Source organism: Oncorhynchus keta, chromosome 23 (assembly GCF_023373465.1).
Source record: "Oncorhynchus keta strain PuntledgeMale-10-30-2019 chromosome 23, Oket_V2, whole genome shotgun sequence".
NCBI lineage: Eukaryota > Metazoa > Chordata > Actinopteri > Salmoniformes > Salmonidae > Oncorhynchus > Oncorhynchus keta.
Genome location: NC_068443.1, coordinates 34,163,428 through 34,377,597, shown reverse-complemented (window position 1 = coordinate 34,377,597; position 214,170 = coordinate 34,163,428). Strand labels below are relative to the sequence as shown.

The window sequence follows — 214,170 nt, the reverse complement described above, 5'->3', positions numbered from 1 at the left end:
ATTCACCTTATGACAACTACAAATACATAGGTGTCTGGTTAGACTGTAAACTCTCCTTCCAGACCCACATCAAACATCTCCAATCCAAAGTTAAATCTAGAATTGGCTTCCTATTTCGCAACAAAGCATCCTTCACTCATGCTGCCAAACATACCCTTGTAAAACTGACCATCTTACCAATCCTCGACTTCGGCGATGTCATTTACAAAATAGCCTGCAATACCCTACTCAACAAATTGGATGCAGTCTATCACAGTGCAATCCGTTTTGTCACCAAAGCCCCATATACTACCCACCATTGAGACCGCTCTCGTTGGCTGGCCCTCGCTTCATACTCGTCGCCAAACCCACTGGCTCCATGTCATCTACAAGACCCTGCTAGGTAAAGTCCCCCTTATCTCAGCTCGCTGGTCACCATAGCATCACCCACCTGTAGCACGCGCTCCAGCAGGTATATCTCTCTGGTCACCCCCAAAACCAATTCTTTCTTTGGCCGCCTCTCCTTCCAGTTCTCTGCTGCCAATGACTGGAACGAACTACAAAAATCTCTGAATCTGGAAACACTTATCTCCCTCACTAGCTTTAAGCACCAACTGTCAGAGCAGCTCACAGATTACTGCACCTGTACATAGCCCACCTATAATTTAGCCCAAACAACTACCTCTAACCCTAACCCTACTGTATTTATTTTATTTATTTATTTATTTTGCTACTTTGCACCCCATTATTTTTATCTCTATTTTGCACATTCTTCCACTGCAAATCTACAATTCCAGTGTTTTACTTGCTATATTGTATTTACTTTGCCACCATGGCGTTTCTTTTGCCTTCACCTCCCTTATCTCACCTCATTTGCTCACATCGTATATAGACTTGTTTATACTGTATTATTGACTGTATGTTTGTTTTACTCCATGTGTAACTCTGTGTCGTTGTATGTGTCGAACTGCTTTGCTTTATCTTGGCCAGGTCGCAATTGTAAATGAGAACTTGTTCTCAACTTGCCTACCTGGTTAAATAAAGGTGAAATAAAATAAATAAAAACTCAGAGTGCCCTCACCTCCTCCCTGTAGGCTGTCTCGTCGTTGTTGGTAATCAAGCCCACTACTGTTATGTCGTTTGCAAACTTAATGGTTGAGTTAGAGGCGTACTATGGCCACGCAGTCGTGGGTGAACAGGGAGTACAGTTGGGGGCTGTACACGCACCCATGTGGGGCCCCAGTGTTCGGCGAGGTAGAGATGTTGTTTCTTACGTTCACCACCTGGGGGCAGCCCGTCAGAAAAGTCCAGTAATCAATTGCACAGGACGGGGTTGAGGCCCAGGGCCTCCAGCTTGACGATGAGCTTGGAGGGTACTATGGTGTTGAATGCTGAGCTGTAGTCAATGAACAGCATTCTTACATAGGTATTCCTCTTGTCCAGATGGGATAGGGCAGTGTGCAGTGTGATGGCGATTGCATCGTCTGTGGACCTGTTTGGGCGGTATGCAAACTGAAGTGGGTCGAGGGTTGCTGGAAGGTGGAAATGATATGATCCTTGACTAGTCTCTTAAAGAACTTCAGGATGACAGAAGTGAGTGCTACGGGGCGGTAGTCATTTAGTTCAGTTATCTTTGCCTTCCTGGGTACAGGAACCATGGAGGCCATCGTGAAGCATGTGGGGACAGCAGACTGGGATAGGGAATGATTGAATATGTCTGTAAACACACCAGCCAGCTGGTCTGCGCATGCTCTGAGGACGCGGCTAGGTATTCCGTCTGGGCCAGCAGCCCTGCGAGGGTTAACACGTTTAAATGTTTTACTCACGTCGGCCACGTAGAAGAAGAGGGGCGCCTCAGTTCTTGTCAGCGGCTCGTGGCGGTGGCACTATATTATCCTCAAAGAGGGCAAAGAAGGTGTTTAGTTTGTCTGGAAATGTGACGTCGCTGTCCGTGATGTGGCTGGTATTCTTTTTGTAGTTCGTGATTTCCTGTAGACCCTGCCACATATGTGTCATGTCTGAGCCGTTGAATTGGGCCTCCACTTTGTCCCTGTACCGGTATTTCGCTTGTTTGATTGCCTTGCGGAGGGAATAACTACACTGTTTATATTCAGCCAAATTCCCAGGCCTTTTTCCATGGTTAAATGCGATGGTTCGTGCTTTCAGTTTTGCGCGAATGCCGCCATCCATCCACGGTTTCTGTTTAGGTTAGGTTTTAATAGTCACAGTTGGTCCAACATCTCCAATGCACTTCCTTATAAATTCACTCACCGAGTCAACGTATAGGTTGATGTTATTCTCTGAAGCTGACCGGAACATATCCCAGTCCGTGTGATCAAAACAATCTTGAAGCATGGATTTCGATTGGTCAGACCAGCGTTGAATAGTTCTAGTCACTGGTACATCCTGTTTGAGTTTCTGCCAATAAGACGGTAGAAGCAAGATGGCGTCGTGGTTGGATTTGCCTGAAGGGAGGGCTTTGTATGCATCGCGGAAGTTAGAGTAGCAGTGGTCGAGTGTATTACCCCTGTGAAAAGTGCAATCAATATGCTGATATAATTTAGGTAGCCTTGTTCTCAAATTTGCTTTGTTAAAATCCCCAGCTACAATAAATGCAGCCTCAGGATATATGGTTTCCAGTTTACATAGAGTCCAGTGAATGTCCTTTAGGGCCATCTTGGTGTGTGCTTGAGGGGAATGTACACAGCTTAGTTCCGGCGCCGACAGAGATGGCCGCCTTGCTTCGCTTTCCTAGGAAACTATGCAGATTTTTTTTTTTTTTTACGTGTTCTTTCTTACATTAGTACCCCAGGTCATCTTAGGTTTCATTACATACAGTTGAGAAGAACTACTGAATATAAGAGCAGCGTCAACTCACCATCAGTACGACCAAGAATATGACTTTCGCGAAGCGGATCCTGTGTTCTGCATTTCACCCAGGACAACGGAATGGATCCCAGCCGGCGACCCAAAAAAACAACTTCGTAAAAGAGGGAAACGTAGCGGTCTTCTGGTCAGACTCCGGAGACGGGCTCATCGTGCACCACTCCCCAGTATACTTCTCGCCAATGTCCAGTCTCTTGACAACAAGGTTGATGAAATCCGAGCAAGGGTAGCATTCCAGAGGGACATCCGAGACTGCAACGTTCTTTGCTTCACGGAAACATGGCTCACTGGAGAGACGCTATCGGAGTCGGTGCAGCCAGCGGGTTTCTCCACGCATCGCGCTGACAGAAACAAACATCTTTCTAGTAAAAAGAGGGGCGGGGGCGTATGCCTTATAGCTAACGAGACGTGGTATGGTCACAAAAGCATACAGGAACTCAAGTCCTTCTGTTCACCTGATTTAGAATTCTTCACAATCAAATGTCGACCGCATTATCTACCAAGGGAATTCTCTTCGATTATAATCACAGCCGTATATATTCCCCCCCAAGCAAACACATCGATGGCTCTGAACAAACTTTATTTGACTCTTTGCAAACTGGAATCCATACATCCTGAGGCTGCATTCATTGTAGCTGGGGATTTTAACAAGGCTAATCTGAAAACAAGACTCCCTAAATTGTATCAGCATATCGATTGCGCAACCAGGGCTGGCAAAACCTTGGATCACTGCTATTCTAACTTCCGCGACGCATATAAGGCCCTGCCCCGCCCTCCTTTCGGAAAAGCTGACCACGACTCCATTTTGTTGATTCCTGCATACAGACAGAAACTAAAACAAGAAGCTCCCACGCTGAGGTCTGTTCAACGCTGGTCCGACCAATCTGATTCCACACTCCAAGACTGCTTCCATCACGTGGACTGGGATATGTTTCGTATTGCGTCAGACAACAACATTGACGAATACGCTGATTCGGTGTGCGAGTTCATTAGAATGTGCGTTGAAGATGTCGTTCCCATAGCAACGATTAAAACATTCCCAAACCAGAAACCGTGGATTGATGGCAGCATTCGCATGAAACTGAAAGCGCGAACCACTGCTTTTAATCAGGACAAGGTGACCGTAAATATGACCGAATACATTCCCTAACCAGAAACCGTGGATTGATGGCAGCATTCGCGTTAAACTGAAAGCGCGAACCACTGCTTTTAATCAGGGCAAGGTGTCTGGTAACATGTCCGAATATAAACAATGCAGCTATTCCCTCCGCAAGGCTATTAAACAAGCTAAGCGTCAGTACAGAGACAAAGTGGAATCTCAATTCAATGGCTCAGACACAAGAGGCATGTGGCAGGGTCTACAGTCAATCACGGACTACAAGAAGAAACCCAGCCCAGTCACGGACCAGGATGTCTTGCTCCCAAGCAGACTAAATAACTTTTTTGCCCGCTTTGAGGACAATACAGTGCCACTGACACGGCCTGCAACGAAAACATGCGGTCGCTCCTTCACTGCAGCCGAGGTGAGTAAGACATTTAAACGTGTTAACCCTCGCAAGGCTGCAGGCCCAGACGGCATCCCCAGCCGCACCCTCAGAGCATGCGCAGACCAGCTGGCCGGTGTGTTTACGGACATATTCAATCAATCCCTATACCAGTCTGCTGTTCCCACATGCTTCAAGAGGGCCACCATTGTTCCTGTTCCCAAGAAAGCTAAGGTAACTGAGCTAAACGACTACCGCCCGTAGCACTCACTTCCGTAATCATGAAGTGCTTTGAGAGACTAGTCAAGGACCATATCACCTCCACCCTACCTGACACCCTAGACCCACTCCAATTTGCTTACCGCCCAAATAGGTCCACAGACGATGCAATCTCAACCACACTGCACACTGCCCTAACCCACCTGGACAAGAGGAATACCTATGTGAGAATGCTGTTCATCGACTACAGCTCGGCATTCAACACCATAGTACCCTCCAAGCTCGTCATCAAGCTCGAGACCCTGGGTCTCGACCCCGCCCTGTGCAACTGGGTACTGGACTTCCTGACGGGCCGCCCCCAGGTGGTGAGGGTAGGCAACAACATCTCCTCCCCGCTGATCCTCAACACGGGGCCCCACAAGGGTGCGTTCTGAGCCCTCTCCTGTACTCCCTGTTCACCCACGACTGCGTGGCCACGCACGCTCCAACTCAATCATCAAGTTTGCGGACGACACAACAGTGGTAGGCTTGATTACCAACAACGACGAGACGGCCTACAGGGAGGAGGTGAGGGCCCTCGGAGTGTGGTGTCAGGAAAATAACCTCACACTCAACGTCAACAAAACTAAGGAGATGATTGTGGACTTCAGGAAACAGCAGAGGGAACACCCCCCTATCCACATCGATGGAACAGTAGTGGAGAGGGTAGCAAGTTTTAAATTCCTCGGCATACACATCACAGACAAACGGAATTGGTCCACCCACACAGACAGCATTGTGAAGAAGGCACAGCAGCGCCTCTTCAACCTCAGGAGGCTGAAGAAATTCGGCTTGTCACCAAAAGCACTCACAAACTTCTACAGATGCACAATCGAGAGCATCCTGGCAGGCTGTATCACCGCCTGGTATGGCAACTGCTCCGCCCACAACCGTAAAGCTCTCCAGAGGGTAGTGAGGTCTGCACAACGCATCACCGGGGGCAAACTACTTGCCCTCCAGGACACCTACACCACCCGATGAAGGACAACAACCACCCGAGCCACTGCCTGTTCACCCCGCTATCATCCAGAAGGCGAGGTCAGTACAGGTGCATCAAAGCTGGGACCGAGAGACTGAAAAACAGCTTCTATCTCACGGCCATCATTGAGTGGCTGCTGCCAACACACTGACTCAACTCCAGCCACTTTAATAATGTGAATTGATGGGAAATTATGTAAAATATATCACTAGCCACTTTAAACAATGCTACCTAATATAATGTTTACATACCCTACATTATCCATCTCATATGTATACGTATATACTGTACTCTATATCATCTACTGCATCTTTATGTAATACATGTATCACTAGCCACTTTAACTATGCCACTTTGTTTACATACTCATCTCAAATGTATATACTGTACTCGATACCATCTACTGCATCTTGTCTATGCCGCTCTGTACCATCACTCATTAATATATCTTTATGTACATATTATTTATCCCCTTACACTTGTGTGTATAAGACAGTCGTTTTGGAATTGTTAGTTAGATTACTTGTTGGTTATTACTGCATTGTCGGAACTAGAAGCACAAGCATTTCACTACACTCGCATTAACATCTGCTGACCATGTGTATGTGACAAATAACATTTGATTTGATTTGAAAATGTGATTTGATTTGATTTGAGCTGTGAAGATAACTGACGAGAATTCTCTTGGAGGGTAATATGGCCGGCATTTGATTGTGAGGAATTCTAGGTTGGGTGAGCAGAAGGACTTTTTGCTGTGTGTTGTTATGATTACACCATGAGTCGTTAATCATGAAGCATACACCCCCGCCCTTCCTCTTCCAAGAGATGTGTTAATGCAACCGCCGTCAGATTTCAAAAAAACGTTATGAAAAAAGCACACCATGCAATAATCTGAGTACGGCGCTCAGACACAAAAACAAGCCATACAGATACCCACCATGTTATGGAGTCAACAGAAGTCAGAAATAGCATTATATATATTCTCTTACCTTTGATGATCTTCATCAGAATGCACTCCCAGGAATCCCAGTTCCACAATAAATGTTTGTTTTGTTCGCTAAAGTCCATCATTTATGTCCAAATACCTCCTTTTTGTTAGTGCGTTTAGTTCACAAATCCAAACTCACGAGGCGTGGGAAAGTCCAGGCGAAAGTTCAGACCAAGTCCAAAAAGTTATATTACAGGTCGTAGAAACATGTCAAACGATGTATAGAATCAATCTTCAGGATGTTTTTAACATAAATCTTCAGTAATGTCTCAACCGGAGAATTCCTTTGTCTTTAGAAAGGAAAAGGAACGCAGCTACCTCTCACGGGCACGCGCGAGACTGAGCTAATGGCACTCTGCCAGACCTCTTACTCAATCAGCTCTTATTCTCTTCTCCTTCACAATAGAAGCCTGAAACAAGGTTCTAAAGACTGTTGACATCTAGTGGAAGCCTTGGGAAGTGCAATATGACCCCATTTACACTGTATATTAGAAAGGCAATGAGTTGAAAAACTACAAACCTCAGATTTCCCACTTTCTGGTTGGATTTTTCTCAGGTTTTCGCCTGCCATATAAGTTCTGTTACACTCACAGACATAATTCAAACAGTTTTAGAAACTTCAGAGTGTTTCCTATCCAATACCACTAATACTATGCATATATTACCTTCTGGGCCTGAGTAGCTGGAAGTTTACTCTGGGTACGTTTTTCATCCGAATGTGAAAATGCTGCCCCCTATCCCAAACAGGTTCATTTGAACCCTGTAACTGAATCTGTCAACAGCAAAACATATCCTCATGGTTAAGGGAGGGATTTAAGTCTTCAAGAAAGGGTGCTTTTATCCAAAGCTGAGGGGCTATCTCGTGCATCCTATATTTTTTCATCTATTGACATTCCCAAATCCACTTACTGTACCTTAGATAGGCTTTTGTACAACTTCATATGAAAAGACAAGCCACATAAGATAAAAAGAGATGTTATCACCAACAGGGTTTGTGATGACAGTCTAAATGTCTTAGACTTCACTCTCTTTAATCAGATATCAAAGGTCAACTGGATTAAAAGGTACATAAAAAATCTTCATAGTTTCTGGAATATTATACCTCATTTTGTTTTTTAGAAGTTTGGAGGGCTTAATTTTTAACTACAATGTCCATATATTGTGGGTAAATTTCCTGTGCAACTGGAGGCTTGTCACAAGAAGGCTTTAATGTGCTGGGCTTTGTATAAACACAATTTTTCACCTCATAAATGTTTTATATGGATCAATGGGTCAATATTACAAAGAAACAAGATGTTATTTAACCATAAATGGTTCTCGATAAACATTGTCCTTCTCAGCCAATTAGTTAATATTAGTGGGAATCTATTTACACGGAGATCATTTATGGAAAGATACAACTGAGGTTTCAAGCAAGGAATATGACACTGTTATTAAAGCTATACCTAGTGGAATAAAAACTTTACTTCAGAATAATGCACATTTTGGAATATCTCAGATTGTAAGTGATATCCAGGTGAATGGCATTGGTCTACTAGATACGAAATTCAACAATCGATTATTAAGGGATAATTTCTACAGGAAGTCTATTCCCTCTGCGATATTTTGTTGGGCTTCATTGTTTGATGTAAACTGGCACCATGCTTGTCTCACTCCACACAAATTTATGGTGATCAATAAAGTAAAGGAGAATTCCTTTAAGATTATTCTGTCACGCCCTGACCTTAGAAAGCCTTTTTATTTCTCTCTTTGGTTAGGTCAGGGTGTGATTTGGGTGGGCATTCTAGTTTTCTATTTCTTTGTTGGCTGGATATGGTTCCCAGAGGCAGCTGTCTATCGTTGTCTCTGATTGGGAATCATACTTAGGCAGCCTTTTTCCCACCCGTGTTTGTGGGTAATTATTTATTTTCTGTGAGTGTTTGTGTGCGCCACGGTTGCGTCACGGTCTGATTCTGTTTTACTTGGGTTTTTTTTGTGAAAGGTTTCACTTTGATTAAAGATGTGGAATTACATGCACGCTGAGCCTGGGCTCATTTATGATAGGGAGTTTGAAGATACCTGATGTTACCAGTGAATGCAGTTTTTGTGAAATAGAAACTGAATCTATTGAACACTTATTCTGTCATTGTTTATATAGTGAAGTGTTCTGGACTAATGTAAAGCTATATCTTGGCCTCATTGCATACAATACATTGAAATTTCTAAGTTTGACATATTATTTTACTACACTGATTCCACAATTGATTGTGAGAATGTCATAAATCTATTTCATTAGGAAAAATGTTAATACACAAATCAAAATGTATGAAGAAAAAGCCCCTTTTCTTAATTTCATCTGATTTGGAAAACTATTTAGAGTCTTTAAAACAAAATGTTCAAAAAATGTATTCGCTATATGTTTGTATTTGAATTGATATAATGTGGATTCGTTTATTTTTTGTAAAAAAAAAATTGAATTTCTTTGTGGAATCCCTCTGGCTGTTATGTTAATGTTTTGCATGTTACTGTAAATGTAAAAAAAATTAAAATTTAAAAATCTGACCACTTCTGTATTGAGCGAGTCACTGGTACTTCCTGCTTTAGTTTTTGCTTGTAAGCAGGAATCAAGAGGATATAATTATTGTCAGATTTTCCAAATGGAGGGCAGGGAAGAGTTTTGTATGCATATCTGTGTGTGGCGTAAAGGTGGTCTAGAGTTTTTTTTTTCCTCTGGTTGCACATGTGACATGCTGGTAAACATTTGGTAAACCTGATTTAAGTTTGCCTGCATTAAAGTCCCCCGGCCACTAGGAGCACCGCTTCTGGATGAGCATTTTCTTGTTTGCTTCTGGCCTCATAGAGTTGGTTGAATGCGGTCTTACGAATAATATAGATAGTGTGGTCTACAGCTTATCATAAGGTACTCTACCTCAGGCGAGCAATACCTCGAGACTTCTTTAATATTAGACATTGCGCACCAGCTGTTATTGACAAAAATACACACACCCCCACCCCTCGTAGCATCTCTGTTCTGCCGGTGTATGGAAAATCCAGCCAGCTCTATATTATCCATGTCGTCGTCCACCCACGACTCGGTGAAACATAAGATATTATAGATATCTTTTTTTTACCCCTTTTTTCTCCCCAATTTCGTGGTATCCAATTGGTAGTAGTTACAGTCTTGTCTCATCGCTGCAACTCCTGTACGGACTCGGGAGAGGCGAAGGTCGAGAGCCATGCGTCCTCCGAAACACAACCCAACCTAGCCTCACTACCAACCCGGAAGCCAGCCACACCAATGTGTCGGAGGAAACACCGTACACCTGGCGAGCTTGTCAGCGTGCACTGCGCCCAACACAGGAGTTGCTAGTGCGCAATGAGACAAGGATATCCCTGCCGGCCAAACCCTCCCTAACCCGGACGAATTGTGCGCTGCCCCATGGGCCTCCCGTTCGCAGCCAGGATCTCTATACCAGAAGGTGTCAGAACAAGGCCCAAAAAATTGTCAAAGACTCCAGCACCCTAGTTATAGACCGTTCTCCCTGCTACCGCACGGCAAGTGGTAACGAAGTGCTAAGTCTAGGTCCAAGAGGCTCCTAAATAGCTTCTACCCCCAAACCATAAGACTCCTGAACAGCCAATCAAAAGTCTACCCAGACTATTAGCATTCTCCCCCCCTCATCTCTGGAACGCTGCTGCTACTCTCTCTTATTATCTATGCATTGTCAGTTTAATAACTCTACCTACATTTACATATTACCTCAATTACCTTGACACCGGTGCCCCTCCACATTGACATTGACACCGGTGCACCCTGTATATAGCCCCGCTATTGTTATTTACTGCTGCTCTTGAACTAATTGTTATTCTTATCTCTTACTTTTTTTTGTGGTATTTTCTTAAAACTGCATTGTTGATTAAGGGCTTGTAAGTAAGCATTTCACTGTAAGGTCTACACTTGTTGTATTCGGTGAATGTGATAAATACAATTTGATTTGAATAATGAGAACTCTGACCATTTTTATCAAAAGTTAAATCATCATGATCTACTTTTTCCTTTTCCAGTCCCTACTACAATTCTGACATTTACATAGGCAGCTCAATTTAGATCTTTTGCCCAATTATTGACAAAATATCTGTTCTGATTGGCTAAAATGGAAATTAGTGGCAAACGATCAGAATTGGGCTGCCTGTGTGAACGTACCCTATTGATCGAATAACATGGGCAGAGACCTCCAAGTTGGATTGTGTGCAGGGTGGGACTCGCCGGTTGCATTTACACAGGGAGACCAATTCTGATATTCTTTCTACTAATTGGTCTTTTGACCAATCGCATCAGATTGTTTCACATCAGATCTTTTTCAAAGCTGATCTGATTGGTCAAATGACCAATTAGTGAAAAAAATATATCAGAATTGGGCTGCCTGTGGAAACACATGGCCTTTTGCCCCCTACATTGTTTGTTTGACCATGATTCTTTTGAACTACTATGACTATAATGTTTTTCAACTGTAAATTGTAATTCAAAAACATGTGTTTTGTGATAAATCAATTACTGGTAGTTTACTCATGAATCTGAATATTAACCCCACATCATATACTTCCAAGTTATTCCATAAAATAAAACAAGGCTACTTACTAACCTACTCTCAAAATTATAGCCATTATAGTCTGTTCAGTGCGACGTGTTAATTCCCTCCTCGTGGATACTAGGCCAGTAATGAATGTATAATTATGCCATTACCCTACCTCGTCACAGAGATAGTGGTTAATCAGGCGTTAATTGATTATTTGCTCTTAATTACCGCAGCGCCTTAATTACTCGGGAAATATGTTTTGCGTCTGATTCACATTGAAATAAGTAAAAAGCAAAGGCCAGATCTTTAATTTAGCATTTTTTGTCCGATTCATTTGAAGTGGTAAAATATCTTGTCTATGCTTCCCCACGTTGTTCCTCGCTCCACCACCAGATGGCAGTGCTATCCAAGACCGAGGCGCGTTCATTAGGACGCAACGTTTTGGAATGTTCAGAACTTCAGATAGAAATGTTCCTCTTACATGTACAATAAGGAATCACATCGTGTCTATTGATAGAATTTCCTGTCTGCAAAGTTCGACAACGTGGCCTTGAAATCCGGATACATTTTAGTCCATTATTTGGTGCATGTGCTTCACTGTGGTGCAAATTATATTTGCAGTCCAAAAATTCAGGCAGGCCTAAAGCTTAGGTAATAGCCTAACATTGATAGCCTAACATTGATTCTAGGTAATTATTCATGGTTATTGTGTGTTTTTTATTGCTCTTTTTAGGGTTAATTTTGAGCAAGTTCATTTAGAATAATTTAATTGTTGCATACCCCTTAGATCTACAGCATTTGTAATCAATTAATATGCACCGGTCTATTTAGTATTTTATGGGCTCTAGATATAAATCATAATTATGTCCAGACCCCATCAGATACAACACTGCAATACATAGTAACAGAACTGTATTATTAAATATTCTAGGCGGCCTCAACTGAGTGGTTTTCTATGGCCTGTCAGCACAATCCATAATGGTGCTTAGTATCACATGACCTGGGGACAAAACCTGTTGTCGGAGCCAGAAGAGTACCCAGTGATGAGAACCCTGGCTGTGGCCAGGGATAATTGTCTTAACCATTGGGAAGTCTGCAGGTGCTTTTTGTAAAATGGCAGTGTGTACAGTCTAGTCTGGAGCAGGAGGATGAGATAACATGTAACCATACCTTACAGTAGGCCTACTGTAAATGTATCATCTCATGATATCATCTCATGATAAACTAAACATACTATCTGATGTAGCTCAACAGCTTTGCTCAAGTCCCCCATAATTGCACATATAGATCACCCTGGGCAACACACATGAACTATGCAACACTTTAGGGAAAGCCAGGGAGTTTGGATCATGTAGTCTACTCCTTCCTCACCATCAGAGATCCCACCCCATTATCCTTTGTGCATGATTACTGACCACGACACATCTGGATGAAGGAGACGATCAGGTCGAAACCCCTCCCCTTAGACACCATTTCTGAAAGGATTGAATGGTTGGAAACTATATGGTGAAAAAACAGTTCACTAAGCTATTTGGAGATATAACCACGTTTCTTACACCCATCGGATCCTTTCAGATCCACGTGTCCGGGGGAAGGGGTAAGAGGTTGATTTGGGAGTGATAAGGTATCCCCCTCACAATCACAAATAAAATAGTAGAGTCCTTTGGAGTGGAGAAAATAGATCCATGTATCTTTTAAATGAAAAGAGAGACGGAAAGGAACTGCCCTAAAAGATTAGTGGAAAATACTCTCTGGAGAATTAAGAGAGAGAAACAAGTCTTTATGGGGAAAGGAGAGGACCGGACACAACTATTTGATGCAACGACAGAAGGAAAGACAGAGCATTTTTTATAGAGATGAAAAGAGGGCAGTAGGCCTATAGCACGAGAGGGGAGGAGGAGAAAATTAGAAGAAAAAGAAGACACTTTTCCAGCAGAGAGGAGAGCAACGTCTTCAAAGCAGACCGCATAGATGGGATCGTAACAGTCTGTCCAGTTGCATTCTGTCCCTGTGATATCACGTCTCCACCCCTTCATTACTCACTGGCTCACTAGCGGGGGGAGAGGTGGGGGTTGAGAGAGGGGGAAGGGTTGTTGTGTGGGAGGGAGGCTCGGGCAGGGGGGCTCTTTTGTGTTATGCAGTGGTGCAGTTAATCTAAAGGCCTGTGATGGACGTCTTTCCTGCATCCCTCCCCCCTTGGAGTCCTGGGTGGTTGGGGGAGGGGATGGATGGCGTGAGGAGGGGGTAGGGTAGGAGATGGAGAGGGAGTAAGAGGGGGAGGGGGATAGGTTATTAGTCAGCATGGCGAAAAGGAGAGCAGCAGGAGATATTCTACTTGTTTTCCTACTTCTCTCTCAATTCAATCTAACAGGCTTTATTGTCGTGCGAAATGAGTGGAATAGGTAATAAACAAAAGTGAAATAAACAATCAAAAATTAACAGTAAACATTACACTCACAAAAGTTTCAAAAGAATAGAGACATTTCAAATGTTATATTATGGCTATGTACAGTGTTATAACAATGTGCAAATAGTTTGTATTTCCAATGGTGTTTGTGCTTCGTTGGTTGCCCTTTTCTTGTGGCAACAGGTCACAAATATTGCTACTGTGACAGCACACTGATATTTCAACTAAAGGATATGGGAGTATATCAAAATTGGATTTGTTTTCGAATTCTCTCTCTCACTCTCTCTCTCTCTCACACAGACAGGTTATATTCTTCTATCCTCGTAGGACCTAAAAATTAATTTCCATTCAAAATCCTATTTTCCCTCACCCTTACCATAACCCTTACCATAACCATAACCTAACTCCTAATCCTAACCACTGACCCCTTACCCCAACCCTAATCGTAAACCTAACCCTTAAACTGAAAATAGTCTTTGTCCTCATGGGGACATGGGAATAGACCCCACAGGGGAGAATTTTCCTTGTTTACTATCCTTCTGGGGATTTTAGGTCCCCACAAGGATAGAAGAACCAACCCCGCCCCTACACACACAGACACGCACACACACATACTTATGTGTGCTCTCCAGCCCACTCAACTTTGCTGGCACTCACACATTCACCCTCTCCCCTTTCCTCCTCCTAATGACAGTGTGAGTGTGAGGGGAGTCTCAGTGTGAGGGCCCTAGCTGCTCTCTCCCTCAGGCCCTAGCTCTTTGTAGTATAATGTTGTGGCAGCTCTAAGCAGGGGGTTGAGCTTGTAAATATGTATGCTAAACAATCAGTAGCACCATCTCCTTAGCAACAATCTAAGATGGGGACTGGAGGGGTGGGGGTTGGAGTGATAAACTCACATCAATGCCCCGGTGTGTATGTGCTGTGTGTGTGGGGGGGGGGTCATTGTGTAGGTGTGCGTGTGTGTTTGTGTGCGTGTAGGCTATGTGTGTCACTACCAGAATGTGTTTGTGCATGTCTGTGCAGGCTTACATGTTCTGCACAGCAGCGTTGTTGATGATATTATGGATGTAATCATTTTTTCCCTTACAGGAATAGTGTGCAACAGCACTAGTGGAAAGTTTTTCAGTGCACTACATTTGTCTGGGTGAACATTTGACGGCGACGGGATAAACCAGTCATGTGGATTAATCCCTAGAAATCATCAAATTAGTACTGCATTATGAGTAAGGCACATACTGGATCCATTAGGTCAAACATAGTCCAACTTCACAAAATCAAATGCACGGAAACACATTTATCCCATAATACAAGCATGAACTCAAACAGAAAGTACCCAACACGGAAGTGGTTCGATGAAGCGGATGCTAAACTACAGCACTGTTTAGCTTATGTGTGTTATGTGTGTATGTTTAGATTATTTCCCTGGATTCATCCGATGGCATTGAGGAGTTTACCAATTCAGTCACCAGCTTCAATTATAAGTGCATCAACAACGTCATCCCACAGTGACCAATACCACATATCCCAACCAGAAGCCATGGAATACAGGCAACATCCACATTGAGCTAAAGGCTAGAGCTGCCGCTTTTAAAGAGCGGGACACTAATCCGGACGTTTATAAGAAATCCCGCTATGCCCTCCAATGACCCATAAAACAAGCAAAGCATCAATACAGGACCAAGATTGAGTCCTACTATACCGGCTCTGACGCCCGTCGGATGTGGCAGGGCTTGCAAACTATCGCGGATTACAAAGGGAAACCCAGCCGCGAGCTGTCCAGTGATGCGAGCCTACCAGATGAGCTAAATACCTTCTATGCTCACTTCGAGGCTAGCAACACTGAACCATGCATGAGAGCACCAGCTGTTCCGGACGACTGTGAGATCACACTCTGCGAACCCAATGTGAGTAAGACCTTTAAATAGGTTAACATTCACAAGGCCACAGGGTGTGTGCTGATCAGCTGGCAAGTGTCTTCAATGACATTTTCAACCTCTCCCTGACCCAGTCTGTAATATCTACATGTTTCAAGCAGACCACCAAAGTCTGTGTGCCCAAGAACGCCAACATAAACCTGTGTAAATGACTATCGCCACATAGCACTCACATCTGTAGCCATGAAATGCTTTGAAAGACTGGTCATGGCTCACATCAACACCATCATCCCAGACACCCTGGATCCACTCCAATTCTCATACCACCGCAACAGATCCACAGATGACGCAATCTCTATTGCACTCTACACTGCCCTTTCCCACCTGGACAAAAGGAACAACCTACGTGAGAATGCTGTTCATTGACTACAGCGCAACTTGCAACACCATAGTGCCCTCTAAACTCATCACTAAACTAAGGACCCTGGGATTAAACACCTGCCTCTGCAACCGGATTCTTGACTTCCTGACAGGCTGCTCCCAGGTGGTGAGAGTAGGCAACAACACATTGCCACAGTGTGGGGGCCCTTCAGGGGTGTGTGCTTAGTCCCCTCCTGTACTCCCTGTTCACCCATGACTGCGTGGCTGTGCATGACTCCAACGCCATCATTAAGTTTGCAGACGACGCAACAGTTGTACACCTGATCAGCGATGACAATGAGTGGTTTAGAGACCTGGCAGTGTTGTGCCAGGACAACAACCTGTCCCTCAACATCAGCAAGATAAAGAAGCTGATCGTGGAATACAGAAAACGGAGGGCAGAGCACGTCCCTATCCACATCGATGGGGCTGTTTTGGAGCAGGTTGAGAGCTTCAAGTTCTCGGTGTCCACATCACTAAGCAATTATCATAGTCCACTCACACCAACACAGTTGTGAAGAAGGCACAACAACGCCTCTTCTGAAAAGATTTGGCATGGGCCTCAGATCCTCAAAAAGTTCTACAGCTGGACCATTGAAAGCATCTTGACCGGCTGCATCACCGCTTGGTATGGCAACTGCTTGGCATATCTACCCGGACTATCTGCATTGACCCTTTTTGCACTCTTTTGACTAATCACATACTCTGCTGTTACTGTTAATTATTGTCTATCCTGTTGCCTAGTCACTTTATCCCTACCAATATGTACATATCTACCTCAATTACCTCTACCTCAATTCGGCACTGGTACCCCGTGTATATACAGTGCATTTGGAAAGTATTCAGACCCCTTGACTTTTTCCAGATTTTGTAACGTTTCAGCCCTAGTCTAAAATGTATAAAATCGTTTTTTCCCTCATCAATCTACACACCATACCCCATAATGACAAAGCAAAAACAGTTTTTTGGGAATTTTTGCACAAAACAGAAATATCACATTTACATAGGTATTCAGACCCTTTACTTAGAACTTTGTTGAATCATCTTTGTCAGTAAGAACAGCCTCGAGTCTTCTCGACAACTTTGAAAATAACAACTATATTGCCATTTTGTACCCTTCCCCAGATCTGATGCTACAAGCTTGGCACACCTGTATTTGGGGAGTTTCTCTCATTCTTCTCTGCAGATCCTCTCAAGCTCTGTCAGGTTGGATGATGAGCGTTGCTGCACATTTATTTTCAGGTCTCGTCAGAGATGTTCGATCATATTCAAGTCCAGGCTCTGGCTGGACCACTCAAGGACATTCAGAGACTTGTCCTGAAGCTACTCCTGTGTGTCTTGGCTTTGTGAATAGGGTCATTGTCCTGTTGGAAGGTGAACCTTCACCCGAGTTGGAGGTCCTGAGCACTCTGGAGCAGATTTGTATCAAGGACCTCTCTGTACTTCTCTCGGTTCATCTTTCCCTAGATCTCCCAGTCCCTGCCGCTGGAAAACAAGTGGAGGAACCCTGGAGCTCTGTCAGAGTGACCATTGGGTTCTTGGTCACCTCTCTAACCAAGGCCCTTCCTCCCCGATTGCTTAGTTTGGTCGGGCTGCCAGCTCTAAGAAGAGTCTTGGTGGTTCCAAACTTCTTCCATTTAAGAATGATGGAAGCCACTGTGTTCTTGGGGACCTTCAATGCTGTAGTCTCGGAGCTCTACGGACAATTTCTTCCACCTTGTGGCTTGGTTTTTGCTCTGACATGCTGTGAACCTTATATAGACAGGTGTATGCCTTTCCAAATCATGTCCAATCAATTGAGTTTACCACAGGTGGAGTCCAATCAGGTTGTAGAAACATCTCAAGGATGACAATGGAAAGAGGATGCATCTGAGCTCAATTTCAAGTCTCACAGCAAAGGGTCTGAATACTTATGTAAATAGGGTTTTTATGTATAATACATTTGCCAATTATTCTAAAAACCTGTTTTCGCTTTGTCATTATGGGGTACTTTGATGAGGGAAAAAATATTTGATTCCTTTTTAGAAATAGGCTGTGACGTAACATAATGTGGAAAAAGTCACGGGGTCTGCACTGTAGCCAAGTTATAGTTACTCAATGTGTATTTATTCCTCTTATTATTTTTAAATTTTAAATTGTTCTAGTTTTTTTCTCTGCATTGTTGGGAAGGGTCTATAAGTAAGCATTTCACTGTTAGTCTACACCCGTTGTTTTTGGAAGCACGTGACAAATTCAAATTGTTTTGATTTATTCTATTGCTATTTAACAACACATTCTTTAGACACGCACATACGCAATCGCATATCTATAAACACACACAGAGAGAGAGAGAGAGAGAGAGAGAGAGTGAGAGAGAGGGAGCAATGAAGGAAGAAGACTCAATTAAGCCACAAAACAGGCAGGGGAGTGGGAACATCGGTCAACTCACAGCGGAGATCCATCTATCCCCATCTCTTCCCAATCGATACTCAGTGTCATGATGAGATAATTTATGGGTCCACAATCATTATAAAATATTATGGGTCAGAGAGGGATGTGATAAAACACTGTAGCAGTTGCCTGAAGACGGATGCCTCTAAAAACCTCCGCTCCTATTTCAGCGCTGCCACTCCTGTCATTTAACACCCGGGTCCCTAAATCCGAGCGATAGCTTTCGCCACGGTAAAGTATGTGTAACGAGTGCTCGATTTGACTGTGAGATACAGGTTGTCCAGATTAGGCCTTCACATTGAATTTACTGCATATCCCAGTGGACTCTCACAGATGTGGGATGCTGAAATGTTTGAATTTATTGTGTATTAGTCATTTTTGAGAGATTGGAGTGTTTACATTGACTTGAGCCGATTGTGAAACGATTATCTTCAAATGAAATTGTATTTGTCACATGCGCCAAATACAACAGTGAAATGCGTACTAACAAGCCCGTAACCAACAATGCAGTTTTAAGAAAATACAACAACAAAAAAGTAAGAGAAAAGACAAAAAAATAATTAAAGATCAGCAGTAAATAACAACAGTGAGGCTATATACAGGGGGGTACCGGTACAGAGTCAATGTGCCGGGGCAACGGTGTCGAGGTAATTGAGGTAATATGTGCATGTAGGTAGAGTTATTAAAGTGACTATGCATAGATAATAACAGAGAGTAGCAGCAGCGTAGAAGAGGGAGGGGCAATGCAAATAGACTGGGTAGCCATTTGATTAGCTGTTCAGGAGTCTTATGGCTTGGGGGGTAGAAGCTGTTTAGAAGCCTCTTTAGACCTAGACTTGGCGCTCCGGTACCGCTTGCCGTGTGGTAGCAGAGAGAACAGTCTATGACTAGGGTGCTGGAGTCTTTGACCATTTTTAGGGCCCTCCTCTGACACCGCCTGTCACGGTCTGACCTTAGTTCCTTTGTGATGTCTTTGTTTTAGTATGGTCAGGGCGTGAGTTGGGTGGGCAGTCTATGTTCTTTTTTCTATGAATTGGTATTTCTGTGTTTGGCCTGGTATGGTTCTCAATCAGAGGCAGCTGTCAATCGTTGTCCCTGATTGAGAACCATACTTAGGCAGCCTGTTTTTCACCCTTGAGTTGTGGGTGATTATTTTCTGTGTCTGTGTTGTTCCACACGGAACTGTTTCGGTTTTTGTTATTTCACGTTGTTATTTTGTATTTTTCAGTGTTCTATTAAAAGAATCATGAACACGTACCACGCTGCGCATTGGTCCTCCGATCCTTTCTACTACTCCTCGTCAGAGGAGGAAGAAGACCGTTACACCGCCTGGTATAGAGATCCTGGATGGCAGGAAGCTTGGCCCCGGTGATGTACTGGGCCGTACGCACTACTCTCTGTAGTGCCTTGCGGGTTGGAGGTCGAGCAGTTGCCATACCAGGCAGTGATGCAACCCGTAAAGGATGCTCTCGATGGTGCAGCTATAAAAACTTTTTGAGGATCTGAGGACCCGAGGGGGAATAGGTTTTGTTGTGCACTCTTCATGACTGTCTTGGTGTGCTTGACCATATTAGTTTGTTGGTGATGTGGACGCCTTGGAACTTGAAGCTGTCAACCTGCTCCACTACAGCCCCGTCGATGAGAATGGGGGCGTGCTCGGTCCTCCTTTTCCTGTAGTCCACAATCATCTCCTTTTTCTTGGTCACGTTGAGGGAGAAGTTATTGTCCTTGAACCACACGGTCAGGTCTCTGACCTCCTATAGGTTGTCTCGTTGTTGTCGGTGATCAGGCCTACCACTGTTGTGTCATCAGCAAACTTGATGATTCTGTTGGAGTCGTGCCTGGCCGTGCAGTCATGAGTGAACAGGTAGTACAGGAGGGGACTGAGCACACACCCCTGAGGGGCCCCCCTGATGAGGTTCAACGTGGCGGATGTGTTGTTGCCGACACTTACCACCTGGGGGCGGCCCGTCAGGAAGTCCAGGATCCAGTTGCAGAGGGAGGTGTTTAGTCCCAGGGTCCTTAGCTTAGTGATGCGCTTTGAAGGCACTACGGTGTTGAACGCTGAGCTGTAGTCAATGAATAGCATTCTCACATACAGTTGAAGTCAGAAGTTGATGTACACTTAGGTTGGAGTCAATAAAACTAGTTTTCAAACACTCCACAAATTTCTTGTTAACAAGGTATAGTTTTGGCCAGTCGGTTAGGACATCTACTTTATGCATGACACAAGTAATTTTTCCAACAGATTGTTTCACTTATAAGTCACTATCACAATTCCAGTGGGTCAGAAGTTTACATACACTAAGTTGACTGTGCCTTTAACCAGCTTGGAAAATTCCAGAAAATCATGTCTTTAGAATCGTCTGATAGGCGATCGTCCGACATCATTTGAGTCAAATGGTCAATTGGAGGTGTACCTGTGGATGTATTTCAAGGCCTACCTTCAAACTGTGCCTCGTTGCTTGACATCATGGGAAAATCTAAAATCAGCCAAGACCTCAGAAAGACCTCAGAAAAAAATTGTAGACCTCTGCAAGTCTGGTTCATCCTTGGGATGGTACCACGTTCATCTGTACAAACAATAGTACACAAGTATAAAAACCATGGGACCACGCAGCCGTCATACCACTCAGGAAGGAGACGCATTCTGTCTCCTAGAGATGAACGTACTTTGGTGCGAAAAGTGCAAATCAATCCCAGAACAACAGCAAAGGACCTTGTGAAGATGCTGGAGGAAACAGGTACAAAAGCATCTATATCCACAGTAAAACAAGTCCTATATTGACATAACCTGAAAGGCCGCTCAGCAAGGAAGAAGCCACTGCTCCAAAACAGCCATAAAAAAGCCAGACTACGGTATGAAACTGCACATGGGGACAAAGATCGTACTTTGAAGAAATGTCCTCTGGTCTGATGAAACAAAAATAGAACTGTTTGGCCATAATGACCATCATTATGATTGGCGGAAAAAGGGGAGGCTTGCAAGCCAAAGAACACCATCCCCACAGTGAAGCACGGGGGTGGCAGCATCATGTTGTGGGGGTGCTTTGCTGCAGGAGGGACTGGTGCACTTTACAAAATAGATGGACTCATGAGGAAGGAAAATGATGTGGATATATTGAAGAAACATCTCAAGACATCAGTTAGGAACAAGGAGAGCAAGGAGGCCTACAAACCTGACTCAGTTACACCAGCTCTGTCAAGAGGAATGGGCCAAAATTCGCCCAACTTATTGTGGGAAGCTTGTGGAAGGCTACCCGAAACGTTTGACCCAAGTTAAACAATTTAAAGCCAATGCTACCAAATACTAATTCAGTGTATGTAAACTTCTGACCCACTGGGAATGTGATGAAAGAAATAAAAGCTGAAATAAATAATTATCTCCACTATTATTCTGACATTTCACATTCTTAAAATAAAGTGGCGATCCTAACTGACCTATGACAGGGAAGTTTTACTAGGATTAAATGTCAGAAATTGTGAAGAACTAAGTTTAAATGTATTTGGCTAAGGTGTATTTAATCTTCCGACTTCAACTGTAGGTGTTCCTTTAGTCCAGGTGTGAAAGGGCAGTATGGAGTGCAATAGAGATTGCATCATCTGTGGATCTGTTGGTGCGATATGCAAATTGGAGTGGGTCCAGGGTTTATGGGATAATGGTTTTGATTTGAGCCATGACCAGCCTTTCAAAGCATTTCATGGCTCCAGATGTGAGTGCTACGGGTCGGTAGTCATTTAGGCAGGTTACCTTAGTGTTCTTGGACACAGGGACTATGGTGGTCTGCTTGAAACATGTATATATTACAGACTCAGACAGGGAGTGGTTGAAAATGTAATTGAAGACACTTGTAATTGGTCAGTGCATGCTCGGAGTACACGTCCTGGTAATCCGTCTGGCCCTGCGGCCTTGTGAATGTTGACCTCTTTAAAGGTCTTATTCACATCGGCTGCGGAGAGCGTGATCACACAGTCTTCCAGGAACAGCTGATACTCTCATGCATGGTTCAGGGTTACTTGCCTCGAAGCGAGAATAGAAGTTATTTAGCTCGTCTGGTAGGCTCGTGTCAGTGGACAGCTCTCGGCTGTGCTTCCCTTTGTAGTCTGTAAGTGTTTGCAAGCTCTGCCACATCCGACGAGTGTCGTAACTGGTGTAGTAGGACTTGATTTTGGTCCTGTATTGACGCTTTGCCTGTAAGATGGTTCATCAGAGGGCATAAGGGGATTTCTTATAAGCTTCCGGGTTTTGAGTCCTGCTCCTTGAAAGTGGCAGCTCTACCCTTTAGCTCAGTGCGAATGTTGCCTGTAATCCATGGCTTCTGATTTGGGTATGTGCAAGCAGTCACTGGAGGGACGACATCCTCAATGCATTGATAAAGCCAGTGACTGATGTGGTGTACTCCTCAATGCCATCGGAAGAATCCCGGAACATATTCCAGTCTGTTTTAGCAAAGCAATCCTGTAGTTTAGCATTTGCTTCACCTGACACCTGCTTTAATGTTTGCTTGTAAGCAGGAATCAATCAAATTCTGTTGCCAGGTTTCATGGGTGAATCAAAAGCATCTAAACGTTGTTATGCTGAGAGAATCATTCTTAAGAATGTGTGCAACTAAATTGAACTCAGTACATGTATTCAAACACTTTCTCACCTCATGGGAAGAATGTAATTTATTGACTTTCTCTATAAATACAGTTTACAGTTTTGATTGATTTGGACCCTGAGTCTCTATTGGGCCTTCAAGCTATAGGGAAGCCCTACCTTTAAATACAGTTTATTTCTCAGATTTCACAGCCGTATATCTCCCAGGGCCCCAAGGCTAATAGGGGTTCATTTCTATGAAAAATACTGTTTCTCATTCTGGCCCTCACATTATAGAGATGTTTTAACTGAGAAATACATTATCTCTTGGGCCTTGGAGCTACAGGGAAGCTTTGCTGTGAAATACGGTTTCTTTCTGATTTCACAGCTACAGGAGAGAGGGACACTTTCTCTAAAACATCACATCAATCTAGGGAACCAAGACATTAAGAGGGGTTCATTTCCCTGAGATAGGCTGTTTTCTCACTCTGGCCCTAAAACTACAGGCATGCTGAATTTCACTGCTATAAATTCCCTCAGTGACTGTGTAGTGAAAGGCCCCTGGTTGGTTTTTCTCTGGGTTTTCACTGTTACAGGGGCTACTAAACTTCACAGTAAAATCTGGTGTCACTGTGAAGGCTTGAAGCGACAGTACTGGAGGACTACTTACTGCATGTCTCTCTCTTTCAATTCAATTCAATTTAAAGGGCTTTATTGGCATGGGAAACATAGGTATACATTGCCAAAGCAAGTGAAATAGATAATAAACAAAAGTGAAATGAACAATAAAAAGTGAACAGTAAACATTACACTCACTAAATTTCCAAAGGAATAGAGAAATTTCAAATGTCATATCATGGCTATATACAGTGCCGTGCAAAAGTATTCATCCCCCTTGGCGTTTTTCCTGTTGTTGCATTACAACCTGTAATTTAAATGGATTTGGATTTTATGTAATGGACTTCCCCAAAATTTAACAAGTTGGTGAAGTGAAATATAAAAATAACTTGTTTCAAAAAATTTAAAAATGAAATAAAATGGAAAAGTGGTGCGTGCATATGTTTTCACCCCCTTTGCTATGAAGCCCCTTAACAAGATCTGGTGCCTTCAGAAGTCACATAATTAGTTAGATTTCACACAGGTGTACTTCATTTAAGTGTCACATGATATCAGTATACAGTTGAAGTCGGAAGTTTACATACATCTTAGCCAAATACATTTAAACTCAGTTTTTCACAATTCCTGACATTTAATCCACGTAACAATTTCCTGTTATAGATCAGTTAGGTTCACCACTTTATTTTAAGAATGTAAAATGTCAGAATATTAGAAGAGAGAATGATTTATTTCAGCTTTTATCTCTTTCATCACATTCCCAGTGGGTCAGAAGTTTACGTACACTCAATTAGTATTTGGTAGCATTGCCTTTAAATTGTTTAACTTGAGTCAAATGTTTCGGGTAGCCTTCCACAAGCTTCCCACAATAAATTGGGTGAATTTTGGCCCATTCCTCCTAACAGAGCTGATGTGACTGAGTCTGGTTTGTAGACCTCCTTGCTCACACACACTTTTTCAGTTCTGCCCACAAATCTTCTATAGGATTGAGGTCAGGACTTTGTGATGGCTACTCCAATACCTTGCCTTTGTTGTCCTTAAGCCATTTTGCCAAAACTTTGGAAGTATGCTTTGGGTCCTTGTCCATTTGGACAATGTCTTGAGATGCTTCAATATATCCACATCATTTTCCTCCTTATGATGCCATCTATTTTGTGAAGTGCACCAGTCCCTCCTGCAGCAAAGCACGGTTGGGATGGTGTTCTTCGGCTTGCAAGCCTCCCCCTTTTTCCTCCAAACATAACGATGGTTATTATGGCCAAACAGTTCTATTGTTGTTTCATCAGACCAGAGGACATTTCTCCAAAGTACAATCTTTGTCCCCATGTGCAGTTTCAAACCATAGTCTGGCTTTTTTATGGCGGTTTTGGAGCAGTGGCTTCTTCCTTGCTGAGCAGCCTTTCAGGTTATGTCGATATAGGACATGTTTTACTGTGGATATAGATACTTTTGTACCTGTTTCCTCCAGCATCTTCACAAGGTTCTTTGCTGTTGTTCTGGGATTGATTTGCACTTTTCACACCAAAGTACGTTCATCTGTAGGAGACAAAATGTTATTTTACAGCCTCATTCATAACGACAAAGAGTTATTTACATAACTATTCAGACCCTTTGCAATGAGACTCGAAACTGTGCTTAGGTCCATCCTGTTTGCATTGATCATCCTTGAGATGTTTCTACAACTTGATTGGAGTCCACCTGTGGTATATTCAATTGATTGGACATGATTTGGAAAGGCACACACCTGTCTATATAAGGTCCCACAGTTCACAGTGCATGTCAGAGCAAAAACCAAGCCATGAGGTCGAAGAAATTGTCTGTAGAGCTCTGAGACAGGATTGTTTCGAGGCTCTGGGGAAGGGTACCAAAAACATGTCTGCAGGAATGAAGGTCCCCAAGAACACAGTGGCCTCCATCATTCTAACTGGAAGAAGTTTGGAACCACCAAGACACTTCCTAGAGCTGGTCTCCCGGCCAAACTGAGCAATCGGGGGAGAAGGGCCTTGGTCAGGGAGGTGACCAAGAACCCGATGGTCACTCTGACAGAGCTCCAGAGTTCCTCTGTGGAAATGGGAGAAACTTTCAGAAGGACAACCATCTCTGTAGCACTCCACCAATCAGGCCTTTATGGTAGAGTGGTCAGACAGAAGCCACTCCTCAGTAAAAGGCACATGACAGCATGCTTGGAGTTTGCCAAAAGGCACCGAAAGGACTCAGACAATGAGAAACTAGATTCTCTGGTCTGATGAAACCAAGATTGAACTCTTTGGCCTGAATGCCAAGTGTCACATCTGGGGGAAACCTGGCACTATCCCTACAGTGAAGCATGGGGGTGGCAGCATCATGCTGTGGGAAGGACTGGGAAACTAGTCAAGATCGAGGGAAACATGAACGGAGCAAAGTACAGAGAGATCCTTGATGAAAACCTGCTCCAGAGTGCTCAGGACCTCAGACTGGCGCGAAGGTTCACCTTCCAACAGGACAACGACCCTAAGCACACAACCAAGACAACGCAGGAACGGCTTCGGGACAAGTCTCTGAATGTCCTTGAGTGGCACAGCCAGAGCCCAGACTTGAACCCGTTCTAACATCTCTGGAGACCTAAAAATAGCTGTACAGCAACACTCCCCATCCAACCTGAGAAACTCCCCAGATACAGGTTTTCCAAGCTTGTAGCATACCCAAGAAGACTCAAGGTTGTAATCGCTGCCAAAAGTGTTTCAACCAAGTACTGAGTAAAGGGTCTGAATACTTAAGTAAATGTGCTATTTCAACTGTTTATTTTTTTTACATTTGCAAAAGTTTCAAAAAAACGTGTTTTTGCTTTGTGATTAAGGGTTTTGTTTGTAAATTGATGAGGGGGAAAAAACAATGTAATCCATTTTAGAATAAGGCTGTAAAATAACAAAATGTGGGAAAAGTCAAGAGGTCTGAATACTTTCTGAATGCACTGTAATGGTGGCTGTTGTGCTGTTGCTCTCTCTGCAGGACCCATATAGAGCAGCCAGGTTCTGATGGTTGGTTCTCTGAGTGAGAGAGTGTCTGTATTATTGTTAATGTGTAAGTGTAGGGGTGGTCTTATGTGTGTGAGTGTTTAACTGCACACAAGTGGTGTGTGTGTTTGCACATCAGTGGGTTTATGAATGTATGTGTGTGGTGTGAGTTTAAATTAGTCTATGTGTGTGTATCACTGCGTCTGAGTGTTAGTCCCAGAGTGTGTGTGTGCGAGTGTGTGTATTAGTGTGTCGCTGTGTGTGTGTGTGTGTGTGCAGTGACAGGAGCAGGGCTCTCTCTGTGACACTCATCATGCAGCCCGCGATTGATGCTCTGCCTCTCGCCCTCAATGTCACGCGCCACACATCCGTCTCCCGGGGAACCGGGTGGTGTGAGAGCATGTGACACTTTTAAATCCCCTCAGGTGGAGAGAAGGACATCTGCCCCCCCTCCCCATTCCCCTCCTCTTTTCTCTCCTTCCCCCCTACCAACCGGTGTCTCCAGCACAGGTTACCGCGATCAATCACGCTGCCGTGACGGTCAGGCTCTGGGTCGTCACGGCGACCGCAGATGGCTCTTTATCTGCAAGGAGCAGAGCCCCCGCCACCATGGAGACCAAAGCAGGAAGTGACACATCCAGTGGGCTGAATGAGGGTTCATCCGGCAGGTCTGCACTGTCAACAAACAGCCGTCTGGACTGATTGGGACTGCAGCCTGCAGCAGTGTCTGGTGAGAGGTGGGCCTCTGGGCAGCTCTAGGCCTCGAATAGCTATTTAGCCTGCCAAAAGACTGGACTGAACAGATCAGTGTTGGGTAGTAGTGAACTACATGTATTTTAACTAGTGCTTTAACTACATTTTGAAGTAGCTTGGTGCTAGTTGAACTCAATTAAAATATTGTTAGTGTTTTCAGTAGTTAATTACTTGTTTGCCAAGTAGCGATGTTGCTAACTACTGGAATTAATGGAACACACTACTTTTTTGCTAAAATTAAGTATGGGTGAAGTAGGCAATAATTTATTTTTCACCATCCGACCTGCCTAATTCTCACTGCCTTTTTCTCACCCATTCTGACTCCAGAGTGATCTGTACTTGCAATTTTCCACAAAGTAGTTTTGATGTAGTGAATTACTAAAGTAACTTTAGTTTAGTAAACTATATATTTTTAAAGTGTAGCTTAACTTCTTCCAGTGTGAAGTAATTGGTAGCTTGGTAAACTATATATTCAGAGTAGCTTCCCCAACAGTGGCAGATCTAGTCCTGGGGTATCTGTTTTATTTTGTCTAGATGGGCTGGCTGGATCTAGTCCTGGAATGTCTACAGGTCTATCAGGCAGAAAGGTATATACAGTGTCTTCATGAAGTACATTTTGTTGTGTTACAGGTTGAATTTAAAATGGATAAAATTACACTGATCCACTGATCTACATACAATTCCATACAATGTAAAAGTGGAATAATTGTTTTAGAAATGTTTACAAATTAATACAAACCAAAAAGTTGAAATTTCTTGAGTCTAAGTATTCAACCCTTTTGTTATGACCTAAATACGTTCAGGAGTAAAAATGTGCTTAGCAAGTCACATAAGTTGTATGGACTCACTCTGTGTGCAATAATAGTGTTTAAAATTATTTTTAAATGGCTACCTCATCTCTGTACCCCACACATACAATTAACTGTAAGGTTCCTCAGTCGAGCAGTGCATTTCAAGCACAGATTCAACCACAAAGACCAGGGAGGTTTTCCAATGGTTCGCAATGGGAGGCAGCTGGGTAAAAATTAAAGAAGCAGACATTGAATATCCCTTTGAGCATGGTGCAGTTATAAATAACATTTTGGATGGTGTATCAATTCACCTAGTCACTAGAAAAATACAGGTGCCCTTCCTAACTCAGTTGTGGGAGAGGAAGGAAACCACTCAGGGATTTCACCATGAGGTCAATGGTGATTTTAAAGCAGTTACAGAGTTTCATGGCTGTGATAGGAGATACACTGTGTACAAAACATTAAGCACACCTTCCTAATATTGAGTTGCACCCTCCCCTTTTCCCTCAGAACAGCCTCAATTCATCGGGGCATGTACTCTACAAGGTGTCAAAAGTGTTCCACAGGGATGCTGGCCCATGTTGACTCCAATGCTTCCCACAGTTGTGTCAAGCTGGCTGGAGGTCCTTTGGGTGGTGGACCATTCTTGATACACACGGGAAATTGTTGAGCATGAAGAAGTTCTTGACACAAACCGGCGTGCCTACTACCATACCCTGTTCAAAGGCATTTACATCTTTTCTCTTGCCCATTCACCCTCTGACTGGCGCACACACACAATCCATGTCTCAATTGTTTCAATGCTTGAAAATCCTACTTTATTTTATTTTTTACCTCGTTTTCTCCACAATTTCGTGATATCCAATTGGTAGTTACAGTCTTGTCCCATCACTGCAATGATGGGACAACTCCAAAACACAACCCTGCTAAGCCGCACTTCTTCTTGACACACTGCTCACTAAACCTGGAAGCCAGCCGCACAATTGTGTCGGAGGAAACACCATACAGCTTGCAACCAAAGCCAGCTTGCAGGTGCCTGGCCCGACACAAGGAGTCGCTAGAGGGTGATGGGACAAGGAAATCCCGGCTGACCAAACCCTCTCCTAACATGGGCGACGCTGGGCTAATTGTGCGCCGCCTTATGGGTCTCCCTGTCCATCTGCGGTGCAGTGCCTTAGACCACTGCACCACTCGGGAGGCTAAAAAGCCTACTTTAACCTGTCTTCTCCCCTTCATCTACACTGATTGAAGTGAATTTAACAAGAGACATCAATAAGGGATCATAGCTTTCACCTGGAGTCACCTGGTCAGTCTATCATGGAAAGAGCAAGTATTCTTTGTATACTGAGTATAGTTACTCCACAATACTAACATAAAGGACAGAGTGAAAAGAAGGAATTCTGCACAGAATAAAAAATATTCCAAAACATGCATCCTGTTTGCAATAAGGCAATAAGTAATACTGCATAAAATGTGACAAAAAAACAAACACTTTTTGTCCTGCATAAAAAGCGTTATGTTTGGGGCAAATCCAACACATCACTGAGTACCACTCTTCATACACTGCTCAAAAAAATAAGGGAACACTAAAATAACACATCCTAGATCTGAATGAATGAAATATTCTTATTAAATACTTTTTTCTTTACATAGTTGAATGTGCTGACAACAAAATCACACAAAAATGATCAATGGAAATCAAATTTATCAACACGTGGAGGTCTGGATTTGGAGTCACACTCAAAATCAAAGTGGGAAACCACACTACAGGCTGATCCAACTTTGATGTAATGTCCTTAAAACAAGTCAAAATTAGGCTCAGTAGTGTGTGTGGCCTCCATGTGCCTTTATGACCTCCCTACAACACCTGGGCATGCTCCTGATGAGGTGGCGGATGGTCTCCTGAGGGATCTCCTCCCAGACCTGGACTAAAGCATTCGCCAACTCCTGGACAGTCTGTGGTGCAACGTGGCGTTGGTGGATGGAGCGAGACATGATTTCCCAGATGTGCTCAATTGGATTCAGGTCTGGGGAACGGGCTGGCCAGTCCATAGCATCAATACCTTCCTCTTGCAGGAACTGCTGACACACTCCAGCCACATGAGGTCTTGCATTGTCTTGCAGTAGGAGGAACCCAGGGCCAACCACACCAGCATATGGTCTCACAAGGGGTCTGAGGATCTCATCTCGGTACCTAATGGCAGTCAGGCTACCTCTGGCGAGCACATGGAGGGCTGTGCGGCCCCCCAAAGAAATGCCACCCCACACCATGACTGACCCACCTCCAAACCGGTCATGCTGGAGGATGTTTCAGGCAGCAGAACGTTCTCCACGGCGTTTCCAGACTGTCACATCAGTGCTCCTCCTTGCACAAAGGCGGAGGTAGCGGTCCTGCTGCTGGGTTGATGCCCTCCTACGGCCTCCTCCACGTCTCCTGATGTACCCAATTTGTAAGTCGCTCTGGATAAGAGCGTCTGCTAAATGACTTAAATGTAATGTAAATGTACTGGCCTGTCTCCTGGTAGCGCCTCCATGCTCTGGACACTACGCTGACAGACCCAGCAAACCTTCTTGCCACATCTCGCATTGATGTGCCATCCTGGATGAGCTGCACTACCTGAACCACTTGCGTGGGTTGTAGACTCCATCTCATGCTACCACTAGAGTGAAAGCACCACCAGCATTCAAAAGTGACCAAAACATCAGCCAGGAAGCATAGGAACTGAGAAGTGGCCTTTGGTCCCCACCTGCAGAACCACTCCTTTATTGGGGGTGTCTTGCTAAATGCCTGTAATTTCCACCTGTTGTCTATTCCATTTGCACAACAGCATGTGAAATGTATCGTCAATCAGTGTTGCTTCCTAAGTGGACAGTTTGATTTCACTGAAGTGTGATTGACTTGGAGTTACATTGTGTTGTTTAAGTGTTCCCTTTATTTTTTTGAGCAGTGTATTTTCAAGCATAGTGGTGGCTGCATCATGTTATGGGTATGCTTGTCATCAGCAACAACTAGGGAGTTTATTTCTAAATTAAAATACTTTGAGCTAAGCACAGGCAAAATCCTAGAGGAAAAACTTGGTTCGGTGTGCTTTCCAACAGACACTAGGAGACAAATTCACCTCTTAGCAGGGCAATTACCTAAAACACAAGGCCAAATATACGCTGGAGTTGCTTACCAAGAAGACATTAAATGTTCCTGAGTTGCTTAGTTACAGTTTTACTTAAATTGTCTTGAAAATCTATGGTAAGTCTTAAAAATGGCTGTCTAGCAATGATCAACCGACTTGACAGAGCTAGACATTTTTTGTTGTTGAATAATGGGCACATATTGTATAATCCAGTGTGCAAAGCTCTTAGAGACTTACCCAGAAATGCACTACCAAATGTGATTCTAACATGTTGATTCAGGGGTTTGAATACTTATCTAATCAAGATATATTAGTGCTTTGTTTTCCATTACAATTTTAACAAATTGTTCTTCCACTTTGACATTAGAGTATTTTGTGTAGATTGTTTACAAAACAATGACCATTAAAATCAAGTTGAATCCCACCTTGCAGCACAACAAAATGTGGAAAAAGTCAAGGGGTGTAAATACTCTGTGAAGGCAGTGTTATACTGGTATCTTACCTAGGCTAGGGACAAGGCTAATGCCCTAGTAAATTCTCCAGTCATTTGAAATAGTCTGAAAAACATGCAGACCAATGGAAAGGCGCAGATGTAGGCCCTCATGGTATCCAGACGTGTAGCAGTCAGACCTGTTGAGGCGACTGACAATATCGCCTCTTTAAGGATGCAAGCATGCCCAAATGAACTCACTAGGGCCTCACAATTAGGATTAGTCTCAGACCAGCAAGCCAGCCTTCAAATCAAATCAAAGTTGATTTGTCGCATACAGCGATTGGCAATGTTAAACTGACCCTGTATTTAGCTTACTTACTTTGTGTTCTTATTTTAATTTCTCGTGTTTTTGTTCTACCTTGTTATTTTTAGTACTACATTGATATTGATGACTGCATTGTGTTTAGAGTTTGCAAGAAAAGCACTGCACTTGTACACGTGACATTAAAACTTAAAATACCTGAAATAAAGCACGTGCAGCGAATTGCTTGAATCTCGCTCCAGCATTGCAGTAAACGTCTAACAGTATAGACATTTCAGAACGAGCAATATTGGAAAGTTTGGGGTCACTTAGAACCGTCCTTTTTTGTCCATTAAAATAACATCAAATTGATCCGAAATACAGTGTAGACATTGTTAATGTTGCAAATGACTATTGTAGCTGGAAACGGCTGATTTTTAATGAAATATCTACATAGTTGTACAGAGGCCCATTATCAGCAACCATCACTCCTGTGTCCCAATGGCATGTTGTGTTAGCTAATCCAAGTTTAACATTTTAAACGGCTAATTGATCATTAGAAAGCCCTTTTGCAACTGTTGTTCTGATTAAAGAGCAATAAATCTGTCCGCCTTTAGACTAGTTGAGTATCTGGAGCATCAGCATTTGTGGGTTTGATTACAGGCTCAAAATGGCCAGAAAACAAAGAACTTTCTTCTGAAACTCATCAGTCTATTCTTGTTCTGAGAATTGAAGGCTATTCCATGCGAGAAATTGTCAAGAAACTGAAGATCTCGTACAACGCTGTGTACTACACAGAACAGCAAAAACTGGCTCTAACCAGAATAGAAAGAGTGGGAAGCCCCGATGCACAACTGAGCAAGAGGACAAGTCCATTAGTGTTTAGTTTGAGAAACAGACACCTCACAAATCCTCAACTGGCAGCTTCATTAAATAGTACCTGCAAAACACCAGTCTCAACGTCAACAGTGAAGAGGTGACTCCGGGATGCTGGCCTTCTAAGTGTTCCTCTGTCCAGTGTCTGTGTTTTTTGCCCATCTTAATCTTTTATTTTTATTGGCCAGTCTGAGATTTGGATTTGTTCTTAACTGACTTGCGTAGTTAAATTTAAAAAATGGAGGGTAATATTGAATAATATGAGAAGTACTGTATATACAGCTGTTATGATTGTTTTTATCTCAATATCAAATCATTTCCAGGTAACAATTAGGTACCTTACTGTAATAGTTTTCCATAAAAAATGGCAAAAGTAACAAAAATGGCTTTTCAGCAAAATACTATTTCTCTCTGGGAGTGGTCTGAGTGGGATGGTAAGGGCACCAAAGCGATGGAGGGGCTAATGGGAAGGATATGTATTCTTACAACTAGCTGTTATTATTATTGGAACTCTTCGTTATTGGTCTATTAACATATCGCTTGGTGATGTCACCAGGCAAGCCAAAACTCCATACATCCGAAACCTGTTGAGGTCCTGTGTAGTTTGTATTTTCACCCAGCAACTATCAGGAAATAACCCTGATCACATTTTTTCACCCTTCTACAGTGTAAGTTTCATCAGCTGTAGTACAATATATTAAATACAGAGGAAACTTAATTTTGACTGCACTGGGCCTTAAAATGAAATAACATTAGATTTGATTTTACAACACTACCTGCACTAATTAATCTGTCATTATTTCTCAATATCTTTATATGAAAACATCTAAGTACTGAATAATTACAAATTTTTCCTGGTCAAGTGTCCCTGTCTAACACTGAATGCTTCCCCGACACAATACATGCTGGGAAATCACGGGAGACCTATGGATTTCACGACCCACTTCATCGAGAGCGCACGATTATGAGAGACGTCTATCAGGGGAAAACCAGTCACCCATCCATCCGCTTGAGTAAACACACAGGGTCTCCAACTCCCCACCATACAGGCTGCTCTCCGCCACACACACACATCTAGTTTTCCACAGCCACACACACAGTCTGCCCCTCCTGTCAGTTTGGGTCACATCAGCAGGTCCATTGGGAGAGCTGCCATTTATGACTGCCCGAGTTAGCAGACCGACAGACCCCAGTCTCTGGAAGCGCTGTAGTATCTCCCACTAGCCCTACCCCTCTCCTGTGCCTCCACCCCACCAGGCCTAGACCCCACCAGCCAACATATGCTTCCAATGGCCCAGTTGGTTGGGGGTAGTGTTTTGTGCACAAATCATAGATTTTATTCCTGCATGAACCACACATACGGAATAAATAGGTTGAAAGAATCATCGGAACGACCATTTTATATAAGGCATGAGTTCGAACACTCCAGTAGGAATCCAAGTTGGTTACCCTTAGGACTCTCAATGACTGGTCAAATTCTCAAATGGCCTAACCACATTCGTTGGCTTCTTCACGGCCATAAAGATACGCCTAATTAGGGTTGTATCAGATTGCTTTCACCTATAAATACCTTTCTGATCACAGTCAGAGGTGAGCTGGCATGCAGCCAAGGTAGACATCTCAGCAGGGGCCCCTCTTCTTCCCTCCTGTAGGGTAGGTTGATGGTGTGATTGCTCTAGTGTTCAGCCAAATTATTATGTTTAGTGCGCAATGAAATATTTCTAAAATGTGATTAATTGTAGTGGATTTTATTGAATTGTTAGTAGATATCACATTTGGCAAAAATATGTCCATCTGCACTTAAAAAGCCTTTATTTTCCTATTCTGGGGGTAATAACTTCACCACCATGAATCAACCAAGGTCATTTAACACTCAAAATAGACATGTACATTTAACATCCAATTAAAAAAAAAAAACAAAAAAAAAAAACTGGTCAACAAGCACTCCGGGTTTGGTTTCCTAGGCGAATATCATGATTCACTTTTATTAAAAGCATCATAACTACAGTTCATCATACATGATGTAAAAAAAAAGAAAAGAAAAAGAAAAAAAATGACAAAAAAGAAAACATTTACAACTTATGTCTGTAAACTTCAAGGCTAGTTAGAATTGAGGTAATGCATTTCAGCTTGGTGGCTAAAAGTAACAAAAAGCCCATTCAATAGTTCTAATAAAGGTACCTGATTATTTTACTCTTACACCAGTGCATCAACAGGGATAGTGTGAGACAAATTGATTGCAGTACTTTTTCATGTCATCGTTTATATGCGATTTCGTTTCTCTTTTTCACCGACACTTGTGGTTGTGTTTTAATGGGAGAGCGATGTTTGAGACATTCAAAAGCTGCCTTAGGTTATTGCTGTCTCCCGCGTTGTGGAAGAGAGGTCTCTCCCCTGCTTGGCTTTGTCAGTGTGTCAGACTAAAAACAGTCAGGAGAGTCAGGGCCATCAGTGTGTGAGACTGGAAAACAGTTTCTATAACGAGTGTGACTTGGAAGAGTCAGACAATATGGGTGTTAGTAGTAGTAGTACTAGGCGGCAGAAAACCGGAACTGGGAAGAATTTGACTGAGAAGGGTAACGGGGTCGTTTCATAGACTGGGAGAGGAACGGTGGGTGAGGGTAAGACCGTCCGATTGAGACGGGGAAGAGTCAGATTGGATTGTTAGTGTGTAAGATTACAGGAAGAAACAGTCAGGTGTGTGTAGACTTGTGTGGGAGATCATCAGTGTGAGAGACTGGGAACAGTCAGATTATTAGGCCATCTGATATGTGAGGACTTCATCCTGCTCTTCAAGGCAGAACAGTAAAACAGCAAAAAAAACAAGATCCTTTTCATCAGCAGCATATAGACGCTTAATGCCGTTTAATTGTACGCCAATGGAGAGTTACGAGATGCTACTTAATTTCACAATATCAAGAGAGTAAAAAAAATACAGAAACAGAAAAGCAGCATAGCACTATTGGAACGATTCATTCCTATAATAATATTTCGGAGGAAATGTTCCATCTCATCTAGTATGCACTGTTCAGAGAGCACAAAGACCAAAAATAACACCCTTTTGACATCTGCAAAACTCTAGTTCAGTTTGCTTTTTCCCTGACTACGCTATTAACGCTACAGTGAGAGCCTTTTAGTTACGTATACTCTCCCTGATTTTCATTTTTTACCTGTAAAAGAAACAAAGACAAATAAAACAAAAACTAATTTGGATATCAAGTTGGTGTGTAAACGTGTCATGAGAGCACTGGGGGGGGGGGTCAAAGGCCAGTTTAGTTTCAGTCACTCTTCTCAGGGGCATCCTCTCCTTCCTCCTCATCCTCAGCCGCTAGGTCTTGCGGCGAGTCAGCTTCCTCAGCCAATGCGGAGGCCTCGTCTTCTAGGGCAGACGACTCGGCCGTCTTCTCCAGGCTCTCTGCTGAGTCACTGTCGTCGGCTGTCTCTGGGTCTGCGGTAGATGCGGCAGGGCGGTCCGGGGCGGGGCCAGCCTGGCTGGGCTCCTTCTCCTGGCCCTGAGCTCCAGAAGCAGCCCCCATGGCTCCAGCCATGGCACTCTGAAGGTCAGCCAGGGTGGTGGGGGGAAAGCCAGGCATAGTGAGACCTCCCAGGCCAGGGGGCAGGAACATGTAGGGGGAAAAGAGCCCAGGGGCCATGGTGGAGAGCAGGAAGGGGTTGAAGGCAAGGGAGCTGGCCGACATGCCGGAGGCGGCCATTGCGGCAGCGGCTGCGTTCAGAGCCGCTGCGTCCCTGTTAGCCTCACTCGACTCCGCCTCCAATCCAGTGTCCTTCTCCTTGTCCTCATCCCCCTCTTCTCCGCCCTCACCGTCATCTCTCTTTGACGTCTCGTCCGAATCACCCTCGTCATTGTTGCCGTTGGAGGCTGTAGCGGGCGTGGCAGCAGCCGAGGCAGCTGCGGCGGCCAGGTTATTTCCGAACAGGCCTCCCAGGCCAAACATGTTTGGCAGGCCGCCCATACCAGCCATACCAGGCAGCATGAGAGGCAGCATGGCTGAGGCGTGTTTAGAGTCAGCCCCCCCCATGCCAGGGAAGCCCATGAGCTGCAGCTGAAGACTCTGGAAGCTCTGTAGGCCCTGCAGGCTGGTGAGGTCCATGCCTCCAAACAGGCCATTCATCAGCAGAGGGTTTAGGCCCCCGGATGATGCAGCCTGGGCTTGAGCTGCCGCAGCAGCCGCCGTCGCTTTGGCGATCTCCGATTTGGGACGTCTCCCCCGACGACGGACGCCCTCCTCGCGCACCACGGGCCCAGTCAGGAGACGGTCGAACATGGCCTCAGGGAGGAAGCCCTGTGGAATAGGGGAAGAGACCGTGGTTAGTTAGTCAAACGACAATTTTGCAATTCGCCATTCATTTCTCCTCAAACATCAGTTTCCAACTGATAAGGTTCAAATCTAAAACAAGTGCCGATTGGAATCATTTGAGGGCTAACTGGGAGAATGACAAGAGACTCACTGATTGCTTGACAATGTCGGTCCAGTCAGGAGCGATGGCAAACTCTGGGTTCTCCAGGAGCCATCGGGGCAGTTCCTTCATGGGCGGCGCCATGGCTCCACCCATCTGGAAAAAAAAGGAGGAACAAATTGTTTGACAAGATAGCAATACCTTCAGTTTTGCTATGAAAGGCCAAATTGAAACTGTTGCCAATTGGCGACCAATGCATTTGTGACAAAGCTAATTTGTACTGTACTGAAAAGAACCCATACCTTTCTGCCGTTTCTCCGGTTGACCACGGGAACCCTCTCTTCTCCGGTGAGAGTGTTGATGTCGATCTTGTTGGGGTTTCGGCAGCGGTGCCGCTTCTGCTTGGGTTTGGGGAACTGGGAGGAGAGGAGCAATTCCTCACTCTTCTACAGAGAGACAGACAGTAGTGTGGACAGGGATTAGGAATTACGACAGGACCAGACATTAAATTCTTGAATGCTTCATGATAGACACTATAACCGGTACGAATTAGAATAGCTAAATGTTAGATTTTGTAACCATATTTTAAATCACTGAAAGGGATGGTGTAAGATCTGATTTAGGAAAGGGAACAGGGGGTTGAAGGTAGGGGATATGCTCATATTCCACACTGATGGGATAGTTCTACTGTATAGGGACATCTGGTAAACAACTAGACTGTATTCCAGTTTATTGAAGTACATACTGGTGTGTATGCAGTAGGCATGTCCATTGTGTACGTGGGGTGCTGTCTGAGCCAGTCCCTCAGGTCCTTGTCAGAGGGGGTACCAGGGTCCCCATCCTCCATAGCGCTGACAGAGGGGACGCGGGCAGAGGCGCTGGGACTGGGAATGTTGTGGCGGTAGGAACGCGGGGGCATCTGCACCCCCTCCGCTGACGCTTTGGTCCCCTCGGAATCCTCCTATAGAGGGGGACGGGGGGGATGAAGACCGGGAAAGGTTAACTCTTCATTCATTACCATGTAATGTTGAGCTACTCAAATTGTATCTAAAATGTTTGATTTTGTATGAAATTTGATCAAAGTCCTGTCAAACTTGTATTTAAATGTACATTAGTCTAATTGAGATATCCCAGGCATACCCGTGTTCATTTGACAATTTCTAAAACCGATTTTAGACTTTTTCCTGTTGAACCTGTTTTCTATCAGGTTCTTTATAACCATTTATTAAAAGGTCCAATGCGGTCCGAAACATGATTTCCTGTGTTTTATATACATTTTCGCACTAAGGTTGGAATAATACTGAAATTTTTGAAAATTATAATAATGCCCTTTAAGTGTAAGACAACATTTTCCAAACGTGGTCCTGGGGACCACAAAGGGTGCACATTTTTGTTTTTGCTCTAGCACTACACAAACAAATGCAAAAGAATCAAAGCTTGATGATTAGTCGAGTCAGCTGTGTAGTTCTAGAAAAAAAGGGGGGATCCCGAGAAGAGTTTGGGAAGCTCGGGAAGAGCTGCTTGAGTGGAACTGAAAGGAGGGACTAAAAATAAAATCACTAACGTAAAATATACTTTGTATGTAAAATGTATATAGGTTCAGAATGTTTGTGAAACACAACAGTTGAAAAATATATGGCAAATAGAAATCAAAACTGGATGGTCTTCAGATGGGAGGGGTTGAGGGTAACTGAAGGTGGTACTAAAAACAAACAAAAAGATGACCATTGTAAAATGTATATAAGCTGGAAGTAGAAGCCTAAGTGTTGCTGTCCATTAGTTTACTGCAATTAACATATGGAATCATGCATTAACCAAAAACATGTTAAACAAATCAAACATTATATTTGAGATTCTAAGTAAACCACCCTTTGACTTGATGACAGCTTTGCACACACTTGGCCTTCTCTCAACCAGCTTCATGAGGTCGTCACCTGGAACACATTTCAATTAACAGGTGTGCCTTGTTAAAAGTTCATGTGGAATTTATCCTTCTTAATGCCTTGAGACAATCAGTTGTGTCGTGACAAGGTACGGGTGGTATACAGAAAATAACCCTATTTGGTAAAAGACCAATTCCATATTATGGCAAGAACAGCTCAAACAAGGAAAGAGAAACAGTCCATTACTTTAAGACATGGTCAGCCAATCAGAAATATTTCAAGAACAATGAACGTTTCTTCAAGTGCAGTCTCAAAAACCATCAAGTGCTATGATGAAACTGGCTCGCATGAGTACCGCCACAGGAAAGGAAGCCCCAGAGTAAACTGAGGAAATCAGCAATTAACTGCACTTCAGATAACTGCTTCACAGAGTTCAAGTAACAGACATTTCAACATCAAATTGGTCAAATTGCTGCAAAGAAACCACTAAAGGACACCAATAAGAAGACTTGCTTGGGCCAAGAAACACAAGCATTGGACATTAGACCGGTGGACATCTGTAATTTGGTCCAAATTTGAGATTATTGGTTCCAAACTCTGTCTTTGAGACAGTAGTTGAACAGATGATCGCCACATGTGTGGTTCCGACCGTTAAGCATGGAGGTGGTGTGATGGTGCTTTGCTGGTGACACTTATTTAGAATTCAAGGCACACTTAACCAGCAAGGCTACCACAGCATTCTGCAGCAATATGCCATCTTATCTGGTTTGCACTATCATTTGTTTTTCAACAGGACAATGAACCAACACAACGACAGGCTGGGTAAGAGCTATTTGACCTAGAAGGAGAGTGATGGAGTGCTGCATCAGATGACCTGGCCTCCACAATCACCCAACCTCAAGCCAATTGAGATGGTTTGGGATGATTTGGACTGCAAAGTGAAGGAAAAGCAGCCAACAAGTGCTCAGCATACGTGGGAACTCCAAGACTGTTGGAAAAGCATTCCAGATGAAGCTGGTTGAGAGAATGCCAAGAGTATGAAAAGCTGTCAAGGCAAAGGGTGACTACTTTAAAGAATCTCAAATATAATATATATTTAGATTTGTTTAACACTTTCTTGGTTACTACATGATTCTATGTGTTATTTCATAGTTTTGACATCTTCACTATTATTCCACAATGTAGAAAATAGTCAAAATAAAGAAAAACCCTTGAATGATTACTGCATATATACATACACATCTCATATATACATACACAGCTGTTTTGATGGATGGAGTTTTGGCGGGTAAATTAGTAAGACCAATAACAGTTCAAAACCGCTCTGCCAATAAGAGCTAGTTTTCAGTTCCCCCTTCCAACTCAGAACTCTGACAGGTCTAGCAAAATTGCTCTTTGCTTAGAAGCGGTTTGTTTCTTTTTGACCATTTTAATTTAACAATCACAGTAACTTAATTGTTACCCAGAACCCATTTGATATTGCAATTTTTAAATGCTGCATGGACCTTTAATAAATTAATAAAACGTGACTGTTAATGACCATGCTGTGTACCGTGGCTCCTCTCTTGTTGTTGATAAACAGCAGCTCTAGCCCCTCCACATTTTTCCTGCGGCCTCGTCTCCTCCGGGTGGGCAGGTCAGCATCGGCCAATGAGCCATTGGCCCTATGTCTGGAAGGCGTGGCCGCCTGTAGCAGCTCCATCTGAGCCTTGAGGGTAGCAGAAGGCACCATGCTGCTGCTGGAGTAGCCTGCCAGGGACGACGCTGCCTTGTGGTGATGCATGCCCTGGAGCAGAATAAGTCCCAATGATAAGCAATATGGAAACTTAAAGTCAATGTATAGACTAAAATGCGATGCCTGTAACAAAGAGGTTAATTTACATGGCAACTAATATGACCATAGTGCTTTACATACTTGATTCCTTTATATAAATAGATGTGATAAATATTAAAATGCTTTATTTCAGTGGGTTCAATTTTACTCATACATATCAGGGAGACCAGAGGGGTATTCTGCAAGCTAGATCTACGCAGGGTTTTCTAAAGCGAACCAGCTTCAGTTCCCTTCACATTCCAGCTCAGGCTTCATCCGTACTACAATGGTGGGTATTGCTTGTCCGCCTGCCGATAATTCGAGCAGTCTCGTAACTGTGACGCATTTAGATTTGTCGAAATCATAATCAAGGAAAAGTTATCTTACGAATTCAGCAGGGTATATGCTTTTTGAAACGACGCCTTTATTTTATTACGTATCATTAACACCCCTAACACCCTAACCCTAATTATCATTAATGCGCTTATCAATGAATGAGCCACCCCCACCACCCACTGCTATCAATAAAATAAGTTTACCGAAATAACACTTGTCATATAAAAGTTACTGTCCCTGTAAAATACCAAATTCCTTTTGTCATTACTAAATGTGATAAATACATTTTATTTTTATGTTTTTATTACATTTAATACCAACTAAACATTTTATAATTAAAAAAAAAAAATCAGTCTTCCTCAAATGAAGAGGATGGCACAATCTTTGTGAGAGGGGGGGAATCCGTATTTAATTGGTCCTCAACTCACTGCTCAGACACTTCATTCAGGATAAATGAGTTAGTCATGAGTTACCCAGCCCTGGAATAGGTTAGTTCTGTAGGATTCATTGCCATAGAAATTTACCTGACTGAAAGGTGAGCCACATACATTGGTACGACTGGTTATCCTGAGTTGAACTCGAGAGTTGACTAGTGTTACCTCGCTAACTCGTCAAATCTGATTCGTAGGACACCACTCTGACCAAAAAGTATAATTTAAAAAAATACAATGCAGTTGTAAAAAGTGATAGATAATTCTAAATTTAGAATTAATTCATAAAATTTCAAAGACCCTACCTTGGTGAGGTCCATGGCCTGGCTCTGGGACTCAGGTTGGTGAGACTCTCTGAGCTGAGCCACCATATCCATCAGGTTCCTTCGTTTGGCGGCACGCTCCGCCTCAATCTCCACCTTCCTCCGCCTGCGGCGACGCTGCTTTGGCAACGACATGCTCAGAGCATCCTCCTTTACAGAGCGAGAGGGAAATACAGGGTTGAGAATTCAAGGTTTTACTGCTATCCTACAAAACATCACATGGGTTTGCCCCTTCCCATCGTGCGTGTACATACCTACACGCACGGTCACAAAACGCAGGCCTCCTAATTGTCCCTAGAGTTTCTAAGCAAACAGCAGGAGGCAGGGCTTTCTCCTATAGCGCTCCATTTTTATCGAATGGTCTGCCTATCCATGAGACGCAAACTCGGTCTCAACCTTTAAGTCTTTACTGAAGACTCCTCTCTTCAGTAGGTCCTATGATTGAGTGTAGTCTGGCCCAGGGGTGACAAGGTGAAAGACAAGGCATTGGAGCGACGAACCGCCCTTGATGTCTCTACCTGACCGGCTTCCCCTCCACTGGGATTCTCTGCTTCAGACCCTATTACAGGGGCTGAGTCACTGGCTTACTAGTGCTCTTCCATGCCGTCCCTAGGAGGGGAGCGACACTTGAGTGGGTTGAGTCACAGACGTGATCTTCCTGTCCGGTTTTGCGCCCCCTCGGGCTTATGTGGAGGAGATCTTTGTGGTTTATACTCAGCCTTGTCTCAGTGTAGTAAATGGGTAGTCTGTTGATATCCCTCTAGTGGTGTGGGGGCTGTGCTTTGGCAAAGTGGGTGGGGTTATATCTTGCCTGGTTGGCCCCATCTCAGTCACCAGTAGCTATGCTGCATTAGTCTATGTGCCCGGCGGGGGGGCTAGGGTCAGTTTTATATCCGATGTAATTCTCCTGTCTTATCTGGTGTCCTGTGTTAATTTAAGTAGGGTCCCTCTAATTCTCTCTACCCCCTCCCGGAGACCCTGAGTCCTAAGATCATGCCTCCAGACCACCTTGTCTGATGACTCTTTGCTGTCCCCAATCCACTTGGTAGTGCTGCTGCAACAGTTTCAACAGTTCTGCCTGCGGCTAGGACCCCTGACCTGTTCACCGGCTAAGAAAAGCCAACTGACATTTACTCCTGAGGTACTGACCTGATGCACCCTCTACACCCACTGATTATTATTTGACCCCGCAGGTCATCTATGAACATCTTGAAGAACAACCTGGTCTTAACGGCCATGTACTCTTATAAATATCCACCTGGCACAGCCAGAAGAGGACTGGCCACCCCTTGGAACCTGGTTCCTCTAGGTTCCTTCCTAGGGAGTTATTCCTAGCCACTGTGATTCTACATCTGCATTGCTTGCTGTTTGGGGTTTTAGGCTGAGTTTCTGTTTAGCACTTTACATCTTCTGATGTAAAAAGGGCTTTATAAATACACTGCTCAAAAAAATAAAGGGAACACTTAAACACCACAATGTAACTCCAAGTCAATCACACTTCTATGAAATCAAACTGTCCACTTAGGAAGCAACACTGATTGACAATACATTTCACAGGTGGTGACCACAGACCACTTCTCAGTTCCTATGCTTCCTGGCTGTTGTTTTGGTCACTTTTGAATGCCGGCGGTGCTTTCACTCTAGTGGTAGCATGAGACGGAGTCTACAACCCACACAAGTGGCTCAGGTAGTGCAGCTCATCCAGGATGGCACATCAATGCGAGCTGTGGCAAGAAGGTTTGCGGTGTCTGTCAGCGTAGTGTCCAGAGCATGGAGGCGCTACCAGGAGACAGGCCAGTACATCAGGAGACGTGGAGGAGGCCGTAGGAGGGCAACAACCCAGCAGCAGGACCACTACCTCCGCCTTTGTGCAAGGAGGAGCACAGCCAGAGCCCTGCAAAATGACTTCCAGCAGGCCACAAATGTGCATGTGTCTGCTCAAACGGTCAGAAACAGACTCCATGAGAGTGGTATGAGGGCCCGACGTCCACAGGTGGGGGTTGTGCTTACAGCCCAGGACGTTTGGCATTTGCCAGAGAACACAAAGATTAGCAAATTCGCCACTGGCGCCCTGTGCTCTTCGCAGATGAAAGCAGGTTCACACTGAGCACATGTGACAGACGTGACAGAGTCTGGAGACGCCGTGGAGAACGTTCTGCTGCCTGCAACATCCTCAAGCATGACCGGTTTGGCTGTGGGTCAGTCATGGTGTGGGGTGGCATTTCTTTGGGGGGGCTGCACAGCCCTCCATGTGCTCGCCAGAGGTAGCCTGACTGCCATTAGGTACCGAGATGAGATCCTCAGACCCCTTGTGAGACCATATGCTGGTGTGGTTGGCCCTGGGTTCCTCCTACTGCAAGACAATGCTAGACCTCATGTGGCTGGAGTGTGTCAGCAGTTCCTGCAAGAGGAAGGCATTGATGCTATGGACTGGCCCGTCCGTTCCCCAGACCTGAATACAATTGAGCACATCTGGGACATGTCTTGCTCCATCCACCAACGCCACGTTGCACCACAGACTGTCCAGGAGTTGGCGGATGCTTTAGTCCAGGTCTGGGAGGAGATCCCTCAGGAGACCATCCGCCACCTCATCAGGAGCATGCCCAGGCGTTGTAGGGAGGTCATACAGGCACGTGGAGGCCACACACACTACTGAGCCTCAATTTGACTTGTTTTAAGGACATTACATCAAAGTTGGATCAGCCTGTAGTGTGGTTTTCCACTTTAATTTTGAGTGTGACTCCAAATCCAGACCTCCATGGGTTGATAAATTTGATTTCCATTGATAATTTGTGTGATTTTGTTGTCAGCACATTCAACTATGTAAAGAAAAAAGTATTTAATAAGAATATTTCATTCATTCAGATCTAGGATGTGTTATTTTAGTTCCCTTTATTTTTTTGAGCAGTGTACATTAGATTGAAAATCAATGCAGAAAATTGGGACACCGGTTTGAAAGTAAAATTAAGTTATTCAAGTAAATTATGTAGTAATAAGGGAATATCCATTTTCAGACCTCACCCTATATCTGTATGAATACATTTCATTTTCCAAGACCGATCATCTGAGATGCATGTTATGTTAACCGGTATGTACAAACTAAATCTGTTGAGAGGGCGATTTTTTAATATATATTTTTTTACTACTTACGTTAACCTGTGGCGAGAGGGTGAGGTCCTCGCTGCCGCTGAAGCTCGTCTGAGCAGCCGCCACCATTGACAGCTCGGCCAGGCCCCGCCTCTGCAGGGGGCTTTCTGACGCTACGGGGCCAGGGTATCCAGGCAACAGGCCCGGGATGTCGAAGAACTGACGACGGTTGGCGGGCCACTTGCCCTTGATGACCGCCTCGCAGATGTTGTCCATGCGGTTGATCATTATGCGATCCTGGAAAGTAAAAATGGCGCACAGAGGAATGGATTAATACAACTAGAGAAGTACTTTGATGATAGAGTGGGGTCCAACTTGAACAGGGCTTATCGCTCCTGTTCTCCATTTTATTTCTTTACGTAAACTGATGTGTTATTTCTTTAAATACTGAACTGTTCAAGTACCTTTTGTTTATAGTATGTGCCTAGTAAAAGTATTCACCCCCCTCTGCGTTTTTCATATTTTGTTGCAACCTGTAATTTAAATGTATTTTCATGTAATAGACACACAAAATAGTCCAATTTGGTGAAGTGGAAAAAAATAACTTGTTTAAAAATATAAAATAAAAAACGGAAAAGTGGTGCATACATATGTAATACACCCCCTTTGCTATGAAGCCCCTAAATAAGATATGGTGCAACCAATTACCTTCAGAAGTCCCATAATTTGTTAAATATAGTCCACATGTTCACATGATCTGAGTATGTATGTATGCATGTGTGTATGTATGTATATACACACACACGTTCTGAAAGGCCCCAGAGTCTGCAACAGCACTAAGTGAGGGGCACCACCAAGCAAGTGGCACCATGAAGACCAAGGAGCTCTCCAAACAGGTCAGGGACAAAGTTGTGGAGAAGTACAGATCAGAGTTGGGTCATAGAAAAATATCTGAAACTGAACATCCCACAGAGCACTATTAAATCCATTATTAAAAAATGGAAGGAATATGGCACCACAACAAACGTGCCAAAGGAGGGCCACTCACCAAACCTCACAGATCAGGCAAGGAGGGCATTAATCAGAGAGGCACCAAAGATAACACTGAAAGAGCTGCAAAACTCCACAGAGGAGATAGGAGTATCTGTCCATAGGACCACTAAGCCGTACACTCCACAGAGCTGGGCTTTATGGAAGAGTGGTCAGAAAAAAGCTGTCTGGCACACAGCCAACACCTCACTCCAAGAGCACCATCCACACAGTGAAGCATGGTGGTGGCAGCATCATGCTGTGGGGATAATTTATCAGCAGGGACTGGGAAACTGCAGGAATGATGGATAGTGCTAAATACTTCAAAAATTCTTAAAGGGTTAAACTATTTTAGTCTTCCAGAGATTTGAGACTGGGACAGAGGTTCACCTTTCAGCAAGGCAATGACCATAAGCATATTGCTATAGCAACACTTGAGTGGTTTAAGGTGAAACATTTAAATGTCTTGGAATGGCCTAGTCAAACCAGACCTCAATCCAATTGAGAATCTGTGGTATGACTTAGAGATTATTGTACACCAGCAGAACCTATCCAACTTGAAGGAGCTGGAGCAGTTTTGCCCTGAAGAATGGGCAAAAATACCAGTGGCAAGATGTGCCAAGCTTATAGCGACATACCCCAAGTAAGTTCTTCATTTCTTATTTGTTTCACATTAAAAATATTTTGCATCTTCAAAGTGGTAGGCATGTGTGTAAATCAAATGATAGAACCCCCCCCCCCCCCAAAAAATCAATTTTAATTCCAGGGTGTAAGGCAATAAAATAGGCCAAGGGGGGTGAATAGTCACACAAATCATGGTATAGTGTGTGCCTATTATGGGGTATTGTGTGTCGATTGCGGAGAAAAAAATATGTATTTAATCCATTTTAGAATAAGGCTGTAACGTAACAAAATGTGGAAAAAGGGGTCAGAATGAATACTTTCCAAATGCACTGTACCTTTCATAATATTTCTCTTAGAGTTATTTGCCTACCTAATCTATTGCTGCTTCATTCTTACCTCATTTGAATGAAATAAGTTTTGTTTTCCTTATCTTCATAATTCTAATGTTATCCTTGAATAATATATGACTAGATTCAGAAGGCTTTGACTTCTCTTCGCGAAGATCGAATGTTACGGGTCTGAATAAATGCAAAAAAAAAGTCAAGCAAGTTATTCTCGATGAGCTTTTCCTGGGATTCCAAGAGTTAATGAGTGTTTTTTAAAGTAGAGGCCAGTGGCGCACAGGTGCTTGCGTGTTGCGCAAGAAACAGAAGATTATTATGCATAACCCGACATTAATTAGCTACGGCTAATACAGCATTGAATTTATTACTTGAAAGAGGTTGGCTACGACATCTAGATTGATATATAGCCCTACATATATATAGCACAAATGTCTATGTTGGATGCAATTTGAATGGAGTCGAAGCAACAATATTCGAGTGATAAACAATTTTAACTCTTAAAATAAAATAAAAAGTAATCTTTGCAATTAAAAAACAAGCCAGATGGAGATGGGTAACTTCAATGCACATTCAGTCTTTATATTACTGTGGCATAGGTCACAAGAAAAAAAAGTTACCATGAGATGAAAGGTCTACATGCATTGTGAACTTCCGCTCCATACTGTGATGAGTCATCATGCAGAGGCTGTAGAGATGCCAGATTTGGACCACACAATTTAACAGTTCCAATTAATGCCATGCTGTTCATATAAATCATTTATTACAATTTACCAGTTTCACAGTTATTTATACCAGTGAAAGGGAGTGGTAAACAGGGTTCTTGGTAACCGGGTTCTTGTCATTCAACCCTAATCAGGTGTGACCGCCTGATGCAGAGCGGCATCATCTTCGCATAGATAGAGTTGACCACTTCTCTTCAATGGCTGTGCGAAGTTGCTGAATATTGGCGGGAAATGGAACAAGCTGTCGTACATTTTCATCCAGAGCATCCCAAACAGCTCAATGGGAGACATGTCTGGTGAGCATATGCAGGCCGTGACAGAAGTGGGACATTTTCAGCCTCCAGGAATTGTGTACAGATCCTTGTGTCATACATTACCATGCCGAAACATGAGGTGATGTGGCGGATGAATGGCACGACAACGGGCCTCAAGATCTCATTAAGGTAAATCTGTGATTTCAAATTACCATGGATAATATATTGCGTTCATTGTACGTAGCTTATGCCTGCCCATACCATAACCCCACCACCACCATTTGTTATTTACCCCTGATTTTTATTTTTTTATTTAACTAGGCAAGTCAGTTAACACATTCTTATTTACAATGACATTCTAACCTGGCCAAACCCAAACGACGCTGGGCCAATTGTGCGCCGCCCTATGGGACTCCCAATCACGGCTGGTTGTGAAACAGCCTGGAATTGAACCAGGGTCTGTAGTGATGCCTCTAGATTTTTTAAATATTTTTTTATTTTACCTTTATTTAACTAGGCAAGTCAGTAAGAACAAATTGCAAAATTCTCTAAAATGACGTTGGAGGCAGCTTATGGTAGAGAAATTAACATTAATTTCTCTGGCAACAGTGCTGGTTGAGATTCCTGCAGCCAGCAGGCCAATTACACACTCCCTCAAAACCTCAGACATCTGTGACAGTGTGTTTTGTTACAAAACTGCACATTTTAAAGTGGCCGGTTGTCCCCAGCACAAGGTGCACCTGTGTATTGATCATGCTGTTTAATCAGCTTTTTGATATGCTACACCTGTCAGGTGGATGGATTATTTTAGCAAAGGAGAAAATGATCACCAACAGGAATGTAAACAAATTTGTGCACAACATTTTAGAAGAATAAGCTTTTTTGTGAGTATAGAACATCTCTGGGATATTTTATTTCAGCTCTTGAAACATGGGACCAACACTTTACATGTTGCATTTATATAATTATTTGTTCAGTATATATTTCACCACTAAATTAATATGAGCATGTATCTGTGAATTAATGTACATCTTTGTTCGACAAACCTTCGGCCAGAAAGAGAAGGAGAAGTTTCTCTGGATGGCTGAGGGTTCTCCATCCTCGGGGCAGAACCCATCGCGGGTCTCGTCTCTGGCCGTGGTGCTCAGTGAGGCATTGCTCTCCTCGTCAAAGTTCTTCTGCTCAGAGGTGGCACCAACTGAAAAATGACGACAACGCTTGGTCAATTGCAGCCACAAGAGAATCTAGAAATGGCTTCACGTAGTGCTTTCTCAAAATTAGCAACAGCAATATACGAGAAGGGTCATACAGTAAATCTTCAATTCAACATTAAGCAGCAAGCTTAAATAGACTACATACAGACATATGGTAGTTTCTAAATGCCAGCTGAAGCAGACCAACTACACACAGCCACTTACTGTGTTGGGGCTGGCTTCAACAGAGTAGTTGAGTCATGCACTTGCATGGCCCAACGGTCTATAGTATAGACCTCTACACAGACCCACAGTTGATAGTTTGCATGAATCCACACCCTAAAATTGAATTTATCCTTGAGAAAAGCTATATTTTTAGCAATGGAGTTGGGAGTAAGACATACCTTCAGCTTGAGACGACTTCTCAGACTTGTCGTCTTCCTCCATCTTCTCCTCATCCTCCTCTTCGAGGCCTTTCTCAGCCACTGGATTGGGAGATTTGGGAGACTTGGCTGGACTCCCTTCTTTCTCCTTCTTGATTTCCTGGTCTTCCGATGCTTTGGAAGACTCCATTTTTTCCTGGAATTCTGGACTCTTGTCCTGGTCTCCGACGACCTCATTGAGAGTGTCTTCTTTCTCAGGTCCGGCCTCCTTGGAAGACTCTCCGTCAGAATCACCGTTGACCTCCATTTTCTCTTCCTTCAGTTCTTGGTCTTCCTCGTCTTTTAGGTCATCTCCCTCCTCCTTAGCTTTCTCGTCCTTCAACTCCTTCTTGGGAGACGCAGCCTTCTCTTCCTTCTCTCCCTCCATCTCGTCTTCCTTGCCTTCCTGCTCGTCTGGTTTGTCAGCTTTAGTACATGGAAGGTCGTTGTCACCTTCCTCTTTCACCTCCTTGCCTTCCACATCCTCCTCTTTGACATGAGAGGGTTTCTCAGCAACAGCCTGCTCAGAGACAGTAGAGGGAGCTCCATCGCGGGGAGGCTGAGGCGCCCCAGCCGATCCCCCCTTGGTGAACTTCCTGTGGGCCTCAAGGAAGCCCAAGGCTGGGTCGTTGAGGATGTGGTAGTCGGTGCGGCTCACGCCGTGCTTGGAGGCACCCAGGAGGAGGTCGCGGTCATGCCTGCCGCAGTCCCACCACTCCGGCAGGTCAGAGCTGGGCTGGCAGAGGCGCAAGCGCTCGCCCAGCAGGGGGTGGGGCAACACCTGCTCGCGGATGCGGCGCAGCAGCTCGATGCGGTAAAGGGTGCGTGATGCCCGCTCCTCCGTGATGGGGTCAATGATCAGGGTGGGGTCTGGGAGCTCTGCCAGAGAGACAGAGGGAGGGGGGGTGAGGAGAGAGGAAAATAGTTGTTAATCTAGTCAGTCTTTCTAGGGAATGATCCTTTGCTTTAGCTTAAGTAAATGTAGGTATGGCTGAAGTTGTGTTCAAGAGCTCTCTGTAATTAAATGTGTGAGGGCATTTACCTGTGTCGGTCTTGACCTGCATGCGACACACCCGTTTGCACATAGCCACGAAGGAGAAGTAGTATTTCTCTAGGCTCTCGTCAGTCTTCTTGTCCAGACGGGCGAAGGCCCTGAACTGGGTCCAGTCAAAGCGCTGACGGGCCGTGTCATAGATCACGCCAAACGTGGACACCACGCGGTAAAAGTCAGCTTCCTCACGCCTGGTCCACCTGACGACGAGACACGGAAGGGTTAATCCAACAATCAATGGGACAGAATGCAATGTATGAGTAGTGTATTGATTAGGAGACTGGAGCATTATGGGTACTGTAGTACATGCATCATGTTACAAGTAGCACTTCTCAAACAAGCACCAAAGAATAATACAGGAAGTTGATCGAACTTCAAGAAACTCTTGACTGTACTGCCTTCCATACAGCCGGGTAACAAATTGAAATGTTTATCATATACATATTGTTTATGGTGTATAACATATCCTAAGAAATCTGAACGGAAGTGTGCCTCAAACATCTAATTAATCAATAAAACTATTCATGTTTCTATACCTTTGACGCCTCTCTTTGAAGAAGGCCCCTCCTTCCGCCAGGAGAGCCGTCGCCTCGGGAATGAACGCTCCGCCCTTGGCCATATAAGGACTGCCCTCTGCCATGAAGGCTCCGCCCTCATGCACGTAGGCCCCTCCACCATCTGTGACCATGGAGAGTAGCTGTTCTCGGGGCCGCCGGCGGCGGCGGCCGTCGGGCCGGGCCATGGCCTCCTGGCGGAGCTGCTCACGTTTGTGCGTCCGCTGGTAGGCAGTGATGAGGCGGCGGAGTCTAGCGGTGAGGGCCGAAGCTGCCGGCCAGTACAGACGACCCGCCCCTCTGCTGCCTGCTCCATTCTCACCTGGTTTAGCTGTGAGGGGGAGGAGAAAAGGGTGGAATATTAGGACTAGGACAAATACATTTGACTGCATACTGTTGAGATGGTTCTGAAAAGCAACTTTGGTTTCTTTGGGTGCGTACATTGGTGGTTTGATATAAAAATAAATATATACATATTTTGAACTAAGGATTGATGGATGGTGAATCATTGTCAGACAGACTGCTAGTAAATAACACACTGTCAAGCTTTTTATTGAATTTATCCTAAAATTGTGGTCAACATGGCCGCTCCACTTACATTCACCACTCTCAACATCCATAGCTTCCTCTTTGTCATCAAGGGGAGAGTTAGTGAAGTCATCCATCTCATCTTTAAAGGGCATGCGGAGAGGCTTGTACTCTGGGTCCTCATCCTCTCTGTACACAGAAAGAACCAGAGATGGAGGGATGGAGAGAGAGAAGAGAAATTAGTTTTAAACTTAAACAGAATCAAACAAAGGAGCAAGGGAAAAAGTGGGAGACAGCTAGGAAGACAATATGGAGGGAAATTGGAGATGGGAGGTCAGGGAGGGAAAGGAAGATCGAGTGGAGAGAGGGAGACCAAGACAGGTCAAAAAACAAACAAATAGGATGGAGAGACAGGAAGGAAGATGAGTTGGAGGGTGACTGGGACAGGAGGTTGATAAGAAAAAGAGGAGGAGGAAGAGGGGAAAGAGGTGGTGGTGAATTTTGGCTGAGTGTCTTACCCCTCCGGACCATCTGCCATCATGTCCGCCCCCCTCTGCTCTGCAGCGATGGCCTTGGCGTCAGGCATGCCCACCCGCTCCAAGAAACACAGTGCAGGGTCGGCGCGCACCGAGTTATACTTCTCATAGCCTGGGATGGAGAGGGAGCGAGAGAGCACGATTGAGAAAGGAGAGAGAGGTTGAATTACAGAGTTCTACTTTCCACATCCGGTGAAGAGAGAGGGAGTGGGTGAGAGATGATTGCATTGTGACTGGGATACGACACGCACCAGGCCAAGAACATAGCAGACGTTGACTGACAATTTACAGTGGAAATACATATACACCGAGGCATTAATCATGATACAAAGTAGCATCAATCCTGAAAGACTGAACAAAAAGCAAGAGAAGCCAAATTGAGTTTAAAACAAAACCCATCATGAAGTTCAGAATCACATCCTAAAAACAAACTGCCATCCATATATAGAGATGCGAAAAACAAAAACAGAAGGACAGACCCCAGGGTCCAGATGCAGACAGGGGGCAGTGCCTGTTGGAGCGTGTGTGAGCGCGCGTCTGACTGTGTGTGTGTGTGTGTTAATGTGTATAAGAAAATCTGTGTGTCTAAGTGTGTGTGTGCCTATGTCAGTATGTGTGTGTATTTGCCCAAGTGTGTGTAGCAGAGAGAGAAAAGTGCCCGTTGGAGCTTTCCAAGCAGAACAGATTAGAGCCTGCAGATCCCACTGAGCACGGCGGGTGGGAGGAGGGGGAGACAGAGGGGGTGGGGGAAGAGGCACAGGCTGGAGCCCCCTCAACCGTGCCAGTTTGCAGACCAGACTATCCCCCCTTCTCCTCCACCCCTCAGCCTGCCCCCCCCCCCCCCACTCCCCAAAGCCCCCACCAGAACATCACATTTCAATTAGGATTTATGCGGTGACACATTGTTCCTAACCGCTGTTGCGCCCCGAGCCAAGCGCTAATCATGAGGGGGTTTATAGGCCATCACTCTTCCTTCTCACAGCCCTGGAGAGTGTGTGCCTGTACAGTGTGTGTACGGTGTGTGTACCATGTGTGAGGGTTTGGTGTGTGTGCGCATGCGGGTGTGTGTGTGACAGAGGCAGAGAGTAGCTTCCTCCCCCGGCCTCCCAAGTGAATGAGGATTATGATAAACTATAGGCTAGCTCTATTGTTTCCATGTGTGTTTGAGAGAGCACCCGTGTGTGAGAGTGTGCGCGCGCGTCAGGGCTGAGGCACAGCTCGGATCCATAATTGAATCAGAGAGGGTGGCAATTATGGAGAATAATGACAATTATCCCAAATTAATATGAATATTTATCACCATCAATACAATTGACAGTTAAAATCGTTACAATTCTGGCTTGTTATCTTGTTTTGCACTGTAACACAGTAAAAAAAGGTGGTTAAATCTAAACCAGCTAGCCCATAGCTTAAAGAGAACTAACCTCATGATAAAGTGCATCAACCAACTGTGGTTGATAGAACACTGGATAACCAGGGACTAGATGGAAGCTGCAACAAGTCTGTGCTCACACACGTACCTACACAGCCCATCTTCTCGGGCTGCTGGACATAGCCATCAATCAATCTCCTGACGTCTCACTGAGCCAGCTGTGCTCCGCGGTCGCTATGGGAACACCAATCAAGCCGAAGCAGCCAGAACTCGGGCGGTGTGCGTGTGTGTGCGAGTACCGGACGGGTGGGGCTTACCGTGTTTGAAGACGCCGATGAGGAGCGATTTGTCCGACTCGCTGTCCCACCAATCGGCAGGGACCTCGGCGTGGAAAGGCTGAGGGATCCAGATATCCATTTCACTGTGGGCCCAGACCAAGGGGAAAGGAAGAGAGAACGAGGGGAAAATGAATTAACAGGGTCTAGAAATCGGCGCGTGTCCGTATTAGGCCCCATCTCCAGGCATCTGGGAGGAAATATGGTCATTAGCCACACTGCTGGAACATCTCCACTGTGGCCCAAATGGAACCGTATTTCCTACATCGTGCCTCAACCAGAGCCAAAAGTAGTGCACTATATAGGAAATAGGGTGCCATTTAGAAAGCAGCCCTCATCACTAAGGAGACCTAGGCAGAGCAGGCCTAACCTTATCACCACTAGCAGCCTGCCCTGATGCCTGCAACGCTATCACCACTAGCAGCCTGCCTGGCCTAATCCAATACAGACACACACACAGGCAAGCTGGCACTTATACACAGGCACACACACAATAACTGGCACATATATGCGCACACACACACACAATAACAGCATTGTAGCTATTCAGCGAAGAGCCTCAGACGCCATTGACATGGTGTGCACGTTTTCGGCATTATATATGCATGCACATCTGGGTGATGGGGTGAAACGAGGGGAGAGGGAGGGAGTGTGAAGATAAAGCAGGCAGGGGCTTGGGAGTGTTGGAGTGAGAGATAAAGGGATGGAGGGAGGAGACGGAAGGGAGTGGATGCCAACCTTGAGTCTGTTCCCTCTAGGATCCGGTCGGCTTGGTCACCGATGACTTCCTGTCGCAGATAGTAGAGCATACGGACCCTCAGGAGAACTCTGTGTGTGTGGGTGGGGGGGGAAGAGACAGAAATAGGAAAGAAAGAAAAGGGAAGAGAGGGGGAGGGTAATAAAAGTGAAACTCTGGTCCCGTGCGCCAGCAGCAGTAGCTGGCTAGAGCGGCTAGCTGCGGCGGCGGATCTTTGGCACTGGCCGTTACCCATCCATCACGCTGCCAGGCCTGATTAGCCACGCCGCGCGCCAGCCCCTGCGCCTGACAGATGGCACCACATAATCGCCCCTGTGTGTGCCGCCTTTCACCCGCTTCCAACAGGTCTGCCTGGCACCTGGCCTGGCGCGGCGCCAGCCTCAACCCCAAAAAACCTGGCCGCCACAAAATCTCCCCGACAACAACAGAGTAGAAAGAAGAGTTGCGGCCAAGGAAGGAGGAGGGAAAGTAAATAGGACACTGGCTAGAACTAAACAAAAGGAGTGTGTGTGTTGTGTGTGGGGCTAGTTGGAGTGGAGCTATGGAACTCATGTGAAATAGGATTACCGGGGACTAATGGGTGTTCGATTTTTGGGAATTATAAAGAAACCACCAACTATCAACGGTGTGTTATGACAATATGGTGGTGTGTGAGTAGGGGTTGTGTTTCCGTTAGGGGTTAAAGGTCAGAGGTTAGGGTAGACCAGTGTGTTTGAGACCACGTAAAGTGAGACCGGTTCAAGACCGGAGCAAATCGAGTTCAAGTCAAGACCAAGACCGGAGGGGGGCAAGAGAGTCAAAACCAGTCAAATACGAGTCCAATTTAGGACAGTGACAATTTTTTTCTTCTAAAAATTCAAGTATTTCTGTGCTCATATTAGAGAAGAACTAGGCAAGTCAGTTAAGAACAATTTTTTTATTTACAATGACTGCCTACCCCGGCCAAACCGGACGACGCTGGGCCAATTGTGTGCCGCCCTATGGAACTCCCAATCATAGCCAGATGTGATACAGCCTGGAATCGAACCAGGGACTGTCGGGACGCCTCTTGCACTGAGATGCAGCGTCTTAGACCACAGCGCCACTCGGGAGCCTTCAGAAATTGAGACTGGTGAAAAATGCATGCCGAGGGAAAATAGAGTCACTTTACAAGTTGTTACTAACCCAAACACAGTAGGGAACAATGACAGCCTTCAGAGAATTTGTAAAATAATAAATGTTCTGATTTTCTCTCTTCAGTTGTTGTTGGAAAGGAAAGCGTTAACACTGAAGATGAGAAAAAGATCCAATAAGGATTTTTCTTTGGTGGTTTTTGGGGAGATAAATCTAGCTGGCTAAACTCTATTAGGGAATCATTTAAGAGGGACAGTGGACATTCAACCAATCACATGTTGATTTTTAATGGGTTGGACATTTAACCAAAACTTACGGAAACGACTTCCTTCAAAGCTCGCAGCCATTTCATTGAAAATAACTTCAGCGTGAAACGTTGTTGCATCTAAACTTAAGTTCACCGGTCACCTTGTGTGCTGTTTGTGAAAAAGATATTTGCAACGGGAAGTAATAGTTAACGCTTAATGGTTGTGTTTTTGTATTCTTATGATTGGGACCTACTGGCGTATTATGTCAGTGAATGTGCGCCATGTCCTTTAACATCATGCCGTGTGTGACTGCTGTCTATCGGCCCTATGTGTTTAACATAAACTGCACTCTCCTACATAGTGCGCACTGGTATTACAGTCGCTGTCCATCCGGCATCACGAGCTTGTCTCGCACATCCTTTGACGTGTCACTGTTCTTGCTTTTGGTGATGTGTGATCGTGATGGCGTAAGGCTAGGTTGTTTAAGCAGTGTGGTTGTAGGTAGCATTATCCGTGTGGGTGCTATCTGTGTGAGTGGCAGCCAGAAGCTCGACTCAGTTCTGTTTTATTCAGTTGGGTGCATTAAGTGATGGTATGATTTTTGAGTTCAGTACATGTTGGAAGTTGCCACATTTCACCACTGAGCAAACATGTCTATAATAGATATTAAGACTGTTACAATTCCCCCCCCCCTCCCCATCACTAATAGTGAGCGCACAACTTGCAAATAATTCCCCTAACTCTTCCCTACTAGTGAATCAAGGAAATTCTGACGAGCGCAACAAGGTTTGAGGATATTTGTCAATGAAAGTAAAGAACAGTAAAGTTACGAGTCAAGTAGGAGGCCCAGGTTTTAATAGGTGATAAGATCATTTAATGAAAGGTGGGTATGTATATTTCACCTGGCGAAGCAGTTTAACGCGCTGACTAAAAGGAAGCTGATAACTACTGAGTTTCTTACGCCACTAGTCTCGGGAAGAAATGACGAGTCCTCACTGTCCGACACAGTCAAAATGTATCAGACAAACATGGGGTCTCGAGAACGGACTCGAGCACAACGACACTGAGCTTGATCAATGGCTAATTTGTTCTTTTGGTGTTTGAAAAACGACAGCGTTGAGGTTAGGATTTAGGGGTGACTTACTTATTACAGTGGTGTTTGAGGTGTCTTTTGTAGCTGTCCTCCTGCAGTAGCAGGTCAGGGTTACAGCTGGCCAGCCACTCTGCCCTGGGGAGCTGGGGAGGGGCAGGCGGGGCTGGTTTCCCTTTCTTGCCCTTACGACCCCGTGGTACTGGAGTAGACAGACCTGCAGGAGGGGGGGGGATCACAACAACAGTCAGAGACATTACAATTTAGGGTAATAGATTCATTAGTTCTCATTGAGATCCCTTTATAAAGAGAGACCTGGGTTTGACAAGTCTAGTAGCAGCAAGGATTTTTATCAATTATGACAATTATTTATTTGAAATGGCCATCTTGCAAACTAATTGATAACATTGAAATAGCAAGGAATTGGGCTAACTATGGTTTGTGTAACCAAATCAGATTCCAGTTTGCTTAGGCGGGAAACCAATGAGGATCAAGGTCAGATAAGTTATGTAAAGTCAGACAACCAGTTTGAGCCGGTTCTAGTCCAGCGCTAAACCAGACAGAGCATAAGGTTAAAGCAAGGTCATGTCAGGAGTTGTTGTGGAGGGAATAGGTGGGGGAGGGGTTGAGTGGGTGGGGGAGGGGTTGAGTGGGTGGGGGAGGGGTTGAGTGGGTGGGGGAGGGGTTGAGTGGGTGGGGGAGGGACGTTGGTGGTGGTACTGTGAAAAATCCTATGGAATTCAACGCATGGTTATTCACTACTCCTACTGGGGGCTATTGGGCAGGTCTTAAAGAGCAGCTGGTGAGGTTGCCATTGTGAGACAGTGGAAAGGTGGTGGTGTGTTCGTTACGTTTTTGGTTAATTAAGCTACGGTAATGCTGCAGTAAGGGTGCGTAGGGATACGTACCGGAATGGTTAGTGAGCGTGCGGCTCTGTCCATCCTCGGTGGGCGTGATGAGGTCCCAGATGAAGCTCTTGATGTTCTCGTCGCCACGGTAGTGCAGCAGGCAGTAGGCCAGCAGGGCGCGGCAGATGGTCTCCACATCTTGCTCCCGCAGGGGCCGCTTGAAACGCCCGTGGGACAGGATGTCTCCCCAGCGACCCCACCTAGCAGGGAGGGGAAGATCATCACAGAGAGAGGGTTAGAAAAAGGGAGGGGAGAGACGGAGGGATAGAAAGTGATAACGGAGAGGGGGGGGGAAGAAAGGAGAGCGGGAAAGAGAAAACGATGAGATGAAGGAAATGATAAGAAAAGAAGAAGAAGAACGAAGCAAGGAGAGAGAGAGGAGAAAGAGATGAGAATTATTTAGTCAGTGTCTCAAGTATTATCATTTATCCCGATGACTCACATTTACAATCTGGAGCTAGAAGGTTTTTTATTTCCATATTCCTCCCCCCACCCAAACTACTACAGTAAGGTTGAGGGGCGGGTATGAATGGGGCGGTGTTGTCTGGCTCTCTGCCTTTCAACCAGGTTCCAATGTCACACCACGATCTGATTCCGTGACCCCGTTCGCTCATGACCGCACATGCAACCGACAGCACATCTCATTACCACGGGTGACCCAGAGTAGATTTCTACTTGTGACAACCGAGCGAAGACTCTCGTCTCGCCCTAAAACGTTTCTACACGGCAGTGAGATAACCCCACTGACACCCAGACGATAGGAGTGCGTTTGTGGGTCGAGGGAGGCTGTGGCTGGTCTATGGAGGGAGATGGAGAGGGAGGGAGTCAATGGCAGCAGCGTCAGTTGAATTGAGTCCTCTCAGACGTGATGGCTCTAATTTGCCCTACAGCCCTGGGGTCTAGACAGTACAGTTGACTCGGTCGCATGTGAAAAACAAACCCCACTGCTGGTCAGACGTGGTGAGTGCATGCAGCCAGCCGTGATCTCTCCCAGCGGAGGGCAGCCGGGCACGGCAACTAATGAGTGTGTGTGTTTATACGTAAGTGCTGGGCCATTGTGTGTGATGTAGGTGCTGGTTGGTTGGTTCACTGTGTGGTTGTGTGTTGGGTCATTATAGGAGTGCATGCAAGATCGATCTGGGCTCGTGTGTGTGTAAGTATACAGGCATGTTTAATGGCCCCTTGCGTGTGGGAGCCTCAGATGGCTAAGTGTTAAATTACTCTACATGGGAGTGTGCAAGCAATAGCGCTCCGTGGGCGTCATTTCCCCCCAGACCACCGCAGCATGACCAGACCAGTCGCTTGTGACTGGTGTTTAGGCAAGCACACATCCTCAACCTCCTGAGCCTACAAAGGAGGGAAAGGAAAGATGAGATCGGTACCCTGGAAGCCAGACAAGATATGACATCTCTCAGGAATCAGGTGGACTTCCTGACCGAGAACATGTAGAGGTGAAAGGATTGGATGAGTGATAATTAAGGGCTGTGGTAATATCCCTCTGGTGTGTTTGATTAATTTCTTACATCCATCTAACAGTCTGTAGTGTCTAGCTGTAGATATTGACCATTATGGTGAAAATCTTTCACCGAATTCCCACCAGGGAAAAAAACTAAAACAGATGACATTCTTTCAGATCTATCAGGGTTAGCCTTCCAAAGGGACTTCATCCCTTCCCTAACAAACTTCTATGTCTTTCAGATGTCCACTCACCCATAAACCAGGAGGTTCTTCTCCACCCTAAAGCACTCGCTGCGGGGGTACCCTTGGGCTCGGTCCTGTGGCCGCCTGGGTTTAGTCAAGGGCTTCTCGTTCTCGCCGTCACTCTCCAGCTCGGAGAACTCCGCCAACTCGTCCTCCTTCATTGAGCTGTAGTGGCGTGTCTGCTTCCGTACCCTCGGCGTGTCAATCACCAGGGTGTTCTAAGAAAATTGTTATTTAAAATCACAAAATTAAACAGTGTCAAACCCCCTAACCACATTTCCCTCCCTGTTAAAATGCTCAAAACAGGTAGCATGTTATTATTGACCTTATTACAAGTTTCCCTGCGGATAGAGATCGATATATTAGGTACAGTACACGTCAAAGGTTTGGACACCTACTCATTCAATGGGTTTCCCTTATTTATCCCCCATTTTTTATTTTTTAAATCAAAATATATTTGAGATTCTTCAAAGTAGCCACTCTTTGCCTTGACAGCTTTGAACACTCTTGGCATTCTCTCAACCAGCTTCACCTGGAATGCTTTTCCAACAGTCTTGAAGGAGTTTCCACATATGCTGAGCACTTGTTAGCTAAACTCCAAGCGGGCTGTCGTGCCTTTTACTGATGAGTGGCTTCCGTCTGGACACACTACCATAAAGGCCTGATTGGTGGAGTGCTGCAAAGATGGTTGTCCTACGGATGTCATAAGGTGAATGCACCAATTTGTAAGTCGCTCTGGATAAGAGCGTCTGCTAAATGACTTAAATGTAATGTAAATGTTATCCCATCTCCACAGAGGAACTCTGTCAGTGACCATCGGGTTCTTGGTCACCTCCCTGACCAAGGCCCATATCTCCCCCGATTCCCCAGTTTGTTTCCCCGCCGCAGATTTGTGCCTCGACACAATCCTGTCTCGGAGCTCTACAGACAATTCCTTCGACCTCATGGCTTGGATTTTGCTCTGACATGCCCGGTCAACTGTGGGACATTATAGACAGGTGTGCGCCTTTCCAAATCATGTCCAATTAATTGAATTTACCACAGGTGGACTCTAATCAATCATCTCACGGATGATACATGGAAATGGGATGCACCTGAGCTCCATTTTGAGTCTCATAGCAACGCATCTGAATACTTAAGTAAATAAGGTATGTTTGACATTTTTTAAATAAATTTGCAACAATTTCTAAAAACCTGTTTTCGCTTTGTCATTATGGGGTATTGCTTGTAGATTGATGAGGATTTTTATTTATCCATTCAAGAACAAGGCTGTAATGTAACAACATTTGGAGTCAAGGGGTCTGAATAGTTTCCGAAAGCATTACACACACACACACACACACACACACATATATATATATAAAAACTCATCCAGGGTGACTTGCAGAGATGACACGTCTGTTTATGCGGCTGGATTAAGTGCTATACTCTAGGGCCCTTGAGAGGGAGGAGAGAGCAAGAGCGGTGTGGGGTAGAGACGAAGAGGAGAGGAAAAGGACTTGCTCTCTAGACTGACTAAGTGATGTCTCTGTTCCCCTCCGGCAGCAGCATAAGCTGCTTACTGCCTCTGGGTCCACCGAAGAGGGGAATGCGGGGTAATTAAGGAATAGAAAGAGATTCCCACAGCCACCGTTTTAAATGAGCTAGACTTAGCCCAGTTATGACTGGGGTGCCACGCATGGCTAGCCTGGGGGTAATAAGCCATATTAATTAACGCTTTAGATTAGTGTATGTATGAGGGAGATAATACTATTGAGCGCCGATACTTTAGCATGGTGTCTAAAGGGAGGGGAAACGCTGGTGTGACCACCCCGGGCTGAGTTTCTCCCATTCCCATAGTAAATACTGCAACTGAGAATTCAGCCCCAGAAGCCAAACTGTCAACACAAATCGGTAGCCTCACTGTCCTCAAGTAGCCAGTAACTGTACAGTCCTTGAGACTGAAATACTGACCAAGCCAAGTCTCTGCCCTCCTAGGTCACCCCTGTCACACTACATTTCCCACAATTCAATATCCTGAGGCTTACCCGTCCATTGATAGCATCCATGTCGAGCTCTGCCTTCTTGGCCCACTTCTGCCAGAAGTCTGGGTCCTCCAGGGAAATGTCCGTCCTGTTCCCAGCGGCCACGAAGCTCGCCTGGGGAGAAACGGAGAAGGAGAAACGGTACCAACGGCGAATCTCCTGAATGCGTTTTCTCCACCTTCTTTTAATCAAATGACACTTTTGATCTCAAAGAAGTGCTGCTGGGTTAGCTCCCACTGACACTGCACAGCTTGGTTCTGAACGAGCCTGGCTCTCTCGTGTTAATGACCATAGAAATAGAATTCCTAATAGAATGGGGCGACGGTCCACCCAGGCCCATAGACTTGAAAGGGTAAATCTGTTCTAGTAATTCAATTCCTATGGTAATGGCTACTGGATTGAATGAGGGAGCTAAGAATACATAGGAAACAGCGTATTGAAGCTACCTTGGCGAAGGTGGACCCCTTGCCCTCGGACTCAATGGTGATGGTCTGGGTTCGTCTCTGGAGGATCTGGTCAATGTCTTCCTCGCAAAACTTCGAGCCCTCGTCCTCCTCGTCCATCAGAGCTCCGTAAGCTCCTTTGCGGAGGAGGTCCTCCACTTCCTTCTTAGACAGCTGCTGCACCTGAGGTGGTAGAGTACATTTAAGCGTTTAGATCACGGAGCTCGGCACATCAACAGAAGTTTACCTTTATTAAGGTAATGAAGTACGGTTGAGAAGACCATATTTCCAAAGACAGGTGACCAACCTTCTATTGCTGCATATATAACTTAGACTATAACAAGATGTCCTCAAGCCTGGTCTTGCTATTTGACTGTGTGAGAACTGTGTGTGTGTCGTACCCCGTTGGCTGCGTTCTCTCGGCCACTCATGGATTGCAGCACAGCCTTGTCAAGGCCCAGCTTGAGGCTGGCCTTGTCAAACATCTCCCTCTCATAGGAGTTCCTAGTGATCAGTCTGTAGATCTTCACCGCCTTGCTCTGGCCAATCCTGTGGCATCTGGCTTGGGCCTGAGAGAGAGGAAAAGAGAAAGAGGTATGGAGAAGAAAAAAAACACGCTTAGATTCCAAAAAGCATAGATCAACTGATAATAAACGAAGTCATGGAGCTGTGTACCAGTGTGATAACATCTCGTCTGCCCTGTTTTGGAATGTTCAATCGTCTGCCATGTGTTTTGTTTAATTTGCAAACCTGTGCACTGCATTTTAACTAGTGTCTGTCTACTGTATTTAACAGCACTGTATTGACCTGTGCAGTTATTTGAGTTGTGACCACAGTATTCTCAAAGATTTAAAAAATGGCATCTTCAACTATCAAATTTAGTAGTGAGACTATTTCAAAGTCCAGCCCAGTTTTCATACCTGTAAGTCATTCTGGGGGTTCCAGTCTGAGTCAAAGATGATGCAGGTGTCTGCAGCAGTCAGGTTGATGCCCAGGCCCCCGGCCCGGGTACACAGCAGGAAGACAAAGCGGTCGGAGTCCGGTCGAGAGAAGCGGTCGATCGCAGCCTGCCGGAGGTTACCTCTCACGCGGCCATCGATACGCTCGTACGGGTACCTAGTCGGATGGAGACGGTCATGGTCAGCGCCAACAACACAGTCATACTAAAACAACCCACGTTTCTGACTGTCATCGATGTGCTCCTACAGACTACTAGTAATGTGTGTGTACACAGCATGAATTATGATGTTCAAATGCATCAACTATTCAAAGATAAAACACGGCCAACATTTTTAAAAATAAAAGCGGGCTGCATCTGGCACATGGGCAACCAGTTCCAGTTTTTCGCACCGTTTCTGGATGAGGTAGTCCTCCAAGATGTCCAGGCAGCGCACCATCTGGGAGAAGACAAGGACCCTGTGTCCTCCGGCCTTCAGCTTGGGCAGCAGCTTGTCGATCAGCACCAGCTTGCCCGCCGCCTGGATCATGGCCTGCAGGTGGAACTGGGCCATCTCGGCGTGGTGGTTCTCGCGGAAGTCCTCCAGGATCTTCTCCTCTGCACCTAGAACATAAGAGGCATCAGAATCATTCAAAGCAGCATGACTAAACCCTGTCAGTTCACAAACAAACCCAAGCCAAGTAGGTGGGGCACAGGACACCAAATCAACATCCAGAGGGTCCAAAATAAACACATTCTAAGCCAAACGATTTTAGAATGAGTGTGATCTGCATTAGTGTGTGTTCAGTACCATTGATGAGGTAGGGGTGGTTGCAGCACTTCCTCAGCTCCATCATGGTGTTGAGCAGGTTGGGGACCTGAGCCCCTCCGCCTCCCCATGCACCACCACCACCTCCCGGTCCTCCTTTAGACAGAAAGGAGAAGTTCTTCTCCAGGATGGCCCGGTAGTACTTCTTCTGGATGTTGGTCAACTCCACCTGAGAATAGGGGATAGGAACGAAATCAGTCAGCAAGACCTCATAATACGGCAGTAGTAATCTAACAGAGAAGGTAAGATGGCTTGCACATTGAAAGAATTGACGTTAAGATAATTACATTCAAGTACAAGGAAATCTCACTATTTGACCATGAGAAAAACACTCAAACACACACCTCGATGATGGTCTCCTCCTTGGGGGCCAGGTTCTTCTCCACATCCTCCTTGAGACGTCGCAGCATCATGGGCTTCAGGATGGCCTGCAGCTTCTGGACCTGCTCCTCAGTCTTGAGGTCGCCAAACTCCTGCATGAAGGTGTTCTCTGAGGGGAAGCGTTCAGGCTCCAGGAAGTTGAGCAGACTGAAGAGCTCCTCCACAGTGTTCTGCAAGGGCGTTCCGGTCAGCAGCACCTTGTGCTCCTTCCCAGGGGGAGAGAGGGGGGAGTATTTAGTCATTACTGTACTTCGTTCCTTCCAGTAGGTCTTTATATGTTTTTTTTATTTATTACTCCTGTGATAGGAGAGGAGGAAAGCGGAAACATAGTCCCGTTAATGTCCATGAAATATTAGCATTTCATCAATAAGTTGCTTATTTTCCAACAGGTCCAATGGCAAGTAGTCTTTCTATCCACATGTGGTTGTATTGTGCATTTTTTATTACATTTTTTAAATTGTCAAATAAATCATACATCTCAACTAGACATTTCTCTCCGTTACAACTCACCATGTCCATCATCTTGAGTCCCTCGAGCAGTTTGCAGTTCCTGTTTTTGAGGCGGTGAGCTTCGTCGATGACCACACAGCGCCACGGGACGCTGCGCAGCTCCGGGCAGTCCGTCAGGATCATCTCAAACGTGGTGATGACTGCATGAAATTTGTACGCTCCCTTTATCACACGACCCTGAGGACGGAGGGAGAAGAGAGCGAGGGAGAGGAAGGAGTGTTATGGTGAACATGAGATTTTCCTGCCCATGCGACTCAATCAGGGAAAACTCAGGACCCTGGTTATAGGATTACATGGTCTGCCGAGGTACTGGTGGTCTGGAGGTACTGGTGGTCTGTGGCGGTACTGCAGATGGTCCTCAAATTTTGTTATGATTCTTTTTTGTTGTTGCCAAAAATGAAAGTTGGGACTATTAAAGGTATTGTAATTCATATTACATTACTTTTCACAATGCTAATTGTAATAATAATATTATTATTATTATTATTATTAGGCCTTTAATCTGTTACATTTACAGATAAAATTGACTCAATTTGGCCGGCAAGATATTTTGGTACAAATTCCATAACTCTGCGAACTTTCGACAGTAATGTGGTGTTCACCAGATCAGAAAAGACGGTGAACCGCTGGGTTAACACATTTAAAATAGTTATTGGAGTAGGTTACGGTCACATTTCGGTCACTGTAGTCTTTATTCGGTCTGGTAAGGTCAGTGTGGCTCTCTGGTTAATGAGGTTAAGTACCTGACAGTCTATCTAAAAGTGCTTACTGCGGGATTATTCTTAGATTAGGGTGAAGAACCGAGTGTACCGTACTATAGTCTCACTTAGGGCTAAGCGTGTTGTGAGGTCATGTTTGTTATGCAATGCTAAAGTTGTGATAGAATAAGGTCATGGTGTGCTTGGGATTATCGTTACATTAAGTTCTCGTTACCTGTGCGTCTGGCCTTGATGGTCATGTTACGGTCAGGTTAAATTAAGGTATGGTCACGCATATGCGCCGCAGGAGTTCATCTCGTAGGCCTGGATGGTCTTATAGTTGTTCTGTGGTTAGGTCATGGTTAAAGTACGACCACGTTACGGTCAAAACGTACCTGCGCGTCACGGTAGTTCATCTCGTAGGCCTGGATGGTCTTGCGGCTGGCCTGGCTGCCATGGTAGACGATCACGTTTAGTTCGGTCCAGGTGCGGAACTCCCTCTCCCAGTTTGGAATGGTGGAGAGGGGGGCGATGACCAGGAAGGGCCCGTGAATCCCCTTCAGGTAGATCTCATAGAGGAATGTGATTGACTGAATGGTCTTGCCCAGGCCCATTTCATCTGCTAGGATGCAGTTCCGTCTGGGAGGGGGAGAAACATTATGAACATGATGAAAGGGAGTGACTATTATAGCGGCAGTGAGTGCTCAGTGACTATTATAGCGGCAGTGAGTGCTCAGTGACTATTATAGCGGCAGTGAGTGCTCAGTGACTATTATAGCGGCAGTGAGTGCTCAGTGACTATTATAGCGGCAGTGAGTGCTCAGTGACTATTATAGCGGCAGTGAGTGCTCAGTGACTATTATAGCGGCAGTGAGTGCTCAGTGACTATTAGCGGCAGTGAGTCCTCAGTGACTATTAGCGGCAGTGAGTGCTCAGTGACTATTATAGCGGCAGTGAGTCCTCAGTGACTATTATAGCGGCAGTGAGTGCTCAGTGACTATTAGCGGCAGTGAGTCCTCAGTGACTATTAGCGGCAGTGAGTGCTCAGTGACTATTATAGCGGCAGTGAGTCCTCAGTGACTATTATAGCGGCAGTGAGTCCTCAGTGACTATTAGCGGCAGTGAGTCCTCAGTGACTATTAGCGGCAGTGAGTCCTCAGTGACTATTAGCGGCAGTGAGTCCTCAGTGACTATTAGCGGCAGTGAGTCCTCAGTGACTATTAGCGGCAGTGAGTCCTCAGTGACTATTAGCGGCAGTGAGTCCTCAGTGACTATTAGCGGCAGTGAGTCCTCAGTGACTATTAGCGGCAGTGAGTCCTCAGTGACTATTAGCGGCAGTGAGTCCTCAGTGACTATTAGCGGCAGTGAGTCCTCAGTGACTATTAGCGGCAGTGAGTCCTCAGTGACTATTAGCGGCAGTGAGTCCTCAGTGACTATTAGCGGCAGTGAGTCCTCAGTGACTATTAGCGGCAGTGAGTCCTCAGTGACTATTAGCGGCAGTGAGTCCTCAGTGACTATTAGCGGCAGTGAGTCCTCAGTGACTATTAGCGGCAGTGAGTCCTCAGTGACTATTAGCGGCAGTGAGTCCTCAGTGACTATTAGCGGCAGTGAGTCCTCAGTGACTATTAGCGGCAGTGAGTCCTCAGTGACTATTAGCGGCAGTGAGTTATCCAAATGTGCAGTTAGGAGTAAAGAAAGGAGAGAAAACAATGCAATGAATGAGATGTAACCGGGATAGCGTCTCAAATGACACGTTATTGACTATATAGTGCCCTGCCTTCGGCCAAGTAGTCCACTATATGGGCAATAGTGTGTCCTTCACTCTGTTCACTCCATTAGTGAGTAATCTAATGAACAGTTAAGCTAACCCGGTTATGGCAGATCAATGACATTCAAATTAAGAAGTGAGTGTGTGTGGAAGCTTTTCTATAGTGTTATACTGATATATTGGGGTAGGCAGGCTACACTGGTGATGGGTTTGTGTGTGTATGTGTGGTGAAGGGGTGTCAGTGTGTGCGTGCAGTAGTGTGTCGTGTGCAACAGCGGTAGATCACACATTAATGATTAGTGTGAGAAAAGCACAGCTTGGGTACACACATGTCCCTATAACACATGGGTTGGAGGACACCCTATGGGGAATGGATGTGTTGATTGTATTCACGCATGTTCGGTGACATGTTTAAGTATTTTCCATGTGAATGTGTTGGATAAACATAGCATCTACACTACATGACCAAAAGTATGTGGACACCTGTTCATCGAAAATCTCATTCCAATATGGAGGTCCCCCCTTTGCTGCTATAACAGCCTTCACTCTTCTGGGAAGGCTTTCCACTAGATGTTGGAACATTGCTGTGGGGACTTGCTTCCATTCAGCCACAAGAGCATTAGTGAGGTCGGGCACTGATGTTGAGCACTGATGTTGAGCGATAAGACCCTTGCACGCAGTCAGCATTTTAATTAATCCCAAAGGCATTTGATGGGGTTGAGGTCAGGGGTCTGCGCATGCCAGTCAAGTTCTTCCACACCGATTTTGACAAACTATTTCTGTATGGACCTTGCTTTGTGCACGGGGGCATTGTCATGCTGAAACAGGAAAGGGCCTTCCCCAAACTGTTGCCACAAAGTTGGAAGCATAGAATCGTCTAGAAACTCATTAAATGCTGTAGTGTAGAACTGCAACTAAGGGGCCTAGCCTGAACCATGAAAAACAGCCCCAGACCATTATACCTCCTCCACCAAACTTTCCAGCTGGCACTATGCATTGCGGCAGGTAGTGTTCACCTGGCATCCACCAAACCCAGATTATTCAGTCGAATTGCCAAGATGGGGAAGCGTGATTCATCATTCCAGAGAATGCGTGTCTGGTGCTCCAGAATCCAATGACAGCGAGCTTTACACCACTCCAGCTGACGTTTGGCATTTCGCATGGTGATCTTAGGCTTGTGTGAGGCTGCTGAGCCATGGAAACTCTGTAGCGAGTTTTGCAACCAAGGACAGACAATTTTTACGTTCCACGCGCTTCAGCACTCGGCAGTTCCGTTCTGTGAGCTTATGTGGCCTACCACTTCACGTCTGAGCCGATGTTGCTCCTAGATGTTTCCACTTCACAATAACAGCACTTACAGTTGACTGGGGCAGCTCTAGCAGGGCAGAAATTTGACGAACTGCATTGTTGTAAAAGTGGCATCCTATGACGATGCCACATTGAAAGTCACTGAGCTCTTCAGTAAGGTAATTCTATTGCCAATGTTTATCTATGGAGATTGCATGGCGGTGTCCTCGATTTTATACACCTGTGAGCAACGGGTGTGGGTGAAATAGCAAAATCCACTAATTTGAATGGATGTCCACATACTCAATTACATACAAAGTATTTGTTATTGAGTACCTGTGGGGTTTTTAAAATCACATTTTAGACTCGATATCATGTATATTATACTACTGTTAAATTATAAACGTTGTATAATAGGCAGTCATACAGATACATCATACAGCTTTGCACACACAGAGAGCGTTATAGTACTTCTCCTTACGTATTGTACCAGTTGAAGAGCAGCCAGTTCACTCCCTCCAGCTGGTATTCCCTGAGTGCGTTGTCGTTTTTATAATCCCTGGAACTCTCGGATTTCTGCCAGCCGTCAGTGGGAGGTCGCTCCTGTTTCAAATAAAAGCCTGCCGTTAGTGGTTTCCGTGCGACTGCAGGAGCGTGGCCTTGCTGGCTCCAAGTTAAAGGGCCGGGACCATAAAAAAAAATGTAAGAAAAAGGTAGCAGGAGCGTCTGTAGAGTGGAAGTGTGTGTGGAGGTTTTTAATACTCACCACGCGCTTTGTCTCGGGCTGGCGGGCCGAGACGGCCTCGTACTCCTCGATCTTGGCCAGGTCAATGTCGGCCTTCAGCTCCCACGTGCTGTCCTCATAGGGCAGGGAGCACCACTTCACCAGGTACAGGTTGACAGGCTGGGGAAAGAGGAGAGTTAGAGAGAGGGTTAGTGTATCTTTCTGTGACTCCAACATGAAAGGAAAGGGCAACCAACGTTTGGTCTGAACTTAAAAGGAATGTTGAGCCAATGAACTTCAAAACAAGGATAAGTCAAGGACATAACCAAACCTATCCACCTTTGGAGGCCATTTAAAGGCCATAGAGACAGGTAGAAAAGAAAGAGAAGGAACAAACCTCGCCGTTCTCATCTGTGCTCTCCGACTCGTCCAGGACCCGGTCCACCTCAACATAGTCCGGGTTGAAAGGCTCGTCATCCATCTGCAGGAGGGAGGGAATGAGAGAAGGTTAGCTTCTGACCATTATGATGGCAGATGAAGATGGCACGAAGAGTGAAGAGCAGAGAAAGTCTAACATTCACCCAACCAAATAACCGTATGTTATTGAATCCTCTGAAGTTGAAAGTAGGAGGAAAGAAACCGATTGTACAACGCGTGTTAAAACAGACACAAAATGGCAGCCAAACAGTGGGGAAGATAAAGGTGCAGGACTGACCTCTGTTACGAAGGTGGCGAGGGCCTGCTTGGCCCTGAACCGCTTGACCTTCTGGTGGATCCTTTTGTCCTTCTCCAGCTCCTCCAGATCTGCCCAGCGACAGTGCAGGTAGGAGCTACACAGAGAGGGAGAAATACACAGTTACACACACACGCCATAAACCATGACACAAATACCATAACAGACATGCCATGATACACACACCATATACCAGACACACACACTACCAAAAATGAGCTAATCTAGAGAATTAGAGCATTATATTATAATCTTAATCCAAACAGTAGTCCTGTGGTTTACAGAACGTGTATTAGATAAGTTTTATTACGATGCCATTTATCCTCCATTTCCTCCCCCAAAAGCTTGAGGTAATCAAATGACACGGTGAACTAAGGCCTTGTATCGTAGTGTGTCGGTACTTTGGTCACTCACAAACTCTTGAACTTCACATAGAATTCTTCCACTTCCATTTCCTCTCCCGATTCCACCTGTGAAAAAACAAACAAGACGTAAATATCTGTGTAAACTGTTGTGGATTACAGTTGGGAGATAAGAGTGTGAGTTTTGGGTTAAGATGCAATGTTTGTCCTTGAGCGTGATTCGCTGATTTAAAAATAAAAAACTAAATCCAGGCCCCTGTTTTCTCTAACATATTAGTAAAGTCTAATAACAATTGTTTCTCTGTACTGTAGTGGAGAAGAGAACTGACAATAGCCCACCACCCCCATTAAAGACCAACCATCTCTACTGTGTGGTGCTGAAGATGACTCATGAATCACTTCTATGCACACACAGCCACACTACACGCACACGGTTCCATTCACAGAGAGCTGACCCGAGGCCTGGCTTCCTGCCAAAACCACAGCGCTACGACAGACGCCAAACTAGCATTTCCTCAGGCAGAGTGTGTGCGTGCTTGCAAGGTGGGGGGGTAACCCATTCGCAGCTGCCTTACTTCGAGTCCCAGCCGCCAGCCAGCCTGCACGAGTGTTCGTATTGTTTTTGGCAGAGGTGAACTAAGCTTTGTTTTGGAGCAGCTTTTGAAATGGAATGAAGAAACACACACCCCGAAGACAGACAGACACACACACACACACACACACAACTCCCTCACACACACACCCTGTCTGGAGTGTAATGTACCACATAAAACCAGCCGGTCTTGGGGGAACACAAAGCGCTAGACAGCCTTATACTTCAATTCCCTACACTGCCACTACTGCAGGAGTACAGCATAGCCCCGTCACTGCCAACAAGGGATACAGTCACAATGGAAGTATCTAGACTTTAATGCAAAAGAGACTCAAGGCTCATGTCAACTCCAGGGTTGCGAACGTCTGGTCTAATCAAATTACTAGTCCAACCCACAAGCCCAGAGACCCAAGTCCACACAACTCTAACCGGCTTCATTCCACACCCCCGCTAGACTGGTCTATGAAGCGTCTGTCTCAGAGGGAGGATGAGCGCGAGTATAATCTGTTTAGAGCTGGTCGAGCAGCGGTTGTTAAGATGACGCCAGGGCAGGGGTGCCGGTACCCATTTTCTCTCCAGAGACGCAGCTGTGAGTGTTGTGTGCGCGCGCACGATCCTCACCTCTTTCTTCCCCATGCGCATGGCCATGATCTTCTCCACCACAGGCCCCTCTGTCTCCACCACCTCCTACAGTCACACAGATGGAACAACATTAGCAGGCCTAAGTAATGGAGGGCAGGGAGCACAAATCTATCCGCAGACAAAACAGAGAGATGATCTGACACACTTTGGCTCTCAGTCTGACAAGTTCCTTCTGACACACACACGCCAGAGCACCTCGCTCTGCCTCTCCTTTGGTGCTGACCTGTTGCTCAGAGTTAGTGGAGGGGGACTTGGGAGCCGGGGAGTCTCCATCATGGTCCTCATCCGAGATCCTGAATTCCAGTTCCTCGGTGTAGCGCTTTCTCTTCACCTGACGACTGGAGCGCCGCTTCTATAGAGACGGGAGAGGACAGAGAGAAGGACGAGGGAGAGAGGAAGGTGATAAGTGAACAATTGTACTTTACAGTACCGCGCTAGCCCGTCAATCCCAAAAACGAGATTGACAAAATAAAACCAGGGTGGAAATTGAGGTGAATGAGTGTTTTTTAAAAACATTTGCATTCTATTGCGGATATGATCAATCAAGTAAAAAAATATTTAAAAAAAAAAATTCTAGCTTCCACAATCCGCAAGCCCAGTCGAACCGAGGTACCCAGCCACACAGCCACACTCTAGCGCAGGGCAGACCCTCTCTTCTGCGCTCTAACGGGCTAAATCATGCCTGCTGCAATCATGGTATTACATCCGTCAGGCCGTGCCTACTATTTAAGAGTGGTGGAAATTGGACAATGCCTCAGTGTCAGACGGCTGGGTCACCTGGATGTTTGGGTTGGTGAAGTCCTTTGCAGCTAACAGCTCCCATTTGCCTGGCTCAGAGCAGGGTAGTGTGTTTATGTTTGAGTGAGCATCTCGCATTAAGATATTTTTTATTGTATTCACTCCTGAAAAACACCGGGACCAGATGAAGTTAATAATTTAACACCCAGGGCCTGTGGCTGAACACCCGGTAGATCAGGGCCCATCTAGGAAATAGGGTCCCACTTGGGATGCATACATAAGACTTCATCTGGCCCCTTTAGTTCAGCCATCATCCATACGGCTGTATTATTAAATCCATATTAAGACCAGAATGAAGTCAATAAATTAGCATGGGGGTTATTTGGTAGCTTCTAGCAGGGTTGACATTGTTGGAAAGTGTGCGTTTGTCTGTCTGTACTATACCACTGATGTTACTCTGTATGAACAACTGACGTTACTGTGTGTGTGTGTACCTGGACACCGTCGTCATCCTCCTCATCAGAGGGAGGTGGGGGTGACTTCTCCACATCTGAGTTGACCGACACTGAGGGTTCTCTCTTCCTCTTGGTCTCCTTCACACTGCTGCCACTGCCCTCTGCTGCCTCCACCTTCTTAGTGCTGGAGGAAGAAGGGATGAAGAGGGATGAGGAGAAGGGTGAAAGAGAGCGACAGGAGAGGAAGGGGGGATAATGATGAGTGATGATAAATGAGATGTGTGAGAGGAGATGGATAATAAAGAGAAAGAAGAGTGAGTCTGAACACCATCTCCTATCACCACCACTGTGTATTGCACATAAAAAGCCATTGCCGCCAGCTTTCGGTCATCTGGGTCTCTGATAGTCTAAAGTCAACAATGGCAAAAGTATAATTACCTTCACAACATGAGGGACAACCTCTTATCATAATCTGCTCCCAATATCAAGGCTGTTACCATAGCATAAGAACATTAGGAGACCATTTTCATGACCGTTGGAACAATCAACAAATCACCCTGTACACAACGAGAACTCAGCAGATGAACCGGTGGTTTCAAAGTTGTACGATACACAAGAAGATGGATGTCATTTGGGATTTCTAGTAAGTAACCATCTTGGAGAGGCCATGTTTTGAATTAACAGTTTGAGGTCCTTTCCTCGAGGCTGGAGGACAGAGGGTTAAAACATGAAAGAGAAGAGGGGGAGAGAAGGGAGGGAGGGAGAGAGAGAAGGGGTGTTGTCTCCTCTCTTTCCACTGTGTGTACTACACACACACACACACACACACACACACACACAGCTCCGCGGCTGCCACAGATTACACAAAGCCCAGGGGGTGGGCAGTCAACCCCCCTCTTGCCTTTCTCTCTCCCCCTTACTCCCTCCCTCCCCTCTAGGGCCCCCCTCTCCTTTCATTTGCACGCCAAGAGCAATCACATCGCCCTGGTAACCGGCGGTCACATGACCCGCACCTGTTCCTTTGGCTGGACGCCACCGGCTGGAGCCATCTGCTCTACTCAGTCAGTCTCCCTCTCTCTTCTCCTTTTCTTCTTTCCCTCGATCACGCCTCTCCTCTAAAGCTTCTCCTTGCTTTCTCTTCCCCTCCCCGGCCTCTCCATCTCCTACCTTGGCCTCCCCGGCCTCTCCTCCTCCGTGGCCTCCCCTCCTCCAGGGCCTCCCCTCCCTTGCTTCTCCCCCTTTCCCTCATCTTGTTTAGAAGGGTAATTGTTTAGAAAGGTAATTATACTGAGACTCCAATTTTTCTATTTAAAATGTATGCCAAACAAAACCATTTGATTTCAAAGTTGAACAAACCATCCAACTCCATGACGAAATACAACTTAAGAATTTACACAGAAAATGTAGCAAGTACACGTTTACTTGACTGGCACAGATGCAAAATTTGTTAACAGAATGCCGTCATTCTGTTACCAAATTTTGCATCTGCACTGTTCAAGTAAATGTGTTCCTGTGTAAATTGTTTAAGTAGTCCTTGTGCATAGAGTGGTATGCTTCGTTAAACTACATTTTAAAAGTGAAAAATCTGAGTGTCATACGTCCATAACTGTTGAATTGCCCATAAGCTTCCCCATCTCTTTCCCCCTCGTCCACAGATTTACTCTATTTTCCCCCTGTCCATACTCCACTCATTCTTCTGGGCCAGCTCCTCCAATGTCCATCATCAGACGCCATCTTCCTTTCTCATGCTACCGGGCCATCTTAGTGACCAGTTTCATCATCCCTTCTTTCAATCTCTTTTCCACTTCCCTCTCTTCTCCCTTTGGTCCACCTTTCAATCTCTTCTCCTGCCTCCGTTTTCTACCCCTCTATCAAGTCTCCATTCCTTCCCTCACCACTCATCGTCTCATTCACTCAATTTTCACAACCATCTCCTCATCTTCTTCACCCCCTCATCAGTCTCCTACTCCATCTCATCCTCCAGTCACAAGGTATTGTGGGCAGGGTTCAAGGAAGGGCTCTGGGGCTGTGTGTGTATGCACCCAGAGGAGGAGGGAGGTAGTGAGGCAGAAACACAGAGGGCTAACACCGCTAACCAACGCTGTTATAGATACAGCACAAGGGCAACAAAACATGACGTTTCATAAGATGGCGTGTGTAGTACCAAAATACCAGTCGGCCATGATGGTGTTGTAACTGCATTAACAAGCAGGATTTGTTCCAACTGCACCACTGAAATGAATCTGGTCTCTGGGGTGTACTGAATGGCATTTAGGCATGTGGTCCTCCAGCAGTGGTGGGTGTGTGACTTTGCTCAGTGTGTGTGCGTGTGATGGTCCATGCTGACAGCGAGGAGACGGGAGGAGGAGAGGGAATAGAGTGAGGAGAAGGTCGGAGGAGGGAGGGAGAGTTATAGGACACCTGCCGTCCGCTGGTGAGATGAGTCATACACAGCTGGACCCCCTGACACTTTCTCCCCGGGCACACACACACACAGCTTTAGCATACTTGCAAAGGCCAATGAATGCACACAGGAGTACCCACACACACACGGCTTCAGCAGAGTGCCGGCAATAACTCTATGGAGACATTAATAAGGGAAGGTTCTCAGTCATGTGACTGGCTTGGAAGGGGAGGTGCCTCGATGCAGAGCGAGTAGGCAGCAGATTAAGATAAATGGTCCGGTGTGTTGAGAGTGAGGAAGGCCCTTCTGTCCTTTCAGTATGAAGGAGACGTTGTGGTATCACACGTTTCGAGGGTTAACACAGTCTGTTTGTATTAAGGGAGAGCCACAAACACGCTCAATGTGATGTGCTGCACGTGTGCTTCCCTCTTCCTGACGGCTGTGTGTACAGCAAACAAATCTGCCAGCACACACCCCATGTTGCACACACACGGGTGTGGCAGCGAGAGGAGCAACGATGCAGGAGAGGGTGTAGCTATTAATAGCGCCACTCTCTCCCAGGATGACCGAGCACAGAAACACAAGGTCAAAAGACAGCCTTCTGCCTGCCAGCCACTGGCTCACTCTCTCCTGAAGCCCCTCACTCCATCCATGTCAGTGATGCTGGCTAGGGAAGCAGGGGACAGAAAATGAGCACATGGACTCGAGCCAAACTGAGTATCTCTACACAGTGCAAAAGGAGAGGTCTGCTCCGTTTCAGCTGTACTCATGACTTATTCAGATATGGCTTCTACCATATTGCTTTCGCCTATCCTATCATGAAAGGTACTTTAACCTAACCAGTGTATCAAAACACATAGGATTTTTAGGGTGTTTATCTAAAATTAAAAAGTGTAACAAAAGGAGACCGGGTTGAGAAAGCCACTTTAGACCAGAGAAATTCAGACACGGAGGTTCCCTCCGTGTGCTCAGAGAGCAACCCTCTGTGGACAGATGAAATTGCCATTGGCCAAGACCAAGTTAGACAGTGTAGGTCTGGGCAGGCAGATCTAGGATCAGTTCTATTGCTCCCACCTCATGGTTGAGGCCAGGGTTGGGGTGGAGGACGTCTAATCTCTGATCTGGACAGAGTAGAAAACTTCTGCCTTAAGACTGGGAGAATGTTTAGTCCACCATTACAGGGTGGAAGTTGAGTGAATGAGCTGCCACCATTATCATGCTAAATTAACCCATTGGCCTAGCCATCACAAAATGGAGGAAGGTTATGAAGAATGGTGCTCTCACAATACCAGACTGACTGATACAAGGTTTAGTATCAAGATAGTCAACAATAAATTGATAACACCAAAACCATAGCACAGCAAAAAAAACTAATGAGTATTAGCTAAAGTTACTGAATAACCACTAGGCTTTATTTTATTTATTTTTTAACAATGTTGATAACTAGTATAACAAAAATAACAAAGAACATTTCTATTCTATTTTCAATTTATTGGAAAAGAATTAAACACCATATTAAATAAGAAACTTAACATACCATATTAGAATAATTGTACAATTACATCTAAAGTGTTTTAAAATGTCATTTGATACATCGCGGGGTTAATTTGCTCATCTATGACCATAATATTAGGTCAAATGACATTCATTACACTTAAGATAACATTATTTGTGACAGCTAAATCATTTAATGTATTACATGAACAGTTTAATTCCAAAACGACAAACACTTAAGTTCATTTCTGAAGCATCTCTATTGTTGTAGTCTAGACGTCACACAAATACAATGGACTTTACATGGCACACTACGATTCCCAGGGTGTATTTCAACTCCCAGGGTGCAATGCCCCACCCAGTGCAGTTGGCTGTCTAATGGTAGAAAGCCCAGACAAACACGAAGTCGGACTAACGTTAACTATGACAGCAATATATGTAAGGTGTGAGTGCATTTCACATGACTTTTGGGATATAATCATATTGTAATTTTTTTGTCGTTTTGCAACTAAACCTCCCTTTGTTTGCACTGCACTGCTTTTAACACCTTTCGCAGTTTCGGGAGGCTTGCCCTCATCGGTTGTGTAAGCAAAGTATTCCCGTAGTTCACTTTTGGAGCCAGTTTTGTCAACAAGCTGCGGGTGTGGAGGTCTGTTAGTTAGAAGCCAATGCGGTCGGCATTTGCCCTCTCCCCTCGTTTGCTTCTCAAAAGTGGCTTGCACTGTGTCGGCTGCATGCGCAAGTAGCCTGGCTAGCTTGTTACTAGCCCCGTGAGAAGTTCATATGGCTTGAGTCTATGACGTGAGACATTTGAAAGTACCACCTTTGAAAGAACAAATTCTAGTACCAACCTGTTTTTCATGTTCTAGTATCGAAAACATCTGTACATTTAGGTATACCGTGCAACACTAGTGGAGAAGGGAGTTGGCAGCAATTGATTGGAGCTAATTTAGCTCCTAGAGACAAGAGCCTTTCTCCCAGGGCTTCCTTCCGGTGCTGGAGTCAGGCTTGGTGGCTAAATGAGGCCGCATGGCCTTGATTACCATTAGCGGCCATTTTACGCCACAAGATTACCTCCTCCCCCTCTAGGCGCACACACACACACAAACAGAAACACACTCACTTCCCTCTACCACACAGCCAGACATGAATCTTTTTTCCTTCCCCCCACCGCTCGCTTCCTCTCACACACACACCTCCCCCTCTGCTGACCCCTGCTCCGGTGCTGGGCCGCAGATGCGGGGGCTGACTGGCGTCTCTAGCCCCTCCCTCTTCCTCTGGATGAAAGGGGCCAAGCGGCAGGAGGAGTGACAGTACTGCGGAGTAGGGGAAGAGAGGGGGATGAGGGCAGCGGGATAGAGGAAGGAGGGGTGGGGGGGCTCTGCTGACACATTCCTCAGGCAGCTCATGTTACTACCTCCACAATGAAAAGGCCAGATCGCTCACTGGCTCTGCCCACCTGCTTTGCATTTCCACCCAAGGAGGCAGAGAGCGAGAGGAGAGAGAGAGGAGGTAGACCGAGACATGGGGTCTTTAGCATGCTACGGGCTCCTGAAGCCGTGTGATAGACAGAGAAAAGAGAGAGGGAGAGAGAAGCCAACAGCGTCTGTGACATGGTGTTTGAGATGGACAGACCAGGTAACATGAAGGAACTCCTCCATCCATCTCCAGCCCTAGATTAATCACTCAGGTTCACGCAATTTCTACCTCATAGGTTAAGTTGACTGGAGATTTTGTTAGATTATGACTGAATGCTAAAGGCCAACCAACATGTTCCCACTAAAGCATGAGGATGGAAGGTTCCCATCGATGTGTAAGCCAACGCTCCAAAGCTCTCAGCTTGGTTTGGCAGCAACTTGGTGTGCTACTACTGTTGCCGCTAACTTCAATAGATGGCTGCTACACAATTCACAATGTACACTCACAAACCCATGGACACTCCACCACACCAGCGGCATAGCTAGTTCACCGAGTTGAATGATCACCTAACCAACCAGTGCCCCTGCCGACATGTGCCAAGACACCGGACGTCACTACTCGTCTGGTCACGTGATTGAAGAGCAAGGTTTAACCAACTAAGTACTAAAAGCATAAATACTGACCTGAACACACAGACTGAAATCAGCAAGGTATTCAATAACAGTAGTTAGAGAGCAGCTTATGTAGAGGTATGTGCCTTGCCTAGATGTAGCCTATCATCTAAATGTAGTGCTGCTATTAATAGGGAAGCCTCTACTAGAGTGATGTAGCCTACATTCAGGTCAAGTAATGCAGATGTAACCTACCTGTGCTTCTTGGGCATCTTGGCCTTAGGAGTGGTGCTCCTGGCCTTCTTCTCCTTGGGCTCTTTGGGGGTCTTGGGCATTTTCAGTGTCTTGGGTGGTTTGGGTTCTTTAGGCTCCTTGTCCTTTGGTTTCTTCTTGGTCTTCTTATTCGCCGCCGGCGATTCCTCCAGGGCGCCTGTCAGAGGGTCAACCTCAGTCCCGCAGCTGTCCCCGACGTCTGGCTTCCTCTCCTCGTCACCTTCCTCCATAACGCCTTTCTTCTTCTTCTTCTTCTTCTTCTGCTTCTTCTCCCCCTCTCCACCCTTCTCCCCCTCTCCACCCTTCTCCCCCTCTCCACCCTTCTCAATCACGTTGGCTTTCTTCTTCTTCTTCTTTTTTGGCTTCTGCTCTGTGTCCGTGGGCTGCTGGTCACGGTAGGCTGGCTGGAGGTTCGCCCCCGAGGCGGATGTCCTGTCGGAAGCTGTCGTCACGGATGATGGATCTGAAGGGGAATGCTGCCAGGAGAAGAGACGGAATAAGATCATTAAATATTTTCAGCAGCAGCGGAAAACAAAAATGCTGATCACATAACGACTTTAGGGTTAAAACAGTTTTTGTAAAAGATGTGAACAAAAAGATGTCTTCCACAAGTTGCCCCAACCATTACACCTGCCGTTCCCCACCATAGTCATTATCTCTATCACAGTACGGCTATTGCTAGCTTAATACTTTTCTTAAAGCTTCTACCCCCAAGCCATAAGACTGCTAAATAGTTAGCCCAACAGCTAGCTACCTCTTTGTATACTAACATATGCTGCTGCTACTATTTATTATTGTTTAGTCACTTGATCCCCACTAGTGCTGAGCGATTAGCTTTTTGAGGTTGGTTCAGTTAGATTATTTGGGTTGAATGCATTAACAGAATAAAACATTAATAAAAGTCTCATGATGCTAGTGACTGCTTACCAATTATTAATTCACATGACTAATAAAATATTCCTGTTTATATATTACATTTGTTTTATTTGATGACTATTATTTAATTCCAAGACAACTCATCGAGCTGCTGCCTATGTGGCCTGACAACATCACTACATTCTAGTTCTTCAAAGGCAGGCAGGCATACTTTGACGGCTTAAAACAAACCGATCGCAGTACCCTCATGATCATGCATTCTTCTCTCTTCCGTAGGAGGCGTAAAATAAAAACAGACCGGACAAGTAGATGCGCAATGGATTATGGTCATTGTAGTTAATTACCACATTCAATGCACTAAACTAGGTAGAAAATTGGCTTGTTGGAAACTACGTCGCACAGTTCAGGCAGGATGCATCTCAAAAGAAATTGTGCAATGTGCACATTGAGATCATAGAAAAAAATATATATATATACTGAACAAAATAAAAAATATAAATATAAATGCAACAATTTCAAGGATTTGACTGAGTTAGTTCATTTAAGGAAGCAGTCATTTGAAATAAGTTCATTAGGCCCTAATCAATGGATTTCATGACTGGGTATACAGATATACACATCTGTTGGTCACCGATACTTAAAAAGGTAGTGCGACATCTGCATATAAGGCGGTTGATTGTGGACTGTTGAATGCTATCCCACCCATCTTCAATGGCGGTGCGAAGTTGTTGGATATTGGCCAGAACTGGAACACGTTGTCGTACATGTTGATCAAAAGCATACCAAACATGCACAATGGGCGACATTTCTGGTGAGTATGAAGGCTATGAAAACAATTGGGACAATTTCAGCTTCCTGGAACTGTACAGATCCATGCGACATGCGGCTGTGCATTATGCTGAAACATGAGGTGATGGCGACGGATGAAAGGCATGACAATGGGCCTCAGGATCCCGTCACGGTAAGTGCATTCAAATTGCCATTGATAAAACGCAATTGCGTTTGTTCATAGTTTATGCCTGCCCATACCATAAACGCACCATGGGGCCCTCTCTTCACAACGTTGACATCAGGAAATCGCTCGTCCACACGACACCATACAAGTGGTCTGCGGGTGTGAGGCCGGTTGGACATACAGCCAAATTCCCTAAAATGACTTGAGGCAGCTTATGGAACATTCAATTCTCTGGCAACAGCTCTGGTGGGCATTCCTGTAGTCAGAAAGCCAATTGCACACTCCCCCAACTTGAGACATCTGTGGCATTGTGTTGTATGACAAAACTACACATGTTAGAGTGGCCTTTTATTGTCCACAGCACAAGGTGCACAAAAAAGATCATAAAGATCATGCTGTTTAATCAGCTTCTTGATATAGGTAGATGGATTATCTTGGCAAAGGAGAAATGCTCATTAATTAACAGGGATGTGAACAAATTTGTCCACAACATTTGAAAGAAACAAGCTATTTGTGCTTATGGAACATTTCTGGGAACTTTTTTCCAGTAACACTTTACATGTTAAGTTTATGCCTTTGTTCAGTGGAATTGAACCGACGTTGACCAATTAGTTTAATTTCGGCTAAATCGCTCAGCACTAACCCACACTATATGTACACATCTATTTCAATTACCCCAAACCCCAGCACATCAACTCTGTACTGGTACCCTGTATATGTAAATAGCCTAGTTATCGTTACTCATTGTGTAATTATTCCTTGTCTTATTTTCCCATTTTTACCCCTCTGCATTTCGGGTAGGGCCCGTAATAAAGAGTCGCACTGTTAGCTTACACCGGTTGCTTACGAACCATGTGACAAATACAAATTGTATTTATTCTTTAGTTCAGCATTGAGACAATCGGGGCGGCAGCATAGCCTAGTGGTTAGAGCGTTGGACTAGTAACCGGAAGGTTGCGAGTTCAAACCCCCGAGCTGACAAGGTACAAATCTGTCGTTCTGCCCCTGAACAGGCAGTTAACCCACTGTTCCCAGGCAGTCATTGAAAATAAGAATGTGTTCTTAACTGACTTGCCTGGTTAAATAAAGGTAAAATGTAAAAAAAAAAAAAAGACTAAATCTAAACCTATAGGTCTATAGAGAAAGAGCACATCTACAACTTAGCCTTAGACAATATATGCAATTTATCCAGGCTGGTGGCTCTAATCTGAATTCTATTGCTAAAGAGTCTGGGGCTAGATCTAATCTAGCCTCTATTCCTAAAGAGAGAGGGACTTGGTAATTCTAGTCTAGCCTCTATTCCTGTAGAGACAGAAGTAGCTCTCCTCTCCCCTGCTCTCTATCCCCAGTAGAGCTGGGCTGACAGGAAACACGTTGGCAGCTGTTTGGGGCTTCCAGCTGCCCGCAGTCCCAGTAGCAGATGGGGCGAAGGCATTATGACACGAATAAATTATATCCATACTTCTAAAAAAATGGGGGGGGGGGTGCATTTATGGACATAAGCAAATTTACTGCAATATGCCACAGCTCTTGCCGAAGGAGTCTTCGAAAACATCCCCCTTGTCTGAGCTGGTTGGAGTGTGCGCAAGTATTTTCACTAAAGAGAGTAGAGAAAGAAAGGAAGGAAATTCAGACGAATGAAAAGATGAGATCCCGTTTGTACCGTGCTCGTTTTATCTGGGAGGCCTGCAGATCGCTCAGAGACTAAAAAAAAAAAAAACTTTCGGAAACCACAACTGCGGCAGTCAAATGCAAATTTCCTGTAAACAAGCGAAGAGACAGATTGGGTGCATGGTGCATGCCAAACATCACCAAGGTCACAGAGAATGCGTTTATGCCCATCCCCAAACAGAGGTGTGCAGAAGACAGGCTGGCCATAGAAATAGAGAGAGGTGAGAGAGGGCTTGGACTGCTGCTTTAATGGATAAACGTCTCCTCTTGCCCAGCTTCCCCGATAATCAATCACATGAATGACAATGGGCCTGGTGCACGCACACACTCACTGCATTGCTAATGTGACAGCAGCAGTGCAGAATACGATACGGACGGTATTGGGTTTCATCTCTCGGAGGGGAAGAGTGATGTGCCGGTTATTCTGGCAGCCAAAGTGCTCGCTCTCTGAGCTAAATACTCCCTGAAGGAGCAGAGCAGAGGGCGGCCACTGCTGCCGAGTGGCTGTGGTCCTTCACCACAACACCTCCAGGGTGAACGACACCATCGCGATGCTACAAATATGGTCCTTCATTTTTCATATTCAGTATTCCTTGAAGGAAGCATAAAATATGGACAACGATGGCATTAGAAACAGTCAACTGTATCGTCACAGGTGATGGAGAGCCACTGGCTTGACCATCTGGGGTTTGTCAATTCCTTGCAACTAGCAGACCACTGCTCATAGGCTACAGTTAGAAACCCCTGGGACCACCTGTCTTTCAGCCCTGTGCAAATCAGTGTTAGGGTCAGTTTCATTTCAATCCAGAATATTTCTTTACCATGTCGGTTGTTCAATTCATTTTGCGGAATTGAAATTGTTCCCGACTGATGCCAATTCGACACTTAAAACAAAAATGGCAGACATGTGGCCTCAGGGTGTAAAAGACCCTAGATGCCAATCAACCAATGTTTTGTTGTGGTTTCGAGAGAGGGTGGGGTGGGGGTAGCTTGAGTCTTTTGGAGTTCAAGCACTTGAGGGATGGCTGGATATCCTAAAATGGGCCTTACCATCACTGGAGGATAAGTTGGTGATCCAACAGCCCCAAAGAATAAGGCCTTTGACTAAGTTATCATTATTTAATTTTTTTACTGTTTGTTGATGCCAACCAAAAATAACATCCACTGTGTTAGCCAGGAGGTAACCAGGTGCAGAATTCCTACAAAAGCTGAAATTGAAACGGCAGAATGAATCCAAGGACACCTTTTCTTATTCAAAAGTACTTTTGAATTAGTCTTTCAGTCTATCCCCTTGAAAACAAAACAGACAGAGGGAGCTGAAGTGAAGTGATAAACGTGCCAGCTCCAGCAGTCATGGGAGAAGCCCACATTTGTAAACATTAACTCTGTCAAACGGGTCCAGTTAGCTAGCATCTGCTGATTAAATCTATGGGCTTTTTAAATTCGTCCATTCTCCGAATGGGATCATAATGGACGAAATGCTACTGAAGAATGGAATCCATACTTGTAGCCTTCAACACGTGCAGGTGCAGCTTATGGCCTTCCTAATGCACTTTTATAACAAAATAAACATATCTGGCACCGCCAAAGTGCAAAGCAATATTTTCCAACTCTGTAGGCACAAGGCAGGCAGATACATTCATAATATTCCAGGTAGCTTGGTATTCCAATGTTTCCCACATCATTGCTTTGGCAGATGGGGAAATGATGAATCAGAGTCGTCTCCACAGACTTGCTCTGCTGCCTCCTTGACTGGGAAAAAAGGAAAAAAAAAAAAAAAAAAAAGGCATTGTGTCGTTCGGTTGGAAAAGTTGATGCGGCCTGCTCTGGATGTCGCTAGGAGCGGGAGACAGGACAGAGATAACGTCAGACCAAGCAGCAATAGTTTTTGCTCATATTTACGTGGGTGAGCATGATTAGTTTTGCTTGCTATATAGAAGAAAGTTCATGTAGAAGAAATATATAGAAGAATATAGAAGAAAGTTCATGGAGCCAGTATCCATCAGCTCAGCAACCGTAGCCGACTTAAAGAATTGGTAACCCGCGTTGACTAGACATGGATTGGGCCGATATACGATTAAATCAAATAGTGATATTTGACAGTGACAATATATTGTGCATGACTATCAATTTGAACTTTACAAATCCAAACTGCAGTTTTAGCAGTTAGGCTGTATCAATATGTTGAAAATGACTTTAAATTAATCAACTAATACCCTGACTACACCGCTCGCAATGCAAAATAAATGTAGGAATACATGTTATTCAATTATTGTACCCACACTGCTGGCGCGCCCCAACGAGCATCTGAATCCGCCTGGAAGTCCTGCCTCTCCCATCTCCTCGTTGGTTTACAGAAGCAGGTACCATCTCATTGGTTATACCCAAATGGGTGATTGAAAGCCTAACTTTTGGCGGTTGTTGTGGCAATACTATGAAAGTGTAGATGCCAATCACCATATAAGTTCAAAGATGAAAAAGCCTGGGAGGAGAGATGACTAGAAACGAGTCGGTTGACATTTTTATGTGTGGATTAATTGTCGGAGTAGAGGACCTTGTGCATTTCAGGTCAAATAACAACTCAATGTTTATATCCCAGGACAAATAAGCTAGCAACAGCAAGCTAGCTAAATAGGACAAATTAGCTAGCAAGTGGAAGCTAAATAGCCATACGGGTTTAATGCTTTGACCTGTCCCCAAATGAATGTCATTGGTTCAGTTTGACATTTTAAACCTGTGTATCATGATTGCGTTTGATGTCGGGGGACAAAATAAACTTATGCACGATAGCGCAGCCGTTTTGGGTTCCGTATAAGCCTTGTTTTTTCAACATACTAAGATTATTTCATGAGAAGGCAACTATTTTAAATTAGGACAGCAATTTTACAGTCTGGAATTACCTAGTTATTAACAGTACAAAATAATTATCAGATTGAGGTCTCCCCAAATATCTCCCACCCCTACTAGTGACCCATAAAAGGGTTCTGCACTAACTTTTTCCCACTGGTGTTTTGAGTTGAACAGGAAGAAAACAGCACAACAATCCCAACCCATTATTACTCCACCCACCAAGGCATCATACAAAGATATCACAGAAAATTAAAGACAAAAAAATGTAAAATGGAGAAGAAAAAAAACCTGTATCACAATATGGCCACTAGATCAGACGTGACTTTTGTAGGGCGCCCAAGCAAAGTGCACCAAACCTTTTCTAGAGGCAGAGATGACATCACCTCCTTAACCCACTGCATAAAGGAAGTTGGCATTTCAGACTACCAGAAAAAGACGACAAGGCAGCTGCTGTTGCATTTGCCTGATGCGTGGTAACATTCTGATCTAGGGGAAGTACTCCAAAATTAGTTGAACAGGTTGGGGTTAATAGTTACACATACAGTAGCAGTCAAACATTTGGACACCTACACAAGGGTTTCTCCTTATTTTTACTATGTTGTAGAATAGTGAAGACATCAAAAGCATGAAATAACCCATGGAATAACCAAAAAAGGGTTCAACAAATCAAAATAGATTTTATATTTGAGATTCGAAGTAGCCACCCTTGGCCTTGATGGAAGCTTTGCACATTCTTGGCATTCTCTCAACCAGCTTTATGAGGAATACTTTTCCAACAGTCTTGAAGTTCCCACATATACGGAGCACTGGTTGCCTGCTTTTCCCCACATATGCTGAGCACTGGTTGCCTGCTTTTCCCCACATATGCTGAGCACTTGTTGCCTGCTTTTCCCCACATATGCTGAGCACTGGTTGCCTGCTTTTCCCCACATATGCTGAGCACTGGTTGCCTGCTTTTCCCTACATATGCTGAGCACTGGTTGCCTGCTTTTCCCCACATATGCTGAGCACTGGTTGCCTGCTTTTCCCCACATATGCTTGCCTGCTTTTCCCCACATATGCTGAGCACTGGTTGCCTGCTTTTCCCCACATATGCTGAGCACTGGTTGCCTGCTTTTCCCCACATATGCTGAGCACTGGTTGCCTGCTTTTCCCCACATATGCTGAGCACTTGTTGCCTGCTTTTCCCCACATATGCTGAGCACTAGTTGCCTGCTTTTCCCCACATATGCTGAGCACTGGTTGCCTGCTTTTCCCCACATATGCTGAGCACTGGTTGCCTGCTTTTCCCCACATATGCTGAGCACTGGTTGCCTGCTTTTCCCCACATATGCTGAGCACTTGTTGCCTGCTTTTCCCCACATATGCTGAGCACTGGTTGCCTGCTTTTCCCCACATATGCTGAGCACTGGTTGCCTGCTTTTCCCCACATATGCTGAGCACTGGTTGCCTGTTTTTCCCCACATATGCTGAGCACTGGTTGCCTGCTTTTCCCCACATATGCTGAGCACTGGTTGGCTTTTCCTTCACTCTGCGGTCCAAATCATCCCAAACCATCTTAACTCACTCTCCTTGGTCAAATAGCCCTTACACAGCATGAAGGTGTATTTTGGTTCATTGTCTTGTTGAAAACAAAACGATTGTCCAACTATGCCCAAACCAGATGGGATGGCGTATCACTGCAGAATGCCGTGGTAACTATGCTGGTTAAGTGTGGCTTGAATTCTAAATCAATCAATCACAGACAGAGTCACCAGCAAAGCGCCCCCACACTACCCCACCTCCTCCTCCATGCTTCATGGTGAGAACCACACATGAGATCATCCGTTCACATACTCTGCATCTCACAAAAGACACGTTGGAACCAAAAATCGCAAATGTGGACTTAGACCTAAAGGACAGATTTCTACCGGTCTCATGTCCATTGCTCATGTTTCTTGGACCAAGCAAGTGTCTTCTTAGTGTCCTTTAGTAGTGGTTTCTTTGCAGAAATTCGACCTGATTCACGCAGTGTCCTTTGACCAGTTGATGTTGAGATGTGTCTGTTACTTGAACTCTGAAGCATTTTTTGGGGCTGTAATTTCTGAGGCAGTTAACGCTAATGAACATATCCTCTGCAGCAGAGGTAACTCTGGGTCTTCCATTCCTGTGGCGGTCCTCACGAGAGCCAGTTTTATCATAGCACTTGATGGTTTTTGCGACTGTACTTGAAGTTCTTGAAATTTTCCGTATTGACTGACCTTCATGTCTTAAAGTAATGGACTGTCGTTTCTCTTTGCTTATTTGAGCGGTTCTTGCCATAATATGGACTTGTGGTTTAACAAATAGGGCTACCTTCGGTATACCACCACTACCTACCTTTTCACAACTGAATGCCTCAAACACTAAAGAAATTCCACAAATGAACAAGGCACAACTGTTAATCGAAATGCATTCCAGGTGACTACCTCATTAAGCTGGTTGAGATAATGCCAAGAGCGTGCAACCCTGTCAAGGCAAAGGGTGGCTATTTGAAGAAAATAATATAAAATATATATTTTTAATTGTTTAAACTTTTTGGGATAGCAGCATTTTCACTTTTGGATGAATAGCGTGCCCAGAGTGAACTGCCTCCTACTCTGTCCCAGATGCTAATATATGCATATTATTATTAGTATTGGATAGAAAACACTGAAGTTTCTAAAACTGTTTGAATGATGTCTGTGCGTACAACAGAACTCACATGGCAGGCGAAACTCTGAGAAAAATCCAACCAGGAAGTGGGAGGTTTGCAGTTTTTCCAATTCAGCCCCCATTGAAGAAACAGGGTGATAGTTATGTTTCACTTCAAGGCTTCCACTAGATGTCAACAGCATTTAGAACCTGTTTTGAGGATTCTACTCTAAAGGAGGGGCTCATAAGAGCTCTTTGAGTGAATGGTCTGGCATGCTCACGTGAAAGTTTGCTACTTCCCACTTCATTTGTACAGACAAAGGAATTGTCTGGTTGGAACATTAATGAAGTTATGTTAAATACTTCCTAAATATTGATTCCATACTTAGGTTGGCATGTTTCTACCGGCTGTAACGGAACTTTTTGAACATTTTGTCTGGCGTTCGGCGCGACCTGGGATTTGTTTACCAAATGCCCTAACAAAAGAAGATATTTGGACATAACTGATGGACATTATTGAACATTTATGGTGGAACTGGGATTCCTGGGAGTGCATTCTGATGAAGATCAAAGGTAAGTGAATATTTAAAATGCTATTTCGGAGTAATGTTGACTACGCAATATGGCGGGGATCTTTTGGGCTGCTTCGTTCTCTAAAGGCTGTACTCAGATTATTGCAAGGTTTGATTTGTTCGATTTCGCAGCAAAGTTTTTGAAATCTGACAGCGGTTGCATTAACTTCTTATGGTTGGGGGGCAGTATTGAGTAGCTTGGATGAATAAGGTGCCTAAAGTAAAATGGCCTGCTCCTCAGTCTCAGTTGCTAATATATGCATTTTATTATTAGTATTGGATAGAAAACAAAAGTTTCTAAAACTATTTGAATGATTTTTGAGTACAACAGAACTCATATGGCAGGCAAAATCCTGAGTTGAAATCAAAACACGAAGTCAGAAATCTGAGCTTTGTGTGTATTCACCAGAGTCCCCAATGAAATCCCTTTGAGGTATTAATGATGTTGCACAATATAAATTATAATGAGACTTCTATGGTGTTGTGGGAGTGAATGATAGCAGAATCAGTCAGGTGTCTGACAGTCCGCCATTTTCTGATCATGCTTATTCCTCATGGTAGTCACTTACGTTCCATTGCTCACGAAAATGAGTACTCCGGTTGGAACTTTAATGAAGCTACATGTTAAAAAAATCCTAATGATTGATTCTGTAATCAGTTTGAAATATTTCTTCGACCGGTAATATAACTTTTTGTCCGATATAACACTGACCAGAGAATGAGAGTTTGGATATGTATAACAAACGCGCTAACATAAATAACAGACATTTTCAAACAAAAAGCTCACCACCCATGTCTTGCTCCCATGGATATTTTGGATTTGCCCAGGAAGGCAGATAAATGTTCTGTATTATGTCCTATAATCTGGAATTTGTACCCTTCAGATACATGTTAAGATCTGAGCACCTCTCAACTGGACAATTAGAGGGCTCGAGTGGAAATTAAGGGAAATTCTTTTTAGCAAAGTAGAAAGTAGTGGGAACATTATGGTCAACCCTCAGATTATCAAATGAGACATGTGTTATCAACAAATAGGTCACTAATAAACACCAGACCACTCCTATGCCAGAACTGGAAAACGGTGTAAATCTACGATGATGAACAGACAATTAGAACATTAAATGGGGAGAAGCAAATTGTATGTTTTAGGTTAAAGTGATTTCGGAATTGGGACGAGATTTTAAAGGAGTTCTTGACAAAAGGATTTAAAATATGGGGTGCCGAGGTTCATTGGCATTGGGGAGCACTGCAATAAGACAGGAGAAGTCGGAAGGCTTGACTATCTCCATGGTAGCCCAAGTTGGACCATCCTTGTTTTCAAATGTAGAAACCCAACAAACATTTAGACAGTGCATTCAGAAAATATTCAGACCCCTGGACTGTTTCCATATTTTGTAATGTTACAGCCTCATTCTAAAATGTATTAAATAGCTTTTCCACACATCTACATACAATTCCACATAATGACAAAGCAAAAAGAGGTTTAGAAATATTTGCTAATACACATAAAACTGAAATCTCACACGTACATAAGTATTTCAGACCCTTTACACAATGCTTTGTTGAAGCAACTTTGGCAGCGATTACATCCTTGAGTCTTCTTTGAGTCTTCTTGGGTATGACGCTACAAGCTTGAAATACCTATTTTATACCTAATACCTATTTTCATGTCTCTCTAGAGATGTTTCATCAGGTTAAAGTCCATGCTCTGGCTTGGCTACACAAGGACATTCAGAGACATCCCGAAGCAACTCCTACGTTGTCTTTGCTGTGTGCTTAGGGTCGTTGTCCTGTTCTACCTGCGCCTATGGAACCCTGACCTGTTCACCGGACATTCTACCTGTCCCAGACCTGCTGTTTTCAACTCTCAAGAGACAGCAGGAGCGGTAGAGATACTCTCAATGATCGGCTATGAAAAGCCAACTGACATTTATTCCTGAGGTGCTGACTTGCTGCACCCTCGAGAACTGTGATTATTATTATTTGACCATGCTGGTCATTTATGAACATCTTGGCCATGTTCTGTTATAATCTCCACCCGGCACAGCCAGAAGAGGACAGGCCATCCCTCATAGCCTGGTTCCTCTCTAGGTTTCTTCCTAGGTTTTGGCCTTTCTAGGGAGTTTTTCCTAGCCACCGTGCTTCTACACCTGCATTGCTTGCTGTTAGGGGTTTTGGGCTGGGTTTCTGTACAGCACTTTGAGATATCAGCTGATGTAAGAAGGGCAATATAAATACATTTGATTTGGTGGAAGGTGAACCTTCACCACATCCTGAGGTCCTGAGCGCTCTGGAGTAGGTTTTTAATCTAGGATCTCTGTACTTTGCAACATTCATCTTTCCCTTGATTCTGACGAGTCCCCCAGTCCCTGCCGCTGAAAAACATTCTGACAGCATGATGATGCCACCACGCTTCACCTTAGGGATGGTGCCAGGTTCCCTCCAGACATGACGCTTGGCATTCAGGCCAAAGAGTTCAAACTTGGTTTCATCAGACCAGAGAATCTTGATTATCGCCACTACCATAAAGGCCTGATTGGTGGAGTGCTGCAGAGAAGTTTGTCCTTCTAGAAGTTTCTCCAATTTCGACAGAGGAACTCTGGAGCTCTGTTAGAGTAACAATCGGGTTCTTGATCATCTCCCTGACCACGGCCCCTTCCCCCCCGATTGCTCAGTTTGGCCAGGTCTAGGAAGAGTCTTGGTGGTTCCAAATCATGTCCAATCAATTAAATTTACCACAGGTGGAGTCCAATCAAGTTGTAGAAACATCTCAAGGATGATCAATTGAAAGAAGATGCACCCGAGCTCAATTTCAAATCTCACAGAAAAGGGCCTGAATACTTAAGTCTTTTTTTATTAGCCAAAATGATCAAAAAACAATTAGCGTTGTGTCATTATGGTGTAGTGTGAAGATCCATTTAATAATAAGACTAACGTAAGACAGAGGCGGAAAGGGTCTGAATACTTTCTGAATTAACTGTATACGAGTAGGCCAATTAGGCTATATCATTTTGACAATTTAATTACATTTACTTTAGGGGAACCTTAGCTTATGACGCACAGCCTTTGTCTGTAGCGCACTTGTGATTGAGTTTAAAACAAAATGGTCACTGGATTGCTACTTTTAAAAAAGTTTGTTTTAAATTGCATTTCCATCCACACAAAGACTGTCAGCAATGCTAACGAATGCCTAACAGCTACACAAAGTGGTAGACCTACAGGACCATATGCGCACTTCAGAAAGTTGGTTTATGTTTGGTCAATTGCACATTACTGTTTGAATGAATCATAATAAAAAAATCATGAAGGTACAAAAATATATTTAAAAAAACTTTATGACCAATTAAAAATGTGTGTCGCACTGCCAAGTCAAACGGCCGCAAACACGACTGTTCTGGTCGCGATATCTTACCCTGCATAACCATATTACAGCAGCCAGGGCAGACACGGCTGGGAGCTAAAGGAGCTGCTGACTGTCAGGAACCCTATTACCATATTAGAGAGTAGTGATGCAGAGTTGAGAGCTGAAGCGCCAGACACTGCTACCGCGACCGGGGGGGGGGGAAATCAGATCCACCACAGGAACAATAACGCCATCATGGTCTTGACGTCCTCGGGCGCATTTCCCTCAGCCAGCCTAACGTAACGGGGTTACGTTCTTGTAGCCAGGGACTGAAGCAATGCTATGAGGCTTAACTGTGTGCCTAACATCTAGGTCATTCGCGTTGGGCAAATTAACTCTGACATCTTAAATGTCAACCACAAAACTCCCTAATAGAAGTCCCTGGTACCAGGGGGATGGGGCGAGGGGGCCACTGCTGGTAAAGGGGAAGAGGAGGAGTGGAGAGTGGTGATGGTGTGAATGAGGAAGAGGACTAATAGAGATGCTAAGTGTTGGATGTGTGTGCTGCCACAGGGCGGCCATTGTATGTGAATGGGTTAGCAGGGAAAGAGGCTTTGAGCACAAAACAAGCTAATGGAAGCCAGGACACACACATAGCAAACTATTGAGCGCTGGTAACCTCCACTCCCCACTGACTCCCCCCTATCCTCCCCTGCCCCCCTCTCCTCTCTCTCCCGACAGGGCACATCCTGCTGTACACCATTAACTCACGCATGAGTCCTTCGAGACAGACAAGGCAAACACACAGAGAGCAGAGAGAGAAAAGAGCGAGACATGGAAAACAACAGGATAGGGTGCAGGGATAGAGGGGGAAAGAGTAAAAGATAGAGGGGCAGACAACGAGAGAGAGAATTAAACAAACAAGAGAGGGAAGTGAGGATGGAATAGAGAGCAGAGCGGGCGGAAAGAGAGCAGACGGGGAGGAGAGAGATGCTTAGAGAGCAGGAAGGGAGTATTCCCCCTCAGAGAGAGGGGGTGGGGATGGGAGGGGGTTAGGAGATTAGTACTGTGGCGCCTGGGTCTTGGGGAGGGCCAGGATATGCAGTGGAGAGGAAACAAACCGCTGTAAAAATCCATTTCCCACACACACACCTCAAAACTCCCATTCAACCTCCACCCAGAGCACCACTGAGTTTTTAAATGTCACAGACCCCCCCCCACACACACACACACACACACAAATACCCCAAGCACATGAAAACAAACCCACAAAAAAAAACACATCAAAGGGAACTCACCTGAATGTGAGGCACTTTCTGGGGGGTTGGAGGCGACTGGTGTGGCGGTGGCGCCCAGGGTGGCTGGTTGGGTGGAGAGTTCTGGTGGTGGGGGCCGGCCAGGTGCGTCTGGGCCTGCGACGGGGGCAAAGCAGCCTGGGCGGGGTGCACCTGCTGCAGCTGCTGGAAGGCCATGGGAGGAGGCTGCAGCTGCTGCCCAGGTCTGGGAGCCTGTTGCTGGATAGGGATCAGCCGCTGATCCTGGGGTCCGGTCGGCTCACCGTGGGCCATGGGACCTGGAGGTCTCACCTGGCCGAGTGGGAGTCGCTGGTTAGGGGGCATGCCGGGGTAGAGTTGCTGGCCCGGGGGCATGTGGGGGTGCTGCTGCGGGTGGGAAGGGTGCTGAGTGTGGTGTTGCAGGTGGGGGTGTGGCTGCTGAGCACCCATGGGAGTGGGGTTTCTCTGAGGGGGGGCCATGGGGTTAGGGGGCTGGAGTGGGACTCCTGGGTAGCCCCCTACCTCTGGAGCCAGGCCGGCACTCGGGGGGCGGCCCTGTTGAGGCGGAGGTGTGCCCCCAGGGGTTCCCATGCCCCTCATTGGGGACATGGAGGGGGGAGAGCCGTAGGATCCCTGAGGCGGTGTGGGGAGGTGGGGCTGCTGTTGGGGGGTGGCCTGGGCCTGAGAGGGGTGCATGGGCTGGGAAGGGTGCATGGGCTGTCCGGTGATTTGGTTGGGGTGGACAGGCTGCTGGTGTACCTGGGGGCCCGTGTAGCGCTGTGGGGGTCCACCTACATTGGGGTAGCGCTGGACCTGGGCTGGCCCCATGGCGTTATTGTTGTTGCTGGTGCTGCTGAGGCTCATGACGGGACTCATCCCTGCACTGCCGGCTAATCCCTGATTAAGGTTGCCGTACTGGGAGTAGGGGGGGTATTGCCCTGAGCTGGTTACAGCACCAGGGGGGGCTGCCTGGCCGTGCATGTTGAACCCCATGTTCTGGTGGGGCCTCCCGGCCAGGACCTGCTGCTGGCGAGAGGGGCTGTGGGGGAAGCGAGGGGTGTGGGAGGCCATGGGTTCCTGGCTGGGCCGGTGGAGGAACTGCTGGGTAGGCGGTTGCGGGTGCTGCTGTGGAGGCTGCTGTTGCTGGGCTGGGTGGCGCATGGGGGGACCTGTCATGCTAGGGTTCTGCTGGAGCCCCACGTGGCCCATGTAGTGGCTGGGCTCCTGGCCCATACCTTGGGGAAAGTGGTTGATCCTAGGGGGCGTCTGGGTCTGACCAGAGTGGCCCTGCATGGTCGCATAGTCGGCTCGGCCCATGTAGGGGCCCATCTGGTGGCCGTGGGGCCCTGAGGGGCCGTGTTGTTGGTGGGAGGGGGCCTGGGTGGCGGCCTGTTGCTGCTGGAATGGAGGCAATCCCTGCCCGGGGCCAGCCTGGGGGCCCCACACAGCTCCTCCGTCAGGGAATGGCTGGCCGCGCCCGTCACCCTGCGCCCCGGAATAGACGTGGTGCCCCCCTCCAGGTTGTTGGGGATTGTTGTGGTAGCGCGAATGTGGGGACGCCATGCCGTTGACGGCGGGCCCGTTGCCCAACATCCGGCCCTGCTGCTGCTCGTAGCCCGCGAAGGGGTCGTATGGGTGGCCCATCTTGGGCTGTCCGGGCACGGCCTGCGAGGGGTGGTGGAGGGAGTTGGAGGAGAGCGAACCGTAGCCCTGGTGCTCGTGGGGCATCTGCTGCCCCATGGGGTTGGGCTGGCCCTGGGGGAACCCACAGTCCCCCAGGCCCTCCAGCCCGTCCGAGAACAGGTTGGCATCGTCCCCGAACAGGCTCAACATCCCTGGGTCGGCCATGGCTGCTGGGGACCTGGCGGCTGGGGGGAGCGGAGCTCCAGGGAATCTGCGCTCACACAGAGGTGGATGTCCTCAAAGCCGCTAATCCGCTAACTAATCTGCAGCATGTCACTCCATATTTCCCTAATTCTCTCAGAGAATGAGAACGCAGTGTCAGGCAAAGCCAGGTTATGGGACCTGGAGGGAGGGAGAGAGGAGAGCGGTAGGAAGAGGACAGAAGGGGAAGAGAGAGATAGGAACATTAGAATCAGCTATATCAGGTCAATTGTGCAACGCCACTCCTGTTCTTAAACCTCCTAACTGAAATAGATTTCTTAAGTGGCACATGTTTAGCAGTTTAATCAGTTGTAAACCCCCCTTCATCCCCATCCCCCACCCCACCTCTGCTTCCATTTACTTTCAAACAAAAGATTTTCTTCCAACACACACACACCAAGCCTAAACTCATTCATTCTTTAGAATGGGTTGTTGGTTGGAAAAGAACAAAGGCCTGGGCAGAAGCAGGGGTGTTTAAACAGCAGCAGCTGCCAGATCAGCCCAGCAGATGTGAGAATACAAGGAGGGGAGCCACCTGCTCAAGCGTGTGTGTGTTTTGTTGGGCAGAGGAGAGAGAGAGGCAGAGCTCAAGTGTGAGTGTGTAAGAGTGAGTGCATACATGTATATTTTGTGTGTGTTTCTGGGTGCATCGTGAGTGAGTGGGGCTGCACAAAAACAAAAAAAAGAGTTTAATACAAATCGCAATACTGACATGTGCAACATCCATACCGCCAGAAGCATTTTGAAATTCCACAGCCGTCTCACGCCTTTTCTAAACTTTAGATTTATTGCTCAAGTTGACGGAGTTCTCGCTCAAAACTGCCCAATCTCATACACACAAGACCCGCCCCCGTCACTCCAGCAGGCAGTTCCTGGTGCTCGAGCTGCACTCTGCATGCACTGACTAAACAGTGAGCAGTCAAACTGATTTTGAAACAATAACTCAGTTTTCCACTTTGCTTCTTTATATAAATCCACATTTCTATTTTATACTATTTGTTTGTAACTTTCTCTGCAAAACTCTAGTTGGTTGGTCTTAGCAAGCTGCAAATGTGCCTAGAAAATATGTTAGACCCTTAAGGTAATCACTAGCTAGCTGGCTAGCTAAATCCACTTATCTTGCTGGCAAACCTTTGCTCTTATACAGGCTGGTACCAGTGGTGAAATACATCAGCACTGCTTGTGCAGCTTGTTCTTAAATGAGAGGGGGAAAGGCATAACATTTTTTTTTACATCTTTGAATGTACCCATCTATTTAATCCAAATTAGGGTCCCCTGGGAAACACTGAAAAACAATTTGGTTCCCTACTCCGTCACAACCATCTCCCTTAGTTCCATTGTCATGCCAAACAAAACTGTATTCTAACCATAAAACTAGAATGATCATTCTAATTTTATGGTTCCAAAAGTGTAGCCATGTATAAAATAGCAATATTTTGTCATTATTATTATTATTATGATTTTTAAACGCAATTAGATTTTACACCTATATCGTGTATCGCCTAATCATGCGTATCCTCGACCTGTGCATCCGCTGCGCTCTGTAAATCAGATGAGCTGGCGGTATTATGGAGGTGTGAGATAAACCAGGCTGAAAGGAGAGCTAGCAAAGGGATTGGGTGTCCAACTCAACACGTGACGTGAGTTTATGTGTGGGTTAGGCTTGAGGCGGAGTAGGGCCCTATGAAAGAAGCGCTACGGAGTCCAGACGTTAAAACGGAATTCAACAATATTACATTTATTGATTTTAGTAGGAAATAAACTGAATCTATTGGACTTATTAGAAAAAAAAATAATTTACCCAAGTAAATCACAAGAAAATGAGTCAGTGATTCATATTTTCATGCAACTTTCTGAAAAGTTTGTGATGATGCTAATGATAACCGTCTTCTGGTAGAGATGGAAAAGGCTTTCCCAAAAACATCACTTAAATGTTAACGCCAAAGTAGCCTATGCCTACCTGGCAGAATGCCATCATGATTTGCGTCAATCCAGTGGCCATTTGTTTTGCAAACTCTGCAATCACATGAGCGTTACAGCAACACCGCTTAACCAAACAATGGCTCTTCCTGGTGTGCACTTGCATTAAATTTCCCAGACCTCTGAAATAGTCTCCTGATGTGGTTTAAAAAATGTTGTGGACTTAGAACATTCAAGGTTAATGTTTTTCTATTTATTTATTTTTTTAATGTGATTTTGAGCCCTAAGACTAAAAGTGGAAAACGGACGCCTGGAAAAATTAAACAGAACTAAATCAGGCAAAAAAATGGGGTCCTAGTGTAAGCTTGAGTATGTGAAGAGGATAGTGCAGGCTTGTGTGTGTGTGTGTGTCACAGTACTTATTATGTAGCTTGGGTGCACGAGTGGGGAGGAGGAATGTGTCCCCGAAACTTCAACACTTCACTTCCCCCACTAGAGAATCCCCTCCTCCCTCTGCCCCACCCCCAACTTTCCTCTTTCTTTCAAGCCTCTCCACATGGTTGCTTGCATCAGCCCCACGCACTACTACCACTGACCTTTCTAGTCAATGAGCAGAGGGGAAGCAATTTCCAGCTAAACAGCAACTCTTCAAAAAGGCTACATTAGCATACTGGTAAGCCTTCGCAAAACAATTCAGAAACTGAATTTCACCTTCTCAAACTCAAAAAGGAAAGACATCGCAAAGGGAAGGAAGAGAATGATGCTCGCAAGTTGCAACACAACAAACTTGCTTTAGCAACAACCGCAAAGGGAATTCAAATAAAAACTTGCTGGGCGACTCACTAGATGAAGAAAGAACAAACTGTAACAGATCTCTAAAGACAAACCACAACACAGCGGGGAGTGTTGACACAGAGAGCGCGTGCACACGCGAAAGAGAGAGAGAGAAAAAGAGTGAGTGACGAAACATGATTGAGTAGGAAGCGTGCGTAATGTCACATCCGTAGTTAGCCACCAATGTGGCGGAGAGTGGAGTGGCGTGACATGCCTGGAGCTGTCAGACTTCCTGTTTATTGTGGTGAATAGACTCACACTCCACGGCCGCCATGTAGGCCTGTGCAGTAACAAAGATATAGTAACAGATATTAGGGCTGTGACGGTCATGGAATTTTGGATAACGATAATTGAGCAGACAAAATTAAGGCAGGCACCATAATAACCGTCAGAATAGCAAAACGTTATTTTTTTATTACGCATCGTTTCTCATCTCCTAACTGCACGTGCTACCACAGTAGTAGAATGAATCAAACAGGAGTCCCATTTCAAGTCAATGATGGCATATTGCGAGTGTACCATAGGAGCAAAGCAGGAAGTAACATTTTCTAAAACGTGCTGTAATATACTGATTCAACTCAACTGACGTTACAAAAAACACATTACAGTGAATGAGCTATATCAGTTAACATAACCTGAATGACAAGTCTACATTACCATAGACATTGCTTCACAATAACAGGCAGCCATTGCGGGTGTCCTAAGCATGTGACAAATGGGCAATGTTTCTTTCTAACGCCATTTTGTTATTGGTTCTGTTAAAACGATAAAATGCACAAAATTCCATGCGAATTCACAATTCAGCTGCCAGCAACTGTTAGGTTGTCACATTGCATCCCTTTCAGATGGTCAAGCATTGCACCTATACTACCATTACGGTACTTCAATTCCACCCCGCAAAGTTTGCATTTCTTTCTCATTTAACTTCTCATAGTAATGCCATAAAGGACTTCGCTGCTGTTGCTCGTCTTGCTCTGCCATTTTTCCAACTGGTGGAGTGAAGACTCCAAAATAATTGATTACTCGACTCACATTTCTGAGTCTCTAGAAATTAACTCCTAAGATTCAGTATTTTTGGGAAGGGACGAGACTGATCAGTTGCCATACTTCCGAGAACACAAACACTCGCATCTTTCATAGACGAGGGACGAGAGAAAGAGGGGAGAAGCACAGTATAGGCAGGACGGCTACAAGGCAGACAGAGTCGGAACCATGAACAAGGCCCATTTAACCTGTTTGGGGTAGGGGGCAGTATTTTCACGTCCGGATGAAAAGTGTGCCCAAAGTAAACTGCCTGCTACTCAGGAAGATAGGATATGCATATAATTTGGATCGAAAACTCTAAAGTTTCTAAAACTGTTAAAATGTATGTCTGAGTATAACAGAACTTATTTGGCAGGCGAAACACAGAGGACAAACCATCCAGGATTTATTTTTTTGGGGTGACCATGTTTTCAATTGGTTTTCCATGGGAATCTAGATTTCTGAGGCATCTGGTTGCAGTTCCTAGGCCTTCCACTAGATGTCAACATTGGTTGATGTTTTTCTTTTGAGTAATGAAGAAGTATGCCTATTCAGAACTAGGGTCGAGTGTAGTGCACTGTCATGTCTGGGGCGCGCGACCTAGCGCTTGCGCCACTTTCATTTTATCCGCTATTGAACACAGTTAATTCCGTCTGAAATTTTATCGATAATTTACGGTATAAAATACCTAAAGTTGTATTAGGAAAGTTGTTTGAAATGTTTGGACCAAGATTGCAGGTAACTTATTAGATCATGTTTAGTCATGTTGGGCAAGTTGGAACAGTTGTTTTTCTGAATCAAATGCGCCAAATAAATGGACATTCTGGAGATTTAACATCAGAAATAATCGAACAAAAGGAGCATTTGTGATGTTTATGGGACATATGAGTGCCAACAGAAGAAGATCTTCAAAGGCATGAATTATATCGTTATTTCTGAGTTGTGTCGCGCCTGGCGGGTTGAAATATGATTGTCATGTGTTTGATGGGGCGTTGCCCTCAGATAATAGCATGGTTTGCTTTCGCAGTAAAGCCGTTTTGAAATCTGACACTGTGGCTGGATTAACAAGACGTTAAGCTTTAATTTGGTGTATAGCACTTGTGATTGTATGAAAGTTTTTAAAAAAGATAGAATTGTGCTCTGCAATTTCACTGGATGTTCTCGAAACGTTCCGCTAGCGGAACCCCCAGCCGTAATAGGCTAACAGCAATCAAGAGATGTAATATCACAATGAAATGCTGTATCTTGCAATGGTTCACAACATCAGTAAAGCAGGGCCTATCATCAATGAATTGGCTACGATATTCTACACACAACAGACTTAACACACACCCGCATCATTAACCAAAAGAAAGAGCAGGCGAGGCAGTGTGAGGGACAGCAAGGAGGGGGCAAGTAGTAAAAATGTGCACATAGGTCTGGGTATTCTGTATCTCGCAAGGTCTTGTATGCCTCGCAGATTCACCAAAGTAGCCTAAAGTTAAGACATTTTTATTTAAATAATAGAGAGGAATAGGCTATCTAGTTAGATTATTTTCTGTGTTGTAACCTGTTTTGTGATAACTGCACTGTGATCTAAGCTGATATATATTTACGGTTATTTTCCAGTCTTAATGCATAACCGTCAGTTATAAGGTACTTGAGCCAGCCCTATGAGCTATAATACAACATAGACTAGTAATCTTACAACATTTGAATTATAGGCTACCCATAGTTTTTTTTTAAATCTACGCAAGTGATTGAACATTGCTTCTAAACCGTCATATAGACCTACAGCAGACTACGACATATTACACCAGTCATCTACAGAGTCAACTACAATTATACTCCCACCATCATGCTCTTTAACTTGCCCTGTGTTGTTTATTTCAGCCACACAGTAGAAGCACAGCGAAAATGAAGCAGTAGGTAAATGGCCATAGCAATAAACTACACTCACAAATTCATTTAAAAAGTCACTTGGGCCCGCGAGGGAAACACTCAAAAACGAGAGAAAGAGGACGTTCTTCAAAATAAAATGATTGGGAAACTATTCCGTGCTTTGGCCTACATTTCACCAGACTGAGCCTTGTTATGATTTAAACGTCCCAGAATGAGAGCTGAGGGCTCCAGTGTGGCGGGCCTGTGGGCCCTGTGTCGCCGTGACAGCACTAGCCACTTTTATCACCTCACAGCTACGGCTAAGAGCAGGAAGAGGAGTTGCCCTGCTTCCTCTCCTCCTGGCCCATAAATCACCTCTCCTCCTCCAGCACAGAGCGAGCTCCCACAGCCTCCCTATGACATTGCACCATGGGGGAGGAGATGACAGTGTGTGTGCATGGGGAGGAGTGTGTACGTCCATGTGCGTGTGTGCAGGATGGTGAGAAAGGTTGGTGTGCGAGTGTGTAGGGAAGTAGGATAGTGGGGGGAGCGAGATGCGCAGCGGGGCCATGCCAAAAGCTGCAAATTTGAATCCCTGTGATCAGATTTGGCGTCTAAGCCGGAGGGCTGACCGTTCACCTAATTCCCTCTAGAGTGACAGATGTGGCTCGGTGCCAGGGCCTTCTCTACGTCTCCCCCTCTCGCTCTCTCTGGTAGGAGGGCTACGCCCGGGTGTGTGCGTGTCAGAGGGAGGGGCTTAGGTGTGTTAGTGAGCGGGAGAGAGAACAAGCTATTGGAAGAGTAGAAGACAGAGCAAGCGAGAGGTGGAGTGGGAGAGAGTTCAATCCGCAGGCTGGGTGCCGACCAATGTGTGTTTGGTGACGTGCGAGTGTGCGGTCAGGCATGCCCTGATGCAGGAGAGACGACGAGTTACCTGCCCGTACAAACACAGAGCCAGACCACCACAGCCAACCTTCAATATCAGACCTGCACATTCCCACCACCACTTGCTCGCTCTTGGGGTTAGACTACGTGGTGTCGACTCATCAATAGGGATGTGTTTGCGGTTTTCTGTTAAACGATAAAGAAAAACGCATAGAATTCCACGTGAATTCACAATGCAGCTGCGCTAATGCCAGTGACAATTTGGGCCTCAGTGTCCCTTTCAGATGGCTAACATGCAGACTAGACAGGGCACGCGCCTGCATGTTGATTTTGTCCAACCATACCAGACACATTGGTTGAAATATCAAAACAAATTATTACATTTGGGGACAGACAGATATATATATATAAATACAATTTTAAAAATAATTTTCATAGACATTAAGCTAGCCTGCTTTTGCTAGCTAATTTGTCCTGGGATATAAACATTGGGTCGTTTTACCTGAAATGCTAAATGTTCTTTTCTCTGAATCTTTGTTGAATTTCGACCCATTTTGAGTCACAAAAATCAGGTGTACTCTAATCCAACAATTAATACACAGATAAAAAGGGAAAACTAGTTAGTTTCAAGTAATCTCTCCTCCATAGAAAAATAGTAAAAAATAAAGAAAAGCCCTGGAATGAGTAGGTGTCCAAACTTTTGATTGGTACTCTCATTTTTGGTTTGGACATTCACAAGCAAATCTGAACGAGACATTGTGCAAATGTACAAAGTTAAAACGCATGCTTGTCTGAAGGCAGAACAGTACAGGCTTTGGAGCAGCATGTGTACACGCTGTGTCTGTGTGGAGTCGAGTCAGTAGGGCAACGGTCTGCATGCACTGCGCGGAGAAGATAGGGAAGGAGCAGACGGATCAAGAACTGAGAGGAGAAAAAACACAAGGAAATCAAAAGATCGCAATGGCAGCTGTACAGAAAACTCATCCAAAGGGGCTATGACTTTTCAAACAAAGCAGGAAAAATAAAAAACCTCAACGAAGACCTAAAATGCTTCTTATTGTAATTTCTGCTCAGCTTCAGACAAATTCTGTGCTTCAGTTGCACTTCACTTGGAGGACAATTGACAAACGGGCATTCTATCAGCAGTCAACACTCGGACTGGTGTGTACCTACTTTTTTTCTCCGGTACTTCTCCTCGGAGTAGCCAGTCCACTTTTCTCCAGTATGATGCAAGATTAAACTTCAAGCAAAACATAAGGAAATGTAGCCAGTTACATTCTTTCTATGAAAAACATTACAAATGATGTCCATGCATCGTTATGCAAAAATACCTTGCTTTTTCATTGTAAGCTCTTTTACTTGTGTGGCTGCCAGACAAATAGCGTTGCACTTCTGTTGTCACCTGATGAAAATGAATCAATTTTCTGCACTAATGTATTGTCTGTGAATGGAAACTATTGTTGCATGTCCCCGATTACTACTGAAAAAAATACTTTACTTTCAATGAACTGCACACCCCTTCTCAATACACATCTGGAATCACCTGCTCCCGCTTTGTCCTATTGTTCTAATTACAAACAACTGGTTCAACTTTTTGGGGAATCTACAGTAAGCTTCATAATGTAAAATAATGTGACAGGTGAATTAAAGAGTGCAATCTGCTTTATCTTCTAACGTATTTCACAAGTTGACTGCTGGTATTTACTTAAGTAGCTACAAATACATTTTTTTAACTAGTTACTGGTATTGAAAAAACAACCTGTGGCTATTTCCAAATACCCCCGTATACACGGTATACCACGCAAGCCTCCAACAAAACACTTGCAGCTTTCATAGCGAGCTAGTGAGAAAAGAAAGGGATGGGCACCGTATAGGCGGTTGACCACAAAGACATAAGCCTAGTGCACGGTTCTATCGGCAACCAAAAGCATTCTCTCGCAATGGAATGATGCATCTTGCAATTTTTTGGGCTTGCGAGGTCTCGCAAATTCAGTAATCATCAACGAATAGGCTAAGATAGAGATGAGCAAGATTTAACACTTTGCTCTCACACAGTGCAAGTGCACAAGTTCACTTCACGCTGTCCACAGTGTGGTGGTAGCCAGGGCACCAAAACAGTGGAGAATTTTTGCCTCGAGCTTCACTCTTAGGGTCTTTAGAGTTAAACGTTTTTGTAAAAATAGCCTCGGCTCCACATATACTTTAATGTAAACTTGTCACATTTCGACCGCACACACTTGCCCGACAGTTGCTAGCCTCTAAGCAGGGCAGTGTAAACAGAATGGTCTCATTTAACCACAAAGGAAAGTTTATGAAAAAGATAGAATTGAGAACCTGGAAATAGTAACCTGTTACATTCTGAAAATGTCGCCATACCTTTAAATCTCAAGTCAGGTGTTTTGCTTGACTGCACTGAGCACCAATTTTCGTTTACCTCATAATGACATCGTTGATATAGATCAAACTAAGCCTGTTTTTTTCTAAGGTAACTTTAATGCGGTAGCCTTAGGGCGCTTATCTAGCTATGGTTCAACTAAAGATTAGAATTTGGCTATAGCCAGCACATATTTGATGCAGAAATTAAATTTTGTTTAGCTAGCTAGTTAGCTTGCTAACGTTAAATAGCTGTGTAGCCTATATTATAATAATAACACTGATAACATTACTGTACTTTTACATTTGTATATCATTATTGATATGCTAACGTTACTTGATCATGAAGCATGTTCGTTAGCTAGCTGAAGTTAGCTGTGTATTGACAGCTCATTTAATTTGTACAGACGAAAAAATAAACTAATTGACTGCACATGGTTGTGGATTGTTGCATTATTGAAGAGTGTAATATGGTTTGGTTGCATTACTCCATATTGTAAGGTTGTAAGGAAGAAAGGTTGCTCAGATTGTTAAATCATTTGTGCTTACTTGCTAGTGTCTGTGATATTTAAGGTCAATTTGAGCGGTGGACAAAGAATGTAGTGTTACCCGCCGCAACGAAAGGTAAGGCAATGACGTAATGTGAATTGAAAAGTAGAAACCTCTGGCCACTGCTCCGCAGACACCATCTCTCGTAGTGGGAATAGGGAGGAAATTGACCCACTATGCCGTTTACTTTGCACCTACTTCCTATGGCTGAGCCAATATTTAAATTACACTATTTTCCCAGGCCTTTATATCCTATCTTCTAGTACTGCTATAAAACAGAAAATGTTTTGTGATAACTGCACGGTGATTCATTTTGTGGAAAAATAATATAATTGACATTCGATTTTCCCTTGTGGTTAAGATCCCAATTTCGTTTAAATGCTTACATCCACACTCAGGCCAACTTTTTATTTTTATTTTTTTAACACTAGAACATCCAAACCATAACTGCTAGTCGACAGCTCTGTGTCAGTAACTACCATTACATGCGAAACTAGTTACAAAATGGACTGTAGCAAGCTTAAAATGCAACAGAATAGAGGGACTGGTTATTTCTCCCTCTACTCTCTTGATGGTTGGAAATGACACTTTTTCCAGGAAATCCCCAAAACGTAAACAGGACGCATTTCCTGTGGGCCACATACTAGGCCTGGTTGGGAGGCCATGTCACATACAACAACAATACCATTTTTACTTTATCACCAACAGTCAATGCATCATAATAATTGCCTTTCTTTAGAAATACTATCAGAACATGGCCTGGCAGGTGGATGGTAGACAGACCGTGTGGGGGAGGGAAGTTGTAAAGTTGATTGCGTGACCATAGGTCTTTCATAAGAGGTACTCTACTGTTCTGGTTTGAAGGCTGGCTCTCCCAACTGCTCTGCTGCTATTGACAAGAGCACCAGAGTGAAACACACAGACAAGCTTATAGGGGGAGGACTTCAGTTCAAATCAGAAAAAACAAACACCACAAGTATCAATCTGCACCGTGTCATGGTTGGAAACTTCCTGAATTATTGTTTGTTTCATATGCAAAAGGTCTGATCAAAAAGTCATCACAGATTAGTGAAGACAGAAGTTTCCAAAAATGATCTTTGCCTTTCAACCAAGCCAAAATAAACTATCGGAGCACTCGAGAAATTATCTTTCGACACGGGAGCAAATGGGAGCAAATTTCTGCAACTTAATTTCACAAGACTACAGAAGCACAGGAATACTTCAAACATCCTAAGTTAATAACGACTTATGTTCTTTATCTTTAATGATAACACAAATTAGGTCAAATGTGAGAGTAGTTAGCAAGCTTAACTAAGAGAATAGTCTCACTTCAGGGTGTCTGAACTAGTTGTTAGAGGGGCTGTGTCCTCAAGAAATCACCATGCTACAAGAAGTACGCCTGGTCCAAGTTTGTTGGCTACTGGTTGGACCTCTGCTTGGCTAGACGTATGCCATGTTGAAAAGATAACCTGCAAAAACAATTTGAAGACAAGTGTAACCTCACGGATCAGTTAAAAGACAAATTAGTTCTGAAGTGTCCTAACCAAACTAAACATTTCTACATGAATTGTCGTAATCAACCGTCTGCGCTTTTCTTTGTAGATTCAAAGCAGAGTGAAGTTCAATTGAATAAACACTGCCAGTCAAACCACACGTACTCCAAAACCAAAAGTTATGGTCACAGAGGTATTATAATATGAATAAAAGGCCCTACAGAGCTCTTAAATTCTGGGTCCCACTAATCCAAGGCTATGTGATTCAGCAGTGGAAATAAGAGCCTTGTGGACTGCCATGGTATGGTAGAACCACCTGTGGTGTCTCCCTCCCTGAACCCTAGCCCCAGAGTACAGGCAGTGCATCAGGTCCCAGCAAGGGGCTAGCTCTCCAGAGGCACACCACCAGCATTCCTTTTATCTACCCCTCCTTAACTAACCCACTGCAAACTCCCTCTCACCACCTACCCCACAAGAGGCATGCGCCCGAGCATAATTTATACTTCTGCTCCACTGGGGGAGAGGGGGGGGTGAGCATGCTGATGTGCAGATGGGGAAGAGGGTATGGGATGTGTCTGTTGTGGGTAGCTAACTGCACAAAGAGTGTTTGAATGTGACTGGATGTGAGCAGTGGGGCGATCGAGTAGGGAGGCAGGGGGGCCTGAGGGGCGAGCAATATGCTTGGGCTGGGATTTGAGTGAGGGGACAGGAGGGGCTACGGGAATCTGGTTGTTTTACGCACGGCTGCCTTGTTAATGGACTTTATTTTTTCTTTACAGTAGGGAGGGGGAAACAGGAAGGAGTTCTGTTTATGCAATCTGCTCTCTGCTTTAAATATGTGGGCTTAATATCCCCCCCCCCCCCAAAAAATACCACTGTCCAAATCAGGGGCCTTTTGTGGTCAAACATGGGGCAAAGGAGGAGTAAGAGCGGTTGTATGTGTGTACACGTGAAAGGTAGAAACAGTCGGCATGGGGAATAGAAGAGGCTGTCAGTGATATATTCAGCAGAACTTTGACCTTGACTCCAAGGAAACAGCACCACAACGCCTTCCTCTTTGGCACTCGTCTGACTGGCTACCCAATAGCTGAGGTACCTGATGCAGGGTCAGCCGGGGTAAAAGCCACTTTGTGTCAGCCCGTTGCAGGCCTAGGGCAGGAGGGGGAGAAAGGAGTTTTAACTTCCTGTCAAGGATGTCTGGCCCAAGAGAAGAAAAACATAGAAAGATGGGGAAGAAGAGAAAAGTAGGGTTGGGCGGAATGCGGGTTCATATACAGTCATACCATTTCTGTCCCTTATAAAAATGAATTTGTTGCAGTCATCTCCTTGCAAATTTGCTTCCAACTAAATAGTGCGCCACAAAATGTTGCCAGAAGTGTGCAAATGTTTGCCACTAGTGGTGAATCTGTGGCAACAATATTTATTGCCACTAGAGGCAAACCGTTTACCAGAAGTTGTTTCTGGTGAACACATGACTTCCAAGACCAATCGGGGGAATTAGGAAAATCTGTTGGGAAATGGAAACCAAGCCATCGAGTTGGCTACCCACCAAAGTTGTTGGGTGAGTGTAACTTATTAAATCTTCCTAATAAAAACTGTATAAATGTGTTTGCTAACTAGGCATCAATTAACTCATGTTATAGAGTGAAAAATTTTGTTGATACCAGTTTCAATCTGTCAGCTCCACTGACTGACTAGGCCTTGCTAACGCCTAGCTATCCGACGTTAGCCATCATATTTTTGCACAACTGTGATGGCAAATCATTAGCTAGCTTAAACACATTTTTAGCTGAATATGTTTCTGTCTTTTAATACCAATATGCAGGTGTCACTGTTCACCAGCATGTTAGCTAGCACAACCGCTAAGGTAGCAACATGAGCTAACTTGACGTCAAAACTGCAGATGATATCCTTCTCCTACCCGTGGTGTTGGAAGAGGCTGTACTGGGGGGAGGATGCATCAACACCCTGGAAAGATGGTGGTGCACTCCCTCATAACACCGAGTGATAAATAGCTGTACTTTAGCTGAGTTGTGTTTGCAAACCTAGGATCATGTGCAATTACAGGTTTTCCAAGAATCAATTGCAGGAATCCCGGGGCCTCCCATTGGAGCTAAATCATTTCCCATGCTGGAAAGTATTCAGACAGTCAGCGGCTGGGTGGGAGGTGGTGGGCTAGACTTACCCATGCGCAGGAGAAGGCTGGAAGGCCGGAGCCTCCAGCCAGGGTTACTGGCTGGAGACACTCCCTCGGGGCAGATGATTTCTGTCAGTGTCTGTCCTGATGCATTTCTGACTGAACGAAGACCTACACATTGTTCCCAACACCCTGATCAACAGTCAGGTATTTTCATAATGTAAAATGGTTACAGTTGGGATCAGGGTTCAAGGTAAACTGACCCCAGATCTTCTGGTTAAGGGCGTGAGGGACAGGAAGAGGATTACCCTGCGTCAGGATGGAAGGGGGGCGGGGACTGTGTGCCTCACTTCCTCTTCCACTGCTACTCTGTGTACACTGTAGAGGCTGCATTCACTTCCCACTCCAGTGGTGGGACTCAATTGTCATGAACTGTGCATCCTTTTCTGCTGCTGCACTGATATCACTGGACAGGTGAAAGCGATCCCTTGTTGGTCTTCTGCCGTATTGCTTTCACCCATCATTTCAAATTGATGAAGGAAGGACCTACTTAGACTAAGTCTATAAAAGGTCTGTAAATCTCCTCTAGGCTATATTGAGATTCATTATCTCTCAGATCTTAACCACTATACTGAATCTCGGCTGTGACTGTGCCGTTGTTTGAATGAGGGGATAGTATTGTTGCCTGGCTACCCAAGCGCCTTGGTCCGGCCAAATGCTATGCTACGTCACACACACACATTACTTTTCTCCACAATTGGTCTGGATCCGAGTCCCTTCGAGAATTTCTAGAACACAAGTGCATTCTAACCATTCTGATTGGTCCCAGAGCCAGAACACAGGTGGGTAAAGCTGCTTTTGGAAAATGGGTCATTGGCTTTGATACACTGGTTAGAGATGATCCAATCACATATGACTTTGTTTTGTACAACACCCCTAATTTTAACATCATCATACAGATGACAACGATGGCAGTCGCTGACTGAAGTATGTCGTGAACAGAGCAGCGGAAGATTAGTCAGGCAAATAGCACTGAGGGAAATGGCAACTCAATGAATGAATGGGATAGACAGAGGGGAAAAAGACTACTTCAGCCATAATAACTAGATGGAGCGACTGCTGTATGAAAATGAGCCATCTAGAAATACATGGTCGACAAAGCTTCCTCGCATGAGCCATACAATGATGATTAGAGTGAATAACAATGCATCTTATCAGCTGTGGCCAATCTATAATATGTTCTGTTTAGAAGAAAGGAACTGTGACACACAAACAAGGCTTAGGGGCTGGCTAGTCTACACTTCAGATAGAAGCAGCATCTCAAATATTCCCTTCAAGAAGAGTGGTCCATAGGGCCCGGACTATGGGAGGTAGAAAGGTAGTGCAGGGGGGCTGCTTTTACAGGCACAACGGGCTACCACAACACTTCTGCAAACCCCGGACCCGTAGAGGAGTGGCGGGGCATGACAGAACTATGCTCAACTTCTTCCACTGAGAGGATCAACTGCCGCCACATAATTTAACAAAATGGCAGCCATAACAATAAGTGGTCAGATCAGATCCACACAGACAGTGCCCATTGTATTCATACAAGGGCTCAGTTGGGATTGAGAGTACCTCTGACACTGGGGATCAGATGAGAATGCCAGTTCCAGGTCAAGGTGTTAGCCAATAGGAGCAAGGCAGGAAAGAAAGATGGGCCTACACAGCAGGTATGTTTCTGACACACATTACTGTAACTCAATGAATCCTGGTTTGAATTCAAATTAAACTACATTAGGTCTACATTTAGAGATGGGTGTGCCACTCAAACTGCTGTGGCAACAATCAGACTGATTTAGTAGATATGGAGGAGAATGAAGTACCTTTCCTTTTACACATGGGCTTATATATGAAATGATAACCATTTTTTTCCCCACAAATCTGCCAAAATAACATTATTGACTCCTTTCAAGTGTGAACTTTTCTAAGGATAGCGTGCCAGCTAACTGCCTCTTCAAACGGTGCCTCTGAGCAACTTAAATTGTCATAACAGTACTTTACCAATTAAGTCCCGGTAGTAGTTTGAATAATATATAATAACATATGCCAGGGATCATCAACTAGATTTAGCAGTGGGTCCTTTTTTTCTTGAGCGGATGGTCGGAACAATTACAAATCATTTGTTGACAGCAAACTAACCGCAAGAAGCTCAAACAGATATATTTGACTAAAACCATTTCTAACCTTGATTACATATGTATAAGATCACATGTAAATATATTATGCACTGGAAAACTTGGGAACAGATTTCCAAAATTAAAATCACTTGGAGCTGATTTTATGGTGTTTACAGTCCAACAATGAAATTTAAAAACAAACGTGTTTTTGGGGGCTCAGAAAACTTTGGCCCACGTGCCACCAGTTGAGGAACCCTGACCTATGCCATTTAACAAACTTTTATACAAAGTGAGTTACAGTGCATACATCGATTCCCAGGTGGTTCTGGGAATCGAACCTACTAAAGTGGATTTACCAGCACCATGCTCTACCAACTGAGCAACAAAGTGACCACTGTGCAACTGAAACCAGAAGTTAATGTAACAGTATTGCTTCCATCACTCTCCTTGTCCCCACCTGGACTCGAACCAGTTACCCTCTGAACACAACTGCCTCCCATTAAGCATTGTTACCCATACCTCCACAACTGCCACGGCCCTAGATTGAAAACGCAACCAGTGCGCAACTCTAATTAGTTATCCTTTTCACACCGGTTACATAAAGACGCCTTGGACGGGCCACAGCTTCCCAGCATGCATTGCCCTACTCATCAAAGCGGGTTGACAGAAACTAAGCTAATTTTTACAGCAGAAAAAAATAGGTCACTGTACACAAGGCCACCCCAGTGTTCATTGTCAATGGGGCAACTGTCTTAAATGGTCCAAATGGCGACATCGAATTTGTCTTTTTCTCAACTATCTCCCACCTTACATTTTAAGTTTAGTTTCTCGGGGCTGGTCTTTAGGGATCCACAGTGTATGCTGGTTAGGGTCCTGTAGTTACATATGCGGCTAAGATCGGTGACTGGGTTTTGCACCTTAAAATAACAAAAACATGATTGGGATTTAAGAGCATTGTTTATATGCAGTGCACAACACTTCTAGGCGTCAAATCTGATCTTGAATACTTCTGGTCAAACCACAGGTTCCAGACAAAAGATAGAGATGAACCTGCATAATATCATTCAAATGTTCTCACGGGGAGAAGAGATACCTTTCGAAGTACACTTGTGGCAGGATGGAGCAGAAATTCCAAGATCATCATCCTATGAATGAGCTTGAACTAATACATAGCCCTGAAATAAAATTAACCATCTTGTTTTCGGTATACAGTTAAAATAAATGTTTAGAGCTAATAAACTGCTTTATGATAAAGATTAGTCAAAAACAGTTAACTAGTAGTGGGGTATAAAGAACTCCATAGCACTGGTGCCACTGTAAAAAAACTTTTGTTCAACAGAACCCCACCGCACTTACACCCGGCCCCTTCATAAAGTCAACGCAGCTATATAAGTCCGTCGGAAAGCAGTACCTCAACAACCACAAGAAAATGCAGACTATGGGAGAAGCCACAATACTGAATAACATCTGTCCCGCCCGCCATACCCGGGGCCTCTTATCTGTTGGCGGAGTGGGCCGACATACATTAGAAGCTGCCATCTTAGGTTAGAGACTCCGCAAAAGGTGGGGGTAGTACTTCGGTGATATTTCATGGGATTCTCGATTATCAATTAACGTAGCTTGTTCGTTAAACAAAACATCGTTATTTACTATGCGAATAGTTTTCGTTAAATATCTATTCGTCCTTGTTCTATTATAAAGGGTTGAAAGTAGACACTGGCAACACGCATTATGCGAACTCTCCATTATGTTGTAATCAGTCAGAGGGAGAGCAACAAGGTCGGGAAAATTTTGGAAAATAATGCCAGCTTGTATTTAGAAATTCAGCCACCCACAATACAGCAGCAGGTGTTTTAAAATCGAAAAACGCTGGATGAACAGAGGTTAAGAAAGTTCTCCATAATACTGTAGCGACACATCTCTTGATAAACAAGCCCTCTTATCAAACTTTAAAACGCGGAAACGCATGAAACAAACTGCAACCGGTTTACTTGCTGTTGAACAAAGTGGCATTCGCCATCAAAGTAGCCCATTAGCACATGATTAGCCTCTGGGCTAGCAGCAAGACAATGAGGGCTATGATACAGTGGTCAAATGTTGGCTACAAGCACAACTTCACTATAAGCAATGGGCAACCTCCAACTAGCTAGCAGCAGGCTAATTAAGCTACATTATTAAGCACGTTTTGGACGGAAACGCACCGCTAACCTCGGGTTATTCCCTTCAAAATACGAAATTCTCTAACCATCGAAGCCGAAACTCGGTGTTTTGATTAAAGCCCATGTACTTTAACAATTATATGGATATATCAGGGCGAAAATATAGAATGCTAACTAAACAGGGATGACCGTCTGGCCTCAAGCAACCCCCTGTCCATCGTCCTATAAAACACTGCGGACAGGCTACTTTTCACCCCGTCGTTATCAAGTTAAATCCCATGTGAATACTCAATTTATGAAGTACAAGTTTAACTATAGTCAAAATCCGATTGTGTGGTTTGCAATAACAAATTGCCTTTTTGTCACAGTGCATCCAGGGAATCTCCCCCGCGCTAGCAATCTATACTAAGGTTACTCACTCATTCATCTCGGCCACTGACTCACCTCTACGTTCGAGCCACCTCGTGTCTCACTAGCTAGCGCAACACACAATTAGCTAACCCAAGCTAACGAACACTCACTCTTGTCTATTGTATTACAAAGGAAAAAGTCACATTTCAACATTTCTAAACTCAAGTTGTTCACACTTGTCTGTGCTTACTGAGAGAGCTCACCGTGTTGGCTAATATTCTTCACTTGGTGAAAAAACTCAGGACTCACTCCGCTCAGTGCAGCGGGTGACGAGCTAAACTTGCTAACTGTAGTTAGCATTTTAACATGGTAAATTTACGGACGTTCAATGACTTGTTCTAAATGAGAGAGGGGGAACACAATTCCCTTTTCAGAATAAGTTTTTCACAAAGTTGTTTACTAAATATACGTCCCAACTACCAAACCAAGTTCCATGGTAGATTAAAAGTCGATTGTAAGTGGGATCTAGTTTTCAAACATTACTATAAAATGGTTATTTACAGGTAAGTGTAACACACAACTAGCTAATTTACCATGTGAACAAACTGAAATGAGGGAGTACGGAATCCAACCATTTAAAAAGAGCATTGCTCGCTTACCCAACTAGCTTGGTCAGTTCAGGGTTTCGCAAATTAACTCCCGTAGTAGCTATCTCCAGTAAATTCCTTTCTGGTCCGTTTATAAATAAATTCAAGTTATTTTATAAATGTTCGGCGTGTCGTTATCCCTTCCTCACCGACTCTGCCTCTCTCCTTTGTGTTAATTTCCCTCAAATCGAGTTTAATCCGATCGATCCCGGCGGTCGCGTTCTCGAGTCCTCTCCTCCAGACATTCGCTCACCTTCTACGGGTAGGGGGCGCGTTCATGGCTCCAATGGATAAACATGCGTGCGCGTGATGACCCTACTGGGCTGTGACGAATGTGCACTTTATTATTCATTTATTGTAGACGCTATTAAATATAAACCTTTTCATTTCTTATTTCGGCGTAGGGTTGTAGGAGTTATTCATACATTTAGTGGTAATTTTGTAAATCATTTCCCGTGTACAGATGCTAATAAAAGCGTGGCAAAGCAGAGTTGTGTAACGGAGTAAGAAAACATGTGTCGTGGATTCAAGTTGCTTCTCAAATGATAAACCCTATCACTTTTCAGGTGATAATAAAAAAAAAATATATATATATATATATATATATATATTAAATCTGTTTCAACCTGAAATGATGGACCTGTAAAAGCTCAACACGAGTTTAAGACAAGTGTTCTCAGATTAAATGGATCTGTACCACCTGCAATGTTTGGATGTTTTTTTTTTGGTTTGTGCATGGTGCATCAGTTCGACCCCCGATAATTGAGTTTCCTTATTCCATGTCAACTGCAGATTAATAATTATGATAATTAGAGATGGACATCATACACATTTACGATTCATATTTACATATTTGCTCTTCTACCGAGGGAGCATATTATTCTACTTGGTCCCTTGGGCACGCGCAAGGCCAACCCGAGGCCTTGTGGTCTTCAGAGTAGTTTCAGACCTTTTACCACAGTAAAAAGCTAAACATGTGCAACCAATTGCGATAGAAATATATCAAGGTGAAGAAATACGCCTTTCACACAATCACACTTTTGTGAAGGCCTCTTCCTTGATGCATTGCACACTACCTTACATACGCATCATCAGGCAAGTAACCCGGATGTCCCTTGCGCGGCCATTCATTTGCTTATCATAACAATCTGCTCCACAAGACTTGTGTATTTGAAGGCGCACGCACTCCCTTTCTGTATGCCCAATGTCCTCTCAAAACCACTGTTTATTTGACTTACGCTTGTAAATATGCCAATGGATTAGTTAAACATTAAGTTTTTTGGACAGCATTTAATAGTTTGTCTTTAAAAATACATGTAGTTTGTGGGTATAATTTGCCTGTGAGAAGGCCATCTTGATTTCACATCTGTGAAGGTCACTACTGTAATTGCATTCACTAAAATCAAACTTTCATTTTCGAAATGGTTCATAAAATTAAATGCAGGCATACTACCTCTACCATTTCAGACAGTTCACTAATCTGTTCAACACAAGCTTTTCACATTTCATTCCTTTACCGCTTTGAAAAGTAGGTCATGAGATGTGTTCACCTTTAACAAACTGTCGCTGTGCATGACCTCCAACAAAAGCCTATTTCAAGTTACATCCAAATGTTGGGCGATATAATGGGAATGAATAAAACAAATCTCATTAACTGTCTCTATTACTGACTGCAATCCATTTCCACCTGAAACTAATTTGCTGTACTGTAAGCCTATTTGAGAAACGGCAGGGTAGCCTTGTGGTTAGAGCATTGGACTCTTGTGGTTAGAGCATTGGACTAGTAACCGGAAGGTTGCAAGTTCAAATCCCTGAGCCGACAAGGTACAAATCTGTTGTTCTGCCCCTGAACAGGCAGTTAACCCACTGTTCCTAGGCCGTCATGGAAAATAAGAATTTGTTCTTAACGGACTTGCCTAGTTAAACTTTCAGATTGGTGTTGAAATATTTTCAGTAAATTTTTCAGTAAATGTTTAAATATTCATTAATGACCACATAGGAGGGCAAGAAATTAAATCACACATTTGATGTGAAAATATTTGAATTGCACCCAATACCTGAGAAGCATGCAATGTAGAGCAGAGAAGTGTGTTGTAAAACCAGTTGAATTGGTACTGGCTGCATGTGGCCCCCCTTTAGTTCATATTGATATTAGGAAGAGGGCACGGTGATCATTTGGGAACGAAGCCTGCAATTCCAAAACTCCACACAGCTCTGAAGACATGCATTCGTTGTGTTTCACTTTATATATTGAGAAATCAAAGCTACAATACAGTATGGATCCATATATAATTGTTTCATTCATATACCAACACAGAAAATAACTATAGGGGATCAGAGGCAAAATATCAATTCTAAAAAAGGAAATGACAAAATGTACATTTTAAACATAGCATTTTTTTCCCCCACATGACAATCAAATGATATTTAAGCTTAGAATTTTTTATTATAGTTTATTGTGATAGCATTTTTTCATTTTTAAGAAGAACCAACACAGCAAATAAATGTCGAGGGGGTCACAGATACTCCAGGTTTGGCTTTTCCCGCGCCCCTCTGACGACAGACGAGATGTTCACCATAATATCTACTAACAGAACGCACAGCCAAAGAAAGCAAGGCTGTACACAACCACTCACACACACCTACAGGAAAACGCTGCTCTGCACCGACGCTCCACAGCGGACTGCATGAAAAACAAATTCCCGAAGAGAAACAAAATATATATGCAGGCTTGTATGCATAGACATACGCAGGTTGTTTGTGTGTAAGGACACATGTATGCATTTAAGCATGTACTGCATGTACTGTCTAAATCTGTGTATGTATACATTTAGAGTATGCAATGTGTGTTTTAATGTAAGAATGTGTCTATGAGCATGTATAAGAATACGCAAAACCTGGTTATGTTTCTCATTTTCTTCTGCTTTCCCAATCTTTCCGTTAAGGCAAACAGCTGAGATCTCTTATCTGAGCAGAGGTGATCAAATTCTGGTATTTGTGGTTATTTAACACAGGTAAACACAAAATGTTGGCATTAAAATAGATGCAGAATATTGAGCCAAAGTTTCTATACACAGTCATAGCAGATCTAGGGCACAGAGAGAGGGGCAAGGCAGGTGGCAGGACAAAAAGTAAATTAAGTAAAATATGATCTTAAAATGGTGTCAAAGCAGGTTTTTTTTTTTTTTTTTTGCAATACTGTTGCAGTTTCAAGCTCTAGTCGTACAGTATAGATGTTCCCAGCAAATTCAAAGAATTCTAGCTTGGTCAACATACACTAAAGCAAGAAAGGATAACTAACTATATATACACACAGAATGTGACTGATAAATAGAGATTTAAAAAGAGTCCTGCTTTTTTTTCATTTTCTTCTTTTAACTTCACTTTAGACATGGCCGCTACTTCCGACACAGCTGTTTCTTTTATTTCAAACTTCGAGTTCACCCCACTTCCCCAAAGCTTTCTTTCTCCCACATGAAACCGATTAAAATACTATCGATGACCAACATTGTAGTGTTAAATACAATTAAGCTTTTAAGTCAAAAGGGCACAAAAAAAATCCTTACTTGGGAGTGAAAAAAAAGAGACATTATCCACAACTGTCTGACAGATGTACAGATAGATATGATGAGTCCCAATCCTAAAGCACCCTACCTGTTTTAACACAACAGTAACAACCTATCAATCTACAACCAAGACAGGCTCCAATGCTCTTATACAGGGGCATGTTTTGCACCAGGACCAGGGTACTTTAATGTGTTTTGCTTGGTATTTTTGACTGACAGACACCTAGTACACGATTGACTCTCCATTGGCAAGGCTGTGGGGAGGGGTTAAGAAAATGTTAGTGAGCCCGACCAGTCCAGTAGAAACACAAGGGGCGGGGCAAGGTGGGGTGGTATGGGACAGAGGGGCGAGGGGTGTTCAGCAGCATCCCCCTCCGGCCTGTTGACCCCCCTGGCTACCGGAGAGAGTGGAGTTGGTGGTAGCGTGCTGGGGCCCGATCTTAATACCGTTAGCCTGCCGAGACAAAACCACAACACAATGCAACCGGTTAGTGGATTCAGGCAGTCAGGAAAATGGATCGTGATGGTCAGGTGTGATTTGATGATTCAAGTTTGAGTGTTGTTTGTGTTTTTATGGGGTGGATGAATTGGACATCATAACAAGCAATATCAATGGTGACAAATTCTTTGGCTCACAGTCACAGTCCTTTGTGTGGGAGAGGTGTACGCGCACACTCAGCAGCAGCCAGCGGCACTTTCATCCATCGCACTGCTTTCATCTCCCCAGCCCTTCAGTGGCTGAAGAGAGCGCAGAGCAGCGGAAAGGCAGCACTCCACTGTGAGCCTGGGCTGCTGTGGTTTTCAGCAGTAGTAGCTCTTAAGGAAACTCTGCATCGCTCTAAATCAGATTTATAGTGTTAAGGGAGGAGGAGGTGGAGGGGGTTTCTCACTACGTTTGCCAGTCAGGGATTCTAGCCAGGGCTTCCCCCTTCGTCAGTCAGCTGATGCGGTTTGGACCGTGTGCCTGGCCTCGTTTTTTCTCTCTCCCCCTCTCTTTTTTTACTCTTTCCTACTACTCTAATAAAAAGCATACCCAATGGCTGCTCAGGGGCTCGCCTCCTTCAGGCTGGCTGTAACCTTGTGGGATGTGAGGAATTTATGCGCTGGCCAGTAGCCAGGGCTAGCGGAGTGAGGCAAGGAGGGAGAGAGGGAGGGGAGAAGGGAGAAACGGAAGAACACACGGTGGAAGTTTTGCTTGGCAGACTGGAACCTGCTCTGCTTCATCTTTCTCTGAAGGAGGGAGAGAAGGAGTGTGGACTGCTGCAAATAAGTCTCTGCCTCGAAAATATGAAGTGCAGAGAAGGACGCATCGTCTCGCAGAACTATGTGGCTACGTAATAGGTTTAGCTAGCTAACAATGGCTTTCTGGCCCTCAAAATGACCTTTGTTAGATAGGACAATATCCAACGGCTGTTCTGTAAAGGTGTTCTTATTTACGGCCTCTTCACTTGGTTTACGACGTGGACTTAGGGCACTACAAAAGGAGCAAGGGTATTTGACCACTTGCCCATACCTCAGTTGATGACTTATAATGGAAAAGATAAGCTATGTCAAGAAGATGTAAGATGTAAAATGTAAGATGGTATTTGTCAAAGTAGCAGTGTACAAAATGGACACTAAACACATTTCTCTATCATGTCAAATTACCTCATTGTTGATGTCGAAGACACCCTCCTGAATCTTCTCGTATATCTCCTTCGCTGTGTTGATGAATGCCTGAAAAGGTGAGATAGCCAAATTAGTACAGGTTCAGAGCTTACATCCACACAACAAACTAGACGTGACACTTAGATTATAGAAACCAAGCCTCGCCCCAATCAAACCATATAAACTCAGCAAAAAAAGAAACTGCCCTTTTTCAGGACAGTCTTTGAAAGATGAATAAAAACCCAAATAACGACACAGATCTTCATTGTAACGGGTTTAAACAGTTTCCCATGCTTGTTCAATGACTCAAACAATTAATGAACATGCACCTGTGGAACGGTCATTAAGACACTAACAGCTTACAGGCGGTAGGAAATTAAGGTCAGAGTTATGGAAACTTAGGATACTAAAGAGGCCTTTCTACTGACCCTGAAAAACACCAAAAGAAAGATGCCCAGGGTCCCTTGCTCATCTGCGTGAACGTGCCTTAGGCATGCTGCAAGGAGGCATGAGGACTACATGTGTGGCCAGGGCAATAAATTGCTATGTCCATACTGTGAGACGCCAAAAGACAGCGCTACAGGGAAACAGGACGGACAGCTTGTAGGCCTGTTGCAAGGCAAATCCTCACCAGACATCACCGGCAACAGCGTCGCCTACGGGCACAAACCCACCGTTGCTGGACCAGATAGGACTGGCAAAAAGTGCTCTTCACTGACAAGTTGCGGTTTTGTCTCACCAGGGGTGATGGTCGAATGCACATTTATCGTCAAAGGAATTAGCGTTAAACAGAGGCCTGTACTCTGGAGCGGGATCAATTTGGAGGTGGAGGGTCAGTCATGGTCTGGGGCGGTGTGTCACAGCATCATCGGACTGAGCTTGTTGTCATTGCAGGCAATCAACGCTGTGCGTTACAGGGAAGACATCCTCCTCCCTCATGTGGTACCCTTCCTGCAGGTTCACCCTGACAGGACCCTCCAGCATGACAATGCCACCAGCCATACTGCTCGTTCTGTGCATGTTTTCCTGCAAGACAGGAATGTCAGTGTTCTGCCATGGCCAGAGAAGAGCCTGGATCTCAATCCCATTGAGCATGTCTGGGACCTGTTGGCTCGGAGGGTGAGGGCTAGGGCCATTCCCCCCAGAAATGTCTGGGAACTTGCAGGTGCCTTGGTGGAAGAGCGGGGTTACAGCTCTGGCAAATCTGGTGAAGTCCATGAGGAGGAGATGCACTGCAGCACTTAATGCAGCTGGTGGCCACACCAGATTGACTGTTACCTTTGTTCAGGGACACATTACTCCATTTATGTTAGTCACATGTCTGTGGAACTTGTTCAGTTTATGTCTCAGTTGTTGAATCTTATGTTCATATAAAACGCAGTTGACAGTGAGAGAACCTTTTTTTTTTGCTGAGATATATGAGTCTCGTTGACTGAGTAAGCTCTAAAGAGTGGGATATACAGGAGTTTAGGATGAGGCATAAGCACGAGGCTCTGGCTTGTTGCCACAGAAAATCAATCTACAGCACTCTACTGTAAGAACAACGCGAGCAGACATATAAACAGAGAAAAATCATCAACTGTAATGACAGATTGGGCCTGTACGATCAGTTTCTTTCAGTAGTACAGTACTAACATTCAAAGACCATTGAATTGGGAGTTCTAGCCTGAATTTACACCCTAGTTTAGGCCGTATAATCATAACCTTACGTACACCTCAAAAACGAGCCTAGGGCAAGGCCCCCCTCTACAGTAAATACTGACTGAAATTCATATTTTTAGCACGGAGTGAGTGAGGCCTGTTGCGGAATCTGAAAAAAAAAAAATGTCCACCTCAGCTCAGGAGGCCCGGCCTGGTCCTGTCTCTACCCTCCCTGCCTCTTCATGCATTAACATATTAAACAGCAACAGATGTTTCCCTCCGCCTGAGGCAGAGCGCCCCCACCTGGCCATAGAGACCCAGGGCATAACCCAGGGACCCAGCATTAGCCTCAGCACAGGCAGAGAGCACATCTCTCTTCACATAGTGCTTACCGTAGGGTCAATGGAATATAAAAGAACATCCACCCACCCACCATGCCTTCTAAAAGATGAGGCATGATTGGCTTTCAGCTGTCGCGGCGGACAGGGGAGCGGAGGAGGGGGGAGGGGAGGTTATGAATATGGATGAGCTATAAGTGGGCGATGTACACGTCACGGAGAGGGAGATGGAGGAGGAGAGGTATCGGGAGGATTCAGGGGACACTAATGAGACAAATTAATCATACCAGGGGTTTCTGCAGCAGGGAAGGGGGAAAGGCGGCAGAGGGGGAGGGGTGGGGGTTCTATAAACCAGTCTCTCCATTCCTTAACTCCTCAGAAAGAGAGTCTGGCTACCCAGCACACTGGAGAACAGACGTGCATGTGTGCGTTTGTGTGTGTATTTGTCTGAGCAAGAAAGGGGGGGGTATATTAATGGGCAAATGTTTGAGTGTGAGAAAATGTTGACAACACACACACAATAAATAGCACAGTGTGAGCATGAGGTACCTCTTCTACGTTGGATGCAGTCTTGGCGGAGGTCTCCATGAAGATGAGGCCGTGCTCTCTGGCGAAGGCCTCTCCCTCCTCCTTCTTCACCTCTCTCCTGGACTCCAGGTCACTATAGGGACAACAAAAACACTTGATATATACAGTACCATAGACCTGCGTTACGCTAGTACGGTCTTGTGTTTTGCACCAAATGATCTGCTAATTCATTCTGTCACTTTTGCCAGTTAGGAGATATGTCATCTAACTAGAGGAGACAAGAGCACACACAGGGAGCAGGGGCTGTGAAACTGGGTGGGCGCATTTCAATTGTCAAAAACGACTACTTCTCCTTTTTCCTTTCCTTCATCAGCAATTGTATCATAAAATTGACCCGGTGAAAGCAAATTACACAGTCAAGCATCCACCATTTTGATTTGACATCATCAATAGATCTGAAAGTGTAGGTTAAGAAGAGGAAATTAGGAAAGGGTGACATTTCAGACTTTTGAGGCGCACCCAGTTTAGCCATGACAACCATGACAGGGTTGTTCGGTAACCATGAGTGACAGGGAGATGAATCTGACCTCTTGTTCCCAATGAGCATGATGACCATGTTGGAGTTGGAATGTTGGCGAGCATCCTCTAACCAGGTTGTTAAGTGGTTGAAGGTGTCCCTTCTGTAATAAAAGGAACATTGGAGCAACACTGAGCATAAGAACACAATACACAGTCCTTTCCTAGTAAACTAATACATACAAATGCAATTCATTAGGTGAATGTAGGTCCCTTTTGGAATGACAAAAGTGGATCTACATGAGAAAAATAAAAGGACATTGGCGGGAGAAAATGCATTCAATTAAACTCCCAAGGTATTATACAAACATCAATCTCAGTCGCTCTAACTACGGTTAAACTGAATTAGCTGGATAAGATATTACTTTTCCTTTCCTCCTAAACAAATGCATTAAAAATACATAAATCTCTTTTTTTTTTTTTATCGGTCAAGAGCAAGTCATGACCTGAATCCTAAGGGAGGACCTTGGGTGAGAAAAGTTGACTTAGTTACCACAGTGGTCCTAGTGTTTATATATATATATATATATAAGGCCTGGGGAGAAAATGGCCGCAAGACTGACCTTGTGATGTCGTACACTAGCAGGGCGCCGGCTGCCCCTCTGTAGTAGGACCGAGTGATTGAGCGGAAGGATTCTTGGCCGGCCTGAGAAAAACATTTATTTATTTTAATTTTATTTTTAAACATGCACACAAACAGATATAGTACACACACAGAGACGCTCAGTTAAAGTAAAGACAGAGCTCAGCACTGAAGCATAGTAACCTATAGTTAAAAGGGTACAAAGAAGAGCCAGCAGTAGCACCAAACAGTGGAAGCAGTAGTAGCAGGGTTAGGCTATTTTACGTTTGCGTTGTCTAGCGACGATTGTTTGACAGCCATTGTCGATGGTGATAACATCGTGATGTCACAAACGATGGTTTAGCATATTTGAATTTGACTGAATCTCTGGAGTCCGCCAGCGCACAACAGCGCAGCGAACACACAGCAGGGCAAAACAGCAGTAGTAAATATAAATATGAATATAGTATCAACTCTTAAAATGAGTCTTACTCCAAGTGCGCAAGGCTGTGTTAGGACAGACAAAATGCTACAGTGTCTGGTACCCTGTATTACTAGGGTCAGGGGCTCTTCTGAGCCAAGGTTCTGAAAAACTCCTAGCTCCAGGCTGCCCAGTCCCCACCCCACTCCAGGCTGCCCAGTCCCCACCCCACCCCACTCCAGGCTGCCCAGTCCCCACCCCACCCCACTCCAGGCTGCCCAGTCCCCACCCCACCCCACCCCACTCCAGGCTGCCCAGTCCCCACCCCACTCCAGGCTGCCCAGTCCCCACCCCACTCCAGGCTGCCCAGTCCCCACCCCACTCCTCCAGTCCAGGCTTCCTAGTCCCTACCCCACTCCTCCAGTCCAGGCTTCCTAGTCCCTACCCCACTCCTCCAGTCCAGGCTTCCTAGTCCCTACCCCACTCCTCCAGTCCAGGCTTCCTAGTCCCTACCCCACTCCTCCAGTCCAGGCTTCCTAGTCCCTACCCCACTCCTCCAGTCCAGGCTTCCTAGTCCCTACCCCACTCCTCCAGTCCAGGCTTCCTAGTCCCTCCAGTCCAGGCCCTAGTCCCTCCTCCAGTCCAGGCTTCCTAGTCCCTCCACCCCACTCCTCCAGTCCAGGGCTCCTCCAGTCCAGCTTCCCTACCCCACTCCTCCAGTCCAGGCTTCCTAGTCCCTACCCCACTCCTCCAGTCCAGGCTTCCTAGTCCCTACCCCACTCCTCCAGTCCAGGCTTCCTAGTCCCTACCCCACTCCTCCAGTCCAGGCTTCCTAGTCCCTACCCCACTCCTCCAGTCCAGGCTTCCTAGTCCCTACCCCACTCCTCCAGTCCAGGCTTCCTAGTCCCTACCCCACTCCTCCAGTCCAGGCTTCCTAGTCCCTACCCAACTCTTCCGGTTCAGGCTTCCCAGTGTCTTTCCCTAATCCAGACACATTCCTAACACAATAGAAATTCTCAACTAGAGCGCCATTATTCCAAAACCAAGCTTCCTGGTTTTCCCTCTGCAGCTAGGCAGAGCACAGGCAAGCCCCTGTCACAGTGTACAAAAGGCTCCTGTCTTTCTCTACGTCCCATCCCTGACTGACTGACTCCTCACAAACAAGGGGCCCACTGTGTTCCACACAGCCCATAACATAACATGCTACCACTTCGGCCAATCACAACTCCCCGTTCTCCACAGTCAGTGGTTGGTTTGTACAGCAGCCAGGCAGACAAGACCTGTCTGTAGATACCATTGTCAGTGTTTGATAAGGTGGCTTCCCTCTTCCCTGGATAGCTGCTGATGACTATTGAGTCTGGATCTTCTCTACCTCTTCTGTTCTGTTCTCTTCTGGCCTGGCAGCAGGTGAGTGCGAGCCAGGCAGCCAATGCCCCAGCACATTTGAATTCAATAAGGCCCAGTCAGTCCCTCCGTTAGTCCGTGGCAACAGTCCCCCGAGGCAGCTGCTAACATTGGAGCTAATGGAGGCCATTGTGAATAAATGATGAATGACACTTTTATGCCTGCCATCTGCCAGAGCTCAAAGGTTACAGGAAGGCCAGAAATGCAGATTTTGTCTATTACATCACCCCCAGGGCAGGCAGTGCCTCCCGGCTCCTCCTCCTGTGCGCACACACACTGATAAGGCTACACGGCCAGTACACACACCCTGTGTTTGATTGTGACTCTGTCTTGGCAGGGTGGACATGTGGTGGTCTGGGATGTAGGCTAAACCACAGAGAATTCTAATGGAAGGGATAGTCATAGTGGTGTGTTGAAAATACCCATATAAGCCTTTGTTATGTTCGAACCGGGTCTCCAGATATTACATTTACGTTATTTAGCAGACGCTCTTATCCTGTGCAACTTACAAGAGCAATTAGGGTTAAGTGCCTTGCTCAAGGGCACAGCGGCAGATTTTTCACCTGGTCGGCTCGGGGATTCGAACCAGCGACCTTTTGGTTAGTGACTGGCCCAACGCTCTTGAATTTCTGCTGAATTACAGCCTTACCCTTTTCAACCAAAAAGTTACCATGTGGCCTAGAAAGTACACAGCAGCAGCAAGCACTACATCGGTGGCCCAGAAGGCCTCTCTAGGGCCTAGGACTCTACTACCACCACCCCCACCATCCATCAGCATTACTGCTGTGGGATTCTATTATTATTAGTAGGGCTGCGTCTCCCCCTACAGGCCAACATACATACTACACCAGATCATCTCCTGCAGCGTTCATATTTTCTCAGCACTGCACAGGGACTCAACAGAAGGGCACAATGAGAAACCTTAATTATCACTTCACACGTCAACCTTCATGTCTAAAACACCATTCAAAAACTCTAAATAGTAAACGTCACAAGGACATAGCTGAGAGAGTCTATTTGAAAAGAGGGTGAAACGTGTCAACAGCCAACTAACATAACGCTGTTGTGTAGGCGCAGTCATTATTTCCTTTGCAACATGTCCATGCTGACACATGCATATCAGAGGGGGCAGGGGGGGGAGCTAGTCCTGCTGTACAAGTGTCCATTAGGGAGATACCCCATACTGGATCTAATATTTAAGACTATTTTAATGCTGTATGTGTTGAAGAGTTCAGAGAAAAAACAACATATTAGACTTGTCTTGTTAGACTTGGTGGGTTATATTGGGTGAATTACACACTGAGTGGGTGCCACTCATCATACGACATGGACGTGATCATCACTAGGTGGAAAACCTTCACTTTGATAAGATACATTAGCACAAAAACAGTATTCATACAGTTTACTCCATAAGTTCAATTCAGATAAAGTTCAAATACCATTTAATTGAAACGGGACAGTATAATACTGGCTACATTTAGAGAGTCAAATATATAATAATAAAACACTAACCAATTTGTAAAATACTAATAATCCTTAACATTTTTTTTCAACAGGGTGACAACAGGAAAATAGCGTTGCGTCATCTAGGCTGAACGCGGTGCGAGAATTAAGGCTAACTGACAGGCTCGCCGCTGAACTCGCCATCGTTCTTCTCGAACACGGAGGACATAAAACAATAGAGTTAAGGCTGATATCGATTGAGACATTACATATTTTACCATACGCTTTTCATTAATGCGAAATTCCTGTTATTTTTCGAAAATGTCTCACAAAAACAAGAATATGTCTGAAATGTCAACGGAACACTGAGCGTAGCACAAGTTTTTCTATTTTCAAAGCCTTTTACAATTAATTCCACTCAATGTCATGCTATTTTTGCAACCTGCGGAAACAACTTTGCAGACGACCACCACATGTAAAAATCCTCAAAAGTTGCTGCGAGAAAGCGGCACTGCTCTGTCAGACCTTGTACTTATTATCGGACGCATTAGGTTACAAAATCCGACTTTTTGGATATAATGTTAATGAATCATATTTGTCTTGGTAAATGTGTTTATAACATACGTGAAATGACCAAAGTGTTTGTTAAGCCACTCTGAGCAGACATTAATACATTGTTCTTCATCGTTCCTGACAACTGGATGCTATCACAGTCAGTCCCAAGGCGTTACATAACGTCAATTTCAGTTGCACAACGTTTTGAAATATAGTGCTACACTGTGCCCTAATGAATACCACTAAGGAGTCAACTGTATTCAGGTAAAATCACATCTGTTAATGTGGTACGGGGCAGGTATCTTACCGTGTCCCAGATCTGCAGCTTGATCTGTTTACCGTCTATAGTGATCATCCGCGCCCCAAACTCCACACCTGGGAAAGACAACCACCAGTTTACACAGTCAGTCTACAACTCTGTTGGTCCAGGAGTTTCTCCACGGCCACGTGATCGGAGCAGAGGAAAATTAATGAACAGGCCCCTAGTTCTAGGCTAGTATTTCATGGTCAGAAAAAAGTCCTGGTCTTAACCATAAGCTAGATATCAGCTTCCACCACAAATACACCCTGGCTAAAAGCCTATGGTATATTGAGGTTACAGCAGAGATTGTCTGATCTACTATACTAGCAGACACTGGTCAAACTAGTACACATTAAATCATATTAAAATGCTTATACATCTCGCTCTCTCCTAATGCCAACACATCTCCCTCATCTTTACAGGTTAGACCAGAGGCGAGGGATGAAAATCCTTAAGAAATGAATTAATACGCTGAGGGGATCTGAGCGGAATGCTGAGATTATTTAATTGAGGTCCCTCCAGCACATCTAGGCAGTGCAGAAGCAGGATACATTTTAAAATCGCAGTCGGTCATTAAACGTTATAATGAATAATGACATGTGTGATAGTAAGGAGTCTTACCGATAGTGAGGTCATGCACCGGCTGAAACCGCTTGTCTGTGAACTGTAATAATAGGCATGATTTCCCAACACCTGCAAAACAAACATGCACGGTTAAACAGAGGCACACGTACATGAACAAATGTCTGTCTGCATAGGGGAAATTCTACAGTAAGGAAATTACACAGACACTCATGTTTCACTTAAAAATGTCAAAGTTTAACAAAAACCATACAACTCTAAGCACAATTATATATTTTTTGCACTTAACCCCCATTTCTCCTTAATATCCAACTGGTAGTTACCACCTTGTCCCATCGCTGCAACTCCCCTACCGACTCAGGAGAGGCGAAGGTCGAGAGCCTTGCGTCCTCAGAAACACAACCCAGCCATGCCCCACTGCTTCCTGACACACTGCTTGCTCAATCCGGGAGCCAGCCTCACCAATGTGTCGGAGGAAACACCATAGAACTGGAGACCGGATGCGCGTGCATGCGCCCGGGCCGCTACAAGGAGTCACTAGAGCGCGATGGGACAAGGACATCCTGGCCAGCCAAACCCCTCCCCCTAACGACGCTTGGCCAATTGTGCCTTATGGGTCTCCCGGTTGCGGCCGGCTGCAACAGCCCGGGATCGAACCCGGGTCTGTAGTGATGCAGTGCCTTGACCGCTACGCCACTCGGGAGGCTGCACAAGGATGACTTAACAATTAAGACAGAAAATTTGACAAAAACATTCCCTGGAAGAACAGTGAAGGTGCAAAGTTTGGTAACAAAATTAGTTGTTTCTGTTACCAAACTCTGTGTCTGCACTGTTCTTCCAAGTAAATGTGTGTCAATTGTTAAAAGTAGTCCTTGTACATAGAGTTTTATGGTTTGTTAACCTTAGAAATCAATAGATTTTGTTTGGCATATTTTAAAGTGAAAAATCGGAGTCGCATGGTAATTCCTTTACTGTGGAATTTCCCACGACTAACATTAGCTAGTCACACACACACTCTGTAAAACCAGCCACTCTAGTCAGCTGTACCTGTGCCAAAAAAAAAAGTGTCCTTTTTAAATAGTGAACCAACATGTTTTCAGCACTTTTATTTCCACGAATGATTAAAACTCATTTTCTCATGCTCTCTCATCCCTCTGCAGCAGACACAGTGAGCATTATCTTTGGAACATCAAATTGCAAAACATATAGCATTGTGAGATATTTTATTTTATCTTTATTTAACCAGGTAGGCCAGTGAAAGAGGTGTTGGCTTTGGGGATGACCAGTGAAATATACCTGCCGGAGCACGTGCTACTGTTGGGTGTTGCTATGGTGACCGGTGAGATGAGATAAGGTGGAGTTTTACCTAACAAAGACTTAGATGACCTGAAGCCAGTGGGTTTGGTGACAAATATGTAGCGAGGACCAGCCAACGAGAGCATACAGGTCGCAGTGGTGGGTAGTATATGGGGCTTTAGTGACAAAACGGATAGCACTGATTGACTGCATCCAATTTGCTGAGTAGAGTTGGAGGATAATTTGTAAATGCCATCGCCAAAGTCAAGGATCGGTAGGATAGTCAGTTTTACGAGGGTATGTTTGGCAGCATGAGTGAAGGGGGCTTTGTTGCGAAATAGAAAGCCGATTCTAGATTTAATGTTGGATTGGAGATGCTTAATGCGAGTCTTGGAAGGAGAGTTTATAGTCTAGCCAGACACCTAGGTATTTATAGTTATCTACATATTCTAAGTCAGAACTGTCCAGAGTAGTGACGCTAGTCGGGCGGTCGGGTGCGAGCAGCGATCGGTTGAAGAGCACGCATTTCTTTTTACAAGCATTTAAGAGCAGTAGGAGGCCACAGGAGTGTTGTATGGTGTTTATGTTATTTTGGAGGTTTGTTAGCACAGTGTCCAAAGAAGGGCCAGATGTATACGGAATGGTGTCGTCTGCGTAGGCAGGGTAGGATGGATATAGGTCTAACAGTTTGGTCTAGTGTCAACCCCTTTGAAGAGGGGGATGACCGCGGACGCTTTCCAATCAATTGCAGTACATATCGTATCGGGCACCTAAGTATCGGGATTTCCTATTGCGAAGTCCCCGAATCTCTTTAATTTGACGTTAGACATCAGAGCAATAGAAAGAGAGTAAATGCCCTACAGCCCTCTGACTACACCCACACAACAGTAGAGTAGCTCAGTCAGTCCGGCTGGAGCCTCGCTCTAGTTAGCATATCAAGAGGCTTCTGGCACGTGGCTGGTCAAACAAGTAGAATTCTGTCATGCGTTTCTGGAGTTGATAGTGGATGCTTTAAACCACTGATTCAGGGTCAGATATTATTTCATGCCCTCAATGGTTCAGTTTGGGAGTGGGATAGTGTTATCTGATCTTAGATCTGGGGTTAAAAAGAGCGATCTATTCCAAGATTTCTTCAGAAGGATCTATATCAGAGGCCATGTCAACATGATGAGGACGCTCTTGATATGGATAATATGGCCGGCCCTAATGTCAACCCAGAAAATGTCAAATGCCACGACTCATGAGGTTGTTTGGTGTGACTAAACCAAGATATTCCTAGGTAGCAATGACCATAATGAATAAAAAAAATGTGGCTAAATCAACTTTTCACAAATTAGACTCAAGGCCTAAATATAACGTGTGACGTGCTCCTGTGAGAGAAAATAATCCAACGTGACCGTGAAACACACTGCCACACAGTGGAGGGGGGACCTGTGAAAACCTGTGTGCTGCACCACATGGTTACAACGCAAACAGGTAGGGCCGGGACGATACCAGTATCGTGATACTCGTTAGTATTGTGGATTTAACTTCTTTAGGAAAACATACCTAATGTTGGAAACAAACATCATTATGTTGTCATCCAGAGTCACATTAATTTATTTTCCAAGCTATAGCACATAATATTTTACATACAGCAGGTTGAGACCAAAGAGTTGTCTGGTACGTATTTTCATTTTTTGCAATGGAAAACATATTCCGATGATACTGGACACCAGAGAAGGCTTTCATTAGTGTTTCTATGGGTTACCACTGCCATTGCTAAGCCAGGGAGCCAGGGTAATGAAGACACCATGAAAATGATGTCCAGAAACAACAAGGCAAAGTCACCACAACATTACCATGCACCTGCTAGCCAATCAGCCTCTAGCTCTGAATAGATGTGTGCATGTGGTTCTTTTGAGGTCATTAAAACAAACAGTGGTACTGCAAGTTCAATTAGACCGGCGTGCCAAATCAAAGATTAGCCTAAGCAAGCTGTAGGCTAATTGCTGTTGGAAATAATGAGATGAGTGTATCATACTTTGAGGTGTGATTCTATCTAGTGTTCTGTGGTGCATATGGTTCTTTGAAAACAGCTGTTGCTTTTTCATGATAGGCCTATATTTTATTTAACCTTTAACTAGTCATTGTAAAATAATAATTATTTACAATGATGGCCTACCCTGGCCAAACCCTAACGACGCTGGACCAATTGTGCACCGCCCTATGGGACTCCCAATCAAGGCTGGTTGTGATACAGCCTGGAATCGAACCAGGGTGTATAGTGACACCTCTAGCACTGAGATGCAGTGCCTTATACCGCTGCGCCACTTGGGAGCTACCCTATATGCTAAGAAGCATTTAATTGTACTGTGTACCATGTGTATTCTGTACATATGACAAATAAAATGGTCACTCATTGAAATACAGCAATTGATTTGGCACTTTTGTGAAAATAAACCGTTTCCATTTCATCCAGGAGAAAATACTAGGTTATGCAGGCTGAGAAAAACATTCATCTTTTTGGACAGAAGGGGATTCTCCACCGTCACCTCATCTAGCCTAGTAAACAACAGTATATATCCAACAGCTGGGATAGCCATCCCTAAACTGCAGTCATGTAGAATGGGAATGAGCAATATGATAGCTTGGGTTGCAGGTGCTCACATGATGGCCCACAGTGAAGCTAGCGGATGACAGGTCTGTGGTGTTGCAACTGGACTGTTTACTGCTAGGCTTAGTATCAGAGGCAGAGAGGACAGCAGGAGCGATATCTGCTCCCAGCATGCTCGGTCTTTCAGAGAGTGAAAACTCCCATTTATAGATGCTTAATGATTGAGCGGTGTAATTTGGAGTTTCTGACTGGGAAAAAAGTTATGTCTAAGGTCTAGGGGTAAAATGACTTTTGCACAGAAAGGGACATGGGCCTAGGCTACTTAAAACGTGGACAGAACATAAAGCTGGGAGAAAAGACAATTGGCTCCATCCATACCCATCACTTATCGCAGACATTTTAGACATTTTCATACTAGAGAAATGTGAAGTTTGAAATGAAATAAGTTCGCTAATATGGATGATTGTTAATGGGACAATTGACAGCTACAACCACCAAACCAACAGTAATAGTTTAAAGGATGTGGTGCACATTGTTATAAAAGTATCGTTCTATTTATCGTTATCTTATTAATCCAGGCAATTTACACATGACCAAAAGTAAGTGGACACCTGCTCGTTAAACATCTCATACCAAAATCATGGGCATTAATATGGAGTTGGTCCCCCCTTTGCTGGTATAACAGCCTCCATTCTTCTGGAAAGGCTTTCCACTAGATGTTGGAACATTGCTGCGCGCGACTTGCTTCCATTCAGCCACAAGCATTAGTGAGGTCAGGTACTGATGTTGGGTGATTAGGCCTGGCTTGCAGTCGACGTTCCAATTAATCTCAAAGGTGTTTGATGGGGTTTATAGTCAGGGGTCTGTACAGGCAAGTTCTTCCACACCGACTGTATGGACCTCGCTTTGTTCACAGGGGCATTGTTGGAAGCACAGAATAATCTAGAATGTCATTGTAGGCTGTGGCATTAAGATTTCCCTTTACTGGAATTAAGCGGCCAAGCCCGAACCACGAAAAACAGCCCCAGACAATTATTCCTCCTCCACCAAACTTTACAGCTGCACTATGCAATCGGGCAGGTAGCGTTCTCCTGGCATCCAGCAAACCCAGATTCATCCGTTGTACTGCCAGATGGTGAAGCATGATTCATCACTCCAGAGAACACATTTCCACTGCTCCAGAGAACAATGGCGCCAAGCTTTACACCACTCCAGCTGATGGCATTACGCATGGCAATCTTAAGCTTGAGTGCGACTGCTCGGCCATGGAAATCCATTTCACTAAGCTCCCGACGAACAGTTACTGTCCTGCCGTTGCTTCCAGGGGTAGTTTGGAATCCTGTAGCGAGTTTTGCAACCAAGGACATACAATTTTTACGTCCTACGGGCTTCAGTACTCGGCGGGCCAATTCTGTGAGCCCGTGAGGCCTACCACTTTGCGGCTGAACTGTTGTTGCTCCTAGATATTTCCACTTCACAATAACACTTTCAGTTGACTGGGCAGCTCTAGCAGGGTAGACATTTGACAGCGCGATTTGTTGGAAAGGTGGCATCCTATGACATTACCACGTTGAAAGTCACTGTGCTCTTCAGTAAGGCCATTCTACTGCCAATGTTTGTCTACGGAAATTGCATGGCTGTGTGCTATATTTTATACACCTGTCAGCATAAGGTGTGGCTGAAATAGAAGAATCCACAAATTTGAAGGTGTGTCCACATACTTTTGTATATATAGCATATCGCAATATGGATTTTTGTCCATATCGTCCAGCTCTTACAGAACATTCTTATATAGTCTTACCCAATAGTAACACACGTGCCTAAATTATAACTATACCACCCAACTAATCTCACGTTACATGACAGGCATTACTGATTCTGATCAACTTCATTACACAAATGGGGAATGTGAATTCTTAGTCCATGAAGTTGGGCTTGGAGTTTTTTTCTGTGAACTAAAAACTCATGGCCCTAGTTTATGGTCAGGAAACTCTAGTAAATGAGTATTTACACTAATAAACGTAAGGAGTTGGCCTAACTCTCCTAGATGTAGTCAAGTCTGGAAAATAATAAACGGAAAGATTTGTACTACCCCTAAATGCTAACCACTGAGTTGTGTGTTGGTAATGGCATCTCATGTTTTGAAACAACCATCATATGATATGCTGTCAGCAAATACTTCCAAGTCAAATTCTGCCCTTTCATCTTAGAGAAATGCAGGGGCTCAAGCTGGTAAATCTGTTATTGGCTTCCCTGGGTGCAGGATATACGTCCCTGATACTTTTAAACAGAGCAAAACAGTAGGATGTTACTTTTAAAGACCTCATACACCCTTGAATGTACAGGCCTTAGTGATCAATCAGTAAAGAGATGGAAGTCATAGCATCACTCCCGGTGGACTTGAGACACTAAAATGGTTACAGGTACACTTAACGTGGACCAGCTACATGTGTTTATTTCTCAGCATCATCATAGACTGACATTCTCTCTAGCCAGAGGTTACCAGGTTACCTTCTGCCCTGGGCAAAATGCTGAGCTATTAGGCTATTTCAGCAAGGATCGGGGTTGAGCTGTTAAGCAACATATTCAAAATAACACTGATCTAACCAAATAAGACGAAGAAGCACATAGCGAAAGTTAGTAGCACTGTTATTGATAAACAAGTACCTACGTTGCCTGCTAAGTCAACCTACGAGAAGATTATGCTTGCTTTGGCAGCTTCCACGATATTCCTTCGGTTACCTTTCTAGACCTCGTCTAGCAACAACAAATGACAACAAACTGCGTAACATTATTGACGCAATACCCGTGTAGGAGTACATTATGTCAGTTAAGCACGACCATGAAAGCCTAGACCGCTACTGTAAAACCCTAGCCATGGAGGCAGCCGTAGGAAACCGTACCAAAACTCTGTAAAACGCAATTTCGAGGGAGAGAGGACTTGCGGCCTTGTTTTGTGGCTCAGAGATATACGTTACAAGTTCGCAAAAAACAACAACCAGAAAGCCCAAACTATTGATGTGAATGAGTCCAAAGGGGCTGACATGGTCTGTGCAAGCACCCATGTCGTTTAAGTGCTGTCAAATTAGAACGTTAACTGTTGTTGATGTCACTGTAAACAGCTAACGTTAGATACAGCTAGTTAACCAACGACATTAGCCTAGGCTAGTTAGCATTGCTAGCTTAGCACCCCACTCTCACAATGCACAGCGGAAAGACAATAGGCCGTCAGCTTGTTGGTGTTTTCAACAGTTGCTAAATTAGCACACTAGCTGACCACAAATTGTGCGATGTGGTGGAAAATAATGTTTTCTATTTCACGTTAAAGACAAGTTAATGACATACTATTAACGCTGTTAGCAAGCGAGAAATAGATATGTCATCCCACCCCTTACGTCTCCGCTTTTACCACGTCACTGGACTCTCCACCACTGCGGAAATAAAAGATAGCGGTTAACGTTAGCTGTCGTTAGCAATCTTTGCTACCAGTGAATTACTTACCCGTGTCTCCGATAATGATGTATTTGAAGAGGTACGCATATGCCATGGCCACTGGGTCCTGTGTCAACCTGCCTCGGCCGTTTACTGTGGCTTCGCTACTTGAAACTATGAAAATTGTCTATGTAACCGTCTCAGTAATCGTTATTGCTTTGCCTTGCTAGCCTTCTTTCTCTCTTCAAAGGGAAGGAACAATAAACACTTCCAAGCTTCTGCTGACGACGTCATATGTTCCGCCCTCGCCACGCACGCAAGAAAAGAAAAAAAAGATTATTTTGCCCCCGGAAGTCCGTCATCTTGCCCTCACCACCCAGTTCTTCTTTTTCTTCTTCTTCTTTGGTATAATGGCGTTACCATAACCATTTGCCACTAACAGTTTTTTATGAAATATTATGTCACTTAGAAGACTCTTATTTTTATCACATTTTAAAATGTGTATCTTCAAAGTGGTGGGCATGTTGTGTAAATCAAATGATACAAACTCCCCAAAAATCTATTTTAATTCCAGGTTGTAAGGCAATAAAATAGGAAAAATGCCAAGTTGGGTGAATACTTTCGCAAGCCACTGTATTACCTCAATTACCTAGATTAACGCACATTGACTCTGTACCGGTACCCCCTGTATGAAGAAGCCTTGTATAACTTAATTTTATTGTTGCTCTTTAGTTATTTGCTATTTTTTTTAATGTTTATTTATTGTTTACTTCAGTTTAATTAGTAAATACTTTCTGAACACTTATTTTGATGATGATGAAGCCCAGGTGTGTGTAATGATGGGCAGCAGGTGTGCGTAATGATGGGGAGCTGGTGTGTGTAATGAAGATTGCCAGAGCTGGTGGTTAGTAGACTGGTGACGTCGAGCGCCGCAGCGGGAGTAGGCGTGACAATGGGAAGTTGATGGAATATTATCCTAACCCACAGAAAACTGGACAAATGAATGTTCTTGCAACGTTCTCATTTAACGTGACTTGAACATGGCAACCATGTTCTGTATATTTTTGGTGGATGTTGATGGAATCTTCTTCTAACCTACAGAAAACTGGACAGAGTCAGAACGTCACCTGATGGTCCCAAAGAAACGTTCTCCCCCAAAAAACGATTGTTTCATCATTACACATCACCCCTTGTTACTCTAGCTGAGCCAATCAAGGCTTTAATTGGTGAACCATGGATCCATTCACAGTTCTTTATTTGTTGGCAAGGTTGTGGACACTCGTACACACAAACAATGCTTTAACATACAATGTTTTCAACTTAGAAATTTGACACACATGATTACCTCGTGCATGTTCATTTTTACAGTAATTATTATTCAACATGTCCTCTTCTGGGACTTTAACTCACAACCTCTTGGCATTCCAATCTTCCTGCTATGCCACATAGTACATCAAGGACAGTTTAAATCAGAGTAAAATATTTTTGGGGCTAAATTGACTCTACTGAGAGTTGTCTTATCCCTAAAGAGAGTGATATGCTACCTGGAGTTAGCGTTGATAACTGGAGTTCATTGGGACTGTAAAAAAGGCATTTCTGCTCCCCTCCTCTACACTTTCAAAATCCTAAAATTGCTGAGCCTGTCACATTAAACAACCATCATTCCTGTAGTTTTTTTTTGTCTTGCCAAACGTAGTGTTGCTCACACTGAACGATGTGGCACAGACAGTGGTCACACTGCAAGATTCTTCACTTGGTCGTGAGGATTGTCAATACCACAGTCTCGCAAAAAAAAGAGGATGTGATGATGTGATTACATTTAATGTAGCTAGAACAAGCTGTGGCTCAAAGTAGCCTTGGTAAAAGTTTTCAGTCAGACATGCGCATTTGCCGTACAGAGTTGAAATATCAAGACAACATTTTGAATTGAATAACATTGCTTGTGAATGTCAGAGCTGTAATGATTTCACGCTTAGGCAGGTAGAAACACAAAGTAGTAGTTGTCATCCCTCCTGTTGGAGTCTACACATTCTGGGTGATGCAAAATCACTTAATCATCTCACTGGCTTCTGTTCTGGTGATCTAGCTCTCATTGGCTATTGCTGATCACAGTTCTCAAAACGTGTCGTTGCACATCTCACACCCCAAGAGCATTGCAGATTTTGTGCCGATAAAATCAAAAATGTGAAATTATCGGGACGCCAGGGACTGCTCAAAGAAGGGTAGGCAACGACATTGGGATATTGTCTCCGATCTCAAAAAACGTCTCGGGGACAGCTAAATCGGGGCAACATCGTGTAGTGTACAACTGGCTTTGCTGAGAGAACTTTTCTCATACAGGAGAATTAAAGGCGCAGTGTACACATTTTGTGTAATACATTTTTAAAAATAATAATAAATACCTGATATATCAGGGGGTGCTGCAACACCCTCAGCACCCCTACTTTACAACACCCTCAGCACCCCTACTTTATGTCTATACTAAGTGCCATTATTGTATTGGTTGCACAAGTGCTTATGCAGAAGTTGTTATTTTCTCGTATTTATAAACAGTCTGTTGTATGAGCACGCTAGAGTGTCTTTTTGCGCTTGTATAGTATAGTATAATGCTTGTATGGATGTCAACCCCAATACGTTTACAGTGCATCCAGAAAGTATTCAGACCCCTTGACTTTTTCCACATTTTGTTACTTTACAGCCTTATTCTACAATGGATTAAAAATCATCAATCTACACACAATACCCCATAATGACAAAGGGAAAAATAGTTTTTTTTAGAAATGTGGGTACATTTATTTTAAAAAATAAACAGAAATACCTTATTTACATAACTATTCAGACCCTTTGCTGTGAGACTCGAAATTGAGCTCAGGTGCATCCTGTTTCCATTGATCATCCTTGAGATGTTTCTACAACTTGAATGGAGTCCACCGGTGGTAAATTCAATTGATTGGAAATGATTTGGAAAGGCACACACCTGTCTATATAAGGTCCCACAGTTGACAGTATATTCAGAGAAGAAAAAAAAGACATGACGTCGAAGGAATTGTCTGTAGAGCTCTGAGACAGGATTGTGTCGAGGCACAGATCTGGGGAAGGGTACCAAAACATTTCTGCAGCAATGAAGGTCCCCAAGAACACAGTGGCCTCCAAAATTCTTAAATGGAAGACGTTTGGAACCACCAAGACGCTTCCTAGAGCTGGCCGCCTGGCCAAACTGAGCAATAGGGGAAGAAGGGCCTTGGTCAGGGAGGTGACCAAGAACCTGATGTTCACTCTGACAGAGCTCCAGAGTTTCTCTGTGGAGATGGGAAAACCTTCCAGAAGGACAACCATCTCTGGAGCACTTCACCTATCAGGCCTTTATCGTAAAGTGGCCAGACAGAAGCCACTCCTCAGTAAAAGGCACATGACAGGTTCAGCTTTCAAAAGGATAACGACCCTAAGCCAATACAACGCAGGAGTATTCTTCGCAGGATTGGCTTCGGGACAAGTGGCCCAGCCAGAGCCCGGACTTGAACCCGATCAAACATCTATTGATGCGCCGCTCTCCATCCAACTTGACAGAGCTTGAGAGGATCTGCAGAGAAGAATAGGAGAAACTCCCCAAATACAGGTATGTCAAGTTATAGTGTCATACCCAAGAAGACTCGAGGCTGTAATTGCTGCCAAAGGTGCTTCAACAAAGTACTGACTAAAGGGTCTGAGTACTTATGTAAATATGATATTTAAGTTTAGTTTTAATACATTTGCAAAATAATTTAAAAACCAGTGTTTGCTTTGTCATTATGTGGTATTGTGTGTTGATTGATGAGAATTTTAAAGAACAATACATTTTAGAACAAGGCTGTAATGTAACAAAATGTGGAAAAAGTCAAGGGGTTTGTATACTTTCCCGAATGTACTGTATGTCATCGTTACCAATCAACTGAATTACAGTAAAAAATCACTTTGGCTACCACTACCGATTTCTGTGTGCTAGCTATGCTTGCCAGCTTATAATAAAATAGTTTTTCATGTGTACTTTTAACAGACCGTAGATTTATTTAAAAGTGCATTCACCCTATCGCTTAGACCTATCCAGTTGTTTTAGGAGTTGCTTCTCGACAGAGCCTATATAGTATGATAACATTCTGTAACGTTTTGGTGTTCGGCTGTTCGACATTGCACCTTGCATCATAAATAACTTCTCATGATTATTTGTAAGTCAGTCAGCCACCCATAAGTCAATCAGTTACCCAGTTACCCATAATACATCATGGATTTGATGCTCTGGAACACAGCCTTTTTCTTGAGGCCAGCCAAAGGTCGGTAGCCGAAGTCCACGTCACTTCATTGGTGATTGGTCAACAGTAGGGATTCTACAACAAAGTGTTTGTCATTCAACGATAGACGACTAATCTTCACTGAAATACTGCTCCAAACATTTTAGCGAGATGCAAAATTGTGCAACTAAGACCTCGGCAAAAACATTCAAATTAATAACACATTTCTTCAGTTATCTTAGATTAATTCTCACTATTCTGAGGAAGTGTACTGGCTACGGCATCTCAAGAGGAACAAACAGTAATATTGTCCATTTTTTTCTTGTTTTTCAATCAAAGGTATTTGTATATTTTAAGGGAGTATGCAAGCACAGACTTTCACTTTGCCTAGCCGAGTTCTGGTAGGAGCAAACCAAGCCCATGTATGTGTACAGCTTTAATGGGCAGGGTGGATTGGCCATCTGGCAATTCAGGCAAATGCCAGATTGGCTGTACCATTTTATTTGTTGGGTGGGGTGGTTGAAAATGTACATTTTTTTTTTTTTAAACATAAAAAAATAAAACAATGAAAAATATGACATAGCCGGCATCCCATGAGCCTGTTAATATAGTGGCCCAGTTTTCTGATTGGCTGAGCTAAGGTCATGCAAACTCACATTCATCCTCTGTTATCAGTTAGACAGCCAAGATCATTGATTGTAAAAAAAAAAAAATTAAAAGTGCCTATAAACTTAGAAAGAGCACATTCTACGTTGTCACCTCACTCAACTTCCTATAATTCGGTCAAACAGTAAAGTGCATTATCCTCATAATTCCTGTAAATAAAGTGTCTTCCCTGCCGTTGTGCATGTGCCCTCGCTGAGGCCTGTTACTGTGATTAATTAATTTTATGAATGAATTTTAATAAAGCCCTATGAAATACTTTCCAAATCACAGGCTGCTGCCACCACGAGAAACTGTTAGCCTGCAGCCCTGTTAAAAGTAATTAACACTTAGGCTAAGTGTTGATTCAGGGGAACACATATGACAGGCATTCATTTGCAATATAGCCTAAGTAGTTATCTTGGTGTTTATAACGCAGACAGACAGAACAAGAAGAAGCACCGAGTGACCGCAGAGAAGATGCGGAGACAGATAGACAGCACAACAGGTTGGTAAACAAAATGACTAGAGCAGAAGCACCATTATAGTGGTGAGTTTTATCTCCAGTGGTGTTTTTACGTATTGTATTTGTTTTAAACAGCTGGTTAAAAGGAGGACCATGTTTTGCCAGTCACTAGTATAGAACTGGTTGAGAAACGCTGTACCGACAATATTATGTGTCAGCATTATTGTATGTGTATAAGTATGGTGTGTAGGGTCAGGGTGTGTGTTTGGGAATGGGGTGTGTGTGTGTATGACTGGGGGTGAGTTGGTGGGGGTGCAGTGATGTGGGATGGTGTGGATAAAATGCTAGGGCCGAATTATTGTCCCAGTCCACCCCTGTTAATGGGACAGTGGTTAGGGCATTTGTAATCGGTGCTGGTGGCCTACGTTCGAGACATTGCACTGTGACTAGTTCACTGTTTTGTTAAAGTTTATAGCCAAAGTATTTCCGTATAACAAACACCTGCGCTTACACTTCTGGGTAGCCTTCACTGCGAATAGTTTCTGCGCTCAAAACAACTGGGAACTCTGAAAAATACGAGCTCAGACTTGGATAATCGATTTGAACTGTCATCCAACTCGGAATTTCAACTCAGGAACTCTGACCTCTTTCTAGAGCTCCGACCTGAAAATCACTGATGTCGTGATTTGACCTTGTGTTTTTCAGAGCTCTCAGTTGTTTTGAACGCGGCAAGTAAACAGACGGCTGCCGGTCAAATGCAGTGGTTATAGGAAAGGTGAAGTCAGCACGTTCTGTGTAAACGTCATCACGTTTACACGTCTTCCTCTGATATTTAAGAAGTCTGTTGCAGACCTTGAGGAGGAAGGGGCAGTCCCAACAATGGCTGTTTTGAGCAAGAGTTGTACATACTGAGTGACCTTTGAAATAATTATATTTTTTTGGTGGAGATTTTCACTGTAAATAGTTGTTATTGGAGATGGACTCCTTCGCTTGGTGCAAAAAAAATTTAATATAAAACTAATGTGATGGAAAATGTTATGCTGTAGCTTTTCTTCTTACCAATTTCTGTGTTCTATGTTTGTGCTTTTCTGATAACCATTTTCTGTGTTCATGCAAGTGACTGATTGAACGAACCCTCACTATCAGTATCTGCAATTTGGCCAGACCCTTGTTTTGAGAATGAAAGATATCTCAGTTTCAAGGTTTCAGCTTAGAGAGAAGATGCCTAATGAGGTGTTGGTCTGGCACATGCATGACCCAGTATTGGGTGAAGCAAATGTTAATGATGAATTAATTATGAATGAATAAGCTAAATAATGCAAACACAAGTTGTCTGTATATAAGGGATCTAATGGGACTGCCCCGGGGGGAGCTCATGACAGTTCACTATGGTGCATCAGGTTTGTTGGAACCTCTCCAGTTTACTATTCATAAATTAGGATTCATTTCAGATTGACTTTGAGTGTCCCATGCGTGGAATTTCCATGACACTAAGAACTCTGTTGTCTTGCGCTTCCCTGACATCTCCCCAGGCCCTCAACATTCTACTTTTCTACATTTGGTGGCAGCAGTGGTCCCAGGCCAGCAGGGGGCCACCTAGAATGAGAAGAAGGTTAGCACCAGGAGCACGCTGACGAAGTCGGCTGAATCAGGAGAACAGCCGGAGCAGGAGTTCCGTGAGGATGAAGAAGAGTATGGGAATCCAGAGGGAGAAAATGAGAATGATGGTGGCGCCAGGAACGGGGCAGTGCCAGGCACAGAGCCTATGCCACCAGAAATTGCTGATCTGGGTCAGTCTCTACGGGCCTTCATGTGGAACCAGCATGAGAGGAAGCACCAAGTGAAGGAGTCCATTTCCAAAAACAACTATTTACAGTTGTTTGTAACTTTTTTTGTACATATTGTTTCTGCCACCGTGTCTTATGACCGAAAATAGCTTTTTGACAGCAGAACAGCGAATGCTCACCTCCGACTGGACAAATATTTTTTTCTTTAATGATTCGGAGGTGAAAGATTTACACCTCCTCCCGGACCAGGCCCAAATCCCCATCATTCGCATGAAGAGGAGATGCTGATACAGAGGCTGCAGCTTTGGGTGCTTGGTGAGAATTTGTTGGTGAGTGGATAATCCGCCGTTACCATCCGTTCGACTAGTGAACGTGCGATCATTGGAGAATAAACTGGATGAGCTCCATTCGAGACTATCCTGCCAATGGGACATTAAAACTGTAATATCTTATGTTTCACCGAGTTGTGGCTGAACGAGGACTTGGAAAATATAGAGTTGGCTGAGTTTCCGTGCATCAGCAAGACAGAACAGCAACCACCGGTAAGACGGGGGGTGGTGGTCTGTGTCTATTTGTCAATAACAGCTGGTGCGCTAAGGAAGTCTTGAGGTTTTGCTCGCCTGAGGTAGAGTACCTCATGATAAGCTGTAGACCACACTATTTACCAAGAGAGTTTTCATCTATATTTCTCGTATCTGTCTATTTACCATCACAAACCGAGACCGCACTCAACGAGCTGTAAGGCCATAAGAAAACAAGCGAATGCTCACCCAGAAGCGGATTCATCTGATGGCATTGAGGAGAATATGACATCAGTCACCGGCTTAATCAATAATCGCATTGACGACATCGTCCCCACAGTGACACTACACACGTACGTACACATCCTAACCAGAAGCCATGGATTACAGGCAACATCTGCACTGAGCTAAAGGCTAGAGCTGCTGCTTTCCAGGAGCGGGACACTAATCCAGACGCTCTATAAGAAATCCCGCTATACCCTCAAACAAACCATCAGGCAAGCGTCCAAACAGGACTAAACTGGGACTAAACACCTCCCTCTAGAACTGGTTCCTGGATTTCTGGACGGGCCGCCCCCAGATGGTAAAGATTCGCAACAACACATCTGCCACACTGATCGTCAACACGGGGTCCCTCAGGGGTACGTGTTTAGTCCCAATATTTTTATTTTACCTTTATTTTATTAGGCAAGTCAGTTAAGAACAAATTCTTATTTTCAATGACGGCCTAGGAACAGTGGGTTAACTGCCTGTTCAGGAGCAGAACGACAGATTTTGGTTACTAGTCCAATGCTCTAACCACTAGGCTACCCTGGCATGGGTCCTCAGATCCTCAAAAGGTTCTGCAGTTGGAATCAAGAGCATCCTTACTGGTTGCATCACCGCTTCGTATGGCAACTTCTCGGCATCCGACCACAAGGCACTATAGAGGGTAGTGCGCACGGCCCTATACATCACTGGGGCCAAGCTTCCTGCCATCCAGGACCTCTATACAAGGCGGTGTCAGAGGAAGATCTTACAAATTGTCCAAGACTCCAGCCACCCTAGTCAAAGACTGTTCACTCAGCTATCGCACGGCAAGCGGTACTTTCAGCAGCCTCCTCTGCTACTCCAGATATTTCACTCTTATTCTACACCTGTTGTCTACAAAACATGTGACAAATAAAATTGGATTTGATATGATTTGATGTCACTGTACAGAACAATCCCTAGCTGATGGTAGGAGCATCTCGCTCTCATACTCAAACAACCCAAACTACCCCAAAAGGTATAATAGCCTTACACTCACATTCAAGCTATCACAACTCATTCTATCAACATAGTAATGTTTATTTTGACATCGTGTATTGTTACCACTACCATTTAGCATAAGGTTGAAACGTTATTTTAATTTTATACTCATTCTCCTAAAACATAGGCTGTCTGAAATACATTTCCCAGAATGCACTGGATCAAACACTACAGTATGGAAGAGAACAATATAACAATTTAACAATCTCATGACAAAGAAAAATAATGTTTGAGTTATCTTTGACTTATAATCAAACACATTTTTTTTAAACGGTCTGTGTATTCTATGCATAAATGGTCTTTGTATTCCTTTCATATTTCACTTTTCAGTTGAAAAGATTTGAAATGGTTTTAATTAAATTACACTTCCTTTCATTCAAATTCAATTCAAATTATGCTTCCTTTGAGATGTGGCCAATTCAAATGAATTTTTTTGGGTCAATTCTGAATGAATAAAATTCAAACAATCAATTTTAATTGAATTTGAGTTGGCCTCACCCCATAGGTGTGTCAATTGGCCCCCGATGATATCAAAGCAGGACAGAACTTATTGTCCCATGAAATGTCATAACCATATATAATCAGTGAACAGAGGCGTAGAAAACATTGACCTAATGAAACACTGAGTGTGTGTATATTATAATATTTACTGTAACAAACTAAAATGACCAATTGAAAATGATTGAACTAATTTCATACAACATTACAAATAAAGAGATACAAAATAGTTAAATATTTTTTCTAAAGAATGTAACTCAGGTTTTCCCAAACTCGGACCTGGGGACCCCAAGGTGAATCAGCTGAATCAAGCGTCAAGCTTCGATCATTTGAATCAGCTGTGTAGTGTTTGGTCAAAAACCTAACCGCTGGTGAAACTCATCATTTATAGTCAATCATACTCAGCAAGATAAGTGTTCTGCAAGATCCTTTAGTGTCCACTAGAGGGCAGTGTCGTTATTAATTTGCGATCCAAATTGAAAAAGGAGCCTTAGACAGGAGTTGGACCTGGCATATTCCACCGGCTGGAGAAGAATAAAAAATACCTGCAGAAATAATGGAATTCTAACAGAATTCTTAGCTATAATAATACTATACTATAATACTAATAGACATAGTGAGTATATATGAATGACCAATAATGACTTAAGAAATTGTAGACAAATTAGGCCTGAATGGAAAAATGGTTGTTATATATCAACAAAGAATATGAGAAAAATATGCAATAATATAAAACTTTATTAAAAAGTCAAGATTAGAAAAGAAAGAAAAGTAGACCAGTGTCAACTATGATCATGATTTATTTGCTGCTGAACAGGGTTATTATGCTAAAAGTCATGCTATTTAAAACCCAATTGTTATAGCATCATATCTGGTCCTCTGGGATCAAAATGACCTCATTAGGAATATTCTGACAGAGTGCGTTATGCAATGTATTCAATTTAGGAAATGAGAAATGAGGGTCAATGTGGTTTCCTTTTGCAGAATATAAAGCAATTAATCCGTCTTAAACCCTTTGGACAAATTCTACACTTTGGGACAGGAATAAGACACAGCGGGATATATTATATCGTGCCAGAACAGTACTGGTCAGTTCTACTCTGTAAGCTCTATTGAGAATGACAATATACTTTGTATCTATTGAGAAATACATTATTGGTTTACTATTTGCCGATAGAAAAAAAAAAAAACCTAGCCAGTAAAGGACTTTCAAATTCCAAAGGGAGGTTCACATGAAATATTTGACACCAATATTACATAAACCTTATATTTTCAGAGGATATTGTCAATCTGTTGTCTTTGAAAAAAGAAATGCAAAAAATGAACCCATAATCTCTGAGGTAAAACAAATCTGGAAAACTAGATCACAGTCTAATAATGAAATGCTGACTGGCACTCTCTTCACCTCAAAAACATCAGGATCATAATACACCTTTACACCTTTACACCATTGTGAAATGCTGTGCTGTAAAAGGTGCTCCAAATGAGATTTGCACAGGCACTTGACTCATCCAATCCAAGCTTACTCTGTATGTGTGGGGGTGGGGACCCTGTGGGCTGCTGGTACTTAGAGAGAGTTGTGAAACTCTTAGCTGCTTGCACTGCCCTACAGTGAGAGAGTCTACACTGCCGCCTGGATTCACACACACACACACACACACACACACACACACACACACACACACACACACACACACACACACAGACACAGACACAGACACAGACACAGACACAGACACAGACACAGACACAGACACACACACACACACACACACACACACACACACACACACACACACACACACACACACACACACACACACACACACACACACACACACACACACACACACAGAGAGAGAGTTGGAACAATCACTCTCTCCTATTTGATGGACTCAGCCCCCCCTTCAACAGTATTTGGCGTTGAACCGCCCTACCAGCCCGTACTGCAGCAGGCTGAAGACAGGCTCTCAAAGTCACTGGCATCTGACAGAAAACCCTCCCAACCACACAAAGAAAGGAAGGAAGGAAGAAAACAATAAGAAGACAGATAAGAGCAAAAGCCAGAGTGTGACTTCAAATCAAAGCAAGTGTGTTAAGTGAGACTTGTTCCATACTGCCACAGCCATGGCAGACAGTGTGATTGAGGAGTCAGACTACTACCCTGGGAAGGATGAATTGGACTGGGGATATCAAGAAGGTAAGAGATTTGGAGCTTTTAGTATACACTTAGTTTCCTTTCACTCCTTTTCTCGCGCAAAACAGAGCTCCAAAAAATAACATGTTCTTCCCCATTTTGGCACCAAACACATGCATTGATATGGGAATGCAGTACTCTCTTCACAGATATAAACATATATATACTCTTCTCTCTGTTTCTCTCTCTCTCTCTCTCTCTCTCTCTCTCTCTCTCTCTCTCTCTCTCTCTCTCTCTCTCTCTCACATACAGTAGGTAAAGAACTTAAAGAAGGTAGGGTCATTTGATCAATGCACTCCTTTTTGGGGTAACTTGATCATGCAAATTAGCTGTCTAGAACTGAACTTGAGATTCTGGAGTCACACCAATGATTTGGTATTCTAAGAGAGTAGTGGTCTAGCTACCATGCTTTCATGGTTTTGAGCTTTACCAGCTCCTGTCCAGGGCTCCATTGTGTGCTTTGTGTGTCTCAAATTTGCCTCTGGGCTCTTAGGGTAATAGTCAAGGTTTCCAGTAACTGGGAAAAGAACACGAGAGGTTGTAACATCTAAGTCAAGAGCTGACCTTTTAGTGACTCTAATAGTCATATTGTCATTGGTGTTGACTTGAGAAAACATTTGTTTATCTTGTTGGTAGGGGATAAAGTCATCCGGGACTTGTCTGTAACGGTAACACATTAGCAGCTTCATTTACTAACTTCAGAAAGCATGTCTTTTGTGCTGTGTGCTCCCTCTGCGATCCAAAGCCATGGTTTCATCATCTTAATTACAAGGCTAAGTACGTGTGTCGGAGGTCAGACAGTTCAGAGTGGGTCTGTATTTAGATTGGGTCAGTGATGTATGAAGGGAGAGCTTTGATCCCGTTTATGTCCCCCATCATGGGACTAGAGGGAGAGACACTGTAGAATCAAATCAAGTGTATTTGTCACTTGCGCCGAATACAACAGGACCTTACAGTGAAATGCTTACTTACAGGCTCTAACCAATAGTGCAAAAAAGGTATTAGGTGAACAGTAGGTAGGTAAAGAAATACAAACAACAGGCTATATATATATATATAAGACAGGCTATATACAGTAGTGAGGCTACATACAGTAGCGAGGCTACATACAGTAGTGAGGCTATAACAGTAGCGCGGCTATATACAGTAGCAAGGCTATAAAAGTAGCGAGGCTACATACAGACACCGGATAGTCAGGCTGATTGAGGTAGTATGTACATGTAGATATGGTTAAAGTGACTATGCATATGATGAACAGAGAGTAGCAGTAGCGTAAAAAGAGGGGTTGGTGGGTGGTGGGACACAATGCAGATAGCCCGGTTCGCCAATGTGCGGGAGCAGTGCTTGGTCGGCCCAGTTGAGGTAGTATCTACATGAGTGTATACAGTGGGGCAAAAAAGTATTTAGTCAGCCACCAATTGTGCATGTTCTCCCACTTAAAAAGATGAGAGAGGCCTGTAATTTGCATCATAGGTACACTTCAACTATGACAGACAAAATGAGAAACAAAATCCAGATAATCACATTGTAGGATTTTTTATGAATTTATTTGCAAATTATGGTGGAAAATAAGTATTTGGTGGTAAATTGGATACGTTGTAGTAACATCGTTGTGTGATTGACGGGATACTCTGTCTGTTCCTTCCTAACCCTCGTTTGCATCTGCTGTTGCTGACTCAAAGGAGGAATCACTTCTGTAGTGAATAAGAGTTCAAAGTTCATACCATTCACAACCGAAGCTCAAGCTGATGTTGGCTTCGTTCTGTAGTTATTATCTGAACCATTCTGACATCGGACCGTCGTCCTCACGTCCTCGGAAGGAGGTTATATTGTCGTCAAGGCATTATATAGGAAGGGAGAGGAGGGCGTGTTTGAAAAGTTTTATAGCCCATGTCCCTTCACAGGGGCGGGCCACTGATTGAGCAGAGCCCTATCTTATGAAAACCCAAATCTCACATTTTAGAAGCTAAAATCACATTTCATCCCATCACAAACTATTTAATATTCAAACATTTAAATTGAACAACAATTCCATGTGAATCCACTGTAGAGTTTATGTCATCTTATCATTGATGAGTATGTCTCAGATGTCCACCGAACTGACATCATATTCATTAAGTACCACCGCATATGTTCAATTGGTCAGATTACCAGAATATAGTTCATTTCCCTTCTGATGTTCCCAGAATCTCTATGTTAACAAAGGGTTTTGCAAATATAACATCAGTAGGGTAGAGAGAGGAAAAAGGGGGAAAGAGGTATTTATGACTGTCATAAACCTACCCCCAGGCCAACGTCATGACAACACCAAGGAACTTGAAGCTCTCAACCTGCTCCACTACAGCCCTTCGATGAGAATGGGGGCATGCTCAGTCCTCCTTTTCCTGTAGTCCACAATCATCTCCTTAGTCTTGGTTACGTTGAGGGATAGGTTGTTATTCTGGCATCACCTGGCCAGGTCTCTGATCTCCTCCCTATAGGCTGTCTCGTCATTGTTGGTGATCAGGCCTACCACTGTTGTGTCGTCTGCAAACTTAATGATGGTGTTGGAGTCATGCCTGGCTGGGTGAACAGGGAGTACAGGGGGGGGGGACTGAGCACGCACCCCTGGGGAGCTCCAGTGTTGAGGATCAGCGTGGCACATGTGTTGTTACCTACCCTCACCACCTGGGGGCAGCCTGTCAGGAAGTCCAGTATCCAGTTGCAGAGGGAGGTGTTTAGTCCCAGGATCCTTAGCTTAGTGATGAGCTTTGAGGGTACTATAGTGTTGAACGCTGAGCTCCTTTTGTCCAGGTGGGATAGGGCAGTGTGGAGTGCAATAGAGATTGCATCCCCTGTGGATCTGTTTGCGCGGTATGCAAATTGAAGTGGGTCCAGGGGTTCTGGGATAATGGTGTTGATGTGAACCATTACCAACCTTTCAAAGCACTTCATTTACATTTACATTTAAGTCATTTAGCAGACGCTCTTATCCAGAGCGACTTCATGGCTACGGATGTGAGTGCTACGGGTCTGTAGTCATTTAGGCAGGTTGCCTTTGTGTTCTTGGGCACAGGGACTATGGTGGTCTGCTTGAAACATGTTGGTATTATCCAGACTGAATCAGGAACATGTTGAAAATGTCAGTGAATACACCTGCCAGTTGGTCAGCACATGCCCGGGGCACACGTCTTGGTAATCCGTCTGGCCCCGCAGCCTTGTGTATGTTGACCTGTTTAAAGGTCTTACTCATGTCGGCTACGGAGAGTGTGAACACACAGTCGTCCGGAACAGCTGATGCTCTCATGGATGCCTTAGTGTTGCTTGCCTAGAAGCGAGCATAGAAGTGATTTAGCTCGTCTGGTAAGCCCGTGTCACTGGGCAGCTCGCAGCTGTGCTTCCCTTTGTAGTCTGTAATAGTTTGCAAGAAGGGTGTGTCCCTGACAGATTTGATCTCATCTGATTCGATTAATTGCATTTTGCACTCTCTCTGCACATACAGCAGTGATATGAAATAACTATGAAATAATTCAGGGCATGGTATGGAAAGACCAGAGCCCAGAGACAGCTAGCTAACAGACAGCTCTTACAGAGTGTGAAAAGATGTGAGAATATGATAATGAGGATTTTTTTCACGAACTATTTACACACAGAATGAAGAGATGTGGGACTAACAGTGTGTAATAAATAGAGGGGAAAAAGAGAGATAAAAGTGAGAAAGAAAGTGTGAGAGGTGGGAAGAAGCACAAACTAGAGCGTCCTTGTGTCCCTCTGGTGACAGTTATACTTGATACCGACTCCCCAACTGCTCAGCGCAGTGACACTGAGGAATTGGTGAACTCTTTAACTGCAGTGTGTGTGGTTGCGTGTGCATGCGTGTGTCTCTGTGTGTGTGTGTGTGTGCATGTGCACACATTAGTGCGTCCTCACTTATACACTTTGTTTATGCTGCTTGCATATTCAAAGGCTGGATTTACACTACACTAGGCATACTCCATCACCACTTTGTGACTTCACCACGCACTGCATGAAGGCCTCTGCATGGAGATCTCAGTGCATGCCAGAGCCCAGAAGTTGTAACTTTACGCAAGCATCAGTGACGTTGAGTGTAAGTCTAAGTTGTGCGTGTGTTCAGGTGTAGAGTGGGGTTTGCTGTTCCCTGATGCCAATGGGGAGTACCAGTCACCCATCAACCTGAACTCCCGGGAGGCGCGTTATGACCCCTTGCTCCTGGACGTGGGGCTAACTCCCAACTACGTTGTGTGTCGGGACTGTGAGGTCATCAACGATGGACACACCGTACGCATCATGCTGAGGTCCAAATCAGGTGCAGAACACACATCCAAAAAGTTAATTTGACGTTACCATGGTACACATAAAAACAATTCATGGCTGGAATTTATGTCAACCCTCCACTAATTGTAATGATCTTGAATGCACTTTTTCAACGATCTTAGCCGTGACCCCTGAAAGTTGAGTCAATGACTGTGTGCTGCAAGGGACATACACATACACGTCAGAGTTGAATCAGAATTCAAGCCTACGTTCAAAACGCAAGATCATCTGATGTGGTCTGCATTTCCTGTGTCTGCTCTCCCATGATGCTCTGGGTTTCCTGTCTGCAGTGGTAACTGGTGGACCGTTGCAAATTGATCATGAGTACGAGCTGCATGAGGTGCGCTTCCACTGGGGCAAAGAGAACCAGCGGGGCTCAGAACACACAGTCAACTTTAAGGCCTTCCCCATGGAGGTATGGGTCTCGGCCAAACACACACACGCACACACACACGCACACACACACACACACACACACACACACACACACACACACACACACACACACACACACACACACACACACACACACACACACTGTCCCCTTCAAGGCCCTGACCGTGTTTATTTAAGTTGGAGGCCACTGTTACAAATCAAATCAAATTTGATTTGTCACATACACATGTTTAGCAGATATTGTTGCGGGTGTAGCGAAATGCTTGTGCTTCAATTCTGACAGTTCAGCAATATCTAACAAGTAATATCTAACAATTTCACAACATATACCCAATACACACAAATCTAAGCAAAGGAATGGAATTAAGAATATATAAATATTTGGACGAGCAATATCAGAGCGGCATAGAATAAGATACAGTAGAAAAGTACAGAATGCAGTATATACACTTAGGATGGAGTCATTACAACTCGTTTTTCAACCACTCCACAAATAGTTTTGGCATGTCGGTTAGGACATCTACTTTGTTCATGACACAGGTAATTTTTCCAACAATTGTTTACAGACAGATTATTTCATTTATAATTCACTGTATCACATTTCCAATGGGTCAGACGTTTACATGCACTAAGTTGACTGTACCTTTAAACATCTTGGACAATTCCAGAAAATTATGTCATGGCTTTAAAAGCTTCTAATAGGCTAATTGACATCATTTGAGGCAATTGGAGATGTACCTGTGGATGTATTTCAAGGCCTTCGGTCTCAAAGTAGACTTTGATCTGAAGCCATTCTTGTAATTATTGTGACTTTTGCCATTGTAATTGTTTGTAAGCTTGTGTTGTCTAAAATGAATCTATGATCGTATGCGATCCATTTGTTGTTTGTATGCTGTTCTTTGTATGCCATTTTAATATTTGAGAATTAACCAATGATATTAGGCCACTCTTGGCCATGATTACAGACACCTGTGTGTCTTTTAACACTATATAAACGAGTCATCCCGCAGTGTTTGTGATTATACCCTGATGAAGACAGCTTGGCTGTCGAAACGTTGAATATTACATTTTTGCATCTGAGCTCCTAAGAGTGTGCGGCTCTCCTTTATTTTCAGGTTTTCTACTCCGCTAGCCAGCACCTCGCCTAAATAGGTGTGCATTTATTTTTCTTCTAGATTGTATTTCAAGGCGTACCTTCAAACTCAGTGCCTCTTTGCTTGACATCATGGGAAAAATCTAAAGAAATCAGCCAAGACCTCATCTGCACAAACAATAGTACGCAAGTATAAACACCATGGTACCACGCAGCCGTCATACCGCTCAGTAAGGAGACGCATTCTGTCTGCTAGAGATGAATGTACTTTGGTGTGAAAGTGCAAAAGTGCAAATCAACAGCAAATGACATTGTGAAGATACTGGAGGAAACAGTTACAAAAGTATCTATTTCCACAGTAAAACAAGTCCTATATAGACATAACCTGAAAGACCGCTCAGCAAGAAAGAAGCCACTGCTCCAAAACCATAACCATAAAATAGACAGACTACGGTTTGCAACTGCACATGGGGACAAAGATCATACTTTTTGGAGAAATGTCCTCTGGTATGACGAAACAAAAATTGAACTGTTTGGCCATGATGACAATCGTTATGTTTGAAGGAAAAAATAGGAAGCTTGCAAGCCATTGACCACCATCCCAACTGTGAAGCACGGGGGTGGCAGCATCATGTTGTGGGGGTGCTTTGTTGTAGGAGGGACTGGTGTGCTTCAAAAATAGATGGCATCATGAGGGGGGGAAATTATGTTGATATATTGGAGCATCTCAAGACATCAGTCAGGAAGTTACAGCTTGTTCGCAAATGGGTCTTCCAAATGGACAATGACCACAAGCATACTTCCAAAGTTGTGGCAAAATGGCTTAAGGACAACAAAGTCAATGTATTGGAGCGGCCATCACAAAGCCCTGACCTCAATCCCATAGGAAATTTGTGGGCAGAACTGAAAAAGTGTGTACGAGCAAGGAGGCCTACAAATCTAACTCTGTTACACCAGCTCTGTCAGGAGCAATTGGCCAAAATTCACCCAACTTATTGCGGGAAGCTTGTGGAAGGCTACGCAAAATGTTGGACCCAAGTTAATCAATTTAAAGGCAATGCTACCAAATACCAATTGAGTGCATGTAAACTTCTGACCCACTGGGAATGTGATTAAATAAATAAATAAATAAAAGCTGAAATAAATCATTCACTCTACTATTATTCTGACATTTCACATTCTTAAAATAAAGTGGTGATCCTAACTGACCTAAACAGGGAATTGTTACGTGGATTAAAAGTCAGGAATTGTGAAACTGAGTTTAGGTGTATGTAAACTTCCGACTTCAACTGTACATATGAAACGAGTAACGCAAGATATGTAAACATTATTAAAGTGACTAGTGTTCCATTTATTAAAGTGGCCAATGATTTCAGTCGGTGTATGTAGGCATCAGCCTCTCTTTGCTAGTGATGGCTATTTAACAGTCTGATGGCCTTGAGAACGAGGGACTTGTTATGTTCACATAACAGGTTACTTCGGGTCAGGGCTTTTAAAGCCCATTACTTTGTCATATATTTACACATCGCTCAGGCCATTGACGCGTTTGAAAGGGCCTGAAGAGGTTATGCCACTGGTGGTTTGGCTTTATAAGCTTTCCTCTCTATCAAAGGTGTTTTGTGCTCTATTTCAAACTGTAGAGTGCCCTTACGTCCCTTACACCTGCTCTGTCTCGGCCCTGTCTTCTGCAGCCTCCCTCTGCTCATCGTTCTTTCATTTTCTTTCTTTCATTTTCTTTCATTTTCTACCTTTACCTGAATATCTTTCTTTATTTACTGTCTTTGGTTAATATTTTTTTGGTGATCAGCTCCACACTATAATATGGTACAATACAATACATGTGCCCCCCCCCCAGCTCCATCTGATCCACTGGAACACAACCTTGTTCAACAGTGTGGAGGAAGCCCTGGGTAAGAAGAACGGAGTTCTCATCATCGCTCTGTTTGTGCAGGTATTGTTTGCTTTGGTCTCAGTCTATAGTCACATGAGAATCCCCTCTTCTCATGCTCTGTATGGTTTTGTTAGGCACTTGGTTTATTATTACTGTATTTTGTACCATATCATATTCATATCAGCTTTGACACTAAATACACTTTTTTTTATTGTACTGAGAAAAAACACCACATTGAAATAACCATGATAACGTTTGACTGATATGAACTAGCTTGAGGCAATGACTGAATATATGAATGGACAAACACTTAGTGGTTTACAATTTATATTTTTGACAACAATTTATATTCTTGACAACTTTTACTTTACTTCATTCTTTAAAAGGATCTGACCACCCCCCCATTTTCATCTAAAATGACATACCCAAATATAACTGTCTGTAGGTCCTGAGGCAAGGATATGCATATTCTTGATACCATTTGAAACACTTTGACGTTTGTGGATATATGAAATTAGTGTAGGAGAATATAACACATTAGATCTGGTAAAACATAATACACTGATCCCGTAGAGGTTAAGATAATATGTACTTTTTACTCCCATACATTTTCTCTGACACCCAAAAGTACTTGTTACACTTTGAATACTTAGCAGGACAGGAACATTGTTTAATTCACACACTTATCAAGAGAACACGTTGTCATCCCTACTGCCTCTGATCAGGCGGACTTACAAAACACAAATGCTTCGGTTGTGAATGATGTCTAAGTGTTGGAGTGTATCCTTAAATGTACTAATAAATACAATTGTGCAGTCTGGTTTGGGATACTTTGGGATTTTGGCAATAAAGCCCTTTATTTACTTCCCCAGAGTCAGATTAACTTGTGAATACCATTCGTATGTCTCTGCGAGCGATTTGAAGGAAGTTGCTAACTAGTACAAGCACAATTGCTAACTAGTGTTAGCACATTGACTGGAAGTTAGCAGATACCCATAGACTTCCATTAATTGAGCTAATGTTAGTTAGCACTGGCTCGTGAAACGAACTCTACCTTCCTTCATACAGGACACAGAGACATAAAAATAGTAACCAGAAGTTCACCTGACTCCGGGGAAGTAGATAATGGGCCTAATTGCCCAAATCTCAAAGTATCCATTTAATATAAGGAATTTGAAAGCATTTATTGCATTTACTTTTGACACTTAAGTATATTTTTACTTTTCATAAGTATATTTAAAGCCAGATACTTCTAGACTTTTACTGAAGTAGTATTTTACTGGGTGACTTTCACTTTTAGTTAGTCATTTTTATTAAAGTATCTTTACTTTTACTCAAGTATGATAATTGAGTACTTTTCCACCATTTTCACATCCTTTCAGGAGGCTCCAAACATGTCAACAGCACCCTGTTAAGATGTGTTAAAATCATAACATTACATTGATCTGTTAGGACCATCTTTCATGACTTCTTTTTGACTTGATGCCATTGACATTGTTTCCTTCAGATAGGGAAGGAGCATCTGGGGTTGAAGGCCATAACAGAAGTGCTGCAGGACCTACAATACAAGGTAAGATCTTGGCACCCACATTGTTGACCAGGTCATCTTGTTATGGTGATGATGTTATGGTTATGAGTTGTCATGGTGATGAGAGGGCAGAGGTTATGAGAAATGACTGACATGACCTAAGGGGGTAGATACCCAATGCTCAACTGAGAGATCGAGGAAGACATACAGTACATAGACAATCAAACTTGGCAGTTAACAGAACATCAGTAGAGGTGCAACGATTGGAGCAGGCAGAAATTGATTAATGTATTGATTTTTCAATTAAACCTGATGCAATCAATGTTCCAGATTGACTTGAAACCGTCAAACATTTCAGATTAGACAGATGAAGTGTTGATGCAGAATGTGAAGAAGGAGCTCCAGTAGTAAAGACGATATGCAATAATACAGTCATGACAAACATGGTGGCGAAATAAACAGTGCATTACAAACGAAGCAGGTCAACAAATATTTGAGTGTGTTGACCTATCTGTACAGGGGAAGACCAAGATCATACCGTGCTTCAATCCCAACACACTACTTCCTGGTGAGTCCTTCTTCTAATTGTGTATGATTCCTGCTTGGTATGGTGTGACACGGTATTGGATGAGGACATGGTATGTGTTTGTTACTCCCTCCAGACCCTCTCCTGAGAGACTACTGGGTGTATGAGGGCTCCCTGACCACCCCTCCATGTAGTGAGAGCGTCACCTGGATCCTGTACCGCTACCCACTTACCATCTCACAGTTACAGGTAGGCCATCTGACACAATGGTCTGGCTCAATTAATCAATCAAATGTGTTTTATACAGCCCATTTTACATCAGCAGTTTTCACACAGTGATTTACAGAAACCCATCCTAAAACCCCAAAGAGCAGGCATTGCAGATGCAGAAGTGATTTACAGATACCCATCCTAAAACCCCAAAGAGCAAGCATTGCAGATGCAGAAGCACAATGGCTAGAAAACTCCCTACCCTGTTGAAAACCCCAACTGTAGACCAGCATAATTTTCAAACTGGTCAGTGCTGGTCTGACCAGTATGGTCTAGCTGGCCGAACAGAATGGTCTAGCTGTCAAACTGGTCTGACCAGCATGGTCTAGCTGGCCGACCAGAATGGTCTAGCTGTCAAACTGGTCTGACCAGCATGGTCTAGCAAGCAAAACCACAACCATAAAGATCATATTTTCCAGCATGCTCTATTGCAGTTCCCTATGTTTTTTTTTTGACCCCTTTTTCATGGTATCCAATTGGTAGTTACAGTCTTGTCTTGGAGAGGCGACGGTCGAGAGCTGTGCGTCCTCTGAAACACGACACAGCTAAGCCACACTGCCCACTTAACCTGGAAGCCAGCCGCACCAATATGTTGGAGGAAACACCGTACACCTGCCGACCGTGTCAGCGTGCGTGCGCCCGGCCCGCCACAGGAGTCGCTTGAGCGCGATGGGACTTGCACATCCCAGCCGGCCAAACCCTCCCCTAACCCAGACGACGCTTGGCCAATTGTGGGCTGCCTCATGGGTCTCCAGGTCGCGGCCAGCTGCGACAGAGCCTGGACTCGAACTAGGATCTCTAGTGGCACAGCTAGTAACTGTGATGCAGTGTCTTAGACTACTGCACCACTCAGGAGGCCCTGCAGTTCGATATGTTTAATTGTTTGTTTCAATATCTGCGTTTTTGCATGTACACTGACTGATTAATTCATCTTATGCAACACAAAGATAAATGACATTTTTCTCAAGTAATCCAATCTGAATAAGTAGTTGGAATTAGTAGTCTGAATTCAGATTGTGGATGGATGAACATTCATAATGTGACTTCCAGTCCTGATGTGGCCACTTTATTAGGGAAGAACTAGGCCTTCATTTGTGATATATGTAATGTATTGTCTTAAGTGATTAAACCTGCAATATGTAACTTTTTGGGTAACCTAAAATTTACATAGAAATGTGTGTCTGTCATTCTCATTGAAAGGAAGTAAGAAGCAGTAGATCTGTTCTATGTGGGCGCTATTTATATGCCTGCCGTCCTTCGGTTTTGTATACCAGCCTCAAACAACTGAAAATTCAATATTTTTGGTTATGAAAAATATATTTCACAGTAGATGGTAAAATGATTCTTACTAGTTTTGTCACATAAACCGAAATGAGGGAAACTATTAGAATTTTAGCAACCAGGAAATGGCGGAGCGATTTCGTCATAGTGCATCTTTAAGCACTTTGATGCTTGTTTTGTTGGTAACCAGCATATGCTGGTACTTATGATGATATGCTGGTTGCCAGCATCACCAGCATACCAGTATAAACTGGTCATCAGCTTATACTGGTATGAAGGCTGGTCACCAGCAAAACCAGCACTAGTCACCAGCATATGCTGGTCTATGCTGTTTTTTTTCAGCAGGAACCTAGTAAGAAACTATCTAGAAAGATACCAGACCTTTTCTGTCTGTACTGGGTGATGCTTTTAGAGTACATGTGGCCATTAAGGCCAGATCATTTTTCAAGACCTTCAAACATTCATAGATGACAAGCAGGGGCAAATAATAAAGAATGTATTAATGTTGGCTTCTAGACCCTTGCCCCAGGTCTTACCTCTAGGTCTTATCCCTTCACATGTCAATGGTGATGGCTCCTGCTAGCCCTCCAAGTGGCCGTATTGCTTTTATACCAAGTGTTATTCAAACCAGCTCTACTTCCATAGATCTTGAGGTTGCTCTAGCTACCTGCATTGAAGTGTGTGTTCTGCTAGAAGGTCAAATCCAGTGTTGTGATTGATTTGCCACTTATAAGCCCATATTTATGAAGCAAGGTCCCAACCTCTGATTCAACAGCATTGCACAATACAGTTTGTCCTCCAAGTCGGCACACTTTCTACAGAGGCTTTGATTCTGAGCAAGCCTTTCATGTAAAGGCTAGACACCTCCCTTTGAGAGGTATGGAAAGGTTTTTGGTGGAGAGCAAAGGCATGAATTGAAATATCAAAAAGCTAAAAAAAAACAGAGCGATTAAAGGAATTGTTCATACGTATTGAGCGACCAATTATTCACATACAGTAAATAACACAGGACAGCTCATAGAGATCCTGTAATTCAGTGTTCTATGAACTCTGGAGGGCAGTTACCCAATATGCAGCCTGTTTAGGAACACCTTTAAACCTGTGCTGTGTTGGTAGATCATTGTTCAATGGAATATTCTATATCGATTTTCCCATCTCCCAGCTGTAGCATTGCTTTATAACTGTTGACTATTGACTAAAAGCACTTTGAAAAGTACTACATGTTCCTTATGTGTACCATCTAAGGAAGCCAGAACAAAGAAAATGCCTTTCACTACATTTTATTGATAGTAAATGAGTCATCAGTATTGATCGATTAATCTGATAATGGTTGTTAATGGCTCTGTTTATGTAGACAGCTCTATGGAACTCTACTGTTGTCAAGGATTAGTTGGCTGTGCCTCATAAAATCCTGTATTACTGAATCCATCTGTCTTGTTTGTTCCGGGCAAACACTATCCTCCTGCATTGGCAAAGTCTGACTGACCATCCAACCAGATAACTATTAGCTTAGGGCTAGGTGTCCAGTCCAGTACCCAATGAAAATCTTAACGGAGAACGTCTGTCATTTTACTGCTACACACACAAGACCAGACTCAGCTGGAAAGAGGTCTGTAAAATAGACCAGGACAGGAAGAAATTAGCTCTTAGCCTAAGCATACAGTAGAATGCCAACATGTACAGAACACTGAAAACACTAAATAAGATCAGATATAAGATATACAGTGCATTAGGAAAGCATTCAGACCCCTTGACTTTTACCACAATATGTTACGATAGAGTGTTACTCTAAAATCGCTTCAATAATTTTTTCCCCTCATCAATCTGCAAACAATACCCCATAATGACAAAATGAAAACAGGTTTATAGAAATGTTAGCAAATTTATACAAAAACAGAAATACATTATTTTCATAACTATTCAGACCCTTTTTTATGAGACTCAAAATTGAGCTCAGGTGCATCCTGTTTCCATTGATCATCCTTGAGTCCACCTGTGGTGATTTGGAAAGGCACACACTTGTCTACATAAGGTCCCATAGTTGACAGTGCATGTCAGAGCAAAAACCAAGCCATAAGATGGACCAAGAACACAGTGGCCTCCAACATTCTTAAATGTAAGAAGTTAGGAACCACCAAGACGCTTCCTAGAGCTGGCCGCCCGGCCAAACTGAGCAATCGGGGGAGAAGGCCCTTGGTCAGGGAGGTGACCAAGAACCTGATGGTCACTCTGACAGAGCTCCAGAGTTCATCTGTGGAGATGGGCAAACCTTCCAGAAGGACAACTATCTCTGCAGCAATCCACCAATCAGGCTTTTATGGTAGAGTGGCCAGACAGAAGCCACTCCTCAGTAAAAGGCACATGAAGGCCCACTTGGAGTCACCCTAAAGACACTCAGACCATGAGAAACAAGATTCTCGGGTCTGATGAAACCAAGATTGAACTCTTAGGCCTGAATGCCAAGTGTCAAATCTGGAGGAAACCTGGCACCATCCCTACGGTGAAGCATGGTGGTGACAGCATCATGCTATGGGGATGTTTTTCAGTGGCAGGGACTGGGAGACTAGTCAGGATCGAGGACTAGATGAACAGAGTCAAGTACAGAGCGATCTTTGATGAAAACCTGCTCCAGAGTTCTCAGGACCTCAGACTGTGGCCAAGGATCACCTTCCAGCAGAACAATGATCCTAAGCACACAGCCAAGACAACGCAGGAGTGGCTTTGGGACAAGTCTTTTGAGTGGCCCAGCCAGAGCCTGGACTTGAACCGATCGAACATCTCTGTGACGCTCCCCATCCAACCTGACAGAGCTTGAGAGGATCTGCAGAGAAGAATGGGAGAAACTCCCCAAATACAGGTGTGTCAAGCTTGTAGCGTCATACCCAACAAGACTCAAGGCTGTAATCGCTGCCAAAGGTTCTTCAACAAAGTACTGAGTAAAGGGTCTGAATACTAATGTAAATGTCATATTTCCTTTTTATTACATTTTTTATAAATTCACAAAAAAATCTAATCTGTTTATGTTTTGTCATTATGGGTATTGTGTGAAGTTTGATGACGGATAAAAACAATTTAATCAATTTTAGAATTTATAGAATTAAAGTAACAAAATGTGAAAAAAGTGAAGGAGTCTGAATACTTTCTGAATGCACTCTACTTTAGTAGTCCACACAAGATGGGCATATGCCTTATGTTTTTATCCACATTAGGTTTGTAAAGGCTGGAGCAGAGGGCAACCGCAGTGCAGCTCGACAGAACATTGATCGAAACTAGACGGAATACTTATCTTCATTAATCCATCACCACTCTTTACCTTCGCCATTCTTCTCATCAACTCTCCCAGATAGAGGAGTTCAGGAGGCTCAGGTCCCATCTGAAAGGTGCTGATCTACCTGAGGGGAATGACGGGATGTTGGGAGACAACTTCCGCCCCTCTCAGCCCCTCAGCGACAGGACCGTCCGGGCTGCCTTCCAGTGACGCCCCCCTTCCCTCCACGGGGGATCTTTAGTTCCACGTTTAACAGGTAAATGTCAACCATCTAAATACCAAGTACATCGTTTTTAAATACACTACATGACCAAAAGTATGTGGACACCTGCTTGTCGAACATCTCATTCCAAAATCATGGAGTTGGTCTCCCCTTTACTGCTATAACAGCCACCACTCTTCTGGGAAGGCTTTCCACTAGATGTTGGAACATTGCTGCAGGGACTTGCATCCATTCAGCCACAAGATAATTAGTGAGGTCGGGCACTGTCGGCGTTCCAATTTATCCAAAGATATTCAATGGAGTTGAGATCAGAGTTCTGTGCAGACCAGTCAAGTTCTTCCACAACAAACTATTTCTGTATGGACCTCGCTTTGTGCACGGGGGCTTTGTCCTGCTGAAACAGGAAAGGGCCTTCCCCAAAGTGTTGCCACGAAGTTGGAAGCACAGAATGGTCTAGAATATCATTCTAAGCTGTAGTGTTAAGATTTCCCTTCACTTGAACTAAGGGGCCTAGCCCGAACCATGACAAACAGCCCCAGACCATTATTCCTCTTCCACCAAATTTTACAGTTGGCACTATGCATTGGGGCAGGTAGCGTTCTCCTGGCATCCGCCAAACTCAGATTTGTCTGTTGCAGCGTTTCCACTGCTCCAGAGCTTTACTCCACTCCAGCTGACGCTTGGCATTGCGCATGGTGATCTTAGGCTTGTGTGTGGCTGCTTGGCCATGGAAACCCATTTTATGAAGCTCCCAATGAACAGTTATTGTGCTGACATTGCTTCCAGATGCAGTTTGGAACTCGGTAATGAGTGTTGCAACCGAGGGCAGACGATTTTTAAGCACTACGCACTTCAGCACTCTCCGGGCCCATTCTCTGAGCTTTTGTGGCCAACCACTTTGTGGCTGAGTTGTTGTTGCTGCTAGATGTTTCCACTCCACAATAACAGCACTTACAGTTGACCGGGGCAGCTCTAGCAGGGCAGCAATTTGATAAAATGACTTGTTAGAAAGCCGGCATCCTATGACAGTGTCAGGTTGAATGTCACTAAGCTCTTCAGTGAAGCCATTCTACTGCCAGTGTTTATCTATGGAGATTGCATGGCTGTGTGCTCAATTGTATACACCTGTCAGCAACAGGTGTGGCTGATATAGCCAAGTCCACTAATTTGAAGGTGTCTACATACTTTTGTGTATATAGAGTGTACTTTATATATGTATAGATATTTTCAAAAGTGTTTTTGACATCTGTGGGAATACTAGATACCATCTCTCTTCACAACCACAAACCAGGTTCAAACCTGACGGGAAGTCATTTATACCACAACAACAAAAATAACCATGTTTCAAATGAAATCGGGGCTATATTGTCATGCCCTGGAAGTCATAGTTTAATGGAAATAGGCAAGGCATTTCCCAGAGGTAAAATAATAATGGCACCACTAAACACAGGAGCAGTGTCAGAGCTATAGTAATAATGAGCTAACCCAGTTCTTCTACTAATCTAGGAGTAGCTGTGGCGTTGTGTGTGGAGCGGAGGGATATCTATTTTAGAGCTCACATTGGGAACACCTGGGAAACAACTGGAAAAGTACTCATTTTGAGTGGCTGAATTTGGATGTGCTCAACCGATGGCACAGGGACAAAGTGTGGCTTGGCCTCAACTGCATTGCGCAAATACTGTAAGTGAAATAACATGACTGTATCAGAGAGCCAAGGGACACTTGTTTGGTAGTTTAACAGATGTTTTAGTAGCTACTGGCTAAGTATAACAAACTGTGTGGAAATGGTTGTACGATAGTTGAGTAAAAGTAAAGATACGTTAATAGAAAATGACTCAAGTAAAAAAGTCACATAGTAAAATACTACTTGAGTAAAAGTCTAAAAGTATCTGGTTTTAAATGTACTTATCACGCCCTGACCTTAGAGAGCTTTTTATGTCTCTATTTTGGTTTGGTCAGGGTATGATTTAGGTGGGAATTCTATGTTCATTTTTCTATGTTTTGTATTTCTTTGTTTTGGCCGGGTATGGTTCTCAATCAGGGACAGCTGTCTATCATTGTCTCTGATTGGGAACCATACATAGGTAGCTTTTTCCCACCTGTGTTTGGTGGGTAGATGTTTTCTGTTTAGTGTTCGGCACCTGACAGGACTGTTTCGGGTTTCATTTCTCACTTTGTTATTTTGTTCTAGTGTACAGTGTTAATAAAAATCATGAACAAACCACCACGCTGCTCTTTGGTCCGATCCTTCTTCATCAGACGACCGTTACAGTACTTAACTACAGTGGTGGGAAAAGTACTCATATCATACTTGAGAAAAAGTGCAAGTAAATGGAAAACTCAAATTCCTTATATTAAGCAAAGCAGATTTTCTTGTTTTTGTTAATTTACGGACAGACCCGGGCACACTCCAACACTCAGACATGAATGTCTAGTGAGTCCGCCAGATCAGAGGCAGTAGGGATGACAACACGTTATATTGATGTGTGTGAATTGCACCATATTGCTGTCCTGCCTGATTTAAGGAAAAAAACTTTTGGGTGCCAGGGAAAATGTAAGGGAGTAAAAAGTTTAAAATATATTTTCTTTAGGAATGTTTTGGAGTAAAATTTATAAAAAATATAAATAGTGAAGTACAGATACTTCCAAGTAGTACTTTATTGTATTCACACTTCAGTACTTTACACCACTGGGAAACAGTGTAGCTACAGAGAGAAATGCAGGAGAGATAGTGGAGTATTGTCTCTTTGGTAAGGGATGTTACCTGACCATACCTGAGAGGGGCCTTGAAAAGGAGGAATAGAGGAAGAAGAAGGAAGGATAGAGAAAGGGGGTTCTGAAAGGATAGAGAAAGGGGGTTCTGAAGGGATAGAGAAAGGGTTTTTGAAGGGTTAGAGAAAGGAGGTTCTGAAGGGATAGAAAAAGGGGGTTCTGAAGGGGACCTGACTGTTGACTCAAATTGCACAATTCAGCAATACCTTAAATTACATTACCAAACAATTACTTGTTATTCATAAGGTAATAATGCATGTAATTACATTGTAGCACATTTGTATATGCAGGTAGTTAAATGGGTCTGCCGATTGTCAATACTGTTTACCATGGAAATACAAAAAGTTTGACAGTACTGCATAATTAGCTTGATAAAATTACATCAAATAAATTGCATAAGTGATTTTATATATATATTTTGTATAGACCATTCATTACATTTTGTCCTATTTAACTCAAAACAACCACACAGTATACCAAACTATACATGCGTCCAATGGGCCACAACAAATAAAATACAAAAAACAATAACCAACTAGAAAAACCAGCATATCAAGCAAAAACACAAATACACTAACAAAATACAGTGGAGATTGTATCTTCGGATAAGTGATGTTTTATGTCCATGATATTCCTTTGTGCCTTTAAGAAAAAACAAGAACTGTTCCCATATCTTTTGGAGTCTGTATTATTTTATTTTTGCTTGAGCAAGGCACTTTGAGGGCACATAAACCGCCCCCCACCTAATCGGCTCAGTACTGGCCCAACGCTCTTAACCTCTAGGCTACCTGCCGCAATGTTGTTTTTATCAACAGATTCGAAATGTTATTGACCCAGTTGGTAATCTGGTATTGTCACATCTGCTCCTGCAACGCCCTCTACTGTTCATCCTGTGTCTCCTTGACCTGCCGCCACTCCCCCAGTACTCTTTTCTCTCTCTCTCTCTCTCTCTCTCTCTCTCTCTCTCTCTCTCTCTCTCTCTCTCTGTATGTGATTGTGTGGGCGGAGACAAGTGTGCTGGAGTCAGAGCAGATCCCCACCAGCTGCAACCTGTTCCATAATCAAGACCTCTACAAATACTCAACCCTGCCACTTCCACGCTGCCAGATCGTAAACTCTGCTCAGTCAGTCTACGTTTCTAGCCGTTTGTTACTATTCAGATCCTGTTGTGCCTGTTTTCCTTGCCTGACGCTGTTTTCCTCTCCGCTACAGTTCTGCCCGCTGTGACTCTGGTCCCTGTCTCCAGTCCCACGTCTTGTCATTCTACTACTCTGTCCTGGATTCCCCACTCTACTACCCCCTTGGAATCCCCGCCTGACCGGCTTACCCTGTCTCAACCCCTCTCGCTCCAGCCTCCGCACCCTCATCTGGTTTCCAGCAACCCGCCCGAGCTTCCCATGACCTGCACTCCATCTCCCCCCTGTGTTTCAATAAATACCTTGGTTATTTCATCCCAGTCTCCTTGTCGGAGTCTGCTACTGGGTTTCACTCCGCGTAACAGGTATAAGGATTCAAAAGGATTATGTGACATAAAGTGTGCCTGAAAATGTAATTTCTAGCTCTGTAACCATCATAGCGCATATACAGGAAACAGGATAATAGTTTGTGGATTTAAGAGTGGAAAATATTAGTATTAATATTGCACAATGTCAAACAACTCTAACCCAAAACATAGGACTTATAAAAATAACCCTTTGCTCCTCTACCCGCTACCTCTGTGGCCACACCCAGTCGTAGCGGCGACATGATTGCTGGAATGTTCCATCTGCAAAATATTCCCTTTTTTTATTTTCATAGTGAGAAAGATAGTGAAAGGAGGGGAGAGAGAGAATGGCCTTGTTGAATCAGCTGGAAGTTATGTTACATTGAATCCCCTGGACTGGTAGCTACAGATTGTAACACCAGATTTGGACCACTATATTGGTAGTTACAGAAGTGGCTGTATAAAATGTTGCTGGACATTTTTCAACTAACCTGGTATTTGCGATACTATCTTCGTCCTCGAATCGTGGAAACCGGCGTTTCATAAAATGGCTGTGTCCAGTTTCAGGGAGTCAATTTGAAAAAACGATAAAATGCTCTGTGAAAATAAATTAATGTTTGTTTGCTCCATGAAGTAATCCAACAATGTGTACACCACCATCTTGTCTTTTTCAAATCTTCTCTCATTGATTGAGACAGGGTGGTCTACCCTAAAGGGCCGCATGCCAGGATGACAGAAGCCTGTCTCGATTAATGAGAGAAGATTTGTAAAAAGATGACGGCACACGCATTGTCGCCAATACCAGGTTAGCTAAAAAATGCCAACATTTTGTAGAGCCACACCTGTAACTACCAGTATAATGGTTCACATTTCTGTGGTTAAGTCACATTATCTGGTGTTACAATTTATAGCTACTGGACTTGGAGGGAGCTCACAAAGGCACGATTTTACTCTGTTGATTAAGGCAGCGCTGACAGACCAACCAGCTGGCTTCACCTGTGACCTGGAACATAGCCATTCGCTGTTGGCTGGTACAAGATGTATCCATGCTCTGGAAGGAAAGACATGATTGGCTCTGATCCAATATCCTCACTAACAGTAGTATACTAGATGGAAGCACTGGATTGGGCATGCATTCTTACTGGTGTGATAGTGGGGCTATTGGTGGAATGTAGTCCTTGTGATAGGATTTGTGCAGGCTTCATGTAGGTATGCATACTTAGCTTGGGGCATGTAATTGTACTGTACTGTCATGCAGGTTGTGTAATAAGTAGAAAAATGTGAATTAACTAACACCTGTTCCTAGGGATTTTCAAACTATGGAAAATAAATGTACAGTACATTACTTTTTTTTTTAAATGCTGTTAAAACCACACTGTCTCTCAGAATAGGAAACACTAACAAGCAGAAACATATGTAGTTCTGTATAATATAAATGGTCAAGTCAGGTTTAATGACCTCAGGTCAGGTTTAATGCCATATAATCTCAGATGTCTCATAGGCTGATATTTGTTGAGATATTTCCGTCAGCTTCTGGCTCCTGTCCTCGCAGTATTAAACGCAGTGTTTTTGTGCTTTTCGATATCTGCTTATAGGAAGCATGGCAATAGACGATTAGACCACAGGGTGCCCTTTCTTGTAAAAACAAAGGAGACATCCATCAAAGGTAAATGACCTTTTAAGGGCTATAGACAACACAGTACAGCCCAGGGTTATAAGGCTATGAAAATGAAACAATGAAGACTTGAATTTTGTTGTGATTTTTTTTTTTACATTTTAAGGTTCTGTAGTTCTTGTACTGACTAATGTGATGATGATGATGATGATAAAGATGACTCTTTCTGAAAGAGATCACTACCATTTAATATGGGTAGGTATATGATTCACTTCATTTTAAATGGAATTTTTATTACATAGGACCAAAGTCGCAGACTTCTCCAGTCCCTGACACACTATACCATGTATACATCAGGCCCTACTGTACTTAGTGTCCTTCTCCAGCATTCCCTGACGAAGCAACCAAGGGTGTGTTTGTAAATTCCATCTGGAGAGCCAGAGTGCGCTCAGAGTGCGCTCAGTGTGTTTGAAAATTCAGGGCATTGTGTTTGGCTTGACACAAGCTCAGAGTGCACACTGGAGGGTTGATCCGAGCGTTCTGACCTCACAACAGAAGTCAAGCACCCAAGCTAACTGGCTAACATTGGCTAACTTGCTAGCTACTTCTAGACAGAACACCTCACTCTGACCATTTTACTCGCCCTAGCAGAGCTGGTTAGGCTGTTTTTACGTTATCCAGAGCATTGGTGACGGTAACTGTGCTGCTGGCAACAATTTAATTACGCTTTTTCGACACCTTCCATATTCAAGGGGTGTTGAGTGTTCATAAATTCCTCAGTTATTATGCACTCTGCACACTCTGAAATCAGAGTAGATAGCCAGAGTAAATTTATGAACGCACCCCGAACTGGATCGGTGACATAACAGCCAGTTAATGACATCACACCTACAGCTGGAGGCCATGTTTACAGCAGGATGTGCCTGTTACACGGGCCATAATGAATAGAGTCACTTAAAACAACAACAGGCTTATCCAACCTACCACACCCACCCATCTAATACACAGCTAATCTGCCCATAGGGAGCTCTCTTCTCACAGTGCAACAGTACAACAGAGACCCACCCATATTATTAGTATAAGCCATAAACATACTGGAATACAATAGAGGAGAGCACTTAGAAGGCCTATGCCAAAAGGTACAACATAGTACTACATAGTTATAAGAGCAACTTAATATAAAGTCTGATGGTTTGAGCAGGAAACCATATACAGCTGCGCTATGCTGGAGTATCTATCGCAGGAATGTGAATGAGACCAAACAGGTCTTACAGCGCCCTCCTCTGTCTGAATGACTAATAGCAGCACCGAAACCAAGCCACTTACACCTCATACCATGTCTCATACACTGATGACTTACATAGCACTGGAGAAAACACGACACCTGAAAGGTCATTGACAAAGGGGGTCACATGGCTGTAGCGAGACACACTGTAGTCACATACAGTAGGCTAGTTGAGTGAGTCGCAGTACAAAGACATGTAATTGACCCACATGTACCATCATGACTTTATCTCTTGCACAGTCCTGTGTTGTTGTGATGTTTCCTACCTATTGGTCCAACTATCTTAAGATTTAAGCTTTCATTCTTTAGAACGCGTGGAGTTAGTTGTGTGCATGCACCATTCACAGCAAATACCTCCCTAGCAGTTTCCTTACAAATGTATCTGAGTTGCAGTTATTCAGTGAAACAGCAGGGGGCACTCTAATTCAATGCTGTGAGAACCTGGTACGGAGAGGGAGAGGCAGGGAGAGAGAGAAGTAACCGGGGAATGTTCCAACGGGGGAATGTTCCGGGCCACAGGGCATCTAACTGTTTGATCAGGCGTGGCCTTTCACGGACCAAGAGAGAATATCAGCGATGACGGAACATCTCGTCTGACATTTCTATTATTTCGTTTCCATGACTCTCGCAGAGGAGGGAGGATAGAAAAAGCGACATTATTCTATGATCAAGAGCACCGAAAGAGGGTGAGAGAGGAGAAGGGACACAGAGGGAAAAGAGAGTGAACAGAAATTGAGCCTTACTGTTGTAAAATGTGCCTCATGCATCCTCAAGAGAGTGCAAATGTCTATTGTCCTCGTCCTTTGATTTTTACCAAGTTGGAGTGGAGCAGCGTGAAATGGATCCTCTTCAGATAACATTGTATAGTACATTTCACTTTCCCATCAGTAGTTGCTCTCTCACGGGCAGGGAAAAAGTTATTCTGGCTAGTTGCATCCATATTTAAATTCCAACTACTCCCAAAGTCCTGTCCAGATTCATGGTAGGAAGAAACAGAAATGTACTGATGCAGTACATCATAGTCAATATGAGAGATTAATCAAATCCAATCACATCAAACTTTATTTGTCACATGCGCCGACTACAACAAGTGTAGACTTAACCGTGAAATGCCGTGAAAAATAACTTCGGTGGCTGGAATCTCTGACAATTTTATGGGCGTTCCTCTGACACTGACTATTGAATATGTCCTGGATGGCAGGAAGCTTGGCCCCAGTGATGTACTGGGCCGTTCGCACTACCCTGGCAGCTGTAGAACCTTTTGATGATCTGGGGACCCATGCCAAATCTTTTCAGTCTCTTGAGGGGGAAAAGGTTTTGTCGTGCTCTCTTCACGACTGTCTTGGTATGTTTGGACAACGATAGTTTGTTGGTGATGTGGACACCAAGGAACTTGAAACTCTCGACCCGCTCCACTACAGCCCCGTCAATGTTAATGTTTGCCTTGTTCAGCCCGTATTTCCTGTAGTCCATGATCAGCTCCTTTGTCTTGCTCACATTGAGGGAGAGGTTGTTGTCCTGGCACCACACTGACAGTTCTCTGACCTCCTCCCTATAGGCCGTCTCATTGTTGTCGGTGATCAGGCCTACCACTGTTGTGTCATCAGCAAACTTAATGATGGTGTTGGAGTTGCGTTTGGCCACGCAGTCATGGGTGAACAGGGAATACAGGAGGGGACTAAGTACAGTTTAGTCCCAGAGTCATTAGCTTAGTGATGAGCTTAGTGGGCACCATGGTGTTGAACGCTGAGCTGTAGTCAGTGAACAGCATTCTCACATAGGTGTTCCTTTCATCCAGGTGAGAAAGTGCAATGTGGAGTGCGATTGAGATTGAGATTGCGTCATCTGTGGATCTGTTACGGCGGTATGCGAATTGGAGTGGGTCTAGGGTGTCCGGGAGGATGGTGTTGATGTGAGCCATGGGGCGGTAATCATTTAGGCAGGTTACCTTCACTTCCTTGGGCAGAAGGACTATGGTGGTCTGCTTGAAACATGTAGGTATTACAGACACGGTCAGGGAGAGGTTGAAAATGTCAGTGAAGACACTTGACAGTTGGTCCGCGCATGCTTTGAGTACACGTCCTGGTAATCCGTCTGGCCCAACGGCTTTGTGAATGTTGACCTGTTTAAAGCTTTTGTTCACATCGGCTACTGAAAGTGTTATCACACAATCATCCAGAACAGCAGGTGCTCTCATGCATGCTTCAGTGTTGCTTGCCTCGAAGAGAGCATAAAAGGCATTTAGCTCATCTGGTAGGCTTGCGTCACTGGGCAGCTCGCGTCTGGGTTTCCCTTTGTATTACGGAATAGTTTTCAAGCCCTGCCACATCCGACAAGCGTCAGAGCCGGTATAGTAGGATTCAATCTTAATCTTGTATTGACACTTTGCTTGTTTGATGGTTCGTCTGAAGGCATAGCGGGATTTCTTATAAGCGTCCGGATTAGTCTCCCGCTCCTTGAAAGCGGCAGCTCTAGCCATTAGATTAATGCAGATGTTGTCTGTAATCCATGGCTTCTGGTTGGGATATGCATGTACAGTCACTGTGTGGACGATGTCGTCGATGCACTTATTGATGAAGACTATGACTGAGATGGTGTACTCCTCAATGCCACTGGATGAATCCTGGAACACATTCCAGTCTGTGCTAGCAAAACAGTCCTGTAGTGTCGCATCCGTGTCATCTGACTACTTCCGTATTGAGCGAGTCACTGGTACTTCCTGCTTTAGTTTTTGCTTGAAAGCAGGACTCGGGAGGATAGAATTGTGGTCAGATTTGCCAAATAGGGGGCAGAGGAGAGCTTTGTATGCATCTCTGCATGTGGAGTAAAGATGGTCTAGGATTTCTTTCCCCCTGGTTGCACATGTGACATGCTGGCAAAACTTTGGTAAAACTGATTTAAGTTTGCCTGCATGGTTGTCCTCGTCCACTAGGAGCGCCACTTCTGAGTGAGCATTTTCTTCTTTGCTTATGGCCTTATAGAGTTGGTTGAGAGCGGTCTTAGTGCCAGCATTGGTCTGTGATGATAAATAGACGGCTAAGAATAATATAGATGAGATCTCTCTTGGTAGATAGTGTGGTCTACAGCTTATCATAAGGTACTCTACCTCAGGCGAGCAATACCTCAATACTTTTTTTATATTAGACATCACGCACAAGCTGTTATTGACAAATAGAAACACACCCCCACCCCTCGTCTTACCAGAGGTAGCTTTTCCAGTGCACGGAAAATCCTGCTAGCTCTATATTGTCAAATCAAATCAAATCAAATTTTATTTGTCACATACACATGGTTAGCAGATGTTAATGCGAGTGTAGCGAAATGCTTGTGCTTCTAGTTCCGACAATGCAGTGATAACCAACAAGTAATCTAACTAACAATTCCAAAACTACTGTCTTATACACAGTGTAAGGGGATAAGGAATATGTACATAAGGATATATGAATGAGTGATGGTACAGAGCAGCATACAGTAGATGGTATCGAGTACAGTATATACATATGAGATGAGTGTGTAGACAAAGTAAACAAAGTGGCATAGTTAAAGTGGCTAGTGATACATGTATTACATAAGGATGCAGTCGATGATGTAGAGTACAGTATATACATATGCATATGAGATGAATAATGTAGGGTAAGTAACATTATATAAGGTAGCATTGTTTAAAGTGGCTAGTGATATATTTACATCATTTCCCATTATTAAAATGGCTGGAGTTGGGTCAGTGTCAATGACAGTGTGTTGGCAGCAGCCACTCAATGTTAGTGGTGGCTGTTTAACAGTCTGATGGCCTTGAGATAGAAGCTGTTTTTCAGTCTCTCGGTCCCAGCTTTGATGCACCTGTACTGACCTCGCCTTCTGGATGATAGCGGGGTGAACAGGCAGTGGTTCGGGTGGTTGATGTCCTTGATGATCTTTATGGCCTTCCTGTAACAACGGGTGGTGTAGGTGTCCTGGAGGGCAGGTAGTTTGCCCCCGGTGATGCGTTGTGCAGTCCTCACTACCCTCTGGAGAGCCTTACGGTTGAGGGCGGAGCAGTTGCCGTACCAGGCGGTGATACAGCCCGCCAGGATGCTCTCGATTGTGCATCTGTAGAAGTTTGTGAGTGCTTTTGGTGACAAGCCGAATTTCTTCAGCCTCCTGAGGTTGAATAGGCGCTGCTGCGCCTTCTTCACGACGCTGTCAGTGTGAGTGGACCAATTCAGTTTGTCTGTGATGTGTATGCCGAGGAACTTAAAACTAGCTTGTCGGTATCGTCATTCAGCCACGTCTAGGTGAAATATAAGATGTTACAGTTTTTGATGTCCCGTTGGTAGGATAATCTTAATCGTAGGTCATCAATCTTGTTTTTCAATGATTGCACATTAGCAAGAAGAACGGATGGCAGTGGGAGTTTACTCGCTAGCCTACGGGTTCTCAGAAGGCTGCCCGATCTGCTGCCTCTATTCTTGCGTCTTTTCTTCTAAAGAAGAAGCCCATTGTATTTTGACCTACAGATGTGGTATCTCAATTTGATCACTGTTTTGTTGCTGAGAATTTTCATTCACGGCAAGAAATGCGAACTTGTAGTGTATTTTAGTTTTGAAAAGCTTCTAAAGTTTGTAATTTCCACTTTGAAATTTCAGACCTGATTTGCCCTAACAAAAATGCATCAACATCTACAATAAAAATTCCATTAATTATAATCCACATAATAATTCACATTTCCTGTTGCTGCGGGATTATTTTCCTGCTGTAGCATACTGGCTCAAATTAAGATCCTACATCTCTATAAATATCTCCCTTCCCTTTCAGAGTAAAAGAGAAAGGCACAAACTAAAACCTTAAAGCTGAACCAGAGAATCCTCCATATCCTCCCAGTTGTCCACATCAGCATTCTCTCACGGCATCTAATAGATTTATCTCATAGCAGGAGATGATGTTTGACACAGATGTACTGACCATAGCCCAGCAATGGGCTCTTCTATTGTTCTGCCTCCATTCAAAGGTTTATTGATGTCCCTCCTAACGTGACCCTTTGATTCAAGCCGTTCGGACAATAGAGCCAGAAGCCCAAACAGATGGGCAGGTTTCTACACACAGGGTAGAAGACACTGACCTTGGTAAACTATAGCTGCCATAACGTTACTCTAACATTATTTTGTATCCAGCCACTCACATAACAGCAAACATTAACATCATATGATGCAAAAATGCATAATACCAGCTGTATTTCTGTATTTTGACAGTTATATCCTTGACAACTTGATTGCTGACATGCAAAACATGTTGGGAGTATATCAACAATGGACTAATGGAACAAATACCAAAATGTAGTTTTGGGGTGGAGTTTTCCTTTAACCAAGGGTAGTAATGCCAATGTAATGACAGGTACTCTGTGAGGGGGTGAATGAGTGTAGATATCTATAGGTATCTCAGAGACTGGTAATAGCTGCTCGACTGTGGGTGTGTTTTTCTGTGTTTGTGCTCTCAGTGGGTATTTACGACTGAATTGGTTCTGTGTGTGTGTGTCTGTTGTGTGTATGTGCGAGTGTGTGGGTCTCTGTGTACATGCATGCGTGCCTTATCTGAGCACGTACCCCAGGTACCTTCCCCTGTACAGCAGCGTTTCACTATACTGTATAGCAGAGTTTTACTGCAGCCACTGAGGTGTGAGTGGAGTGGGCCATTCCTGGGGTGCAGCGGAGCATCGTAAGGACAGATTGGAGCTGATGTGTGATTGTGTGAGGGCAGGGACCCAGAAAATGGACGGTTATTGAGCCCATGCTATGGGGAGGGTTCAGTGTCCCATTCAAACCCTGGCTTTTGCACAAGTATACCCATGGATACTGATGGTGGAACACAAAAATGGGAAGAGATTTGATAAAAATACAAAATTCACTTCCTGGTTTCGTGTGAGGCTGAGCCACCCATGGTTGAAATTAGTGTTTGGGTGTGAGTGAGGGCACAGACCATTTCATCTTTAATAGTGTCATTATCCATTTGTGTAAAGACTAATCTCTCATGGAAAGACTTCGTCACATAAGAGACCTTAGACTTGTGAGAAATGATGTCTATTCATGAGGCACTCTCAGTTAACAATGGTAAGATCACGGTAAAATCATCATTGATAAAAGAGGTTGGATTGTGGCAGAGCGGTAATCTTTTTCTGACCACACTTCAAAGATAGAAAGTCTCAAAACACCATGATTGTCTAATGAAATCGTGAAAAGTATCGCCCCTCAACTGAGATCTGGTGTTTGGAGGGTGTTTGAATTTAAACCCAGTGGAAGTGTTTTAATACACATAATGTGTTTTAAAACAGAAATTAAGTACTCTGAAACACCCAAAGTGGTTCTTCCACCTGAATTTTTGAGTTTTTAAAAGACTGTTGTGAAATCACTTTTCGGGGTTTCAGTGCATGTAAAAAGGCTGCATCAAAAACAAAAACTGCGTTTTTCTTTTTTTCTTTTTTTAAATTCACCCCACCTTTTTTTCCCTCCCAAATTTCATAGTATCCAATTGGTAGTAGTTACAGTCTTGTCTCATCACTGCAACTCCCGTATGGACTCAGGAGAGGCGAAGTTTGAGAGCCATGCGTCCTCCGAAACACAACCCAACCGCACTGCTTCTTGACTGCTTCTTGACTAACCCGGAAGCCAGCTGCACCAATGTGTTGGAGGAAACACCGTACACCTGGCGACCTGGTCAGCGTGCACTCCGGCCGGCCCGCCACAGGAGTCGTGAGTGCACGATGAGACAAGGATATCCCTGCTGGCCAAACCCTCCCGGACGAAGCTGGGCAAATTGCACATCGCCCCATAGGTCTCCCGGTCGCGGCTGCGACAGAGCCTCGGCTCGAACACAGAATCTCTGGTGGCACAGCTAGCACTGCGATGCAGTGCCTAAGATCACTGCACCACCCGAGAGGCCCCAAAAACTGTGTTTTTCATACAATCAGCGACCCGACACCGATGGCCTGTCATACAATCAGTGTATTGAACCCCACATTTTTAGCAAAAAATATGTATATATAAATATACATATTTTTTTGGGGGGGGCTTGCCTGTTTTGCATGTTATTTTGCCATTAATATATGTCACATATCAGTTTGCAAACAATGTAATTTTTTTATATATATAATTCAGTTAATAAAGCTGCATACACACATGGTCTCTTTTTGTTTTCTCGTGGAAGGCAGCTCCAAAAGGCAGGGGTTTCAGCCAAGCTCAATGCTTTCTGTGGTGGTGGGGCGTGACAGCAGAAAATAGGAGCATTGCGCCATGATTGGCTCAGTGTTCTGTCACTCATAGAGACAGTACGTCATCGTCAAGTTTATGCCCTTAGTTAGGGTAGACATCCCAAATTTCAGCCCAAGCATTGCAAAGCAACCACTAACGATAGCCTGGTATTCAGTGGAGTGTTTCTTTTCCCCGAGTTCCCACCATAAATCCACAGAATGACAAACTTTGATGACAACGTTTGATGACAAAATTTACCCAAAAAGGACCGCTGCACCACCTTCACAAGGTGAGTCCAAAAATGTTTTGTATGCTGCTGCATAAATTATGCAATATGCAAGGAAGATATGTATACTGTAGATAAGAAAGTAATACTAAGTGTATGTTGTGTAGCAAGCTGTTAGTAGCCCATGTGCCTCACCCTTATAATTTGGTCTATTTTCACCTACGCAATACTGTTAACACATTGTTCGTGGCCCGGTGTGTGCTTGTTTGTCAACTTTTTTGTACAGCTTTGACAGCGCTACTGATAGTAGTGGTGGCGCTTGGCTCGCACGTGCAAATTCAGCACACACAACATTCTATAATAGAATGCTATTTGACATGTCAAATGTGTTATATGACTTGTATCTTTTTTGACACGCAGAGACCCAAACAGCATTCAATGTACCTCACCCTAATAATTTAGTCTATTTTCACGTTTTAATTTTCTCTACGGTTCTAACTTGGTGGTGCACATGTAGCCTTTAACCTGTTTTAGAGAAATATAAGCACTGAATATCGTAATAGGCTTTCATTTGTCTGCTTACATGCCCCCTTTATTTATCCACGGTGCTGACTTGGTGTACAGGGAGAACACTGTAGGAATGGCCAAAGTTCTAAATTCTGCTGCTGTACATTTCAAAAGTGCTGAACAAATAATTATATTGACTACGTCCACCGTCGCTCGCTCATTAATGTCTTCATCGAATTACGGATTTTCTCTTATCCGCTTGTCGTTCCCTTGTGCCATCGGTTGTACATCATTTTTTTAAAGGCAGCAAATGAGGCTAAATGAAATGTTTCGCTGCCAGACAAGGCTCTGCTGAAAGCCAGTTGTAGAAGTGGTAAGTTATTGGGACTCTGCTGTTGGGACAGCTTTATGTAGGCTCTAACAGTTTGTGCGCACCGTTTGTCACTGTTATAGTGCAATTCATGTATTGTTTAGTGTTGTGTTGTGTAGTGTAGTGGCTTTGCTGGCATGCATTTGTTTTTTGCCCCACCATGGTTTATAAATGCAAATGGTTTTTATACTAATTATTGATTGATGATAAGACAGTATGGAGAATATTTGTTGTGGAATTCCACCTTAATAATTTCAATGATTTATTTAGACAAATTGGAAACAGGAGGGACAGTAAGATGGTATATTTCCTTGGAATTTGACCCACTCAGCCACATAGCTGAACTGTAAGAAATTATTCTGGGGTGAATTGAAATTGACTACATGTAACGCACCCGGCTTTGTCACCCCTCTCCCTACCGAAGACCGGGGTTAAATCCTAGCTCCAACCCTTCAATCTGTTTCTCCCACCGATCTGTAACCCCTCTGTCATTTCAGAACGGTCTTAATAAAGTGTCAAAATACCCCCCAAATATATTTAAAAACATTTTATGTAAGTTGTTTCAATGATTTGTTCATTTCATTCTACCAAAAACAATGTAAGAATAAATCCTACTTCATTAGAAAGAAAAGTATGTTTATTTATTAGTATTAACCGAGAATTGAGGTTCAACGGGGATAGAAACCATTCGCAAACTCATGATTGTCAATGGAAGAGGCAAAGGCAGATTCCTCAATTCTTGCAGTTCAGGCTGGAGTTAGTGCTGGTGGTTTGAACACTGTGTCTGACAGTGCCTGCAAAAATGGTATAAAATGGCATATTATCAAATACATAAAACAATGTTAAACATCAACACATCAGGAAAACGGGTTCTAATTCTGCACTAGAGAGGATTCAAAACATCATAATGGGGTTTAGAAGCTATGAACAGAGGAAAGGACACCAAAAGAGAAGGTATCTAATTCTGCATGGAACAAGACTCAAACACCAACATAGTGTTTTCAATCTTTTCTGTTAGTGCTCTCAGTTCCTGTAAAGGTGTTGCACAACACTCGATTTAGTGATGTTACAACACACCATGTAATGTTTCAAAACTTCTCAGGATGATGTGTTTCAATACCAGAAAGGTTAGGGTTTCGTCTCCTTCAAGTTGGTGGCAGCTCAGTCGCCACTAGTTTTGGTTTTACAAAACACTTCATTTTCACAGTGCAACAGCAGCTAGGCTAGAGCCTGTCTGTTTCTGCTTAAGCCAACTCATTTGTCTATGTCATGCCTAACAAAGGTAAACACAGCCGCCCTTTATAAAACATTCCTGTCGTTCCAAACTCACAAGTCAAACATCATGCACTATATACAATTTATTACATGTATACACTAGATGATTGACAGACCAAACAAGAAAAGGCTCAACTGCTATTTCTCTTCTCCTTTGTGAGCCATTGGTGGCTTGTCATCAATGTATTGATTAGTCATATATTATGCTTGGGGTATGGGATATGGTCTGGCCCTATCATGCAGAAGGCGAGGTCAGTACAGGTGCATCAAAGCTGGGGCCGAGACTGAAAAACAGCTTGCATCTCAAGGGCATCAGACTGTTAAATAGCCATCACTAGCGTATTAGAGGCTGCTGCCCTATATACATATAGGAAATCACTGACCACTATAATAATTGGAACACTAGTCACTATAATAATGTTAACATATTTTGCATTACTCATCTCATATATACTGTATTCTATCTTATTCTACTGTATTTAGTCTATGCCGCTCTGACATTGCTCATCCAAATATTTATATATTCTTAATTCCATTCCTTTACTTTAGATTGTGTGTATTGTTAGGTATTACTTGTTAGATATTACTGCACGGTGAGAGCTAGAAACACAAGCATTCTGCTACACCTGTAATAACATCTGTTAAACACGTGTCTGACCAATAAAATTTGATTTGATTCAGACCTTTTGCTATGAGACTGGAAGTTGACTTGAGCTCAGGTGCATCCTGTTTCCATTGATCATCCTTGAGATGCTTCTACAACTTGATTGGAGTCCACCTGTGGTAAATTCAATTAATTGGACATGATTAGGAAAGGCACACATCTGTCTATTTTAGGTCCCACAGATCTGGAGAAGGATAAAAAAAAATGTATTAGGCTACGGATTAAATAAGTTATGATGAACTTCACAGGGTGGTGAAATTGAGATGAGCCTGATGCTCCCTTCCAATAAATATCGAGGGTCTTATTCTGGTGACATGGGGATCAAATCAAATCAAATCAAATGTTATTTGTCACATGCACCGAATACAGTGAAATGCTTACTTACAAGCCCTTAACCAACAATGGAGTTAAAAATTATTATAATATTCTGAATAAGAAATAAAGTAACAAATAATTAAAGAGCAGCAGTAAAATAACAATAGCGAGGCTATATACATGGAGTACCAGTACAGAGTCAATGTGCGGGGGGAACCGGTTAGTAGAGGTAATTGAGGTAATATGTACATGTAGGTAGAGTTACTAAAGTGACTATGCCTAGATAATAACAGAGAGCACCAGCAGCGTAAAAGAGGTCAATGCAAATAGTCTGGGTAGCCATTTGACTAGTTGTGTAGGAGTTTTATGGCTTGGGGGTAGAAGCTGTTTAGAAGTGTCTTGGACTTAGACTTGGCGCACCGGTACCGCTTGTCATGCGGTAGCAGTAAGAGCAGTCTATGACTAGGGTGGCTGGAGTGTTTGACAACTTTTAGGGCCTTCCTCTGACACCGCCTGGTATAGAGGTCTGGATGGCAGGAGGCTTGTCCCCAGTGATGTACTGAGCTGTACGCACTACCCTCTGTAGTGCCTTGCGGTCGGAGGCCAAGCAGTTGCCATACCAGGCAGTGATGCAACCAGTCAGGATGCTCTCGATGGTGTAGCTGTAGAATCTTTTGATCTGAGGACCCATGCCAAATCTTTTCAGTCTCCTGAGGGGGAACAGGTGTTGTCGTGTCTTCTAAACGACTGTCTTGGTGTGCTTGGACCATGTTAGTTTGTTGGTGATGTGTACACCAAGGAAATTGAAGCTCTCAACCTGCTCCACTACAGCCCCGTCGATGAGAATGGGGGCGTGCTCGGTCCTCCTTTTCCTGTAGTCCACAATAATATCCTTTATCTTGATCACGTTGAGATTGAGGTTGTTGTCCTGGCACCACACGGCCAGGTCATTCAGCCACGACTCAGTGAAACATAAGATATTACAATTTTTTATGTTCCGTTGGTAGTTTAATCTTGCTCGTAGGTCATCCATTGTATTTTCCAATGATTGCACGTTGGCGAATAGAACAGATGGCAGTGGGGGTTTACACGCTCGCCTACGAATTCTCAGAAGGTACCTCCTCCCCCCTTTTCTCCATCTTCTCTTCACACAAATGACAGGGATTTTGGCCTGTTCCCGGGAAAACAGTATATCCTTCACGTCGGACTTGTTGGACTCGTGAAAAGAAAAAGCTTCTACCAGTTGATGGTGAGTAATTGCTGTTCTGATGTCCAAAAGTTACTTTCGGTCATAAGTGAAGGTAGCAGCAACATCATGCACAAAATAAGTTACAAAAATATGTTACAAACAATGCAAAAAATGAACAAAATACCACATTTGGTTTGGGAGCACGTAAAACGTCAGCCATCCTCCTCTCTGGCGCCATTCTACTACCGTTTGACAACTACATTTATTCTTGCGCTTTCTATAATAATTTCATCATGTAGACTAGCCTACCCGCACAACCTACCGCACTGTATCTGTGAGCTGTTGGCTAGAGCACACTTGCCAAGACCAGAGTAAAGTGCCTTCAGAAAGTATTCACACCCCTTGACCTTTTACACATTTAGAGCTTTACACACCTGGATTGTGCAACATTTGCCCATTATTCTCTTTTAAAAATTCTTCAAGTTCTGTCAAATTGGTCGTTGATCATTGCTAGACCATTTTCAGGTCTTGCCATAGATTTTCAAGCAGATTTAAGTCAAAACTGTAATTCGGCCACTCTGGAACATTCAGTGTCTTCTTTCTAAGCAATTACAGCGTAGATTTGGCCTTGTGGTCCTTCTGTAGCTCAGTTGGTAGAGCATGGCGCTTGTAATGCCAGGGTAGTGGGTTCGATCCCCGGGACCACCCATACGTAGAATGTATGCACACATGACTGTAAGTCGCTTTGGATAAAAGCGTCTGCTAAATGGCATATAATATAATAATAATATTGTGTTTTGGGTTATTGTCCTGCTGAAAGGTCAATTAATCTCCAAATCTGGTGGAAAGCAGACTGAATCAGGTTTTCCACTAAGATGTGCCTGTGCTCGCTAAGATTCCGTAAAAAAAATTATCCTGAAAAACTCTCCAGTCCTTCATGATTAAAAGCATACCCTTAACATGATACAGCCACCACTATGCTTATAAAATGGAGAGTGGTACTAAGTAATGTGTTGTATTGGATTTTCCCCAAACATTCTGCTTTGTATCCATGACAAAAAGTGAATTGCTTTGCCACACTGTTTGCGGTATTAATTTAGTGCCTTGTTGCAAACAGGATGCACACACACATTCCTTCGGCAAAAAAAAATGCAGCACCCCCACCACAAAACATCTTCCCGCTGCTATGAAAATGCGCATATTTTCTTTATGCAGATTTTTTTTATATTTGCATGAAGATCTGTCACCAATTGGATGAAAACCTAGCTATGTAATTGTTACCCCGAAATTATTTGATATTGAGATAAAACTGTTGCATTGGACCTTTAAACACGGAACCCACATATTGATAACAGCAGTGTACTGTAGTAGTGTAACCTACAACCTCAGCTCTCATAGTTACAGTAGTGTGTTTTGTGTATTCTCAGAAGCATTGATAGTAACAGTTTATTATTCTTCATAGCAGCCAATGTTCTGTGCACTACTCCCCTGGTTCCCTGCAGTCTGGGCTCTACAGTTAGCCTATACAGAGGGCTTTTTGTTCAAGTCCCGCAGGACCAATCTTATTCTATGCTATATCCTTTCCTGACTGCAAAAGTCTGTAGTACACCACCTCAGTGCAAACAAAATCTGCTTAACACAATATTATTACAGATGAACCAAATTAAATCAGATGACCCAAGGCAGTCTACTTCACTGAGGTTTATTGCATCATAATCTTACATTTTTTTAAATTAAATCTTTCTTTTTTTCCCTGTCTCCTTCCTGCTTTTAAAATGAAAGGTGATTTGATATCTCAACACATTCATTTCCCGGTTTATTGACTGTTCCACAGCTACAGAAACACACGCATTGGAGCGTGGGATACGCTCTGGAGGACTGGGGGACTGTGGCGACAGAAAAGAACATACAAGCTACTGTTCTCTCAACAGAACACCAAGATGAGTTTTCTTGCAAGATTACAGCTGGAAACAGTGGCACACCTCGTGGGGTACACTGTAGTGACATGCGGGGAAGTCGGTGGCTAGGTAGGCAATTATCAAAGCCGGATTTACTCACAAATAAACCTTGATCAAGCCACAAGTTCACCATACAACAGATAGCTCCAGCAACCAGAGTGATATTGTCTATTAACTAAACTTGAGAAACAATTTTCACTAAAATGTAAATACCAATGTAGCCAAGATACACAAATGATAGCTTTCCGAAAGTGGTATATTTCATATCATCCAACAAAATGACACACTGCTCAACTCAAGTCAGCCATAGAGCCACAGTTACAACTAATAGGTGGCACTAAAATATATGGACACGTTTCATCCGAATCATTTGCAACGCAAACTCCATAGGTTTTCACAATGGATTTACAATTCCTCCAATCCACTGTGAGCTGTGTGGGCAAACACAGACATATTCATATGTGCAATATTATTGCACACACACATATATAATAAATACAGTTCTAGGGAAAGTCCATATCAACAATCAAAATGACTCAAAAATGCAGTACAAAATGTTTACAAAATGTTTAAAAAACTCTCATCAAAACGAAACCAGCAAATTGCAAAGGAAAATGTATTTAGGCCTACCTTTACTTGTAAATTAAGTCCATTCGTCTGTCTTTTACGGCTTCAATCAAATCATTCTGTATTCTGTTTGATGTACCGAGACAAGGTTGAAGTGTCCATGTGTCTAGCTAACCTTTCGCCTTTTTCAGCAACTCCACATAGTTCAGTTGTCACGTTTACATGAGCTTGTTGCCTTCTTTGAGGTGCAGAACCATAAAATGGCCCCGATAGAGAGGGCAGCAGTGCTTCTAGCCCCTCGGCAACTTTGCAGTATATATTTTTTTTATGTGTTATTTCTTACGTTATTAGGCCAGAATTTTGTTTGTGAACTTTTGGATATCAGAGTAGTGGTAACTCACCAGCATTACCAGCATTACGGCCAGGAATAAGACTTTCCCGAATCGGTTCCTTTGTTCGTACCCCCCAGGGCAATTGAATTGTTTCCAGAGGCTGACCCAAAACATCGCAGGCGGAAAAGAGGTACTCGGAGTGGACTTCTAGTCCGACTCAGGAGGCGCACACCACCCACCACTTCCGAGTATTTTACTCGCAAATGTTCAGTCTCTGGATAATAAAGTTGATGAGTTGAGGGCGAGGATTTCCTTCCAGGGAGACATCAGGAATTATAACATACTCTGTTTCATGGAAACATGGCTCTCTCCTAGATGTACTGTCTGAGTCCGTACAGCCAGGTGGGATCTCAGTTCATTGCATAGACAGGAATAAATATCTCTCTGGGAAGAAGAAGGGCTGTTGTGTATGTTTCATGATTAACTACTCATTGTGTGATTTTGATAACATACAAGAACTCAAGTCCTTTTCTTCACCTGACCTAGAATACCTCACAATCAAATGCCGACCATATCACCCCCCCAAGAGAATTCTCTTCGGTTATAGTCACAGCCGTGTTTATTCCCCCTCAAGCCGATACCATGACAGCCCTCACAGAACTTCACTGGACTTTATGCAAACTGGAAACCACATGTGCTGAGACCGCATTTACTGTAGCTGGGGATTTTAACAAAGCAAATTTGAGGGAAACGCTACCAAAATTCTATCAATACATTGACTGTAGTACTCGCGCTACCTAAACACTAGATCACTGCTACTTCAACTTCCCGGGATGCTTACAAGGCCCTGCCCGCCCTCCCTTCGGCAAATCTGATCATGACTCCATTTTGCTCCTCCCTTCCTAAATGCTGAAACTCAATCAGGAAGTACCCGTACTAAGGACTATTCAACGCTGGTGTGACCAATCGGAATCCACACTTCAAAAATGTTTTGACCATGTGGACTGGGACATGTTCTGGGTAGCCTCCGATAAAAACATTGATGAATATAATGATATGGCGACTGAGTTTATCAGGATAGTGTATAGTGGCTGTTGTACCCACTGTGACTATTAAAACCTTCTCTAACCAGAAACCATGGATAGATGGCAGCATTCGTGCAAAACTGAAAGCGTGAACTACCGCATTTAACCATGGCAAAGTGACTGGGAATATGGCAGAATACAAACAGAGTAGTTATTCCCTACGTAAGGCAATCAATGTCAGTATAGAAACAAAGTGGAGTCGCAATTCAGCGGCTCAGACACGAGACGTATGCGGCAGGGTCTGCATACAATCATGGACTACAAAAGGAAAACCAGCGACGTCGCAGGCATCAACGTCTTGCTCTCGGACAACCTTCTTAGCCCGCTTTGAGGATAACACAGTGCCACCGACGCAGACAGCTACCAAGTACTGTGGACTCTCCTTCTCCGTGGCTGACGTGAGTAAGACATTTAAGCCTGTTAACCCTCGCAAGGCTGCCGGCCCAGACGGCATCCCCAGCCGCGTCCTCAGAGTGTAACGGCAGATTTCCTCCTCTTCGCCTGAAGAGGAGGTGTAGCAGGGATCGGACCAAAACGCGGCGTGGTAAGTGTCCATATCGAAAACCAAACCGAAACAGTCCCGTGTGGTGACAAACACAGACACGGAAACAAACACCCACCAACCAACAGTGAAACCCAGGCTACCTACAACTAACGACACCTGCCTCTGTTTGAGAACCATACTAGGCCGAAACAGAAACCTAAACATAGAAACACAAAACATAGACTGCCCACCCCAACTCACGCCCTGACCATACTAAATGAAGACAAAACAAAGGAAGATAAAGGTCAGAACGTGACACAGAGCATGCGCAGACCAACTGGATGGTGTGTTAATGGACATATTCAATCAATCCTTATCCCACTCTGCTGTCCCCACATGCTTCATGATGGCAACCATTGTTTCTGTACCCAAGAAAGCAAAGGTAACTGAACTTAATGACTATCGCCCCGTAGCACTCACTTCTGTCATCATAATGAGCTTTGAGAGACAGGTCCAGGATCATATCACCTCTACCCTACCTGACACCCTAGACCCACTTCAAATTGCTTACTGTCCCAATAGATCCACAGACAATGCAATCACCATCGCACTGCACACTGCCCCATCCCATCTGGTCAAGAGGAATACCTATGTCAGAATGCTGTTCATTGACTATAGCTCAGCATTCAACACCATAGCACCTTCCAAGCTCATCATTAAGCTTGAAGCCCTGGGTCTGAACCCCACCCTGTGCAACTGGGTCCTGGACTTCCTGATGGGCAACCCCCAGGTGGTGAAGGTAGGAAACAACACTTCCACTTCGCTGATCCTCAACACTGGATTCCCACAAGGGTGCATGCTCAGCCCCCTCCTGTACTCCCTGTTCACCCATGACTGCATGGCCATGTACGCCTCCAACTCAATCATCAAGTATGCAGACGACACAACAGTAGTCGGCTTGGTTACCAACAATGACGAGACAGCCTACAGGGAGGAGGTGAGGGCTCTGAGAGTGTGGTGCCAGGAAAATAACCTCTCACTTAACATCTACAAAACAAAGCAGATGATCATGGACTTCAGGAAACAGCAGAGGGAGCACCCCCCTATCCACATCAAAGGAACCGCAGTGGAAAAGGTGGAAAGCTTCAAGTTTCTTGGCATACACATCACTGACAAACTGAAATGGTCCACCTACACAGACAGTGTGGTGAAGAAGGCACAACAGCGCCTCTTCAACCTCAGGAAGCTGAAGAAATTTGGCTTAGCACCTAAAACCCTCACAAACTTTTACTGATGCACATTTGAGAGCATCCTGTCAGGCGTATCACCGCCTGATACGGCAACTGCACTGCCTGCACCAGCAGGACTCTCCAGATGGTGGTGCAGTCTGCCCAACGCATCACCAGGGGCAAACTACTTGCCCTCCAGGACACCTACAGCACCCGATGTCACAGGAAGGCCAAAAAGATCATCAAGGACAACAACCAGCCGAGCCACTGCCTGTTCACCCCGCTATCATCCAGAAGGTGAGGTCAGTACTGGTGCCCCAATGCTGGGACCAAGAGACTGAAAAACAGCTTCTATCTCAAGGCCATCAGACTGTTAAATATCCATTACCAGCCACTCTGACATTGCTCGTCCATTTATTTATATATTCTTTATTCCATTCCTTTACTTAGATTTGTGTATATTGTGTGTATTGTTGTGAAATTGTTAGATATTACTTGTTAGATATTACCGCACTGTTGGAGCTAGAAACACAAGCATTTCGCTACACCTGCAATAACGTCTGCTAAACACGTCTATGTAAAATTATATTATATTTGATTTGAGTATAGCATCCATTTTGTCAGGTTGTTTTTGCTAGCTAGCTTTGTTCCCTTAGTGCCAATTATAGTCTACATAAAGTGCCAATTATGTAGGCACGCCCCAAATGTGCAGAGCTTATCCCACGCTTACCCACACAACATGCTTAGGCGATACGCATGCACAAAATATGAAATTGTCTCAATGCAACAAATGAAGCTGCACAAAGCAGCAAGGCCTATGATGACCCTGTCTATATTTCCCGAGGTGTCGCCCATCTTCCCCATTATCCGCAGTGTATTTATACCTGTGTTCTCTGTTTGTCTGTCGCCAGTTCGTTTTGTTCGTCAAGCCTACCAGCGTTTTCCCCTTGCTCCTGTCTGTTTCTAGTTCCTGTTTTCTAGTTTTCCCGGTTTTGACTATTCTGCCTGACTTGACCCTGAGCCTAAATGCCATTCTGTGCATTTTGGACTCTGATCTGGATTTACTGACCTCTGCCTGCCCTTGACCTGTCGTTTTGCCTGCCCCCTGTTCTAGTAATACACTTTTGTTACTTCAACACTGTCTGCATCTGGGTTTGCCCTGAAACGTGATAATTAAACTAATAGCGGTGATGGCCACAGACACATGGTTGTCTGTACCTGGAAATAGGAGGTTCTACTGTGGTCAAGAGGTTTTATGATATCAATGCACATTGCACAAATGTGTGAAACACATTTACATTTTACATTTACATTTAAGAATGAAACACTATGACTCTGCAACCCATTATCATTCAGGCAGGAGATTCTCTCTGATCAAATGTGGTTGTGTTTAATCTTGCATCCTACTCATTTCAGTGTACTACATGGTCTGTGTCAAAAACCAATGTCTATGTGGCCAAAACAGGTTGTATATTAAAGTCTATGTGGCCAAAACAGGTTGTATTTTAAAGTCTATGTGGCCAAAACAGGTTGTATTTTAATGTCTATGTGGCCAAAACAGGTTGTATTTTAATGTCTATGTGTTTCTGCTTGTCTACACTTTTTAAAAAAGAGTTCCAAAAGGGTTCTTCAGCTGTCCCCTTAGGATAACCCTTTCTGGTTCCAGGTAGAACAATTTGTTGGTTCCAGGTAGAACTCTTTTAGGTTCCATGTAGAACCAAACTGGTTCTACCTGGAACCAAACATTGTTATTCAAAGGGTTATCCTATCAGGACAGCCAAATAACCAGTTTAGGTTCTAAGAGTGAATCAGCAGCCAGTGTGAGAGAAATAAACCTGATAAACCTGTACAGTGTTGCATGAAAACATCACGGGCGAATTAGGGCCAATTTGACCTGCCTACAACCAGCCTCTCCTCAGGGTCATTACCCAACAACCTCCACATCAACCTCAATCCATCCCCTGATTTGTCTCTGAAAAATTTCCCCCACAAAAAGAACAAAATTAAGTTTGTATTAGAGATGATGGATAGCAACAATTTGCCATTAATTACAGTGGAGGGGAAAGGAGAACGACAGAAATAAAAAAGAAAGAAAGAAAAGAAAGAAAGAAAGAAAGAAAGCTGAAAAAGAAAGATAGCAGCTGATGGTGGTGGGGTTTTGCTGAGAATGTTTTCCGGGGTAGTATTAGTGTAAGCTGGGGCCTGAATACTGCCTTTGAAGGATTGGGGGAACGGGAACTCTGTCTCTGGCAAAGGTCCTAGAATCACAAAGGTAGAGGAGAGGCTGGTGAGGTCATGTGGTTGTCCACAGTAATTGCCCGGTTCACAGAGGTATGCAGCCAGGCCACATTTGGCCCTTTTATTTTGAGCTTTATGACAGATGGAAGCGGAGCCATGGCTTGTGGTGTTGCCAGTGCACTTTACCATCGGGAGTCCTGGAGCTGGAACTATTGAAATAGGCAATGATGTGGGGTATGCTTATACAATGTAGCCTATACATGGACGAATTCTAACTTGAGAGACTAACGTTAACTCAAGGCGTGCGATTCTTCCATGCAAATCTTCCATTGACATCAGTCCATCATTTCTTTGAAAGTTTGGGCTGCATGCGCGTCTTAAGACGGGATTTGAACTTATTGTACATTTGAACGTTGGAATCTCTGTTTGTCATTGTCTATTTGGCTCTTGTATGGATGAACTCCTTCCCCATGAAAGGAGACTGCCGAACCTCCTGAGAATCCCGTTTAGAGCCACTTGGCTGTCAATTATCTGAGCCACATTTGAGCAAAGTGTTTGAATTATGGGGAACGCTTTGGGGCCCTCCATAACAGCTACATAACACATTCATAACCAAATCAACATAACACATTTGTAACCAAATCAACATAACACATTCATAATCCAATCAACATACCACGTTCATAAACAACACCGAGGACATTCACGTTTCACTTATCACCTTTGTGCCCCTCATTGTTTTTTTGTGTGCCCCTCACCATTAAAACTATTTTTAACATGTATAGGAGGTTTCTCCCAGAGCCCACCGGCCAAAAATGCAGCCTTGTCTTCTCGCGGCTTGATAAAGCACTCAAGGTCAGAGTCAAACAGTAGTGGAGAATCCAAAGCCAAGAAGCTATCTTTGTTTATGGAGCTACGATAACTCATCCTGGAGCCAGATGTAAGCACCGTACCGAGAGTATAGAGAGTATATATAAAGAATAAAGAGATCTTGGTGGTTTTACCCTTTGGAGCCGGAATCATTATGGGAAAAAAGTAAGGCATTGTTATAGCACCAACCCCCCACCACCACACAAACCACTCCATTATTTATCAATGCAGATTCCCCTGCCATCGATGGTCTCTTCTGTTGAAGACTCTCATCACATTGACAGTTGAGCATTAATAAAACATAACTTCTTTGCATGATGTCGTCTTTACGCCAAACATCCTCCATCAAAATGGCTGAAAATGATTCTCTCCTTCCCCCCGGCCACGAGGTGACCTGAAGAGAGAGAGCGAGAGGCACTGGGGTTGACGGCTGTTTCACTTCAGAAGACCTGCACAAGTCCTGTTTCAGATAGCTACGGTATAAATAGTGCTGCTGGCGGAGGTGGGTAGGTCTAATGGTTCAATCGTATTAATGTTTGAAAAAAAATGCAGTTGTGTGGTTTTGACCAATCAAAAAGAACTGTTAATTGTCTTGCTTTAATGAAATGACTGTATACACTTTGAGATGCCAAATGTGGGAAGTCGGCACTGATGTTGAGGGTATGTTTTGTCTGCAGCTGTACATCAGTAAAGAGAACGTATACAGCGAGGTTATTACAGTGAGAAAAGCCTATTCCTTTAGCGGAATGATAAGTGGAAAAGCTTTCCTTTAGGTCAATGTTCAGACCACAGAAGTAGAATGACTGAATATAATTAATTTTCGTTGCAGTACTGTATGTGGTTTCATGGTGTTTTCATGGCGCTTAATGAAAACAATAACAACACAGATGATTTTGCACAGCCGCAGTGAACACACACACACACAAAGCATTTCACCAAACCACTCACCATATACCATTATGGTTGACAGCGCATTCCATCTGAGATTGAAGAGGGGAAATGATTAAGAGTATTGTACTTGGTTGCCATGGCACTGTGGATTTGCTCATCTCGCGGAAGTGTAATCACTACAGTTTCAATGACGCCCAATCACAAAGCACAATAATAAGAAGCAGAGACATGGAGATAGAGGTGCTTGGGTGGAGGAGATGGAGGGAATGTTTCCATGGCAACAGCCATAATAATAATCCTGATGATTGATGTGCCATTCTGCTTTTTCCTGTTTTGGCTGTTGCATTCAAAAGGTTGTTTTCTCTCTCTCTCTCTCTCTCTCTCTCTCTCTCTCTCTCTCTCTCTCTCTCTCTCTCTCTCTCTCTCTCTCTCTCTCTCTCTCTCACTCTCACTCTCTCACACACACTCTCTCTCTCTACTCTCCATTCAGTTAGGTTTCATATAGTTTATTAGTCTGTCAGGCTAGTTTATGAAACACTGTTGAGAATGCAATAACCGTGTTCCCTGCCATAATGACATGCCACACTCAGTATTTACACAGTCCTTGGGTATGAAACAAGCATCAACAAATTCATCAGTCTTAAACGCATTCTTCTATTGCATCTTGAGTAAACAAACTGTTCCTTATTGTAGTATAGGTAGGTTGTATGAAATGAGAGCAATAGGAGGTCGACGCTCACGCAGAAATAGTTATCCCACGATAGGTTTTTTGATAATTACTTTGACTTAACATGGAAAATGTAACGGTAATGTTATTTGAGCAGATACATTGTGTGTGTGTGTGCGTACCATGCACGTGCGTGCCCGATTGGGTCTGCCTGTGTGTGTGTGTGTGTGTGTGTGTGTGTGTGTGTGTGTGTGTGTGTGTGTGTGTGTGTGTGTGTGTGTGTGTGTGTGTGTGTGTGTGTGTGTGTGTGTGTGTGTGTGTGTGTGTGTGTGTGTGTGTGTGTGTGTGTGTGTGTGTGTGTGTGCGTGTATAAAAAAATGCATTCAAGTTGACATGGATGTATTACATCGGCTATATATCATTTGAAAGAGACTTTTATATACCAAATCATAAAAAATATAACACAAATGAAACTGCTCTCTGCTCACAAAACATCACTTCCCTGTTTTTCCATTGTAGGGATTGTTATGCACTGTACTGTACCTCATTGATATGAATCTCTTTGGAGGGTTGTATGGACTGTCTGGTCAGATCTGGCCTACTGCTTTGATGTGTGCCTGGTTGACTGGAGGAGCTCGCTCTGACGTGTGTGTGTGTGTGTGCGTGCGTGTGTGTGTGTGTGTGTGTGTGTGTGTGTGTGTGTGTGTGTGTGTGTGTGTGTGTGTGTGTGTGTGTGTGTGTGTGTGTGTGTGTGTGTGTGTGTGTGTGTGTGTGTGTGTGTGTGTGTGTGTGTGTGTGTGTGTGTGTGTGTGTGTGTGTGTGTGTGTGTGTGTGTGTGTGTGTGTGTGTCCAAGCCCTGTGCATAGATCCTCAGTATATGCTCAATAGAACAACGTCTCGCCACACTGGTTCATTCCACTGCTTTGAGGCCGGTAAACTTATTTAGTGAACAAGCTAGTGTTCTTCAGTTCGTTACTAGGTGTCTCGTGTTTCTATCGCCTGAGCTTCCGTAATTCCACTATTGCGTGGACCACAGTTATCATGTTCTTTCTCAAATGTCAATGTCTAATCCACACTGAACCAAGAGGTTATCAAACTCTCACCTACACATTCAGCTACTGCTATTCCACTCTCCACCTGGTAGTAAACCCTGAGCCAGGTATTCTAGCCCTTGCAATGTTACTCCTTGCAACTTTACAAACAAGACCACCGTACCAGTCAAATAGAGAAAGGTGCCAGGCCAGGCCATACAGATATTCCATACCCTACCAGATTCAAACCATGAGATCGCTATTGTTATCAAGGTATTCAGTTATCATAATGCATTATCAACATCAAGACTTATCAATCAACACTGATGTCCAGTTGTCCGCGACAATGTGGTACCGCGTGATAAAAATCGGACAACAAAAGACATTTAATAACCCTTCACAGTACTTGAGCTGAAATGAAGAGGTGCTGTAAGGACGAGAATACAAACTGTGGTGTTGTAGGATTTGGGCTGATGAGAGGAAGAGGGAGGGTGGAGGAATCTCTCCAGCGTGAACCCATGTGACATTATTCAATGTGATGGTGACGTTCCCCATTTACAGTAAGAGACTGAATCAATCTCACTGTGTCATTGTGTTGGAGCACTCAGGCGTTCGCTTATAGTGTCCGTGTGTGTGTGTGCGTGCGTGCGTGCGTGCGTGTGTGCGTGTGTGCGTGCGTGTGTGTGTGTGTGTACATGCATGCATGCATTTGATGCAATAAAGAATAATTGATCCACCCCACTCAACAATACCATCAGGGTTACAAATCCATCTATATTGATACAGTTACGCGCATTATCATAAAGTCCGTATCATCTGTGTAGCTAGTGTGTTTTGCGAATTGTCACTCCATATAAAGAACAACATCACATTAGTTCTAATCAAGCCAAGCATGATCTGTCTCACAAATGGTGACATATTAATCTGTGCGCTAGATAAGGAGAGATCAGTGGGGGAGACGGAGCGACGGATGAACCTTCAGAGAACTCCAATGAGAACTAATGAGCCGGTGACAATTTCGGTCTCCTCTGGATAGACAGACAGGCTCACATCACGGGAGAGGCTTCCTTCACTGTGGCAGGTTCTAGACTGCAGGGATGGTTGGGCATAGGCTACTGTAGAGAAGAGAGTCTACTGACAAGCCATTCAATTGTGACTGGAGAATAAAAAAGTTGGGCAAAAAGGTTAATGAGTTTATGAGTGTATAATGTGCGTAAGGTGTTATGGAAGGTGTGTGTGTGCGTGTGTGTATGTGTGTGTGTGTGTGTGTGTGTGTGTGTGTGTGTGTGTGTGTGTGTGTGTGTGTGTGTGTGTGTGTGTGTGTGTGTGTGTGTGTGTGTGTGTGTGTGTGTGTGTGTGTGTGTGTGTGTGTACCTGCGTGTGTGTATGCATGTGCGTGCAAATGCAACCGTGGACATGTATTTATGTGCATGTCTGTATGTCTGGTCTGTTTATAAGTCTGTCTCTGTCTGTCTGTCTTTTTTTCTGTGAGAGGCAGACGCCCTGTCAGATTGTGTTGTCTGCAGACAGAGTACACTTAAGGTATGCTCCGTTTTGACAGGCTCTGCACTCCACATTGGAGAATCACAAGCCAAATTGGATTTGATCAGATGGATTCAAAATAATCCCCTCCTTGGAAGACCTGGTTGTCAAGGTGACGGGGGGGGTCAGAAAGAAACTGAGCTATCAGAACGAGCTGATGGGTTTGATCAATGTGGGCACTAGATGTGTCACCCTATGCATGCAAAGGAACAAACAAGAACCACAAGATCACCATGTTAATTGTAGTGTAACTACTGTGGTGTTATACGTTGTATGGTAGCATGTTGTAATACAAGGTATAATGTACACACAGTGCAATTTAATATTATACCTCGCAATCACAGTCAAATGTGTGCAATTGAATGCGCCTCAAGAGGCGCTCTATCACACAAGTGAAGTAAATGCCGTTTACCAATACTGCTGGTTTGTGTATCTATAGCTTATAGAATCAAGTTAGATAAATACAACACATAACTAGCTGTGCTCCAGTAATAGAGCATTCCCTCAGCTACAGGTAGTGACAGCCTGAGACAGTGTATCTGAGAAGAGCACTACCCCACTATAAGTATTCCAGTATGGATCAATGTGATGTAAATGTGTCTCCCTTCTCTCCGCAGCACAGTGCTGTAATAAATAGCATGATGAGATATGTGATAAAAAGCACCAGAATAAAAATTGTGTTGAATGATGCATGGGCCTCTGGCAAAAAAAATGTGCAAATGAATTCCATGTACTTGACATTCATCTATGAGGAGATTGTCAGATCACAGGAATTGTGTGTGTGTGTGTGTGTGTGTGTGTGTGTGTGTGTGTGTGTGTGTGTGTGTGTGTGTGTGTGTGTGTGTGTGTGTGTGTGTGTGTGTGTGTGTGTGTGTGTGTGTGTGTGTGTGCGTGCGTGCGTGCGTGCGTGCATATGTTTGTGTGTCAGAGAGAGAGAGCGAGTGTGAGAGAGAGAGAGAGAGAGAGGGTGAGAGAGAGAGAGAGAGAGAGAGAGAGAGGGGGGCAAGAGAGAGAGAGGGTGAAAGAGGGAGAGAGAAAGGAAGAGAGGGTGAAAGAGAGAGAGAGAGAGAAAGATAGAGAGAAGGTGAAAGAAAGAGAGAGCGAGAGAGGGTGAAAGAGAGAGGGTGAAAGGGAGAGAGAGAGAGAGAGAGAGAGAGAGGGTGAGAGAGCGATAGAGAGAGAGGGTGAAAGGGAGAGAGAGGGTGAGAGAGGGGAGAGAGAGAGAGAGAGAGAGAAAGGGGGTGAGAGAGAGAGAGAGAGGGGGGGGTTTGAGGGTCATCATAGCAGTCAATAATGAATATATTTTCTCAATGTTTGCTTGAGGGGAATTGTACTGTTGGAAACAAGGGGAATATATCTTAATAAAATTGTCTGTTTTCTTCTTACAATAAAGAAACAAAGTTGTGAATTGGTTGAAATGATTTGGTCTTTCCTGTTACAAGTCCATGTCTTCGGAGTATGCTTTGGGGGCGTGTAAAAAGTAGCCATTTGTGGAAAGCTATCTAGTGACTTATTTGAGTGATTTATGGTATGTCGGTGTATATTCCTAAGCAGGGACATTTTGCGCCGAAATACATAGAGACTATTTACTCTGGGGTAGATGTAATGACATCATACATAATGAGTTAGTGCTAAGTAGAATATACATGAGGAGACCATGCTCTGGGGTAGTTGGTAAGGTAGTGTTCCATGTTAATAAGGAGACGTATTACATTTCATGAAATGTTTCTAAAGATAAGCCGGTTTCCACTCAGTGTCTTTCTCTCTGCACAGTGGCTATGAATGTCTAATGTAATGTCAGTTCTATGACACAGATCATTCCAAATCACATCAGTGTTTTCAGGAAAAAAACTGCAGCGAACCTATTTTCTTTGTGTGTGTGTGTGCGAGAGAGAGAGAGAGAGAGCGAGAGAGAGAGAGAGAGAGAGAGAGAGAGAGAGAGAGAGAGAGAGAGAGAGAGAGAGAGAGAGAGAGAGAGAGAGAGAGAGAGAGTGGGGAGCAGTATGCGGGTGTGCATGTATTACATTTGGAGGGGGAGGGGTGTTCATGTGGGGGGGATGGGTGAATGTGAGACTACACTCTTAGAAAAAAGGGTTCCAAAAGGGTTCTTCGGCTGTCCCAATAGGAAAACCCTTTATGGATCCACATAGAACCCCTGTAGAAAGGATTCTACATTGAACCATAAAGGGTTCTACCTGCAACCAAAACAGGTTCTTTAAAGTTCAAGATATCTCCTTTTTTTCTAAGAGTATATGTTTGTGTCTGTATACTAAGTGTCTGTATGTGTCTGTATACTAAGTGTCTGTATGTGTTTGTATACTAAGTGTCTGTATGTGTCTGTATACTAAGTGTCTGTATGTGTCTGTATACTAAGTGTCTGTATGTGTTTGTATACTAAGTGTCTGTATGTGTCTATATACTAAGTGTCTGTATGTGTTTGTATACTAAGTGTATGTATGTGTTTGTATACTAAGTGTATATATGTGTTTGTATACTAAGTGTCTGTATGTGTCTGTATACTAAGTGTCTGTATGTGTTTGTATACTAAGTGTCTGTATGTGTCTGTATACTACGTGTCTGTATGTGTTTGTATACTAAGTGTATGTATGTGTTTGTATACTAAGTGTATGTATGTGTTTGTATACTAAGTGTATGTATGTGTTTGTATACTAAGTGTCTGTATGTGTCTGTATACTAAGTGTATGTATGTGTTTGTATACTAAGTGTCTGTATGTGTTTGTATACTAAGTGTCTGTATGTGTCTATATACTAAGTGTCTGTATGTGTTTGTATACTAAGTGTATGTATGTGTTTGTATACTAAGTGTATGTATGTGTTTGTATACTAAGTGTATGTATGTGTTTGTATACTAAGTGTATGTATGTGTTTGTATACTAAGTGTCTGTATGTGTTTGTATACTAAGTGTATGTATGTGTTTGTATACTAAGTGTCTGTATGTGTTTGTATACTAAGTGTCTGTATGTGTCTGTATACTAAGTGTCTGTATGTGTTTGTATACTAAGTGTCTGTATGTGTCTGTATACTAAGTGTCTGTATGTGTTTGTATACTAAGTGTCTGTATGTGTTTGTATACTAAGTGTCTGTATGTGTCTGTATACTAAGTGTCTGTATGTGTTTGTATACTAAGTGTCTGTATGTGTTTGTATACTAAGTGTCTGTATGTGTCTGTATACTAAGTGTCTGTATGTGTCTGTATACTAACTGTATGTATGTGTTTGTATACTAAGTGTATGTATGTGTTTGTATACTAAGTGTCTGTATGTGTTTGTATACTAAGTGTCTGTATGTGTCTGTATACTAAGTGTCTGTATGTGTTTGTATACTAAGTGTCTGTATGTGTCTGTATACTAAGTGTCTGTATGTGTTTGTATACTAAGTGTCTGTATGTGTTTGTATACTAAGTGTCTGTATGTGTCTGTATACTAAGTGTCTGTATGTGTCTGTATACTAAGTGTCTGTATGTGTCTGTATACTAAGTGTCTTTATGTGTTTGTATACTAAGTGTATATATGTGTTTGTATACTAAGTGTATGTATGTGTTTGTATACTAAGTGTATATATGTGTTTGTATACTAAGTGTCTGTATGTGTTTGTATACTAAGTGTATGTATGTGTTTGTATACTAAGTGTATGTATGTGTTTGTATACTAAGTGTATATATGTGTTTGTATACTAAGTGTATGTATGTGTTTGTATACTAAGTGTATATATGTGTTTGTATACTAAGTGTCTGTATGTGTTTGTATACTAGGTGTATGTATGTGTTTGTATACTAAGTGTATGCATGTGTTTGTATACTAAGTGTATATATGTGTTTGTATACTAAGTGTATGTATGTGTTTGTATACTAAGTGTATGTATGTGTTTGTATACTAAGTGTCTGTATGTGTTTGTATACTAAGTGTATGTATGTGTCTGTATACTAAGTGTATGTATGTGTTTGTATACTAAGTGTATGTATGTGTTTGTATACTAAGTGTATGTATGTGTTTGTATACTAAGTGTATGTATGTGTTTGTATACTAAGTGTATGTATGTGTTTGTATACTAAGTGTATATATGTGTTTGTATACTAAGTGTCTGTATGTGTCTGTATACTAAGTGTCTGTATGTGTTTGTATACTAAGTGTCTGTATGTGTTTGTATACTAAGTGTATGTATGTGTTTGTATACTAAGTGTATGTATGTGTTTGTATACTAAGTGTATGTATGTGTTTGTATACTAAGTGTATGTATGTGTTTGTATACTAAGTGTCTGTATGTGTTTGTATACTAAGTGTATGTATGTGTCTGTATACTAAGTGTATGTTTGTGTCTGTATACTAAGTGTCTGTATGTGTCTGTATACTAAGTGTCTGTATGTATTTGTATACTAAGTGTCTGTATGTGTCTGTATACTAAGTGTCTGTATGTGTTTGTATACTAAGTGTCTGTATGTGTTTGTATACTAAGTGTCTGTATGTGTCTGTATACTAAGTGTCTGTATGTGTCTGTATACTAACTGTATGTATGTGTTTGTATACTAAGTGTATGTATGTGTTTGTATACTAAGTGTCTGTATGTGTTTGTATACTAAGTGTCTGTATGTGTCTGTATACTAAGTGTCTGTATGTGTTTGTATACTAAGTGTCTGTATGTGTCTGTATACTAAGTGTCTGTATGTGTTTGTATACTAAGTGTCTGTATGTGTTTGTATACTAAGTGTCTGTATGTGTCTGTATACTAAGTGTCTGTATGTGTCTGTATACTAAGTGTCTGTATGTGTTTGTATACTAAGTGTCTGTATGTGTCTGTATACTAAGTGTCTGTATGTGTTTGTATACTAAGTGTCTGTATGTGTTTGTATACTAAGTGTCTGTATGTGTCTGTATACTAAGTGTCTGTATGTGTTTGTATACTAAGTGTCTGTATGTGTCTGTATACTAAGTGTATGTATGTGTTTGTATACTAAGTGTATGCATGTGTTTGTATACTAAGTGTCTGTATGTGTCTGTATACTAAGTGTCTGTATGTGTTTGTATACTAAGTGTATGCATGTGTTTGTATACTAAGTGTCTGTATGTGTCTGTATACTAAGTGTCTGTATGTGTTTGTATACTAAGTGTATGTATGTGTTTGTATACTAAGTGTATATATGTGTTTGTATACTAAGTGTATGCATGTGTTTGTATACTAAGTGTATGTATGTGTCTGTATACTAAGTGTATATATGTGTTTGTATACTAAGTGTCTGTATGTGTTTGTATACTAAGTGTCTGTATGTGTTTGTATACTAAGTGTATGTATGTGTTTGTATACTAAGTGTATATATGTGTTTGTATACTAAGTGTCTGTATGTGTTTGTATACTAAGTGTCTGTATGTGTTTGTATACTAAGTGTATGTATGTGTTTGTATACTAAGTGTCTGTATGTGTCTGTATACTAAGTGTCTGTATGTGTCTGTATACTAAGTGTCTGTATGTGTTTGTATACTAAGTGTCTGTATGTGTCTGTATACTAAGTGTCTGTATGTGTTTGTATACTAAGTGTATGCATGTGTTTGTATACTAAGTGTCTGTATGTGTCTGTATACTAAGTGTCTGTATGTGTCTGTATACTAAGTGTATGTATGTGTTTGTATACTAAGTGTATGTATGTGTTTGTATACTAAGTGTATGCATGTGTTTGTATACTAAGTGTCTGTATGTGTCTGTATACTAAGTGTATGTATGTGTTTGTATACTAAGTGTATGTATGTGTTTGTATACTAAGTGTATGTATGTGTTTGTATACTAAGTGTATGCATGTGTTTGTATACTAAGTGTCTGTATGTGTCTGTATACTAAGTGTCTGTATGTGTTTGTATACTAAGTGTATGCATGTGTTTGTATACTAAGTGTCTGTATGTGTCTGTATACTAAGTGTCTGTATGTGTTTGTATACTAAGTGTATGTATGTGTTTGTATACTAAGTGTATATATGTGTTTGTATACTAAGTGTATGCATGTGTTTGTATACTAAGTGTATGTATGTGTCTGTATACTAAGTGTATATATGTGTTTGTATACTAAGTGTCTGTATGTGTTTGTATACTAAGTGTCTGTATGTGTTTGTATACTAAGTGTATGTATGTGTTTGTATACTAAGTGTATATATGTGTTTGTATACTAAGTGTCTGTATGTGTTTGTATACTAAGTGTCTGTATGTGTTTGTATACTAAGTGTATGTATGTGTTTGTATACTAGTGTCTATATGTGTTTGTATACTAAGTGTCTGTATGTGTTTGTATACTAAGTGTATGTATGTGTTTGTATACTAAGTGTCTGTATGTGTTTGTATACTAAGTGTCTGTATGTGTCTGTATACTAAGTGTATATGTGTTTGTATACTAAGTGTATATATGTGTTTGTATACTAAGTGTATATATGTGTTTGTATACTAAGTGTATATATGTGTTTGTATACTAAGTGTATATATGTGTTTGTATACTAAGTGTATGTATGTGTTTGTATACTAAGTGTATATATGTGTTTGTATACTAAGTGTATATATGTGTTTGTATACTAAGTGTATGTATGTGTTTGTATACTAAATGTATATATGTGTTTGTATACTAAGTGTATGTATGTGTTTGTATACTAAGTGTATGTATGTGTTTGTATACTAAGTGTATATATGTGTTTGTATACTAAGTGTATGTATGTGTTTGTATACTAAGTGTATATATGTGTTTGTATACTAAGTGTATGTATGTGTTTGTATACTAAGTGTATATATGTGTTTGTATACTAGTGTCTGTATGTGTTTGTATACTAAGTGTATGTATGTGTTTGTATACTAAGTGTATGTATGTGTTTGTATACTAAGTGTATGTATGTGTCTGTATACTAAGTGTATATATGTGTTTGTATACTAAGTGTATGTATGTGTTTGTATACTAAGTGTGTATGTATGTGTCTGTATACTAAGTGTATATATGTGTTTGTATACTAAGTGTATGTATGTGTCTGTATACTAAGTGTATGTATGTGTCTGTATACTAAGTGTATATATGTGTTTGTATACTAAGTGTATGTATGTGTCTGTATACTAAGTGTATGTATGTGTTTGTATACTAAGTGTATGTATGTGTCTGTATACTAAGTGTCTGTATGTGTATGTGTCTGTCTGTATACTAAGTGTCTATATGTGTTTGTATACTAAGTGTCTGTATGTGTTTGTATACTAAGTGTCTGTATGTGTTTGTATACTAAGTGTCTGTATGTGTTTGTATACTAGTGTCTGTATGTGTCTGTATACTAAGTGTGTATGTGTCTGTATACTAAGTGTATGTATGTGTTTGTATACTAAGTGTATGTATGTGTTTGTATACTAAGTGTATGTATGTGTCTGTATACTAAGTGTCTATATGTGTTTGTATACTAAGTGTCTGTATGTGTTTGTATACTAAGTGTCTGTATGTGTTTGTATACTAAGTGTCTGTGTCTGTATGTGTTTGTATACTAAGTGTCTGTATGTGTTTGTAGTACTGTATGTGTGTATGTATGTCTGTTTGTATACTAAGTGTCTGTATGTGTTTGTATACTAAGTGTCTGTATGTGTCTGTATACTAAGTGTATGTATGTGTTTGTATACTAAATGTGTGTATATATGTGTTTGTTTGTATACTAAGTGTCTGTGTTTGTATGTGTTTGTATACTAAGTGTATGTATGTGTTTGTATACTAAGTGTATATATGTGTCTGTATACTAAGTGTATATATGTGTCTGTATACTAAGTGTATGTATGTGTTTGTATACTAAGTGTCTGTATGTATACTAAGTGTATATATGTGTTTGTATACTAAGTGTATATATGTGTTTGTATACTAAGTGTATATATGTGTGTTTTGTATACTAAGTGTCTGTATGTGTTTGTATACTAAGTGTCTGTATGTGTTTGTATACTAAGTGTATGTATGTGTTTGTATACTAAGTGTATATATGTGTCTGTATGTGTTTGTATACTAAGTGTATATATGTGTTTGTATACTAAGTGTATGTATGTGTTTGTATACTAACTAAGTGTCTGTATGTATGTGTCTGTATACTAAGTGTCTGTATGTGTTTGTATACTAAGTGTCTGTATGTGTTTGTATACTAAGTGTATGTATGTGTTTGTATACTAAGTGTATATATGTGTCTGTATACTAAGTGTATGTATGTGTCTGTATACTAATGCATGTGTATATATGTGTTTGTATACTAAGTGTATGTATGTGTCTGTATACTAATGTGTTTGTGTATATATGTGTTTGTATACTAAGTGTATATATGTGTTTGTATACTAAGTGTATGTATGTGTCTGTATATGTATGTGTTTGTATACTATGTATGTATGTGTTTGTATACTAAGTGTATGTATGTGTATGTTTGTATGCATGTGTTTAAGTGTATGTATGTGTTTGTATACTAAGTGTATATATGTGTTTGTATACTAAGTGTCTGTATGTGTTTGTATACTAAGTGTATGTATGTGTTTGTATACTAAGTGTATATATGTGTTTGTATACTAAGTGTATGTATGTGTCTGTATACTAAGTGTATATATGTGTTTGTATACTAAGTGTATATATGTGTTTGTATACTAAGTGTCTGTATGTGTTTGTATACTAAGTGTCTGTATGTGTTTGTATACTAAGTGTCTGTATGTGTCTGTATACTAAGTGTCTGTATGTGTCTGTATACTAAGTGTCTGTATGTGTCTGTATACTAAGTGTATGTATGTGTTTGTATACTAAGTGTATGCATGTGTTTGTATACTAAGTGTATATATGTGTTTGTATACTAAGTGTATATATGTGTTTGTATACTAAGTGTATGTATGTGTTTGTATACTAAGTGTCTGTATGTGTTTGTATACTAAATGTATATATGTGTTTGTATACTAAGTGTATGTATGTGTTTGTATACTAAGTGTATATATGTGTTTGTATACTAAGTGTCTGTATGTGTTTGTATACTAAGTGTATATATGTGTTTGTATACTAAGTGTCTGTATGTGTTTGTATACTAGGTGTATGTATGTGTTTGTATACTAAGTGTATGCATGTGTTTGTATACTAAGTGTATATATGTGTTTGTATACTAAGTGTGTATATGTGTCTGTATACTAAGTGTATGTATGTGTTTGTATACTAAGTGTATGTATGTGTCTGTATACTAAGTGTCTGTATGTGTTTGTATACTAAGTGTCTGTATGTGTTTGTATACTAAGTGTATGTATGTGTTTGTATACTAAGTGTATATATGTGTCTGTATACTAAGTGTATATATGTGTCTGTATACTAAGTGTATGTATGTGTTTGTATACTAAGTGTATGTATGTGTCTGTATACTAAGTGTATATATGTGTTTGTATACTAAGTGTATATATGTGTTTGTATACTAAGTGTATATATGTGTTTGTATACTAAGTGTATATATGTGTTTGTATACTAAGTGTATATATGTGTTTGTATACTAAGTGTATATATGTGTCTGTATACTATGTTGGATGATGGTGTCTGCCCATCCGTCCACACTAAAAAGAAAAGGTTCATGGTGTATCCCTCAAGGGATCTTCAAATTGAAATTGTGGGGGAACCCCTATAAGTTCTTCAAAGAACCCCTTTTAATGGCTCCTCGAATAACCTTATGAATAACCTTTTGAATAACCTTTTGAATAACCTTTTGAATAACCTTATGAATAACCTTTTGAATAACCTTTTGAATAACCTTTTTGGGTTCATTTTTGAACTACCCCCCTCCCCTATTATTATGAACAATAATAATAATATGCATCACAATAAGAACAATAACATAATATTTTAGTTGTCAGTGTTTATTATGATTTTAGCAACAAAACATAATAAAAAATCAAAATATTAGGTAAAATCCCAGCAGAGCCCCAAGTCCAATGGGTTTAACCTCTGGCGTGTTGATGTTAATGTGTTGATGTTCTCCGTATCCACAGCCAGAATGATTTTGCAGGACATGGTGATCGAACAGGTTCCCTGTTATATTCATCAGAGGTGTAGGAAGGGTGAAGTCTGTGAACCCCCCCAAAATAGTAATAATAATAATAATATATGCCATTTAGCAGACGCTTTTATCCAAAGCGACTTATAGTCATGTGTGCATACATTCTACGTATGGGTGGTCCTGGGAATCGAACCCACTACCCTGGCGTTACAAGCGCCATGCTCTACCAACTGTGCTATACTGTGCTAACTGTGCTATAGAAGGACCAGATGATTAACCAGATGATTAACAAAACATGCACACGACAGTATTTATACATTGGTTTTTGTGGTAAATGAATAAAACTGTTTTGATAATGGTTTTCATACACATACCTTGTCCATAATGTAGAGGCCTATGGGATATTCATTGAAGAGGAAAGGGAGGAGGATGGTAAATCTGATCTGCATTACATAGCAATACCAATTGACATACCTTTGTATGCCTCCTCGTCTGTATACCTGCAGACACAGACACAAAAGTGAGCAGTTCTGTCATCTGTACCCAATAGTTAGCCTTCAACATATTCTTATAGCCTACATATTCTTACCTCTTTGTTGATTGTTAACCATTGAATTGTGTCCATGTTCTATTTTAGAAAGATTTGCTGACTAAGAAGGTTCCTCTTCCGAGAAGGTTCCTCTTCCGAGAACTTTGAGGATCTTAGAAGAACCCTTGTTGAACCCCTCATTTTTAGAGCGCAGGTACCCAGGATGTCGGGAGATGCCTTAAAAACCACCCATTATGGTGAGCGCAATTACCATCAAGTAGGCGAGCTATGGCACCGAGGGTTGTATGTTCATTCCCAGTGATAGGCACACTCATTTTTAAGTGTAAATCAGGGTTCAGCTGCAGCAGGATGAGCAGCCTAGGGTGTCCAAAACACCTCAAACATTTGACGTTTGGAGAAACGTGGACAAACGTCGGAGTCTGAAGTCAAATTGGTCAAACCGTGAGATCTTGTTGAAAGCTTAGTAAGGGACTAGATGACCTGACGATGTTACTGGATGTATGGAATAATAGGTATCCTATAGAATGTGTACACACACACACACACACACACACACACACACACACACACACACACACACACACACACACGTATGTGTGTCTACGACTAGGTGAGTGTATTAATTCACAGGCCTGTGTGTGAGCCCACGGAAGTGTGTGTGTGTGTGTGTGACTTGCGCGCCCACGTAAGTGTGTGTGTGTGTAACACTAAACCCTGTAATATTAGTCTGCAGACTCATGCTTTGAATGCCAGTTCATATTCTAAAAGGTTAATGGAACAAAGAACTCATTGTGTGTTTTGTTCACTGGATGTGGGCATCGTATTGTTCCTTAACCAAATGTCAGGGTTGCTCCAAATGTTAATGATTTCAACTGTTTCTTATGCTTGGGTTGTGTGCAGGGTATTTGTCCAGTCAGTAGACTCAATGCGGTTGTTGTGAATGAGTCAGTTTCTTATTCAGAGATCTGTGACTTAGGATGACTCTTATTAAATATATCCAGACCCAAATCCTCTCTGTTTCTGACTTAAATGATGATGGGATAACTGAGGGCAAATAATTTATCAGTAAAAGGCTCAAAGTAGCCTAATAGTCATCAACCTCTATAGGTTTTATTTCTCATTAGTGTTTTAGCTATTCCCAAAGAAACAAATCAGGAATTCATTCATAATTACTATGCAATACGCATTTTACTTGACCGTTTTAACCAGATACTACATAAATGAAGAGTGGACCAGAAAGCAAAATAAAGAGTAACCAACGTTTTTCGGTGTTCCAGTGTTCTTGATCGGGGTGCTAAACAGGCGAGAGAGATTTCCCACCCAAGAATGTGATGAAGCCGAAGGGTTTTAGAGGCTTGGTTTGTCATATTGTATAGAGATTAACAGTCATTGAATGAAAAGGTGCTGACAAGACATGAATCAGACCGCTGCTTTGAGCTGGCATTCCACACCCACATCTCAACACACAGAGGACACACACACGATATACCACAGATACAGCAGACTGCCATCTTATTACATCACATTTATGTATTTGATTGTTTTATGACCAACTATTTATTTAGTTTAGTCTTTTTTTTCAGTGGGGTTACAAGTACAAAAACAATGAAAGAAATGGGTACAAAGACAACCCCCAACCCCCTTAGTCCCCATCCAGCCGCCCGCGTTCCTCCTTCCCCACCCGGGAACCATGCTTCCCATCCTGATGGTTAAATGGGAGAGAGTGAGAGGTGGTTGTCATTTTAGAGCCAGCATTTTTTTCCGCAGTAATCTTCTCTGTTTGATAGAGAGATTCAAGGGGCTATCATCGTTAAGTAACGTAATAGTTGAATAAGTCATGCACTTCTAAATTTATTTGGTAACTTTTCCCCAGAAGTATTTAACTGAAGGGCAGTCCCACATCATATGAAGGAATGTGCCACTGCCTACCTGATTTAGGGGACACAGTGAACAGTTTGGGCCAATTTCATTGTCGTTACATTTTTTAAATTTAACTAGGCAAGTCAGTTAAGAACAAATCCTTATTTTCAATGACGGCCAAGGAACAGTCTTGTTCAGGGGTAGAACAACAGATTTTTACCTTGTCAGCTCGGGGATTCGATCTTGCAACCTTTCATATACTAGTTCAATGCTCTCACCACTAGGCTACCTGCCGCCCCACGTTATGTAGTTCAAATGTATAAGTTGATGGTTCGAGTTACGGGATGCCAATGTCAAATGTTTCCATATTGTGTTCCAGTTAAAGGGTTGTTAAGATTCAATTAACTCAGTCAATCATACTTTTTTTAACGGCTAGCTCGGAATATGAGCTTTCCAAAAGTTGTTTATATATTATAGAGATCAGTCCTTTCGGGAGCCCAGATAATTTATTTATAAATCCCATCACTAGATGTTTTGGTAGCATAGCTGACATAAGCTGACCTAAGTTGTAAATATAGAAAAAAGGAGTTGCTTGTTAATGTGTATGTATCTTTCAAATGAATGTTCTCAAACCATTACTGTCCATGATATTGGTAAGGGTACGGGCACATTAGGACCATTGGGGGGATACAAAAGGCTACCCCCCAGATGGCAAAGCGTTATTGTCAAATATTGAAGAAAGGGAATGCCATTTTGATTTTCAATTTGGTAGTTTTTTATTTAGATCCAAACAGAAATTGTGTGAGCAATAATGGAACCAAAGCATAGTTTTAAGGGACATATCAGTGGAGGCCACCTCTTCCAGGGCAATAGGAGATACCATATTTCTCTCTACTCAGCCAGGGGGCAGAATAATCATGTCTAAAGCTATTTGTTAATTCTATCCGGGATCGTTTATCTTGCAGTATACATTTTGAAACCGCACTATGCATTTTATCCAAATAACCAGAAGAGGGAGCCATAGGAAGAATTGAAGTAGAGAAATTCAGCTGTGGCAATATTTTCATTTTGACAATAGATATTTTGCCAGTTAAAGCACTGGGATATTATTCCATCTACTGAAGTCGGATTGAATTGATTTGAGCATTCTGTTAAAGTTTCTGGTAATGGTTTAATCTAAAGAAGGAAATATATCTACTGCCAAATATTTAAAATGGAAAACGGTTGGGATTCTATAAGTAGAAATGGAATATATATTTTTATTTTATTTTTTTATTTTACCCCTTTTTCTCCCCAATTTCGTGGTATTGTTTTTAGTAGCTACTATCTTGTCTCATCGCTACAACTCCCGTACGGGCTCGGGAGAAACTAATGTTGAAAGTCATGCGTCCTCAGATGCACAACCCAACCAAGCCGCACTTCTTCTTAACACAGCGCACATCCAACCCGGAAGCCAGCCACACCAATGTGTCGGAGGAAACACCGTGCACCTGGCAACCTTGGTTAGCGCGCACTGCGCCCGGCCTGCCACAGGAGTCGCTGGCGAGCGATGAGACAAGGACATCCCTACCGGCCAAGCCCTGCCTAACCCGGACGACGCTAGGCCAATTGTTCGTCGCCCCACAGACTTCCCGGTCGGTTATGACAGAGCCTGGGCGCAAACCCAGAGTCTCTGATGGCACAGCTGGCGCTGCAGTACAGGGCCCTTAACCACTGCGCCACCCGGGAGGCTAGATGCATTTTTTAACCTCTTGGAACTACCCATCACGGATCCGGGAGAATTGTCATCAACTACACTAATTAGCATAGCGCAACGGTCAAAAAATATTACTAGAAAATATTCATATTCATGAAATCACAAGTGAAATATAGTGAAATCACCCTTGTCATCTCAGATTTTGAAATTCTGCTTTACAGCCAAAGCAAGACAAGCGTTTGTGTAAGTTTATCGATAGCCTAGCATAGCATTATGTCCAGCTAGCAGCAGGAAGCTTGGTCACGAAAATCAGAAAAGCAATCAAATTAACCGTTTACCTTTGATGATCTTCGGATGTTTTAACTGACGAGCCTCCCAGTTAGACAGCAAATGTTCCTTTTGTTCCATAAAGATTATTTTTATACCCAAAATTCCTCCGTTTGTTTGTCACGTTTTGTTCAGAAATCCACCGGAAATAGCGGTCACGAGAACGCCGAAAAAGAGTTGAAATTATATCCATAATATCGACAGAAACATGGCAAACGTTTTTTATAATCAATCCTCAAGGAGCTTTTCAAATATCTATTCTATAATATATCAACCGGGACAATTGGCTTTTCAGTAGGAGCGAGAGGAAAAATGACTACCTCTGTCTATTACGCAAGAATCACTCTGAGAGCCCTCAGCTGGCCACTTACGCAATGTAGTCGTTTACGCTCATTCTTCAACATAAAGGCGTGAAACTACGTCACAATGCTGTAGGCACCTTAGGGAATGCGTAGAAAAAGGAATCTGGTTGATATCCCTTTCAGTGGCCAATAGGGGTACAAAGGAACACAACGGTTTCAAAACATGAGTCACTTCCTGATTGGATTTTTCTGAGGCTTTCGCCTGCAATATCAGTTCTGTTATACTCACAGACAATATTTTGACAGTTTTGGAAACTTTAGGGTCAATTATATGCATATTCTAGCATCTGGTCCTGAGAAATAAGCGGTTTACTTTGGGAACGTTATTTTTTCCAAAAATAAAAATAGTGCCCCCTGGTTTCAAGAAAATAACTTGAGATTAAACTGATTTTTATCTATGACTTTCCATGTGTTTGGGAACGATTGAGATACAGTGTCTAGATGTAGTAAAATACAATCTGCATATAATGAGATGAAGTGATCAGTAGATTTTAGGAAAAAGGGTGTTATTATCTTCGATTGACGAATTGCCTGGGCCAGGTGTTACATGTATAATAACAATAACAGAGGTGAAATTGGATCTCTTGGTCTGCTGCTTCCAGTGATTCTGAGTCCTGGACTTACTGACGGTCGACCCCAAGTGGTGAACATAGGCAACAACACCCCCCTTGCTGATCCTCAACACAGGGGCACCACAGGGATGCGCGCTCAACCCCCTCCTGTACTCCCTGTTCACCCATGATTGCATGACCACGCACATCTACAACTCAATCATCAAGTTAGCTGAAGAGACAACAGTGGAGGGCCTGATTATGAGACAGTCTACACGGAGGAGGTGAGAGCCTTGGCAAGAATGACTCGCTCAACGTCCCAAAAAATGAAGGAGCTGATCATGGACTACAGGACAAGGCAGAGAGAGCACGCCCCCATCCACATCCACAGGGCTACAGTGGAGAGGGTCAAAAGCTTCATGTTCATCGGTGTGCACATCACTGACAACCTGAAATTGTCCCTTCACACAGACAGCGTGGTGAAGAAGGCAGAACAGTGCCTCTTCAACCTCAGGAGCCTGAAGAAATTGGGCTTGGCCTCTAAGAACCTCACAAACTTCTACCAATGCACCATTAACAGCCTCCTGTCAGGCTGTATCTCCACCTGGTACGGCAATTGTACTGTCTGCAACAGCAGGGCTCTTCAGAAGGTGGTGCGGTCAGCCCAACGCATCACTGGGGGCACACTGCCTGGCCTCCAGCACCCGGTGTCACAGGAAGGCCAAGAAGATCATCAAGGACCTCAGCCACCTGAACCACGGCCATGTGCATCAAAGCTGGAACCGAAAGACTGAGAAACAGCTTCTATCTCCAAGTCATCAGACTGTTAAACAGTCACCACTAGCCTTAGTTACTTTTCTAGCTGGCTACCACCCGGTACTCTACCTTGCAACTTAAAACACTGCTGCCCTATGTACACAGAGTCATTGAACACTGGTCACTTTAATAATGTTTACATACTGTTTTACACAATTTATATGTGTATACTGTATTCTAGTCCTGGCTCATCATATTTTACTACTGCTGTACACACCTTTTCGATTCATATACTATCCATACCTTCTTTATACACCTTTATATGAATATATATTTATATTCCGGTCTCTGACATTGCTCGTTCTGACATTTATTCATTTCAAAATGTTTCTGGATTGTGTGTGTAATGTTTTTTATTATTATTATCATTGCTAGGTGTTACTGCACTGTTGGAGCTCTAAAAACATGGCTGTATTTCATGTTTAAGAGAAGAGGACTTCTTACAGTTTTTTTCATTGCTAACAAGCATCGGTCAATACTGAAGCCACACAGTCTGCATTACCAACATGCATTCTGTTTTGAATGGGTTTTTAACCGTTTTGGAAACAGTGTATTAGCATTTGAAAACGTGCTGCAAATATATAGTTTTGCAGGTGGTGGAGTATGAATGAAAAAAGAGTTCATGGATTTTGGAGAATGTGGTCATTGAATGCATTCTGTGTGAAAACAATGACAAATGATTCACAGTTTGGTCCATATACACTTCTGTTTCGCTGACTGTGTGAAGAGTTTTGACAATGTGACTTCAGTTTTGACCAATGCATGTTAGCAATTGAAAATAACTGTAATTATTTTAGAAAAGGCTTAGTTCTTTATGGAAGTGGGCAAATTTTTTATGGATTAATTTGGGTTCTGATAGTAAATCCCCGGTTTCAGATTCAATAGGTGCTATACCAGCTAATTGATCATTACTGCGTAGCTGGTTGGCCAGTTAACGACTGGGACGATTACCATGGAAGTAATGGTTGAGTTTAACTCAATGGATGGCAAATTCTGCTCTCTGTCTTATTGATAGATTTAGTTCTGTCTTGACTTTGGAAAGAGTAATAGCTACCTGGTCCTTGTTGAGAACACTCTAATGCAGATAAGAACATTTCCAAATCTAATATCTTATTTAATTGTGATTTATTCAACCCAGATGCAAATGCAGTTGCATTATTTTTAATAAAACCTTTGGTGACGTCCCATAAAATCCTTGGGGTCATCGACTGAATTTGTACTGATCATTATAAATGAATTGAGTTCAATTTCAAAATGATCACAGAATGTAGGATTTTGTAGTCATGAAACGGTGAAACGCCATCCTGTGGCTCTTTTAGTAGATTCTAAGACGTTAAGTTGGCAATAGTAAGCATAGTGGTTAGACAAGCTCATATGTCAAGTTTCTATTAGATATGGAGGTAATAGTATGAAATCAACTTGTGTGAATGTTTGAGTAGAAAGTGTACTCTTTTGCTTTATGTTATGTGCTCGCCAGGCATCAATGAGGTTGTAATCAGAGAGTACTGTATATGCCGGTGACCCTTGGTTGCATGTGGATTGCAGTTGGTCCTATTACATTCATGACTGTCAACCGAAGAGACAAAGGCAAATTCCTCAGTTCTTGCAGTTCAGCCTGGACTTAGTGCTGGTGGTTTGAACACTGTGTCTGACAGTGCCTGCAAAAATGGTATAAAATGGCAAATGATCAAATACATAAAACAATGTTAAACATCAACACATCAGGAAAACGGGTTCTAATTCTGCACTAGAGAGGATTCAAAACATCATAATGGGGTTTAGAAGCTATGAACAGAGGAAAGGACACCAAAAGAGAAGGTATCTAATTATACACTCTTAGAAAAAAAGGTTTACAAAGAGGTTCTTCAGCTGTCCCCATAGGACAGGTAGAACCCTTTTTGGTTCCAGGTAGAACACGTTTGGGTTCCATGTAGAACCCTCTGTGTAAAGTGGAACCAAAAAGAGTTCTTCAAAGGGTTCTCCTTTGGGAACACCCGAAGAACCCTTTTAAGATAGAACCGCTTAAGCGACAAGTATATATTTTTTAGTTCTTACGGTATTAAGAACAAAATGAAGTAAAACACAAAATAAAGAAACAATTGACCCCTTCAGACATTTATATTGAAGTTAGGGTGGGTAATGAAAGGAAAAAGTAAGCAACCCTAAATAGTCCAATACGTTGGCTGTAGGAGCATTAGCTCTTGAACCATTATCCTCATTATTATTAGCAACATGGTTTAAATGACCTGAAACATAACCTCAGTTACAGTAAGCACTCAGTTGCTCTATACTATATACAGAAAAAGGAAAAAAGAAGAGGGTATGAAATGCAGTCTATGATCTAAATCTTCACAATAATTCCTCGTAGCCCGTAGGCCTCAACAGGAAGGGAAAAAAACGAACAGAAAAGCAATTGTGTGGTAGCCCATATGGGACTGTTCGTCTATCCTAAATAGTAGTACAATAAACATGTTAGGGGAATAGATTACATTATATATATTGCCAAATTTGCCCTATTTAGCCCATATAGGGACGCATGTATCCCCACAAGGAATCAAACCCAGTCTGTATGACACTTCAATATATTGTCTATTGTTAATTAATTAGCGTGGTGTCATTAGAGTCTAAATGTCCTGGAACATACCGTCAAAAGTTTGGACACACCTACTAATTTATACATTGTAGAATAATAGTGAAGACATCAAATTATATAAAATAAGACATATAGAATCATGTAGTAACCAAAAAAACAAATCAAAATATATTTTATATTTGAGATTCTTCAAAGTAGCCACCCTTTGCCTTGATGACAGCTTTGTACACTCGTGGCATTCTCTCAACCAACTTCATGAGGAATGCTTTTCCAACTGTCTTGAAGGAGTTCTCACATATGCTGAGCACTTGTTGGCTAATATTTTCCTTCACTTTGAGGTCCAACTCATCCCAAACCATCTCAATTGGGTTGAGGTCGGGTGATTGTGGAGGCCAGGTCATCTGATGCAGCACTCCATCACTCTCCTTGGTCAAATACCTCTCTCTTATACAGTCTGGAGGTGTGTTTTGGGTCAGTGTCCTGTTGAAAAACAAATGATAGTCCCACTAAGCGCAAACCAGGAGTATCGCTGCAGAATTCTGTGGTAGCCATGCTGGTTAAGTGCGACTGAATTCTAAATAAATCACAGACAGTGTCACCCACAATGCAAACCACACCATCTCACCTCCTCCTTCATGCTTAACAGTGGGAACCACACATCTAGAGATCATCTGTTCACCTACTGCGCGTCTCACAAAAAATACAGCAGTTGGAAGCAAAAATGGCAAATTTGGACTCATCAGACCAAAGGAAAGATTTCCACCGGTCTAATGTCTGTTGCTCGTGTTTCTTGGCCCAAGCAAGTCATCTTCTTATTGGTGTCCTTTAGTAGTGGTTTCTTTGCAGCAATTCGACCATGAAGGCCTGATTCACTCAGTCTCCTCTGAACAGTTGATGTTGAGATATGTTTGTTACTTGATCTCTGTGAAGCATTTATTTGAGCTGCAATCTGAGATGCAGTTAACTCTAATATCCTCTGCAGCAGAGGTAACTCTGGGTCTTCCTTTCCTGTGGCGGTCCTCATGAGAGCCAGTTTCATCATTGCACTTGATGGTTTTTGCAACTGCACTTGAAGAAACTTTCAAAGTTCTTGAAATTTTCCGTGTTGACCGACCATGTCTTAAAGTAATGATGGACTGTCGTTTCTGTTTGCTTATTTGAGCTGTTCTTGCCATAATATGGACTTGGTCTTTTACCAAATAGGGCTATCTTCTGTATTCCACCCCTACATTGTCACAACACAACTGATTGGCTCAAATGCATTAAGAAGGAAAGAAATTCCACAAATTAACTTTTAACAAGGCACACCTGTTAACTGAAATGCATTCCAGGTGACTACCTCATGAAGCTGTTTGGGAGAATGCCAAGAGTGTGCAAAGCTGCCATCATGGCAAAGGGTGGCTACTCTGAAGAGTCTCAAATATAAAATATAGTTTGATTTGTTAAAGAAAATGGTAAAAATAAAGAAAAACCCATGAATGAGTAGGTGTGTCCAAACGTTTGACTGGTACTGTAGGTAACATAATAATAACAAAGTCCAATGTTCCACAATAATAATAATAATAATAGTGGTCATTTTACATTTTAGAGGGTGTCCTATCCTTGTCTTATGCTGAGGGCAGCATCATAGCCATAGGCTAGGCTATGTGACTGTGTGTGGACAGCATACCTGAACATTGAGCCAGTCAAATTGGGGTCAGCCCAGATCTGTCAGCTCGACCCCTTGTGTGTTGGGCTTGAGGTGTTTCTCCAAGAAGTCTTTAGCCTCCTTGGCAGTGGAAAGCGCGTGTGTTGTATTCTGGAAGGTCAAGACGAGTTCTGCCGGGTGGATGAAGCCGCATCTCAGGTTTAGCTTGCGTAGCTGGGATTTCACCCCGTTGTAGGTCACCCTCTGTTTCAGCAGCTCGGAACTCAGATCTGGGTAGATACTGAATATTTATGTCATTTTAGATCACTGCGATGTCACATGAATTCAACTCAACATTTGAATTTGTGTCGGTCCTGTGTTGTGTCATAATGCTGTTGGAAATGTTATACGATCCTCTTATCTGACAGTCATTGACCAATATAATAATCTTTATCTATCTACTCAAATGTCACTATGTGGTCGCTGTGCCTCTACCACTCCTAAGCTTTTTATGTATTTGTATCTTCAGATAGTTATAATGAGCTAAATTAATTAAAAAGAGCAATTACACAACATAATGCTTTGTAAGCTAATGTATTATGGGTAAGATCAAAGAGGAAGTCTACCCTACTGAGTAAACCTGGTACTTACTGTACAAAGGTCAGATTGACCTCTCTGCCTTTTTATATAATCTTTCAATTGAGAACTAGACATATATACAGGTAGCTGCCACCACAAGCCTGAACACCTTCAAAGCATCTTGACATAGATTCTACAAGTGTCTGGACCTCTATTGAAGGGACGCGACACCATTCTTCCACGACAAATTCCATCATTTGCCGTTTCCTTGATGGTGGTAGAAAACGCTTTCTCAGGCGCCGCTCCAGAATCTCTCGTACTGTAAGTGTTCAGTTGGGTTGAGATCTGGTGACTGAGATGGCCATAGCATATGGTTTATATTGTTTTCCTGCTCATCAAACCTTGTCATTCTATGGGGGCTTAGCCATGGTAGCCAAAATAATGGCCTGCCC

General features: G+C 43.3%; 3 protein-coding genes across 8 annotated transcripts; 1 reads left to right on the top strand and 2 right to left on the bottom strand.

Moving 5' to 3' along the window:
• Nucleotides 1-34,519: 34,519 nt before the first annotated feature.
• On the bottom strand, nt 34,520-113,892 carry chd7 (chromodomain helicase DNA binding protein 7). 3 transcript variants are annotated; one of them, XM_052477068.1, is made up of 38 exons: nt 113,744-113,892; nt 93,345-95,345; nt 79,110-79,603; nt 72,966-73,110; nt 71,957-72,085; nt 71,713-71,778; nt 70,552-70,607; nt 70,120-70,234; nt 69,802-69,885; nt 69,447-69,584; nt 69,162-69,283; nt 66,021-66,264; nt 64,928-65,104; nt 64,381-64,623; nt 64,019-64,205; nt 63,621-63,831; nt 63,191-63,386; nt 62,672-62,839; nt 62,274-62,453; nt 61,831-61,941; nt 59,813-60,021; nt 58,103-58,302; nt 57,249-57,411; nt 54,725-54,814; nt 53,969-54,072; nt 52,262-52,391; nt 51,814-51,932; nt 51,198-51,546; nt 50,653-50,861; nt 49,593-50,489; nt 49,042-49,193; nt 45,086-45,319; nt 41,918-42,085; nt 40,573-40,818; nt 37,895-38,110; nt 37,452-37,595; nt 37,201-37,305; nt 34,520-37,034 (listed from the first exon to the last, which is right to left on the bottom strand). In XM_052477068.1, exons 2-38 carry the CDS (start codon nt 95,166-95,168, stop codon nt 36,009-36,011), a joined length of 9,651 nt encoding a protein of 3,216 aa, XP_052333028.1. In that variant the 5' UTR covers nt 95,169-95,345; nt 113,744-113,892; the 3' UTR covers nt 34,520-36,008. The 3 variants fall into 3 exon arrangements, with proteins under 3 accessions (XP_052333028.1, XP_035656114.2, XP_052333029.1); XM_035800221.2 differs by having other exon boundaries at nt 113,607-113,870; XM_052477069.1 differs by having other exon boundaries at nt 40,585-40,818; nt 113,607-113,869.
• A 2,139-nt stretch (nt 113,893-116,031) lies between these two features.
• On the bottom strand, nt 116,032-134,781 carry LOC118402202 (ras-related protein Rab-2A-like). The gene is made up of 8 exons (XM_035800220.2): nt 134,552-134,781; nt 127,198-127,269; nt 126,583-126,650; nt 122,454-122,536; nt 121,902-121,994; nt 121,336-121,447; nt 118,808-118,876; nt 116,032-117,614 (listed from the first exon to the last, which is right to left on the bottom strand). Exons 1-8 carry the CDS (start codon nt 134,595-134,597, stop codon nt 117,519-117,521), a joined length of 639 nt encoding a protein of 212 aa, XP_035656113.1. The 5' UTR covers nt 134,598-134,781; the 3' UTR covers nt 116,032-117,518.
• Nucleotides 134,782-145,663: 10,882 nt separating this feature from the next.
• LOC118402201 (carbonic anhydrase-related protein-like) lies at nt 145,664-167,058 on the top strand. 4 transcript variants are annotated; one of them, XR_008077472.1, is made up of 11 exons: nt 145,671-146,151; nt 146,401-146,421; nt 150,263-150,454; nt 150,753-150,877; nt 153,807-153,902; nt 155,350-155,412; nt 155,890-155,938; nt 156,033-156,145; nt 160,791-160,971; nt 164,719-164,834; nt 164,923-167,058. XR_008077472.1 is itself a non-coding variant. In XM_035800219.2 (10 exons), the coding sequence occupies exons 1-9, from the start codon at nt 146,079-146,081 to the stop codon at nt 160,923-160,925; spliced, it is 867 nt and encodes a 288-aa protein (XP_035656112.2). In that variant the 5' UTR covers nt 145,674-146,078; the 3' UTR covers nt 160,926-160,971; nt 162,445-163,163. The 4 variants fall into 4 exon arrangements, 3 of the variants coding, with proteins under 3 accessions (XP_052333027.1, XP_035656112.2, XP_052333026.1); XM_035800219.2 differs by lacking the exons at nt 164,719-164,834; nt 164,923-167,058 and adding an exon at nt 162,445-163,163 and having other exon boundaries at nt 145,674-146,151; XM_052477067.1 differs by lacking the exons at nt 160,791-160,971; nt 164,719-164,834; nt 164,923-167,058 and adding an exon at nt 156,650-157,606 and having other exon boundaries at nt 145,664-146,151.
• The last annotated feature ends 47,112 nt before the right edge of the window (nt 167,059-214,170 follow it).

Excerpts from the sequence above, each read along its gene's own strand:
- LOC118402202 (XM_035800220.2), bottom strand. The coding sequence starts at position 134,597 with ATGGCATATGCGTACCTCTTCAAATACATCATTATCGGAGACACGG. Across the intron at positions 127,270-134,551 it reads CATCATTATCGGAGACACGG|GTGTTGGGAAATCATGCCTA; the intron begins GTAAGTAATTCA and ends TTTGTTTTGCAG. Across the intron at positions 118,877-121,335 it reads CTGCATCCAACGTAGAAGAG|GCATTCATCAACACAGCGAA; the intron begins GTACCTCATGCT and ends TCACCTTTTCAG.
- LOC118402201 (XM_035800219.2), top strand. The coding sequence starts at position 146,079 with ATGGCAGACAGTGTGATTGAGGAGTCAGACTACTACCCTGGGAAGGAT. Across the intron at positions 150,455-150,752 it reads CATGCTGAGGTCCAAATCAG|TGGTAACTGGTGGACCGTTG; the intron begins GTGCAGAACACA and ends TCCTGTCTGCAG. Across the intron at positions 153,903-155,349 it reads TCATCGCTCTGTTTGTGCAG|ATAGGGAAGGAGCATCTGGG; the intron begins GTATTGTTTGCT and ends TGTTTCCTTCAG.
- chd7 (XM_052477068.1), bottom strand. The coding sequence starts at position 95,168 with ATGGCCGACCCAGGGATGTTGAGCCTGTTCGGGGACGATGCCAACCTG. Across the intron at positions 63,832-64,018 it reads CCACCCCTACCTCATCAATG|GTGCAGAGGAGAAGATCCTG; the intron begins GTACTGAACACA and ends CTTATGTTCTAG. Across the intron at positions 50,490-50,652 it reads GCAGGTCAAGACCGACACAG|AGCTCCCAGACCCCACCCTG; the intron begins GTAAATGCCCTC and ends TCTCTCTGGCAG.